General features: G+C 45.0%; 2 protein-coding genes and 2 long non-coding RNA genes across 5 annotated transcripts; 3 read left to right on the top strand and 1 right to left on the bottom strand.

The window, feature by feature from the left end:
- Positions 1-76,521: 76,521 nt before the first annotated feature.
- Positions 76,522-95,865, top strand: LOC149975335 (uncharacterized). Its single transcript, XR_016489117.1, has 2 exons — positions 76,522-76,648; positions 95,654-95,865. It is a non-coding gene; the product is annotated as an uncharacterized LOC149975335 (long non-coding RNA).
- Positions 83,519-89,406, bottom strand: cfd (complement factor D (adipsin)). Its single transcript, XM_021593675.2, has 5 exons — positions 89,320-89,406; positions 88,907-89,063; positions 88,425-88,566; positions 87,877-88,137; positions 83,519-84,579 (listed from the first exon to the last, which is right to left on the bottom strand). Exons 1-5 carry the CDS (start codon positions 89,375-89,377, stop codon positions 84,430-84,432), a joined length of 768 nt encoding a protein of 255 aa, XP_021449350.1. The 5' UTR covers positions 89,378-89,406; the 3' UTR covers positions 83,519-84,429.
- A 7,107-nt stretch (positions 95,866-102,972) lies between the features above and the next one.
- LOC149975334 (uncharacterized) lies at positions 102,973-120,203 on the top strand. The gene is made up of 3 exons (XR_016489116.1): positions 102,973-103,392; positions 103,761-103,822; positions 119,809-120,203. It is a non-coding gene; the product is annotated as an uncharacterized LOC149975334 (long non-coding RNA).
- Positions 120,204-125,368: 5,165 nt separating this feature from the next.
- Positions 125,369-275,545, top strand: slc4a11 (solute carrier family 4 member 11). Of its 2 annotated transcripts, XM_090211755.1 has the most exons (19): positions 125,369-125,479; positions 135,597-135,640; positions 160,034-160,262; positions 177,362-178,219; positions 181,195-181,318; positions 187,816-188,040; positions 195,388-195,472; positions 195,976-196,101; positions 196,184-196,297; positions 199,153-199,285; positions 201,856-201,929; positions 211,612-211,861; positions 230,885-230,991; positions 261,171-261,336; positions 262,360-262,533; positions 268,504-268,699; positions 270,295-270,464; positions 273,958-274,020; positions 275,030-275,545. In XM_090211755.1, the coding sequence occupies exons 5-19, from the start codon at positions 181,316-181,318 to the stop codon at positions 275,031-275,033; spliced, it is 1,890 nt and encodes a 629-aa protein (XP_090067881.1). In that variant the 5' UTR covers positions 125,369-125,479; positions 135,597-135,640; positions 160,034-160,262; positions 177,362-178,219; positions 181,195-181,315; the 3' UTR covers positions 275,034-275,545. The 2 variants fall into 2 exon arrangements, with proteins under 2 accessions (XP_090067881.1, XP_090067880.1); XM_090211754.1 differs by lacking the exon at positions 275,030-275,545 and having other exon boundaries at positions 125,388-125,479; positions 177,362-177,443; positions 273,958-274,024.
- Positions 275,546-288,358: the final 12,813 nt, after the last annotated feature.

Genomic DNA, 288,358 nt, shown 5'->3' with positions numbered 1-288,358 from the left:
TATAACCAGTCACTACCACTACTATAACTACCATTACTATAACTTTAACCAGTCACTACCACTACTATAACTATAACCAGTCATTACCATTACTATAACTATAACCAGTCACTTCCATTACTATAACTTTAACCAGTCACTACCACTACTATAACTATAACCAGTCACTACCATTACTATAACAGTAACCAGTCACTAACACTACTATAACTATAACCAGTCATTACCATTACTATAACTATAACCAGTCACTACCACTACTATAACTATTACCAGTCACTACCATTACTATAACTATAACCAGTCACTACCATTACTATGTCTATAACCAGTCACTACCACTACTATAACTACCATTACTATAACTTTAACCAGTTACTACCACTACTATAACTATAACCAGTCATTACCATTACTATAACTATAACCAGTCACTTCCATTACTATAACTTTAACCAGTCACTACCACTACTATAACTATAACCAGTCACTACCATTACTATAACAGTAACCAGTCACTAACACTACTATAACTATAACCAGTCATTACCATTACTATAACTATAACCAGTCACTACCACTACTATAACTATAACCAGTCACTACCATTACTAGAACTATAATCAGTCACTACCACTACTATAACCATAACCAGTCTCTCCCACTACTATAACCATAACCGGTCACTACCACTACTATAACTATAACCAGTCACTACCATTACTATAACTATAACCAGTCACTAACACTGCCATAACCAGTCACTACCACTACTAAAACCATACCCAGTCACTACCACTACTATAACTATAACCAGTCACTACCATTACTATAAATATAACCAGTCACTAACACTGCCATAACCAGTCACTACCATTATTATAACTATAACCAGTCACTACCATTTCTATAACCAGTCACTACCATTACTATAACTAGAACCAGTCACTACCATTACTATAACTATAACCAGTCACTACCATTACTATGACCAGTCACTACCACTACTATAACCAGTCACTACCACTACTATAACCATAACCAGTCACTACCACTTCTAAAACAATAACCAGTCACTACCACTTCTATAACTGTAACCAGTCACTACCATTACTATAACTATAACAAGTCACTAAGACTGCCATAACCAGTCACTACCATTACTATAACTATAACCAGTCACTGCCATTTATATAACTTTAACCAGTCACTACCATTACTATTACTATAACCAGTCACTACCATTACTATAACTATAACCAGTCACTACCACTACTATAACCATAACTAGTCACTACCATTACTATAACTTTAACCAGTCACTACCATTACTATAACTATAACCAGTCACTACCATTACTATAACTTTAACCAGTCACTACCACTACTATAACTATAACCAGTTATTACCATTACTATAACCACAACCAGTCACTACCCTTACTATAACTTTAACCAGTCACTACCATTACTATAACTATAACCAGTCACTACCACTACTATAACCAGTCACTACCATTACTAAACACTATAACCAGTCACTACCATTACTATAACGATAACCAGTCACTACCACTACCATAACTGTAACCAGTCACTACCATTACTATAACTATAACCAGTCACTACCATTACTATGACTATAACCAGTCACTACCATTACAATAACTATAACCAGTCACTACCATTACTATAACTATAACCAGTCACTACCACTACTATAACTATAACCAGTCACTACCATTACTAGAACTATAATCAGTCACTACCACTACTATAACCATAACCAGTCTCTCCCACTACTATAACCATAACCGGTCACTACCACTACTATAACTATAACCAGTCACTACCATTACTATAACTATAACCAGTCACTAACACTGCCATAACCAGTCACTACCACTACTAAAACCATACCCAGTCACTACCACTACTATAACTATAACCAGTCACTACCATTACTATAAATATAACCAGTCACTAACACTGCCATAACCAGTCACTACCATTACTATAACTATAACCAGTCACTACCATTTCTATAACCAGTCACTACCATTACTATAACTAGAACCAGTCACTACCATTACTATAACTATAACCAGTCACTACCATTACTATGACCAGTCACTACCACTACTATAACCAGTCACTACCACTACTATAACCATAACCAGTCACTACCACTTCTAAAACAATAACCAGTCACTACCACTTCTATAACTGTAACCAGTCACTACCATTACTATAACTATAACAAGTCACTAAGACTGCCATAACCAGTCACTACCATTACTATAACTATAACCAGTCACTGCCATTTATATAACTTTAACCAGTCACTACCATTACTATTACTATAACCAGTCACTACCATTACTATAACTATAACCAGTCACTACCACTACTATAACCATAACCAGTCACTACCATTACTATAACTTTAACCAGTCACTACCATTACTATAACTTTAACCAGTCACTACCATTACTATAACTTTAACCAGTCACTACCATTACTATAACTATAACCAGTCACTACCACTACCATAACCAGTCACTACCACTACTATAACTATAACCAGTCACTTCCATTACTATAACTTTAACCAGTCACTACCACTACTATAACTATAACCAGTCACTACCATTACTATAACAGTAACCAGTCACTAACACTACTATAACTATAACCAGTCATTACCATTACTATAACTATAACCAGTCACTACCACTACTATAACTATTACCAGTCACTACCATTACTATAACTATAACCAGTCACTACCATTACTATGTCTATAACCAGTCACTACCACTACTATAACTACCATTACTATAACTTTAACCAGTTACTACCACTACTATAACTATAACCAGTCATTACCATTACTATAACTATAACCAGTCACTTCCATTACTATAACTTTAACCAGTCACTACCACTACTATAACTATAACCAGTCACTACCATTACTATAACAGTAACCAGTCACTAACACTAATATAACTATAACCAGTCATTACCATTACTATAACTATAACCAGTCACTACCACTACTATAACTATAACCAGTCACTACCATTACTAGAACTATAATCAGTCACTACCACTACTATAACCATAACCAGTCTCTCCCACTACTATAACCATAACCGGTCACTACCACTACTATAACTATAACCAGTCACTACCATTACTATAACTATAACCAGTCACTAACACTGCCATAACCAGTCACTACCACTACTAAAACCATACCCAGTCACTACCACAACTATAACTATAACCAGTCACTACCATTACTATAAATATAACCAGTCACTAACACTGCCATAACCAGTCACTACCATTACTATAACTATAACCAGTCACTACCATTTCTATAACCAGTCACTACCATTACTATAACTAGAACCAGTCACTACCATTACTATAACTAGAACCAGTCACTACCATTACTATGACCAGTCACTACCACTACTATAACCAGTCACTACCACTACTATAACCATAACCAGTCACTACCACTTCTAAAACAATAACCAGTCACTACCACTTCTATAACTGTAACCAGTCACTACCATTACTATAACTATAACAAGTCACTAAGACTGCCATAACCAGTCACTACCATTACTATAACTATAACCAGTCACTGCCATTTATATAACTTTAACCAGTCACTACCATTACTATTACTATAACCAGTCACTACCATTACTATAACTATAACCAGTCACTACCACTACTATAACCATAACCAGTCACTACCATTACTATAACTTTAACCAGTCACTACCATTACTATAACTTTAACCAGTCACTACCATTACTATAACTTTAACCAGTCACTACCATTACTATAACTATAACCAGTCACTACCACTACCATAACCAGTCACTACCACTACTATAACTATAACCAGTCACTACCATTACTATAACCAGTCACTACCACTACTATAACTACCATTACTATAACTTTAACCAGTCACTACCACTACTATAACTATAACCAGTCATTACCATTACTATAACTATAACCAGTCACTTCCATTACTATAACTTTAACCAGTCACTACCACTACTATAACTATAACCAGTCACTACCATTACTATAACAGTAACCAGTCACTAACACTACTATAACTATAACCAGTCATTACCATTACTATAACTATAACCAGTCACTACCACTACTATAACTATTACCAGTCACTACCATTACTATAACTATAACCAGTCACTACCATTATTATGTCTAAAACCAGTCACTACCATTACTATGTCTAAAACCAGTCACTACCATTACTATAACTATAACCAGTCACTACCATTACTATGTCTAAAACCAGTCACTACCATTACTATGTCTAAAACCAGTCACTACCATTACTATAACTATAACCAGTCACTACCATTACTATAACCAGCCACTACCACCACTATAACTATAACCAGTCACTACCATTACTATAACTATTACCAGTCACTACCATTACTATAACTATAACCAGTCACTACCATTACTATGACTATAACCAGTCACTACCATTACTATGTCTAAAACCAGTCACTACCATTGCTATAACTATAACCAGTCACTACCATTACTATGACTATAACCAGTCACTACCATTACTATGTCTAAAACCAGTCACTACCATTACTATAACTATAACCAGTCACTACCATTTCTATAACCAGTCACTACCATTACTATAACTAGAACCAGTCACTACCATTACTATAACTATAACCAGTCACTACCACTACTATAACCAGTCACTACCACTACTATAACCATAACCAGTCACTACCACTTCTAAAACAATAACCAGTCACTACCACTTCTATAACTGTAACCAGTCACTACCATTACTATAACTATAACAAGTCACTAAGACTGCCATAACCAGTCACTACCATTACTATAACTATAACCAGTCACTGCCATTTATATAACTTTAACCAGTCACTACCATTACTATTACTATAACCAGTCACTACCATTACTATAACTATAACCAGTCACTACCACTACTATAACCATAACCAGTCACTACCATTACTATAACTTTAACCAGTCACTACCATTACTATAACTTTAACCAGTCACTACCATTACTATAACTTTAACCAGTCACTACCATTACTATAACTATAACCAGTCACTACCACTACCATAACCAGTCACTACCACTACTATAACTATAACCAGTCACTACCATTACTATAACCAGTCACTACCACTACTATAACTACCATTACTATAACTTTAACCAGTCACTACCACTACTATAACTATAACCAGTCATTACCATTACTATAACTATAACCAGTCACTTCCATTACTATAACTTTAACCAGTCACTACCACTACTATAACTATAACCAGTCACTACCATTACTATAACAGTAACCAGTCACTAACACTACTATAACTATAACCAGTCATTACCATTACTATAACTATAACCAGTCACTACCACTACTATAACTATTACCAGTCACTACCATTACTATAACTATAACCAGTCACTACCATTACTATGTCTATAACCAGTCACTACCACTACTATAACTACCATTACTATAACTTTAACCAGTTACTACCACTACTATAACTATAACCAGTCATTACCATTACTATAACTATAACCAGTCACTTCCATTACTATAACTTTAACCAGTCACTACCACTACTATAACTATAACCAGTCACTACCATTACTATAACAGTAACCAGTCACTAACACTACTATAACTATAACCAGTCATTACCATTACTATAACTATAACCAGTCACTACCACTACTATAACTATAACCAGTCACTACCATTACTAGAACTATAATCAGTCACTACCACTACTATAACCATAACCAGTCTCTCCCACTACTATAACCATAACCGGTCACTACCACTACTATAACTATAACCAGTCACTACCATTACTATAACTATAACCAGTCACTAACACTGCCATAACCAGTCACTACCACTACTAAAACCATACCCAGTCACTACCACTACTATAACTATAACCAGTCACTACCATTACTATAAATATAACCAGTCACTAACACTGCCATAACCAGTCACTACCATTACTATAACTATAACCAGTCACTACCATTTCTATAACCAGTCACTACCATTACTATAACTAGAACCAGTCACTACCATTACTATAACTATAACCAGTCACTACCATTACTATGACCAGTCACTACCACTACTATAACCAGTCACTACCACTACTATAACCATAACCAGTCACTACCACTTCTAAAACAATAACCAGTCACTACCACTTCTATAACTGTAACCAGTCACTACCATTACTATAACTATAACAAGTCACTAAGACTGCCATAACCAGTCACTACCATTACTATAACTATAACCAGTCACTGCCATTTATATAACTTTAACCAGTCACTACCATTACTATTACTATAACCAGTCACTACCATTACTATAACTATAACCAGTCACTACCACTACTATAACCATAACCAGTCACTACCATTACTATAACTTTAACCAGTCACTACCATTACTATAACTTTAACCAGTCACTACCATTACTATAACTTTAACCAGTCACTACCATTACTATAACTATAACCAGTCACTACCACTACCATAACCAGTCACTACCACTACTATAACTATAACCAGTCACTACCATTACTATAACCAGTCACTACCACTACTATAACTACCATTACTATAACTTTAACCAGTCACTACCACTACTATAACTATAACCAGTCATTACCATTACTATAACTATAACCAGTCACTTCCATTACTATAACTTTAACCAGTCACTACCACTACTATAACTATAACCAGTCACTACCATTACTATAACAGTAACCAGTCACTAACACTACTATAACTATAACCAGTCATTACCATTACTATAACTATAACCAGTCACTACCACTACTATAACTATTACCAGTCACTACCATTACTATAACTATAACCAGTCACTACCATTATTATGTCTAAAACCAGTCACTACCATTACTATGTCTAAAACCAGTCACTACCATTACTATAACTATAACCAGTCACTACCATTACTATGTCTAAAACCAGTCACTACCATTACTATGTCTAAAACCAGTCACTACCATTACTATAACTATAACCAGTCACTACCATTACTATAACCAGCCACTACCACCACTATAACTATAACCAGTCACTACCATTACTATAACTATTACCAGTCACTACCATTACTATAACTATAACCAGTCACTACCATTACTATGACTATAACCAGTCACTACCATTACTATGTCTAAAACCAGTCACTACCATTGCTATAACTATAACCAGTCACTACCATTACTATGACTATAACCAGTCACTACCATTACTATGTCTAAAACCAGTCACTACCATTACTATGACTATAACCAGTCAAATCAAATCAAATCAAATTTTATTTGTCACATACACATGGTTAGCGGATGTTAATGCGAGTGTAGCGAAATGCTTGTGCTTCTAGTTCCGACAATGCAGTAATAACCAACAAGTAATCTAACTAACAATTCCAAAACTACTGTCTTGTACACAGTGTAAGGGGATAAAGAATATGTACATAAGGATATATGAATGAGTGATGGTACAGAGCAGCATAGGCAAGATACAGTAGATGGTATCGAGTACAGTATGTACAAATGAGATGAGTATGTAAACAAAGTGGCATAGTTTAAAGTGGCTAGTGATACATGTATTACATAAGGATACAGTCGATGATATAGAGTACAGTATATACGTATGCATATGAGATGAATAATGTAGGGTAAGTAACATTATATAAGGTAGCATTGTTTAAAGTGGCTAGTGATATATTTACATCATTTCCCATCAATTCCCATTATTAAAGTGGCTGGAGTTGAGTCAGTGTCAGTGTGTTGGCAGCAGCCACTCAATGTTAGTGATGGCTGTTTAACAGTCTGATGGCCTTGAGATAGAAGCTGTTTTTCAGTCTCTCGGTCCCAGCTTTGATGCACCTGTACTGACCTCGCCTTCTGGATGATAGCGGGGTGAACAGGCAGTGGCTCGGGTGGTTGATGTCCTTGATGATCTTTATGGCCTTCCTGTGACATCGGGTGGTGTAGGTGTCCTGGAGGGCAGGTAGTTTGCCCCCGGTGATGCGTTGTGCAGACCTCACCACCCTCTGGAGAGCCTTACGGTTGATGGCGGAGCAGTTGCCGTACCAGGCGGTGATACAGCCCGCCAGGATGCTCTCGATTGTGCATCTGTAGAAGTTTGTGAGTGCTTTTGGTGACAAGCCGAATTTCTTCAGCCTCCTGAGGTTGAAGAGGCGCTGCTGCGCCTTCTTCACAATGCTGTCTGTGTGAGTGGACCAATTCAGTTTGTCTGTGATGTGTATGCCGAGGAACTTAAAACTTGCTACCCTCTCCACTACTGTTCCATCGATGTGGATAGGGGGGTGTTCCCTCTGCTGTTTCCTGAAGTCCACAATCATCTCCTTAGTTTTGTTGACGTTGAGTGTGAGGTTATTTTCCTGACACCACACTCCGAGGGCCCTCACCTCCTCCCTGTAGGCCGTCTCGTCGTTGTTGGTAATCAAGCCTACCACTGTTGTGTCGTCCGCAAACTTGATGATTGAGTTGGAGGCGTGCGTGGCCACGCAGTCGTGGGTGAACAGGGAGTACAGGAGAGGGCTCAGAACGCACCCTTGTGGGGCCCCAGTGTTGAGGATCAGCGGGGAGGAGATGTTGTTGCCTACCCTCACCACCTGGGGGCGGCCCGTCAGGAAGTCCAGTACCCAGTTGCACAGGGCGGGGTCGAGACCCAGGGTCTCGAGCTTGATGACGAGCTTGGAGGGTACTATGGTGTTGAATGCCGAGCTGTAGTCAATGAACAGCATTCTCACATAGGTATTCCTCTTGTCCAGATGGGTTAGGGCGGTGTGCAGTGTGGTTGAGATTGCATCGTCTGTGGACCTATTTGGGCGGTAAGCAAATTGGAGTGGGTCTAGGGTGTCAGGTAGGGTGGAGGTGATATGGTCCTTGACTAGTCTCTCAAAGCACTTCATGATGACGGAAGTGAGTGCTACGGGGCGGTAGTCGTTTAGCTCAGTTACCTTAGCTTTCTTGGGAACAGGAACAATGGTGGCCCTCTTGAAGCATGTGGGAACAGCAGACTGGTATAGGGATTGATTGAATATGTCCGTAAACACACCGGCCAGCTGGTCTGCGCATGCTCTGAGGGCGCGGCTGGGGATGCCGTCTGGGCCTGCAGCCTTGCGAGGGTTAACACGTTTAAATGTCTTACTCACCTCGGCTGCAGTGAAGGAGAGACCGCATGTTTTCGTTGCCGGCCGTGTCAGTGGCACTGTATTGTCCTCAAAGCGGGCAAAAAAGTTGTTTAGTCTGCCTGGGAGCAGGACATCCTGGTCCGTGACTGGGCTGGATTTCTTCCTGTAGTCCGTGATTGACTGTAGACCCTGCCACATGCCTCTTGTGTCTGAGCCGTTGAATTGAGATTCTACTTTGTCTCTGTACTGACGCTTAGCTTGTTTGATAGCCTTGCGGAGGGAATAGCTGCACTGTTTGTATTCGGTCATGTTACCAGACACCTTCCCCTGATTAAAAGCAGTGGTTCGCGCTTTCAGTTTCACGCGAATGCTGCCATCAATCCACGGTTTCTGGTTAGGGAATGTTTTAATCGTTGCTATGGGAACGACATCTTCAACGCACGTTCTAATGAACTCACACACCGAATCAGCGTATTCGTCAATGTTGTTGTCTGACGCAATACGAAACATGTCCCAGTCCACGTGGTGGAAGCAGTCTTGGAGTGTGGAGTCAGCTTGGTCGGACCAGCGTTGGACAGACCTCAGCGTGGGAGCCTCTTGTTTTAGTTTCTGTCTGTAGGCAGGGATCAACAAAATGGAGTCGTGGTCAGCTTTTCCGAAAGGGGGGCGGGGCAGGGCCTTATATGCGTCGCGGAAGTTAGAGTAACAATGATCCAAGGTCTTTCCACCCCTGGTTGCGCAATCGATATGCTGATAAAATTTAGGGAGTCTTGTTTTCAGATTAGCCTTGTTAAAATCCCCAGCTACAATGAATGCAGCCTCCGGATGAATGGTTTCCAGTTTGCAAAGAGTTAAATAAAGTTCGTTCAGAGCCATCGATGTGTCTGCTTGGGGGGGGATGTATACGGCTGTGATTATAATCGAAGAGAATTCTCTTGGTAGATAATGCGGTCTACATTTGATTGTGAGGAATTCTAAATCAGGTGAACAGAAGGATTTGAGTTCCTGTATGTTTCTTTCATCACACCATGTCACGTTAGTCATAAGGCATACACCGCCGCCCCTCTTCTTACCAGAAAGTTGTTTGTTTCTGTCTGCGCGATGTGTGGAGAAACCCGTTGGCTGCACCGCTTCGGATAGAGTCTCTCCAGTGAGCCACGTTTCCGTGAAGCAAAGAACGTTACAGTCTCTGATGTCCCTCTGGAATGCTACCCTTGCTCGGATTTCATCAACCTTGTTGTCAAGAGACTGGAAATTGGCAAGAAGAATGCTAGGGAGTGGTGCACGATGTGCCCGTCTCCGGAGTCTGACCAGAAGACCGCCTCGTTTCCCTCTTTTTCGGAGTTGTTTTTTTTTTGGGTCGCTGCATGGAATCCACTCAGTTGTCCTGTTTGTAAGGCAGAACACAGGATCCGCGTCGCGAAAAACATATTCTTGGTAGTACTGATGGTGAGTTGATGCTGATCTTATATTCAGTAGTTCTTCTCGACTGTATGTAATGAAACCTAAGATGAGCTGGGGAACTCATGTAAGAAATAACACGTAAAAAAACAAAAAACTGCATAGTTTCCCAGGAACGCGAAGCGAGGCGGCCATCTCTGTCGGCGCCGGAAGTAACACCAGTCACTACCATTACTATGACTAAAACCAGTCACTACCATTACTATGTCTAAAACCAGTCACTACCATTACTATAACTATAACCAGTCACTACCATTACTATAACCAGTCACTACCACCACTATAACTATAACCAGTCACTACCATTACTATAACTATTACCAGTCACTACCATTACTATAACTATAACCAGTCACTACCATTACTATGACTATAACCAGTCACTACCATTACTATGTCTAAAACCAGTCACTACCATTACTATAACTATAACCAGTCACTACCATTACTATGACTATAACCAGTCACTACCATTACTATGTCTAAAACCAGTCACTACCATTGCTATAACTATAACCAGTCACTACCATTACTATGACTATAACCAGTCACTACCATTACTATGTCTAAAACCAGTCACTACCATTACTATGACTATAACCAGTCACTACCATTACTATGACTAAAACCAGTCACTACCATTACTATGTCTAAAACCAGTCACTACCATTACTATAACTATAACCAGTCACTACCATTACTATAACCAGTCACTACCACCACTATAACTATAACCAGTCACTACCATTACTATAACTATTACCAGTCACTACCATTACTATGACTATAACCAGTCACTACCATTACTATGTCTAAAACCAGTCACTACCATTACTATGACTATAACCAGTCACTACCATTACTATGACTAAAACCAGTCACTACCATTACTATGTCTAAAACCAGTCACTACCATTACTATAACTATAACCAGTCACTACCATTACTATAACCAGTCACTACCACCACTATAACTATAACCAGTCACTACCATTACTATAACTATTACCAGTCACTACCATTACTATGTCTAAAACCAGTCACTACCATTACTATGACTATAACCAGTCACTACCATTACTATAACTATAACCAGTCACTACCACTACTATAACTATTACCAGTCACTACCATTACTATAAATATAACCAGTCACTACCATTACTATGACTATAACCAGTCACTACCATTACTATGACTAAAACCAGTCACTACCATTACTACTGCAGACACTACCACTGCTGAAACGTAATTCACAACCATAAATACTTTAAAAACAAGCTAACAATAACACCACATTTTCTTCAGGAAATGTACTTTTCTTGTTATTTTTGTTATGTTTCCCCTGTCTCCAGTGTTCTGCATAGTTCCATTCCAAACGGGACCAGACAGCAATGTATGTTGTTTCTCTTTCAATCGGATCAACCCCCCTTCAGAGTCTCCTGCCATCAAATCTGAATCCCTGCTTGCGGAAACCACCGTGCAGCCGGCCAGGTAGAGGCAGCTAGACAGTTACATAAATCAGACGTGTTTCTGGGAGGTGGCGGGGGAGGAGGAGGGTGTGGGGGGAGGGCAGCGGAGGTGAAGGGGGGTAATTGGGGTAATGGAAGAAGGGAGGGGGGAGTTGGCTTCCTGTGACTGTTGACAGGCTCAAACGAGGCTTGAGAAAACAAGCAGAGGTAGACTCTTCAGGTGAGGTAGACTCTTCAGGTGAGGTAGACTCTTCAGGTGAGGTAGACTCTTCAGGTGAGGTAACACCTCTCTCTCTCTCTCTCTCTCTCTCTCTCTCTCTTTCTATGTATATATATATATATATATATATATATATATATATACACACAGTGTTGTAACAATGTACAAATGGTTACAGTTTGTCTCAATTGCTAAAACACTAAAACCCATTGGTTGAACAAAGTTCTCAGTTGCTTGGACTCATTTAGATAATTATGCAGTCTGTTGTCAATACCTTAAACCATTTCACATGGTAAAACACAATTTGCAGATCTCACTTAGACTTTTCAGCAAAACTCTAAACACATTCTCATTCTCAAAACACATTCTGCACTCTAATGCACATGTCATCCATACTGGTAAACACAAGTGGCAACAATCAAATACTGTGAAACAGGTTAAATCAAAATTGATTTAACCTGTTTCAAATGATGCGACACAACCAATATAAGCCAGTTCAGAGAGAAAACAGGTTGTTGAAGGTGGGAAGGAGAAAGTCTGAGAATGGATAGAAGAAACAATGTGAGAGGACGAGGACAAGTGTGTATGCGAGGTGGGCGATGAGGTGGAAGAGGAGGAGGAGGGCAAGAAAGAGGAAGAGGAGGACAAAGAGGAAGAGGAAGACAAAGAGTGGAAATATCTGATGAAATTTGAACAACAGTTATAGACCATGTTCTTGTCCATGGACTGACGATGAGGGAAGCAGGACTTAGAGTGCAACCCAATTTGAGCTGATTTTCTGTGTCCACCATAGTAAGGACATTCAGAGAAGAGAACAGGTAGGGTATACTACTGTATTTTTGTATTTTGTAATTGCAAATTTACTGTACTACACTATATGCAGCTGTTTCAATAGACATTTGGGAAGTTAATCACTGTATGTATTGTACTGCATGAATATGTTTTGTAACTGCACAACTACTTTTTGTAGAATTGCAAGGCTGCCACATGCAGGTGGAAGGACAGCTATGTTCACTCGGGAGCAAGAGGCTGTTATAGTTGGCATGGTCCTTCAAGATAATGCAATACGACTCAGAGAAATCCAGGAACGAGTGATACAAGACAACACACACTTCCAGGGAATTGACAGTGTGAGCATTTCCACAATTGACCGTGTCCTCCATCGTAACAGGATGAGAATGAAACAAGTATACAGAGTACCTTTTGAGCGCAACTCACCAAGGGTGAAAGAACTGCGAGCTCAGTATGTGCAATTCATTCAGAAACATTTACTGTAATCCAGATTGTCTACAGTACTAACACATACTATGTGAATGACATTACTCTTCAGTACATACAATGTATGTATCAGAAGCCTAATTGTACTCTACAGTATACTCTACAGTATAATTGTACTCTACTGTTTCTGTACGACTTACAAAATCCTACATACAGTATATTGTATTTCTACACAGACAAATTTTCACTTGGAGTCCTTGGACAGACCCCATGAGTTCATCTTTGTCGATGAAGCAGGCTTCAATCTAACAAAGAGGAGAAGGAGAGGCCAAAACATGATTGGACAGCGGGCCATTGTTGAAGTCCCTGGTCAACGAGGTGGCAATGTCACAATATGTGCTGCTATCAGCAACCATGGTGTTCTACATCACCATGTTACACTCGGGCCATATAACACCCAGCACCTTCTAAGATTTATTGCCAATCTAAGATATATTTTATTTGAGCAGCAGGTTCAAGAGCGGCAGGGTTAAGAGCTGAATGAGAATCCCATTCCCACCTATGTGATAGTGTGGGACAATGTCAGTTTCCACCGAGCTGCTCAGGTAAGGGAATGGTTTAACATCAATGGGCAGTTTATGAACTTGTACCTCCCTCCATACTCGCCTTTCCTGAATCCGATTGAGGAGTTTTTCTCCTCAATCGGAAAGTGTATAATAGACAATCCTACACCAGAGTAAATCTGCTGCAAGCCATGGATTTAGCCTGTGGTGATATAGGTGAGGAATCATGTCAGGGCTGGATACGGCACACAAGAGGCTTCTACCCCCGTTGCCTCAGGAGGGACAATGTTGCTTGTGATGTCGACGAAGTGCTCTGGCCTGACCCAGCCCAAAGACAAGAAGAAGCACATTGATCACATGTTTACTCCTTTGATTTTTGTCCCTTTTAGTATTGTATACTGTAGTACAGTGCATTGTAGGCTGTATACTGTACAATGGACATATTGTATGGCCCTGAACATTGTGCTTTCCATTTATTAACAGTACTGACTGCTCAATAGATTTTGACTGGTTGCAGGTTCATATCAACAAAGAACAAGAATTACAGTATCACAGAGACAAAGGACAAGTTTGTGAGATGCAGGGTACAGTACTGTAAAAATAGGGGTACGAGGAGGAGGAAGAACAAAAAACAAAATTGCAAAGAGCAAAGCAGAGTAGTAATTTCTGATCAATTCTATCAATTCTATCAATATTAATCTGTCTATCTCTCTCTCTCTCTCTCTCTCTCTCTCTCTCTCTCTCCTCTCAATTCAATTGAATTGAATTCAATTCAATTCAAGGGCTTTATTGGCATGGGAAACATGTGTTAACATTGCCAAAGCAAGTGAGGTAGATAATATATGTTGTGGATCTTAACGTTTTTCCTCATAATCCTATGACTATCGGACCACCATTTTATTACGCTTGCAATTGCAACAAATAATCTGCTCAGACCCCAACCAAGGAACATCAAAAGTCGTGCTATAAATTCACAGACAACACAAAGATTCCTTGATGTCCTTCCAGATTCCCTCTGTCTACCCAAGGACGCCAGAGGACAAAAATCAGTAAACCACCTAACTGAGGAACTCAATTTAACCTTGCGCAATACCCTAGATGCAGTTGCACACCTAAAAACTAAAAACATTTCTCATAAGAAACTAGCTCCCTGGTACACAGAAAATACCCGAGCTCTGAAGCAAGTTTCCAGAAAATTGGAACGGTAAAATGTCGCCACCCCAAACTGGAAGTCTTCCGACTAGCTTGGAAAGACAGTACTGTGCAGTACCGAAGAGCCCTTACTGCTGCTCGATCGTCCTATTTTTCTAACTTAATTGAGGAAAATAAGAACAATCCGAAATTCCTTTTTGATACTGTCGCAAAGCTAACTAAAAAGCAGCATTCCCCAAGAGAGGATGACTTTCACTTTAGCAGTGATAAATTCATGAACTTCTTTGAGGAAAAGATTATGATTATTAGAAAGCAAATTACGGACTCCTCCTTAAATCTGCGTATTCCTTCAAAGCTCAGTTGTCCTGAGTCTGCACAACTCTGCCAGGACCTAGGATCAAGAGAGACACTCAAGTGTTTTAGTACTATATCTCTTGACACAATGATGAAAATAATCATGGCCTCTAAACTTTCAAGCTGGATACTGGACCCTATTCCAACTAAACTACTGAAAGAGCTGCTTCCTGTGCTTGGCCCTCCTATGTTGAACATAATAAACGGCTCTCTACCAAACTCACTAAAAGTGGCAGTAATAAAGCCTCTCTTGAAAAAGCCAAACCTTGACCAAGAAAATATAAAAAAAACTATCGGCCTATATCGAATCTTCCATTCCTCTCAAAATTTTTAGAAAAGGCTGTTGCGCAACAACTCACTGCCTTCCTGAGAGACAAACAATGTATACGAAATGCTTCAGTCTGGTTTTAGACCCCATCATAGCACTGAGACGGCACTTGTGAAGGTGGTAAATGACATTTTAATGGCATCGGACCGAGGCTCTGCATCTGTCCTCGTGCTCCTAGACCTTAGTGCTGCTTTTGATACCATCGATCACCACATTCTTTTGGAGAGATTGGAAACCCAAATTGGTCTACACGGACAAGTTCTGGCCTGGTTTAGATCTTATCTGTCGGAAAGATATCAGTTTGTCTCTGTGAATGGTTTGTCCTCTGACAAATCAACTGTAAATGTCGGTGTTCCTCAAGGTTCCGTTTTAGGACCACTATTGTTTTCACTATATATTTTACCTCTTGGGGATGTTATTCGAAAACATAATGTTAACTTTCACTGCTATGCGGATGACACACAGCTGTATATTTCAATGAAACATGGTGAAGCCCCAAAATTGCCCTTGCTAGAAGCATGTGTTTCAGACATAAGGAAGTGGATGGCTGCAAACTTTCTACTTTTAAACTCGGACAAAACAGAGATGCTTGTTCTAGGTCCCAAGAAACAAAGAGATCTTCTGTTGAATCTGACAATTAATCTTAATGGTTGTACAGTCGACTCAAATAAAACTGTGAAGGACCTCGGCGTTACTCTGGACCCTGATCTCTCTTTTGAAGAACATATCAAGACCATTTCAAGGACAGCTTTTTTCCATCTACGTAACATTGCAAAAATCAGAAACTTTCTGTCCAAAAATGATGCAGAAAAATTAATCCATGCTTTTGTCACTTCTAGGTTAGACTACTGCAATGCTCTACTTTCCGGATACCCGGATAAAGCACTAAATAAACTTCAGTTAGTGCTAAATACGGCTGCTAGAATCCTGACTAGAACCAAACAATTTGATCATATTACTCCAGTGCTAGCCTCTCTACACTGGCTTCCTGTCAAAGCAAGAGATGATTTCAAGGTTTTACTGCTAACCTACAAAGCATTACATGGGCTTGCTCCTACCTATCTCTCTGATTTGGTCCTGCCGTACATACCTACACGTACGCTAAGGTCACAAGACGCAGGCCTCCTAATTGTCCCTAGAATTTCTAAGCAAACATCTGGAGGCAGGGCTTTCTCCTATAGAGCTCCATTTTTATGGAACGGTCTGCCTAACCATGTCAGAGACGCAAACTCGGTCTCAACCTTTAAGTCTCTACTGAAGACTCATCTCTTCAGTGGGTCATATGATTGAGTGTAGTCTGGCCCAGGAGTGGGAGGGTGAACGGAAAGGCTCTGGAGCAACGAACCGCCCTTGCTGTCTCTGCCTGGCCGGTTCCCCTCTTTCCACTGGGATTCTCTGCCTCTAACCCTATTACAGGGGCTGAGTCACTGGCTTACTGGGGCTCTCTCATGCCGTCCCTGAGGGGGTGCGTCACCTGAGTGGGTTGATTCACTGATGTGGTCATCCTGTCTGGGTTGGCGCCCCCCCCCCCCCCCCCCGGGTTGTGCCGTGGCGAGGTCTTTGTGGGCTATACTCGGCCTTGTCTCAGGATGGTAAGTTGGTGGTTGAAGATATCCCTCTAGTGGTGTGGGGGCTGTGCTTTGGCAAAGTGGGTGGGGTTATATCCTTCCTGTTTGGCCCTGTCCGGGGTGTCCTCGGATGGGGCCACAGTGTCTCCTGACCCATCATGTCTCAGCCTCCAGTATTTATGCTGCAGTAGTTTATGTGTCGGGGGGCTAGGGTCAGTTTGTTATATCTGGAGTACTTCTCCTGACCTATTCGGTGTCCTGTGTGAATCTAAGTGTGCGTTCTCTAATTCTCTCCTTCTCTCTTTCTTTCTCTCTCTCGGAGGACCTGAGCCCTAGGACCATGCCCCAGGAATACCTGACATGATGACTCCTTGCTGTCCCCAGTCCACCTGACCGTGCTGCTGCTCCAGTTTAAACTGTTCTGCCTTATTATTATTTGACCATGCTGGTCATTTGTGAACATTTGAACATCTTGGCCATGTTCTGTTATAATCTCCACCCGGCACAGCCAGAAGAGGACTGGCCACCCCACATAGCCTGGTTCCTCTCTAGGTTTCTTCCTAGGTTTTGGCCTTTCTAGGGAGTTTTTCCTAGCCACCGTGCTTCTACACCTGCATTGCTTGCTGTTTGGGGTTTTAGGCTGGGTTTCTGTACAGCACTTTGAGATATCAGCTGATGTACGAAGGGCTATATAAATACATTTGATTTGATTTGATTTGATAAATAAAGTGAAATAAACAATAAAAATGAACAGTAAACATTACACATCTCCTTTCTCTCTCTCGCTTTCTCAATTCAATTCAATTTGCTTTATTGGCATGACGTAACAATGTACACATTGCCAAAGTTTATTTTGGATATTTACAATATGAAAAAAATTAGAATCAAAATTGTCAACGAGACAACAGTAACAACAATAACCAAGGGTTAAAATAACCAACACATTGAAAATTAACAATAAACATACAGTATGTTGATTGGCAGGTTGATTGGTCTGTCAGACACTGTCCCTCAACTTATGGCAAGCTGCTCTGCCAACCCACAGCTCTCTGCGTCCTCCCCCAACAGGATGGGTAGCCTCTTCAGAGAGGTCTTTGAAACCTTGAATAAGGGTTTCAAATTTGGAGAAATGTCACTCTCTAATTGTTATATATTTTTTTACATTTTGTCAGGAAATGCAGCTCCGTCTCAGGTTCTGCTGCTGTGCAGTGGTTGCACAGCCTTTCCTCTACAGGGAGCCAGGTTCTGCTGTTGTGCAGTGGTTGCACAACCTTTCCTCTACAGGGAGCCAGGTTCTGCTGTGGTGCTGTGGTTGTACAGCCTTTCCTCTACAGGGAGCCAGGTTCTGCTGTGGTGCAGTGGTTACACAGCCTTTCCTCTACAGGGAGCCAGGTTCTGCTGTTGTGCAGTGGTTGTACAGCCTTTCCTCTACAGGGAGCCAGGTTCTGCAGTGCAGTGGTTGCACAGCCTTTCCTCTACAGGGGTGCCAGGTTTTCCTGTGTCTACCCTTCTCAATGGCAAGGCTGTGCTCACTGAGCCTGTACTTGTCAAGGTTTTTCTAAGGTTTTGATCAGTAGTCATGGTCAAATAGTTAGCCACAGTGTACTGTCGATTTAGGGCCAAACAGCACTGCATTTTGCTTTGTGTTTGTGCTTGTGTTTCCCAATAAGCAATGTAGTTATGTTTTGACTGTGTTGTAATTTGGTTTATTCTGATTGATTGGATGTTCTGGTCCTGAGGCTTCAGTGTGTTAGTAGAACAGGTTTGTGAACTCAGCCCCAGGACCAGCTGGATGAGGAGACTATTTTCTTTGCTCAGCTCTTGGCATTGCAGGGCTTGGTAATGATATGAGAGGGGGTCACTGTATTTTAGATGATTCCAAAGCTTAACTGCTCTTTTTTGAGTTTTTATTATTAGTGTATATTGTCCTAATTCTGCCCTGCATGCAGTGTTTGTAGTTTTCCTCTGGACATGTAGGAAAATCTTACAGAACTCTGCATGCAGGGTTTCGATGGGGTGTTTTGTCACATTTGATGAATTCCTGTTTTGCAAGTGGACCCCACACCTCGCTGTCAATTCGTGCAACTGGTTCAATGACATAGTCAATTAGGTTTATCCAAATTTTAATAGATATTTCAATTTGAATGAGCTTTTTAATGGCGTAGAATGCCCTGCGTGCTTTCTCTCTCAGTTCACTCACTGCCTCATTAAGGTGTCCAGTTGAACTCATTTTTAAACCTAAGTAATTGTAGTTTGTGCAGTACTCTGCACACAGTACTATATATTTTTGTACCAATTGAGAACTGTGGTCTAATTCCCTGAGATCTGGATCTCCTCTGGAAATTCATTATTTTAGTCTTTTTGGGGTTTACTGCCAGGGCACAGGTCTGGCAGTACTGCTCTAGCAGGTCCAAGTTCTGCGGTAGGTCATGTGCTGTGGGTGTTTACTGCCAGGGCCCAGGTCTGACAGTACTGCTCTAGCAGGTCCAGACTCTGCTGTAGGCCATGTGCTGTGGGTGTTTACTGCCAGGGCCCAGGTCTGGCAGTACTGCTGTAGGCCATGTGTTATGGGTGTTTACTGCCAGGGCCCAGATCTGGCAGTACTGCTCTAGCAGGTCCAGGCTATGCTGTAGGCCATGTGCTGTGGGTGACAGCAGGCATAGGTCATCTGCCAAGAGAAGGCATTTAACTTCTGAATTGTGGAGACTAACACCAGGGGCTGAGGATTTCTCTAGAATAGTGGCCAATTCGTTGATGTAAATATTGAAGAGTGCAGGGCCAACTTTAATGCTGCACGTATTTCCAGTATACATTGATTTAATTATGTCGTATGTTTTACCCCTCTCTCTCTCTCTCTCTCTCTCTCTCTCTCTCTCTCTCTCTCTCTCTCTCTGTGTCTCTCTCTCTCTCTCTCTCTCTCTCTCTCTCTGGGTGAATTCTTCTCTGTCTGGTAGAGCTTTTATCATTCAGGAGGATCTTCAGGGAAGCCACTTAGCAACACACACACACACACACACACACACACACACACACACACACACACACACACACACACACGCACACACACACACACAATCACACAAGCGCGCACGCACACACACACACACACACACACACACACACACACACACACACACACACACACACACACACACACACACACACACACACACACACACACACACACACACACACAGCAGTATATCACTGCCTGACTCTGTGAGAGAAAAACCACAGAGGAAAACAGTAGATATGATTATAACACAATGGACCAGTTGTTTTCTCAGGTGATCCCATTACGGTGCCTTATTTACCTCATATATCTGTTAGCAGTCTAAAGCATCTCCTCCATCTAGGACTGTTGTTCCACAGCCTGAGGTGAACAGGTGGGTCCCTCTGGCAACTCTCTCTATACTTTGACCAGAGTCCTATAGGCCCTGTAGTGCACTGTAAAAGGATTAGGGTTCCATTTGGGCCTCAGCCTCATGCTTGAACTACCTGCATCAACACACAACAGTAGACAGACGTACCAGGAAGGGTGGGTGGCAGGATAGCAGACAAATGTTTAATTAGTTAGTAATAGTCTCTTTGTCTTCTATGATTCTTTCAGTCATTTGCATAGTTTATTGTGTTGTAGAACAGGGTGATGAAGTTCCATACCACCCAGAAGTGTTTCCGTGGGGGCAGAAGATGATGATGATGATGATGATGATGCCGTGGATCTGTTTGGCTGGCAGAGAGCAGTGTGAGTGTTTCAATACAAAGTGTTTGTTTTGGAAGAGTCTCAAATGGCACCCTAGTCCCATAGGGCTGTGGTCAAAAGTAGTGGACTATAAGGAATTATATGCCATTTTGGACTCAGCCATAGTATGAGTTACCAGGCAGGGAACGGCAATTGGCTGCCGTGTCTCCCTCCTCCCCTAACAGTGACAGTTATTGACAAGCCCATCCTGTCTGTCTGTCTAGCCATAGTAACATCCAGACCGCCACAGGCACTGGAATCAGATAGTTCCAACGTAAACATGGCAGAGGAGATGCATCCAACTGGGCGGCTTCACCCTGACAACAGTTACTATGTTCAACAAATTAGCCTGAGAGAGCTCCAGGCGTTTTTACTGGCTGAAATGAAAGATAGACTCTGGTGTGATTGACAGGTTGAATTCTTCATATTCAACAGTTTGTTGTGATAGCAGAGATTATGAAGCGCTTGTGAATGGGTTGTGGGTGGAGTGACGTATGGCTCTCATTTAACTCTGAAGATATGGGTTCTGTTCCAAATGATACCCTATTCCCAGTAGGGCCTGGTCAAAAGTACAGCCCTACATAGGGAATAGGTTGCCAGCTTAACTCTGAAGACTTTGCCTTGCTCTTCACCACGTCCATGTAATTGAACTGTTTCTCACTGGGAATTCCCAAGGTTTGTGACGTGCATTCAATGTGGCATAGGTGTGTTGTTTTAGTGTCAGGATCAAAGGCCAGCCATTGGTCCAGGTGTATCAGGTGTATTTCCGGTGTTTTCTGATGTCCCCCAGTGAATCATAGTAGACAAATCATATTAACAACTAATTGGTGTAATTCTCCTGTCTTATCTGGTGTCCTGTGTGAATTTAAGTAGGCTCCCTCTAATTCTCTCCCTCTCCCACTCTCTCGCTGAATGCTCAGCATTGAAAAGCCAACTGACATTTACTCCTGTCCCACAACTAACTAGTCACCATCATTACCTGCTGTCCCTCAAATAACTAGAGACACCATGGTTACCTGCTGTCCCTCAACTAACTAGAGACACCATGGTTACCTGCTGTCCCTCAACTAACTAGAGACAACATCTTTACCTGCTGTCCCTCAACTAACTAGTCACAATCATTACCTGCTGTCCCTCAAATAAGTAGACACCATCGTTACCTCCTGTACCTCAACTAATAAAAGACACCATCGTTACCTGCTGTCCCTCAACTAACTAGAGAGACCATCGTTACCTGCTGTCCCTCAACTAACTAGTCACCATAATTACCTGCTGTCCCTCAAACAAGTAGACACCATCGTTACTTCCTGTCCCTCAACTAACTAGAGACACCATTGTTACCTGCTGTCCCTCAACTAACTAGAGACACCTTTGTTACCTGCTGTCCCTCAACTAACTAGTCACCATCGTTACCTGCTGTCCCGCAACCAACTAGTCACCATCGTTACCTATTGTCCCTCAACTAACTAGACACCATCGTTACCTGCTGTCCCTCAACTAACTAGAGACACCAACGTTACCTGCTGTCATTCAACTAACTAGAGACACCATCATTACCTGCTGTCCCGCTACTAACTAGTCACCATCATTACCTGCTGTCCTTCAACTAACTAGACTCCATCATTACCTGCTGTCCCTCAACTAACTAGACACCATCATTACCTGCTGTCCCTCAACTAACTAGAGACACCATCACTACCTGCTGTCCCTCAACTAACTAGAGACACCATTGTTAGCTGCTGTCCCTCAACTAAAAAGAGACACCATGGTTACCCGCTGTCCCTCAACTAACTAGAGACACCATGGTTACCTGCTGTCCTTCAACTAACTAGAGACACCATCATTACCTGCTGTCCCGCTACTAACTAGTCACCATCATTACCTGCTGTCCTTCAACTAACTAGACTCCATCATTACCTGCTGTCCCTCAACTAACTAGACACCATCATTACCTGCTGTCCCTCAACTAACTAGAGACACCATCACTACCTGCTGTCCCTCAACTAACTAGAGACACCATTGTTAGCTGCTGTCCCTCAACTAACTAGAGACACCATCATTACCTGCTTTCCCTCAACTAACTAGAGACACCATGGTTCCCTGCTGTCCCTCAACTAACTAGACACCGTGGTTATATGATGTCCCTCAACTAACTAGAGACACCGTGGTAACCTGCTGTCCCTCAACTAAATAGACACCATCGTTACCTGCTGTCCCTCAACTAACTAGAGACACCATGGTTACCTGCTGTACCTCAACTAACTAGACACCATCGTTACCTGCTGTCCCTCAACTAACTAGAGACACCATGATTACCTGTTGTCCCTCAACTAACTAGACACCATGGTTACCTGCTGTTCCTCAACTAAATAGAGACACCAAGGTTATCTACTGTCCCTCAACTAACTAGACACCATGGTTACCTGCTGTCCCTCAGCTAACTAGAGACACAATCGTTACCTTCTGTCCCTCAACAAACTAGTAACCATCGTTACCTGCTGTCCCTCAACTAACTAGAGACACCATCGTTACCTGCTTTCCCTCAACTAAATAGACACCATCGTTACCTATTGTCCCTCAGCTAACAATAGACAAAATCGTTACCTTCTGTCCCTCAACTAAATAGACACCATGATTACCTGCTGTCCTTCAACTAACTAGAGACACCGTGGTTACCTGCTGTCCCTCAACTAAATAGACACCATCGTTACCTGCTGTCCCTCAACAAACTAGACACCATGGTTACCTGCTGTCGTTCAACTAACTAGAGACACCATCATTACCTGCTGTCCGTCAACTAACTAGAGACACCATGGTTACCTGCTGTGCCTCAACTAACTAGAGACAAAATCGTTACCTGCTGTCCCTCAACTAACTAGACACCATGGTTACCTGCTGTCCCTCAGCTAACTATAGACACAATCGTTACCTTCTGTCCCTCAACTAAATAGACACCATGGTTACCTGCTGTCCTTCAACTAACTAGAGACATAATGGTTACCTACTGTCCCTCAACTAAATAGACACCATGATTACCTGATGTCCTTCAACTAACTAGAGACACCGTGGTTACCTGCTGTCCCTCAACTAAATAGACACCATCGTTACCTGCTGTCCCTCAACAAACTAGTCACCATCGTTACCTGCTGTCCCTCAACTAACTAGAGACACCATCGTTACCTGCTGTCCGTCAACTAACTAGAGACACCATGGTTACCTGCTGTCGTTCAACTAACTAGAGACACCATCATTACCTGCTGTCCGTCAACTAACTAGAGACACCATGGTTACCTGCTGTGCCTCAACTAACTAGAGACTCCATGGTTACCTGCTGTCCCTCAACTAACTAGACAACATGGTTACCTGCTGTCCCTCAGCTAACTAGAGACACAATCGTTACCTTCTGTCCCTCAACAATCTAGTCACCATCGTTACCTGCTGTCCCTCAACTAACTAGAGACACCATCGTTACCTGCTGTCCGTCAACTAACTAGAGACACCATGGTTACCTGCTTTCGTTCAACTAACTAGAGACACCATCATTACCTGCTGTCCGTCAACTAACTAGAGACACCATGGTTACCTGCTGTGCCTCAACTAACTAGAGACACAATCGTTACCTGCTGTCCCTCAACTAACTAGACACCATGGTTACCTGCTGTCCATCAGCTAACTATAGACACAATCGTTACCTTCTGTCCCTCAACTAAATAGACACCATGGTTACCTGCTGTCCTTCAACTAACTAGAGACATAATGGTTACCTACTGTCCCTCAACTAAATAGACACCATGATTACCTGCTGTCCTTCAACTAACTAGAGACACCGTGGTTACCTGCTGTCCCTCAACTAAATAGACACCATCGTTAACTGCTGTCCCTCAACTAAATAGACACCATCGTTACCTGCTGTCCGTCAACTAACTAGAGACAGCATGGTTACCTGCTGTCGTTCAACTAACTAGAGACACCATCATTACCTGCTGTCCGTCAACTAACTAGAGACACCATGGTTACCTGCTGTGCCTCAACTAACTAGAGACACCATGGTTACCTGCTGTCCCTCAACTAAATCGACACCATCATTACCTGCTGTCCTTCAACTAACTAGACTCCATCATTACCTGCTGTCCCTCAACTAACTAGAGACACCAGTACTACCTGCTGTCCCTCAACTAACTAGAGACACCATTGTTACCTGCTGTCCCTCAACTAAATAGAGACACCATGGTTACCTGCTGTCCCTCAACTAACTAGAGACACCATCGTTACCTGCTGTCCTTCAACTAACTAGAGACACCATCATTACCTGCTGTCCCGCTACTAACTAGTCACCATCATTACCTGCTGTCCTTCAACTAACTAGACTCCATCATTACCTGCTGTCCCTCAACTAACTAGACACCATCATTACCTGCTGTCCCTCAACTAACTAGAGACACCATCACTACCTGCTGTCCCTCAACTAACTAGAGAAACCATTGTAAGCTGCTGTACCTCAACTAACTAGAGACACCATAGTTACCTGCTGTCCCTCAACTAACTAGACACCGTGGTTATATGATGTCCCTCAACTAACTAGAGACACCATGGTAACCTGCTGTCCCTCAACTAACTAGAGACACCATGGTTACCTGCTGTACCTCAACTAACTAGACACCATCGTTACCTGCTGTCCCTCAACTAACTAGAGACACCATGGTTACCTTCTGTCCCTCAAAAAACTAGTCACCATCGTTACCTGCTGTCCCTCAACTAACTAGAGACACCATCGTTACCTGCTTTCCCGCAACTAAATAGACACCATCGTTACCTATTGTCCCTCAGCTAACTATAGACAAAATTGTTACCTTCTGTCCCTCAACTAAATAGACACCATGATTACCTGCTGTCCTTCAACTAACTAGAGACACCGTGGTTACCTGCTGTCCCTCAACTAAATCGACACCATCGTTATCTGCTGTCCCTCAACTAAATAGACACCATCGTTACCTGCTGTCCCTCAACAAACTAGACACCATGGCTACCTGCTGTCCTTCAACTAACTAGAGACACCATGGTTACCTGCTTTCCGTCAACTAACTAGAGACACCATGGTTACCTGCTGTGCCTCAACTAACTAGAGAAACCATGGTTACCTGCTGTCCCTCAACTAACTAGACACCATGGTTACCTGCTGTCCCTCAGCTAACTAGAGACACAATCGTTACCTTCATTCCCTCAACAAACTAGTCACCATCGTTACCTGCTGTCCCTCAACTAACTAGAGACACCATCATTACCTGCTTTCCCTCAACTAAATAGACACCATCATTACCTATTGTCCCTCAGCTAACTATAGACAAAATCGTTACCTTCTGTCCCTCAACTAAATAGACACCATGGTTACCTGCTGTCCTTCAACTAACTAGAGACACCGTGGTTACCTGCTGTCCCTCAACTAAATAGACACCGTCGTTACCTGCTGTCCCTCAACTAACTAGAGACACCATCGTTACCTGCTGTCCGTCAACTAACTAGAGACACCATGGTTACCTGCTGTCGTTCAACTAACTAGAGACACCATCATTACCTGCTGTCCGTCAACTAACTAGAGACACCATGGTTACCTGCTGTGCCTCAACTAACTAGAGACTCCATGGTTACCTGCTGTCCCTCAACTAACTAGACACCATGGTTACCTGCTGTCCCTCAGCTAACTAGAGACACAATCGTTACCTTCTGTCCCTCAACAAACTAGTAACCATCGTTACCTGCTGTCCCTCAACTAACTAGAGACACCATCGTTACCTGCTTTCCCTCAACTAAATAGACAACATCGTTACCTATTGTCCCTCAGCTAACTATAGACAAAATTGTTATCTTCTGTCCCTCAGCTAAATAGACACCATGGTTACCTGCTGTCCTTCAACTAACTAGAGACACCGTGGTTACCTGCTGTCCCTCAACTAAATCGACACCATCGTTACCTGCTATCCCTCAACTAAATATACACCATGGTTACCTGCTGTCCCTCAACAAACTAGACACCATGGTTACCTGCTGTCCTTCAACTAACTAGAGACACCATCATTACCTGCTGTCCATCAACTAACTAGAGACACCATTGTTACCTGCTGTTCCTCAACTAACTAGAGACACCATGGTTACCTGCTGTCCCTCAACTAACTAGAGACACCATCCTTACCTGCTGTCCTTCAACTAAATAGACACCATGATTACCTGCTGTCCTTCAACTAACTAGAGACACCGTGGTTACCTGCTGTCCCTCAAATAAATAGACACCATCGTTACCTGCTGTCCCTCAACTAAATAGACACCATCGTTACCTGCTGTCCCTCAACAAACTAGACACCATGGTTACCTGCTGTCCTTCAACTAACTAGAGACACCATGGTTACCTGCTGTCCATCAACTAACTAGAGACACCATGGTTACCTGCTGTGCCTCAACTAACTAGAGACACCATGGTTACCTGCTGTCCCTCAACTAACTAGACACCATGGTTACCTGCTGTCCCTCAGCTAACTAGAGACACAATCGTTACCTTCTGTCCCTCAACAAACTAGTCACCATCGTTACCTGCTGTCCCTCAACTAACTAGAGACACCATCGTTACCTGCTTTCCCTCAACTAAATAGACACCATCGTTACCTATTGTCAATCAGCTAACTATAGACAAAATCGTTACCTTCTGTCCCTCAACTAAATAGACACCATGGTTACCTGCTGTCCTTCAACTAACTAGAGACATCGTAGTTAACAGCTGTCCCTCAACTAAATCGACACCATCGTTACCTGCTATCCCTCAACTAAATAGACACCATGGTTACCTGCTGTCCCTCAACAAACTAGACACCATGGTTACCTGCTGTCCATCAACTAACTAGAGACACCATCATTACCTGCTGTCCGTCAACTAACTAGAGACACCATGGTTACCTGCTGTGCCTCAACTAACTAGAGACACCATGGTTACCTGCTGTCCCTCAACTAACTAGAGACGCCATCCTTACCTGCTGTCCCTCAACTAAATAGACACCATCGTTACCCGCTGTCCCTCAACAAACTAGACACCATGGTTACCTGCTGTCCTTCAACTAACTAGAGACACCATGGTTACCTGCTGTCCATCAACTAACTAGAGACACCATGGTTACCTGCTGTGCCTCAACTAACTAGAGACACCATGGTTACCTGCTGTCCCTCAACTAACTAGACACCATGGTTACCTGCTGTCCCTCAGCTAACTAGAGACACAATCGTTACCTTCTGTCCCTCAACAAACTAGTCACCATCGTTACCTGCTGTCCCTCAACTAACTAGAGACACCATCGTTACCTGCTTTCCCTCAACTAAATAGACACCATCGTTACCTATTGTCAATCAGCTAACTATAGACAAAATCGTTACCTTCTGTCCCTCAACTAAATAGACACCATGGTTACCTGCTGTCCTTCAACTAACTAGAGACACCGTGGTTAACAGCTGTCCCTCAACTAAATCGACACCATCGTTACCTGCTATCCCTCAACTAAATAGACACCATGGTTACCTGCTGTCCCTCAACAAACTAGACACCATGGTTACCTGCTGTCCTTCAACTAACTAGAGACACCATCATGACCTGCTGTCCGTCAACTAACTAGAGACACCATGGTTACCTGCTGTGCCTCCAATAACTAGAGACACCATGGTTACCTGCTGTCCCTCAACTAACTAGAGACACCATCCTTACCTGCTGTCCTTCAACTAAATAGACACCATGATTACCTGCTGTCCTTCAACTAACTAGAGACACCGTGGTTACCTGCTGTCCCTCAACTAAATAGACACCATCGTTACCTGCTGTCCCTCAACGAAATAGACACCATCGTTACCTGCTGTCCCTCAACAAACTAGACACCATGGTTACCTGCTGTCCCTCAGCTAACTAGAGACACAATCGTTACCTTCTGTCCCTCAACAAACTAGTCACCATCGTTACCTGCTGTCCCTCAACTAACTAGAGACACCATGGTTACCAGCTGTCCCTCAACTAACTAGACACCATGGTTACCTGCTGTCCCTCAGCTAACTAGAGACACAATCGTTACCTTCTGTCCCTCAACAAACTAGTCACCATCGTTACCTGCTGTCCCTCAACTAACTAGAGACACCATCGTTACCTGCTTTCCCTCAACTAAATAGACACCATCGTTACCTATTGTCAATCAGCTAACTACAGACAAAATCGTTACCTTCTGTCCCTCAACTAAATAGACACCATGGTTACCTGCTGTCCTTCAACTAACTAGAGACACCGTGGTTAACAGCTGTCCCTCAACTAAATCGACACCATCGTTACCTGCTATCCCTCAACTAAATAGACACCATGGTTACCTGCTGTCCCTCAACAAACTAGACACCATGGTTACCTGCTGTCCTTCAACTAACTAGAGACACCATCATTACCTGCTGTCCGTCAACTAACTAGAGACACCATGGTTACCTGCTGTCCATCAACTAACTAGAGACACAATGGTTACCTGCAGTCCCTCAACTAACTAGAGACACCATGGTTACCTGCTGTCCCTCAACTAAATCGACACCATCATTACCTGCTGTCCTTCAACTAACTAGACTCCATCATTACCTGCTGTCCCTCAACTAACTAGAGACACCAGTACTACCTGCTGTCCCTCAACTAACTAGAGACACCATTGTTACCTGCTGTCCCTCAACTAAATAGAGACACCATGGTTACCTGCTGTCCCTCAACTAACTAGAGACACCATCGTTACCTGCTGTCCTTCAACTAACTAGAGACACCATCATTACCTGCTGTCCCGCTACTAACTAGTCACCATCATTACCTGCTGTCCTTCAACTAACTAGACTCCATCATTACCTGCTGTCCCTCAACTAACTAGACACCATCATTACCTGCTGTCCCTCAACTAACTAGAGACACCATCACTACCTGCTGTCCCTCAACTAACTAGAGAAACCATTGTAAGCTGCTGTACCTCAACTAACTAGAGACACCATAGTTACCTGCTGTCCCTCAACTAACTAGACACCGTGGTTATATGATGTCCCTCAACTAACTAGAGACACCATGGTAACCTGCTGTCCCTCAACTAACTAGAGACACCATGGTTACCTGCTGTACCTCAACTAACTAGACACCATCGTTACCTGCTGTCCCTCAACTAACTAGAGACACCATGGTTACCTTCTGTCCCTCAAAAAACTAGTCACCATCGTTACCTGCTGTCCCTCAACTAACTAGAGACACCATCGTTACCTGCTTTCCCGCAACTAAATAGACACCATCGTTACCTATTGTCCCTCAGCTAACTATAGACAAAATTGTTACCTTCTGTCCCTCAACTAAATAGACACCATGATTACCTGCTGTCCTTCAACTAACTAGAGACACCGTGGTTACCTGCTGTCCCTCAACTAAATCGACACCATCGTTACCTGCTGTCCCTCAACTAAATAGACACCATCGTTACCTGCTGTCCCTCAACAAACTAGACACCATGGTTACCTGCTGTCCTTCAACTAACTAGAGACACCATGGTTACCTGCTTTCCGTCAACTAACTAGAGACACCATGGTTACCTGCTGTGCCTCAACTAACTAGAGAAACCATGGTTACCTGCTGTCCCTCAACTAACTAGACACCATGGTTACCTGCTGTCCCTCAGCTAACTAGAGACACAATCGTTACCTTCATTCCCTCAACAAACTAGTCACCATCGTTACCTGCTGTCCCTCAACTAACTAGAGACACCATCATTACCTGCTTTCCCTCAACTAAATAGACACCATCATTACCTATTGTCCCTCAGCTAACTATAGACAAAATCGTTACCTTCTGTCCCTCAACTAAATAGACACCATGGTTACCTGCTGTCCTTCAACTAACTAGAGACACCGTGGTTACCTGCTGTCCCTCAACTAAATAGACACCGTCGTTACCTGCTGTCCCTCAACTAACTAGAGACACCATCGTTACCTGCTGTCCGTCAACTAACTAGAGACACCATGGTTACCTGCTGTCGTTCAACTAACTAGAGACACCATCATTACCTGCTGTCCGTCAACTAACTAGAGACACCATGGTTACCTGCTGTGCCTCAACTAACTAGAGACTCCATGGTTACCTGCTGTCCCTCAACTAACTAGACACCATGGTTACCTGCTGTCCCTCAGCTAACTAGAGACACAATCGTTACCTTCTGTCCCTCAACAAACTAGTAACCATCGTTACCTGCTGTCCCTCAACTAACTAGAGACACCATCGTTACCTGCTTTCCCTCAACTAAATAGACAACATCGTTACCTATTGTCCCTCAGCTAACTATAGACAAAATTGTTATCTTCTGTCCCTCAGCTAAATAGACACCATGGTTACCTGCTGTCCTTCAACTAACTAGAGACACCGTGGTTACCTGCTGTCCCTCAACTAAATCGACACCATCGTTACCTGCTATCCCTCAACTAAATATACACCATGGTTACCTGCTGTCCCTCAACAAACTAGACACCATGGTTACCTGCTGTCCTTCAACTAACTAGAGACACCATCATTACCTGCTGTCCATCAACTAACTAGAGACACCATTGTTACCTGCTGTTCCTCAACTAACTAGAGACACCATGGTTACCTGCTGTCCCTCAACTAACTAGAGACACCATCCTTACCTGCTGTCCTTCAACTAAATAGACACCATGATTACCTGCTGTCCTTCAACTAACTAGAGACACCGTGGTTACCTGCTGTCCCTCAAATAAATAGACACCATCGTTACCTGCTGTCCCTCAACTAAATAGACACCATCGTTACCTGCTGTCCCTCAACAAACTAGACACCATGGTTACCTGCTGTCCATCAACTAACTAGAGACACCATGGTTACCTGCTGTGCCTCAACTAACTAGAGACACCATGGTTACCTGCTGTCCCTCAACTAACTAGACACCATGGTTACCTGCTGTCCCTCAGCTAACTAGAGACACAATCGTTACCTTCTGTCCCTCAACAAACTAGTCACCATCGTTACCTGCTGTCCGTCAACTAACTAGAGACACCATCGTTACCTGCTTTCCCTCAACTAAATAGACACCATCGTTACCTATTGTCAATCAGCTAACTATAGACAAAATCGTTACCTTCTGTCCCTCAACTAAATAGACACCATGGTTACCTGCTGTCCTTCAACTAACTAGAGACATCGTAGTTAACAGCTGTCCCTCAACTAAATCGACACCATCGTTACCTGCTATCCCTCAACTAAATAGACACCATGGTTACCTGCTGTCCCTCAACAAACTAGACACCATGGTTACCTGCTGTCCATCAACTAACTAGAGACACCATCATTACCTGCTGTCCGTCAACTAACTAGAGACACCATGGTTACCTGCTGTGCCTCAACTAACTAGAGACACCATGGTTACCTGCTGTCCCTCAACTAACTAGAGACGCCATCCTTACCTGCTGTCCCTCAACTAAATAGACACCATCGTTACCCGCTGTCCCTCAACAAACTAGACACCATGGTTACCTGCTGTCCTTCAACTAACTAGAGACACCATGGTTACCTGCTGTCCATCAACTAACTAGAGACACCATGGTTACCTGCTGTGCCTCAACTAACTAGAGACACCATGGTTACCTGCTGTCCCTCAACTAACTAGACACCATGGTTACCTGCTGTCCCTCAGCTAACTAGAGACACAATCGTTACCTTCTGTCCCTCAACAAACTAGTCACCATCGTTACCTGCTGTCCCTCAACTAACTAGAGACACCATCGTTACCTGCGTTCCCTCAACTAAATAGACACCATCGTTACCTATTGTCAATCAGCTAACTATAGACAAAATCGTTAACTTCTGTCCCTCAACTAAATAGACACCATGGTTACCTGCTGTCCTTCAACTAACTAGAGACACCGTGGTTAACAGCTGTCCCTCAACTAAATCGACACCATCGTTACCTGCTATCCCTCAACTAAATAGACACCATGGTTACCTGCTGTCCCTCAACAAACTAGACACCATGGTTACCTGCTGTCCTTCAACTAACTAGAGACACCATCATGACCTGCTGTCCGTCAACTAACTAGAGACACCATGGTTACCTGCTGTGCCTCCAATAACTAGAGACACCATGGTTACCTGCTGTCCCTCAACTAACTAGAGACACCGTGGTTACCTGCTGTCCCTCAACTAAATAGACACCATCGTTACCTGCTGTCCCTCAACGAAATAGACACCATCGTTACCTGCTGTCCCTCAACAAACTAGACACCATGGTTACCTGCTGTCCCTCAGCTAACTAGAGACACAATCGTTACCTTCTGTCCCTCAACTAAATAGACACCATGATTACCTGCTGTCCTTCAACTAACTAGAGACACCGTGGTTACCTGCTGTCCCTCAACTAAATAGACACCATCGTTACCTGCTGTCCCTCAACGAAATAGACACCATCGTTACCTGCTGTCCCTCAACAAACTAGACACCATGGTTACCTGCTGTCCCTCAGCTAACTAGAGACACAATCGTTACCTTCTGTCCCTCAACAAACTAGTCACCATCGTTACCTGCTGTCCCTCAACTAACTAGAGACACCATGGTTACCAGCTGTCCCTCAACTAACTAGACACCATGGTTACCTGCTGTCCCTCAGCTAACTAGAGACACAATCGTTACCTTCTGTCCCTCAACAAACTAGTCACCATCGTTACCTGCTGTCCCTCAACTAACTAGAGACACCATCGTTACCTGCTTTCCCTCAACTAAATAGACACCATCGTTACCTATTGTCAATCAGCTAACTACAGACAAAATCGTTACCTTCTGTCCCTCAACTAAATAGACACCATGGTTACCTGCTGTCCTTCAACTAACTAGAGACACCGTGGTTAACAGCTGTCCCTCAACTAAATCGACACCATCGTTACCTGCTATCCCTCAACTAAATAGACACCATGGTTACCTGCTGTCCCTCAACAAACTAGACACCATGGTTACCTGCTGTCCTTCAACTAACTAGAGACACCATCATTACCTGCTGTCCGTCAACTAACTAGAGACACCATGGTTACCTGCTGTCCATCAACTAACTAGAGACACAATGGTTACCTGCAGTCCCTCAACTAACTAGAGACACCATCATTACCTGCTGTCCATCAACTAACTAGAGACACCATTGTTACCTGCTGTTCCTCAACTAACTAGAGACACCATCGTTACCTGCTGTCCCTCAACTAACTAGAGACACCATCCTTACCTGCTGTCCTTCAACTAAATAGACACCATGATTACCTGCTGTCCTTCAACTAACTAGAGACACCGTGGTTACCTGCTGTCCCTCAAATAAATAGACACCATCGTTACCTGCTGTCCCTCAACTAAATAGACACCATCGTTACCTGCTGTCCCTCAACAAACTAGACACCATGGTTACCTGCTGTCCTTCAACTAACTAGAGACACCATGGTTACCTGCTGTCCATCAACTAACTAGAGACACCATGGTTACCTGCTGTGTCTCAACTAACTAGAGACACCATGGTTACCTGCTGTCCCTCAACTAACTAGACACCATGGTTACCTGCTGTCCCTCAGCTAACTAGAGACACAATCGTTACCTTCTGTCCCTCAACAAACTAGTCACCATCGTTACCTGCTGTCCCTCAACTAACTAGAGACACCATCGTTACCTGCTTTCCCTCAACTAAATAGACAACATCGTTACCTATTGTCAATCAGCTAACTATAGACAAAATCGTTACCTTCTGTCCCTCAACTAAATAGACACCATGGTTACCTGCTGTCCTTCAACTAACTAGAGACATCGTAGTTAACAGCTGTCCCTCAACTAAATCGACACCATCGTTACCTGCTATCCCTCAACTAAATAGACACCATGGTTACCTGCTGTCCCTCAACAAACTAGACACCATGGTTACCTGCTGTCCATCAACTAACTAGAGACACCATCATTACCTGCTGTCCGTCAACTAACTAGAGACACCATGGTTACCTGCTGTGCCTCAACTAACTAGAGACACCATGGTTACCTGCTGTCCCTCAACTAACTAGAGACGCCATCCTTACCTGCTGTCCCTCAACTAAATAGACACCATCGTTACCCGTTGTCCCTCAACAAACTAGACACCATGGTTACCTGCTGTCCTTCAACTAACTAGAGACACCATGGTTACCTGCTGTCCATCAACTAACTAGAGACACCATGGTTACCTGCTGTGCCTCAACTAACTAGAGACACCATGGTTACCTGCTGTCCCTCAACTAACTAGACACCATGGTTACCTGCTGTCCCTCAGCTAACTAGAGACACAATCGTTACCTTCTGTCCCTCAACAAACTAGTCACCATCGTTACCTGCTGTCCCTCAACTAACTAGAGACACCATCGTTACCTGCTTTCCCTCAACTAAATAGACAACATCGTTACCTATTGTCAATCAGCTAACTATAGACAAAATCGTTATCTTCTGTCCCTCAACTAAATAGACACCATGATTACCTGCTGTCCTTCAACTAACTAGAGACACCGTGGTTACCTGCTGTCCCTCAACTAAATAGACACCATCGTTACCTGCTGTCCCTCAACGAAATAGACACCATCGTTACCTGCTGTCCCTCAACAAACTAGACACCATGGTTACCTGCTGTCCCTCAGCTAACTAGAGACACAATCGTTACCTTCTGTCCCTCAACAAACTAGTCACCATCGTTACCTGCTGTCCCTCAACTAACTAGAGACACCATGGTTACCAGCTGTCCCTCAACTAACTAGACACCATGGTTACCTGCTGTCCCTCAGCTAACTAGAGACACAATCGTTACCTTCTGTCCCTCAACAAATTAGTCACCATCGTTACCTGCTGTCCCTCAACTAACTAGAGACACCATTGTTACCTGCTTTCCCTCAACTAAATAGACACCATCGTTACCTATTGTCAATCAGCTAACTACAGACAAAATCGTTACCTTCTGTCCCTCAACTAAATAGACACCATGGTTACCTGCTGTCCTTCAACTAACTAGAGACACCGTGGTTAACAGCTGTCCCTCAACTAAATCGACACCATCGTTACCTGCTATCCCTCAACTAAATAGACACCATGGTTACCTGCTGTCCCTCAACAAACTAGACACCATGGTTACCTGCTGTCCTTCAACTAACTAGAGACACCATCATTACCTGCTGTCCGTCAACTAACTAGAGACACCATGGTTACCTGCTGTCCATCAACTAACTAGAGACACAATGGTTACCTGCAGTCCCTCAACTAACTAGAGACACCATGGTTACCTGCTGTGCCTCAACTAACTAGAGACACCATGGTTACCTGCTGTCCCTCAACTAACTAGAGACACCATCCTTACCTGCTCTCCTTCAACTAACTAGAGACACCATGGTTACCTGCTGTCCCTCAACTATCTAGAGACACCATGGTTACCTACTTTCCCTCAACTAACTAGAGACACGATGGTTACCTGCTGTCCCTCAACTAAATAGACACCATCGTTACCTGCTGTCCCTCAACTAAATAGACACCATCGTTACCTGCTGTCCCTCAACAAACTAGACACCATGGTTACCTGTTGTCCTTCAACTAACTAGAGACACCATGGTTACCTGCTGTCCGTCAGCTAACTAGAGACACCATGGTTACCTGCTGTGCCTCAACTAACTAGAGAAACCATGGTTACCTGCTGTCCCTCAACTAACTAGAGACACCATCATTACCTGCTTTCCCTCAACTAAATAGACACCATCGTTACCTATTGTCCCTCAGCTAACTATAGACAAAATCGTTACCTTCTGTCCCTCAACTAAATAGACACCATGGTTACCTGCTGTCCTTCAACTAACTAGAGACACCGTGGTTACCTGCTGTCCCTCAACTAAATAGACACCGTCGTTACCTGCTGTCCCTCAACTAACTAGAGACACCATCGTTACCTGCTGTCCGTCAACTAACTAGAGACACCATGGTTACCTGCTGTCGTTCAACTAACTAGAGACAACATCATTACCTGCTGTCCGTCAACTAACTAGAGACACCATGGTTACCTGCTGTGCCTCAACTAACTAGAGACTCCATGGTTACCTGCTGTCCCTCAACTAACTAGACACCATGGTTACCTGCTGTCCCTCAGCTAACTAGAGACACAATCGTTACCTTCTGTCCCTCAACAAACTAGTCACCATCGTTACCTGCTGTCCCTCAACTAACTAGAGACACCATCGTTACCTGCTTTCCCTCAACTAAATAGACACCATCGTTACCTATTGTCCCTCAGCTAACTATAGACAAAATTGTTATCTTCTGTCCCTCAACTAAATAGACACCATGGTTACCTGCTGTCCTTCAACTAACTAGAGACACCGTGGTTACCTGCTGTCCCTCAACTAAATCGACACCATCGTTACCTGCTATCCCTCAACTAAATAGACACCATGGTTACCTGCTGTCCCTCAACAAACTAGACACCATGGTTACCTGCTGTCCTTCAACTAACTAGAGACACCATCATTACCTGCTGTCCGTCAACTAACTAGAGACACCATTGTTACCTGCTGTTCCTCAACTAACTAGAGAGACCATGGTTACCTGCTGTCCCTCAACTAACTAGAGACACCATGGTTACCTGCTGTCCCTCAACTATCTAGAGACACCATGGTTACCTACTTTCCCTCAACTAACTAACACCGTGGTTACCTGCTGTCCCTCAACTAACTAGAGACACCATCGTTACCTGCTGTCCGTCAACAAACTAGACACCATGGTTACCTGCTGTCCTTCAACTAACTAGAGACACCATGGTTACCTGCTGTCCGTCAACTAACTAGAGACACCATGGTTACCTGCTGTGCCTCAACTAACTAGAGAAACCATGGTTACCTGCTGTCCCTCAACTAACTAGACACCATGGTTACCTGCTGTCCCTCAGCTAACTAGAGACACAATCGTTACCTTCATTCCCTCAACAAACTAGTCACCATCGTTACCTGCTGTCCCTCAACTAACTAGAGACACAAACGTTACCTGCTTTCCCTCAACTAAATAGACACCATCGTTACCTATTGTCCCTCAGCTAACTATAGACAAAATTGTTATCTTCTGTCCCTCAACTAAATAGACACCATGGTTACCTGCTGTCCTTCAACTAACTAGAGACACCGTGGTTACCTGCTGTCCCTCAACTAAATCGACACCATCGTTACCTGCTATCCCTCAACTAAATAGACACCATGGTTACCTGCTGTCCCTCAACAAACTAGACACCATGGTTACCTGCTGTCCTTCAACTAACTAGAGACACCATCATTACCTGCTGTCCGTCAACTAACTAGAGACACCATTGTTACCTGCTGTTCCTCAACTAACTAGAGACACCATGGTTACCTGCTGTCCCTCAACTAACTAGAGACACCATCCTTACCTGCTGTCCTTCAACTAAATAGACACCATGATTACCTGCTGTCCTTCAACTAACTAGAAACACCGTGGTTACCTGCTGTCCCTCAAATAAATAGACACCATCGTTACCTGCTGTCCCTCAACTAAATAGACACCATCGTTACCTGCTGTCCCTCAACAAACTAGACACCATGGTTACCTGCTGTCCTTCAACTAACTAGAGACACCATGGTTACCTGCTGTCCATCAACTAACTAGAGACACCATGGTTACCTGCTGTGCCTCAACTAACTAGAGACACCATGGTTACCTGCTGTCCCTCAACTAACTAGACACCATGGTTACCTGCTGTCCCTCAGCTAAGTAGAGACACAATCGTTACCTTCTGTCCCTCAACAAACTAGTCACCATCGTTACCTGCTGTCCCTCAACTAACTAGAGACACCATCGTTACCTGCTTTCCCTCAACTAAATAGACACCATCGTTACCTATTGTCAATCAGCTAACTACAGACAAAATCGTTACCTTCTGTCCCTCAACTAAATAGACACCATGGTTACCTGCTGTCCTTCAACTAACTAGAGACACCGTGGTTAACAGCTGTCCCTCAACTAAATCGACACCATCGTTACCTGCTATCCCTCAACTAAATAGACACCATGGTTACCTGCTGTCCCTCAACAAACTATACACCATGGTTACCTGCTGTCCTTCAACTAACTAGAGACACCATGGTTACCTGCTGTGCCTCAACTAACTAGAGACACCATGGTTACCTGCTGTCCCTCAACTAACTAGAGACACCATCCTTACCTGCTGTCCTTCAACTAAATAGACACCATGATTACCTGCTGTCCTTCAACTAACTAGAGACACCGTGGTTACCTGCTGTCCCTCAACTAAATAGACACCATCGTTACCTGCTGTCCCTCAACTAAATAGACACCATCGTTACCTGCTGTCCCTCAACAAACTAGACACCATGGTTACCTGCTGTCCCTCAGCTAACTAGAGACACAATCGTTACCTTCTGTCCCTCAACAAACTAGTCACCATCGTTACCTGCTGTCCCTCAACTAACTAGAGACACCATGGTTACCAGCTGTCCCTCAACTAACTAGACACCATGGTTACCTGCTGTCCCTCAGCTAACTAGAGACACAATCGTTACCTTCTGTCCCTCAACAAACTAGTCACCATCGTTACCTGCTGTCCCTCAACTAACTAGAGACACCATCGTTACCTGCTTTCCCTCAACTAAATAGACACCATCGTTACCTATTGTCAATCAGCTAACTACAGACAAAATCGTTACCTTCTGTCCCTCAACTAAATAGACAACATGGTTACCTGCTGTCCTTCAACTAACTAGAGACACCGTGGTTAACAGCTGTCCCTCAACTAAATCGACACCATCGTTACCTGCTATCCCTCAACTAAATAGACACCATGGTTACCTGCTGTCCCTCAACAAACTAGACACCATGGTTACCTGCTGTCCTTCAACTAACTAGAGACACCATCATTACCTGCTGTCCGTCAACTAACTAGAGACACCATGGTTACCTGCTGTCCATCAACTAACTAGAGACACAATGGTTACCTGCAGTCCCTCAACTAACTAGAGACACCATGGTTACCTGCTGTGCCTCAACTAACTAGAGACACCATGGTTACCTGCTGTCCCTCAACTAACTAGAGACACCATCCTTACCTGCTGTCCTTCAACTAACTAGACACCATGGTTACCTGCTGTCCCTCAACTAACTAGAGACACCATGGTTACCTGCTGTCCCTCAACTAACTGGAGACACCATGGTTACCTGCTGTCCCTCAACTATCTAGAGACACCATGGTTACCTACTTTCCCTCAACTAACTAGAGACACGATGGTTACCTGCTGTCCCTCAACTAACTAGACACCATGGTTACCTGCTGTCCCTCAACTAACTAGAGACACCATCATTACCTGCTGTCCTTCAACTAACTAAAGACACCATCGTTAACTGCTGTCCTTCAACTAACTAGAGACACCATCGTTACCGGCTGTCCCTCAACTAACTAGAGACACCATCATTACCTGCTGTCCCGTTACTAACTAGTCACCATCGTTTCCTGCTGTCCTTCAACTAACTAGACTCCATCATTACCTGCTGTCCCTCAACTAATTAGACACCATCATTACCTGACGTCCCTCAACTAACTAGACTCCATCGTTACCTGCTGTCCCTCAACTAACTAGACACCATTGTTAGCTGCTGTCCTTCAACTAACTAGACTCCATCGTTACCTGCTGTCCCTCAACAAACTAGACACCATGGTTACCTGCTGTCGTTCAACTAACTAGAGACACCATCATTACCTGCTGTCCCTCAACTAAAAAGAGACACCATGGTTACCAGCTGTCCCTCAACTAACTAGACACCATGGTTACCTGCTGTCCCTCAGCTAACTAGAGACACAATCGTTACCTTCTGTCCCTCAACAAACTAGTCACCATCGTTACCTGCTGTCCCTCAACTAACTAGAGACACCATCGTTACCTGCTTTCCCTCAACTAAATAGACACCATCGTTACCTATTGTCAATCAGCTAACTACAGACAAAATCGTTACCTTCTGTCCCTCAACTAAATAGACACCATGGTTACCTGCTGTCCTTCAACTAACTAGAGACACCGTGGTTAACAGCTGTCCCTCAACTAAATCGACACCATCGTTACCTGCTATCCCTCAACTAAATAGACACCATGGTTACCTGCTGTCCCTCAACAAACTAGACACCATGGTTACCTGCTGTCCTTCAACTAACTAGAGACACCATCATTACCTGCTGTCCGTCAACTAACTAGAGACACCATGGTTACCTGCTGTGCCTCAACTAACTAGAGACACCATGGTTACCTGCTGTGCCTCAACTAACTAGAGACACCATGGTTACCTGCTGTCCCTCAACTAACTAGAGACACCATCCTTACCTGCTGTCCTTCAACTAACTAGAGACACCATGGTTACCTGCTGTCCCTCAACTAACTAGAGACAACATGGTTACCTGCTGTCCCTCAACTAACTAGAGACACCATGGTTACCTGCTGTCCCTCAACTATCTAGAGACACCATGGTTACCTACTTTCCCTCAACTAACTAGAGACACGATGGTTACCTGCTGTCCCTCAACTAAATAGACACCATCGTTACCTGCTGTCCCTCAACTAAATAGACACCATCGTTACCTGCTGTCCCTCAACTAACTAGAGACACCATCGTTACCTGCTTTCCCTCAACTAAATAGACACCATCATTACCTATTGTCAATCAGCTAACTACAGACAAAATCGTTACCTTCTGTCCCTCAACTAAATAGACACCATGGTTACCTGCTGTCCTTCAACTAACTAGAGACACCGTGGTTAACAGCTGTCCCTCAACTAAATCGACACCATCGTTACCTGCTATCCCTCAACTAAATAGACACCATGGTTACCTGCTGTCCCTCAACAAACTAGACACCATGGTTACCTGCTGTCCTTCAACTAACTAGAGACACCATCATTACCTGCTGTCCGTCAACTAACTAGAGACACCATGGTTACCTGCTGTCCATCAACTAACTAGAAACACAATGGTTACCTGCAGTCCCTCAACTAACTAGAGACACCATGGTTACCTGCTGTGCCTCAACTAACTAGAGACACCATGGTTACCTGCTGTCCCTCAACTAACTAGAGACACCATCCTTACCTGCTGTCCTTCAACTAACTAGACACCATGGTTACCTGCTGTCCCTCAACTAACTAGAGACACCATGGTTACCTGCTGTGCCTCAACTAACTAGAGACACCATGGTTACCTGCTGTCCCTCAACTATCTAGAGACACCATGGTTACCTACTTTCCCTCAACTAACTAGAGACACGATGGTTACCTGCTGTCCCTCAACTAACTAGACACCATGGTTACCTGCTGTCCCTCAACTAACTAGAGACACCATCGTTACCTGCTGTCCTTCAACTAACTAAAGACACCATCGTTAATGCTGTCCTTCAACTAACTAGAGACACCATCGTTACCGGCTGTCCCTCAACTAACTAGAGACACCATCATTACCTGCTGTCCCGTTACTAACTAGTCACCATCGTTTCCTGCTGTCCTTCAACTAACTAGACTCCATCATTACCTGCTGTCCCTCAACTAACTATACACCATCATTACCTGACGTCCCTCAACTAACTAGACTCCATCGTTACCTGCTGTCCCTCAACTAACTAGACACCATTGTTAGCTGCTGTCCTTCAACTAACTAGACTCCATCGTTACCTGCTGTCCCTCAACAAACTAGACACCATGGTTACCTGCTGTCGTTCAACTAACTAGAGACACCATCATTACCTGCTGTCCCTCAACTAAAAAGAGACACCATGGTTACCTGTTGTCACTCAACTAACTAGAGACACCATGGTTACTTGCTGTCCCTTGACTAACTAGAGACGCCATCAGTACCTGCTGTCCCTCAACTAACTAGAGACACCACAGTTACCTGATGTCCCTCAACTAACTAAAGACACAATGGTTACCTGCTGTCCCTCAACTAACTAGAGACACCATCGTTACCTGCTGTCCCTCAACTAACTAGAGACATCATCGTTACCTAGAGGCACCATGGTTACCTGCTGTCACTCAGCTAACTAGAGACACCATGGTTACCTGCTGTCCCTCAACTAATTAGAGACACCATCATTACCTGCTGTACCTCAACTAACTAGAGACACCATGGTTACCTGCTGTCCATCAACTAACTAGAGACACCATGGTTACCTGAAGTCCCTCAACTAACTAGAGAAACCATGGTTACCTGCTGTCCCTCAACCAACTAGACATACCATGGTTACCTGCTGTCCTTCAACTAACTAGAGACACCATGGTTACCTGCTGTCCATGAACTAACTAGAGACACCATGGTTCCCTGCTGTCCCTCAACTAACTAGAGACACCATGGTTACCTGCTGTCCCTCAACTAACTAGAGACACCATGGTTACCTACTGTACCTCAACTAACTAGAAACACCATGGTTACCTACTGTCCCTCAACTAACTAGAGACACCATCGATACCTGCTTTCCCTCAACTAAATAGAGACCATCGTTACCTATTGTCCCTCAGCTAACTATAGACAAAATTGTTACCTTCTGTTCCTCAACTAAATAGACACCATGGTTACCTGCTGTCCTTCAACTAACTAGAGACACCGTGGTTACCTGCTGTCCCTCAACTAAATCGACACCATCGTTACCTGCTATCCCTCAACTAAATAGACACCATGGTTACCTGCTGTCCCTCAACAAACTAGACACCATGGTTACCTGCTGTCCTTCATCTAACTAGAGACACCATCATTACCTGCTGTCCGTCAACTAACTAGAGACACCATGGTTACCTGCTGTCCATCAACTAACTAGAGACACAATGGTTACCTGCAGTCCCTCAACTAACTAGAGACACAATGGTTACCTGCTGTGCCTCAACTAACTAGAGACACCATCCTTACCTGCTGTCCTTCAACTAACTAGAGACACCATGGTTACCTGCTGTCCCTCAACTAACTAGAGACACCATGGTTACCTGCTGTCCCTCAACTAACTAGAGACACCATGGTTACCTACTTTCCCTCAACTAACTAGAGACACGATGGTTACCTGCTGTCCCTCAACTAACTAGAGACACCATCATCACCTGCTGTCCCTCAACTAACTAGACACCATGGTTACCTGCTGTACCTCAACTAACTAGAGACACCATCGTTACCTGCTGTCCTTCAACTAACTAAAGACACCATCGTTAACTGCTGTCCTTCAACTAACTAGAGACACCATCGTTACCTGCTGTCCTTCAACTAACTAGACTCCATCGTTACCTGCTGTCCCTCAACAAACTAGACACCATGGTTACCTGCTGTCGTTCAACTAACTAGAGACACCATCATTACCTGCTGTCCTTCAACTAACTAGACTCCATCGTTACCTGCTGTCCCTCAACAAACTAGACACCATGGTTACCTGCTGTCGTTCAACTAACTAGAGACACCATCATTACCTGCTGTCCCTCAACTAAAAAGAGACACCATGGTTACCTGTTGTCACTCAACTAACTAGAGACACCATGGTTACTTGCTGTCCCTTGACTAACTAGAGACGCCATCAGTACCTGCTGTCCCTCAACTAACTAGAGACACCACAGTTACCTGATGTCCCTCAACTAACTAAAGACACAATGGTTACCTGCTGTCCCTCAACTAACTAGAGACACCATCGTTACCTGCTGTCCCTCAACTAACTAGAGACATCATCGTTACCTAGAGGCACCATGGTTACCTGCTGTCACTCAGCTAACTAGAGACACCATGGTTACCTGCTGTCCCTCAACTAACTAGAGACACCATCATTACCTGCTGTACCTCAACTAACTAGAGACACCATGGTTACCTGCTGTCCATCAACTAACTAGAGACACCATGGTTACCTGAAGTCCCTCAACTAACTAGAGAAACCATGGTTACCTGCTGTCCCTCAACCAACTAGACATACCATGGTTACCTGCTGTCCTTCAACTAACTAGAGACACCATGGTTACCTGCTGTCCATGAACTAACTAGAGACACCATGGTTCCCTGCTGTCCCTCAACTAACTAGAGACACCATGGTTACCTGCTGTCCCTCAACTAACTAGAGACACCATGGTTACCTACTGTACCTCAACTAACTAGAAACACCATGGTTACCTACTGTCCCTCAACTAACTAGAGACACCATCGATACCTGCTTTCCCTCAACTAAATAGAGACCATCGTTACCTATTGTCCCTCAGCTAACTATAGACAAAATTGTTACCTTCTGTTCCTCAACTAAATAGACACCATGGTTACCTGCTGTCCTTCAACTAACTAGAGACACCGTGGTTACCTGCTGTCCCTCAACTAAATCGACACCATCGTTACCTGCTATCCCTCAACTAAATAGACACCATGGTTACCTGCTGTCCCTCAACAAACTAGACACCATGGTTACCTGCTGTCCTTCATCTAACTAGAGACACCATCATTACCTGCTGTCCGTCAACTAACTAGAGACACCATGGTTACCTGCTGTCCATCAACTAACTAGAGACACAATGGTTACCTGCAGTCCCTCAACTAACTAGAGACACAATGGTTACCTGCTGTGCCTCAACTAACTAGAGACACCATCCTTACCTGCTGTCCTTCAACTAACTAGAGACACCATGGTTACCTGCTGTCCCTCAACTAACTAGAGACACCATGGTTACCTGCTGTCCCTCAACTAACTAGAGACACCATGGTTACCTACTTTCCCTCAACTAACTAGAGACACGATGGTTACCTGCTGTCCCTCAACTAACTAGAGACACCATCATCACCTGCTGTCCCTCAACTAACTAGACACCATGGTTACCTGCTGTACCTCAACTAACTAGAGACACCATCGTTACCTGCTGTCCTTCAACTAACTAAAGACACCATCGTTAACTGCTGTCCTTCAACTAACTAGAGACACCATCGTTACCTGCTGTCCTTCAACTAACTAGACTCCATCGTTACCTGCTGTCCCTCAACAAACTAGACACCATGGTTACCTGCTGTCGTTCAACTAACTAGAGACACCATCATTACCTGCTGTCCCTCAACTAACTAGTCACCATCATTACCTGTTGTCACTCAACTAACTAGAGACACCATGGTTACTTGCTGTCCCTCGACTAACTAGAGACGCCATCAGTACCTGCTGTCCCTCAACTAACTAGAGACACCACAGTTACCTGATGTCCCTCAACTAAATAAAGACACAATGGTTACCTGCTGTCCCTCAACTAACTAGAGACATCAACGTTACCTAGAGGCACCATGGTTACCTGCTGTCACTCAGCTAACTAGAGACACCATGGTTACCTGCTGTCCCTCAACTAACTAGAGACACCATCATTACCTGCTGTACCTCAACTAACTAGAGACACCATGGTTACCTGCTGTCCATCAACTAACTAGAGACACCATGGTTACCTGCTGTCCCTCAACTAACTAGAGAAACCATGGTTACCTGCTGTCCCTCAACTAACTAGACATACCATGGTTACCTGCTGTCCTTCAACTAACTAGACACCATGGTTACCTGCTGTCCATGAACTAACTAGAGACACCATGGTTACCTACTGTACCTCAACTAACTAGAAACACCATGGTTACCTGCTGTCCCTCAACTAACTAGAGACACCATAATTACCTGCTGTCCCTCAACTAACTAGAGACATCATCAGTACCTGATGTCCCTCAACTAACTAGAGACACCATGGTTACCTGCTGTCCCTCAACTAACTAGACACCATCATTACCTGCTGTCCCTCAACTAACTAGAGACACCATCAGTACCTGCTGTCCCTCAACTAACTAGAGACACCATGGTTACCTGCTGTCCATCAACTAACTAGAGACACAATGGTTACCTGCTGTCCCTCAACTAACTAGAGACACCATAATTACCTGCTGTCCCTCAACTAACTAGAGAAACCATGGTTACCTGCTGTCCCTCAACTAACTAGACATACCATGGTTACCTGCTGTCCTTCAACTAACTAGACACCATGGTTACCTGCTGTCCATGAACTAACTAGAGACACCATGGTTACCTACTGTACCTCAACTAACTAGAAACACCATGGTTACCTGCTGTCCCTCAACTAACTAGAGACACCATAATTACCTGCTGTCCCTCAACTAACTAGAGACATCATCAGTACCTGATGTCCCTCAACTAACTAGAGACACCATGGTTACCTGCTGTCCCTCAACTAACTAGACACCATCATTACCTGCTGTCCCTCAACTAACTAGAGACACCATCAGTACCTGCTGTCCCTCAACTAACTAGAGACACCATGGTTACCTGCTGTCCATCAACTAACTAGAGACACAATGGTTACCTGCAGTCCCTCAACTAACAAGAGAAACCATGGTTACCTGCTGTCCCTCAACTAACTAGACATACCATGGTTACCTGCTGTCTTTCAACTAACTAGACACCATGGTTACCTGCTGTCCATGAACTAACTAGACACACCATGGTTACCTACTGTCCCTCAACTGACTAGAAACACCATGGTTACCTGCTGTCCCTCAACTAAATAGAGACACCATCATTACCTGCTGTCCCTCAACTAACTAGTCATCATCATTACCTGCTGTCCCTCAACTAACTAGAGACACCATGGTTACCTGCTGTCCCTCAACTAACTAGAGACACAATCGTTACCTGCTGTCCCTCAACTAACTAGAGACACCATCATTACCTGCAGTCCCTCAACTAACTAGAGACACCATGGTTACCTGCTGTCCCTCAACTAACTAAAGACACAATGGTTACCTACTGTCCTGCAGCTAACTAGAAACCATCATTACCTGCTGTCCCTCAACTAACTAGAGACACCATCAGTACCTGCTGTCCCTCAACTAACTAGAGACACCATGGTTACCTGCTGTCCATCAACTAACTAGAGACACAATGGTTACCTGCAGTCCCTCAACTAACAAGAGAAACCATGGTTACCTGCTGTCCCTCAACTAACTAGACATACCATGGTTACCTGCTGTCTTTCAACTAACTAGACACCATGGTTTCCTGCTGTCCATTAACTAACTAGAGACACCATGGTTACCCACTGTCCCTCAACTGACTAGAAACACCATGGTTACCTGCTGTCCCTCAACTAACTAGAGACACCATCATTACCTGCTGTCCCTCAACAAACTAGTCATCATCATTACCTGCTGTCCCTCAACTAACTAGAGACACCATGGTTACCTGCTGTCCCTCAACTAACTAGAGACACAATCGTTACCTGCTGTCCCTCAACTAACTAGAGACACCATCATTACCTGCAGTCCCTCAAATAACTAGAGACACCATGGTTACCTGCTGTCCCTCAACTAACTATAGACACCATCATTACCTGCTGTCCCTCAACTAACTAGAGACACTATGGTTACCTACTGTCCCTCAACTAACTAGATACACAATCATTACCTGCTGTCCCTCAACTAACTAGTCAACATCATTACCTGCTGTCCCTCAACTAACTAGATACAACATGGTTACCTGCTGTCCCTCAACTAACTAGAGACACCATGGTTACCCGCTGTCCCTCAACTAACTAGAGACACCATGGTTACCTGCTGTCCCTCAACTAACTAGAGACACCATCGTTACCTGCTGTCCCTCAACTAACTAGAGACACCATCATTACCTGCTGTCCCTCAACTAACTAGATACACCATGGTTACCTGCTGTCCCTCAACTAACTAGAGACACAATCGTTACCTGCTGTCCCTGAACTAACTAGAGACACAAACGTTACAAACGTTACCTCCTCAACTAACTAGAACCACCATCATTACCTGTTGTCCCTAAACTATCTACACACCATGGTTACCTGCTGTCCCTCAACTAACTAGACACCATGGTTACCTGCTGTCCCTCAACTAAATAGAGACACCATCATTACCTGCTGTCCCTCAACTAACTAGAGACACCATGGTTACCCGCTGTCCCTCAACTAACTAGAGACACCATGGTTACCTGCTGTCCCTCAACTAACTAGAGACACCATCATTACCTGCAGTCCCTCAACTAACTAGAGACACCATGGTTACCTGCTGTCCCTCAACTAACTAAAGACACAATGGTTACCTACTGTCCTGCAACTAACTAGACACCATCATTACCTGCTGTCCCTCAACTAACTAGAGACACCATCAGTACCTGCTGTCCCTCAACTAACTAGAGACACCATGGTTACCTGCTGTCCATCAACTAACTAGAGACACAATGGTTACCTGCAGTCCCTCAACTAACAAGAGAAACCATGGTTACCTGCTGTCCCTCAACTAACTAGACATACCATGGTTACCTGCTGTCCCTCAACTAACTAGAGACACAATTGTTACCTGCTGTCCCTCAACTAACTAGAGACACCATCATTACCTGCTGTCCCTCAACTGACTAGAACCACCATCATTACCTGTTGTCCCTAAACTATCTAGACACCATGGTTACCTGCTGTCCCTCAACTAACTAGACACCATGGTTACCTGCTGTCCCTCAACTAAATAGAGACACCATCATTACCTGCTGTCCCTCAACTGACTAGAGACACCATGGTTACCTGCTGTCCCTCAACTAACTAGAGACACCATCGTTACCTGCTGTCCCTCAACTAACTAGAGACACCATCATTACCTGCTGTCCCTCAACTAACTAGAGACACCATGGTTACCTGCTGTCCCTCAACTAACTAGAGACACAATCGTTACCTGCTGTCCCTGAACTAACTAGAGACACAAACGTTACAAACGTTACCTCCTCAACTAACTAGAACCACCATCATTACCTGTTGTCCCTAAACTATCTAGACACCATGGTTACCTGCTGTCCCTCAACTAACTAGACACCATGGTTACCTGCTGTCCCTCAACTAAATAGAGACACCATCATTACCTGCTGTCCCTCAACTAACTAGAGACACCATGGTTACCCGCTGTCCCTCAACTAACTAGAGACACCATGGTTACCTGCTGTCCCTCAACTAACTAGAGACACCATCATTACCTGCAGTCCCTCAACTAACTAGAGACACCATGGTTACCTGCTGTCCCTCAACTAACTAAAGACACAATGGTTACCTACTGTCCTGCAACTTACTAGACACCATCATTACCTGCTGTCCCTCAACTAACTAGAGACACCATCAGTACCTGCTGTCCCTCAACTAACTAGAGACACCATGGTTACCTGCTGTCCATCAACTAACTAGAGACACAATGGTTACCTGCAGTCCCTCAACTAACAAGAGAAACCATGGTTACCTGCTGTCCCTCAACTAACTAGAGACACAATTGTTACCTGCTGTCCCTCAACTAACTAGAGACACCATCATTACCTGCTGTCCCTCAACTGACTAGAACCACCATCATTACCTGTTGTCCCTAAACTATCTAGACACCATGGTTACCTGCTGTCCCTCAACTAACTAGACACCATGGTTACCTGCTGTCCCTCAACTAAATAGAGACACCATCATTACCTGCTGTCCCTCAACTGACTAGAGACACCATGGTTACCCGCTGTCCCTCAACTAACTAGAGACACCATGGTTACCTGCTGTCCCTCAACTAACTAGAGACACCATCGTTACCTGCTGTCCCTCAACTAACTAGAGACACCATCATTACCTGCTGTCCCTCAACTAACTAGAGACACCATGGTTACCTGCTGTCCCTCAACTAACTAGATACACAATCGTTACATGCTGTCCCTCAACTAACTAGAGACACAAACGTTACCTGCTGTCCCTCAACTAACTAGACACCATGGTTACCTGCTGTCCCTCAACTAAATAGAGTCACCACGGTTACCTGCTGTCCCTCAACTAACTAAAGACACCATGGATACCTGCTGTCCCTCAACTAACTAGACACCATGGTTATCTGCTGTCCATCGACTAACTAGACACTACCGTCACCTGCTCTCCCTCAACTAACTAGAGACACCATCATTACCTTCTGTCCCTCAACTAACTAGAGACACCATGGTTACCTGCTTTCCCTTCTTCTCGAAGAAGCTCAGCCCGGCGGAGCATAACTTTGACTTGGGAGACCGGGAGCTTTTGGCTGTCATCAAGGCTTTGAAGGCGTGGAGACATTGGCTTGAGGGGACTAAACACCCTTTTCTCTTCTGGACTGACCATCGCAACCTGGAGTACATCCGGGTTGCGAGGAGACTGAACCCTCGCCAGGCAAGGTGGACCATGTTTTTCACCCGTTTTGTTTTCACCCTTTCTTACAGACCAGGTTCCCAGAACGTGAAGGCAGACGCACTGTCCCGGCTGTATGACACAGAAAGGAGGCCCATGGATCTTACCCACATACTCCCGGCCTCCTGCCTGGTGGCGCCGGTAGTGTGGGAGCTGGACTCTGACATTTAGCAGGCGTTGCGTGCAGAGCCCGCTCCCCTCCAGTGTCCCGCTGGGCGTCTGTACGTTCCGTCTGCTGTCCGTGACTGGCTGATCTATTGGATCCACACGTCACCCTCCTCTGGTCATCCAGGCATCGGTCGGAAGGTGCGCTGTCTGAGTGGGAAGTACTGGTGGCCCACTCTGGCTAAGGACGTGAGGGTTTATGTTTCCTCCTGCTCAGTGTGCGCCCAGTGTAAGGCTCCTAGGCACCTGCCCAGAGGTAAGCTACACACCTTACCCGTTCCACAGCGGCCATGGTCACACCTGTCGATCGATTTCCTGACCGATCTCCCCCCATCAGGGAAACACCACGATCCTGGTTGTTGTGGATCGTTTCTCTAAGTCCTGCCTCCTCCTCCCGCTGCCCGGTGTCCCTACGGCCTTGTTTACACACGTCTTCCGGCACTACGGGGTGCCTGAGGACATAGTGTCTGATCGGGGTCCCCAGTTCACTTCAAGGGTCTGGAGGGCGTTCATGGAACGTCTGGGGGTCTCGATCAGTCTTACCTCGGGATTTCACCCCTCTCTCCAGGTGGAGAGACGCCCAGGTGGAAAGAGTTAACCAGGATGTGGGTAGGTTTCTGAGGTCCTATTGCCAGGATCGGTTGGGGGATTGGGCAGCGTTCGTGCCCTTGGCAGAGATGGCCCAGAACTCGCTCCGCCACTCCTCCACTAACCTCTCCCCCTTCCAGTGTGTACAGGGGTGTCAGCCGGTTCTGGCTCTTGGCATCAGAGTCAGACCGAGGTTCCTGCGGTGGACGACTGGTTCCGGCACGGGGAGGAAACATGGGACGCTGCCCATATTCACCTTCAGCGCGCCATGCTGCACCAGAAAGTTGGCGCAGACCGTCACCACAGTGAGGCTCCGGTGTTCGCACTGGGGTACCGGGTCTGGCTCTCAACCTGAAACCTTCCCCTTCGCCTGCCCTGCCAGAAGCTGGGTCGGTGCCTCTCCTTGTTCGGGCAGTGTTCGGCGGTCGACGTCGACGGTCCATTTGTTTTGTCTTGGTTTTCATTCCCTCATTACGTGCTGTGTATTTAAAATCTCAACTGACTCCCCATCCCGCATGCAGGAGCGTAATCATCGCCTGAAATGAATTAGCATAATGCAACGGACATAAATATCCCTAGAAAATATTCCTATTCATGAAAATCACAAATGAAATATATTGAGACACAGCCTTTTGTTAATCACCCTGTCATCTCAGATTTTCAAAATATGCTTTACAGCCAAAGCTAGACAAGTATTTGTGTAAGTTTATCGATAGCCTAGCATAGCATTTTGTCCAGCTAGCAGCAGGTAACTTGGTCACGGAAATCAGAAAAGCAATCAAATTAAATCATTTAGCTTGGATGAGCTTCGGATGGTTTCACTCACGAGACTCTCAGGTAGATAGCCAAAGTTAATTTTTTCCCAAAATATTATTTTTGTAGGCGAAATAGCTCTGTTTGTTCTTATACGTTTGACTGAGAAATCGCCCGGAAATTGCAGAAAAATATTCCAAATTAGCTCCATAATATTGACAGAAACATGGCAAACGTTGTTTATAATCAATCCTCAAGGTGTTTTTCTAACATCTATTCCATAATATATCCGTCGGGACAATTCGTTTTTCAGTAGGACCGATTGGAGTAATGGCTACCTCTGTATTTTACTGAGAGTCACCCTGGGAGTCATCAGGTGACCACTTACGCAATGTAGCCGGCTATTCTTCAACATAAATGCGTAAAACTACGTCACAATGCTGTAGACACCTTGGGGAATACGTAGCTGGTTGATAGCACATCCACAGCTCAATAGGGACTCATTGGAACTCAGCGCTTTCAAAATATGGGGCACTTCCGGATTGGATTTTTCTCAGGCTTTCGCACTGCAACATCAGTTCTGTTATACTCACAGACAATATCTTTACAGTTTTCTATCCAAAGCTGTCAAATATATGCATATTCTAGCATCTGTCCTGACAAAATATCCTGTTTAAAACAGGAACGTTTTTTTCCCAAAAATGAAAATACTGCCCCTAGAGTCGCAACAGGTTCCTCTGTTCCCCCCATGTGTTTGTGTGGTATTGTTTATTTGTAAGTGCTTGTGCACTTGTTTACTGGTGCGCATCGGGTTTTGTACCTAGTTGTTTATTGCCTTATGCCGTTGGGGTTTGTAATTAAACTGCTTTGGCTATTACCGAGTTCTGCTCTCCTGCGTCTGACTTCACTGCCACCAGTTACGCACATCTTGACAGAATACCACACCACAATATGGAGTCACCAGGAGCAGGTATGGAGATTGACATTAGGGGACAATAATAAAGAAGGAAATAATGTACAAATATATATATAAATATTAAAATTATATTAAAAGTTTGGGGTCACTTTGAAATGTCCTTGATTTTGAAAGAAAAGCTAATTTTTTGACAATGAAATAACATAAAATGTATCAGATGTACAGTGTTAATGATGTTAATGATGTAAATTACTATTGTAGCTGGAAACAGCAGATTTTTTAGGAAATATCTACATAGGCGTACACATGCCCATTATCAACAACCATCACTCCTGTGTTCCAATGGCAGCTTCATAAATGTTCTTAATTTGAATGTGCTTCATTTCAAATAGTACCCGCAAAACACCCGTTTCAACGTCAACTGTGAAGAGGTGACTCCGGGATGCTGGCCTTCTAGGCAGAGTTGAAAAGAAAAAGCCATATCTCAGACTGGACAATAATAATAAAAGATTAAGATGGGCAAAATAACACAAACACTGGACAGAGGAACTCTGCCTAGAAGGCAGCATCCCGGAGTCGCATCTTCACTGTTGACGTTGAGACGGATGTTTCGGGGAAGCACATACTATTTAATGAAGCTGCCAGTTGAGGACTTGTGAGGCATCAGTTTCTCAAACTAGAAACTAATGTACTTGTCCTCTTGCTCAGTTGTGCAGTGGGGCCTCCCACTCCTCTTTCTATTCTGGTTGGAGCCAATTTTTTGCCGTACTGTGAAGGGAGTAGTACACAGCGTGTACAAGATCTTCAGTTACTTAGAAATTTCTCACATGGAATAGCCTTAATTTCTCAGAACAAGAATGGACTGACGAGTTTCAGAAGAAAGTTCTTTGTTTCTGGACATTTTGAGCCTGTAATCAAATGCTGATGCTCCAGATACTCAACTAGTCTATAGAAGGCCAGTTTCATTGCTTCTTTAATCAGGACAACAGTTTTCAGCTGTGCTAACATAATTGAAAAAGGGTTTTCTAATGATCAATTAGCCTTTTAAAATGATGAACTTGGATTAGCTAACACAACGTGCCATTGGGAGCACAGGAGTAATGGTTGCTGATAATGGGCCTCTGTGCGCCTATGTAGATATTCCATTAAAAAATCTTCAGTTTCCAGCTACAATAGTAATTTACAACATTACCAATGTCTACACTGTATTTCTGATCAATTTGATGTTATTTTAATGGACAATTTTTTTTCTTTTCTTTCAAAAACAAAGACATTTCTAAGTGACCCCAAACTGTTTGAACAGTAGTGTATTTATTTACAAAAATAAATATATGGGGTATTGGAAATGATGCAGACAATTACATTTGTAGGAGCTAAAATGTGAAATATTAAAGCTGATCTAACCCCCTCCCAGCCCCAAATAATAACAATAATAATAAATATATATATATACAGTGCCATCAGAAAGTATTCAGACCCCTTGACTTTTTACACATTCGTTAAAGCTTTATTCTAAAATTGATTAAATAAAACAAATAAAAAGAACACAGTGGCCTCTATCGTTCCTCTATCGTTCCTCTATCGTTCCTCTATCGTTCTTAAATGGAAGAAGTTGGCCTGAATGCCAAGCGTCACGTCTGGAGGAAACCTGGCACCATCCCTACGGTGAAGCATGGTGGTGGCAGCATCATGATGTGGGGATGTTTTTCAGCGGCAGGGACTGGGAAACTAGTCAGGATCAAAGTAAAGATAAGTACAGGGAGATCCATGATGAAAATATGCTCTAGAGCGCTCAGGACCTGGGGTAAAGGTTCACCTTCTAACAGGACAACGACTCTAAGCACACAGCCAAGATAATGCAGGAGTGGCTTCAGGACAAGTCTCTGAATGTCCTTGAGTGGACCAGATAGAGCCCCGATCGAACATCTCTGGAGAGACCTGAATATAGCTGTGGAGCAACATTCCCCATCCAACCTGACAGAGCTTGAGAGGATCTGCAGAGTAGAATGGGAGAAACTCCCCAAATACAGGTGAGTCAAGGCTGTAATCACTGCCAAAGGTGCTTCAACAAAGTACTGAGTAAAGGGTCTATATAGGGTCTGTACCTATAAAGGGTATTTATGGAAATATTTGATTTTTTCTGTTTTTATAAATTAGCAAACATTTATTTAAGGAGGATTGTGTGTAGATTGATAAGGATAAAAACGATTTAATCAATTTTAGATTAAGGCTGTAACCTAATCAAATATGGGACCTCAACCCTAACCCTAACCCTAACCCTAACCCTAACCTCAAGAGTTAACCTGTGAACGGTTATGCAACTAACACTAAACCTAAACCTAGCTCCTAACCCAAACCCTAACCCTAACCCTAACCAAACCCTAACCCTAGCTCCAAACCCAAACCCTAACCCTAGCTCCTAACCCAGACCCTAACCCTAACCCAAACCCTAACCCTAGATCCTAACCCAAACCCTAACCCTAACCCTAACCAAACCCTAACCCTAGCTCCTAACCCAGACCCTAACCCTAGCCCCTAACCCAAACCCTAACCCTAGCTCCTAACCCAAAACCTAACCCTAGCTCCTAACCCAAACCCTAACCCTTGCCCCGAACCCAAACCCTAACCCTAGCTCCTAACCGTAACCCTAGCCCCTAAACCAAACCCTAACCCTAGCTCCTAACCCAAACCCTAACCCTAGCTGCTAACCCAAACCCTAACCCTAGCTCCTAACCCAAACCCTAACCCTAGCTCCTAACCCAAACCCTAACCCTAGCTCCTGACCCAAAACCTAACCCTAGCTCCTAACCCAGACCCTAACCCTAACCCAAACCCTAACCCTAGCTCCTAACCCAAACCCTAACCCTAACCCTAACCAAACCCTAACCCTAGCTCCTAACCCAAACCCTAACCCTTGCCCCTAACCCAAACCCAAACCCTAACCCTAGCTCCTAACCCTAACCCTAGCCCCTAACCCAAACCCTAACCCTAGCTCCTAACCCAAACCCTAACCCTAGCTGCTAACCCACACCCTAACCCTAGCTCCTAACCCAAAACCTAACCCTAGCTCCTAACCCAAACCACAAACCCTAGCTCCTAACCCAAACCCTAACCCTAGCTCCTAACCCAAACCCTAACCCTAGCCCCTAACACAAACCCTAACCCTAGCTCCTAACCCAAACCCTAACCCTAACCCAAACCCTAACCCTAGATCCTAACCCAGACCCTAACCCTAGCTCCTAACCCAAACCCTAACCCTATCCCCTAACCCAAACCCTAACCCTAGCTCCTAACCCAGACCCTAACCCTAACCCAAACCCAAACCCTAGCTCCTAACCCAAACCCTAACCCTAGCTCCTAACCCAAACCCTAACCCTAGCTCCTAACCAAAACCCTAACCCTAACCCTAACCCAGACCCTAACCCTAGCTGCTAACCCAAACCCTAACCCTAGCTCCTAACCCAAACCCTAACCCTAACCCTAACCCAGACCCTAACCCTAGCTCCTAACCCAAACCCTAACCCTAGCTCCTAAACCAAACCCTAACCCTAACCCTAACCCAGACCCTAACCCTAGCTCCTAACCCAAACCCTAACCCTAGCTCCTAACCCAAACCCTAACCCTAGCTCCTAACCCTAACCCTAACCCTAGCTCCTAACCCAAACCCTAACCCTAGCTCCTAACCCAAACCCTAACCCTAGCTCCTAACCCAAACCCTAACCCTAACCCTAACCCTAACCATAACCTTAACCTTAACCCTAACCCTAACTCCTAACCCAAAACCTAACCATAGCTACTAACCAAAACCCTAACCCTAGCTCCTAACCCAAACCCTAACCCTAGCTCCTAACCCTGAACCAAATTCTAACCTTAACCCTAACCCTAACCCTAGCTCCTAACCCAAATCCTAACCCTAGCTCCTAACCCAAACCCTAACCCTAGCTCCTAACCCAAACCCTAACCCTAGCTCCTAACCCTAACCCTAACCCTAACCCTAACCCTAACCTTAACCCTAACCCTAGCTCCTAACCCAAACCCTAACCCTAGCTCCTAACCCAAACCCTAACCCTAGCTCCTAACCCTGAACCTAATTTTAACCTTAACCCTAACCCTAACCCTAGCTTCTAACTCAAACCCTAACCCTAACCCTAGCTCCTAACCCAAACCCTAACCCTAGCTCCTAACCCTGAACCTAATTCTAACCTTAACCCTAACCCCCTTAGAAACAGCATTTGACCTTGTGGGGACCGACAAAATGTCTCCAGTGGGTCAAATGTTTGTTAGTTTACTATTCTTGTGGGGTCTCCATAAGTATAGTTAAACACGTCCACCACACACACACACATACACACACACACACACACAACACACACATACACACGCCACACACACCACACACACACACACACACACACACACACACACACACACACACACACACACACACACACACACACACACACACACACACACACACACACACACACACACACACACACACACACACACCAGCCCCGTTATAAACCCCTATCCCACCCTAACACGAACCCTCTCATCAGATGGACCTGAAGAGAATGAGGAAACAAAAGAGATTAGAGAGTTTAACAGTAATCCCTCTTTGGATCCACTCCAGTACAGAACACAAGACCTGGGCTCCACTGGAGGGGAGAGAGGAGAGAGAGAGGGAGGAAAATGGGAGATGGGGGGAGAAGGGAGAGGGTGGAGAGGGAAGAGAGAGGGAGGGTGGGAGAGGGAAGATGGGGGGAGGAGGGAGAGGGTGGAGAGGGGAGGGAGAGAGGGAGGATGGGTGGGTGGGTGGGAAAGAGAGAGATGGGGGAGGAGGGAGAGGGTGGAGAGGGAGAGATAGGGAGGGTGGGGGAGAGGGGAGAGAGAGGGAGGGTGAGAAAGGGGAGAGGGGGGGAGGAGGGAGAGGGGGAGAGAGGAGAGAGAGAGGGAGGGTGGAAGAGGGGGAAAGAAAATAATGAAACATTTAAAGATTCTTGGGAGATCACCTCTGATAACTGTTTCAGTGCCAGACCACACACACACACGCACACACACACACACACACACACACACACACACACACACACACACACACACACACACACACACACACACACACACACACACACACACACCTGTGGATGTTCCTGGGTGGGCTTGGCTTGGTGAGATCCAGCGAGGGTGTTTCCCCCCAGAATGCTTCAGGATACAGGTGCTGTCAGGGCCGAACACCCACACCTTGTCACCATGGGAACCAGTTAACGCGTTCAGTCTGACGTAGTAGTATAAATGTTGGGTTCTTTGAAAAAGTTTTAACACCACTGGTCTAATGGTATGACGTACAAGACACTGATATTCCATCACCCAGAATAACTCCCAGTCACAACAGAGTCTGTCTGTTTGTCTGTATTTCTGTAGATTCTCCAACAGAGGGCAGTACAGACCAAGAGGTGGTTTATTGTAGAAGCGTTTTCATTAGACTGACCGCGTTAACTGGTTCCCACGGTGACAAGGTGTGGGTGTACACCTGTATCCTGAAGCATTCTGGGGGGAAACACCCTCGCTGGATCTCACGAAGCCAAGCCCACCCAGGAACATCCACAGGTGTGTGTGTGTGTGTGTGTGTGTGTGTGTGTGTGTGTGTGTGTGTGTGTGTGTGTGTGTGTGTGTGTGTGTGAGTGTGTTTGTGTGTGTGTGTGCGTGCATGCGTGCGTGTGTGTCTGTGTCGTGTGTGTCTGTGTCGTGTGTGTCTGTGGTGTGTGGTCTGGCACTGAAAGTTATCAGAGGTGATCTCCCAAGAATCTTTAAATGTTTATTTATTTTCTCTCCTCCTCTGTCCTTTTCCTTCTTTCCCATCTCACCCCCTCTTCACCTCTCCTACTACCTCTCCCCTCTCTCCCTCTTCCTCCCTCTCTACTCTCTTCCCTCCTATCTCATCGTCGCCTGTGATCAGGCCCACCACTGTCATGTCGTCAGAAAACGTAATGATGGTGTTGGAGTGCGGACACACGGTCATGGGTACTCAGCTGATATCTCAAAGTGCTGTACAGAAACCCAGCCTAAAACCCCAAACAGCAAGTAATGCAGGTGTTGAAGCAAGGTGACTAGGAAAAACTCCCTAGAAAGGCCAGAACCTAGGAAGAAACCTGGAGAGGAACCAGGGTCTAAGTAGTGTTCAGACCTCTTCTTGCTGTGCCGGGTGGAGAATATAAGAGTACATGGCCATTAAGGCTAGATCGTTCTTCAAGATGTTCAAATGTTCATAGACGACCAGCAGGGTCAAATAATAATCACAGTGGTTATAGAGGGAGAAACAGGTCAGCACCTGAGGGGCCCCCATGTTGAGGGTCAGTGTGGCAGATGAGTTGTTGCCTACCTTCACCACTTGGGGGCATCAATAAGTAAATAATCCAGTTGCAGAGGGAGGTGTTCAGTCCCAGGGTCCTTAATTTAGTGATGAGCTTGGAGGGCATTATGGTGTTGAAAGCTGAGCTGTAGTCAATGAATAGCATTCTCACGTAGGTCTTCCTTTTGTTCAGGTGGAAGAGGGCATAGGGGCGTGCAATAGCGATGGCATAATCTGTGGATCTGTTGTGGCGGTACGCAAATGGTACCAGCCTTTCAAAGAATTTCATGGCTATGTATGTGAGTGCTATGGGGCGATAGTTTTTCAGACAGGTTAACTTGGCATTTCTGGGCACAGGACTGTGGTGGTCTGCTGGAAACATGTCGGTATTACAGACTGGCTCAGGGAGAGGTTGAAAATGTCAGTAAAGACACTTTCCAGCTGGTTACCGCATGATCTGAGTATGCGTCCTGCTAATCCATCTGGACCTGTGTCCTTGTGAATGTTAAAACTTGTTATGGCTGCAATCCCGCTAACGGGATCAATATGACAACTACCAGTGAAAATAAAGGGCGCCAAATTCAAACCACAGAAATCTCATAATTACAATTCCTAAAACATACATGTGTCTCATACCATTTTAAAGCTATTATCGTTGTTAATCCCAACAAAGTGTCCTATTTCAAATATGCTTCTCAGCAAAAGCACTACAAACGATTATGTTAGGTCTCCACCAAACCACAATAAGCACAGTCATTTTCCAGCTAAATATAGCATTCACAAAAAGGAGAAATAAAGATAAAATTAATCACTAACCTTGAATTATCTTCATCAGAAGACACCCATAGGACTTCATGTTACACAATACATGCATGTTTTGTTTGATAAAGTTCATATTTATATTAAAAAAATCTGAGTTTACATTGGCGTATTAGATTCACTAGTTCCAAAAACATCAAGTGATTTTGCATAGCCACATCGTTTCAACAGAAATACTCATCATAAATGTAGATGATAATATAAGTTATACACATGGAATTATAGATATACCCCTCCTTAATGCAACCGCTGTGTCAGATTTGTTTTTTAATGTACGGAAAAAGCAACATATGCAATAATCTGAGACGGAGCTCAAAACAGTAGCCGCCATGTTGGAGTCAACAGAAACCAGAAAATACAGGATAAATGTTTCCTTATGTCACGCCCTGGCTTTGTTTTCTTTATTTGTTTTCTTTATTATTTTGGTTAGGTCAGGGTGTGACATGGGGGATTTATGTGTTTTGTCTGGTCTAGGTTTTTTTGTTTTTTTTATGGGGCTGTTACCTTTCTAGGTAGTTTGTAGGTCTATGGTTGCCTAGATTGGTTCTCAATGAGAAGCAGCTGTCTATCGTTGTCTCTGATTGGGAACCATATTTAGGCAGCCATATTCTGTGGGTATTTTGTGGGTGATTGTCTTCTGTCTTAGTGTCATTGCACCAGATAGGACTGTTTCGGTTTTCACATTTGTTGTTTTTGTATTTTGTTGTGTTCTCGTGTATGGTCTTGATTAAACATGTTGAACTCTAACCACGCTGCATTTTGGTCCTCCTCTCCTTCAACGGTAGAAAACCGTTACACCTTACACTTCATCAGAATGACGTCCTAGGAATCCCAGGTCCACAATAAATGCTTGATTTGTAAGAAAATGTCTGTTATTTATGTCCAATTATATACTTTGGTTAGAGCATTTGGTAAACAATTCCAAAGTCACAAAGCGCGTCCATTATAACGTGACGAAATGTCCAAAAGTTCCGTAACAGTCAGTAGAAACATGTCAATAAAGGAGAAGAGGAGTCTGATGAAGGAGACTAGAAGAGAGGATGAGACTGATGGAGGAGACTAGAAGAGTGGAGGAGACTGATGGAGGAAACTAGAAGACAGGAGAGGAGGAGCCTGATGAAGGTGACTAGAAGACAGGAGAGGAGGAGCCTGGTGGAGGAGACTAGAATAAAGGAGAGGAGGAGACTGATGGAGGAGACTAGAAGACAGGAGAGGAGGAGACTGATTTAGGAGACTAGAATAAAGGAGAGGAGGATACTGATGGAGGAGACTAGAATAAAGGAGAGGAGGAGACTGATGTAGGAGACTAGAATAAAGGAGAGGAGAAGCCTGATGGAGGAGACTAGAATAAAGAAGATGAGGAGACTGATGGAGGAGACTAGAATAAAGAAGAGGAGGAGAGTGATGAAGGAGACTAGAATAAAGGAGAAGAGTCTGATGAAGGGATGAGGATGAGACTGATGGAGGAGACTAGAAGAGTGGAGGAGACTGATGGAGGAAAATAGAAGACAGGAGAGGAGGAGCCTGATGAAGGTGACTAGAAGACAGGAGAGGAGGAGCCTGGTGGAGGAGACTAGAATAAAGGAGAGGAGGAGACTGATGGAGGAGACTAGAAGACAGGAGAGGAGGAGCCTGATGAAGGTGACTAGAAGACAGGAGAGGAGGAGCCTGGTGGAGGAGACTAGAAGAGAGGAGAGGAGGAGACTGATGGAGGAGACTAGAATAAAGGAGGGGAAGAGTGATGTAGGAGACTAGAATAAAGGAGTGGAGGATACTGATGGAGGAGACTAGAATAAAGGAGAGGAGGAGACCGATGTAGGAGACTAGAATAAAGGAGAGGAGGAGCCTGATGGAGGAGACTAGAATGAAGAAGGGGAGGAGACTGATGAAGGAGACTAGAATAAAGGAGAAGAGTCTGATGAAGGAGACTAGAAGAGAGGAGAAGAGGAGACTGATGGAGGAGACTACAAGAGAGGAGAGGAGGAGAATAAAGGAGGGTAGAAGACTGACGAAGGAGACTAGAATAAAGGAGAGGAGGAGACTGATGAAGGTGACTAGAAGACAGGAGAGGAGGAGCCTGATGGAGGAGACTCGAATAGAGAAGAGGAGGAGACTGATGGAGTAGACTAGAAGAGAGGAGAGGAGGAGACTGATGGAGGAGACTAGAATAAAGGAGGGGAAGAGTGATGTAGGAGACTAGAATAAAGGAGTGGAGGAGTCTGATGTAGGAGACTAGAATAAAGGAGAGGAGGAGACTGATGAAGGAGACTAGAATAAAGAAGAGGAGGAGACTGATGAAGGAGACTAGAATAAAGGAGAAGAGTCTGATGAAGGAGACTAGAAGAGAGGAGAAGAGGAGACTTATGGAGGAGAATAGAATAAATGAGAGGAGGAGATTGATGGAGGAGACTAGAATAAAGAAGAGGAGGAGACTGATGAAGGAGACTAGAATAAAGGAGAAGAGTCTGATGAAGGAGACTAGAAGAGAGGAGAAGAGGAGACTGATGGAGGAGACTACAAGAGAGGAGAGGAGGAGACTAGAATAAAGGAGGGTAGGAGACTGATGATGGAGACTAGAATAAAGGAGAGGAGGAGCCTGATGGAGGAGAATAGAATAAATGAGAGGAGGAGACTGATGGAGGAGTTTAGAATAAAGGAGAGGGGGAGATGCCTGATGGAGGAGACCAGAATAAAGGAGAGGATGAGACTGATGTAGGAGACTAGAAGATAGGAGAGGATGACACTGATAGAGGAGACTAGAAGAGAGGAGAGGAGGAGACTGATGGATGAGATTAGAAGACAGGAGAGGAGGAGACTGATGGAGGAGACTAGAATAAAGGAGATGAGGAGCCTGGTGGAGGAGACTAGAATAAATGAGAGGAGGAGTCTGGTTTAGGAGACTAGAATAAAGGAGAGGATGAGACTGGTGGAGGAGACTAGAATAAAGGAGAGGAGGAGACTGATGTAGGAGACTAGAATAAAGGAGAGGAGGAGCCTGATGGAGGAGTATAGAATAAAGGAGAGAAGACTGATGAAGGAGACTAGAAGACAGGAGAGGAGACTGATGGAGGAGACTAGAATAAAGGAGAGGAGGAGACTGATGAAGGAGACTAGAAGAGAGGAGGAGACTGATGGAGGAGCCTAGAAGAGTGGAGGAGACTAATAGAGGAGACTAGAAGAGAGGACGAGACTGATGGAGGAGACTAGAAGAGTGGAGGAGACTGATGGAGGAAACTAGAAGACAGGAGAGGAGGAGCATGATGAAGGTGACTAGAAGACAGGAGAGGAGGAGCCTGGTGGAGGAGACTAGAAAAAAGGAGAGGAGGAGACTGATGGAGGAGACTAGAAGACAGGAGAGGAGGAGACTGATTTAGGAGACTAGAATAAAGGAGAGGAGGATACTGATGGAGGAGACTAGAATAAAGGAGAGGAGGAGACCGATGTAGGAGACTAGAATAAAGGAGAGGAGGAGCCTGATGGAGGAGACTAGAATAAAGAAGGGGAGGAGACTGATGGAGGAGACTAGAATAAAGGAGGGGAGGAGCCTGATGAAGGAGACTAGTATAAAGGAGAGGAGGAGCCTGATGGAGGAGACTAGAATAAAGAAGGGGAGGAGACTGATGGAGGAGACTAGAATAAAGAAGAGGAGGAGACTGATGAAGGAGACTAGAATAAAGAAGAGGAGGAGCCTGATGGAGGAGACTAGAATAAAGAAGAGGATGAGACTGATGGAGGAGACTAGAATAAAGAAGGGGAGGAGACTGATGGAGGAGACTAGAATAAAGAAGAGGATGAGACTGATGGAGGAGACTAGAAGAGTGGAGGAGACTGATGGAGGAAACTAGAAGACAGGAGAGGAGGAGCCTGATGAAAGTGACTAGAAGACAGGAGAGGATGAGCCTGGTGGAGGAGACTAGAATAAAGGAGAGGAGGAGACTGATGGAGGAGACTAGAAGACAGGAGAGGAGGAGCCTGATGAAGGTGACTAGAAGACAGGAGAGGAGGAGCCTGGTGGAGGAGACTAGAGTAAAGGAGAGGAGGAGACTGATGGAGGAGACTAGAAGACAGGAGAGGAGGAGACTGATTTAGGAGACTAGAATAAAGGAGAGGAGGAGCCTGATGGAGGAGAATAGAATAAATGAGAGGAGGAGACTGATGGAAGAGTCTAGAATAAAGGAGAGGAGGAGATGCCTGATGGAAGAGACCAGAATAAAGGAGAGGATGAGACTGATGTAGGAGACTAGAATAAAGGAGAGGATTACACTGATAGAGGAGACTAGAAGAGAGGAGAGGAGGAGACTGATGGATGAGACTAGAAGACAGGAGAGGAGGAGAATGATGGAGGAGACTAGAATAAAGGAGTGGATGAGACTTATGGAGGAGACTAGAAGAGAGGAGAGGATGACACTGATGGAGGAGACTAGAATAAAGGAGAGGAGGAGACTGATGGAGGAGAGTAGAATAAATGAGAGGAGGAGTCTGGTTTAGGAGACTAGAATAAAGGAGAGGATGAGACTGGTGGAGGAGACTAGAATATTGGAGAGGAGGAGACTGATGTAGGAGACTAGAATAAAGGAGAAGAGGAGCCTGATGGAGGAGTCTAGAATAATGGAGAGAAGACTGATGAAGGAGACTAGAAGACAGGAGAGGAGGAGACTGATGGAGGAGACTAGAATAAAGGAGAGGAGGAGACTGATGAAAGAGACTAGAAGAGAGGAGGAGACTGATGGAAGAGCCTAGAAGAGTGGAGGAGACTAATGGAGGAGACTAGAAGAGAGGACGAGACTGATGTAGGAGACTAGAATAAAGGAGAGGAGGAGACTGATGGAGGAGACTAGAAGAGAGGAGGAGCCTGATGGAGGAGACTAGAAAAGAGGAGGAGACTAGAAGAGTGGAGGAGACTGATGGAGGAGACTAGAATAAAGGAGAGGAGGAGACTGATGGAGGAGACTAGAAGAGAGGAGGAGAAGAGACTGATGAAGGAGACTAGAATAAAGGAGAGGAGGAGCCTGATGGAGGAGACTAGAATAAAGGAGAGGAGGAGACTGATGGAGGAGTCTAGAATAAAGGAGAGGAGGAGATGCCTGATGGAGGAGACCAGAATAAAGGAGAGGAGGAGACTGATGTAGGAGACTAGAATACAGAAGAGGAGGAGACTGATGAAGGAGCCTAGAATAAAGAAGAAGAGGAGACTGATGAAGGAGACTAGAATAAAGAGAGGAGTCTGATGAAGGAGGCTAGAAGAGAGGAGAGGAGGAGCCTGATGGAGGAGACAAGAAGAGAGGAGAGGAGGAGACTGATGGAGGAGACTAGAATAAAGGAGGGGAGCAGACTGATGGAGGAGACTAGAATAAAGGAGTGCAGGAGCCTGATGAAGGAGACTAGAATAAAGGAGAGGAGGAGACTGATGGTGGAGACCAGAATAAAGGAGATGAGCCTGATGAAGGAGTCTAGAAGACAGGAGAGGAGGAGCCTGATGGAGGAGACAAGAAGAGAGTAGAGGAGGAGCCTGATGGAGGAGACAAGAAGAGAGGAGAGGAGGAGACTGATGGAGGAGACTAGAATAAAGGAGGGGAGCAGACTGATGGAGGAGACAAGAATAAAGGAGGGGAGGAGCCTGATGAAGGAGACTAGAATAAAGGAGAGGAGGAGACTGATGGTGGAGACCAGAATAAAGGAGAGGAGCCTGATGAAGGAGTCTAGAAGACAGGAGAGGAGGAGCCTGATGGAGGAGACTAGAAGAGAGTAGAGGAGGAGACGGATGAAGGTTACTAGAAGACAGGAGAGGAGGAGCCTGATAGAGGAGAAGAGAGGAGAGGAGGAGACTGATGGAGGAGACTAGAAGACAGGAGAGGAGGAGACTGATTAAGGAGACTAGAAGAGAGGAGGAGACTGATGGAGGAGCCTAGAAGAGTGGATGAAACTGATGGAGGAGACTAGAAGAGATTAAAAGACTGATGGAGGAGACTAGAATAAAGGAGAGGAGGAGAATGATGGAGGAGACTAGAAGAGAGGAGGAGACTGATGGAGGAGACTAGAAAAGAGGAGGAGAAGAGACTGATGAAGGAGACTAGAAGAGAGGAGAGTAGGAGACTGATGGAGGATACTAGAAGAGAGGAGAGGAGGAGACTGACAGAGGAGACTAGTATAAAGGAGAGGAGGAGACTGATGGAGGAGACTAGAAAAGAGGGGTGGAGGAGAATAATGGAGGAGACTAGAAGAGAGGAGAGGAGGAGACTTATGGAGGAGACTAGAAGAGAGGAGAGGAGGAGCCTGATGGAGGAGTCTCGTGTAAAGGAGAGGAGGAGACTTATGGATTAGACTAGAAGAGAGGAGAGGAGGAGACTGATGGAGGAGACTAGAAGAAAGGAGAGGAGGACACTGATGGTGGAGACCAGAATAAAGGAGAGGAGCCTGATGAAGGAGTCTAGAAGACAGGAGAGGAGGAGCCTGATGGAGGAGACTAGAAGAGAGTAGAGGAGGAGACAGATGAAGGTTACTAGAAGACAGGAGAGGAGGAGCCTGATAGAGGAGACTAGAAGAGAGGAGGAGACTGATGGAGGAGACTAGAAAAGAGGAGGAGAAGAGACTGATGAAGGAGTCTAGAATAAAGGAGAGGAGGAGCCTGGTGGAGGAGACTAGAATAAAGGAGAGGAGGAGACTGATGGAGGAGTCCAGAATAAAGGAGAGGAGGAGATGCCTGATGGAGGAGGCCAGAATAAAGGAGAGGAGGAGACTGATATAGGAGACTAGAATACAGAAGAGGAGGAGACTGATGAAGGAGACTAGAATAAAGGAGGGGAGGAGCCTGATGAAGGAGACTAGAATAAAGGAGAGGAGGAGACTGATGGAGGAGACTAGAAGAGAGTAGAGGAGTAGACTGATGGAGGAGACTAGAAGACAGGAGAGGAGGAGACTGATGGAGGAGACTAGAATAAAGGAGGGGAGGAGCCGGATGAAGGAGACTAGAAGAGAGGAGAGGAGGAGTCTGATGGAGGAGACTAGTATAAAGGAGATGAGGAGACTGATGAAGGAGACTAGAAGATAGGAGAGCAGGAGACTGATGGAGGATACTAGAAGAGAGGAGAGGAGGAGACTGACGGAGGAGACTAGTATAAAGGAGAGGAGGAGACTGATGGAGGAGACTAGAAGAGAGGGGCGGAGGAGAATAATGGAGGAGACTAGAAGAGAGGAGAGGAGGAGACTGATGGAGGAGACTAGAAGAGAGGAGAGGAGGAGCCTGATGGAGGAGTCTCGTATAAAGGAGAGGAGGAGACTTATGGAGGAGACTAGAAGAGAGGAGAGGAGGAGACTGATGGAGGAGACTAGAAGAAAGGAGAGGAGGACACTGATGGAGTAGACTAGAATAAAGGAGAAGGGGAGACTGTTTGAGGAGACTAGAAAAAAGGAGATGAGGAGACTGATGAAGGACACGAGAATAAAGGAGGGGAGGAGACTGATAAAGGAGATTAGAAGAGTGGAGGAGAGTTATGGAGGAGACTAGTATAAAGGAGAGGAGGAGACTGATGGAGGACACTAGAATAAAGGAGAGGAAGAGACTGATGGAGGAGACTAGAAGAGAGGAGAGGAGGAGACTGATGGAGGAGACTAGAATAAAGGAGAGGAGGCTGATGAAGGAGTCTAGAAGACAGGAGAGGATTAGCCTGATGGAGGAGACTAGAAGAGAGGAGAGGAGGAGACTGATGGAGGAGACTAGAATAAAGTAGAGGAGTCTGATGAAGGAGCCTAGAAGACAGGAGAGGAGGAGCGTGATGGAGGAGACTAGAAGAGAGGAGAGGAGAAAACTGATGAAGGTGACTAGAAGACAGGAGAGGAGGAGCCTGATAGAGGAGACTAGAAGAGATGAGAGGAGGAGACTGATGGAGGAGACTAGAAGACAGGAGAGGAGGAGACTTATGGAGGAGACTAGTATAAAGGAGAGGAGGAGACTGATGGAGGAGACTAGAATAAAGGAGAGGAGGAGACTGATGGAGGAGACTAGAAAAAGGAGAGGAGGAGACTGATGGAGGAGACTAGAATAAAGGAGGGGAGCAGCCGGATGAAGGAGACTAGAAGAGAGGAGAGGAGGAGACTGATGGAGGAGACTAGTATAAAGGAGAGGAGGAGACTGATGAAGGAGACTAGAAGAGAGGAGAGCAGGAGACTGATGGAGGATACTAGAAGAGAGGAGAGGAGGAGACTGACGCAGGAGACTAGTATAGGAGGAGGAGGAGAATAATGGAGGAGACTAGAAGAGAGGAGAGGAGGAGACTGATGGAGGAGACTAGAATAAAGGAGAGGAGGAGACTGATGGAGGAGACTAGAATAAAGGAGAGGAGGCTGATGAAGGAGTCTAGAAGACAGGAGAGGATTAGCCTGATGGAGGAGACTAGAAGAGAGGAGAGGAGGAGACTGATGGAGGAGACTAGAATAAAGGAGAGGAGTCTGATGAAGGAGTCTAGAAGACAGGAGAGGAGGAGCCTGATGGAGGAGACTAGAAGAGAGGAGAGGAGAAAACTGATGAAGGTGACTAGAAGAGAGGAGAGGAGAAAACTGATGAAGGTGACTAGAAGACAGGAGAGGAGGAGCCTGATAGAGGAGACTAGAAGAGATGAGAGGAGGAGACTGATGGAGGAGACTAGAAGACAGGAGAGGAGGAGACTTATGGAGGAGACTAGTATAAAGGAGAGGAGGAGACTGATGGAGGAGACTAGAATAAAGGAGAGGAGGAGACTGATGGAGGAGACTAGAAAAAGGAGAGGAGGAGACTGATGGAGGAGACTAGAATAAAGGAGGGGAGCAGCCGGATGAAGGAGACTAGAAGAGAGGAGAGGAGGAGACTGATGGAGGAGACTAGTATAAAGGAGAGGAGGAGACTGATGAAGGAGACTAGAAGAGAGGAGAGCAGGAGACTGATGGAGGATACTAGAAGAGAGGAGAGGAGGAGACTGACGCAGGAGACTAGTATAGGAGGAGGAGGAGAATAATGGAGGAGACTAGAAGAGAGGAGAGGAGGAGACTGATGGAAGAGACTAGAATAAAGGAGAGGAGGAGACTGATGGAGGAGACTAGAATAAAGGAGAGGAGGCTGATGAAGGAGTCTAGAAGACAGGAGAGGATTAGCCTGATGGAGGAGACTAGAAGAGAGGAGAGGAGGAGACTGATGGAGGAGACTAGAATAAAGGAGAGGAGTCTGATGAAGGAGTCTAGAAGACAGGAGAGGAGGAGCCTGATGGAGGAGACTAGAAGAGAGGAGAGGAGAAAACTGTTGAAGGTGACTAGAAGAGAGGAGAGGAGAAAACTGATGAAGGTGACTAGAAGACAGGAGAGGAGGAGCCTGATAGAGGAGACTAGAAGAGATGAGAGGAGGAGACTGATGGAGGAGACTAGAAGACAGGAGAGGAGGAGACTTATGGAGGAGACTAGTATAAAGGAGGGGAGCAGCCGGATGAAGGAGACTAGAAGAGAGGAGAGGAGGAGACTGATGGAGGAGACTAGTATAAAGGAGAGGAGGAGACTGATGAAGGAGACTAGAAGAGAGGAGAGCAGGAGACTGATGGAGGATACTAGAAGAGAGGAGAGGAGGAGACTGACGCAGGAGACTAGTATAGGAGGAGGAGGAGAATAATGGAGGAGACTAGAAGAGAGGAGAGGAGGAGACTGATGGAAGAGACTAGAATAAAGGAGAGGAGGAGACTGATGGAGGAGACTAGAATAAAGGAGAGGAGGCTGATGAAGGAGTCTAGAAGACAGGAGAGGATTAGCCTGATGGAGGAGACTAGAAGAGAGGAGAGGAGGAGACTGATGGAGGAGACTAGAATAAAGGAGAGGAGTCTGATGAAGGAGTCTAGAAGACAGGAGAGGAGGAGCCTGATGGAGGAGACTAGAAGAGAGGAGAGGAGAAAACTGTTGAAGGTGACTAGAAGAGAGGAGAGGAGAAAACTGATGAAGGTGACTAGAAGACAGGAGAGGAGGAGCCTGATAGAGGAGACTAGAAGAGATGAGAGGAGGAGACTGATGGAGGAGACTAGAAGACAGGAGAGGAGGAGACTTATGGAGGAGACTAGTATAAAGGAGAGGAGGAGACTGATGGAGGAGACTAGAATAAAGGAGAGGATGAGACTGATGGAGGAGACTAGAAAAAAGGAGAGGAGGAGTCTGATGGAGGAGACTAGAATAAAGGAGAGGAGGAGACTGATGAAGGAGACTAGAAGAGAGGAGAGCAGGAGACTGATGGAGGATACTAGAAGAGAGGAGAGGAGGAGACTGATGGAGGAGACTAGTATAAAGGAGAGGAGGAGACTGATGGAGGAGACTAGAAGAGAGGGGCGGAGGAGAATAATGGAGGAGACTAGAAGAGAGGAGAGGAGGAGACTGATGGAGGAGACTAGAAGAGAGGAGTGGAGGAGCCTGATGGAGGAGTCTCGTATAAAGGAGAGGAGGAGACTTATGGAGGAGACTAGAAGAGAGGAGAGGAGGAGACTGATGGAGGAGACTAGAAGAAAGGAGAGGAGGAGACTTATGGAGGATAATTGAATAAAGGAGAGGAGGAGATGCCTGATGGAGGAGACTATTATAAAGGAGAGGAGGAGTCTGATGGAGGAGACTAGAAGAGAGGATCAGAGAAGACTGATGGAGGAGACTAGAAGAGAGGAGAGGAGGAGACTGATGGAGGAGACTTGAATAAAGGAGAGGAGGAGACTGATGGAGGAGACTAGAATAAAGGAGAGGAGGACACTGATGGAGTAGACTAGAATAAAGGAGAAGGGGAGACTGATTTAGGAGTCTAGAATAAAGGAGAGGAGGAGACTGATGAAGGAGTCTAGAATAAAGGAGGGGAATCTGATGAAGGAGACTAGAAGACAGGAGAGGAGGAGACTGATGAAGGTGACCAGAAGACATGAGAGGAGAAGCCTGATGGAGGAGACTAGAAGAGAGGAGAGGAGGAGACTGATGGAGTAGACTAGAAGACAGGAGAGGAGGAGTCTGATGGAGGAGACTAGTATAAAGGAGAGGAGGACACTGATGAAGGAGACTAGAATAAAGGAGAGGATTAGACTTATGGAGGAGCCTAGAATAAAGGAGAGGAGGAGACTGATGGAGGAGACCAGAATAAAGGAGAGGAGGAGACTGATGTAGGAGACTAGAAGAGAGGAGAGGAGGAGACTGATGAAGGTGACTAGAAGACAGGAGAGGAGGGGCCTGATAGAGGAGACGAGAAGAGAGGAGAGAAGGAGACTGATGAAGGAGCCTAGAATAAAGGAGAGGAGTCTGATGAAGGAGTCTAGAAGACAGGAGAGGAGATGAATTATGAAGGAGACTAGAAGACAGGAGAGGAGGAGCCTGATAGAGGAGACGAGAAGAGAGGAGAGGAGGAGACTGATGGAGGAGACTAGAAGAGAGGAGAGGAGTCTGATGAAGGAGTCTAGAAGAGAGGAGAGGAGAAAACTGATGAAGGTGACTAGAAGACAGGAGAGGAGGAGCCTGATAGAGGAGACTAGAAGAGAGAAGAGGAGGAGCCTGATAGAGGAGACGAGAAGAGAGGAGAGGAGGAGACTGATGAAGGAGCCTAGAATAAAGGAGAGGAGTCTGATGAAGGAGTCTAGAAGACAGGAGAGGATGAGACTGATGGAGGAGACTAGAAAAAAGGAGAGGAGGAGTCTGATGGAGGAGACTAGAATAAAGGAGAGGAGGAGACTGATGAAGGAGACTAGAAGAGAGGAGAGCAGGAGACTGATGGAGGATACTAGAAGAGAGGAGAGGAGGAGACTGACGGAGGAGACTAGTATAAAGGAGAGGAGGAGACTGATGGAGGAGACTAGAAGAGAGGGGCGGAGGAGAATAATGGAGGAGACTAGAAGAGAGGAGAGGAGGAGACTGATGGAGGAGACTAGAAGAGAGGAGAGGAGGAGCCTGATGGAGGAGTCTCGTATAAAGGAGAGGAGGAGACTTATGGAGTAGACTAGAAGAGAGGAGAGGAGGAGACTGATGGAGGAGACTAGAAGAAAGGAGAGGAGGAGACTGATGGAGGAGACTTGAATAAAGGAGAGGAGGAGACTGATGGAGGAGACTAGAATAAAGGAGAGGAGGACACTGATGGAGTAGACTAGAATAAAGGAGAAGGGGAGACTGATTTAGGAGTCTAGAATAAAGGAGAGGAGGAGACTGATGAAGGAGTCTAGAATAAAGGAGGGGAATCTGATGAAGGAGACTAGAAGACAGGAGAGGAGGAGACTGATGAAGGTGACCAGAAGACATGAGAGGAGAAGCCTGATGGAGGAGACTAGAAGAGAGGAGAGGAGGAGACTGATGGAGTAGACTAGAAGACAGGAGAGGAGGAGTCTGATGGAGGAGACTAGTATAAAGGAGAGGAGGACACTGATGAAGGAGACTAGAATAAAGGAGAGGATTAGACTTATGGAGGAGCCTAGAATAAAGGAGAGGAGGAGACTGATGGAGGAGACCAGAATAAAGGAGAGGAGGAGACTGATGTAGGAGACTAGAAGAGAGGGGCGGAGGAAAATAATGGAGGAGACTAGAAGAGAGGAGAGGAGGAGAGTCTGATGAAGGTGACTAGAAGACAGGAGAGGAGGAGCCTGATAGAGGAGACGAGAAGAGAGGAGAGGAGGAGACTGATGAAGGAGCCTAGAATAAAGGAGAGGAGTCTGATGAATGAGTCTAGAAGACAGGAGAGGAGATGAATTATGAAGGAGACTAGAAGACAGGAGAGGAGGAGCCTGATAGAGGAGACGAGAAGAGGGGAGAGGAGGAGACTGATGGTCGAGACTAGAAGAGAGGAGGAGACTAGAAGAGTGGAGGAGACTGATGGAGGAGACTAGAATAAAGGAGAGGAAGAGAGTGATGGAGGAGACTAGAATAAAGGAGAGGAGGAGACTGATTTAGGAGACTAGAAGAGTGGAGGAGACTGATGGAGGAGACTAGAAGAGTGGAGAAGACTGATGGAGTAGACTAGAATAAAGGATAGGAGGAGACTGATGGAGGAGACTAGAAGAGTGGATGAGACTGATGGAGGAGCCTAGAAGAGTGGAGGAGACTGATGGAGGAGACTAGAATAAAGGAGAGGAGGAGACTGATGGAGGAGACTAGAAGAGAGGAGGAGACTAGAAGAGTGGAGGAGACTGATGGAGGAGACTAGAAGAGTGGAGACTGATGGAGGAGACTAGAAGAGTGGAGGAGACTGATGGAGGAGACTAGTTTCACATCAGCTGTATTTACAAGATGAATTCCAGTGTTTAAAAAAAAGAAAAGTGGTAAAGCAATAAGTGGCAGAGAATCCAAACGCATTATCTCAGCCAAGGCTAGCGGAAAGGTATCCCCCTTTTTCTGTGCCTAGGTTCGTAAACCAACTATGTTCGTAATTTAACCATTTTATACATCTTAACAAATGGTATACAAGTTTGTTATTAAGGCACATGAAAGTTCAAATGTACAACATCATTGATGCACTAACTGATGAAGCCAGTGACTGATGTGGTGGACGACTCAATGCCACCACAAGACTCCCCAAACATATTTCATCTTGTGCTAGCAAAACAGTCCTGTAGCTTAGCATCTGCATCATCTGACCACTTTTTTATTGACAGAGTCACTGGTACTTCCTACTTTAGTTTTTGATTGTAAGCAGGAATCAGGAGGATAGAATTATGGTCAGATTTGCCAAATGGAGGGCGAGAGAGAGCTTTCTATGCGTCTTAATCGTAGATCGTCAATTTTGTTTTCCAATGATAGCACGTTGGCCAATGATATGGAGGGTAGTGGTGGTTTACCCACTCGTATGCGAGTTCTTACAAGTCACCCCGTCCTCCACCCACTTTTTTCCATATTTTCTTCACGCAGATGATGGGGATTTGGGCCTTGTCTTGACAAAGCAGTATATTCTTTGCGTCAGACTCAGTAAAGAAAGCATCTTCACCTAGTTTGATGTGACTAATCGCTGTTCTGATGTCCAGAAGCTATTTTCATACATAAGGGAACATTTTGACATTTGCTGTATGGTTAGTGAGAAAGTCCATATTGCAAATGTACGGTCCCTTACTAGACGTCCGAAAACGTTTCTAAAATTCGCGGACGGCGTCGGGCCGGACCTACCGGGAAGTCATCAAACGAACTTTATCGGACATTTGTTTTCCGTTTAATAAAATAATCAAATTTTGGTCATTTTTCCACTGTCCTGGAAAATCCCACAAGAGGGCATAAGCAATCATATTGCAAATGTACAAAACATCACGAATCACGACGTGGCCTTATCTCCAAAACTGAAAATATTTCGAAGCCGAAACCTGGTTTGGAAACTAGGTTTGGCATAATGGGCAGTTGGCCCCGAACAAGATGGCCTCAACGGTTTTTGAGTTATGGCCATTTTTCTGGGAAAAAAGGTCCAAAATGAAAATAGAGAAATTATTTTTTCACTTCACGTCAAAGTCAAGGAGCCTCCGGTATCAATAAAAAAAGAACGAGCCATTTATCTATCGTCGTTTAAGAGAAATCGTACAATGTCAAATTGGTGATGTTCAAAAATAGTTTTTTTTAAAACAGTTACAGATCCAGTTGCAGGGTGTTCATACGAATCTTTTTAAAGTGTGCTGCGGAGCTCTGCGAGATTTCTGTGATTTACTATGATTTTCTGAAATAACACACACTCACTAAACCCTCTGTAAATTTTTTATTTTATTTTTATTTTAACTCAGTTCTTAACGTAAAGACTTATATATATCTCAGAATTCTGTAAAGGCATACCCCAATCAGGATATGAGTTGATTTATAGCTTCCTGTGCCAACCGGAAGTGCCTTAATTAAGTCTACCCCCTCCTTTTTCGAACATTCTGTTAAAAATCGCGCAACTTTTCAGCGCCCTGCTACTCATGCCAGGAATATAGTATATGCATATGATTAGTATGTGTGGATAGAAAACACTCTGAAGTTTCTAAAACGGGTTAAATCACGGCTGTGACTATAACAGATCGTGTGTTTCATCGAAAAGCGCAAGAAAAACTGCTCTCTGAAAGCTAAAAATAATTTCCATGCGTTTTCCATGACGAGGAGCTATTGAATACACATCGCCCTGTAATCATTTTGATAGATTATAAACGTTTACTAATACCTAATGTTTTGTGAAAGTTTATCGTCAACTTTTTTAATTTAAAAAAATGACGCTGTGTTTTAAAACAATGCTTTTTTCTGAATTACACAGCTTCCATAGAAAGCTATTTTGGGTATATATGGACCGATTTAAACGAAAAAAAGACCCAATAGTGATGTTTATGGGGCATATAGGAGTGCCAAGAAAGAAGCTCGTCAAAGGTAATGAATGTTTTATATTTTATTTCTGCGTTTTGTGTAGCGCCGGCTACGCTAAATCTTTGTTTACGTCGCATTCAGGCATTTTGGGGTGTTGCATGCTATCAGATAATAGCTTCTCATGCTTTCGCCGAAAAGCATTTTAAAAATCTGACTTGTTGGCTAGGTTCACAACGAGTGTAGCTTTAATTCAATACCCTGCATGTGCATTTTGATGAACGTTTGAGTTTTAACGAGTACATTTAGCATTTAGCGTAGCGCATTTGCATTTCCAGGTGTCTACTTGAGACATCTGCGTCTCAAGTAGGAGCAAGAAGTTAAATGGTGTCATAGTGGCTGTTTCCAAGGGTTAAAAAGGTCAGATCTTTTCAAAACTTCATATGTGTGATTAGGCAACCCCCATGAAATGTAAGTCAGTCATTTGTCCCAACAGATGTCAAAGAAAAGCTCTCTCACACACACACACACAGACACACACACTCAGCAAGGATGGAGTGACAAAGTGCGGTGCTTAAAGACACACAGAGCCTGCAATGGCATTTCCATATTCTCTAGGCCGTGCCGAGTTCAACGAGATGCCCCGCTTGACCGTAGCTCGCTCTGATGGACACTGACTTGCTAGTTGACTTTTGTACATTTGCAAAATGTTTAAACGGAGAGGGACCATCACCAAAATGGCATTCTGAAATCAACACAAAAAATGGCATCACCATAGTCTCCAGACGGTGCCGAGTTCAACGAGACGCCCCGCTTGACCGTAGCTCGCTCTGAGTGCAGCGACCTTGAAAAAAAGAGGCCCAAAATTAAGCCTGGCCCTCAATGTCATTTGCTTTTGGGTAACAGTGAGAGAACCGTTAGGGTGAGAAGCACAATTCGACCTCAGGTACGTTCCTAAGGTCCTCCCGATCCGTGCAAGCCTAACCTTGACCGTGTGGCATTAACCCTTAACAGTTAAAATAAGGTGTTTACTTCAAACAGTTTGTATTGACTTCTCTCTCCATAGGAATACATTGCCTGCACCTCTAAATTCAACCTGAAGCCTATGTGGGTTATGAATTCCTTATGAACCTGTCTTCTATGACAGTCCATCAGACCACTATGAGGTCTACCTGTGTCAATTCTAAGCTTGCTGAAGCAACCGGAAGTGGTTAAAATCACCCTAAAAGTGTTTTGAAACACATAACCTGTCATTATGAAAATTACTGTATTCAAACCTGTGTAGATCAGTCATTTCTTAACTTAAAGACTTAAAACTCAGAATTCTGTAAGTGGCTATCTCAATCAAGACATGTGTTTACTTATAGCTTCCTGTGCCAACCGGAAGTGACTTTAATTGGGTCACACTGTCTGTTTTGAAGTGTTAAAAAAGTCACATCTTTTTAAAACTTCATATGTGTGACTAGGTAACCCTCCTGAACTGTAAATCAATCATTTCTCCCAACAGATGTCAAAGAAAAGCTCTCTCACACACACACAGCAAGGATGGAGTGAAAAAGTGCGGTGCTTAAAGACACAGAGAGCAGGCAATGGCATTACCATGATCTCTAGGCCGTGCCGAGTTCAACGAGATATGCCGCTTGACCGTAGCTCGCTCGGTCTAAGCGCAGCGACCATTAGAAAAGTAGGCCCAAAATTAAACCTGCCCCACAACGTCATTTGCTTTTGGGTGACAGCGGCGGAACCGTTAGGTTTAGAAGGACAATTCAACCACAGGAATGTTCCTAAGGTCCTCCCGATCAGTGCAAGCCTAACCTTGACTGTGTGGCTTTAACCCTTCGCAGTAAAACAGGGTTTTTTGATCTCACAGATTACAATGACATCTCTCCCCATAGGAATACATTGCCTGCTCCCCTAAATTCAACCTAGAGCCTATGTGGGTTAATAATGCCTTATGAACCTGTCTTCAATGCCAATCCATCAGGCCATTAGAATCCAGCGACCATTAGAATAGTAGGCCCAAAATGAAGCCTGCCCCACAACGTCATTTGCTTTTGGGTGACAGTGAGAGAACCGTTAGGGTGAGAAGCACAATTCGACCTCAGGTACGTTCCTAAGGTCCTCCCGATCCGTGCAAGCCTAACCTTGACTGTGTGGCATTAACCCTTAACAGTTAAAAGAAGGTGTTTACATTAAACAGTTTGCATTGACTTCTCTCCCCATAGGAATACATTGCCTGCACTCCTAAATTCAACCTGAAGCCTATATGGGTTATGAATGCCATATTAACCTGTCTTCGGTACCAGTCCATCAGGCTACTATGAGGTCTACCTGTGTTGATTCTAAGCTTCCTGAACCAACCGGAAGTGGTTAAAATCACCCTAAAAGTGTTTATCCATACCCTGCCTGCAGTTTGATAGACATAGTGCATTCAACCCTGTGTAAATCAGTCAATTCTTAACGTAAAGACTTAAAAATATGTGTTGACTTATAGCTTCCTATGCCAACCGGAAGTGCCATAATTGGTGTCTCAGGGGCTGTTTCGAAGGGTTAAAAAAGTCAGATCTGTCCAAAACTTCATATATGTGATTAGGCAACCCCCATGAACTGTAAATCAGTCATTTTTCCCATAAAATTTCAAAGGAAAACTAAATCACACACACACACAGCTTGGAAAGAGGGACACATTGGGGTGCGTAGAGACATACACTGCCTGCATTAGTTAACCTTGTTGGAACTTTTAAAGAACCGTCAGACCTAGAGTTCCGAAACTTTAGAAACCTGTTCTAGACATCAGGTCGATAGTGCGTGGTGAGTTACGTGGCTCTAGAAGGTTCTCGGCCCGAGAAACAGCCTCGTACATTTGCAATGACTTCATTTAATTTTTGCATCACGAAAAAATGACGACATTTAGAAATGTCCCAGAGTCACAAGACTAGGTGCATTGCGACCATCTCGGCCCATATAGACGGACCCCAACGTTCCTGTCCGATAGCTCATTCAAGGACCCCGTAGCAAGTCATGGAAAAAAGTGGATTTTCAGCACCAATTAGGGTCTAGAACGGACACCAAATGACCTATCGAGCCGAAACTTTGGATTCGGGGTTGCCTCAGCTACGCCTACACATGACATCAGAAATGGACCCGCAGCTAGAACGTAACTACGTGTTTTACGTTTTTTTTATGGTTTGAACTGTAGGCGTTGTGAATTTTGGGCCAGCTCTGAAGTATGTGATAGTAGGCTACTAAACGAGTTGGAAGAAGTGGGTTTGGTGTCAGTTTGTATCAGTTTGGTGTCAGAATGATCTCAAATTGACTGATGGGCGGTGACTTGCTGGTGACTCTTGTCCATTTGCAATATGTTTAAACAGTGAAGTACCATCACCAAAGTGACATTCTGAAATCAACCCTAACGAGCGATTGAGATGAACCAGAATCACTGCCCAGCCATCCGAGTTCATCGGGCCAGTCAATTTCACATTCCTGCAGGATTTTTATAGCATGACAAATTCGTGATGGTACATGCCCATTGAACCATATTTTAAATGCACAGTGACTTTGCAAAAGTGTGAAAACATAAACAAATGGACATAATGAAATCAACACAACGAGCGATGGAGAAGACCCACTATCAATGCCCGACCATCCTGTGTTCATCAGGCCAGTCAATTTTACATTTCTGCAGGATTTTTGAGCATGCCAAATTCGTGATGGTAAATGCCCATTGAAACATATTGCAAATGCACGTGCATACCGTCATGCAACATTAGAAGCCTACTCACTAAGTTTGTTTTACTCACTGCTTTAGCCAACCCGGATGTCTTAGCTGTGTCTGAATCCTGGCTTAGGAAAACCACCAAAAACCCTGAAATCTCCATCGCTAACTATAACATTGTCCGCCAAGATAGAACGGCCAAAGGGGGCGGTGTTGCAATCTACTGCAAAAATAGCCTGCAGAGTTCTATATTACTATCCAAGTCTGTTGCCAAACAATTTGAGCTTCTACTTCTAAAAATGCACCTTTCCAGAAACAAGTCACTCACTGTTGCCACTTCCTATAGACCCCCCTCTGCCCCCAGCTGTGCCCTCGATACCATATGTGAATTGATTGCCCCCCATCCATCTTCTGAGCTCGTGCTCCTAGGTGACCTAAACTGGGACATGCTTAGTTAACACCCCGGCCATCCTACAATCCAAGCTTCATGCCCTCAATCTCACACAAATTATCAATGAACCTACCAGGTACAACTCCCAATCTGTAAACACGGTCACCCTCATAGATGTCATCCTAACTAACTCGCCCTCCAAATACACCTCTGCTGTTTTCAATCAAGATCTCAGCGATCACTGCCTCATTGCCTGCATCCGTAATGGGTCTGCTGTCAAATAACCACCCCTGATCACCGTCAAATGCTCCTTAAAACACTTCTGCGAGCAGGCCTTTCTAATCGACCTGGCCGAGGTATCCTGGAATGACATTGACCTCGATGATGCCTGGCTATTCTTTAAAAGTGCCTTCCTTACCATCTTAAATAACCATGCCCCATTAATGTTTTTTTAACCTAGGAATATATATAGTCCTTGGTTCACTCCAGACCTGTCTGCCCTTGACCAGCACAAAAACATCCTGTGGCATTCTGCATTAGCATCGAATAGCCCCAGTGATATGCAACTTTTCAGGGAAGTTAGGAACCAATATACACAGGCAGTTAGGAAAGCTAAGGCTAGCTTTTTCAAACAGAAATTTGCATCCTGTAATACTACCTCAAAACGTTCTGGGACACTGTAAAGTTCATGGAGAATAAGAGCACCTCCTACCTCACTGCTCTGAGGCTAGGAAACACTGTCACCACCAATAAATCCACTAAAATTGAGAATTTCAACAAGCAATTCTCTACGGCTGGCCAATGCTTTCCACCTGGCTACCCCTACACCGGTCAACTGCCCGGCACCCTACACAGCAACCCGCGAAAGCCCCCACCGTTTCTCCTTTACCCAAATCCAGATAGCTGATGTTCTGAAAGAGCTGCAAAATCTGGACCCCTACAAATCAGCCGGGCTAAACAATCTGGACCCTCTCTTTCTAAAATTATCTGCCAAAATTGTTGCAACCCCTATTACTAGCCTGTTTAACCTTTTTTTCGTATTGTCTGAGATTCCCAAAGATTGCAAAGCTGCCGCAGTCATCCCCCTCTTCAAAGGGGGAGACAATCTAGACCCAAACTGCTACAGACCTATATCTATCCCACCCTGTCTTTCTAAGGTCTTCGAAAGCCAAGTTAACAAACAGATTATCGACCATTTCGAACCATTTCTCCGCTATGCAATCTGGTTTCAGAGCTGGTCATGGGTGCACCTCAGCCAACCTCAAGTTCCTAAAGGACATCCTAACCGCCATCGATAAGAGACATTACTGTGCAGCCGTATTCATCGACCTGGCCAAGGCCTTCGACTCAGTCAATCACCACATTCTTATTGGCAGACTCGACAGCCTTGGTTTCTCAAATGACTGTCTCGCCTGGTTTACCAACTACTTTTCTGATAGAGTTCATTATGTCAAATCGGAGGGCCTGTTGTCCGGACCTCTGGCAGTCTCTATGGGGGTGCCACAGCGTTCAATCTTCGGGACGACTCTCTTCTCTGTATTCATCAATGATGTTGCTCTTGCTGCTGGTGATTCTATTATCCACCTCTACGCAGACGACACCATTCTGTATACTTCTGGCCCCTCTTTGGACACTGTGTTAACTAACCTCCAGACGAGCTTCAATGCCATACATCTCTCCTTCCGTGGCATCCAACTGCTCTTAAATGCAAGTAAAACTAAATGCATGCTATTCAACCGACCACTGCCCGCACCTGCTCGCCCGTCCAGCATCACTACTCTGGACGGCTCTGACTTAAAATACGTGGACAACTACAAATACCTAGGTGTCTGGTTAGACTGTAAACTCTCCTTCCAGACTCACATTAAGCATCTCCAATCCAAAATGAAATCTAGAATTGGCTTCCTATATCGCATGAAAGCATCCTTCACTCATGCTGACAAACATACCCTCGTAAAACTGACCATCCTATCAATCCTCGACTTCGGTGATGTCATCTATAAAATAGCCTCCAACACGCTACTCAACAAACTGGATGCAGTCTATCACAGTGCCATCCGTTTTGTCAGCAAAGCCCCATACACTACCCACCATTGCAACCTGTATGTTCTCGTTGGTTGGCCCTCGCTTCATACTCGTCGCCAAACCCACTGGCTACAGGTTATCTACAAGTCTCTGCTAGGTAAAGCTCCGCCTTATCTCAGCTCACTGGTCACCATAATAGCACCCACTCATAGCACACGCTCCAGCAGGTATATCTCACTGGTCACCCCCAAAGCCAATTCCTCTTTTGGTCGTCTTTCCTTCCAGTTCTCTGCTGCCAATGACTGGAACGAACTGCACAAATCTCTGAAGCTGGAGATTCATATCTCCCTCACTAGCTTTAAGCACCAGTTGTCAGAGCAGCTCACAGATCACTGCACCTGTACATAGCCCATCTGTAAACTGCCCATCTATCTACCTACCTCATCCCCATACTGTATTTACTTACTTATCTTGCTCTTTTGCACCCCAGTATTTCTACTTGCACATTCATCTTCTGCACATCTACCATTCCAGTGTTTAATTGCTATATTGTAATTACTTCGCCACCATGGCCTATTTATTTCCTTATCTTACCTCATTTGCACTCACTGTATATAGACTTTTTGTTTTCTTTTGTTCTACTGTATTATTGACTATGTTTTGTTTATTCCATGTGTAACTCTGTGTTGAATTGTATCGAATTGCTATGCTTTATCTTGGCCAAGTCGCAGTTGCAAATGTGAACTTGTAATCAACTAGCCTCCCTGGTTAAATAAAGGTGAAATAAAAAAACAAAACAAAAACATAATGTATGCATGGTTTTAATTCTGCTTGCACATGTTACAAAATGTTTGAACTTTTCACAGTATATTTGCCCAAAACATGTAAGATTGAAACATTTACCCAAAACTACAATGACTTCATTGATTCATGTGTATGGTTTATTTGGGTGATTTTTACATAAGGAATGATTATATGTTTCATAAAGTGGTATAATATAATTAATATTGTTTTACTATGTTACTAAGCCATGGTCCTATGAGGCCTTGTCAAAATTAGTGCACTACATATGGAATATATTTGGGACACAACATTCTTCTATTGGTCCCGTCTATCCACTGGCTGTAGTGGGAGATGGTGGTGCATAAACCAGGCTTCTATTGAGTCATGGTCTTGTCTATCCACTGGCTGTAGTGGGAGATGGGGGTGTATAAACCAGGCTTCTATTGGTCCTGCCTATCCACTGGCTGTAGTGGGAGATGGGGGTGTATAAACCAGGCTTCTATTGGTATTTTCTATCCATTGGCTGTAGTGGGAGATGGGGGTGTATAAACCAGGCTTCTATTGAGTCATGGTCTTGTCTATCCACTGGCTGTAGTGGGAGATGGGGGTGTATAAACCAGGCTTCTATTGGTCCTGCCTATCCACTGGCTGTAGTGGGAGATGGGGGTGTGTAAACCAGGCTTCTATTGGTATTTTCTATCCATTGGCTGTAGTGGGAGATGGGGGTGTATAAACCAGGCTTCTATTGAGTCATGGTCTTGTCTATCCACTGGCTCTAGTGGGAGATGGTGGTGTATAAACCAGGCTTCTATTGGTCTTGTCTATCCACTGGCTGTAGTGGGAGATGGGGGTGTATAAACCAGGCTTATATTGAGTCATGGTCTTGTCTATCCACTGGCTGTAGTGGGAGATGGGGGTGTATAAACCAGGCTTCTATTGAGTCATGGTCTTGTCTATCCACTGGCTGTAGTGGGAGATGGTGGTGTATAAACCAGGCTTCTTGCTGGATCCACACTTCTTCCCTCCATTTGAAGTGATCCCAACTGCTACACCATTATACAGGAGAGGACCTCCAGAATCACCCTGCGGGATCACACACACACACACACACACACACACACACACACACACACACACACACACACACACACACACACACACACACACACATTTAATATGAAGGTTCCTCAGACATCTAAAGGTTATTTCTGTCATTACATATATATTTAATTTAACCCTTATTTTACGACTTACGTCCACTTAGAACACATTCTCATTTACAGCATTGACCTGAGAAATAGTTACAGGGGAGAGGAGGGGGAATGAATGAGCCAACTATAAATGAAAGTAGAAAATGTTGAGGGATATTGGTTATTTCTGTCTATCTATACATCATCAGGAATTTATCAATGGAAGATTTAGACATATTTATTTAAATGGAGGATGTAGACATATTAATGTAAATGGCGGATTTATTCAAATTATTTAAATGGAGGATCTAGACATATTATGTAAATAGGGGATTTATTCAAATTATTTAAATGGTAGATCTAGACATATTATGTAAATGGGGGATTTATTCAAATTAATTTAAATGGAGATCTAGACATATTATGTAAATGGCAGAATTATTCTAATTTAAATGGAAGACTTATTCAAATTAATTTAAATGGAAGATTTACACTCATTAATGTCATTGCGAAGATGTAGAGATATTAATGTTCATGTAAAATGTAGACATATTAATGTAAATTGAAGCTGTTGACATATTTACGTAAATTGAAGATGTACACAAATTATTGGAAAAAAAGAGAAATAGACCTATTCATGTAAATGGTAGATTTAGACATATTAATGTAAATAGTCGATTTTGACAAACTTCTTGCTCCTACTTGAGACGCAGATGTCTCAAGTAGACACCTGGAAATGCAAATGCGCTACGCTAAATGCTAAATGTACTCGTTAAAACTCAAACCTTAATCAAAATTCACATGCAGGGTATTGAATTAAAGCTACACTCGTTGTGAACCTAGCCAACAAGTCAGATTTTTAAAATGCTTTTCGGCGAAAGCATGAGAAGCTATTATCTGATAGCATGCAACACCTCAAAATGCCTGAATGCGACGTAAACAAAGACTTTGCTTATCCGGCGCTACACAAAACGCAGAAATAAAATATAAAACATTCATTACCTTTGACGAGCTTCTTTCTTGGCACTCCTATATGCCCCATAAACATCACTATTGGGTCTTTTTTTACGTTTAAATTGGTCCATATATACCCAAAATAGCTTTCTATGGAAGCTGTGTCATTCAGAAAAAAACATTGTTTTTAAACGCTGCGTCATTTTTTAAAATTAAAAAAGTCGACGATAAACTTTCACAAAACACTTCAAAATACTTTTGTAATCCAACTTTAGGTATTAGTAAACGTTTATAATCTATCAAAATGATTACAGGGCGATGTATATTCAATAGCTCCTCGTCTGCAAATCAATGGCTGCCAATGTGCACATTCAAAACATCCTGGTGGAGACCGGAAGAAACGGAATCCAGTTAGTTGGATTTACCAACAAAAAACTCCATTGAAAATTACGACAATGGCGACATCGTGTGGAAGCTGTAGGAATTGCATGCAGGTCGATAATACATTTTGTGCCCTTTTAACAACTCATGAAAGTGACGCATGGAAATAATTTTTAGCTTTCAGATAGCAGTTTTTCTTGCGCTTTTCAATGAAACACACGATCTGTTATAGTCACAGCCGTGATTTAACCAGTTTTAGAAACTTCAGAGTGTTTTCTATCTACACATACTAATCATATGCATATACTATATTCCTGGCATGAGTAGCAGGACGCTGAAAAGTTGCGCGATTTTTAACAGAATGTTCGAAAAAGGAGGGGGTTGACTTAACAGGTTTTAACTTAAATTGAAGATGTGGACATATTAATGTAAAAAGGAAGATGTAGACATTCATTTAAGTGAAAGATGTAGACATATTAACGTAATGGAAGATTCATACATATTTTTGTCATTTGATGATGAAGAGATATTAATTTCAATGGAGGATGTAGACTATGGAGGTGTGTCTACAATGGAGGATGTAGACTATGGAGGTATGTCTACAATGGAGGATGTAGACTATGGAGGTATGTCTACAATGGAGGATGTAGACTATGGAGGTATGTCTACATTGGAGGATGTAGACATGTTGTTGTAAATGGAAGTTAAAGAAATGGAAATGTAGACATATTAATTTAAATGGAAGATATAGACATATTAATATAAATGGAAGATATAGACATATTAATGTAAATAGGTGTAGACATATTAATATAAATAGAAGATGTTGACATATTAATGTAAATGGAGGATATAAATAGTAGGTGTAGACATATTAATATAAATAGATGTAGACATATTAATATAAATGGAGGATGTAGACATATTAATGTAAATAGAAGATGTAGACCTATTAATATAAATAGATGTAGACATATTAATATAATTAGATGTAGACATATTCAAGTAAATGGTAGATTTAGACATATTATTGTGAAGTTCACATGTAGACATCCTGTCTCAGTCTCCGGTATTTACCCTGCAGTAGTTATGTGTCGGGGGGCTTGGGTCAGTCTGTTATACCAGGAGTATTTCTCCAGTGTCCTGTTTGAATTTAAGTCTGCTCTAATTCTCTCTCTCTCTCTCTCTCTCTCTCTCTCTCTCTCTCTCTCTCTCTCTCTCTCTCTCTCTCTCTCTCTCTCTCTCTCTCTCTCTCTCTCTCTCTCTCTCTCGGGGGACCTGAGCCCTTGGACCATGCCTCAGGACTACCTGGCATGATGACTCCTTGTTGTCCCCAGTTCACCTGGCCGTGCTGCTGCTCCAGTTTCAACTGTTCTGCCTGCGGCTATGGAACCCTGACCTGTTCACTGTGATTACTATTATTTGACCCTGCTGGTCATTTATGAACAGTTGAACATTTTGGCCATGTTCTGTTATAATCTCCACCCCGCGTAGCCAGAAGAGGACTGGCCACCCCTCAGAGCATGGTTCCTCTCTAGGTTTCTTCCTAGGTTTTGGCCTTTCTAGGGAGTTTTTCCTAGCCACCGTGCTTCTACACCTGCATTGCTTGCTATTTGGGGTTTTAGGCTGGGTTTCTGTACAGCACTTTGATATATCAGCTAATGTAAGAAGGGCTATATAAGTACATTTGAAGTGATTTGACATATGAATATAAATGGCAGATGTTGACATGTAAAAGTGAATGAACATGTAGACATATTAATTTAAATGGAGGATGTAGACAATATTGAAGATCTGGTGGATTTCTTTTTTTATAGTCTACATTATTTTACAGAATATTTTGTGGTAGACTTACATCACAGGTGTCACTCTGTTTGCTGGCCGCACACAGCATGTTTTTGGTGAACTTCCTGCCATAGTAGTCACTGCGGCCGCATCGAACACGGTTCATCACAGCGATGACCAGTTCCTGTAGCTTGTCAGGACGCGACCCCAGGTTGTTCAGTGACCCCCACCCCGCCGTGTTGACCTCCTGTTCCGTGGCGGGGTCAGCCCCATCGTCACTCTGGAACTTCAGGGACTTTACTGCATCACTGGCAATGATTGGCCGGTCCAGCTGCCAATCACAGAGTAGATTTCTTTCTCAGAGGTAAGAGAATGTGTAGGGTATGTCCTAACTGGCACCCTACTTCCTACATAGTGCACTACTTCTGGCCAAAAAAGGAGCCAAAGTGGTCAAAGGTAGTGCACAATGACCGTAATAGGATGCCAAAATGGAGGCAAACCATAAGGGTGTCTTCAAACCATATACATAAACTGTTGAACTTGGGTTGAATTGACTTGGCAGTTAAAGGGGACTGACACAGAGGAGAGAGAGAGAGACAAGACTGGTGTGTGACTTACCTTGACCAAAGCAATGTCATTATCATAGTTAGAGATGCTGAAATCAGGGTGACTGAACACTTGAACAATGTCAAAGGTTTGTTTAGAATCCTCCGGTTCGCTCAGAGAGTGAGCTCCTAGGACCACCTTCCTCCCTTCTGACCTGTCAATCAAAACAAACAGCACAAACAAAGATCAGTTACAACAACATAATGACGATGACGACAACACATGCTGCTCTGAGCAGTGAATCATTTCATCATCATCATCATCATCATCATCTTCACAAACATTTTAAATAAGTCGCAAAATTTATAATGTGCTGCAAAATGTAGTTAATATAATTTATGCATCAGTTTGAGTGGACAATCTGAGCATCATTTTACTTTCCAAATGTCCATTTACTGTAATTGTGCATATACAGTGAACTCGTACTACTGTAAAATGTTCCTATAACACCGCTACGGTAGAAACATGAGAACCTACACTACAGGAGAACTCACCCAGAGAGGAAGCAGTGTGCGGCGCTCATCACCCACTGATCGGCCACCAGAAACCCTCCGCACTCATGTTTCATCCTGCCTCCGTCGGCGACCTGCAGTGAGGCCATGTATGGACGGGAGTGGGCCTCCGCCTCTCGTCCACCGGTGATAGCATCACCTGAACATGCGCCGCAGATAGAGATTCATAAATGTGGATCTAAACATGTCGATAGGTGCATAGATATCTTTGATCTGATGGCGTTTTAGGAGCAGGCTATTCTGTCCATAGAACATCAGAACAGAAATGGGCCTAAGGGTTCATCTAAAAAGTATAATGGTAATTCATATGTCATGCCAATAAACACCTGAAAGCAAGCGGTGTAGGTCATAATTTCTAATTGAGAAAAGCCAGTATTGTAGAAGAATAAACTTACTGCATAAAAAGACAGCCAGCAGAGCAGCAGTCAGGAACAGCCGTCTCTCACAGCCCATTGTGTCAGTCTGTCTGGTTACAGTGTCTCTCACAGCAGAGAACACACAGTATTATTCTGAACGCAGAAAGGGAGGAAATATATAAATCAGCCAAGTTGGCGCAGAGAGGCGAGGGGAGGACATGCCTCCAACATTCCCACAACTCCAACAGGAAAAACAGGGAGGGAGATTGTCAGTGTGGTGCCAGGACAACAACCTCTCCCTCATCGTCAGCAAAACAATGGAGCTGATCGTGGACAACAGGAAACAGAGGGCCGAGCACACCCCCATCTACATATTGGAGCAGGTCAAGATCTTCATGTTCCTCGGTGTCCACATCACTAAGTGCTAAACATGCTCAACACATTCTCATACAGTTGTGAAGAGCTACGTGAAGAGCTACGGCAATGCCTCTTCCCCCTCAGGAGACTGAAAAGATTTGGCATGGGTCCTCAGATCCTCTAAAAGTCCTACAGCTGCACCATCGAGAGCGTTTTGACTGGCTGCATCACCGCTTGGTACCGAAACTGCCTGGCATCTGACCGTAACGGGCTACAGAGGGTAGTGCGTAAGGCCCAGTACATCACCGGGGCTGAACTCCCTGCCATCCAGGACCTCTACACAAGGCGGTGTCAGAGGAAGGCCCTAAAAATGGTCAAAGACAATAGCCAACCAAGTCATACACTGTTCTCTCTGCTTCCGCATGGCAAGCGGTACAGATGCACCAAGTCTAGAACCAACAGGACCCTGAACATCTTCTACTCCCAAGCCTTAAGACTGAACATCTTCTACTCCCATGCCTTAAGACTGAACATCTTCTACCCCAAGCCTTAAGACTGAACATCTTCTACCCCCAAGCCTTAAGACTGAACATCTTCTACTCCCAGAGGCCTTAAGACTGAACATCTACTCCCAGGCCTTAAGACTGAACATCTTCTACTCCCAAGCCTTAAGACTGAACATCTTCTACCCCACGCCGTAAGACTGAACATCTTCTACTCCCAAGCCTTAAGACTGAACATCTTCTACTCCAAGCCTTCAGACTGAACATCTTCTACCCCAAGCCTTAAGACTGAACATCTTCTACTCCCAAGCCTTAAGACTGAACATCTTCTACTCCCAAGCCTTAAGACTGAACATCTTCTACTCCAAGCCTTCAGACTGAACATCTTCTACCCCAAGCCTTAAGACTGAACATCTTCTACTCCCAAGCCTTAAGACTGAACATCTTCTACTCCAAGCCTTCAGACTGAACATCTTCTACTCCCAGGCCTTAAGACTGAACATCTTCTACTCCCAAGCCTTAAGACTGAACATTTTCTACCCCAAGCCATAAGATTGAACATCTTCTACTCCCAAGCCTTAAGACTGAACATCTTCTACCCCAAGCCTTAAGACTGAACATCTTCTACCCCAAGCCTTAAGACTGAACATCTTCTACCCCCAAGCCTTAAGACTGAACATCTTCTACTCCCAAGCCTTCAGACTGAACATCTTCTACTCCCAGGCCTTAAGACTGAACATCTTCTACTCCCAAGCCTTAAGACTGAACATTTTCTACCCCAAGCCGTAAGACTGAACATCTTCTACTCCCAAGCCTTAAGACTGAACATCTTCTACCCCAAGCCTTAAGCCTGAACATCTTCTACTCCCAGGCCTTAAGACTGCTAAACAACTCATCAAATGGCTACCTGGACTACCTACATTGACCCTTTTTGCACTCACTGTACCCCTAACCTCAATTACCTGGTACCCCTGCACCTCCACTCAGTACTGGTACTCCCTGTATATAACCATGTTATTACCTGGTTCTCCCTGTATAGAGCCATGTTATTACCTGGTACTCCCTGTATATAGCCATGTTATTACCTGGTACTCCCTGTATATAACCATGTTATTACCTGGTACTCCTTGTATATAACCATGTTATTACCTGGTGCTCCTTGTATATAACCATGTTATTACCTGGTACTCCTTGTATATAACCATGTTATTACCTGGTGCTCCTTGTATATAACCATGTTATTACCTGGTACTCCCTGTATATAGCCATGTTATTACCTGGTACTCCCTGTATATAGTCATGTTATTACCTGGTACTCCTTGTTTATAGCCATGTTATTACCTGGAAGTCCCTGTATAGAGCCATGTTATTACCTGGTACTCCCTGTATATAACCATGTTATTACCTGGTACCCCTGCACCTCCACTCAGTACTGGTACTCCCTGTATATAGCCATGTTATTACCTGGTACTCCCTGTATATAACCATGTTATTACCTGGTACTCCCTGTATATAACCATGTTATTACCTGGTACTCCCTGTATATAACCATGTTATTACCTGGTACCCCTGCACCTCCACTCAGTACTGGTACTCCCTGTATATAGCCATGTTATTACCTGGTACTCCCTGTATATAACCATGTTATTACCTGGTACTCCCTGTATATAACCATGTTATTACCTGGTACTCCCTGTATATAACCATGTTATTACCTGGTACCCCTGCACCTCCACTCAGTACTGGTACTCCCTGTATATAGTCATGTTATTACCTGGTACTCCCTGTATATAGCCATGTTATTACCTGGTACTCCCTGTATAGAGCCATGTTATTACCTGGTACTCCTTGTATGTAACCATGTTATTACCTGTTACTCCCTGTATATAGCCATGTTATCACCTGGTACTCCCTGTATATAACCATGTTATTACCTGGTACTCCCTGTATATAGCCATGTTATTACCTGGTTCTCCCTGTATATAACCATGTTATTACCTGGTACTCCCTGTATATAACCATGTTATTACCTGGTACCCCTGCGCCTCCACTCAGTACTGGTACTCCCTGTATATAGCCATGTTATTACCTGGTACTCCCTGTATATAACCATGTTATTACCTGGTACTCCCTGTATATAACCATGTTATTACCTGGTACTCCCTGTATATAACCATGTTATTACCTGGTACTCCCTGTATATAACCATGTTATTACCTGGTACCCCTGCGCCTCCACTCAGTACTGGTACTCCCTGTATATAGCCATGTTATTACCTGGTACTCCCTGTATATAACCATGTTATTACCTGGTACTCCCTGTATATAACCATGTTATTACCTGGTACTCCCTGTATATAACCATGTTATTACCTGGTACCCCTGCACCTCCACTCAGTACTGGTACTCCCTATATATAACCATGTTAACACCTGGTACTCCCTGTATATAGTCATGTTATTACCTGGTACTCCCTGTATAGAGCCATGTTATTACCTGATACTCCCTGTATATAACCATGTTATTACCTGGTACTCCCTGTATATAACCATGTTATTACCTGGTACTCCCTGTATATAACCATGTTATTACCTGGTACCCCTGCACCTCCACTCAGTACTGGTACTCCCTGTATATAGTCATGTTATTACCTGGTACTCCCTGTATATAGCCATGTTATTACCTGGTACTCCCTGTATAGAGCCATGTTATTACCTGGTACTCCTTGTATGTAACCATGTTATTACCTGTTACTCCCTGTATATAGCCATGTTATCACCTGGTACTCCCTGTATATAACCATGTTATTACCTGGTACTCCCTGTATATAGCCATGTTATTACCTGGTACTCCCTGTATATCACCATGTTATTACCTGGTACTCCCTGTATAGAGCCATGTTATTACCTGGTACTCCCTGTATATAGCCATGTTATTACCTGGTTCTCCCTGTATATAACCATGTTATTACCTGGTACTCCCTGTATATAACCATGTTATTACCTGGTACCCCTGCGCCTCCACTCAGTACTGGTACTCCCTGTATATAGCCATGTTATTACCTGGTACTCCCTGTATATAACCATGTTATTACCTGGTACTCCCTGTATATAACCATGTTATTACCTGGTACTCCCTGTATATAACCATGTTATTACCTGGTACTCCCTGTATATAACCATGTTATTACCTGGTACCCCTGCGCCTCCACTCAGTACTGGTACTCCCTGTATATTGCCATGTTATTACCTGGTACTCCCTGTATATAACCATGTTATTACCTGGTACTCCCTGTATATAACCATGTTATTACCTGGTACTCCCTGTATATAACCATGTTATTACCTGGTACCCCTGCACCTCCACTCAGTACTGGTACTCCCTATATATAACCATGTTAACACCTGGTACTCCCTGTATATAGTCATGTTATTACCTGGTACTCCCTGTATAGAGCCATGTTATTACCTGATACTCCCTGTATATAACCATGTTATTACCTGGTACTCCCTGTATATAACCATGTTATTACCTGGTACTCCCTGTATATAACCATGTTGTTACCTGGTACTCCCTGTATAGAGCCATGTAATTACCTGGTACTCCCTGTATATAACCATGTTATTACCTGGTACTCCCTGTATATAGCCATGTAATTACCTGGTACTCCCTGTATATAACCATGTTATTACCTGGTACTCCCTGTATAGAGCCATGTAATTACCTGGTACTCCCTGTATATAACCATGTTATTACCTGGTACTCCCTGTATATAGCCATGTAATTACCTGGTACTCCCTGTATATAACCATGTTATTACCTGGTACTCCTTGTATATAACCATGTTATTACCTGGTACTCCCTGTATATAACCATGTTATTACCTGGTACCCCTGCACCTCCACTCAGTACTGATACTCCCTGTATATAACCATGTCATTTTTACTCGTAATTCACTGAAGTGACTTATTTTACTTGTAAGTCACTTCAACTCTGCGTTTTTGGAAAAGGTGGTAAATCTATCATGGGGTAGTTTGGTTCATGTTGATAAGGTGGTACATCTATCATGGGGTAGTTTGGTTCATGTTGATAAGGTGGTACATCTAGCATGGGGTAGTTTGGTTCATGTTGATAAGGTGGTACATCTATCATGGGGTAGTTTGGTTCATGTTGATAAGGTGGTACATCTATCATGGGGTAGTTTGGTTCATGTTGATAAGGTGGTACATCTAGCATGGGGTAGTTTGGTTCATGTTGATAAGGTGGTACATCTATCATGGGGTAGTTTGGTTCATGTTGATAAGGTGGTACATCTAGCATGGGGTAGTTTGGTTCATGTTGATAAGGTGGTACATCTATCATGGGGTAGTTTGGTTCATGGTGAAAAGGTGATACATCCAGCATGTGGGTAGTTTGGTTTATGGTGAAAAGGTGGTACATCTAGCATGTGGGTAGTTTGGTTCATGGTGAAAAGGTGATACATCCAGCATGTGGGTAGTTTGGTTCATGGTGAAAAGGTGGTACATCTAGCATGGGGTAGTTTGGTTCATGGTGAATTCTCATGTTTATTGCATGCAGTCTCTAAATGTGTCTATAACGTATTACTAGGCTAAAGTGTATGTTGTTAGCCAAGCCAGTCATCTGTTGCAACATCAAAGTGCAGTTCAGGGGTGGAATAAGACCATATTGAGATATGAGTTTACTGGCAGAAAGTATAGAAAACAGTCAGAGAACCTCCTTAAGAAATGGTCCTATTCATCTGTTTTTAATCTGTGTCATTAGGTTGGCTGAGTTTGCTGTTTTTAATCTGCATTTACGGGAAGGGTTCTTGTCGGGGTCTGTTTCCTCTCTCTCTTCAGTGTAAACTTTCAGCTCTAACAGATAACATGTGAGGCAGAGAGAAAACACTTGAGATGCGTAATGAGTGTGTAATTACGCACGTGGATTTTAATTAAGATTAGGCCTTCTGTAGGCCTACAGTTTTTTGTACCTTTATTTAACTAGGCAGATCAGACAATAACTAATTCTTATCTACAATGACGGCCTACCAAGGAACAGTGGGTTAACTGCCTTGTTCAGGGGCAGAACGACAGATTTTGACCTTGTCAGCTATGGGATTCGATATTACAACCTTTCGCTTACTAGTCCAAAACTCTAACCGCTAGGTTACCTGCCGTACCACAGTGATCAGATTAGTAACACAACATATTACTATTTGATAATTGCAAAGATTATTGTATAACTGTATGAGATACATAGACTGACAAATGGAACTATTTCTTAATTTCCATATTTGACTGTTTGGTTTGACATTTGAGCAAAAAAAAGATGTTTAAAACGTAATGTACATGAAAATCTAGACACCTAATTCTAAAAGAGAAAGTGTGAGACGTGAGAACAATCTCCCTCTCTGTTTTTCCCGTTGGAGTTGTGGGAATGTTGGAGGCATGTCCTCCCCTCGCCTCTCTGCGCCAACTTGGCTGATTTATATATTTCCTCCCTTTCTGCGTTCAGAATAATACTGTGTGTTCTCTGCTCTGAGAGACACTGTAACCAGACAGACTGACACAATGGGCTGTGAGAGACGGCTGTTCCTGACTGCTGCTCTGCTGGCTGTCTTTTTATGCAGTAAGTTTATTCTTCTACAATAGCGGAGGCTCCTCAGAGGAGGAAGGGGAAGACCACCCTCCTCAGTGAATTTTCATAAAAATAAAAATAGTGAAACATTAAAAGAGGGATCCTTTTTAGATAAAAATATACTAAATATATTCACGTCACCAAATAATTGATTAAAATACACTGTTTTGCAATGACAGTCTACAGTAACTTCAACAGCACTGTCTGGGTAGCACCATGAGGAGAGTTAGCTTCCATCCTCCTCTGGCTACATTGACTTCAATACAAAACCTAGGAGGCTCGTAGGCCTCAGCCCCTTCCATAGACATACATTTTATTTAACCTTTATTTAACCAGGAAGGGCTCGTTGAGATTAAAATCTCTTTTTCAAGAGCGCATTGGCCAAGATAGGCAGCACCAAGTCATTACAAAAAAATTACAGACAGACATGAAAAACTACAAGTAATCTAGTAAAAACCATTGAATTCACAAGAGTATAAAACATCAAATTAAAAACATTGACAGGTCAGGGAATCAGCCTCAAAATCCCTCATCAGTGATTTAAAAACACCAATTGGGACAAGTTCTTCCAGTTTAAAAGTATTATGTAAGGTGTTCCAAGACGATGGCGCAGAGTACATAAAAGCCCTTTTACCAAATTCAGTTTGGATATTTGGAACAGTTAGCAGGATAAAGTCCAGTGAACGAAGAGACGACCCACCACATTTCTGAACAATAAAAATCCACAAGTAAAAAGGTAGTAAACCCAAAATGGCTTTGTAAATAAAAATATACCAGTGACTGAGCCTACGAGTGACTAGAGAAGGCCAGCCAACCCTGGTATACAAAGTGCAGTGGTGCGTAAGGGTTTTGCAGTTTGAAATAAATCTCAAAGTGCCATGGTAAAGAGTGTCAATTGATCTCAAACACTGAGCGGAAGCATTCATATATAAAACATCCCCATAGTCTAGTAAAGACATAAATGTAGCTGATACTAGCCTCCTTCTGGCTTCAAACGAAAAACAGGCCTCATTCCTAAAATAAAATCCCAATTTCAGCTTCAATTTTTTTGTAAGTTGTTGAATACGCAATTTAAAAGAGAGGCCGTCATCAATTAAAAATCCAATATATTTATATTTGGTTACAACCTCAATTCCCTTGCCCTGAAAGGTAGTAATAGGTTCTGAGGTATATTTATTGCATTAGAAAACACCATTAGTTTAGTTTTGTCAGTATTGAGGATAAGCTTCAATTGACACAAGGTATGTTGAACAGTATAAAAAGCAGTTTGCATGTTCTGGAAAGTTGTTGTAAGAGACGAGGCACAACAGTAAATAACAGTATCATCAGCATAAAAATTAAGATGTGCATTTTGGACATTTTTCTCTAAATCATTTATATAAATAGTGAAAAAGAGAGGACCAAGTACAGAGCCTTGGGGCATCCATTCAAGACAGACAATTCAACAGACATAAGCCCATCAAATTGAGTGTATTGAGTTCTATCAGACAGATAGTTAGCAAACCATGCAACTGCATGCTCCGAAAGACCTACAATCGACAATCTCTGCCTTAGTATAGCATGATCAACCTTATCAAAGGCCTTCGAGAGATCAACAGTGCTGTTTTTTTGTCAATGGCTTCAGTGATATCATTTAAAACCTTCATGGCTGCTGTAATTGTGCTATGCTTCTTCCTGAAGCCTGATTGGTACATTGATAAAATAGGGTTAGTAAATAAAAACTCTTTGAGCTGTTCACTTACAAGGGTTTCAAGTATTTTCACCAGGGGTGACAGCTTTGAGATTGGCCTATAATTATTTAAAAGAGTTGGATCTCCCCCTTTTAAAAGTGGTAGGACAAATCCTGATTTCCAGATCTTTGGAATTTCATCATATTCACGGGATAGATTGAACAGAGATGTAAGTAGTTCAGCTATGAAATCAGCTGCCAGATTTAAAAAGCAGGGATCCAAACGATCCGGACCTGCAGGCTTTCTCTGATCTAAGGATTTCAGGGCTTTATGTACCACCTGCACTGAGAATGGCAAAAAGCCTCCTACTCAGATGCTAATAAATGCATATTATTATTAGTATTGGATAGAAAACTCTCTGAAGTTTCTAAAACTGTTTGAATGATGTCTGTGAGTATAACAGAACTCATATGGCAGGTGAAAACCTGAGAAAAATCCAACCAGGAGGTGGGACATCTGAGGTTTGGGGTTTTTCAAAGCTTGGCCTACAGCAGGGGTGTCAAAGTCAAATGGACGGAGGGCCAAATAAAAAAATCAGCTACAAGACGAGGGCCGGACTGTTCGAATGTTCATTGAAAAATGTTTAAATGACGCATATAGTCTAGTGAACCTAATTGAACCTACTGAAAACCTAACAAATATATTACAATATGATCAGATAAATAAAGCAATATTTTCTTATGGCTCTGTCAGTAATCTTTAATTTTCAACAGACACAAAAGACAAATTTCCTTTATATAAATATCCCCATAACATGAACATTAAATGAAAGAAACCGGTATTCAAGGCACCATCAGTAGACTATATTTTCTATTTTAGCAAAAGTGGGCTAAATTTACTTCAAAGAAAAAACAATAATAGCAATTTTCTATCATCCACTCAACTGAAATATTTTTAAAATATAATTGGATTGAAATACAAAAAAATAAAGTGCAAAAATCTATTAATCAAAAACAACACTTTGTTTAAGGAGAAGTAACATGCAGTGAAAACAAATATTAAATTTTAACTTTTAAACTTGAACTGAGTAAAAACTCTAAATATGTGATTGCACAGTAATGTTCACTTGTTTGAGGTTGAGGGTGATACTTGGTGGTGTCCCATCTTTTCCACAAGTTCATCAATGTTCGGGGTAAGGCTCTGAGCTGAAGAAATCCTCAGAATTGAGTGGAGGTGTTCAGCAGTAAGTCGACTTCTGTGTGATGTTTTGTTCAGGTTCATCAAAGAAAACAGTTGTTCACACAGGTATGTGCTGCCAAACATAGACAACGTTTGAGCAGCCTGGATGCGCAGCTGGGGCATTGTGCGGGGGAGGAAACGGGCGAACTCCGCAGCACCCACTGCCGCATATTTTGCCCTCAGTGCATCATTGCATTGGAGGTCAATCAACTCCATTTGGAGGTTTGGTGGTGAGCTTTCCACGTCAACAGCAAATGGGTTACCGAGCAGTTCCAACCTGATTTTTTGTGCTTCAAAGTCAGCAAATCGGCGTCGAAAGTCAGCGGCAAGCATACCTATTTTATCAGCCAACTGTGTGCTCGGGAACGCACTGGTAGAGAGCTTCTCTTTCATGGTCTGGCAGCTGGGAAAGTGGCTCAAATTTTCTTTCCGCATCTGCGTCTCCCACAGAGTCAGTTTGGTTTTAAATGCCTTCACTGTACTGTACATATCAGAGATGACACGATCCCGACCCTGCAGCTGCAAGTTTATTGCATTCAGATGACTCGTAATGTCACACAGAAAAGCCATTTCACACAGAAACATTTCGTCTCGGAGTTGTGTTGTGTCTTTCCCTTTGCTGTCCAAGAACAGACAAATCTCCTCACGAAGCTCGAAACATCTTTGAAGCACCTTTCCCTGGCTTAGCCATCGCACCTCTGTGTGATAAGGCAAATCACCATGCTCCGTTTCTAACTCCGTCAGAAATGCCTTGAACTGGCGGTGATTCAAACCTTTGGCTCTGATAAAGTTAACTGTGCGCGTGATGATGCTCATTACATGCTCCATTTTCAAGGCTTTACCGCACAACGCTTCCTGGTGTATGATACAATGATAAGCTGTCAGCTCACCTGTCGCGTTTTCCTCTTGCATCTTTTCCCGTATCTTCGCCACCAGTCCGCTCCTGTGTCCACACATCGCAGGTGCTCCGTCGGTTGTCAAACCCACGAGTTTTTGCCAAGGCAGCTCCATCTCATTTACACATCTTGACACCTCTTCATACAAATCATGCCCCGTAGTTGTGCCATGCATAGGACGTAAAGCCAAAAACTCCTCTGTCACGCTTAGGTTGGAGTCCACTCCGCGGATGAAAATTGACAACTGGGCAATGTCAGAAATGTCGGTGCTCTCATCCACAGCCAAGGAATATGCAATAAAATCTTTTCCCTTTTTCACAAGCTGCTCTTTTAGATTGATGGACAACTGGTCTACTCTCTCGGCAATGGTGTTTCTGCTCAGACTCACATTTAAAAAGAGTTGCCTTTTTTCTGGGCAAACTTCGTCACAAACTTTAATCATGCAGTTTTTGATGAAATCCCCCTCCGTAAATGGCCGGGCTGATTTAGCGATCTCTTCTGCCAAAATAAAACTGGCCTTGACAGCAGCCTGGCCTTGTGATTTGGCTTTTTTGAACAGAGCCTGTCGAGATTTGAGGCCTCGTTTTAATTCCTCTGCCTTTTGTAGCCTTTGTTCCATGTCCATATTCTTGTTTTTGTCCGCGTGTTTCGTTTCATAATGTCGTCTCAGATTATACTCTTTCAGTACCGCCACACTTTCTCCACACAGAAGACACACAGGTTTTCCAGCTACCTTCGTGAACATATACTCCGACTCCCACCTTGTTTGAAACCCCCGGTTCTCAGTATCCACCTTCCGTTTTGCCATTTTTGATGGGTATCTGAAAGTTAATTTTACTGTGATGCTGACGACTGCTGTGCCAATAAATATTGAAATGAAGCAGCCTACTGCTCGGTGCGTCACCTTTGCATTGTGGGAAATGTAGTATTGGTGCGTGTAAAAGATCTGCGGGCTGCCGGCTTGCTGCGGGCCGGTTCTAATAATAAATCAAGATCATCCCAGGGGCCGTAAAAAACCTTCTTGCGGGCCGGATGTGGCCCGCGGGCCTTGACTCTGACATATGTGGCCTACAGAATACACATTGAGATATGGATAAAGTTGCACTTCCTACGGCTTCCACTAGATGTCAACCGTCTTTTGAAACTTGAATGAGGATTCTACTATAAAGGAGGGGCTCATGAGACCTCTTTGAGTCAGTGGTCTGGCAGAGAGCCTTGGTCTCATGACGCGCGCTCCCGACAGAGTTACCTCTCATTCCAGTGCTTTTCTGAAGACAAAGGAATTATGTTAAAACATCCTAAAGATTGATTCCATACATCGTTTGACATGTTTCTAAATGACTGTAATGGAACCTTTCGAGTTTTTGTCTGGATGAAGTGCCTACCTAACCCTAACCCTAACCCTAACCCTACTGGGCTGAACACACTAACAACAAGTGGCTACTTGAACATAAATGACGGACTTTATGGAACTTTAAGGAACAAATCAGTCATTTATTGTCAACCTGGGATTCCTGGGAGAGCCTTCTGATGAAGATCATCAAAGGTAAGTGAATATGTATGGTGTTATTTCTAACTTTGTTAACACCAAAATGGCGGATGTTCCTCTGGCTGTTTTGGGTTCTGAGCGCCGTTCTCAGATTATGCTTTTTCCGTAAAGTTTTTTTGAAATCTGACAGAGCGGTTGCATTAAGGAGAGGCCTATCTTTAATTCTGTGAATAACACTAGTATCTTTCATCAATGTTTATTATTAGTATTTCTTCAAAATCACTGAATGTTTTGGAATCCAAACATCACTGCACGTAAGGCTCCAATGTAAACTGAGATTTTTGGATATAAATATGCACATTATCGAACAAAACATACATGTATTGTGTAACATGATGTCCTATGAGTGTCATCTGATGAAGATCATCAATGGTTAGTGATTAATTTTATCTATATTTCTGCTTTTTGTGACTCCTATCTTTGGCTGGAAAAATGGCTGTGTGTTTTTCGACTTGGCGGTGATCTAACATAATCATATGTTGTGCTTTAGCTGTAAAGCATTTTTGAAATCGGACATGATTGGTAGATTAACTTCTTGCTCCTACTTGAGACGCAGATGTCTCAAGTAGACACCTGGAAATGCAAATGCGCTACGCTAAATGCTAAATGTACTCGTTAAAACTCAAACCTTTATCAAAATTCACATGCAGGGTATTGAATTAAAGCTACACTCGTTGTGAACCTAGCCAACAAGTCAGATTTTTCGGCGAAAGCATGAGAAGCTATTATCTGATAGCATGCAACACCCCAAAATGCCTAAATGCGACGTAAACAAAGACTTTGCTTATCCGGCGCTACACAAAACGCAGAAATAAAATATAAAACATTCATTACCTTTGACGAGCTTCTTTCTTGGCACTCCTATATGCCCCATAAACATCACTATTGGGTCTTTTTTTCGTTTAAATCGGTCCATATATACCCAAAATAGCTTTCTATGGAAGCTGTGTCATTCAGAAAAAAACATCGTTTTTAAACGCTGCGTCATTTTTTAAAATTAAAAAAGTCGACGATAAACTTTCACAAAACACTTCGAAATACTTTTGTAATCCAACTTTAGGTATTAGTAAACGTTTATAATCTATCAAAATGATTACAGGGCGATGTATATTCAATAGCTCCTCGTCTGCAAATCAATGGCTGCCAATGTGCACATTGAAAACATCCTGGTGGAGACCGGAAGAAACGGAATCCAGTTAGTTGGATTTTCCAACAAAAAACTCCATTGAAAATGACGACAATGGCGACATTGTGTGGAATCTGTATGACTTGCATGCAGGTCGATATTACATTTTGTGCCCTTTTAACAACTCATGAAAGTGACTTATGGAAATTATTTTTAGCTTTCAGAGAGCAGTTTTTCTTGCGTTTTTCAATGAAACACACGATCTGTTATAGTCACAGCCGTGATTTAACCAGTTTTAGAAACTTCAGAGTGTTTTCTATCCACACATACTAATCATATGCATATACTATATTCCTGGCATGAGTAGCAGGACGCTGAAAAGTTGCGCGATTTTTAACCTGTTAGAGCTCTAGGGGCGCTATTTCATTTTTGGATAAAAAACGTTCCCGTTTTAAGCGCGATATTTTGTCACGAAAAGATGCTCGACTATGCATATTCTTGACAGTTTTGGAAAGAAAACACTCTGAAGTTTCAGAATCTGCAAAGATTTTGTCTGTAAGTGCCCCAGAACTCATTCTACAGGCGAAACCAAGATGATGCATCACCCAGGAATTAGCAGAATTTCTGAAGCTCTGTTTTCCATTCTCTCCTTATATGGCTGTGATTGCGCAACGAATGAGCCTACACTTTCTGTCGTTCGCCCAAGGTCTTAGCAGCATTGTGACGTATTTGTAGGCATATCATTGGAAGATTGACCATAAGAGACTACATTTTCCAAGTGTCCGCCTGGTGTCCCGCGTCGAATTCGGTGCGCAATTGCCAGCTGCTTCTACTTTACCATTTGATTCAGGGGAGAAAGCATGTGTCCAAGAACGATGTATCAATGAAGAGATATGTGAAAAACACCTTGATGATTGATTCTAAACAACGTTTGCCATGTTTTCAGTCGATATTATGGAGTTAATTTGGAAAAAAGTTTGCGTTTTGAGGACTGAATTTATGGATTTTTTTTGGTAGCCAAATGTGATGTATAAAACGGAGCTATTTCTAATACACAAGGAATCTTTTTGGAAAAACTGAGCATCTGCTATCTAACTGAGAGTATCCTCATTGAAAACATCAGAAGTTCTTCAAAGGTAAATTATTTTATTTGAAGGCTTTTATGTTTTTGTTAATGTTGCGTGCTGGATGCTAACGCTAATGCTAACGCTAAATGCTAACGCGAAATGCTAACTCTAGCTAGCTACTTTTACACAAATTATTGTTTTCCTATGGTTGAGAAGCATATTTTGAAAATCTGAGATGACAGTGTTGTTTACAAAAGGCTAAGCTTGAGAGATGGCATATTTATTTCATTTCATTTGCGATTTTCATAAATAGTTAACGTTGTGTTATGCTAATGAGCTTGCTGATAGATTTACACAATCCTGGATACAGGGGTTTTTTCATAGCTAAACGTGACGCAGAAAACGGAGCGATTTGTCCTAAACAAATAATCTTTCAGGAAAAACTGAACATTTGCTATCTGAGAGTCTCCTCATTGAAAACATCTGAAGTTCTTCAAAGGTAAATGATTTTTTTGAATGCTTTTCTGTTTTTTTGTGTAAATGTTGCCAGCTGAATGCTAATGCTAAATGCTACGTTAGCCATCAATACTGTTACACAAATGCTTGTTTTGCAATGGTTGAGAAGCATATTTTGAAAATCTGAGATGACAGTGTTGTTAACAAAAGGCTAAGCTTGAGAGCTAGCATATTTATTTCATTTCATTTGCGATTTTCATGAATAGTTAACGTTGCGTTATGGTAATGAGCTTGAGTCTGTATTCACGAACCCGGATCCGGGATGGGGAGATCAGAAAGGTTAACAGAATGTTCGAAAAAGGAGGGGGTAGAAGTCAACAAGCTAAACTGTGTTTTGCTATATTGCACTTGTGATTTCGTGAAAATTAAATATTTTTAGAAATGTAATTTGAATTTGGCGCGCTGCAATCCAGCTGATGTTGACGTAAATGATCCCGCTAACGGGATGGGTGCATCAAGTCCCATACAGTAAATGCAAGATAAACATCTTGTTAAAACCTCTTAAGTCTACCCCTTCCTTTTTCGAACATTCTGTTAAAAATCGCGCAAGCGTTTTATCCAAGTGTTTATGTAAGAACATCTCTCTCAGTAGACAAAATATTACAAACAGCTAGCCGCCAAGTAGATTGGTCACGAAAGTCAGAAAAGCAATAAATTAAATCGCTTACCTTTGATGATCTTCGGATGTTTGCACTCACGAGACTCCCAGTTACACACTAAATGTTCCTTTTGTTCCATAGAGATTATTTTTATGTCCAAAATACCTCCAATTGTTTGGTGCGTTATGTTCAGAAATCCACAGGCGCGAGCGGTCACGACATCGCAGACAAAAATTCCAAATAGTATCCGTAATGTCCACAGAAACATGTCAAACGTTTTTTATTATCCAATCCTCATGTTGTTTTTTCAATGTATAATTGATAATATATCAACCGGGACTTTAGCTTCGTCAATAGGAGAGACAATGGCTGCTCCAAACTGTTGGGCAAGCAAAATTCTGGGGACACCCAGCTATACACTGTCGCGATGTGATCTTTCTCGCTCAGTTTTTCAAAATAAAAGCCTGAAACTATGTCTAAAGACTGTTCACAACACGGGGAAGCCGTAGGAAAATGAATCTGGTTGATATCCCTTTAAATGGAGGGAAGGCATTTAATGGAACATGGAGCTTTCAAAATAGAGGCCACTTTCTGGTTAAATTTTCCTCAGGTTTTCGCCTGCAATATCAGTTCTGTAATACTCACAGACAATATTTTGACAGTTTTGGAAACTTTTGAGTATTTTCTATCCTAATCTGACAATTATATGCATATTCTATTATACTTGTAAGACCCTTATTCTATAATAATAGACAGAGCCCAGTCTCAAAATCAAACAGCAGAGTTTATTTTCGAGAGTACTCCACACGATACAGGTTACCACAGGTTATAAACTGAAAATGACGTCATTAGTTCCAGCACCAAAACGTGCCATCTCCGTTCCAGTACAAAGGCTGTATCTCAAGCCCTCCCACATCCGTCTCCCTACCAATTTAATATAATTTACGAGTCAAGGTTTTCTCGTGTAGATAAGCATTCTAGCCAGTCTGAATCATTTGTACCAAGGAACAGACAGTCATTGTTCTAACTCTTGACCACATTCACACACATTATATTCAGTACTGGGATCAAGAAAGAAAACTCATACATTTACATCAACATAATAGTATTCGGATTAGTACATATACAGTAACATAATAGTATTCTGATTAGTCAGTCCTGATTGTAATGTATACATAATTAGTCATCATTGATAAAAATTCCCTTAACAAATGTCTTGGTAGATAATGCGGTCGACATTTGATTGTGAGGAATTCTAGGTCAGGTGAACAGAAGGACTTGAGTTCCTGTATGTTGTTATGATCACACCACGTCTCATTAATCATAATGCATACCCCCCCCCCCCCCCCGCCCTCTTCTTACCAGAAAGATGCTTGTTTCTGTCGGCGCGATGCGTGAAGAAACCAGCTGGCTCTACTGACTCCGATAGCGTGTCTCGAGTGAGCCATGTTTCCGTGAAGCAAAGAACGTTACAGTCTCTGATGTCTCTCTGGAATGATACCCTTGTTGTCAAGAGACTGGACATTGGCGCGTAGTATGCTAGGGAGTGGTGCGCGATGTGCCCGTCTCCGGAGCCTGACCAGAAGACTGCTTCGTTTGCCCCTTTAACAGCGACGTTGTTTTGGTTCACCGGCTGGGATCCGATCCATTGTCCTGGGTGGTGGGAAAAACACAGGATCCGCTTCGGGAAAGTCATATTCCTGGTCGTAATGATAGTGAGTTGACGTTGCTCTTATATTCAGTAGTTCCCCTAGACTGTATGTAATGAAACCTAAGATTACCTGGGGTGACAATCTAAAAAAAATAACACGTAAAAAAACAAAATACTGCATAGTTTCCTAGGAACGTGAAGCGAGGCGGCCATCTCTGTTGGAGCCAGAAGAGGTCATATTACAGTCATATAGCAGTCAAATTACAGTCATACAGCAGTCAAATTACAGTCATATAGCAGTCATATAGCAGTCATATAGAGGTCATATAGCAGTCATATAGCAGTCATATAGCGGTCATATAGCAGTCATATAGCAGTCATATAGCAGTCAAATGACAGTCATATAGCAGTCATATAGCAGTTATATAGCAGTCATATAACAGTCATATAACAGTTATATAGCAGTCATATAACAGTCATATAGCAGTCATATAGCAGTTATATAGCAGTCATATAACAGTCATATAGCAGTTATATAGCAGTCATATAGCAGTCATAGAGCAGTCATATAGCAGTCATATAACAGTCATATAGCAGTCATATAGCAGTCATATAGCAGTCAAATTACAGTCATATAGCAGTCATATAGCAGTCATATTACAGTCATATAGCAGCCATATAGCAGTCAAATAGCAGTCATATTACAGTCATATAGCAATCATATAGCAGTCATATAGAGGTCATATAGCAGTCGTATAGAGGTCATATAGCAGTCATATAGAGGTCATATAGCAGTCATATAGCAGTAATATAGCAGTCATATAGAGGTCATATAGCAGTCAAATAGAGGTCATATAGCAGTCATATAGAGGTCATACCTATTTCTGCTCTCCTGCGTCTGACTTCACTGCCACCAGTTCCGCAACCCTTACAGAATTCCACACCACCCATATGGAGTCAGGAGGAGCAGGGGCCCCTGGTACAGGGGTCGAGGAGCGCGTCCTGGAGCAAGAGGTGATGATCCACCCACTCTGCACCACCATGGACCGCGTTGTCCAAACCATGGACCGCTGGGAGAGACAGGGAGTTCCTCCAGCGCCTCCCCCAGCACAACAGGGGCCTCCACTACTCACTCCCCCTGCCTCCGGTTCCAGTGGGATTCGCCTCTCCCTCTCCGGGGAGTACGATGGGACGGCTGCCCGCTGCCAGGGTTTCCTGCTGCAGTTGGAGTTATACCTGGCAACCGTCCACCCGGCTCCTTCGGGCCGTGAAATGGTGTCCTCCATCGTCTTCTGTCTCTCAGGGAAAGCCCTGAAGTGGGCCAACACCGTGTGGGTGGAAGAAGATTAAATGCTGGACCACTTTGAAGAGTTCACCTGTCGTTTCCTGGTAGTATTCTACCACCCGCCCTAAGGGCAGAGCGGCGGGTGAACGTCTTTTCCACCTACAGCAGGGGACGAGGAGCGCACAGGAGTTCGCTTTGGACTTTCGGACCCTGGCCTCCTGGAGCAGGATGGAACGACAGGGCCCTTGATCGACCACTATCGCTGCAGTTTGCGCGAGGATGTCCATTGAGAGTTGGCCTGCAGGGACACCACCCTCACCTTCGACCAGCTGGTGGACCTGTCCATTTGGCTGGATAACCTGCTGGCAACCCGCGGACATCCTGATCGGGGTCTGTCGGTTCCATCCCCCAGCACCACCGCTCCGATGCCCATGGAGTTGGGAGGTGCTGCGCTCAGGGAGACCGGAGGAGGTTCCGTCTGTGGCCGCAGAGGTCACACTGCTGGTCGGTGTCGGGTTGGTTCCTCTGGGGTCGAGGCAGCAGGCAGGGAACTCTGGCATCACCTCAGGTGAGAAGGCACCATTCTCACCCAGAGTCCTCTGTTACACACATGTTTTTGTTCGTTACTTTTCCTGAGTTTTCTCCGCATTCCCGGCATTTATTGACAGATCATTTGCCCATTGTTTAGGGATTCCCATCATTCCTGTGGCTATGTCCTTCCCAGTTCACACCTTAGACAGTCGACCATTAGGTTCAGGGTTGATTAGGTAGGCCACCACTCCTCTGGGCATGGTGACGCAGGGGGGTTACACGGAGAGAATCAGTCTCTTTCTCATTGACTCTCCTGCGTTTCCCGTGGTGCTAGGCCTATCCTGGTTAGCTTGTCATGACCCCACTTTCATGGTAACGGGGAGGTCGCGAGAGTGCTCGGTGAGGAGGTTAGGGGTTTCCGTTGGTGCTACTACGGTGGAAAGTCCAGACCAGGTCTCCAACTGGATATGCATTCCCCCCGAATATGCCGATTTGGCTCTCGCCTTCTCCAAAAAGAAGGCAACTAAATTACCACCCCATCGACGGGGGGATTGTGCGATAAATCTCCTGGTAGACGCTGCACTTCCCAGGAGTCACATGTATTCTCTGTCACAGGCGGAGACGGTCACAGGGGTACATTCGGTCCTCCATTTCCCCCTCCTCCTCAAGTTTATTTTTTGTGAAGAAGAAGGAGGGAGGTCTGCGCCCGCGTATTGACTATCGAGGTCTAAACCAGATCACTGTGAGGTACAGTTACCTGCTACCTCTTATCACCATGGTGATTGAGTCAATGCACAGGGCGAGCTTCTTCACCAAACTTGATCTCAGGAGTGCCGACAACCTGGTGCGTATCCGGGAGGGAGACGAGTGGAAGACGGCGTTCAGTACGGCTTTATGAGTACCTCATCATGTTGTACGGGTTGATGAATGCTCCATCAGTCTTCCAAGCCTTTGTAGACAAGATTTTCAGAGACCTGCACGGGCAGGGTGTAGTGGTGTATATTGATGACATTCTGATACACTCCGCTACACGCGCCGAACATGTGTCCCTGGTGCACAGGGTGCTTGGTCGACTGTTGGAGCATGACCTGTATGTCAAGGCTGAGAAATGTCTGTTCTTCCAACAGTCCGTCTCCTTCCTAGGGTACCGCATTTCCACCTCAGGTGTGAAGATGGAGATTGACCGCATCTCAGCCGTGCGTAATTGGCCGACTCCCACCACGGTAAAGGAGGTGCAGCAGTTTCTAGGGTTTGCCAAATACTACCGGAGGTTTATCCAGGGTTTTGGACCGGTATGTTTGCAGTGGTCGGCAGAGGCGGACAGGGCCTTTGGTCACCTGAGGGCTCTGTTTACCTAGGCTCCTGTGCTGGTCCATCCGGATCCCTCTTTGGCGTTCATAGTGGAGGTGGTCCACAACCCTTACACCTTTACAATGTTAGTATTGTACTTATCTTAGCATGTTGCAATTGTAAACTCCAAATAACAACTTTTAACAAGGTTTACTTCACAGTTTCAGCACAGTACTTAGCGGTCATTCCACTCTGCCCTGGTCAAAAAGTGACAACAATTTCTCTGTGCAAATACACTCATAAGAGAGGGACAGCAGCATAATATCAGGTACAGGGTTACTTAAACTGAACTTGAAGGACAACTGCACCACTTTTCTCCAGCACTAAACCAGTGTCTATATATGTGAAAACGTTGTTGTTTAAAATATGAACTTAAACTTCAAAACACACAAAAAAAAACAGAGTTGCAAAGAAAAATCCAGACCTGCCAATATAAATAGAATATTAAGATGGTCTGAAGTAAACAAACACTAGACAGAGGAACTCTGCTTCGAAGGCCAGCATCCTGGAGTTCCCTCTTCACTGTTGACTTTGAGTCTGGTGTTTTGTGGGTATTTGTTAATGAAGCTGCCAGTTTAGGACTTGCGAGTCATCTGTTTCTCAAACTCTCTAAAGTACTTGTCCTCTTGCTCAGTTGTTCCCCGGGGCCTCGCACTCCTCTTTATATTCTGGTTAGAGCCAGTTTGCGCTGTTCTGTGAAGGGAGTAGTACACAGCATTGAACAAGATCTTCAGTTTCTTAACAATTTCTCTCATGGAATAGCCTTCATTTCTCAGAAGAAGAATAGACTGACAGTTTCAGAAGAAAGTTATTCGCTTCTGGCCATTTTGAGCATCCTCCTCTCTTCTAATCTCCTCCATCAGTCTCCTCCTCTCCTCTCTTCTAGTCTCCTACATCAGTCTCTTAATGAAGCCCTTGCTTCATACTCATCGCCAAACCCACTGGCTCCAGGTCATCTACAAGTCTCTGCTAGGTAAAGCCCCGCCTTATCTCAGCTCACTGGTCACCATAGCAGCACTTACCCATAGCACGTGGTCCAGCAGGTATATCTCACTGGTCAACCCCAAAGCTAATTCTTCCTTTGGCTGCCTCTCCTTCAAGTTCTCTGCTGCCAATGACTGGAATGAACTGCAAAAATCACTAAAGCTGGAGACTCTTATCTCCCTCACTACCTTTAAGCACCAGATGTCAGAGCAGCTCACAGATCACTACACCTGTACATAGCCCATCTGTAAACAGCCCATCTATCTACCTACAGTACCTCATCCCTATACTGTATTTATTTACCACTGCTGGCTTGCTTCTGAAGCTAAGCAGGGTTGGTCCTGGTCAGTCCCTGGATGGGAGACCAGATGCTGCTAAACGGGTGTCCTGACTCTCTGAGGTCATTAAAGATCCCATGGCACTTATTGTAAGAGTAGTGGTGTTAACCCCGGTGTCCTGGCTAAATTCCCAATCTGGCCCTCAAACCATCACGGTCACCTAATCCCCAGTTAAGAATTGGCTCATTCATCCCCCTCCTCTCCCCTGTAACTATTCCCCAGGTCGTTGCTGCAAATGAGAATGTGTTTTCAGTCAACTTACCTGGTAAAACAATGGATAAATAAAATAAAATAAATACATGTATTTATCTTGCTCCTTTGCACCCCAGTATCTCTACTTGCACATTCATCTTTTGCACATTCTACCATTCCAGTGTTTAAATGCTATATTGTAATTACTTCACCACCATGGCCTATTTATTGCCTTACATCCCTTATCCTACCACATTTGCACATGCTGTATATATACTTTTCTACTGTATTATTGACTGTATGTTTGTTTTACTCCATGTGTAACTCTGTTGTTGTATGTGTTGAATTGCTTTGCTTTATCTTTGCCAGGTCGCAGTTGCAAATGAGAACTTGTTCTCAGCTAGCCTACCTGGTTATTAAAAAAAGGTGAAATAAAAAAAAGTAAAAAAATGTGTTCCTCTTCGCCTCTCTTCTAGTCTCCTCCATCAGTGTCCTCCTCTCCTCTCTTCTTGTCTCCTCCTCTCCTCTCTTCTAGTCTCCTCCATCAGTGTCCTCCTCTCCTCTCTTCTCCTCCTCTCCTTTATTCTAGTCTCCTCCATCAGTCTATTCCTCTCCTTCAGTTCCTCTACAATGAATCTTGTCTGAGTGTCTGCTTCCCGCTCTGTGATCTGCAGACAGCTTGTTGACCCCAGTTTGCATCTTCCTGACTTGTCTGGATGACAGGACTTTCCCTTGGGCTTTCCTGGAGGGTTTAAGGACGTTGTTGTTTGGGACGTTTAGGAAGTGGTAATGACTGTCACACCTCCTGACCAGCCCTGACCAGCCCTGTAATCATCAGTACTCTGACTCCTGTGTTGCTGCTGGTCGTCACTGCGGGTGTAAAAGGACTACCACCTCTTTGACAAGATCCTCTGTATGTGTCCCAGTATCAGGTACACATCTGATGGGTGAAGTGCTCCAGCTGGAGGACAAGGAGGGAAGTACAGGACCAGGCAGTCCTTCACCAGCTTTGTCCTGTCTTCACACCACAGGGTGTCGATGATGACGATGCGCAGGACGTCTGCTATAGCGTCTCTCACTCGGCATGGCAGAAGGCTTTTCAACCTCTGCCACATCGTGGATTCAGACTAATCGAACTCAAAAGGTTTTCTTTAGCAACCACAGCTAATGAAGTCCCTTAGTAACAAAGAGGGCTACAGAACAGTATGTACAGCATATTCAGAAAGTATTCAGACCCCTTCCCTTTTCCATATTTTGTTACTCTACAGCCTTATACTAAAATGGATACTTTAAAAAAAAATACTCATAAATCAACACACAATACCTCATAAAGAAAAAGCAAACAGGTTTTTAGAAATGTTTGCAAATGTATATAAAATAAAATAAACAGGGATAGCTTAATTACATAAGTATTAAGACCCTTCGCTATAAAATTCATTTTCAGCCAGGTACAGTAAGAGGTGTGACAAGTCATGAGACATGGCAAGGGAATTTAGAGCCAAGATGTATTGCGATGTGCTTGTAACATAACACAACACTTGATACTGAACATGTTTAAGTCAAACACACTGGAAAAGGCTGTACATCATTCTATGTATAACTGTACTGTATAACTGTACTGCCATCTAGTGGTGGGGTGTGGCTGTAGCAACGGACACACGTGTTGCGTTATCTTACCATTTGAAGTGTTTGCAGAAAGCTTTAACATTACTCTGTGGTAGAATTTTAAGCCCAACCCATATCCATGCCCACAACGTTCCCGGCCCTACCAAAAACCTGAATTCCAGCTACAACAGAGCTAAAATGCTCTGGGCTACAGTACAGTATGTACAGGGCATTCGGAAAGTATTCAGACCCCTTCCCTTTTTTCACATGTTGTTACATTTCAGCCGTATTCTCAAATGGATTTTTATTTTAAATCCTCATCAATCAACACACAATATCCCATAATGAAAAAGAGAAAACAGGGTTTCAGAAACTTTTGTAGATGTATATAAAATTTGAAAAAACAGAAAAACAAGACCCTTTGCGATGAGACTCTAAACTCCGGATCTTCGACACAATCCTGTCTCTGAGCTCTACGGACAATTCCTTCGACCTCATGGCTTGGTTTTTGCTCTGACATGCATTGTCAACTGTGGACCTTATATAGACAAATGAGATTCTAAACTGAACTTTGGTGCATCCTGTTTCTACGGATCATCCTTGAGATGTTTCTATAACTTGATTGGAGTCCACTTGTGGTAAATTCAACTGATTGGACATGATTTGGAAAGGCACACACCTGTCTATAACGTCCCACAGTTGAAGGTGCATGTCAGAGCAAAAACCAAGACATGAGGTTGAAGGAATTGTCCGTATAGCTCAGAGACAGAATTTTGTCGAGGAACAGATCTGGGGAAGGGTCCCAAAACATTTCTGCAGCATTGAAGGACCCCCCAAGAACACCGTGGCCTCCATCATTCTTAAATGGAAGAAGTTTGGAACCACCAAAACTCTTCCTATAGCTGGTCGCCCAGCCAAACTGAGTAATCGTGGGAGAAGGGCCTTGGTCATGGAGGTGACCAACAACCCAATGGTCATTCTGACAGAGCTCCAGTTCCTCTGTGGAGATGGGATGGGAGAACCTTCCGGAAGGACAAACATTTCTGCAGCACTCCACAAGTCAGGCCTTTATGTTATAGTGTCCAGAGGAAGCAACTCCTCAGTAAAAGGCACATGACAGCCTGCCTGGAGTTTGCCAAAAGGCACCTAAAAGACTCTCAGACTATGAGAAACAAGATTCTCTGGTCTGGTGAAACCAAGATTGAACTCTTTGGCCTGAACGTCAAGTGTCACGTCTGGAGGAAACCTGGCACCATCCCTACGGTGAAGCATGGTGGTGGCAGCATTCTGCTATTGGGATGTTTTTCAGTGGCAGGAACTGGGGGACGAGTCAGGATCGTGGGAAAGATCAATGGAGCAAAGTCAATGGTTTTTAATGACAGATTATTTCAGTTATGATTCACTGTATAACAATTCCAGTGGGCCATAAGTTTACATACACTAAGTTGACTGCGCTGTTATACAGCTTGGAAAATTCCAGAAAACGATTTCATGGCTTTAGAAGCTTCTGATAGGCTAACTGACATCATTTGAGTCAATTGGAGGTGTACCTGTGGATATATTTCAAGGCCTACCTTCAGACTTGGTGCCTCTTTGCTTGACATCATGGGAAAATCAAAAGAAATCAGCCAAGACTTCAGAAAAAAAATTGTAGACCTCCAAGTCTGGTTCATCCAGGGGAGTAATTTCCAAACTCATAAAGGTACCACGTTCATCTGTACGAACAATAGTACGCAAGTATAAACACCATGGGACCACGCAGCCGTCATACCGCTCAGGAAGGAGACTCGTTCTGTCTCCTAGAGATGAATGTACTTTGGTGCGAAAAGTGCAAATCAATCCCAGAACAACAGCAAAGGACCTTGTGATGATGCTGGAGGAAACAGGTACAAAATTATCTATATCCACAGTAAAACGAGTCCTATATCGACATAACCTGAAATGCCACTCAGCAAAGAAGAAGCCACTGCTCCAAAACCGCCATAAAAAAGCACAGACTACGGTTTGCACATGGGGACAACGATCATACTTTTTGGAGAAATGTTCTCTAGTCTGATTAAACAAAAATGTCCATAATGATCATCGTTATGTTTGGAGAAAAAAGGGGGAGGCTTGCAAGCCGTTGAACACCATCCCAACCGTGAAGCACGGGGGTGGCAGCATTATGTTGTGGGGGTGCTTTGCTGCAGGAGGGACACTTCACAAAATGGATGGCTCATGAGGAACGAAATTATGTGAATATATTGAAGCAAAACATCTCAAGACATCAGTCAGGAAGTTAAAGCTTGGTTGCATATGGGTCTTCCAAATGGACAATGACCCCAAGCATACTTCCAAAGTTTTGGCAAAATGGCTTAAGGACGACAATGTCAAGGTATTGAAGTGCCCATCACAAAACACTGACCTCAATCCTATAGAAATGTTGTGGGCAGAACTGAAAAAGCATGGGCGAGCAAGGAGGCCTACAAACCTGATTCAGCTCTGTCAGGAGGAATGGGCCAAAATTCACCCAACTTATTGTGGGAAGCTTGTGGAAGGCTACCTGAAACGTTTGACACAAGTTTAAAAAAATGGCAATGCTACCAAATACTAATTGAGTGTATGTAAACTTCTGACCCACTGGGAATGTGATGAAAGAAATAAAAGCCGAAATAAATAATTCTCTCCACTATTAATCTGACATTTCACATTCTTAAAATTAGGTGGTGATCCTAATTTACCTAAAACAGGGATTTGTACTAGGATTAAATATCAGGAATTGTGACAAACTGAGTTTAAATGTATTTAGCTAAGGTATATGTAAACTTCCGATTTCAACTGTACCTGCTGGAACGCTGGTGCTGCTATGGTGACCAGTGAGCAGAGATAAGGCGGGGCTTTACCTAGCAAAGACTTATAGCTGACCTACAGCCATTGGGTTTGGCGACGAATATGAAGCGAGGGCCAGCCAACGAGAGCATACAGGTCGCAGTGGTGGGTAGTATTTGAGGCTTTGGTGACAAAACGGATTGCACTGTGATAGACTGCATCCAATACCCTAAGTTTCACGGAATCATGTCTGAATGATGACATAGATTTTCAGCTAGCGGGATATACGCTGCACCTGCAAGATAGAACAGCACACTCCGGTAAAACGAAGGGGGGGGGGGGGGGGGGTGGTTTTTGCATATTTGTAAACAACAGCTGGTGCACGAAATCTAAGGAAGTCTCTAGATTTTGCTCGCCTGAAGTAGAGTATATTGTGATAAATTGCAGGCCACACTATTTGCCTAGAGAGTTTCAGCTATACTTTTCGTGGCTGTTTATTTACCACCACAGACAGATGCTGGCACGAAGACCCCACCCAGACAGCTGTATAAGGAAATAAGCAAACAGGAAAGCACTCACCCAGAGGCGGCGCTCCTAGTGGCCAGAGAATTTAATGCAGGGAAACTTAAATCAGTTCTACCAAATTTCCAGCAACATGTTCAATTTGAAAGCAGAAGGAAAAAAAATGTAGATCACCTGTACTCCACACACAGAGATGTGTACAAAGCTCTCCCTCGCCCTCCATTTGGTAAATCCAACTACAACTCTATCCTCCTGATTCTTGCTTACAAGCAAAAATTAAAGTAGGAAGCACCAGTGACTCAGTCGATAGAAAAGTGGTCTGATGAAGCAGATGCTAAACTACAGGACTATTTTGCTAGCACAGACTGGAGCATGTTCCGTGATTCTTCCGATGGCATTGAGGAATACACCACATCAGTCACTGGCTTTATCAATAAGTGCATTGAGGACGTCGTCCCTACAGTGACTGTACGTACATACCCCAACTAGGAGCCATGGATTACAGGCAACATATACCCTATATAAATGTAACCATATACCCTATAGAAATGTAACCATATACCCTAAAGAAATGTAACCATATACCCTATATACCATATACTCTGTTTAAATGTAACCATATACCCTATATGATGTATACCCTGTTTAAATGTAACCATATACCCTATATACCATATACCCAATATATATGGAACCATATACCCTATATACCATATACCCTATATAAATGGAACCATATACCCTATATAAATGGAACCATATACCCTATATAAATGGAACCATATACCCTATATAAATGGAAACATATACCCTTTATAAATGGAACCATATACCCTTTATAAATGGAAACATATACCCTATATACATTTAACCATATACCCTATATAAATGTAACCATATACCATATATAAATGGAACCATATACCCTATATAAATGGAACCATATACCCTATATCAAATCAAATCAAATTTTATTTGTCCCATACACATGGTTAGCAGATGTTAATGCGAGTGTAGCGAAATGCTTGTGCTTCTAGTTCCGACAATGCAGTAATAACAAGTAATCTAACTAACAATTCCAAAACTACTGTCTTGTACACAGTGTAAGGGGATAAAGAATATGTACATAAGGATATATGAATGAGTGATGGTACAGAGCAGCATAGGCAAGATACAGTAGATGGTATCGAGTACAGTATGTACAAATGAGATGAGTATGTAAACAAAGTGGCATAGTTTAAAGTGGCTAGTGATACATGTATTACATAAGGATACCGTCGATGATATAGAGTACAGTATATACGTATGCATATGAGATGAATAATGTAGGGTAAGTAACATTATATAAGGTAGCATTGTTTATTAGAGTGGCTAGTGATATATTTACATCATTTCCCATCAATTCCCATTATTAAAGTGGCTGGAGTTGAGTCAGTGTCAGTGTGTTGGCAGCAGCCACTCAGTGTTAGTGGTGGCTGTTTAACAGTCTGATGGCCTTGAGATAGAAGCTGTTTTTCAGTCTCTCGGTCCCAGCTTTGATGCACCTGTACTGACCTCGCCTTCTGGATGATAGCGGGGTGAACAGGCAGTGGCTCGGGTGGTTGATGTCCTTGATGATCTTTATGGCCTTCCTGTGACATCGGGTGGTGTAGGTGTCCTGGAGGGCAGGTAGTTTGCCCCCGGTGATGCGTTGTGCAGACCTCACTACCCTCTGGAGAGCCTTACGGTTGAGGGCGGTGCAGTTGCCATACCAGGCGGTGATACAGCCCGCCAGGATGCTCTCGATTGTGCATCTGTAGAAGTTTGTGAGTGCTTTTGGTGACAAGCCAAATTTCTTCAGCCTCCTGAGGTTGAAGAGGCGCTGCTGCGCCTTCTTCACGATGCTGTCTGTGTGAGTGGACCAATTCAGTTTGTCTGTGATGTGTATGCCGAGGAAGTTAAAACTTGCTACCCTCTCCACTACTGTTCCATCGATGTGGATAGGGGGGTGTTCCCTCTGCTGTTTCCTGAAGTCCACAATCATCTCTTTAGTTTTGTTGACGTTGAGTGTGAGGTTATTTTCCTGACACCACACTCCGAGGGCCGTCACCTCCTCCCTGTAGGCCGTCTCGTCGTTGTTGGTAATCAAGCCTACCACTGTTGTGTCGTCCGCAAACTTGATGATTGAGTTGGAGGCGTGCGTGGCCACGCAGTCGTGGGTGAACAGGGAGTACAGGAGAGGGCTCAGAACCATATACCCTATATAAATGTAACCATATACCCTATATAAATGGAACCATATACCCTACATAAATGTGACCATATACCCTATATAAATGTAACCATATACCCTATATAAATGTAACCATATACCCTATATAAATGTAACCAATATTCACAATATAAATTTAACCATATACCCTATATAAATGTAACCATATACCCTATATACCATATACCCTATATAAATGTAACCATATACCCTATATACCATATACCCTATATAAATGTAACCATATACCCTATATAAATGTAACCATATACCCTATATACCATATACCCTATATAAATGTAACCATATACCCTATATACCATATACCCTATATAAATTTAACCATATACCCTATATAAATGTAACCATATACCCTATATACCATATACCCTATATAAATGTAACCATATACCCTATATACCATATACCCTATATAAATGTAACCATATACCCTATATACCATATACCCTATATAAATGTAACCATATACCCTATATACCATATACCCTATATAAATGTAACCAATATTCACCATATAAATGTAACCATATACCCTATATAAATGTAACCATATACCATATATAAATGTAACCATATACCCTATATAAATGTAACCATATACCCTACATAAATGTAACCATATTGTGAAGGACCTCGGCGTTACTCTGGACCCTGATCTCTCTTTTGAAGAACATATCAAGACCATTTCAAGGACAGCTTTTTTCCATCTACGTAACATTGCAAAAATCAGAAACTTTCTGTCCAAAAATGATGCAGAAAAATTAATCCATGCTTTTGTCACTTCTAGGTTAGACTACTGCAATGCTCTACTTTCCGGCTACCCGGATAAAGCACTAAATAAACTTCAGTTAGTGCTAAATACGGCTGCTAGAATCCTGACTAGAACCAAAAAATGTGATCATATTACTCCAGTGCTAGCCTCCCTACACTGGCTTCCTGTCAAGGCAAGGGCTGATTTCAAGGTTTTACTGCTAACCTACAAAGCATTACATGGGCTTGCTCCTACCTATCTCTCTGATTTGGTCCTGCCGTACATACCTACACGTACGCTACGGTCACAAGACGCAGGCCTCCTAATTGTCCCTAGAATTTCTAAGCAAACAGCTGGAGGCAGGGCTTTCTCCTATAGAGCTCCATTTTTATGGAACGGTCTGCCTACCCATGTCAGAGACACAAACTCGGTCTCAACCTTAAAGTCTTTACTGAAGACTCATCTCTTCAGTGGGTCATATGATTGAGTGTAGTCTGGCCCAGGAGTGTGAAGGTGAACGGAAAGGCTCTGGAGCAACGAACCGCCCTTGCTGTCTCTGCCTGGCCGGTTCCCCTCTTTCCACTGGGATTCTCTGCCTCTAACCCTATTACAGGGGCTGAGTCACTGGCTTACTGGGGCTCTCTCATGCTGTCCCTGGAAGGGGTGCGTCACCTGAGTGGGTTGATTCACTGATGTGGTCATCCTGTCTGGGTGGGCGCCCCCCCTTGGGTTGTGCCATGGCGGAGATCTTTGTGGGCTATACTCAGCCTTGTCTCAGGATGGTAAGTTGGTGGTTGAAGATATCCCTCTAGTGGTGTGGGGGATGTGCTTTGGCAAAGTGGGTGGGGTTATATCCTTCCTGTTTGGCCCTGTCCGGGGGTGTCCTCGGATGGGGCCACAGTGTCTCCTGACCCCTCCTGTCTCAGCCTCCAGTATTTATGCTGCAGTAGTTTATGTGTCGGGGGGCTAGGGTCAGTTTGTTATATCTGGAGTACTTCTCCTGTCCTATTCGGTGTCCTGTGTGAATCTAAGCGTGCGTTCTCTAATTCTCTCCTTCTCTCTTTCTTTCTCTCTCTCGGAGGACCTGATCCCTAGGACCATGCCCCAGGACTACCTGACATGATGACTCCTTGCTGTCCCCAGTCCACCTGGCCGTGCTGCTGCTCCAGTTTCAACTGTTCTGCCTTATTATTATTCGACCATGCTGGTCATTTATGAACATTTGAACATCTTGGCCATGTTCTGTTATAATCTCCACCCGGCACAGCCAGAAGAGGACTGGCCACCCCACATAGCCTGGTTCCTCTCTAGGTTTCTTCCTAGGTTTTGGCCTTTCTAGGGAGTTTTTCCTAGCCACCGTGCTTCTACACCTGCATTGCTTGCTGTTTGGGGTTTTAGGCTGGGTTTCTGTACAGCACTTTGAGATATCAGCTGATGTACGAAGGGCTATATAAATAAATTTGATTTGATTTGATTTGAACCATATACCCTATATAAATGTAACCATATACAAATGTAACCATATATCCTATATACATGTAACCATATACCCTGTATACCATATACCCTGTTTAAATGTAACCATATACCCTATATACCATATATAAATGGAACCATATACTGTTACGGTTTACTTCATGGGAAGGAGAGGAGGACCAAAATGCAGCGTGGTTATGGTTGAACATCTTTAATAAAGATGATTACGTGAACAATATACATATACAAAACAAGAAAACGTGAAAAACCGAAACCCATTTCCCACCCTGGCCTAACCACAATAATAAAGAAAACACAAAATACTAAGGCCAGGGCGTGACAGTACCCCCCCCCCCCCCCCCAAAGGTGCGGACTCAAGACCGCACACCTAAACTTATAGGGGAGGGTCTGGGTGGGCGTGTATCCATGGTGGCGGCACTGGCGCGGGACGTGGACCCCACTCCAACATAGTCTTAGTCCGCTTTCTTAGCGCCCTTAGAGTGTCGACCCTCGCCACCGACCTTGGCCTAAGAAACCTAACAGAGGGCCCCACTGGACTGAGGGGCAGCTCCGGACTGAGGGTCAGCTCGGGACTGAGGGGTAGCTCAGGACTGAGGGGTAGCTCAGGACTGAGGGGTAGCTCAGGACTGAGAGGAAGCTCAGGCAGGTTGACGGCTCTGGCAGATCCTGGCTGACTGGCGGCTCTGGCAGATCCTGGCTGACTGGCGGATCCTGGCTGACTGGCGGATTCTGTTCGACTGGCGGATCCTGGCTGACTGGCAGATCCTGGCTGACTGGCGGCTCTGGCAGATCCTGGCTGACTGGCGGCTCTGGCAGATCCTGGCTGACTGACGGATCCTGGCTGAATGGCGGATCCTGGCTGACTGGCGGCTCTGGCAGATCCTGGCTGACTGGCGGCTCTGGCAGAGGCTGACTGGCGGCTCTGGCAGCTCCATGCTGACTGGCGGCTCTGGCAGCTCCATGCTGACTGGCGGCTCTGGCAGCTCCATGCTGACTGGCAGCTCTGGCTGCTCCATGCTGACTGGCGGCTCTGGCTGCTCCATGCTGACTGGAGGCTCTGGCTGCTCCATGCTGACTGGCGGTTCTGGCTGCTCCATGCTGACTGGAGGCTCTGGCTGCTCTATGCTGACTGGCGGCTCTGGCTGCTCCATGCTGACTGGTAGCTCTGGCGGCTCATGACAGACGGGAGACTCAGGCGGCGCTGGGCAGACTCAGTAGCCTCGGTTTTTCGGATGACTGCCTTGCCTGGTTCACCAATTACTTTGCAGACAGAGTTCAGTGTGTCAAATCGGAGGGCATGCTGTCCGGTCCTCTGGCAGTCTCTATCGGGGTGCCACAGGGTTCAATCCTCGGGCCGACGCTTTTCTCTGTATACAGTGCATTGCGAAAGTATTCGGCCCCCTTGAACTTTGCGAACTTTTGCCACATTTCAGGCTTCAAACATAAAGATATAAAACTGTATTTTTTTGTGAAGAATCAACAACAAGTGGGACACAATCATGAAGGGGAACGACATTTATTGGATATTTCAAACTTTTTTAACAAATCAAAAACTGAAAAATTGGGCGTGCAAAATTATTCAGCCCCCTTAAGTTAATACTTTGTAGCGCCACCTTTTGCTGCGATTACAGCTGTAAGTCGCTTGGGGTATGTCTATCAGTTTTTCCCATTCCTCCTTGCAAAACAGCTCGAGCTCAGTGAGGTTGGATGGAGAGCATTTGTGAACAGCAGTTTTCAGTTCTTTCCACAGATTCTCGATTGGATTCAGGTCTGGACTTTGACTTGGCCATTCTAACACCTGCATATGTTTATTTTTGAACCATTCCATTGTAGATTTTGCTTTATGTTTTGGATCATTGTCTTGTTGGAAGACAAATCTCCGTCCCAGTCTCAGGTTTTTTGCAGACTCCATCAGGTTTTCTTCCAGAATGGTCCTGTATTTGGCTCCATCCATCCAAAATTGTAATTATTCGCCTACCTCCTCATGCCTTTTGCACACAATGTTATTGACTTGTTAATTGTTTACTCCATGTGTAACTCTGTGTTGTCTGTTCACACTGCTATGCTTTATCTTGGCCAGGTCGCAGTTGCAAATGAGAACTTGTTCTCAACTAGCCTACCTGGTTAAATAAAGGTGTTCTCAACTACCCTACCTGGTTAAATAAAGGTGTTCTCAACTAGCCTACCTGGTTAAATAAAGGTGTTCTCAACTAGCCTACCAGGTTAAATAAAGGTGTTCTCAACTACCCTACCTGGTTAAATAAAGGTGTTCTCAACTACCCTACCTGGTTAAATAAAGGTGTTCTCAACTGGCCTACCTGGTTAAATAAAGGTGTTCTCAACTAGCCTACCTGGTTAAATAAAGGTGTTCTCAACTAGCCCACCTGGTTAAATAAAGGTGTTCTCAACTAGCCTACCTGGTTAAATAAAGGTGTTCTCAACTAGCCCACCTGGTTAAATAAAGGTGTTCTCAACTAGCCTACCTGGTTAAATAAAGGTGTTCTCAACTAGCCTACCTGGTTAAATAAAGGTGTTCTCAACTAGCCTACCTGGTTAAATAAAGGTGTTCTCAAATAGCCTACCTGGTTAAATAAAGGTGTTCTCAACTAGCCTACCTGGTTAAATAAAGGTGTTCTCAACTAGCCTACCTGGTTAAATAAAGGTGTTCTCAACTAGCCTACCTGGTTAAATAAAGGTTAAATAAAAAAAATAAAAAAATAAAAAGCTCAGGCGACGCTGGAGAGGAGGAAGGCTCTGGCAGCGCTAGATAGGCGGGAGACTCCGGCAGCGCTGGAGAGGAGGAAGGCTCTGGCAGCGCTGGAGAGGCGAGGCGCACTGTAGGCCTGGTGCGTGGTGCTGGCACTGGTGGTACTGGGCCGAGGACACTTACAGGAAGCCTGGTGCAGGGAGCTGCCACCGGAGAGCTGATGCGCGGAGGTGGTACTGGATAGACCGGACCGTGCAGGCGCACTGGAGCTCTTGAGCACCAAGCCTGCCCAACCTTACCTGGTTGAATACTCCCGGTCGCCCTGCCAGTGCGGCGAGGTGGAATAGCCCGCAATGGGCTGTGCAGGCGAACCGGGGACACCATGCGTAAGGCTGGTGCCATGTACGCCGGTCCAAGGAGACGCACTGGAGACCAGATGCGTAGAGCCGGCTTCCTGGCACCTGGCTCGATGCCCACTTTAGCCCGGCCGATACGAGGAGCTGGTATGTACCGCACCGGGCTATGCACCCGCACTGGGGACACTGTGCGCTCCACAGCATAACACGGTACCTGCCCGGTCTCTCTAGCCCCCCGGTAAGCACAGGAAGTTGCCGCAGGTCTCCTACCTGGCTTCGCCATACTCCCTGTGTGCCTCCCCCAATCCATTTTTTGGGGCTGACTCTCGGGCTTCCTTGCCAACCGTGTTCCCTCGTATCGCCGGCTCCTCTCTCCGGCTGCCTCTGCTCTCCGAGCTGCTTCCACCTGTTCCCATGGGAGGCGATCCTTTCCCGCCAGGATCTCCTCCCATGTGTAGCAACCCTTGCCGTCCAAAACGTCCTCCCATGTCCATTCCTCCTTGCGCTGCTCTTGCTGCCACTGCCTGTCACCACGCCGCTTGGTCCTGTTGTGGTGGGTGATTCTGTTACGGTTTTCTTCCTGGGAAGGAGAGGAGGACCAAAATGCAGCGTGGTTATGGTTGAACATCTTAAATAAAGATGGTAACGTGAACAATATACATATACAAAACAAGAAAACGTGAAAAACCGAAACAGTCCTAACTGGTGCAAAACACAGAGACAGGAAACAAAACCCCTGAAATACCCAAAGAATATGGCTTCCTAAATATGGTTCCCAATCAGAGACAACGATAAACACCTGCCTCTGATTGAGAACCACTCTAGGCAACCATAAACTTACCTAGAATACTACACTGAACACAACCCCATCAATCTACAAAAACCCCTAGACAAGGAAAAAACACATAATCACCCAAGTCACACCGTGGCCTAACCACAATAATAAAGAAAACACAAAATACTATGGCCAGGGCGTGACATATACCCTATGTAAATGTAACCATATACCCTATATACCATATACCCTATATAAATGTAATCGTATACCCTATATACCATATACCCTATATAAATGTAACCATGTACCCTATATAAATGTAACCATATACCCTATATAAATGTAACCATGTACCCTATATAAATGTAACCATATACCCTATATAAATGTAACCATATACCCTATATACCATATACCCTATATAAATGGAACCATATACCCTATATAAATGGTATAGGGTATATGGTTCCATTTATATAGGGTATATGGTATATAGGGTATATGATTACATTTATATAGGGTATATGGTACATAGGGTATATGGTTCCATTTATATAACGTATACCCTATTTAAATGCAACCATATACCCTATACACCATATACCCTATATAAATGTCACCAATATTCCCTACATAAATGTAACCATATACCCTATATAAATGGAACCATATATCCTATATAAATGGAACCATATACCCTATATAAATGTAACCATATACCCTATATAAATGTAGCCATATACCCTGTATACCATATACCCTATATAAATGGAACCAAATACCCTATATAAATGTGACCATATACCCTATATAAATGGAACCAAATACCCTATATACCATATACCCTATATAAATGTAACCATATACCCTATATAAATGGAACCAAATACACTATATAAATGTAACCAAATACCCTATATACCATATACCCTATATAAATGTAACCATATACCCTATATACTGCACTACTCTTGGACCCTGGAAAAGGGAACTATTTGGGACGTAGCCCTTGTATTTTATTAGCTGGTTCCAGTCTGTCACAAACAGACATCTCTCCTCCCAGCCATCAGGAGCACCTGCTGCTCTCACATCCCCTGCAAGTCCCTCAGTGTGTGTGTGTGTGTGTGTGTGTGTGTGTGTGTGTGTGTGTGTGTGTGTGTGTGTGTGTGTGTGGGGGGGGGGGGGGGGGTGTGTGTGTGTGTGTGTGTGTGTGTGTGTGTGTGTGTGTGTAAAGGTGTGTGTAAAAGGTTCTACACTAGGACCCAGTGGTTTTCTTGTGGGGAGGCCGGCTCAAGACTGAGTCATTGTCTGAGAGGAGACAGTCATCAGAACAGGATAACATGATGGTTGACTAGTGGAGAAATGCTGCACTCAACTATGGAACCCAGCAAAGTTCTTAATTTCTTGCCATCCGGTGAGTTGACCAGCCAACCCTCTCTTCTCCTCTAGAGAGAGCGAGCGAGAGAGAGAGAGAGAGAGAGAGAGAGAGAGAGAGAGAGAGAGAGAGAGAGATCCTCTGGGTTCCCTTACACCTGCTATAGGGTTGAGAGGGGAAGGGAACGTGGAGACGTTTATGTTTTTGTGTGTAGCTGATCTTTCAGAATCAGACAGTTGCTGTTGTGTGTTGGGTAGAGAGATACACTACAGAGATATTATGTGTTTCATTGTGGTTTTCAGGCTTGGTGTGGCATTCAGTATTTCTCTTCCAGAATGCAGATGTTAAAGTGTGTGTGTGAGCAGAGAACTGGGAGCGGAGCTGGGATTTGTGTTTCTGTCTGGTATGAATCCGACTAGTGCTGTAAGAGTGAAAGAGAGAGAGAAGCGAGAGAGAGATAGAGAGAGCACAACCTTGCCATTGAGAAGGGTAGACACAGGAAATCCTGGCTCCCTGTAGAGGAAAGGCTGTGCAACCACAGCACCACAGCAGAACCTGAGACGGAGCTGCATTTCCTGACAAAATGTGAAAAATATATAACAATTAGAGAGTGACATTTCTCCAAATTTGAAACCCTTATTCAAGGTTTCAAAGACCTCTCTGATGAGAGTAGGCTACCCGTCCTGTTGGGGGAGGACGCAGAGAGCTGTGGGTTGGCAGCGCACTACATTGCTGCCTGCCATAAGATGAGGGACAGTGTCTGACAGACCAATCAACCTGCACATGTCCTCTATTGTATGCTTATTGTTATTGTTCAATGTATGTGTCACGACCTGGTCTTAGTATTTTGTGTTTTCTTTATTATTTTGGTTAGGCCAGGGTGTGACATGGGTTTATTTATGTGGTCTGTTTTGTCTTGGGGTTTTCGTAGGTATTGGGATTGTGGCTTAGTGGGGATCCCTAGCAAAGTCTATGGCTGTCTGGAGTGGTTCTCAATCAGAGGCAGGTGTTTATCGTTGTCTCTGATTGGGAAACATATTTAGGCAGCCATATTCTTTGAGTGTTTCGTGGGTGATTGTTCCTGTCTCTGTGTTTGTTGTCACCAGATAGGCTGTATAGGTTTTCACGTTACGTTTGTTGTTTTTGTATTGTTCGTGGTTTCTTCTTGATTAAATATGTAGCAAGAATACCACGCTGCATTTTGGTCCGACTCTCCTTCACCTAAAGAAAACCGTTACAGAATCACCCACCACAACAGGACCAAGCGGCGTGGTGACAGGCAGCGGCAGGAGGAGCAGCGATCACAGGACTTCTGGACTTGGGAGGAGATATTGGATGGAAAAGGACCTTGGGCACAGCCTGGAGAATATCGCCGCTCCAAAGAAGAACTGGAGGCGGCGAAAGCGGAGAGGCGCTGGTATGAGGAGGCAGCACGGCGACGCGGATGGAAGCCCGAGAGTCATCCCCAAAAATGTATTGGGGGGGGCTCACAGGGAGTATGGCTACGCCAGGTAGGAGACCTGCGCAAACTTCCTGTGCTTACCGGGGGGCTAGAGAGACCGGGCAGGCACCGTGTTATGCTGTGGTGTGCACGATATCTCCAGTGCGGGTGCATAGCCCGGTGCGGTACATACCAGCTCCGCGTATCGGCCGGGCTAGAGTAAGACTCGAGTCAAGTGTCATGAACCCAGCTCTACGCATCTGGTCTCCAGTGCGTCTCCTTGGGCCGGCTTACATGGCACCAGCCTTGCGCTCGGTGTCTCCGGTTCGCCTGCATAGCCCAGTGTGGGCTATCCCACCTCGCCGCACTGGCAGGGCGACCGGGAGTATTCAACCAGGTAAGGTTGGCCAGGCTCGGTGCTCAAGAGCTCCAGTGCGCCTGCACGGTCCGGTCTATCCAGTACCACCTCCACGCACCAGCCCTCCGGTGGCAGCTCCCCGCACCAGGCTTCCTGTGCGTGTTCTCGGCCCAGTACCACCAGTGCCAGCACCACGCATCAGGCCTACAGTGCGCCTCGCCTGTCCAGCGCTGCCAGAGCCTTCCTCCTCTCCAGCGCTGCCGGAGTCTCCCGCCTATCTAGCGCTGCCAGAGCCTTCCGCCTCTACAGCGCTGCCGGAGTCTCCCGCCTGTTCAGAACTGCCAGTCTGCAAGGAGCTGCCAGTAAGGAGCTGCCAGTCTGCAAGGAGCTGCCAGTCTGCAAGGAGCTGCCAGTCTGCAAGGAGCTGCCAGTCTGCAAGGAGCTGCCAGAGCTGCCAGTCTGCAAGGAGCCGCCAGAGCTGCCAGTCTGCAAGGAGCCGCCAGAGCCGCCAGTCTGCATGGAGCAGCCAGAGCCGCCAGTCTGCATGGAGCAGCCAGAGCCGCCAGTCTGCATGGAGCAGCCAGAGCCGCCAGTCTGCATGGAGCAGCCAGAGCCGCCAGTCTGCATGGAGCAGCCAGAGCCGCCAGTCTGCATGGAGCAGCCAGAGCCGCCAGTCAGCATGGAGCAGCCAGAGCCGCCAGTCAGCATGGAGCAGCCAGAGCCGCCAGTCAGCATGGAGCAGCCAGAGTCGCCAGTCAGCTTGGAGCAGCCAGTCAGCATGGAGCAGCCAGAGCAGCCAGTCAGCATGGAGCAGCCAGAGAAGCCAGTCAGCATGGAGCAGCCAGAGTAGCCAGTCAGCATGGAGCAGACAGAGCCGCCAGTCAGCATGGAGCAGCCAGAGCCACCAGTCAGCATGGAGCAGCCAGAGCCGCCAGTCAGCATGGAGCAGCCAGAGTCGCCAGTCAGCATGGAGCAGCTAGTCAGCATGGAGCAGCCAGAGCAGCCAGTCAGCATGGAGCAGCCAGAGCAGCCAGTCAGCATGGAGCAGCCAGAGTAGCCAGTCAGCATGGAGCAGCCAGAGCTGCCAGTCAGCATGGAGCAGCCAGAGCTGCCAGTCAGCATGGAGCAGCCAGAGCTGCCAGTCAGCATGGAGCAGCCAGAGCTGCCAGTCAGCATGGAGCAGCCAGAGCTGCCAGTCAGCATGGAGCAGCCAGTGCTGCCAGTCAGCATGGAGCAGCCAGAGCTGCCAGTCAGCATGGAGCAGCCAGGATCTGCCAGTCAGCCAGGATCTGCCAGTCAGCCAGGATCCGCCAGTCAGCCAGGATCTGCCGGAACCACCAGTCAGCCAGGATCTGCCAGAACCGCCAGTCAGCCAGGATCTGCCAGAACCACCAGCCAGCCAGGATCTGCCAGATCCAACTACCTGCCTGAGCTTCCTCTCAGTGCCGAGCTTCCTCTCAGTGCCGAGCTTCCCCTCAGTGCCGAGCTTCCCTCAGTGCCGAGCTTCCCTCAGTCCCGAGCTTCCCCTCAGTCCCGAGCTTCCCCTGAGTAGTTTACCAATTAAATGGTCTGACGGAGATGTGGACATACTCGGTATACAAATCCCAAAAGAAAGAAATTATCTCACTCCAATAGATTTTTATAGAAAGTTAGGAAAATAGATAAGATCTTGCTACCTTGGAAAGGATAATACCTGGTTAACTCTTTAGTCATATCACAGTTGACCTATTTGCTCATGGTTTTGCCTACACCTAGTGGTCTGCTTTTTAAATTATATGAACAAAAAATATTCATTTTATTTGAAATGGCAAGCCAGACAAAATGAATAGGGCCTATTTATATAACGAATATGAATTCGGAGGGCAGAAATTATTAAATATTAAAGCATTAGACCTCTCACTAAAGGCATTAGTCATACAAAAGTTATACTTAAATCCAAACTGGTTCTCTAGTAAATTGGTAGGAATGTCTCATCCTATGTTCAAGAATGGCCTGTTTCCCTTTATTCAGATTACAGCGGCTCACTTTCAGTTGTTTGAAAAGGAAATCATCTCCAAAATATCGTTATTTTTTTAAACAAGCCTTAGACAGTTGGTTGCAATTTCAGTTTAATCCACCTGAAAAGACAGAACAAATAATACAACAAATATTGTGGTTAAAATCAAATATACTAATTGATTAAAAAAAAGTATTTTTCAAAGAAATTTAAAAAAAAAGGTATAATTTTAGTGAATGATATCTTAAATAGGACTGGTGGAGTTATGTCACACATGCAGCTAACACAGACATGGATTTTGTGGTAATTGCAGCATTACCATAAAAATGGAAGAGGCAAGTAGAAGGGGAAAAAAGTAAGGAACTTGTATGTCGGCCTTTTTTAAAGAACAGAAATAGTTAAAGAGAAGTGTGATGAATAAAAACATATACCAATTTCATTAAAGGACCAAAAACGGACAGCTGTGCCATATTGTCACGATCGTCGTAGTGAGGAGACCAAAGCGCAGCGTGGTGTGAATACATTATTTTAATGTTAGGCAAATGAACACGAAGAACACCAAACAAACAAACAAACAAACAAACAAACAAACAAACAAACAAACAAACAAACAAAATAATAAGACGACCGTGACCGCTATCAATACTGTGTGCAAACATGCAACATCACATAGACAATAACCCACGAACCCAAACTGGAAAATGGCAACCTAAATAGGTTCCCCAATCAGAGACAACGATAAACAGCTGCCTCTGATTGGGAACCAATCCAGGCCAACATAGACCTACAATATGCCTAGACTAGACATGCACAACTCTAGATGAGACAAAAACACACATACCACCCTCGTCACACCCTAACCTAACCAAAATATATAAAGAAAACAAAGAATACTCAGGTCAGGGCGTGACACATATAAATTGCAAAATAGTTGGGAAGAGATTTTGGTTTATGAATTGATGCGCAAAACAACGCCGGATTCAAAACTTCTAATTGTTCAATTTAAATTACTATACAACATTTTTGCAACCAATAGAAGGTTAGAGAACAAGTATTTGATACACTGCCGATTTAAACAGCAAACAATGCAGAATTAGGCCGATATCCAGAAAATAGCGGTTCAATTCAACAACCACCTAAAAAGAAGCTATTCCCAAATCTTCCATAACAAAGCCATCACCTGCAGAGAGATGAACCTGGAGAAGAGTCCCCTAAGCAAGCTCGTCCTGGGGCTCTGTTCATAAATCTTTGTGGGCACAGTGGTGTGTAATGTTTACTGTTAATTTGTATTGTTTATTTCACCTTTGTTAATTATCTACTTCTGTTGGCCATCATTGTAAATACGAATTTGTTCTTAAAACTTCTTAAGGCTTGGGGGCAGTATTTTCACGTCTGGATGAAAAGCGTGCCCAAAGTAAACTGCCTGCTACTCAGGCCCAGAAGCTAGGTTATGCATATTATTAGTAGATGTGGATAGAAAACACTCTGAAGTTTCTTATACTGTTTGAATGATGTCTGTGAGTATAACAGACCTTATTTGGCAGGCGAAATCGCGAGGACAAACATCCAGGAAAATATAAATATTTTGAGGTCAGTGGGTTTTATACGGGGATCTGGATTTCTAAGACACTTGTTTGCAGTTCCTTTCGCTTCCACTAGATGTCAACAGTCATTAGAAATTGGTTGATGTTATTCCTTTGTGTAATGAAGAAGTAGAGCAGTTCCGAACGAGGGTCGAGTGAAGTGTACTGTTTGTTAGAGGCACACGACCTGAAAGCACACTCCACTTTGTTTTCGTCCGGCATTGAACACAGTTTATCACGTCTTAAATTTTAGCGATTATTTATGTTAAAAATTACCTAAAGTTGTATTAGGAAAGTTGTTTGAAATGTTTGGAACAAGTTTACAGGTAACTTACTAGATATTTTGTAGTCATATTGCGCGAGTTGGAACCAGTGTTTTTCTGCATCAAACGCAGAAATATTATAGTGTTATAGTGTGTGTTATAGTGTATATAGTGGGTATTATAGTGCGTGTTATAGTGTGTATAGTGTGTATTATAGTGTGTGTTATAGTGTATATAGTGTGTATTATAGTGTGTGTTATAGTGTAGTATCATATAGTATGTATTGTAATGTGTATTATAGTGTAGTATCATATAGAGTGTATTATAGTGTGTATTATATAGTGAAGTATCATATAGTGTGTATTATAGTGTGTGTTATAGTGTATATAGTGTGCATTATAGTGTGTGTTATAGTGTATATAGTGTGTATTATAGTGTGTGTTATAGTGTATATAGTGTGTATTATAGTGTGTGTTATAGTGTATATAGTGTGTATTATAGTGTGTGTTATAGTGTATATAGTGTGTATTATAGTGTGTGTTATAGTGTATATAGTGTGTATTATAGTGTGTATTATATAGTGAAGTATCATATAGTGTGTATTATAGTGTGTGTTATAGTGTATATAGTGTGTATTATAGTGTAGTATCATATAGTGTGTATTATAGTGTGTATTATATAGTGAAGTATCATATAGTGTGTATTATAGTGTGTGTTATAGTGTATATAGTGTGTATTATAGTGTGTGTTATAGTGTAGTATCATATAGTATGTATTATAATGTGTATTATAGTGGAGTATCATATAGTGTGTATTATAGTGTGTATTATATAGTGAAGTATCATATAGTGTGTATTATAGTGTGTATTATAGTGTATATAGTGTGTATTATAGTGTAGTATCATATAGTGTGTATTATAGTGTAGTATCATATAGTGTGTATTATAGTGTGTGTTATAGTGTATATAGTGTGTATTATAGTGTGTGTTATAGTGTAGTATCATATAGTATGTATTATAATGTGTATTATAGTGGAGTATCATATAGTGTGTATTATAGTGTGTATTATATAGTGAAGTATCATATAGTGTGTATTATAGTGTGTATTATATACAGTGCCTTGCGAAAGTATTCGGCCCCCTTGAACTTTGCGACCTTTTGCCACATTTCAGGCTTCAAACATAAAGATATAAAACTGTATTTTTTGTGAAGAATCAACAACAAGTGGGACACAATCATGAAGTGGAACGACATTTATTGGATATTTCAAACTTTTTTAACAAATCAAAAACTGAAAAACTGGGCGTGCAAAATTATTCAGCCCCTTTACTTTCAGTGCAGCAAACTCTCTCCAGAAGTTCAATGAGGATCTCTGAATGATCCAATGTTGACCTAAATGACTAATGATGATAAATACAATCCACCTGTGTGTAATCAAGTCTCCGTATAAATGCACCTGCACTGTGATAGTCTCAGAGGTCCGTTAAAAGCGCAGAGAGCATCATGAAGAACAAGGAAAACACCAGGCAGGTCCGAGATACTGTTGTGAAGAAGTTTAAAGCCGGATTTGGATACAAAAAGATTTCCCAAGCTTTAAACATCCCAAGGAGCCCTGTGCAAGCGATAATATTGAAATGGAAGGAGTATCAGACCACTGCAAATCTACCAAGACCTGGCCGTCCCTCTAAACTTTCAGCTCATACAAGGAGAAGACTGATCAGAGATGCAGCCAAGAGGCCCATGATCACTCTGGATGAACTGCAGAGATCTACAGCTGAGGTGGGAGACTCTGTCCATAGGACAACAATCAGTCGTATATTGCACAAATCTGGCCTTTATGAAAGAGTGGCAAGAAGAAAGCCATTTCTTAAAGATATCCATAAAAAGTGTTGTTTAAAGTTTGCCACAAGCCAACTGGGAGACACACGAAACATGTGGAAGAAGGTGCTCTGGTCAGATGAAACCAAAATTGAACTTTTTGGCAACAATGCAAAACGTTATGTTTGGCGTAAAAGCAACACAGCCCATCACCCTGAACACACCATCCCCACTGTCAAACATGGTGGTGGCAGCATCATGGTTTGGGCCTGCTTTTCTTCAGCAGGGACAGGGAAGATGGTTAAAATTGATGGGAAGATGGATGGAGCCAAATACAGGACCATTCTGGAAGAAAACCTGATGGAGTCTGCAAAAGACCTGAGACTGGGATGGAGATTTGTCTTCCAACAAGACAATGATCCAAAACATAAAGCAAAATCTACAATGGAATGGTTCAAAAATAAACATATCCAGGTGTTAGAATGGCCAAGTCAAAGTCCAGACCTGAATCCAATCGAGAATCTGTGGAAAGAACTGAAAACTGCTGTTCACAAATGCTCTCCATCCAACCTCACTGAGCTCAAGCTGTTTTGCAAGGGGGAATGGGAAAAAATTTCAGTCTCTCGATGTGCAAAACTGATAGAGACATACCCCAAGCGACTTACAGCTGTAATCGCAGCAAAAGGTGGCGCTACAAAGTATTAACTTAAGGGGTCTGAATAATTTTGCACGCCCAATTTTTCAGTTTTTGATTTGTTAAAAAAGTTTGAAATATCCAATAAATGTCGTTCCACTTCATGATTGTGTCCCACTTGTTGTTGATTCTTCACAAAAAAATACAGTTTTATATCTTTATGTTTGAAGCCTGAAATGTGGCAAAAGGTCGCAAAGTTCAAGGGGGCCGAATACTTTCGCAAGGCACTGTAGTGAAGTATCATATAGTGTGTATTATAGTGTGTGTTATAGTGTATATAGTGTGTATTATAGTGTGTGTTATAGTGTAGTATCATATAGTGTGTATTATAGTGTGTGTTATAGTGTATATAGTGTGTATTATAGTGTGTGTTATAGTGTATATAGTGTGTATTATAGTGTGTATTATATAGTGAAGTATCATATAGTGTGTATTATAGTGTGTGTTATAGTGTATATAGTGTGTATTATAGTGGAGTATCATATAGTGTGTATTATAGTGTGTATTATATAGTGAAGTATCATATAGTGTGTATTATAGTGTGTGTTATAGTGTGGTATCATATAGTGTGTATTATAGTGTGTGTTATAGTGTGGTATCATATAGTGTGTATTGTAATGTGTATTATAGTGGAGTATCACATGTTGTGTATTATAGTGTGTGTTATAGTGTAGTATCATATAGTGTGTATTATATAGTGAAGTATCATATGACATGATGTCCCAGTGCTCAATTGGATTCAGGTCTGGGGAACGGGCGGGCCAGTCCATAGCATCAATCCCTTCCTCTTGCAGGAACTGCTGACACACTCCAGCCACATGAGGTCTAGCATTGTCTTGCATTAGGAGGAACCCAGGGCCAACCGCACCAGCATATGGTCTCACAAGGGGTCTGAGGATCTCATCTCGGTACCCAATGGCAGTCAGGCTACCTCTGGAAAGCACATGGAGCTGTGCGGCCCCCCAAAGAAATGCCACCCCACACCATGACTGACCCACCGCCAAACCGGTCATGCTGGAGGATGTTGCAGGCAGCAGAACGTTCTCCACGGCATCTCCAGACTCTGTCACGTCTGTCACATGTGCTCAGTGTGAACCTGCTTTCATCTGTGAAGATCACAGGGCGCCAGTGGCGAATCTGCCAATCTTGGTGTTCTCTGGCAAATGCCAAACGTCCTGCACGGTGTTGGGCTGTAAGCACAACCCCCACCTGTGGACGTCGGGCCCTCATACCACCCTCATGGAGTCTGTTTCTGACCGTTTGAGCAGACACATGCACATTTGTGGCCTGCTGGAGGTCATTTTGCAGGGCTCTGGCAGTGCTCCTCCTGCTCCTCCTTGCACAAAGGCGGTGGTAGCGGTCCTGCTGCCGGGTTGTTGCCCTCCTACGGCCTCCTCCACGTCTCCTGATGTACTGGCCTGTCTCCTGGTAGCGCCTCCATGCTCTGGACACTACGCTGACAGACACAGCAAACCTTCTTGCCACAGCTCGCATTGATGTGCCATCCTGGATGAGCTGCACTACCTGAGCCACTTGTGTGGGTTGCAGACTCCGTCTCATGCTACCACTAGAGTGAAAGCACCGCCAGCACTCAAAAGTGACCAAAACATCAGCCAGGAAGCATAGGAACTGAGAAGTGGTCTGTGGTCCCCACCTGCAGAACCACTCCTTTATTGGGGGTGTCTTGCTAATTGCCTATAATTTCCACCTGTTGTCTATTCCATTTGCACAACAGCATGTGAAATGTATTGTCAAACAGTGTTGCTTCCTAAGTGGACAGTTTGATTTCACAGAAGTGTGATTGACTTGGAGTTACATTGTGTTGTTTAAGTGTTCCCTTTATTTTTTTGAGCAGTGTACATTGTTCTCAATGAGAGACACACAATCCATGTTCTTGAGAGAAACATACCTTGGTATATAGTGTGAGATTCTCCAAACTATTTCAGATGATACTTTATAAAAAACTGTATATAGTAACTCATTCTTGTGTTCTTCTTCTCCAGACGCTGATGACTCCGGCTGTGTCCTACTCAACACATCAAGAAAGGTAAGGATTAGAATGGTTACTCAAAGCCTCCTAGTTTCTGGGATGGAAAATATGATGCCTTCTGGGATAGTAGTCCTAATTCCAGTCTTCAATATTTTATTAATTGACATCTATATTGCCATATGTCTTTATCTATTGACATCTATAATACCATATGTCTTTATCTATTGATAATACATCTATAATACCATATGTCTTTATCTATTGATAATAAATCTATAATACCATATGTCTTTATCTATTGACATCTAAGATACCATATGTCTATATCTATTGACATCTATATTGCCATATGTCTTTATCTATTGATAATAAATCTATAATACCATATGTCTTTATCTATTGATAATACATCTATAATACCATATGTCTTTATCTATTGACATCTATAATACCATATGTCTTTATCTATTGACAATACATCTATAATACCATATGTCTTTATCTATTGACATCTATTATACCATATGTCTTTATCTATTGATAATAAATCTATAATACCATATGTCTTTATCTATTGACATCTAAGATACCATATGTCTTTATCTATTGATAATATGTCTATAATACCATATGTCTTTATCTATTGACATCTATAATACCATATGTCTTTATCTATTGACATCTATAATACCATATGTCTTTATCTATTGATAATATGTCTATAATACCATATGTCTTTATCTATTGACATCTATAATACCATATGTCTTTATCTATTGACATCTATAATACCATATGTCTTTATCTATTGATAATATGTCTATAATGCCATATGTCTTTATCTATTGACATCTATAATACCATATGTCTATATCTATTGACATCTATATTGCCATATGTCTTTATCTATTGATAATAAATCTATAATACCATATGTCTTTATCTATTGACATCTATTATACCATATGTCTATATCTATTGACATCTATAATACCATATGTCTTTTTCTATTGACATCTATAATACCATATGTCTATATCTATTGACATCTATAATACCATATGTCTTTATCTATTGACATCTATAATACCATATGTCTTTATCTATTGACATCTATAATACCATATGTCTTTATCTATTGACATCTATAATACCATATGTCTATATCTATTGACATCTATAATACCATATGTCTTTATCTATTGACATCTATAATACCATATGTCTTTATCTATTGATAATATGTCTATAATGCCATATGTCTTTCTCTATTGATAATATGTCTATAATGCCATATGTCTTTATCTATTGACATCTATAATGCCATATGTCTTTATCTATTGATAATACGTCTATAATGTCATATGCCTTTATCTATTGTAAATATGGGATCCCTCTCCTTTTTAATGTAAATCTGGGATCCCTCTCCTTTTTAATGTAAATCTGGGATCCCTCTTCTTTTTAATGAAAATCTTGGATCCCTCTCCTTTTTAATGGAAATCTGGGATCCCTCTCCTTTTTAATGGAAATCTGGGAACCCTCTCCTTTTTAATGGAAATCTAATGGAAATCTGGGATCCCTCTCCTTTTTAATGGAAATCTGGGATCCCTCTCCTTTTTAATGGAAATCTGGGAACCCTCTCCTTTTTAATGGAAATCTAATGGAAATCTGGGATCCCTCTCCTTTTTAATGGAAATCTGGGATCCCTCTCCTTTTTAATGGAAATCTAATGGAAATCTGGGATCCCTCTCCTTTTTAATTGAAATCTGGGATCCCTCTCCTTTTTAATGGAAATCTGGGATCTCTCTCCTTTTTGATGTAAATCTGGGATCCCTCTCCTTTTTAATGGAAATATGGGATCCCTCTCCTTTTTAATGGAAATCTGGGATCCCTCTCCTTTTTAATGGAAATCTAATGGAAATCTGGGATCCCTCTCCTTTTTAAATGAAATCGGGATCCCTCTCCTTTTTAATGTAAATCTGGGATCCCTCTCCTTTTTAATGGAAAATCTGGGATCACTCTCCTTTTTAATGGAAATCTGGGATCCCTCTCCTTTTTAATGGAAATCTAATGGAAATCTGGGATCCCTCTCCTTTTTAATGTTAATCTGGGATCCCTCTCCTTTTTAATGAAAATCTGGGATCCCTCTCCTTTTAAATGGAACTCTGGGATCACTCTCCTTTTTAATGGAAATCTGGGATCCCTCTTCTTTTTAATGGAAATCTGGGATTCCTCTCCTTTTTAATGGAAATCTAATGGAAATCTGGGATCCCTCTCCTTTTTAATTGAAATCTGGGATCCCTCTTCTTTTTAATGAAAATCTGGGATCCCCCTCATTATAAATGGAACTCTGGGATCACTTTCCTTTTTAATGGAAATCTGGGATCCCTCTCCTTTTTAATGGAAATCTGGGATCCCTCTCCTTTTTAATGGAAATCTAATGGAAATCTGGGATCCCTCTCCTTTTTAATGGATACCTTGGATCCCTCTCCTTTTTAATTGAAATCTGGGATCCCTCTCCTTTTAAATGGAACTCTGGGATCACTCTCCTTTTTAATGGAAATCTGGGATCCCTCTTCTTTTTAATGGAAATCTGGGATTCCTCTCCTTTTTAATGGAAATCTAATGGAAATCTGGGATTCCTCTCCTTTTTAATGGAAATCTAATGGAAATCTGGGATCACTCTCCTTTTTTAATGGATACCTGGGATCCCTCTCCTTTTTAATTGAAATCTGGGATCCCTCTTCTTTTTAATGAGAATCTGGGATCCCTCTCCTTTTAAATGGAACTCTGGGATCACTCTCATTTTTAATGGAAATCTGGGATCCCTCTTCTTTTTAATGAGAATCTGGGATCCCTCTCCTTTTAAATGGAACTCTGGGATCACTCTCATTTTTAATGGAAATCTGTGATCACTCTCATTTTTAATGGAAATCTGGGATCCCTCTCCTTTTTAATGGAAATCTGGGATCCCTCTCCTTTTTAATGGAAATCTAATGGAAATCTGGGATCCCTCTCCTTTTTAATGGACACCTGGGATCCCTCTCCTTTTTAATTGAAATCTGGGATCCCTCTTCTTTTTAATGAAAATCTGGGATCCCTCTCCTTTTAAATGGAACTCTGGGATCACTCTCATTTTTAATGGAAATCTGGGATCCCTCTCCTTTTTAATGGAAATCTGGGATCCCTCTCCTTTTTAATGGAAATCTGGGATCCCTCTCCTTTTTAATGGAAATCCGGGATCCCTCTCCTTTTAAATGAGACTCTGGGATCACTCTCCTTTTTAATGGAAATCTGGGATCCCTCTCCTTTTTAATGGAAATCTGTGATCCCTCTCCTTTTTAATTGAAATCTGGGATCCCACTTCTTTTTAATGAAAATCTGGGATCCCTCTCCTTTTAAATGGAAATCTGGGATCCCTCTCCTTTTTAATTGAAATCTGTGATCCCTCTCCTTTTTAATGGAAATCTGGGAACCCTCTCCTTTTTAATGGAAATCTAATGGAAATCTGGGATCCCTCTCCTTTTTAATGGAAATCTGGGATCCCTCTCCTTTTTAATGGAAATCTAATGGAAATCTGGGATCCCTCTCCTTTTTAATTGAAATCTGGGATCCCTCTCCTTTTTAATGGAAATCTGGGATATCTCTCCTTTTTGATGTAAATCTGGGATCCCTCTCCTTTTTAATGGAAATATGGGATCCCTCTCCTTTTTAATGGAAATCTGGGATCCCTCTCCTTTTTAATGGAAATCTAATGGAAATCTGGGATCCCTCTCCTTTTTAAATGAAATCGGGATCCCTCTCCTTTTTAATGTAAATCTGGGATCCCTCTCCTTTTTAATGGAAATCTGGGATCACTCTCCTTTTTAATGGAAATCTGGGATCCCTCTCCTTTTTAATGGAAATCTAATGGAAATCTGGGATCCCTCTCCTTTTTAATGTTAATCTGGGATCCCTCTCCTTTTTAATGAAAATCTGGGATCCCTCTCCTTTTAAATGGAACTCTGGGATCACTCTCCTTTTTAATGGAAATCTGGGATCCCTCTTCTTTTTAATGGAAATCTGGGATTCCTCTCCTTTTTAATGGAAATCTAATGGAAATCTGGGATCCCTCTCCTTTTTAATTGAAATCTGGGATCCCTCTTCTTTTTAATGAAAATCTGGGATCCCCCTCATTTTAAATGGAACTCTGGGATCACTCTCCTTTTTAATGGAAATCTGGGATCCCTCTCCTTTTTAATGGAAATCTGGGATCCCTCTCCTTTTTAATGGAAATCTAATGGAAATCTGGGATCTCTCTCCTTTTTAATGGATACCTGGGATCCCTCTCCTTTTTAATTGAAATCTGGGATCCCTCTTCTTTTTAATGAAAATCTGGGATCCCTCTCCTTTTAAATGGAACTCTGGGATTACTCTCATTTTTAATGGAAATCTGGGATCCCTCTCCTTTTTAATGGAAATCTGGGATCCCTCTCCTTTTTAATGGAAATCTGTGATCCCTCTCCTTTTTAATTGAAATCTGGGATCCCACTTCTTTTTAATGAAAATCTGGGATCCATCTCCTTTTTAATGGAAATCTGGGATCACTCTCATTTTTAATGGAAATCTGGGATCCCTCTCCTTTTTAATGGAAATCTAATGGAAATCTGGGATCCCTCTCCTTTTTAATGGATACCTGGGATCCCTCTCCCTTTTAATTGAAATCTGGGATCCCTCTTCTTTTTAATGAAAATCTGGGATCCCTCTCCTTTTAAATGGAACTCTGGGATCACTCTCATTTGTAATGGAAATCTGGGATCCCTCTCCTTTTTAATGGAAATCTGGGATCCCTCTCCTTTTTAATGGAAATCTGGGATCCCTCTCCTTTTTAATGGAAATCCGGGATCCCTCTCCTTTTAAATGAGACTCTGGGATCACTCTCCTTTTTAATGGAAATCTGGGATCCCTCTCCTTTTTAATGGAAATCTGTGATCCCTCTCCTTTTTAATTGAAATCTGGGATCCCACTTCTTTTTAATGAAAATCTGGGATCCCTCTCCTTTTAAATGGAAATCTGGGATCCCTCTCCTTTTTAATGAAAATCTGTGATCCCTCTCCTTTTGAATGAAAACCTGGGATCCATCTACTTTTTAATGGAAATCTGGGATCACTCTCATTTTTAATGGAAATCTGGGATCCCTCTCCTTTTAATGGAAATCTGGGATCCCTCTCCTTTTTAATGGAAATCGAATGGAAATCTGGGATCCCTTTCCTTTTTAATGGAAATCTGGGATCCCTCTTCTTTTTAATGGAGATCTGGGATCCCTCTCCTTTTTAATAGAAATCTGGGATCCCTCTCCTTTTTAATGGAAATCTAATGTAAATCTGGGATCCCTCTCCTATTTGATGTAAATCTGGGATCCATCTCCTTTTTAATGGAAATCCGGGATCACTCTCCTTTTTAATGGAAATCTGGGATCCCTCTCCTTTTTAATGGAAATCTAATGGAAATCTGGGATCCCTCTCCTTTTTGATGTAAATCTGGGATCCATCTCCTTTTTAATGGAAATCTAATGGGAATCTGGGATCCCTCTCCTATTTGATGTAAATCTGGGATCCATCTCCTTTTTAATGGAAATCTGGGATCCCTCTCCTTTTAAATGGAACTCTGGGATCACTCTCCTTTTTAATGGAAATCTGGGATCCCTCTCCTTTTTAATGGAAATCTGGGATCCCTCTCCTTTTTAATTGAAATCTGGGATCCCTCTTCTTTTTAATGAAAATCTGTGGTCCCTCTCCTTTTAAATGGAAATCTGGGATCCCTCTCCTTTTTAATTGAAATCTGGGATCCCTCTTCTTTTTAATGAAAATCTGGGATCCCTCTCCTTTTAAATGGAACTCTGGGATCACTCTCCTTTTTAATGTAAATCTGGGATCCCTCTCCTTTTTAATGTAAATCTGGGATCCCTCTTCTTTTTAATGAAAATCTTGGATCCCCCTCCTTTTTAATGGAAATCTGGGATCCCTCTCCTTTTTAATGGAAATCTGGGAACCCTCTCCTTTTTAATGGAAATCTAATGGAAATCTGGGATCCCTCTCCTTTTTAATGGAAATCTGGGATCCCTCTCCTTTTTAATGGAAATCTGGGAACCCTCTCCTTTTTAATGGATATCTAATGGAAATCTGGGATCCCTCTCCTTTTTAATGGAAATCTAATGGAAATCTGGGATCCCTCTCCTTTTTAATGGAACTCTGGGATCACTCTCCTTTTTAATGGAAATCTGGGATCCCTCTTCTTTTTAATGGAAATCTGGGATTCCTCTCCTTTTTAATGGAAATCTGGGATCCCTCTCCTTTTTAATGGAAATCTAATGGAAATCTGGGATCCCTCTCCTTTTTAATGGAACTCTGGGATCACTCTCCTTTTTAATGGAAATCTGGGATCCCTCTTCTTTTTAATGGAAATCTGGGATTCCTCTCCTTTTTAATGGAAATCTGGGATCCCTCTCCTTTTTAATGGATATCTAATGGAAATCTGGGATCCCTCTCCTTTTTAATGGAAATCTAATGGAAATCTGGGATCCCTCTCCTTTTTAATGGAAATCTGGGATCCCTCTCCTTTTTAATGGATATCTAATGGAAATCTGGGATCCCTCTCCTTTTTAATGGAAATCTAATGGAAATCTGGGATCCCTCTTCTTTTTAATGGAAATCTGGGATTCCTCTCCTTTTTAATGGAAATCTGGGATTACTCTCCTTTTTAATGGAAATCTAATGGAAATCTGGGATCCCTCTCCTTTTTAATTGAAATCTGGTATCCCTCTTCTTTTTAATGAAAATCTGGGATCCCCCTCATTTTAAATGGAACTCTGGGATCACTCTCCTTTTTAATGGAAATCTGGGATCCCTCTCCTTTTTAATGGAAATCTGGGATCCCTCTCCTTTTTAATGGAAATCTAATGGAAATCTGGGATCCCACTCCTTTTTAATGGATACCTGGGATCCCTCTCCTTTTTAATTGAAATCTGGGATCCCTCTCCTTTTTAATGGAAATCTGGGATCCCTCTCCTTTTTAATGGAAATCTGTGATCCCTCTCCTTTTTAATGGAAATCTGGGATCCCACTTCTTTTTAATGAAAATCTGGGATCCCTCTTCTTTTTAATGAAAATCTGGGATCCCTCTCCTTTTAAATGGAACTCTGGGATCACTCTCATTTTTAATGGAAATCTGGGATCCCTCTCCTTTTTAATGGAAATCTGGGATCCCTCTCCTTTTTAATGGAAATCTGTGATCCCTCTCCTTTTTAATGGAAATCTGGGATCCCACTTCTTTTTAATGAAAATCTGGGATCCCTCTCCTTTTTAATGGAAATCTGGGATCACTCTCATTTTTAATGGAAATCTGGGATCCCTCTCCTTTTTAATGAAAATCTGGGATCCCTCTCCTTTTAAATGCAACTCTGGGATCACTCTCATTTTTAATGGATACCTGGGATCCCTCTCCTTTTTAATTGAAATCTGGGATCCCTCTTTTTTTTAATGAAAATCTGGGATCCCTCTCCTTTTAAATGGAACTCTGGGATCACTCTCATTTTTAATGGAAATCTGGGATCCCTCTCCTTTTTAATGGAAATCTGGGATCCCTCTCCTTTTTAATGGAAATCTGGGATCCCTCTCCTTTTTAATGGAAATCCGGGATCCCTCTCCTTTTAAATGAGACTCTGGGATCACTCTCCTTTTTAATGGAAATCTGGGATCCCTCTCCTTTTTAATGGAAATCTGTGATCCCTCTCCTTTTTAATTGAAATCTGGGATCCCACTTCTTTTTAATGAAAATCTGGGATCCCTCTCCTTTTAAATGGAAATCTGGGATCCCTCTCCTTTTTAATTGAAATCTGTGATCCCTCTTCTTTTTAATGAAAATCTGTGATCCCTCTCCTTTTGAATGAAAACCTGGGATCCATCTACTTTTTAATGGAAATCTGGGATCACTCTCATTTTTAATGGAAATCTGGGATCCCTCTCCTTTTAATGGAAATCTGGGATCCCTCTCCTTTTTAATGGAAATCGAATGGAAATCTGGGATCCCTTTCCTTTTTAATGGAAATCTGGGATCCCTCTTCTTTTTAATGGAAATCTGGGATCCCTCTCCTTTTTAATAGAAATCTGGGATCCCTCTCCTTTTTAATGGAAATCTAATGTAAATCTGGGATCCCTCTCCTATTTGATGTAAATCTGGGATCCATCTCCTTTTTAATGGAAATCCGGGATCACTCTCCTTTTTAATGGAAATCTGGGATCCCTCTCCTTTTTAATGGAAATCTAATGGAAATCTGGGATCCCTCTCCTTTTTGATGTAAATCTGGGATCCATCTCCTTTTTAATGGAAATCTAATGGGAATCTGGGATCCCTCTCCTATTTGATGTAAATCTGGGATCCATCTCCTTTTTAATGGAAATCTGGGATCCCTCTCCTTTTAAATGGAACTCTGGGATCACTCTCCTTTTTAATGGAAATCTGGGATCCCTCTCCTTTTTAATGGAAATCTGGGATCCCTCTCCTTTTTAATTGAAATCTGGGATCCCTCTTCTTTTTAATGAAAATCTGTGGTCCCTCTCCTTTTAAATGGAAATCTGGGATCCCTCTCCTTTTTAATTGAAATCTGGGATCCCTCTTCTTTTTAATGAAAATCTGGGATCCCTCTCCTTTTAAATGGAACTCTGGGATCACTCTCCTTTTTAATGTAAATCTGGGATCCCTCTCCTTTTTAATGTAAATATGGGATCCCTCTTCTTTTTAATGAAAATCTTGGATCCCTCTCCTTTTTAATGGAAATCTGGGATCCCTCTCCTTTTTAATGGAAATCTAATGGAAATCTGGGTTCCCTCTCCTTTTTAATGGAAATCTGGGATCCCTCTCATTTTTAATGGAAATCTGGGAACCCTCTCCTTTTTAATGGAAATCTAATGGAAATCTGGGATCCCTCTCCTTTTTAATGGAAATCTAATGGAAATCTGGGATCCCTCTCCTTTTTAATGGAAATCTGGGATCCCTCTCCTTTTTAATGGAAATCTAATGGAAATCTGGGATCCCTCTCCTTTTTAATGGAAATCTAATGGAAATCTGGGATCCCTCTCCTTTTTAATGGATACCTGGGATCCCTCTCCTTTTTAATGGAAATCTGGGAACCCTCTCCTTTTTAATGGAAATCTAATGGAAATCTGGGATCCCTCTCCTTTTTAATGGAAATCTAATGGAAATCTGGGATCCCTCTCCTTTTTAATGGAAATCTAATGGAAATCTGGGATCCCTCTCCTTTTTAATGGATACCTGGGATCCCTCTCCTTTTTAATGGAAATCTGGGAACCCTCTCCTTTTTAATGGAAATCTAATGGAAATCTGTAATCCCTCTCCTTTTTAATGGAAATCTAATGGAAATCTGGGATCCCTCTCCTTTTTAATGGAAATCTAATGGAAATCTGGGATCCCTCTCCTTTTTAATGGATACCTGGGATCCCTCTCCTTTTTAATGGAAATCTGGGAACCCTCTCCTTTTTAATGGAAATCTAATGGAAATCTGGGATCCCTCTCCTTTTTAATGGAAATCTAATGGAAATCTGGGAACCCTCTCCTTTTTAATGGAAATCTAATGGAAATCTGGGATCCCTCTCCTTTTTAATGGATACCTGGGATCCCTCTCCTTTTTAATGGAAATCTGGGAACCCTCTCCTTTTTAATGGAAATCTAATGGAAATCTGGGATCCCTCTCCTTTTTAATGGAAATCTAATGGAAATCTGGGATCCCTCTCCTTTTTAATGGAAATCTAATGGAAATCTGGGATCCCTCTCCTTTTTAATGGAAATCTAATGGAAATCTGGGATCCCTCTCCTTTTTAATGGAAATCTAATGGAAATCTGGGATCCCTCTCCTTTTTAATGGAAATTTAATGGAAATCTGGGATCCCTCTCCTTTTTAATGGATACCTGGGATCCCTCTCCTTTTTAATGGAAATCTGAGAACCCTCTCATTTTTAATGGAAATCTAATGGAAATCTGGGATCCCTCTCCTTTTTAATGGAAATCTAATGGAAATCTGGGAACCCTCTCCTTTTTAATGGAAATCTAATGGAAATCTGGGATCCCTCTCCTTTTTAATGGATACCTGGGATCCCTCTCCTTTTTAATGGAAATCTGGGAACCCTCTCCTTTTTAATGGAAATCTAATGGAAATCTGGGATCCCTCTCCTTTTTAATGGAAATCTAATGGAAATCTGGGATCCCTCTCCTTTTTAATGGAAATCTGGGAACCCTCTCCTTTTTAATGGAAATCTAATGGAAATCTGGGATCCCTCTCCTTTTTAATGGAAATCTAATGGAAATCTGGGATCCCTCTCCTTTTTAATGGAAATCTAATGGAAATCTGGGATCCCTCTCCTTTTTAATGGAAATGTAATGGAAATCTGGGATCCCTCTCCTTTTTAATGGAAATCTGGGATCCCTCTCCTTTTTAATGGAAATCTAATGGAAATCTGGGAACCCTCTCCTTTTTAATGGAAATCTAATGGAAATCTGGGATCCCTCTCCTTTTTAATGGATACCTGGGATCCCTCTCCTTTTTAATTGAAATCTGGGATCCCTCTCCTTTTTAATGGAAATCTGGGATCCCTCTCCTTTTTAATGGAAATCTGTGATCCCTCTCCTTTTTAATGGAAATCTGGGATCCCACTTCTTTTTAATGAAAATCTGGGATCCCTCTTCTTTTTAATGAAAATCTGGGATCCCTCTCCTTTTAAATGGAACTCTGGGATCACTCTCATTTTTAATGGAAATCTGGGATCCCTCTCCTTTTTAATGGAAATCTGGGATCCCTCTCCTTTTTAATGGAAATCTGTGATCCCTCTCCTTTTTAATGGAAATCTGGGATCCCACTTCTTTTTAATGAAAATCTGGGATCCCTCTCCTTTTTAATGGAAATCTGGGATCACTCTCATTTTTAATGGAAATCTGGGATCCCTCTCCTTTTTAATGAAAATCTGGGATCCCTCTCCTTTTAAATGCAACTCTGGGATCACTCTCATTTTTAATGGATACCTGGGATCCCTCTCCTTTTTAATTGAAATCTGGGATCCCTCTTTTTTTTAATGAAAATCTGGGATCCCTCTCCTTTTAAATGGAACTCTGGGATCACTCTCATTTTTAATGGAAATCTGGGATCCCTCTCCTTTTTAATGGAAATCTGGGATCCCTCTCCTTTTTAATGGAAATCTGGGATCCCTCTCCTTTTTAATGGAAATCCGGGATCCCTCTCCTTTTAAATGAGACTCTGGGATCACTCTCCTTTTTAATGGAAATCTGGGATCCCTCTCCTTTTTAATGGAAATCTGTGATCCCTCTCCTTTTTAATTGAAATCTGGGATCCCACTTCTTTTTAATGAAAATCTGGGATCCCTCTCCTTTTAAATGGAAATCTGGGATCCCTCTCCTTTTTAATTGAAATCTGTGATCCCTCTTCTTTTTAATGAAAATCTGTGATCCCTCTCCTTTTGAATGAAAACCTGGGATCCATCTACTTTTTAATGGAAATCTGGGATCACTCTCATTTTTAATGGAAATCTGGGATCCCTCTCCTTTTAATGGAAATCTGGGATCCCTCTCCTTTTTAATGGAAATCGAATGGAAATCTGGGATCCCTTTCCTTTTTAATGGAAATCTGGGATCCCTCTTCTTTTTAATGGAAATCTGGGATCCCTCTCCTTTTTAATAGAAATCTGGGATCCCTCTCCTTTTTAATGGAAATCTAATGTAAATCTGGGATCCCTCTCCTATTTGATGTAAATCTGGGATCCATCTCCTTTTTAATGGAAATCCGGGATCACTCTCCTTTTTAATGGAAATCTGGGATCCCTCTCCTTTTTAATGGAAATCTAATGGAAATCTGGGATCCCTCTCCTTTTTGATGTAAATCTGGGATCCATCTCCTTTTTAATGGAAATCTAATGGGAATCTGGGATCCCTCTCCTATTTGATGTAAATCTGGGATCCATCTCCTTTTTAATGGAAATCTGGGATCCCTCTCCTTTTAAATGGAACTCTGGGATCACTCTCCTTTTTAATGGAAATCTGGGATCCCTCTCCTTTTTAATGGAAATCTGGGATCCCTCTCCTTTTTAATTGAAATCTGGGATCCCTCTTCTTTTTAATGAAAATCTGTGGTCCCTCTCCTTTTAAATGGAAATCTGGGATCCCTCTCCTTTTTAATTGAAATCTGGGATCCCTCTTCTTTTTAATGAAAATCTGGGATCCCTCTCCTTTTAAATGGAACTCTGGGATCACTCTCCTTTTTAATGTAAATCTGGGATCCCTCTCCTTTTTAATGTAAATATGGGATCCCTCTTCTTTTTAATGAAAATCTTGGATCCCTCTCCTTTTTAATGGAAATCTGGGATCCCTCTCCTTTTTAATGGAAATCTAATGGAAATCTGGGTTCCCTCTCCTTTTTAATGGAAATCTGGGATCCCTCTCATTTTTAATGGAAATCTGGGAACCCTCTCCTTTTTAATGGAAATCTAATGGAAATCTGGGATCCCTCTCCTTTTTAATGGAAATCTAATGGAAATCTGGGATCCCTCTCCTTTTTAATGGAAATCTGGGATCCCTCTCCTTTTTAATGGAAATCTAATGGAAATCTGGGATCCCTCTCCTTTTTAATGGAAATCTAATGGAAATCTGGGATCCCTCTCCTTTTTAATGGATACCTGGGATCCCTCTCCTTTTTAATGGAAATCTGGGAACCCTCTCCTTTTTAATGGAAATCTAATGGAAATCTGGGATCCCTCTCCTTTTTAATGGAAATCTAATGGAAATCTGGGATCCCTCTCCTTTTTAATGGAAATCTAATGGAAATCTGGGATCCCTCTCCTTTTTAATGGATACCTGGGATCCCTCTCCTTTTTAATGGAAATCTGGGAACCCTCTCCTTTTTAATGGAAATCTAATGGAAATCTGTAATCCCTCTCCTTTTTAATGGAAATCTAATGGAAATCTGGGATCCCTCTCCTTTTTAATGGAAATCTAATGGAAATCTGGGATCCCTCTCCTTTTTAATGGATACCTGGGATCCCTCTCCTTTTTAATGGAAATCTGGGAACCCTCTCCTTTTTAATGGAAATCTAATGGAAATCTGGGATCCCTCTCCTTTTTAATGGAAATCTAATGGAAATCTGGGAACCCTCTCCTTTTTAATGGAAATCTAATGGAAATCTGGGATCCCTCTCCTTTTTAATGGATACCTGGGATCCCTCTCCTTTTTAATGGAAATCTGGGAACCCTCTCCTTTTTAATGGAAATCTAATGGAAATCTGGGATCCCTCTCCTTTTTAATGGAAATCTAATGGAAATCTGGGATCCCTCTCCTTTTTAATGGAAATCTAATGGAAATCTGGGATCCCTCTCCTTTTTAATGGAAATCTAATGGAAATCTGGGATCCCTCTCCTTTTTAATGGAAATCTAATGGAAATCTGGGATCCCTCTCCTTTTTAATGGAAATTTAATGGAAATCTGGGATCCCTCTCCTTTTTAATGGATACCTGGGATCCCTCTCCTTTTTAATGGAAATCTGAGAACCCTCTCATTTTTAATGGAAATCTAATGGAAATCTGGGATCCCTCTCCTTTTTAATGGAAATCTAATGGAAATCTGGGAACCCTCTCCTTTTTAATGGAAATCTAATGGAAATCTGGGATCCCTCTCCTTTTTAATGGATACCTGGGATCCCTCTCCTTTTTAATGGAAATCTGGGAACCCTCTCCTTTTTAATGGAAATCTAATGGAAATCTGGGATCCCTCTCCTTTTTAATGGAAATCTAATGGAAATCTGGGATCCCTCTCCTTTTTAATGGAAATCTGGGAACCCTCTCCTTTTTAATGGAAATCTAATGGAAATCTGGGATCCCTCTCCTTTTTAATGGAAATCTAATGGAAATCTGGGATCCCTCTCCTTTTTAATGGAAATCTAATGGAAATCTGGGATCCCTCTCCTTTTTAATGGAAATGTAATGGAAATCTGGGATCCCTCTCCTTTTTAATGGAAATCTGGGATCCCTCTCCTTTTTAATGGAAATCTAATGGAAATCTGGGAACCCTCTCCTTTTTAATGGAAATCTAATGGAAATCTGGGATCCCTCTCCTTTTTAATGGATACCTGGGATCCCTCTCCTTTTTAATGGAAATCTGGGAACCCTCTCCTTTTTAATTGAAATCTAATGGAAATCTGGGATCCCTCTCCTTTTTAATGGAAATCTAATGGAAATCTGGGATCCCTCTCCTTTTTAATGGAAATCTGGGAACCCTCTCCTTTTTAATGGAAATCTAATGGAAATCTGGGATCCCTCTCCTTTTTAATGGAAATCTAATGGAAATCTGGGATCCCTCTCCTTTTTAATGGAAATCTAATGGAAATCTGGGATCCCTCTCCTTTTTAATGGAAATGTAATGGAAATCTGGGATCCCTCTCCTTTTTAATGGAAATCTGGGATCCCTCTCCTTTTTAATGGAAATCTAATGGAAATCTGGGATCCCTCTCCTTGTTAATGGAAATCTGGGATCCCTCTCCTTGTTAATGGAAATCTGGGATCCCTCTCCTTGTTAATGGAAATCTGGGATCCCTCTCCTTGTTAATGGAAATCTGGGATCCCTCTCCTTGTTAATGGATACCTGGGATCCCTCTCCTTTTAAATGGAAATCTGGGATCCCTCTCCTTTTTAATTGAAATCTGGGATCCCTCTTCTTTTTAATGAAAATCTGGGATCCCTCTCCTTTTAAATGGAACTCTGGGATCACTCTCCTTTTTAATGTAAATCTGGGATCCCTCTCCTTTTTAATGGAAATATGGGATCCCTCTTCTTTTTAATGAAAATCTTGGATCCCTCTCCTTTTTAATGGAAATCTGGGATCCCTCTCCTTTTTAATGGAAATCTGGGAACCCTCTCCTTTTTAATGGAAATCTAATGGAAATCTGGGTTCCCTCTCCTTTTTAATGGAAATCTGGGATCCCTCTCCTTTTTAATGGAAATCTGGGAACCCTCTCCTTTTTAATGGAAATCTAATGGAAATCTGGGATCCCTCTCCTTTTTAATGGAAATCTAATGGAAATCTGGGATCCCTCTCCTTTTTAATGGATACCTGGGATCCCTCTCCTTTTTAATGGAAATCTGGGAACCCTCTCCTTTTTAATGGAAATCTAATGGAAATCTGGGATCCCTCTCCTTTTTAATGGAAATCTAATGGAAATCTGGGATCCCTCTCCTTTTTAATGGAAATCTAATGGAAATCTGGGATCCCTCTCCTTTTTAATGGATACCTGGGATCCCTCTCCTTTTTAATGGAAATCTGGGAACCCTCTCCTTTTTAATGGACATCTAATGGAAATCTGGGATCCCTCTCCTTTTAATGGAAATCTAATGGAAATCTGGGAACCCTCTCCTTTTTAATGGAAATCTAATGGAAATCTGGGATCCCTCTCCTTTTTAATGGATACCTGGGATCCCTCTCCTTTTTAATGGAAATCTGGGAACCCTCTCCTTTTTAATGGAAATCTAATGGAAATCTGGGATCCCTCTCCTTTTTAATGGAAATCTAATGGAAATCTGGGATCCCTCTCCTTTTTAATGGAAATCTAATGGAAATCTGGGATCCCTCTCCTTTTTAATGGAAATCTAATGGAAATCTGGGATCCCTCTCCTTTTTAATGGAAATCTAATGGAAATCTGGGATCCCTCTCCTTTTTAATGGAAATCTAATGGAAATCTGGGATCCCTCTCCTTTTTAATGGATACCTGGGATCCCTCTCCTTTTTAATGGAAATCTGAGAACCCTCTCATTTTTAATGGAAATCTAATGGAAATCTGGGATCCCTCTCCTTTTTAATGGAAATCTAATGGAAATCTGGGAACCCTCTCCTTTTTAATGGAAATCTAATGGAAATCTGGGATCCCTCTCCTTTTTAATGGATACCTGGGATCCCTCTCCTTTTTAATGGAAATCTGGGAACCCTCTCCTTTTTAATGGAAATCTAATGGAAATCTGGGATCCCTCTCCTTTTTAATGGAAATCTGGGAACCCTCTCCTTTTTAATGGAAATCTAATGGAAATCTGGGATCCCTCTCCTTTTTAATGGAAATCTAATGGAAATCTGGGATCCCTCTCCTTTTTAATGGAAATCTAATGGAAATCTGGGATCCCTCTCCTTTTTAATGGAAATCTGGGATCCCTCTCCTTTTTAATGGAAATCTAATGGAAATCTGGGATCCCTCTCCTTGTTAATGGAAATCTGGGATCCCTCTCCTTGTTAATGGAAATCTGGGATCCCTCTCCTTGTTAATGGAAATCTGGGATCCCTCTCCTTGTTAATGGAAATCTGGGATCCCTCTCCTTGTTAATGGATACCTGGGATCCCTCTCCTTTTCAATGGAAATCTGGGATCCCTCTCCTTTTTAATTGAAATCTGGGATCCCTCTTCTTTTTAATGAAAATCTGTGGTCCCTCTCCTTTTAAATGGAAATCTGGGATCCCTCTCCTTTTTAATTGAAATCTGGGATCCCTCTTCTTTTTAATGAAAATCTGGGATCCCTCTCCTTTTAAATGGAACTCTGGGATCACTCTCCTTTTTAATGTAAATCTGGGATCCCTCTCCTTTTTAATGTAAATATGGGATCCCTCTTCTTTTTAATGAACATCTTGGATCCCTCTCCTTTTTAATGGAAATCTGGGATCCCTCTCCTTTTTAATGGAAATCTGGGAACCCTCTCCTTTTTAATGGAAATCTAATGGAAATCTGGGTTCCCTCTCCTTTTTAATGGAAATCTGGGATCTCTCTCCTTTTTAATGGAAATCTGGGAACCCTCTCCTTTTTTAATGGAAATCTAATGGAAATCTGGGATCCCTCTCCTTTTTAATGGAAATCTAATGGAAATCTGGGATCCCTCTCCTTTTTAATGGAAATCTGGGATCCCTCTCCTTTTTAATGGAAATCTAATGGAAATCTGGGATCCCTCTCCTTTTTAATGGAAATCTAATGGAAATCTGGGATCCCTCTCCTTTTTAATGGATACCTGGGATCCCTCTCCTTTTTAATGGAAATCTGGGAACCCTCTCCTTTTTAATGGAAATCTAATGGAAATCTGGGATCCCTCTCCTTTTTAATGGAAATCTAATGGAAATCTGGGATCCCTCTCCTTTTTAATGGAAATCTAATGGAAATCTGGGATCCCTCTCCTTTTTAATGGATACCTGGGATCCCTCTCCTTTTTAATGGAAATCTGGGAACCCTCTCCTTTTTAATGGAAATCTAATGGAAATCTGGGATCCCTCTCCTTTTTAATGGATACCTGGGATCCCTCTCCTTTTTAATGGAAATCTGGGAACCCTCTCCTTTTTAATGGAAATCTAATGGAAATCTGGGATCCCTCTCCTTTTTAATGGAAATCTAATGGAAATCTGGGATCCCTCTCCTTTTTAATGGAAATCTAATGGAAATCTGGGATCCCTCTCCTTTTTAATGGAAATCTAATGGAAATCTGGGATCCCTCTCCTTTTTAATGGAAATCTGGGATCCCTCTCCTTTTTAATGGAAATCTAATGGAAATCTGGGATCCCTCTCCTTTTTAATGGAAATCTGGGATCCCTCTCCTTTTTAATTGAAATCTGGGATCCCTCTTCTTTTTAATGAAAATCTGTGGTCCCTCTCCTTTTAAATGGAAATCTGGGATCCCTCTCCTTTTTAATTGAAATCTGGGATCCCTCTTCTTTTTAATGAAAATCTGGGATCCCTCTCCTTTTAAATGGAACTCTGGGATCACTCTCCTTTTTAATGTAAATCTGGGATCCCTCTCCTTTTTAATGTAAATATGGGATCCCTCTTCTTTTTAATGAAAATCTTGGATCCCTCTCCTTTTTAATGGAAATCTGGGATCCCTCTCCTTTTTAATGGAAATCTGGGAACCCTCTCCTTTTTAATGGAAATCTAATGGAAATCTGGGTTCCCTCTCCTTTTTAATGGAAATCTGGGATCCCTCTCCTTTTTAATGGAAATCTGGGAACCCTCTCCTTTTTAATGGAAATCTAATGGAAATCTGGGATCCCTCTCCTTTTTAATGGAAATCTAATGGAAATCTGGGATCCCTCTCCTTTTTAATGGAAATCTGGGATCCCTCTCCTTTTTAATGGAAATCTAATGGAAATCTGGGATCCCTCTCCTTTTTAATGGAAATCTAATGGAAATCTGGGATCCCTCTCCTTTTTAATGGATACCTGGGATCCCTCTCCTTTTTAATGGAAATCTGGGAACCCTCTCCTTTTTAATGGAAATCTAATGGAAATCTGGGATCCCTCTCCTTTTTAATGGAAATCTAATGGAAATCTGGGATCCCTCTCCTTTTTAATGGAAATCTAATGGAAATCTGGGATCCCTCTCCTTTTTAATGGATACCTGGGATCCCTCTCCTTTTTAATGGAAATCTGGGAACCCTCTCCTTTTTAATGGAAATCTAATGGAAATCTGGGATCCCTCTCCTTTTTAATGGATACCTGGGATCCCTCTCCTTTTTAATGGAAATCTGGGAACCCTCTCCTTTTTAATGGAAATCTAATGGAAATCTGGGATCCCTCTCCTTTTTAATGGAAATCTAATGGAAATCTGGGAACCCTCTCCTTTTTAATGGAAATCTAATGGAAATCTGGGATCCCTCTCCTTTTTAATGGATACCTGGGATCCCTCTCCTTTTTAATGGATACCTGGGATCCCTATCCTTTTTAATGGAAATCTGGGAACCCTCTCCTTTTTAATGGAAATCTAATGGAAATCTGGGATCCCTCTCCTTTTTAATGGAAATCTAATGGAAATCTGGGATCCCTCTCCTTTTTAATGGAAATCTAATGGAAATCTGGGATCCCTCTCCTTTTTAATGGAAATCTAATGGAAATCTGGGATCCCTCTCCTTTTTAATGGAAATCTAATGGAAATCTGGGATCCCTCTCCTTTTTAATGGAAATCTAATGGAAATCTGGGATCCCTCTCCTTTTTAATGGATACCTGGGATCCCTCTCCTTTTTAATGGAAATCTGGGAACCCTCTCCTTTTTAATGGAAATCTAATGGAAATCTGGGATCCCTCTCCTTTTTAATGGAAATCTAATGGAAATCTGGGATCCCTCTCCTTTTTAATGGAAATCTAATGGAAATCTGGGATCCCTCTCCTTTTTAATGGAAATCTAATGGAAATCTGGGATCCCTCTCCTTTTTAATGGATACCTGGGATCCCTCTCCTTTTTAATGGAAATCTGGGAACCCTCTCCTTTTTAATGGAAATCTAATGGAAATCTGGGATCCCTCTCCTTTTTAATGGATACCTGGGATCCCTCTCCTTTTTAATGGAAATCTGGGAACCCTCTCCTTTTTAATGGAAATCTAATGGAAATCTGGGATCCCTCTCCTTTTTAATGGAAATCTAATGGAAATCTGGGATCCCTCTCCTTTTTAATGGAAATCTAATGGAAATCTGGGATCCCTCTCCTTTTTAATGGAAATCTAATGGAAATCTGGGATCCCTCTCCTTTTTAATGGAAATCTGGGATCCCTCTCCTTTTTAATGGAAATCTAATGGAAATCTGGGATCCCTCTCCTTTTTAATGGAAATCTGGGATCCCTCTCCTTTTTAATTGAAATCTGGGATCCCTCTTCTTTTTAATGAAAATCTGTGGTCCCTCTCCTTTTAAATGGAAATCTGGGATCCCTCTCCTTTTTAATTGAAATCTGGGATCCCTCTTCTTTTTAATGAAAATCTGGGATCCCTCTCCTTTTAAATGGAACTCTGGGATCACTCTCCTTTTTAATGTAAATCTGGGATCCCTCTCCTTTTTAATGTAAATATGGGATCCCTCTTCTTTTTAATGAAAATCTTGGATCCCTCTCCTTTTTAATGGAAATCTGGGATCCCTCTCCTTTTTAATGGAAATCTGGGAACCCTCTCCTTTTTAATGGAAATCTAATGGAAATCTGGGTTCCCTCTCCTTTTTAATGGAAATCTGGGATCCCTCTCCTTTTTAATGGAAATCTGGGAACCCTCTCCTTTTTAATGGAAATCTAATGGAAATCTGGGATCCCTCTCCTTTTTAATGGAAATCTAATGGAAATCTGGGATCCCTCTCCTTTTTAATGGAAATCTGGGATCCCTCTCCTTTTTAATGGAAATCTAATGGAAATCTGGGATCCCTCTCCTTTTTAATGGAAATCTAATGGAAATCTGGGATCCCTCTCCTTTTTAATGGATACCTGGGATCCCTCTCCTTTTTAATGGAAATCTGGGAACCCTCTCCTTTTTAATGGAAATCTAATGGAAATCTGGGATCCCTCTCCTTTTTAATGGAAATCTAATGGAAATCTGGGATCCCTCTCCTTTTTAATGGAAATCTAATGGAAATCTGGGATCCCTCTCCTTTTTAATGGATACCTGGGATCCCTCTCCTTTTTAATGGAAATCTGGGAACCCTCTCCTTTTTAATGGAAATCTAATGGAAATCTGGGATCCCTCTCCTTTTTAATGGATACCTGGGATCCCTCTCCTTTTTAATGGAAATCTGGGAACCCTCTCCTTTTTAATGGAAATCTAATGGAAATCTGGGATCCCTCTCCTTTTTAATGGAAATCTAATGGAAATCTGGGAACCCTCTCCTTTTTAATGGAAATCTAATGGAAATCTGGGATCCCTCTCCTTTTTAATGGATACCTGGGATCCCTCTCCTTTTTAATGGATACCTGGGATCCCTATCCTTTTTAATGGAAATCTGGGAACCCTCTCCTTTTTAATGGAAATCTAATGGAAATCTGGGATCCCTCTCCTTTTTAATGGAAATCTAATGGAAATCTGGGATCCCTCTCCTTTTTAATGGAAATCTAATGGAAATCTGGGATCCCTCTCCTTTTTAATGGAAATCTAATGGAAATCTGGGATCCCTCTCCTTTTTAATGGAAATCTAATGGAAATCTGGGATCCCTCTCCTTTTTAATGGAAATCTAATGGAAATCTGGGATCCCTCTCCTTTTTAATGGATACCTGGGATCCCTCTCCTTTTTAATGGAAATCTGGGAACCCTCTCCTTTTTAATGGAAATCTAATGGAAATCTGGGATCCCTCTCCTTTTTAATGGAAATCTAATGGAAATCTGGGAACCCTCTCCTTTTTAATGGAAATCTAATGGAAATCTGGGATCCCTCTCCTTTTTAATGGATACCTGGGATCCCTCTCCTTTTTAATGGAAATCTGGGAACCCTCTCCTTTTTAATGGAAATCTAATGGAAATCTGGGATCCCTCTCCTTTTTAATGGAAATCTAATGGAAATCTGGGATCCCTCTCCTTTTTAATGGAAATCTGGGAACCCTCTCCTTTTTAATGGAAATCTAATGGAAATCTGGGATCCCTCTCCTTTTTAATGGAAATCTAATGGAAATCTGGGATCCCTCTCCTTTTTAATGGAAATCTAATGGAAATCTGGGATCCCTCTCCTTTTTAATGGAAATGTAATGGAAATCTGGGATCCCTCTCCTTTTTAATGGAAATCTGGGATCCCTCTCCTTTTTAATGGATACCTGGGATCCCTCTCCTTTTTAATGGAAATCTGGGAACCCTCTCCTTTTTAATGGAAATCTAATGGAAATCTGGGATCCCTCTCCTTTTTAATGGAAATCTAATGGAAATCTGGGATCCCTCTCCTTTTTAATGGAAATCTAATGGAAATCTGGGATCCCTCTCCTTTTTAATGGAAATCTAATGGAAATCTGGGATCCCTCTCCTTTTTAATGGAAATCTGGGATCCCTCTCCTTTTTAATGGAAATCTAATGGAAATCTGGGATCCCTCTCCTTTTTAATGGAAATCTGGGATCCCTCTCCTTTTTAATTGAAATCTGGGATCCCTCTTCTTTTTAATGAAAATCTGTGGTCCCTCTCCTTTTAAATGGAAATCTGGGATCCCTCTCCTTTTTAATTGAAATCTGGGATCCCTCTTCTTTTTAATGAAAATCTGGGATCCCTCTCCTTTTAAATGGAACTCTGGGATCACTCTCCTTTTTAATGTAAATCTGGGATCCCTCTCCTTTTTAATGTAAATATGGGATCCCTCTTCTTTTTAATGAAAATCTTGGATCCCTCTCCTTTTTAATGGAAATCTGGGATCCCTCTCCTTTTTAATGGAAATCTGGGAACCCTCTCCTTTTTAATGGAAATCTAATGGAAATCTGGGTTCCCTCTCCTTTTTAATGGAAATCTGGGATCCCTCTCCTTTTTAATGGAAATCTGGGAACCCTCTCCTTTTTAATGGAAATCTAATGGAAATCTGGGATCCCTCTCCTTTTTAATGGAAATCTAATGGAAATCTGGGATCCCTCTCCTTTTTAATGGAAATCTGGGATCCCTCTCCTTTTTAATGGAAATCTAATGGAAATCTGGGATCCCTCTCCTTTTTAATGGAAATCTAATGGAAATCTGGGATCCCTCTCCTTTTTAATGGATACCTGGGATCCCTCTCCTTTTTAATGGAAATCTGGGAACCCTCTCCTTTTTAATGGAAATCTAATGGAAATCTGGGATCCCTCTCCTTTTTAATGGAAATCTAATGGAAATCTGGGATCCCTCTCCTTTTTAATGGAAATCTAATGGAAATCTGGGATCCCTCTCCTTTTTAATGGATACCTGGGATCCCTCTCCTTTTTAATGGAAATCTGGGAACCCTCTCCTTTTTAATGGAAATCTAATGGAAATCTGGGATCCCTCTCCTTTTTAATGGATACCTGGGATCCCTCTCCTTTTTAATGGAAATCTGGGAACCCTCTCCTTTTTAATGGAAATCTAATGGAAATCTGGGATCCCTCTCCTTTTTAATGGAAATCTAATGGAAATCTGGGAACCCTCTCCTTTTTAATGGAAATCTAATGGAAATCTGGGATCCCTCTCCTTTTTAATGGATACCTGGGATCCCTCTCCTTTTTAATGGATACCTGGGATCCCTATCCTTTTTAATGGAAATCTGGGAACCCTCTCCTTTTTAATGGAAATCTAATGGAAATCTGGGATCCCTCTCCTTTTTAATGGAAATCTAATGGAAATCTGGGATCCCTCTCCTTTTTAATGGAAATCTAATGGAAATCTGGGATCCCTCTCCTTTTTAATGGAAATCTAATGGAAATCTGGGATCCCTCTCCTTTTTAATGGAAATCTAATGGAAATCTGGGATCCCTCTCCTTTTTAATGGAAATCTAATGGAAATCTGGGATCCCTCTCCTTTTTAATGGATACCTGGGATCCCTCTCCTTTTTAATGGAAATCTGGGAACCCTCTCCTTTTTAATGGAAATCTAATGGAAATCTGGGATCCCTCTCCTTTTTAATGGAAATCTAATGGAAATCTGGGAACCCTCTCCTTTTTAATGGAAATCTAATGGAAATCTGGGATCCCTCTCCTTTTTAATGGATACCTGGGATCCCTCTCCTTTTTAATGGAAATCTGGGAACCCTCTCCTTTTTAATGGAAATCTAATGGAAATCTGGGATCCCTCTCCTTTTTAATGGAAATCTAATGGAAATCTGGGATCCCTCTCCTTTTTAATGGAAATCTGGGAACCCTCTCCTTTTTAATGGAAATCTAATGGAAATCTGGGATCCCTCTCCTTTTTAATGGAAATCTAATGGAAATCTGGGATCCCTCTCCTTTTTAATGGAAATCTAATGGAAATCTGGGATCCCTCTCCTTTTTAATGGAAATGTAATGGAAATCTGGGATCCCTCTCCTTTTTAATGGAAATCTGGGATCCCTCTCCTTTTTAATGGAAATCTAATGGAAATCTGGGATCCCTCTCCTTGTTAATGGAAATCTGGGATCCCTCTCCTTGTTAATGGAAATCTGGGATCCCTCTCCTTGTTAATGGAAATCTGGGATCCCTCTCCTTGTTAATGGATACCTGGGATCCCTCTCCTTTTTAATGGAAATCTGGGATCCCTCTCCTTTTTAATGATAATCTGGGATCCCTCTCCTTGTTAATGATAATCTGGGATCCCTCTCCTTGTTAATGTAAATCTGGGATCCCTCTCCTTGTTAATGGAAATCTCATTAAAACCGCTGATTTCCCCACTTTGCTTGAACTGCTTTTCAGAATATATGTTGCCTCCAGTTATCTCATAGAACACAACAACAACCCCACTAGGTAAATAGATTAACTAGTCCACTATGGGGTTGTCTGATGTTTCTATTCAGCACCAGTTTTATCATCTTCGTAGTGCGCCTCAGAACATAGAATAAATATATTTTTTTGCCGTAGCGCAGCGCCACAGATAAACGACTGCATCAGAAACACTGTTCCAATCTGTGATTAAGGTAAGTGAAGCCTGTGTGTGTAACTACCCACCTCCACAATCCTTCCCTCCCAGTACGTGAAGCTGATGAACTTTGAGGAGGAGGTGAGGGCTCATCGAGACCTGGACGGCTTCCTGGCCAGAGCTAGCATCATATTGGACGAAACTGCGCCGGCGCTAGACGACGTTCTGAAGAGGATGTTGCATCACATGGGGCAGGACAGCCACACGGCCGAGCCAGGATGCCATTTTGAGGAGTTCATGAGCATGTTGTTCACCGACGCAGGAGCACAGGAGATTAACGGTGAGCAATACACTACATAGCTCTTTATGAGGTCTATATGACAGGTTATAACTGGTTGTGGCAGTTTAATGACAGGTTATGTGCATGTAGTTCACTGACGCAGGAGCTCAGGAGGTTAACGGTAAGGAGCTCTATATGGAGGTCCCTATGTCAGGTTATAGCATTCTAATGACAGGTTATTGGCAGGTCATGAGCATGTTGTTCACTGGTGCTGGAGCTCAGAGGTTAACAGTGAGCAGCTTTATCCTAATCCTAACCTTGTACAGCTCTCTATGAGGTCTATATGATAGTTTATAACAGAGATGGTGATGGATGGAGGGAGATGTGTTTAGAAATAAACTGACAGACATGAGCCATGTTGGAAGGATCAAGGTTCAATGTTGGGCATCCAGGCATTTGTATTTTCCCTCTCTCCCTCTGTCTCTCACTATCTCTCCCTCTGTCTCTCACTGACTCTCCCTCTGTCTCTCACTGACTCTCCCTCTGTCTCTCCCTCTGTCTCTCACTGACTCTCCCTCTGACTCTCCCTCTGTCTCTCCCTCTGTCTCTCACTGACTCTCCCTCTGTCTCTCCCTCTGTCTCTCACTGACTCACCCTCTGTCTCTCACTGACTCTCCCTCTGTCTCTCCCTCTGTCTCTCCCTCTGTCTCTCCATCTGTCTCTCCCTCTGTCTCTCCCTCTGTCTATCCCTCTGTCTCTCACTGACTCTCCCTCTGTCTCTCACTGACTCTCCCTCTGACGCTCCCACTGACTCTCCCTCTGTCTCTCTCTCTGTCTCTCCCTCTGTCTCTCACTGACTCTCCCTCTGTCTCTCACTGACTCTCCCTCTGTCTCTCACTGACTCTCCCTCTGTCTCTCACTGACTCTCCCTCTGACTCTCCCTCTGTCTCTTACTGACTCTCTCTCACTGACTCTCCCTCTGTCTCTCCCTCTGTCTCTCACTGACTCTCCCTCTGTCTCTCACTGACTCTCCCTCTGTCTCTCACTGACTCTCACTCTGTCTCTCACTGACTCTCCCTCTGTCTCTCACTGACTATCCCTCTGTCTCTCACTGACTCTCGCTCTGTCTCTCACTGACTCTGTCTCTCACTGACTCTCCCTCTGTCTCTCACTGTCTCTCCCTCTGTCTCTCACTGTGTCTCTCCCTCTGTCTCTCCCTCTGTCTCCCACTGTCGCCCTCTGTCTCTCACTGACTCTCCCACTGACTCTCACTGACTCTCACTGACTCTCTCTCACTGACTCTCTCTCACTGACTCTCCCTCTGTCTCTCCCTCTGTCTCTCACTGACTCTCCCTCTGTCTCTCACTGACTCTCCCTCTGTCTCTCACTGACTCTCCCTCTGTCTCTCCCTCTGTCTCTCACTGACTCTCCCTCTGACTCTCCCTCTGTCTCTCCCTCTGTCTCTCACTGACTCTCCCTCTGTCTCTCCCTCTGTCTCTCACTGACTCACCCTCTGTCTCTCACTGACTCTCCCTCTGTCTCTCCCTCTGTCTCTCCCTCTGTCTCTCCATCTGTCTCTCCCTCTGTCTCTCCCTCTGTCTATCCCTCTGTCTCTCACTGACTCTCCCTCTGTCTCTCACTGACTCTCCCTCTGATGCTCCCACTGACTCTCCCTCTGTCTCTCTCTCTGTCTCTCCCTCTGTCTCTCACTGACTCTCCCTCTGTCTCTCACTGACTCTCCCTCTGTCTCTCACTGACTCTCCCTCTGTCTCTCCCTCTGACTCTCCCTCTGTCTCTTACTGACTCTCTCTCACTGACTCTCCCTCTGTCTCTCCCTCTGTCTCTCACTGACTCTCCCTCTGTCTCTCACTGACTCTCCCTCTGTCTCTCACTGACTCTCACTCTGTCTCTCACTGACTCTCCCTCTGTCTCTCACTGACTATCCCTCTGTCTCTCACTGACTCTCGCTCTGTCTCTCACTGACTCTGTCTCTCACTGACTCTCCCTCTGTCTCTCACTGTCTCTCCCTCTGTCTCTCACTGTGTCTCTCCCTCTGTCTCTCCCTCTGTCTCCCACTGTCGCCCTCTGTCTCTCACTGACTCTCCCACTGACTCTCACTGACTCTCACTGACTCTCTCTCACTGACTCTCTCTCACTGACTCTCCCTCTGTCTCTCCCTCTGTCTCTCACTGACTCTCCCTCTGTCTCTCACTGACTCTCCCTCTGTCTCTCACTGACTCTGTCTCTCACTGACTCTCCCTCTGTCTCTCACTGACTCTCCCTCTGTCTCTCACTGACTCTCACTCTGTCTCTCACTGACTCTCTCTCACTGACTCTCTCTCACTGACTCTCCCTCTGTCTCTCCCTCTGTCTCTCACTGACTCTCCCTCTGTCTCTCACTGACTATCCCTCTGTCTCTCACTGACTCTCGCTCTGTCTCTCACTGACTCTGTCTCTCACTGACTCTCCCTCTGTCTCTCACTGTCTCTCCCTCTGTCTCTCACTGTGTCTCTCCCTCTGTCTCTCCCTCTGTCTCCCACTGTCGCCCTCTGTCTCTCACTGACTCTCCCACTGACTCTCACTGACTCTCACTGACTCTCTCTCACTGACTCTCTCTCACTGACTCTCCCTCTGTCTCTCCCTCTGTCTCTCACTGACTCTCCCTCTGTCTCTCACTGACTCTCCCTCTGTCTCTCACTGACTCTCCCTCTGTCTCTCCCTCTGTCTCTCACTGACTCTCCCTCTGACTCTCCCTCTGTCTCTCCCTCTGTCTCTCACTGACTCTCCCTCTGTCTCTCCCTCTGTCTCTCACTGACTCACCCTCTGTCTCTCACTGACTCTCCCTCTGTCTCTCCCTCTGTCTCTCCCTCTGTCTCTCCATCTGTCTCTCCCTCTGTCTCTCCCTCTGTCTATCCCTCTGTCTCTCACTGACTCTCCCTCTGTCTCTCACTGACTCTCCCTCTGACGCTCCCACTGACTCTCCCTCTGTCTCTCTCTCTGTCTCTCCCTCTGTCTCTCACTGACTCTCCCTCTGTCTCTCACTGACTCTCCCTCTGTCTCTCACTGACTCTCCCTCTGTCTCTCCCTCTGACTCTCCCTCTGTCTCTTACTGACTCTCTCTCACTGACTCTCCCTCTGTCTCTCCCTCTGTCTCTCACTGACTCTCCCTCTGTCTCTCACTGACTCTCCCTCTGTCTCTCACTGACTCTCACTCTGTCTCTCACTGACTCTCCCTCTGTCTCTCACTGACTATCCCTCTGTCTCTCACTGACTCTCGCTCTGTCTCTCACTGACTCTGTCTCTCACTGACTCTCCCTCTGTCTCTCACTGTCTCTCCCTCTGTCTCTCACTGTGTCTCTCCCTCTGTCTCTCCCTCTGTCTCCCACTGTCGCCCTCTGTCTCTCACTGACTCTCCCACTGACTCTCACTGACTCTCACTGACTCTCTCTCACTGACTCTCTCTCACTGACTCTCCCTCTGTCTCTCCCTCTGTCTCTCACTGACTCTCCCTCTGTCTCTCACTGACTCTCCCTCTGTCTCTCACTGACTCTGTCTCTCACTGACTCTCCCTCTGTCTCTCACTGACTCTCCCTCTGTCTCTCACTGACTCTCACTCTGTCTCTCACTGACTCTCTCTCACTGACTCTCTCTCACTGACTCTCCCTCTGTCTCTCCCTCTGTCTCTCACTGACTCTCCCTCTGTCTCTCACTGACTCTCCCTCTGTCTCTCACTGACTCTCCCTCTGTCTCTCACTGACTCTCGCTCTGTCTCTCACTGACTCTGTCTCTCACTGACTCTCCCTCTGTCTCTCACTGTCTCTCCCTCTGTCTCTCACTGTGTCTCTCCCTCTGTCTCTCCCTCTGTCTCCCTCTGTCTCTCACTGACTCTCCCACTGACTCTCACTGACTCTCACTGACTCTCTCTCACTGACTCTCTCTCACTGACTCTCCCTCTGTCTCTCCCTCTGTCTCTCACTGACTCTCCCTCTGTCTCTCACTGACTCTCCCTCAGTCTCTCACTGACTCTCCCTCTGTCTCTCCCTCTGTCTCTCACTGACTCTCCCTCTGACTCTCCCTCTGTCTCTCCCTCTGTCTCTCACTGACTCTCCATCTGTCTCTCCCTCTGTCTCTCACTGACTCACCCTCTGTCTCTCACTGACTCTCCCTCTGTCTCTCCCTCTGTCTCTCCCTCTGTCTCTCCATCTGTCTCTCCCTCTGTCTCTCCCTCTGTCTATCCCTCTGTCTCTCACTGACTCTCCCTCTGTCTCTCACTGACTCTCCCTCTGACGCTCCCACTGACTCTCCCTCTGTCTCTCTCTCTGTCTCTCCCTCTGTCTCTCACTGACTCTCCCTCTGTCTCTCACTGACTCTCCCTCTGTCTCTCACTGACTCTCCCTCTGTCTCTCACTGACTCTCCCTCTGACTCTCCCTCTGTCTCTTACTGACTCTCTCTCACTGACTCTCCCTCTGTCTCTCCCTCTGTCTCTCACTGACTCTCCCTCTGTCTCTCACTGACTCTCCCTCTGTCTCTCACTGACTCTCACTCTGTCTCTCACTGACTCTCCCTCTGTCTCTCACTGACTATCCCTCTGTCTCTCACTGACTCTCGCTCTGTCTCTCACTGACTCTGTCTCTCACTGACTCTCCCTCTGTCTCTCACTGTCTCTCCCTCTGTCTCTCACTGTGTCTCTCCCTCTGTCTCTCCCTCTGTCTCCCACTGTCGCCCTCTGTCTCTCACTGACTCTCCCACTGACTCTCACTGACTCTCACTGACTCTCTCTCACTGACTCTCTCTCACTGACTCTCCCTCTGTCTCTCCCTCTGTCTCTCACTGACTCTCCCTCTGTCTCTCACTGACTCTCCCTCTGTCTCTCACTGACTCTGTCTCTCACTGACTCTCCCTCTGTCTCTCACTGACTCTCCCTCTGTCTCTCACTGACTCTCACTCTGTCTCTCACTGACTCTCTCTCACTGACTCTCTCTCACTGACTCTCCCTCTGTCTCTCCCTCTGTCTCTCACTGACTCTCCCTCTGTCTCTCACTGACTCTCCCTCTGTCTCTCACTGACTCTCCCTCTGTCTCTCACTGACTCTCGCTCTGTCTCTCACTGACTCTGTCTCTCACTGACTCTCCCTCTGTCTCTCACTGTCTCTCCCTCTGTCTCTCACTGTGTCTCTCCCTCTGTCTCTCCCTCTGTCTCCCTCTGTCTCTCACTGACTCTCCCACTGACTCTCACTGACTCTCACTGACTCTCTCTCACTGACTCTCTCTCACTGACTCTCCCTCTGTCTCTCCCTCTGTCTCTCACTGACTATCCCTCTGTCTCTCACTGACTCTCGCTCTGTCTCTCACTGACTCTGTCTCTCACTGACTCTCCCTCTGTCTCTCACTGTCTCTCCCTCTGTCTCTCACTGTGTCTCTCCCTCTGTCTCTCCCTCTGTCTCCCACTGTCGCCCTCTGTCTCTCACTGACTCTCCCACTGACTCTCACTGACTCTCACTGACTCTCTCTCACTGACTCTCTCTCACTGACTCTCCCTCTGTCTCTCCCTCTGTCTCTCACTGACTCTCCCTCTGTCTCTCACTGACTCTCCCTCTGTCTCTCACTGACTCTGTCTCTCACTGACTCTCCCTCTGTCTCTCACTGACTCTCCCTCTGTCTCTCACTGACTCTCACTCTGTCTCTCACTGACTCTCTCTCACTGACTCTCTCTCACTGACTCTCCCTCTGTCTCTCCCTCTGTCTCTCACTGACTCTCCCTCTGTCTCTCACTGACTCTCCCTCTGTCTCTCACTGACTCTCCCTCTGTCTCTCACTGACTCTCGCTCTGTCTCTCACTGACTCTGTCTCTCACTGACTCTCCCTCTGTCTCTCACTGTCTCTCCCTCTGTCTCTCACTGTGTCTCTCCCTCTGTCTCTCCCTCTGTCTCCCTCTGTCTCTCACTGACTCTCCCACTGACTCTCACTGACTCTCACTGACTCTCTCTCACTGACTCTCTCTCACTGACTCTCCCTCTGTCTCTCCCTCTGTCTCTCACTGACTCTCCCTCTGTCTCTCACTGACTCTCCCTCAGTCTCTCACTGACTCTCCCTCTGTCTCTCCCTCTGTCTCTCACTGACTCTCCCTCTGACTCTCCCTCTGTCTCTCCCTCTGTCTCTCACTGACTCTCCCTCTGTCTCTCCCTCTGTCTCTCACTGACTCACCCTCTGTCTCTCACTGACTCTCCCTCTGTCTCTCCCTCTGTCTCTCCCTCTGTCTCTCCATCTGTCTCTCCCTCTGTCTCTCCCTCTGTCTATCCCTCTGTCTCTCACTGACTCTCCCTCTGTCTCTCACTGACTCTCCCTCTGACGCTCCCACTGACTCTCCCTCTGTCTCTCTCTCTGTCTCTCCCTCTGTCTCTCACTGACTCTCCCTCTGTCTCTCACTGACTCTCCCTCTGTCTCTCACTGACTCTCCCTCTGTCTCTCACTGACTCTCCCTCTGACTCTCCCTCTGTCTCTTACTGACTCTCTCTCACTGACTCTCCCTCTGTCTCTCCCTCTGTCTCTCACTGACTCTCCCTCTGTCTCTCACTGACTCTCCCTCTGTCTCTCACTGACTCTCACTCTGTCTCTCACTGACTCTCCCTCTGTCTCTCACTGACTATCCCTCTGTCTCTCACTGACTCTCGCTCTGTCTCTCACTGACTCTGTCTCTCACTGACTCTCCCTCTGTCTCTCACTGTCTCTCCCTCTGTCTCTCACTGTGTCTCTCCCTCTGTCTCTCCCTCTGTCTCCCACTGTCGCCCTCTGTCTCTCACTGACTCTCCCACTGACTCTCACTGACTCTCACTGACTCTCTCTCACTGACTCTCTCTCACTGACTCTCCCTCTGTCTCTCCCTCTGTCTCTCACTGACTCTCCCTCTGTCTCTCACTGACTCTCCCTCTGTCTCTCACTGACTCTGTCTCTCACTGACTCTCCCTCTGTCTCTCACTGACTCTCCCTCTGTCTCTCACTGACTCTCACTCTGTCTCTCACTGACTCTCTCTCACTGACTCTCTCTCACTGACTCTCCCTCTGTCTCTCCCTCTGTCTCTCACTGACTCTCCCTCTGTCTCTCACTGACTCTCCCTCTGTCTCTCACTGACTCTCCCTCTGTCTCTCACTGACTCTCGCTCTGTCTCTCACTGACTCTGTCTCTCACTGACTCTCCCTCTGTCTCTCACTGTCTCTCCCTCTGTCTCTCACTGTGTCTCTCCCTCTGTCTCTCCCTCTGTCTCCCTCTGTCTCTCACTGACTCTCCCACTGACTCTCACTGACTCTCACTGACTCTCTCTCACTGACTCTCTCTCACTGACTCTCCCTCTGTCTCTCCCTCTGTCTCTCACTGACTCTCCCTCTGTCTTTCACTGACTCTCCCTCTGTCTCTCACTGACTCTGTCTCTCACTGACTCTCCCTCTGTCTCTCACTGACTCTCCCTCTGTCTCTCACTGACTCTGTCTCTCACTGACTCTCCCTCTGTCTCTCACTGACTCTCCCTCTATCTCTCACTGACTCTCCCTCTGTCTCTCACTGACTCTCCCACTGTCTCCCTCTGTCTCTCACTGACTCTCCCACCGACTCTCCCTCTGTCTCTCACTGACTCTCTCTCACTGACTCTCTCTCACTGACTCTCCCTCTGTCTTTCCCTCTGTCTCTCACTGACTCTCCCTCTGTCTCTCACTGACTCTCCCTCTGTCTCTCACTGACTCTCCCTCTGTCTCCCTGTGTCTCTCACTGACTCTCCCACTGTCTCCCTCTGTCTCTCACTGACACTCCCATTGACTCTCCCTCTGTCTCTCACTGACTCTCTCTCGCTGACTCTCCCTCTGTCTCTCCCTCTGTCTCTCACTGACTCTCCCTCTGTCTCTCATTGACTCTCCCTCTGTCTCTCACTGACTCTCCCTCTGTCTCTCACTGACTCTCCCTCTGTCTCTCACTGTCTCTCCCTCTGTCTCTCCCTCTGCCTCGCACTGACTCTCCCACTGTCTCCCTCTGTCTCTCACTGACTCTCCTACTGACTCTCTCTCACTGACTCTCTCTCACTGACTCTCTCTCACTGACTCTCCCTCTGTCTCTCCCTCTGTCTCTCACTGACTCTCCCTCTGTCTCTCACTGACTCTCCCTCTGACTCTCCCTCTGTCTCTCACTGACTCTCCCTCTGTCTCTCACTGACTCTCCCTCTGTCTCTCTCTGTCTCTCACTGACTCTGTCTCTCACTGTCTCTCCCTCTGTCTCTCCCTCTGTCTCTCCTACTGTCTCCCACTGTCTCTCACTGACTCTCCCACTGACTCTCACTGACTCTCTCTCACTTACTCTCTCTCACTGACTCTCTCTCACTGACTCTCTCTCACTGGCTCTCCCTCTGTCTCTCACTGACTCTCCCTCTGTCTCTCACTGACTCTCCCTCTGACTCTCACTGACTCTGTCTCTCACTGACTCTCCCTCTGTCTCGCACTGTCTCTCCCTCTGTCTCTCCCTCTGTCTTTCCCACTGTCTCCCACTGTCTCTCACTGACTCTCCCACTGACTCTCACTGACTCTCTCTCACTGACTCTCTCTCACTGACTCTCTCTCACTGGCTCTCCTTCTGTCTCTCACTGACTCTCCCTCTGTCTCTCACTGACCCTCCCTCTGTCTCTCTCTGTCTCTCACTGACTCTGTCTCTCACTGACTCTCCCTCTGTCTCTCACTGTCTCTCCCTCTGTCTCTCCCTCTGTCTCTCCCACTGTCTCCCACTGTCTCTCACTGACTCTCTCTCACTGACTCTCCCTCTGTCTCTCACTGACTCTCCCTCTGTCTCTTACTGACTCTCCCTCTGACTCTCCCTCTGTCTCTCACTGACTCTCCCTCTGTCTCTCACTGACTCTCCCTCTGTCTCTCACTGACTCTGTCTCTCACTGACTCTCCCTCTGTCTCTCGCTGACTCTCCCTCTGTCTCTCTCTGTCTCTCACTGACTCTGTCTCTCACTGACTCTCCCTCTGTCTCTCACTGACTCTCCCTCTGTCTCTCACTGACTCTCCCTCTGTCTCTCACTGACTCTCCCACTGACTCTCCCTCTGTCTCTCACTGACTCTCTCTCACTGACTCTCCCTCTGTCTCTCCCTCTGTCTCTCACTGACTCTCCCTCTGTCTCTCACTGACTCTCCCTCTGTCTCTCCCTCTGTCTCTCACTGACTCTCCCTCTGTCTCTCACTGACTCTCCCTCTGTCTCTCACTGACTCTCCCTCTGTCTCTCACTGACTCTCCCTCTGTCTCTCACTGACACTCCCTCTGTCTCCCGTCTCCCCCTGTCTCTCCCTCTGTCTCTCCCTGTGTTTTTTAGAAATGTTTGCTAATTTATAAAAATGAAAAGCTGAAATATAACATTTATATACAGTAAGTATTCAGACGCTTTACTCAGTACTTTGTTGAAGCACCTTTGGCAGCGATTACAGCCTCCAGTCTTCTTGGGTATGATGCTACAAGCTTGGCACACCTGTATTTTGGGAGTCTCTCCCATTCTTCTCTGCAGATCCTCTCAAGCTCTGTCAGGTTGGATGGGGAGCGTCGCTGCACAGCTATTTTCAGGTCTCTCCAGAGATGTTCGATCGGGTTCAAGTCCAGCCTCTGGCTGGGCCACTCAAGGGCATTCGGATGCTTGTACCGATGCCACTACTGTGTTGTCTTGGCTGTGTGCTTAGGGTCGTTGTCTTGTTGGAAGGTGAACCTTCACCCCAGTCTGAGGTCCTGAGTGCTCTGGAGCAGGTTTTCATCAAGGATCTCTCTGTACTTTGATCCGTTCATCTTTCCCTCAATCCTAACTAGTCTCCCAGTCCCTGCCGCTGAGAAACATCCCCACAGCATGATGCTGCCACCACCATGCTTCACCGTAGAGATGGTGCCAGGTTTCCTCCAGACGTGACGCTTGACATTCAAACCAATGTGTTCAATCTTGGTTTCATCAGACCAGAGAATCTTGTTTCTAATTATCTGAGTCTTTGGGTGCCTTTTTGCAAACTCCAAGCGGGCTGTCATGTGCCTTTTACTGAGGAGTGTTTTCCGTCTGGCCACTCTACCATAAAGGCCTGATTGGTGTAGTACTGCAGATATGGTTGTACTTCTGGAAGGTTCTCCCATCTCCATAGAGGAACTCTGGAGCTCTCTCAGAGAGACCATCGGGTTCTTGGTTACCTCCCTGACCAAGGCCCTTCTCCCCTGATTGCTCAGTTTGGCCAGGCAGCCAGCTCTAGGAAGAGTCGTATTGGTTCCAAACTTCTTACATTTAAGAATGATGGAGGCCACTGTGTTCTTGGAGACCTTCAATGCTGCAGAAATGTTTTGGTACCCTTCCCTAGATCTCTGCCTCAACACAATCCTGTCTCTGAGCTCTACGGACAATTATTTTGACCTCATGGCTTTGGTTTTTGCTCTGACATGCACTGTCAACTGTGGGACCTTATAGACCGGTGTGTGCCTTTCCAAATCATGTCCAATCAATTGAATTTACCACAGGTGAACTCCAATCAAGTTGTAGAAACAGCTCAAGGATTATCAATGGAAACATGATGCACCTGAACTCAAATTTTGCAAAGGGTCTGAATACTTATGAAAAATAGGTATTTCTGTTTTTGATTTGAATACATTTGCAAACATTTTCAAAAAAAATAATCTTGCTTTGTTATTAATGGGTATTGTGTGTAGATTGCTGAGGATTTGTATTCATTTAATCCATTTTAGAATAAGGCTGTAAAGTAACAAAATGTGGAAAATGTCAAGGGATCTGAATAATTTCCAAAGGCACTGTATAACATAACACCCATCCCTTTGAGGGAGGTAATTAGGAGCAGACAGATGGTGTGTTTTGCTGTGAGGAGTTTGTGTCGTCTCCAGACATTCTCTCTCTTTAGGTGAATTATTTATTTATGGGAGGGAGGGAAATATTGGGAGGGAGGGATATAGAGGGAGGGAGGGATATAGAAGGAGGGAGGATATAAAGGGAGGGAGGATATAGAGGGAGGGAGGAGGGATATAGAGGGAATGAGGGAGGGATATGGAAGGAGGGAGGATATAGAGGGAGGGGGGTATATATGGAGGGAGGGAGGGAGGGATATAGAGGGAGGGGGGTATAGAGGGAGGGATATAGAGGGAGTGGGAGCGATATAGAGGGAGGGATATAAAGGGAGGGAGGGACATAGAGGGAGGGGGGAGGGATAAAGAGGGAGGGATATAGAGGGAAGGGGGAGGGATATAGAGGTAGGGATATAGAGGTAGGGAGGGATATAGGAGGGGGGAGGGATATAGAGGGAGGGATATGGAGGGAGGGATATAGACGGAGGGAGGGATATAGAGGGAGGGAGGGATATAGGAGGCAGGGTTAGGGAGGGATATAGAAGGAGGGAGGGATAGAGGGAGGGAGGGATATAGAAGGAGGGAGGGATATAGAGGGAGGGAGGGATATAGAAGGAGTGAGGGATGTAGAGGGAGGGATGATATAGAGGGAGGGAGGGAGGGATATAGTGGGAGGGATGATATAGAAGGAGGGAGGATATAGAGGGAGGGAGGGAGGGATATAGAAGGAGTGAGGGATATAGAGGGAGGGATGATATAGAGGGAGGGAGGGATGATATAGAGGGAGGGAGGGATATATTATAGAGGGAGGGATGATATAAAGGGAGGGATGATATAGAGGGAGGGATATAGAGGGAGGGATGATATAGAGGGAGGGATGGAGGGATATAGAAGGAGGGGGATATAGAGGGAGGGAAGGAGGGATATAGAGGGAGGGAGGGAGGGAGGGATATAGATGGAGGGAGGGAGGGATATAGAGGGAGGGGGGAAGGATATAGAGGGAGGTAGGATATAGAGGGAGGTAGCATATAGAGGGAAGGAGGGATGGATATAGAGGGGGGAGGGATAGAGAAGGAGGGAGGATATAGAGGGAGGGGGAGGGCTATAGAGGGAGGGAAGGAGGGATACGTAACAAGGGAGGATATAGAGGGAGGGAGGGAGGGATATGGAAGGAGGGAGGATATAGAGGGAGGTAGGGAGGGATATAAAGAGAGGGATATAGAGGGAGGGTGTATAGAGGGGGGTGATATAGAGGGAGGTATATAGAAGGAGGGAGGATATTAGTGGGAGGATATAGATGGAGGGTGGGATATAGAAGGAGGGAGGATATGAGGGAGGGTTATAGAGGGAGGGTTATAGAGGGAGGGAGGGATATGAGAGGGAGGGAGGATATAGAGGGAGGGAGGGATATAGAGGGAGGGATATAGAGGGAGGGAGGATATAGAAGGAGGGTGGGATATAAAAGGAGGGAGGATATAGAGGGGAGGGATATAGAGGGAGGGAGGGATATAGAAGGGGGGAGGATATAGAGGGAGGGAGGGATATAGCAGGAGGGAGGATATAGAGGGAGGGAGGGATATAGAGGGGGAGAGATATAGTGGGAGGGATATAGAAGGAGCGGGGATATAGAGGGAGGGAGGGATATAGCAGAAGGGAGGATATGGAGGGAGGGAAGGGATATAGAGGGGGAGGATATAGTGGGAGGGATATAGAAGGAGGGGGATATAGAGGGAGGGAAGGAGGGATATAGAGGGAGGGAGGGATATAGTGGGAGGAATATAGAAGGAGGAGGGACATAGAGGGAGGGAGGGACGGATATAGAGGGAGGAGGGATATAGAGGGAGGGATGAAAATAGAGGGAGGGAGGGATCTAGAGGGAGGGAGGGATATAGAAGGAGGGGGGGATATAGAGGGAGGGAAGGAGGGATAGAGGGAGGAAGGGATATAGTGGGAGGGATATAGAAGGAGGGGGATATAGAGGGAGGGAGGGAGGGATATAGAGGGAGGAAGGATATAGAGGGAGGGATGAAAATAGAGGGAGGGAGGGATCTAGAGGGAGGGAGGGATATAGAAGGAGGGAGGAGATAGAGGGAGGAAGGGATATAGAACGAGGGGGATATAGAGGGAGGGAAGGAGGGATATAGAGGGAGGTAGGATATAGAAGGAGGGAGGATATAGAGGAAGGGGGTGGGATATAGAGGGAGGGAGGGATATGGAAGGAGGGAGGGATATAGAGGGAAGGGAGGGAGGATATAGAGGGAGGTTGGGATATATAGAGGCAGGGAGGGATATAGAAGGAGGGGGATATAGAGGGAAGGAAGGAGGGTATAGAGGGAGGGAGGTAGGATATAGAGGGAGGGAGGGAGGGATATAGATGGAGGGATGGAGGGGAGGGATATAGAGGGAGGGAGGGAGGGAGGGAGGGAGGGAGGGAGGGAGGGAGGGAGGGAGGGAGGGAGGGAGGGAGGGAGGGAGGGAGGGAGGGAGGGAGGGAGGGAGGGAGGGAGGGATATAGAGGGAGGGAGGGATATAGAGGGAGGTGGAAGGATATAGGGAGGGAGGGAGGGATGGAAGGAGGGAGGATATAGAGGGAGGGAGGGATATGGAAGGAGGGAGGGACATAGAAGGAGGGAGGATATAGAGGGAGGGGAAGGATATAGAGGGAGGGAGGGAGGGATATGGAAGGAGGGAGGATATAGAGGGAGGGAGGTAGGGAGGGATATGGAAGGAGGGAGGATTTAGGGAGGGAGGGAGGGATATAGAGGGAGGGATGGAGGGATATAGAAGGAGGGATGTATATAGAAGGAGGGGGATATAGAGGGAGGGATATAGGGGGGTGATATAGAGGAAGGGATATAGAAGGAGGGAGGAATATAGAGGGAGGGATATAGAAGGAGGGTGGGATATAGAAAGAGGGAGGGATATAGAGGGAGGGATATAGAAGGAGGGGGATATAGAGGGAGGGAAGGAGGGATATAGAGGGAGGTAGGATATAGAGGGAGCTAGGATATAGAGGGAGGGATGAAAATAGAGGGAGGGAGGGATATAGAAGGAGGGAGGAGATTGAGGGAGGAAGGGATGATATAGAGGGAGGGATGATATAGAGGGAGGGATGATATAGAGGGAGGGAGGGATATAGAAGGTGTAAAGGAGATAGAGGGAGGGAGGGAGGGATATAGAGGGGGGAAGGAGGGATATAGAGGGAGGGGAATATAGAGGGAGGGAAGGAGGGATATAGAGGGAGGGAGGGATATAGAGGGAGGGAGGGATAGAGGGAGGTAGGATATAGAGGGAGGGAGGGAGGGATATAGAGGGAGGGAGGGAGGGATATAGAGGGGAAAAGGAGGGATATAGAGGGAGGCGAATATAGAGGGAGGGAAGGAGGGATATAGAGGGAGGGAGGGAGGGAGGGAGGGAGGGAGGGAGGGAGGGAGGGAGGGAGGGAGGGAGGGAGGGAGGGAGGGAGGGAGGGAGGGAGGGAGGGAGGGAGGGAGGGAGGGAGGGATAGAGAAGGAGGGGGATATAGAGGGAGGGAAGGAGGGATATAGAGGGAGGTAGGATATAGAGGGAGGGAGGGATATAGCAGGAGGGGGATATAGAGGGAGGTATGATATAGAGGAGGGATATAGTGGGAGAGAGGGAGGGATATAGAAGGAGGGGGATATAGAGGGAGGGACGGAGGGATAGAGGGAGGTAGGATCTAGAGGGAGGGTGTGAGGGATATAGAGGGAGGGATTAGAGGAAGGGATATAGAGGGAGGGAAGGAGGGATATAGAGGGAGGTAGGATATAGAGGGAGGGAGGGTAGGGATATAGAGGGAGGGAGGGAGGGATATAGAGGGAGGGAGGGATATAGAGGGAGGTAGGATATAGAGGGAGGGGGAGGGATATAGAGGGAGGAAGGGAGGGATATGAAAGGAGGGAGGATATAGAGGGAGGAGGGAGGGAGGGCTATAGAGGGAAGGAGGGCTATAGAAGGAGGGAGGATATAGTGGGAGGGAGGGACGGAGGGATATGGAAGGAGGGAGGATATAGAGGGAGGGAAGGAGGGATATAGAGGGAGGTAGGGATATAGAGGGAGGGAGGGATATAGCAGGAGGGGGATATAGAGGGAGGTATGATATAGAGGGAGGGATATAGTGGGAGAGAGGGAGGGATATAGAAGGAGGGGGATATAGAGGGAGGGACGGAGGGATAGAGGGAGGTAGGATCTAGAGGGAGGGTGTGAGGGATATAGAGGGAGGGATTTAGAGGAAGGGATATAGAGGGAGGGAAGGAGGGATATAGAGGGAGGTAGGATATAGAGGGAGGGAGGGAGGGATATAGATGGAGGGATGGAGGGAGGGATATAGAGGGAGGGAGGGAGGGAGGGAGGGAGGGAGGGAGGGAGGGAGGGAGGGAGGGAGGGAGGGAGGGAGGGAGGGAGGGAGGGAGGGAGGGATAGAGGAAGGAGGGGGATATAGAGGGAGGGAAGGAGGGATATAGAGGGAGGTAGGGATATAGAGGGAGGGAGGGATATAGCAGGAGGGGGATATAGAGGGAGGTATGATATAGAGGGAGGGATATAGTGAGAGGGGAGGGATATAGAAGGAGGGGGATATAGAGGAGAGGGACGGAGGGATAGAGGGGAGGTAGGATCTAGAGGGAGGGTGTGAGGGATATAGAGGGAGGGATTTAGAGGAAGGGATATAGAGGGAGGGAAGGAGGGATATAGAGGGAGGTTGGATATAGAGGGAGGGAGGGAGGGATATAGAGGGAGGGAGGGAGGGATATAGAGGGAGGGAGGGATATAGAGGAGGTAGGATATAGAGGGAGGGGGAGGGATATAGAGGGAGGAAGGGAGGGATATGAAAGGAGGGAGGATATAGAGGGAGGGAGGGAGGGAGGGCTATAGAGGGAAGGAGGGCTATAGAAGGAGGGAGGATATAGTGGGAGGGAGGGACGGAGGGATATGGAAGGAGGGAGGATATAGAGGGAGGGATATAGAAGGAGGGAGGGAGGGATATAGAGGGAGGGATATAGAGGGAGGGATATAGAAGGAGTGGGATATAGAAGGAGGGGATATAGAGGTAGGGATATAGAAGGAGGGAGGGATATAGAAGGAGGGTGATATTCAGGGAGGGAGGAGGGATATAGAGGGAGGGGGTATAGAGGGAGGGAAGGGGGGATATAGAGGGAGGGATATAGAGGGAGGAAGGGATATAGAAGGAGGGGGATATAGAGGGAGGTAAGGAGGGATATAGAGGGAGGGAGGGAGGGATATAGAGGGAGAGAGGGAGGGATATAGAAGGAGGGGGATATAGAGGGAGGGAAGGAGGGATATAGAGGGAGGTAGGATATAGAGGGAGGGAGGGATATAGAGGGAGGGAAGGAGGGATATAGAGGGTGGTAGGATATAGAGGGAGGGAGGGATATAGAGGGATGTAGGGATATAGAGGGAGGGAGGGATATAGAAGGAGGGAGGAGGGATATAGAGGGATGGAGGGAGGGATATGGAAGGAGGGAGGATATAGAGGGAGGGAGGGAGGGAGGGATATAGGGGAGAGAGGGAGGGATATAGGGGAGGGAGGGAGGGATATAGAGGGAGGGAGGGGGTATATGGAAGGAGGGAGGATATAGAGGGAGGGAGGGATATAGAAGGAGGGAGGAATATAGAGGGGGGGTGATATGGAGGCAGGGATATAGAAGGAGGGAGGGATATAGAGGGGGGTGATATAGAGGGAGGGAGGGATATAGGGATTGCTTTAGAGCCTAAAAATGATTGTCTGCCACTGGAAAACTAGTCCAGTCCACTGGAAAACTAGTCCAGTCCACTGGAAACCTAGTCCAGTCCACTGGAAACCTAGTCCAGTCCACTGGAAAACTGGTCCAGTCCACTGGAAAACTGGTCCAGTCCACTGGAAACCTAGTCCAGTCCACTGGAAAACTAGTCCAGTCCACTGGAAACCTGGTCCAGTCCACTGGAAACCTAGTCCAGTCCACTGGAAACCTAGTGCAGTACACTGGAAAACTAGTCCAGTCCACTGGAAACCTGGTCCAGTCCACTGGAAACCATGTCCAGTCCACTGGAAACCATGTCCAGTCCACTGGTTGTATCAAGGCCCTTATTGAACTTTGTTTAATTCTTTATTTTATGTATTGAACATCTTAGGGAGTGAGGGAATTATTGTAATGTTTGTTCATGTCTCAATTAATCCCATAAGGGACTGGCGATTTGACACGAAAATAAAATGTCATTTTCATTCACAGCTGGTTACTTTGTGAACACCACCACCCTCCTCTAACCAGCTGTCTGTCCCCCCCTGCAGCCCACCTGGTGTCAGAGACCATCCAGGGAGTAACAGCCACTGCCACCGGGGTCCAATACCAACAATCCTGGTTATGTATCCTGTAAGTCAGGGTTCCCCAACAATCCTGGTTATGTATCCTGTAAGTCAGGGTTCCCTAACAATCCTGGTTCTGTATCCTGTAAGTCAGGGTTCCCCAACAATCCTGGTTATGTATCCTGTAAGTCAGTGTTCACTAACAATCCTGGTTATGTATCCTGTAAGTCAGGGTTCCCCAACAATCCTGGTTATGTATCCTGTAAGTCAGGGTTCCCTAACAATCCTGGTTATGTATCCTGTAAGTCAGGGTTCCCTAACAATCCTGGTTATGTATCCTGTAAGTCAGGGTTACCCAACAATCCTGGTTATGTATCCTGTAAGTCAGGGTTCCCTAACAATCCTGGTTATGTATCCTGTAAGTCAGGGTTCCCTAACAATCCTGGTTATGTATTGTGGCAAAGAAGGGGGTCGAGTGATAAATGGCAGATATGTGAGAGCAGAACTAATAAACGGGCTCTGCCCGATCACTAAAATGGCCACCCCTGTCAGAACTACAAGTCCCAGAAGCAAGGGGAACCCTCAGAAGGTGGAGCCGACCCACAGATAAAGGGTCAAGAAAAACCAGGAAGAGGGAGAGAGAGTGCTGGAAGGATCTATGAACAATAGAGAAAGAGACAATAGAGACTGGCTGGATTTACCGTGTATGAGCTGGATTGTTTTGGATTTACCTGTTGGTGTTTGGACCTGGACCTACCGAGAACCCGATTCGTGTAACGAACCCTGCTATCCTTGACCTCGCCTACGGCCTGGGTGAACCAGGACGGAGAAACAAACACACAGGTACTGTCCTGTTCGAATGAACTCTCATTCTTGGGTGATTTGGTGACAGTTTACCACTTAATTTGTGACAAACGCTCCTAACCTTGAAGAGGTTTGCCACAGTATCCTGTAAGTCATTGTTCCCTAACAATCCTGGTTATGTATCCTGTAAGTCAGGGTTCCCTAACAATCCTGGTTACGTATCCTGTAAGTCAGGGTTCCCCAACTGGTGTCCCGCGGGTGATTTTAGAATTCAAGGCATTCTTAACCAACATGGCTACCACAGCATTCTGCAGTGGTACGCCATCCCATCTGGTTTGCTCTTAGTGGCCCTTACACCTCCAGTCTGTGTAAGGGCTATTTTACCAAGGAGGGAGATGGAGTGTTGCATCAGATGACCTGGCCTCAACAATCACCTGACCTCAACCCAATTGAGATGGTTTGGGATGGGTTGGACCGCAGAGTGGGTCTCCCGAGTGGCACAGCAGTCTAAGGCACTGCATCTCAGTGCTAGAGGCGTCACTACATACCCTGGTTCGATTCCAGGCTGTATCACAAGCTGTAATTGGAAGTCCCATAGGGCGGCGCACAATTGGCCCAGCGTCGTCTGGGTTTGACTGGGATAGGTCATTGTAAATAAGAATTTGTTCTTAAAACTGACTTGCCTAGATAAATAAAGGTTAAATAAAAAAAATATAAAATCTGCCAACAAGTGCTCAGCATATGTGGGAACTATTTCAATGGCCCCGGAAGAGCATTCCAGGTGAAGCTGGTTGAGAGAATGCCAAGAGTGTGCAAAGCTGTCATCAAGGCAAAGGGTGGCTACTTTGAAAAATATATTTTGATTTGTTTGACACTTTTCTGGTTACTACATGATTCCATATGTGTTATTTCATGGTTTTGATGTCTTCAATATTATTCTACAATGTAGAAAATAGTACAAATAAAGAAAAGCCCTTGAATGAGTAGGTGTGTCCAAACTGGAACTGAAGGGGCTGAATACTTATTGACTCAAGACATTTTAGATTTTCATATGTAATTCATATGTACCTGTAGGGACCTGTTAGACAAATAGACCTGTAAGACACAGGGACCTAAAAGACACAGGGACCTAAAAGACACAGGGACCTAAAAGATACAGGGACCTAAAAGATACAGGGACCTAAAAGACACAGGGACCTATAAGACACAGGGACCAGAAGGGCCTGTAAGACACAGAGACCTGTAGGACCTATAAGACACAGGGACCTGTAAAACACAGGGACCTGTAAAACACAGGGACCTAAAAGACACAGGGACCTATAAGACACAGGGACCTGAAGGGCCTGTAAGACACAGAGACCTGTAGGGCCTGTAAGACACAGGGACCTGTAAAACACAGGGACCTAAAAGACACTGTGACCTATAAGACACAGGGACCTATAAAACACAGGGACCTATAAAACACAGGGACCTATCAGACACAGAGACCTGTAAGACACAGGGACCTGTAGGGCCTGTAAGACACAGAGACCTGTAAGACACAGAGACCTGTAAGACACAGGGACCTGTAGGGCCTGTAAGACACAGGGACCTGTAAAACACAGGGACCTAAAAGACACTGTGACCTATAAGACACAGGGACCTGTAGGACCTATAAGACACAGAGACCTGTAAGACACAGGGACCTATAAAACACAGGGACCTATAAAACACAGGGACGTATAAAACACAGGGACGTATAAAACACAGGGACCTATCAGACACAGAGACCTGTAAGACACAGGGACCTGTAGGGCCTGTAAGACACAGAGACCTGTAAGACACAGAGACCTGTAAGACACAGGGACCTATAAGACACAGACACCTGTAAGACACAGGGACCTGTAGGGCCTGTAAGACACAGGGACCTAAAAGACACAGGGACCTATAAGACACAATCGCTGTGGCCTACCGAAACACATCTTATGGACCTGTACCAATCACTGGGGCCTACCGATACACATCTTATGGACCTGTACCAATCACTGGGGCCTACCGATACACATCTTATGGACCTGTACCAATCACTGAGGCCTACAGATACAAATCTTATGGACCTGTACCAATCACTGGGGCCTACCGATACACATCTTATGGACCTGTATCAATCACTGAGGACTACCGATACACATCTTATGGACCTGTACCAATCACTGGGGCCTACAGATACACATCTTATGGACCTGTACCAATCACTGAGGCCATCCAATACACATCTTATGGACCTGTACCAATCACTGAGGCCTACAGATACACATCTTATGGACCTGTACCAATCACTGAGGCCATCCAATACACATCTTATGGACCTGTACCAATCACTGAGGCCTACAGATACAAATCTTATGGACCTGTACCAATCACTGGGGCCATCCAATACACATCTTATGGACCTGTACCAATCACTGAGGCCTACAGATACACATCTTATGGACCTGTACCAATCACTGAGGCCTACCGACTGCAATAGCCGGTGAAGTGTGAGCATTTTGAACTTGCAAACCATGAGGTGCTTTTTTAAAACACCAAGTTCATGATGGGGCATAACATTCCATCACTCTTGGGAAATAAGAAGTACCTGCTGTGCCAAACGCTCTGCACTTCTGAGACGGAGACCACCCAAATAGCCTGCTTTGAAGATGATGTGTTATAACCTGTATTATGTGTAATAACCTGTGTGATATGTTATAATGTGTTTGTGTTATAACCTCGGTATGATGTGTTATAACCTGTGTGATGTGTTATAATGTGTTTGTGTAATAACCTGTATGATGTGTAATAACCTGTGATGTGTTGTGTTTGTTATAACCTCGGTATGATGTGTTATAACCTGTGTGATGTGTTATAATGTGTTTGTGTTATAACCTCAGTATGATGTGTTATAACCTATATGATGTGTAATAACCTGTGTGATGTGTTATAATGTGTTTGTGTTATAACCTCGGTATGATGTGTTATAACCTCTGTTTCCACAGCTGCAACGTGAAGAGTCTCCAGAGACGTCATGTCTGTATCTCTCGTCTGGAGCGGCCTCAGAACTGGGGAGAGAACTGCTGTGAAGTCCGTTATGTCATCCTCATCCTGGCCCCACTCAAAATGGTAACTATGCCACCCTCATCCTGGCCCCACTCAAAATGGTAACTATGTCACCCTCATCCTGGCCCCACTCAAAATGGTAACTATGTCACCCTCATCCTGGCCCCACTCAAAATGGTAACTATGCCATCCTAATCCTGGTCCCACTCAAAATGGTAACTATGTCACCCTCATCCTGGCCCCACTCAAAATAGTAACTATGGCATTCTCTTCCTGGCCACACTCAAAATGGTAACTATGTCATCCTCATCCTGGCCCCACTCAAAATGGTAACTATGCCACCCTCATCCTGACCCCACTCAAAATGGTAACTATGCCACCCTCATCCTGGCCCCACTCAAAATGGTAACTATGTCACCCTCATCCTGGCCCCACTCAAAATGGTAACTATGTCACCCTCATGCTGGCCCCACTCAAAATTGTAACAATGTCACCCTCATCCTGGCCCCACTCAAAATGGTAACTATGCCATCCTAATCCTGGCCCCACTCAAAATGGTAACTATGTCACCCTCATCCTGGCCCCACTCAAAATGGTAACTATGTCACCCTCATCCTGGCCCCACTCAAAATGGTAACTATGTCACCCTTATCCTGGCCCCACTCAAAATGGTAACTATGGCATTCTCTACCTGACCCCACTCAAAATGGTAACTATGGCATTATCTTCCTGGCCCCACTCAAAATGGTAACTATGGCATTCTCTTCCTGGCCCCACTCAAAATGGTAACTATGGCATTCTCTTCCTGGCCCCACTCAAAATGGTAACTATGGCATTCTCTTCCTGGCCCCACTCAAAATTGTAACTATGGCATTCTCTTCCTTGCCCCACTCAAAATGGTAACTTTGCCATCCTTTACAAACCCTATAATTTCCGTCCAGCTTTTCCTTTATGCTTCAGTCTTATGGTCTAACCTCAACCCCCTTTTCCTTCTCAAATGTGTCTGCTCTTTGCCCCCCTATAGTTATTCTCTTCTCTAGAGCTGGGTGATATAAAGCCATATCCCGATAAATTTACAAATTTATTGCGATAACGATAAATCTGCGATAAATTATGATAAATTATTTTTGGGGGGAGGTGCTAGAGCTGGCAGATATGGACATAAGGTTATATTGCAATAAACATGACCATTTTGTTCGATAATAACAAATACAACAATATATACAATGTATATATATTTTGTATGGACAGTTGCTTTACATTAGCAGCAGGGCTCTAGACCATTTTATTCCAGTGCCAAGTAAGACAACTGAGATAGAAGCCTATGATTCAGAAAGTTATTTCATCTAACAACCTGTCAAAATAGGATTCAAAATGATCAGATTTCTACAACTACCATCGGCCAAAAAATATTCCCCCCAAAAAATAAACATCCTGCTCCATCCCTGACTAAATACATTGCTCAGTTGTCAGAATTATAAAATCACAAATGGAAAAACATTTAGAGGTTGTTTACCTGTTTTCTAACAGCTATTACTAACTTAAGGGGCCAAGACAAATGTGGCGAATGGCGTTGATAACAAGGTGCTAATGCGTCTCTTTCCTCACTGAATGAATGTCGGCCTCATTCATATATCCTTATGTACATATTCTTTATCCCCTTACACTGTGTACAAGACAGTAGTTTTGGAATTGTTAGTTAGATTACTTGTTATTACTGCATTGTCGGAACTAGAAGCACAAGCATTTCGCTACACTCGCATTAACATCTGCTAACCATGTGTATGTGACAAATAAAATTTGATTTGATTGATTTGATTTGATTTCAACTGATGAATGGCCGATAGAAACCAGATAGATGTGACTTCACAATCTGAATGATGAGGGTGAAGAGGATGATTCAATTTAGAACAATAGTGTAATGATGATGAATAATTGTGGGAGGTCTAATGATTGTATTATGAAAGGATGGAAACGGAATATAATTTACTTCAGTGTCTGATTTGACTCTCTGAACATACAACGTGTGTATTTGTCACGGCTACTCCCACTTCCTCTCTGCAGCTCTCGACATCGACCGTCTCCTAACCACCGACCCTGGCAACAATCATTATCGTTACAAACACCTGGTCTCCATCATTACACACACCTGGTCCCCATCATTACACACACCTGGTCCCCATCATTACACACACCTGGTCTCCATCATTACACACACCTGGTCCCCATCATTACACACACCTGGTCCCCATCATTACACACACCTGGTCCCCATCATTACACACACCTGGTCCCCATCATTACACACACCTGGTCCCCATCATTACACACACCTGGTCCCCATCATTACACACACCTGGTCCCCATCATTACACACACCTGGTCATCATCATTACACACACCTGGTCCCCATCATTACACACACCTGATCTCCATCATTACACACACCTGGTCTCCATTATATAGGGAGGAGGTCAGACACCTGGCCGTGTGGTGCCAGGACAACAACCTCTCCCTCAACGTAATCAAGACTAAGGAGATGATTGTGAATTACAGGAAAAAGAGGACCGAGCATGCCCCCATTCTCGTTGATGGGGCTGCAGTGGAACTAGTTGAGAGCTTCAAGTTCCTTGGTGTCCACATCACCAACAAATTAACATGGTCCAAGCACACCAAGACAGTCGTGAAGAGGGCACGACATAACCTATTCCCCCTCAGGAGACTGAAAAGATTTGCCATGGGTCCTCAAATCCTCAAAAGGTTCTACAGCTGCAACATCGAGAGCATGGTTGCATCACTGCCTGGTAATGACAACTGCTGGTCTCTGACCGCACGGCACTACAGAGGGTAATACGAACGGCCCGGTACATCGCTGGGGCCAAGCTTCCTGCCATCCAGGACCTATATACAGTGCCTTGCAAAAGTATTCGGCCCCCTTGAACTTTGCGACCTTTTGACACATTTCAGGCTTCAAACATAAAGATATAAAACTGTATTTTTTGTGAAGAATCAACAACAAGTGGGACACAATCATGAAGTGGAACGACATTTATTGGATATTTCAAACTTTTTTAACAAATCAAAAACTGAAAAATTGGGCGTGCAAAATTATTCAGCCCCTTTACTTTCAGTGCAGCAAACTCTCTCCAGAAGTTCAGTGAGGATCTCTGAATGATCCAATGTTGACCTAAATGACTAATGATGATAAATACAATCCACCTGTGCGTAATCAAGTCTCCGTATAAATGCACCTGCACTGTGATAGTCTCAGAGGTCCGTTAAAAGCGCAGAGAGCATCATGAAGAACAAGGAACACACCAGGCAGGTCCGAGATACTGTTGTGAAGAAGTTTAAAGCCGGATTTGGATACAAAAAGATTTCCCAAGCTTTAAACATCCCAAGGAGCACTGTGCAAGCGATAATATTGAAATGGAAGGAGTATCAGACCACTGCAAATCTACCAAGACCTGGCCGTCCCTCTAAACTTTCAGCTCATACAAGGAGAAGACTGATCAGAGATGCAGCCAAGAGGCCCATGATCACTCTGGATGAACTGCAGAGATCTACAGCTGAGGTGGGAGACTCTGTCCATAGGACAACAATCAGTCGTATATTGCACAAATCTGGCCTTTATGGAAGAGTGGCAAGAAGAAAGCCATTTCTTAAAGATATCCATAAAAAGTGTTGTTTAAAGTTTGCCACAAGCCACCTGGGAGACACACCAAACATGTGGAAGAAGGTGCTCTGGTCAGATGAAACCAAAATTGAACTTTTTGGCAACAATGCAAAACGTTATGTTTGGCGTAAAAGCAACACAGCTGAACACACCATCCCCACTGTCAAACATGGTGGTGGCAGCATCATGGTTTGGGCCTGCTTTTCTCCAGCAGGGACAGGGAAGATGGTTAAAATTGATGGGAAGATGGATGGAGCCAAATACAGGACCATTCTGGAAGAAAACCTGATGGAGTCTGCAAAAGACCTGAGACTGGGACGGAGATTTGTCTTCCAACAAGACAATGATCCAAAACATAAAGCAAAATCTACAATGGAATGGTTCAAAAATAAACATATCCAGGTGTTAGAATGGCCAGACCTGAATCCAATCGAGCATCTGTGGAAAGAACTGAAAACTGCTGTTCACAAATGCTCTCCATCCAACCTCACTGAGCTCGAGCTGTTTTGCAAGGAGGAATGGGAAAAAAATTCAGTCTCTCGATGTGCAAAACTGATAGAGACATACCCCAAGCAACTTACAGCTGTAATCGCAGCAAAAGGTGGCGCTACAAAGTATTAACTTAAGGGGGCTGAATAATTTTGCACGCCCAATTTTTCAGTTTTTGATTTGTTAAAAAAGTTTGAAATATCCAATAAATGTCGTTCCACTTCATGATTGTGTCCCACTTGTTGTTGATTCTTCACAAAAAAAAAACAGTTTTATATCTTTATGTTTGAAGCCTGAAATGTGGCAAAAGGTCGCAAAGTTCAAGGGGGCCGAATACTTTCGCAAGGCACTGTAATAGGCGGTGTCAGAGGAAGGCCCTAAAAATTGTCAGAGTCTCCAGCCACACTAGTCATAGACTGTTCTCTCTGCTATCGCACAGCAAGCGGACTCCTGATCACCTAATCAAATAGCTACCCTGACTATTTGCATTCCCCCCCCCTCTTTTACACTGCTGCTAGTCTCTGTTGTTATCATCTATGCGTCATCACTTTAATAACTCTACCTACATGTACATACTACCTCAACTAACCGGTGCCCCCGCACATTGACTCTGTATCGGTACCCCCTGTATATAATCTCGCTATTGTTATTTTACTGCTGCTCTTTAATGACTTGTTACGTCTTATTCTCATCCATATTTTTTTAAATTGCATTGTTGGCTCGTAATTAAGCACCTTTTGCATTTGGTAGAACATTTGAATTGAATGAATACACCCCTGATCACACGCAAACACAGTTCACTCTCATAGCAGCCACATACAAACACAATGATCACTTTGCTTGTTGTAATTCCTTCTCTGATCTACGCACTCCCCTCCTCTCTCACCGCTTGTGGACTACAGTGCAGAACACATCAGCTGTCTGTGACTAGGCAAAAACACCTTTCCAAGCCAAACCTTGCTCTCATAACCGCTAACCGCTACACACAGCCTACATCGTAGTCACCATATTATCTAACGTCATAGTCAACAGAGCTAAAATAACTAATACGTTAGTAAACCCGCTACAATCATGCAGTACAGTGTACAGTCAGTAAGCAGTTTAGCAGTTACCCAGGAGGCAATAATTTATTAAAACCAAAACCTTACCTTGACTTGGAAGAGTTCCAGTGTTGGATAGCCATAGCCAACTAGCTAACATAGCATCCCTCTCTGTTGGATAGCCATAGCCAACTAGCTAACATAGCATCCTTCTCTGTTGGCTAGCCATAGCCAACTAGCTAACATAGCATCCTTCTCTGTTGGATTGCCATAGCCAGCTAGCTAACATCCCTCTCTGTTGGATAGCCATAGCCAACTAGCATTCCTCTGTGTTTGAGTTGGCTAATATCTCTCTCATATATATATATATATATATATATACATATATATAGAAAGGTTAGTAGGTTATACATCTTCCAAGATGGAGGATGAGGTGGGGGAAGCCAAGGGGGAGACTGAGGATGAGGTGGGGGAAGCCAAGGGGGAGACGGAGGATGAGGTGAGGGAAGACGGAGGATGAGTTGGGGGAAGCCAGGGGGAGACGGAGTTTAAAGCACCCCAACTCATCCTCCCTGCTGTATGATATGGTCTCTTCTTCTCTGTTTGAACGCAGTCTTCTTCTCTTCTGACGTGGAAATTTCCTGTATTTACCAAATCATGAGAGCAAACCACACACAAGTCAGAGTTATCATAAAGTCCATCTTTAATTATATGAGCTCCATCACAACCCTGTGACTCTCAGATCAATTCAGTGTTTATAAATGAATTCTCTGAGAGACCTTACACATTGCAACTGAGATCCTTTATAGCAAAGACACACATAGCCAGACAGCATTGGCCATAATTTATCGTTCAGCTTTGTCTCCTAAACTATGTTATTTTACTCGCTCTCAGGACCATAAACCAATCCTCCATATCAACAGGCATATATAAAATGCACCCCTCCTTGACAAGATCACAGAGACACAGTGACTGGCACACAGACATTGTGGAGCCAAGAGATAATTGATTTAAAAGATATGTTTACATATGAAGACAAGCTTGACACCTCCCCTCTCTGCGGCCCAAGTAACTGACCCCATGTCAGAGAACAGATAACTGCAACTGGCCAAAAGTATTATCCAAAAATAGACATTCTCATGAGAAGTAACTCACAAGCATATAATGAATATAAAACATCTTATCTATGTTACCAACTAATTCTGATTATTCCCCAACACTTACTCCTCTTCCTCTTCCCCTTTTTCTTCTTCTTCTTCTTCTAATTTGTTCATCAATAGACAGACTAAACAACTTGTTTGTCGTTTTGGTTTGTCCAGTCATAATGCTCTCTCTATCTCCTCTCCTTTGCACAGAAGAGTACAAAGACAGCGATGGAGCTGGGCAGGACATTTGGGACGTTATTCTCAGACATCTCGTTCAGACAGAAGCTCCTAGAGACCAAGACCCAGGAGGAGTTTAAAGAAGCCCTGGTGTTCCAACGACACCAGCTCACAGCAGCCAATCAGCAACCTGCTGCCACGGAGGAGGAGGAAGAAGAGGAGGAGGAGACTGACCCACACTCCCACAAACCACTCAAGGTGAGGCTCCCAACACTCAACACACGTGTCCCAGCTGGGCACATGAAGTGACATGAGCCAACCCCTACCCCAAAGCAAAGCTGTCATCAAGGCAAAGGGGGGCTACTTTGAAGAATCTAAAAAATGTTTAACACTTTTTTGGTTACTACATGATTCCATATGTGTTATTTCATAGTTTTGACGTCTTCACTATTATTCTACAATGTAGAAAATAGTCAAACTAAAGAAAAACCCTGGAATGAGTAGTCCAAACTTTTGACTGGTACTGTAAGTATTCAGACCCTTTACTCAGTATTTTGATGAAGCACATGTGGCAGTGATTACAGCATCAAGTCTTCTTGGGTATGACGCTACAAGCATGAGCCCCCCTCCATCACCCATCCACAAGAGGAGCATAGTAGAGTAGCAGTCACCTAGTCACCTAGTCACCTAGTCACCTCTAGTCACCTTAGTGTGACTAGAGTAGCAGCACTGTACTAAAGGGAGCGGGGGGAGGTTTCAATGTAAATTGTCCGGGCCGATTTTATTAATTGTTCAGCAGTCTTATGGCTTGGGGGTAGAAGATGTTAAGGAGCCTATTGCTTGAGAAAACAGTTTTGGGTGACTGGAGTCTCTGACAATTGTATGGGCTTTCCTCTGACACCGCCTATTATATAGGTCCTGGATGGAAGGAAGCTTGGCCCTTGTGATGTACTGGACCGTATGCACTACCCTCTGCAGCTTCCTACGGTCAGATGCTGTGCAGTTGTCATTACCAGGCAGTGATGCAACCAGTCAGGATGCTCTCGATGGTGCAGCTGTAGAACCTTTTGAGGATCTGGGGAGCTATGCCAAATCTTCTCAGTCTCCTGAGGGGGAAAAGGTTTTGTCGTGCCCTCTTCACGACTGTCTTGGTATGTTTCGACCATGATAGTTTGTTGGTGATGTGGACACCAAGGAACTTGAAGCTCTCAATCTGCTCCACACAGCCCCATCGATGTTAATGGGGGACTGTTCGGCCTGCCTTTTCCTGTAGTCCACAATCAGCTCCTTTGTCTTGCTCACATTGAGGGAGTGGTTGTTGTTCTGGCACCACACTGCCAGTTCTCTGACCTCCTTCCTATAGGCTGTCTCATCGTTGTCGGTGATCAGGCCTACCACTGTTGTGTCGTCAGCAAACTTAATGATGGTGTTGGAGTCGTGTTTGGCCATGCAGTCGTGTGTGAATGTTGACCTGTTTAAAGGTTTTGTTCATATCGGCTACCCGAGAGCGTGACCACACGGTCATCCAGAACAGCTGGTTCTCTCGTGCATGCATCAGTGTTGCTTGCATCAGTGTTGCTTGCCTTATAGAGTTGGTTGAGAGCGGTCTTAGTGCCAGTTTCATTCTGTGGTGGTAAATAGACGGTTATGAATAATATAGATGAGAACTCTCTTGGTGAATAGTGTGGTCTACAGCTTATCATAAGGTACTCTACCTCAGGTGAGCAATACCTCGACACTTCTTTACTATTAGACATCGCGCACCAGCTGTTATTGACAAATAGACACACAACCCCACCCCTTCGTCTTAGAGTTATGTTAACCCATTTGCTATCCCTTTAGCTTTGCTTGCTTTCTTGCTGGCTAACTAGAGGTTAACTGGCTAGTTAGCTACTGCCATCAGTTGTTGTTGTGTTATTATCATATTTTGCCTATTCCACCATTTGAAGAATGCATATTGAATGCACATTAGAATATAGTGCAGGAAAAGGGAATTCAGACACATTGAGGACACGGTAGATGTTTAAATGTAGGTGTAGACACAACACGAGTTCGGAATTCCATGATCAGAACACTGATCAGACTGCTAATGTTGCGTGAACTGTCAAGTCTAGACAGGGCCAGAATATTAAAACCCCATGAACTGTCAAGTCTAGACAGGGCCAGAATATTAAAACCCCATGAACTGTCAAGTCTAGACAGGGCCAGAATACTAAAACCCTGTGAACTGTCAAGTCTAGGCAGGGCCAGAATATTAAAACCCCATGAACTGTCAAGTCTAGACAGGGCCAGAATACTAAAACTGCATGAACTGTCAAGTCTAGACAGGGCCAGAATAATAAAACCCCATGAACTGTCAAGTCTAGACAGGGCCAGAATAATAAAACTGCATGAACTGTCAAGTCTAGGCAGGGCCAGAATAATAAAACCCCATGAACTGTCAAGTCTAGACAGGGCCAGAATAATAAAACCCTGTGAACTGTCAAGTCTAGACAGGGCCAGAATAATAAAACCCCATGAACTGTCAAGTCTAGACAGGGCCAGAATAATAAAACTGCATGAACTGTCTAGTCTAGACAGGGCCAGAATACTAAAACCCTGTGAACTGTCAAGTCTAGGCAGGGCCAGAATATTAAAACCCCATGAACTGTCAAGTCTAGACAGGGCCAGAATACTAAAACTGCATGAACTGTCAAGTCTAGACAGGGCCAGAATAATAAAACCCTGTGAACTGTCAAGTCTAGGCAGGGCCAGAATAATAAAACCCCATGAACTGTCAAGTCTAGACAGGGCCAGAATACTAAAACCCTGTGAACTGTCAAGTCTAGGCAGGGCCAGAATAATAAAACTGCATGAACTGTCAAGTCTAGACAGGGCCAGAATAATAAAACTGCATGAACTGTCAAGTCTAGGCAGGGCCAGAATAATAAAACCCTGTGAACTGTCAAGTCTAGACAGGGCCAGAATAATAAAACCCCATGAACTGTCAAGTCTAGACAGGGCCAGAATAATAAAACTGCATGAACTGTCAAGTCTAGACAGGGCCAGAATACTAAAACCCTGTGAACTGTCAAGTCTAGGCAGGGCCAGAATATTAAAACCCCATGAACTGTCAAGTCTAGGCAGGGCCAGAATATTAAAACCCCATGAACTGTCAAGTCTAGACAGGGCCAGAATACTAAAACTGCATGAACTGTCAAGTCTAGACACAGTCAGAATATTAAAACCCTGTGAACTGTCAAGTCTAGACAGGGCCAGAATAATAAAACTGCATGAACTGTCAAGTCTAGACAGGGCCAGAATAATAAAACCCTGTGAACTGTCAAGTCTAGACACAGTCAGAATATTAAAACCCCATGAACTGTCAAGTCTAGACAGGGCCACAATACTAAAACTGCATGAACTGTCAAGTCTAGACAGGGCCACAATACTAAAACTGCATGAACTGGGCCTGGGGACCCAAGTGGGTGCACATTTTTAGTTTTTGCCCCATCACTACACACCTGATTCCACTGATGAAATATTTGACAATGAGTGAATTAGTGGAATCAGGTGTGTAGTGCTAGGGGAAAAACAGAAATGTGCATCCCTTTGGTTCCCCCGGACAAGGATTAACCCAATGAGTCCCACCGTAACACCTGTGTGTTTTGGGTTCTAACTTTGAACATCATGTGAGAGCTGAGAGCGGGAGCTGAGCTAGAATGGTTTTTGCAAGACATGCGCGGATTCTGAAGGGGCCCGGGTCTGGGTCTATTCCCAAAGGTGCCCAGGTAAGGGTATTTTCCCAGAGGGGTCTGGGGCCAGGTCTATTCCCAGAGGGGCCTGGTCTTTTCCCAGAGGGGCCCGGGGCCTGGTCTTTTTACAATCAAATCTGTAGAGTCCAAATGATTTGAGCTACAAACTAAAGAAAGCCACACAAAAGTCATTAGAAGGTAAGGGGATTTTCTACATCAGGTGTGCCCAACCTTCTTTGATCTACTTTTTCATTTATCAGCCTGACGAGATCTACCAGTTAAATCTAAACCAACCAACAAACTGTATGAAACGCAACACACCACTGAATATGGACCTGTTGCTATGACACCTATTTGACACCCAAATATAATGTGTACCAATAACATGTTTTCCAATAAGTGCAACTAATTTCATTTCCTACCTTAGTGTGACTTTTGGCATTGGGTGGAGGCAAGTCGTTTTTTTAGTCAGGGCTGTAGCAGCTTGTAGCAAGTCTCCTGGTCATCAGTCAAAGTAGATCGGTACTTGGACTTCATTATCTTCATGTGAGAAAATGCAGACTCACAGAGGTAGGTTGATCCAAAAAGGGTTGATAAATTGAGAGCACATCTTCTTATGTTGGGATATGTAATGTCCGGGGTGTAGTGGAGGAAGGAGTCAGACGCAGGAGACAGAGAGTTCTGAGTAGGCACGTCTTTAATACACCGACCAGGTGAAAAAGCAGACGCCACTCAACACAAATACCCCAAACTACAGGGGAACAAAACTGTATCCAAAAAACAGCTCACGTACACGAAACAGCTGTGACATACATGCGTGCACGACAAGTACACATAGAACAATCCCGTACAAAGAGCAGGCGGGCCGGCTGGCTAATAAAGCCCAACTAATAACCAAATTAACAACCGGTGTAACCAATAAACAGACAAGGAGGTGGGGGAAAAAATCAGTGGCAGCTAGTAGGCCGGTGACAACCTTCGGTAGGAGTCGTGACAGGATACTTCTCCTCTAGCAGTAGCTCCCAGAACTCTTCCCTCATCTCAGTGGTTGCCCTGGATTTCAGCTGAAAATCCACTTTAATGCCACTTTAATCATGTTTACATATCTTACATTATTCACCTCATATGTATATACTGTATTTTATACCATCTATTGCATCTTGCCTATGCCGCTCGGCAATCGCTCATCCATATACTTATATGTACATATTCGCATTCATCCCTTTAGATGTGTGTGTATTAGGTAGTTGTTGTGGAATTTTTAGATTACTTGTTACATATTACTGCACTGTCAAAACTAGAAGCACAAGCATTTCACTACACTCACATTAACATCTGCTAACCATGTGACCAATACAATTTGATTTAGTGCAGTCTTAGGTACCCTGGTGAGGCCCCATAGTGCAGGCATAGGTACCCTGGTGAGGCCCCATAGTGCAGGCATAGGTAACCTGGTGAGGCCCCATAGTGCAGGCATAGGTACCCATGTGAGGCCCCATAGTGCAGGCATAGGTACCCTGGTGAGGCCCCATAGTGCAGGCATAGGTACCCTGGTGAGGCCCCATAGTGCAGGCATAGGTAACCTGGTGAGGCCCCATAGTGCAGTCATGGGTACCCTGGTGAGGCCCCATAGTGCAGGCATAGGTACCCTGGTGAGGCCCCATAGTGCAGGCATTGGTACCCTGGTGAGGCCCCATAGTGCAGGCATAGGTACCCTGGTGAGGCCCCATAGTGCAGTCATAGGTACCCTGGTGAGGTATGATATGTACTACATGCACAGAGAACAGCTCAGTCAGTCGGTTCAGACATCCTCTAAACAAACATACACTGTGGGTCTGGCTTTATAAACTGAACAAAAAATAGAAACGCAACGTTCGACAATTTTATAGATTTAACTGAGTTACATTTCATGTAAGTAAATCAGTCATTTAAATGCATTCGTTAGGCACTAATCTATGGATTTCACATGACGGGGAATATAGATATGCATGGATCAGAAAACCAGTCAGTATCTGGTGTGACCGCTGTTTGTCTCATGCAGCGCGACACATCTCCTTCACATAGAGTTGATCAGGCTGTTGATTGTGGCCTGTGGAATAGTGTCCCACTCCTCTTCAATGGCTGTGGGAAGTTGCTGGATATTGGCTTGAACTAGAACACACTGTCGTACACGTTGATCCAGAGCATCCCAAACATGCTCAATGGGTGACATGTCTGGTGAGGATGCAGGTCACGGAAGAACATTTTCTGCTTCCAGGAATTGTGTACAGATCCTTGCAAAAGGAGCTGTGCATTATCATTCTGAAACATGAGGTGATGGCGGATGATGACTGGCACGACAATGGGCCTGAAGATCTCGTTACAGTATCTCTGGGCATTCAAATTGCCATCGTTGTCCGTAGTTTATGCCTTCCCATACCATAACCCCACCACCACCATGGAGCACTCAGTTCACAACGTTGACATCAGCAAACCACTCACCCACACAACACCATACACGCTGTCTGCCATCTTCCTGGTACAGTTGAACCCGGGATTCATCCGTGAAGAGCACACTTCTCCAGCGTGTCAGTGGCCATCGAAGTGAGCATTTGCCCAATGAAGTCGGTTACGATGCCGAACTGCAGTCAGGTCAAGACCTTGATGAGGACGACGAGCACGCAGATGAACTTCCCTGAGACGGTTTGTGCAGAAATTCTTTGGTTGTGCAACCCCAGTTACATCAGCTGTCCTGGTGGCTGGTCTCAGACGATCCCGCAGGTGAAGGAGCCGGATGTGGAGGTCCCGGGCTGGCGTGGTTACATGTGGTCTGCGGTTGTGAGACTGATTGAACATACTGCCAAATTCTCTAAAACGACATTGGATGTGGCTTATGGTAGAGAAATTAACATTAAATTCTCTGGCAATAGCGCTGGTGGACATTCCTGCAGTTAGCATGCCAATTGCACTCTCCCTCAAAACTTGTGACATCTGTGGCATTCTGTTGTGTGACGACAAAACTGCACATTTTAGAGTGCCCTTTTATTGTCCCCAGCACAAGGTGCACCTGTGTAATGATCATGCTGTTTCATCAGCTTCTTGATATGCCCCACCGGTCAGGTGGATGGATTATCTTGGGAAAGGAGAAATGCAACTAACAGACAATATGAAGGCTGCATCCCAAACAACACCCCAGACCAGACTCCTAAAGTAGTGCACTATATATGGATAAGAGACTGCCATTTGGGACATAACAGGGTTGGGGAGTAATGGATTGCATTTTGATTGACCTACCCAACCCTGGACATAACAATAGTCTTAATGCAGGAATTGTCACGGATCCTTCCGGAACTGTCATTATCACACCTGGTTCCCATTCCCACTGATTGTGTATTGTATCAGTGTACCCTTTGTTCACCATTGTCCTGTCGATTATTGGTCCAATGTCAGTTGGTGGTGTGACTACCTGTGCTGTGTTGTTTTGGCTTTCGTGCCGCTTGTATTGTGCAGATGATTACGGGTCTCGCCCCATGTATTTATTTGAGGTATTACTCTCTCTTTTGTTTGGGTTTCAACCCTGTGTTTTGTTACGTGTTGGTTTGGTCTTCGTCCTCGTGCCTTTACACGCCACGCCGTAATTTGGGAAATAAAACCCCCCATTACGCATTCCTGCGCCTGTCTCCTGATCCCTCATACCAGCATGACAGGAATAAGGGGCTGGAGTGATTTTCCCACTAAGTTCTCTTACCTCTATCCAACTTTTATTTAAAATATAGATATACAAGTCTTCACCTGTAAACATAGTTTAATGACCAGTAAATTAGAGGTTTATTTAGAAATTGTTTGATGGTGCTTTTGACTTTTATTTGTAAACCCTACTGTGTTTCTCCAGTGGAAAGACTTCTTCAGGCCCGGGCGGGGGATTTATGAAGACCTGTGTCGCAGACTGCCACTGTACTCTTCAGACTTTACAGATGGTAGGCTGGGTCAACAGCTCAGTGGTGCTGGCTTCTCATACCCTTCTCTGTTTCCCACTACTAGCATTTTTCTCACTTATTCAATTAGTAAATTATATATATATATAATTGACTATGTATAAACTCTATTCTAGATAGAGCATCAGTATGTTATTGTGTGTAAACTCCATTCTAGATAGAACATCAGTATGTTATTGTGTATAAACTCCATTCTAGATAGAACATCAGCATGTTACTGTGTTTTAGTAATCAGGGTAATTGAAGTAAGTACGTTTATTGAGTATTTGAGTTGACACCTAACCTCCTCCTGCCTCTCTTCTCCTCCTTCCCTTCTTCTCCTCCTTCCCCTCCTCCTCCCTCTCTTCTTCTCCTCCCTCTCACCTCCTCCCTCTCATCTCCTCCCTATATTGTCCTCCCTCTCTCCTGCTCCTCCCTCTCTCATCCCTTTCCTCCTCTCCTCTCCTCTCCTCCTCCTCTCCTCTCTGCCTCCTCCCTCTCCCCAGGTGTAGTAGGCAGTAATAAGACTGTACTGAAGTACATGACAACAGCTATCTTCCTGTACATTGCTATCCTCCTCCCTGCAATCGCTTTCGGCTCACTCAACGATGAGAGAACGCGGGGCGAGATTGGTATACACACACACAGACACACGCACACATGCACGCAAACACACACACACACACACACCTGACTGTGTGTGTGTCTTTTCAGATGTCAGGAAGACCATTATCGGCCAAAGTATAGGAGGGCTCATCTATTCTCTTTTCGCTGGGTCACCGTTGGTCATCCCTCTGACCACAGCTCCTCTGGCCATCTTTATCAGTGGTAGGTCACTCTTTTCTTCTTCATCAGTGGTAGGTCACTCTCTTCTTCTTCATCAGTGGTGGGTCTCTCTTCTTCATCAGTAGTAGGTCTCTCTCTTCTTCTTCATCAGTGGTAGGTATCTCTCTTTTTCTTCATCAGTGGTAGGTCTCTCTCTTCTTCTTCATCAGTGGTAGGTCTCTCTCTTCTTCTTCATCAGTAATAGGTCACTCTCTTCTTCTTCATCAGTGGTAGGTCTCTCTCTTCATCTTCATCAGTAGTAGGTCTCTCTCTTCATCTTCATCAGTGGTAGGTCTCTCTCTTCTTCTTCATCAGTGGTAGGTCACTCTCTTCTTCTTCATCAGTGGTAGGTCTCTCTCTTCATCTTCATCAGTAGTAGGTCTTTCTCTTCTTCTTCATCAGTAGTAGGTCTCTCTCTTCTTCTTCATCAGTGGTAGGTCTCTCTTCTTCATCTTCATCAGTAGTAGGTCTTTCTCTTCTTCTTCATCAGTGGTAGGTCTCTCTCTTCTTCTTCATCAGTGGTAGGTCTTTCTCTTCTTCTTCATCAGTGGTAGGTCTCTCTCTTCATCTTCATCAGTAGTAGGTCTTTCTCTTCTTCTTCATCAGTAGTAGGTATCTCTCTTCTTCTTCATCAGTGGTAGGTCTCTCTTCTTCTTCATCAGTAGTAGGTCTCTCTCTTGTTCTTCTTCATCAGTGGTAGGTCTCTCTTCTTCTTCATCAGTAGTAGGTCTCTCTCTTGTTCTTCATCAGTGGTAGGTCTCTCTTCTTCTTCATCAGTAGTAGGTCTTTCTCTTCTTCTTCATCAGTGGTAGGTCTCTCTTCTTCTTCATCAGTGGTAGGTCTCTCTTCTTCTTCATCAGTGGTAGGTCTCTCTTCTTCTTCATCAGTAGTAGGTCTCTCTTCTTCTTCATCAGTAGTAGATCTCTCTCTTCTTCTTCATCAGTGGTAGGTCTCTCTTCTTCTTCATCAGTAGTAGGTCTTTCTCTTCTTCTTCATCAGTAGTAGATCTCTCTCTTCTTCTTCATCAGTGGTAGGTCTCTCTTCTTCTTCATCAGAAGTAGGTCTTTCTCATCAGTTGTTTGTCTGAGGAAACCCATGTTTTTTTAAAATGTTTTTATTTATTTCACCTTTATTTAGCCAGGTAGGCAAGTTGAGAACAAGTTCTCATTTACAATTGTGACCTGGCCAAGATAAAGCAAAGCAGTTCGACACATACAACGACACAGAGTTACACATGGAGTAAAACAAACATACAGTCAATAATACAGTAGAAACAAGTCTATATACGATGTGAGCAAATGAGGTGAGATAAGGGAGGTAAAGGCAAAAAAAAGGCCATGGTGGCAAAGTAAATACAATATAGCAAGTAAAACACTGGAATGGTAGATTTGCAGTGGAAGAATGTGCAAAGTAAAGCAAAATAAATAAATAAAATAAAATAAATACAGTAGGGAAAGAGGTAGTTGTTTGGGGTAAATTATAGGTGGGCTATGTACAGGTGCAGTAATCTGTGAGCTGCTCTGACAGCTGGTGCTTAAAGCTAGTGAGGGAGATAAGTGTTTCCAGTTTCAGAGATTTTTGTAGTTCGCTCCAGTCATTGGCAGCAGAGAACTGGAAGGAGAGGCGGCCAAAGGAAAAATTGGTTTTGGGGGTGACCAGAGAGATATACCTGCCGGAGCGCGTGCTACAGGTGGGTGATGCTATGGTGACCAGCGAGCTGAGATAAGGGGGGACTTTACCTAGCAGGGTCTTGTAGATGACATGGAGCCAGTGGGTTTGGCGACGAGTATGAAGCGAGGGCCAGCCAACGAGAGCGTACAGGTCGCAATGGTGGGTAGTAATGGGGCTTTGGTGACAAAACGGATGGCACCGTGATAGACTGCATCCAATTTGTTGAGTATGGAGATGTTTGATGTGGGTCTGGAAGGAGAGTTTACAGTCTAACCAGACATCTAGGTATTTGTAGTTGTCCACATAGTCTATGTCAGAACCATCCAGAGTAGTGATGTTGGACAGGCGGGCAGGTGCGGGCAGCGATCGGTTGAAGAGCATGCATTTAGTTTTACTTGCATTTAAGAGCAGTTGGAGGCCACAGAAGGAGAGTTGTATGGCATTGAAGCTCGTCTGGAGGTTAGTTAACACAGTGTCCAAAGTATACAGAATGGTGTCGTCTGTGTAGAGGTGGATCACCTAGTGGTAAAACATGGTGGTAAAACAGTTGTTTGTCTGAGGAAGCCCATGGTGGTAAAACAGTTGTTTGTCTGAGGAAGCCCATGGTGGTAAACCAGTTGTTTGTTTGAGGAAGCCCATGGTGGTAAAACAGTTGTTTGTCTGATGAAGTCCATGGTGGTAAAACAATTGTTTGTCTGAGGAAGCCCATGGTGGTTTTGTTGCTGTATAATGTTGGTAACATTGGAGTTATATTTGCCTGGCACCATCAGACATGTCTGTAGCTGAGCCTGGGGCTTGGTCTAACGGCTAGTTGAATCCTACTGTAGTCTGTCCCACTGTCTTCACTTTCCTGTCTGTCTACCCAGACTGACAGGGCGCTGCAGTAGTCTCAAGGATATGGTGTTGGATATCCCCGACCGTGAAGCAACGTAAGCAGGAGCACTGATGCATTGCCGGAAACAAACTGTCTATCAAGGTTAATTAAGGAAGTTGGCCAGCACCTGCTTGAACAAGCAACTTTCACCCTTAAACTTCTCATTGGGTGTTGCACTACAGCTGCCCTTTCCTCTCTTCAACTAATGCGTGTACATCACAGGGTTTGGACATATTTCTGTCTTGTGTTGACTAATAAAGTCTTCTTCTATCTCCCTGATCATTAACAAATATAATTCTCTGTGTGTCTACAGTGATCCGTGGTCTCTGTGACGACTATGATCTGGACTTTCCAGCGTTCTACGCCTGCATCGGTCTCTGGAACTCCCTCTTCCTCATCCTGGGAGGCATCTTCAACGTCTCCCTGCTCATGAAGCTGTTCAAAAGGTACTCTGTATGTATTGAATATTGTACTGTGTTCCAGTGCTTATATCAACGAAGGGCTATGAGTTCTATAGTTCTAATGAATGACATGGAAGGTGTGTTCCACGACGTGCTAGAAGAGTGGAACACACACCCTTCCACAGAGTTGCATTATTTTCCAGGGACCGCATAGAGCCCCGAGTTGATTATCCCTTTCATACCATGTCTATAATTTACCACGTATGAAGCTAGAAATGCTAAAACATCAACTGAAGTAGCTTGAAAGATTAGTAGAAATCTACAGTAGTTTCTGTGGTAACCAAACAAACAGACTTGCTAGTTTAGCTAATTAAACCATCAGTCCTAGCTTGGTATTATTACAATCAAAAATCGCAATGGCAAAAAAAAATTCAGTTCAACGTCTGCTTTCAAAAGCAGCTCAGACATAGAACATGTAAGAACTATAGCCATTGAATTCTACCGTGCTGATACACTGTGTGTTTATAGGGAAATATAAACTGAGTGGTTTAAGCCCTGAATGCTAATTGGCTGGCAGCCGTGGTATATCAGACCATATACCACGGGTATTACAAAACATATATTTTTACTGCTCTAATTACGTTGGTAACTGTCACGAGATTTTTCAATCCCAATGATAATAACTAACACTCAATAAGATTTGACCAATCCCAGAGGTTTGTAAGACCCTGGGTTTAATAATAACTAGGCAAAGACTCAGCTAATGCAAAAGGTTAGTACAGTTTATTCAGAGAACGTTCTGAAGTCCATTATACAAAGACATCCATTTTATATCCCACTCCCTACTTACGCACATACCTCCACACAAACAGTAGATAACCTACCCACATACCTCCACACAAACAGTAGATAACCTACCCACATACCTCCACACAAACAGTAGATAACCTACCCACATACCTCCACACAAACGGTAGATAACCTACCCACATACCTCCACACAAACGGTAGATAACCTACCCACATACCTCCACACAAACAGTAGATAACCTACCCACATACCTCCACACAAACGGTAGATAACCTATCCACATACCTCCACACAAACGGTAGATAACCTACCCACATACCTCCACACAAACGGTAGAGAACCTACCCACATACCTCCACACAAACGGTAGATAACCTACCCACATACCTCCACACAAACGGTAGATAACCTACCCACATACCTCCACACAAACAGTAGATAACCTACCCACATACCTCCACACAAACAGTAGATAACCTCCACACATACCTCCACACAAACAGTAGATAACCTACCCACATACCTCCACACAAACAGTAGATAACCTACCCACATACCTCCACACAAACGGTAGATAACCTACCCACATACCTCCACACAAACGGTAGAGAACCTACCCACATACCTCCACACAAACGGTAGATAACCTACCCACATACCTCCACACAAACGGTAGATAACCTACCCACATACCTCCACACAAACGGTAGATAACCTACCCACATGCCTCCACACAAACAGTAGATAACCTACGCACATACCTCCACACAGGAACAGTAGGTGGGATGTATCCTTCCCTATGGTTCTCACCACTGTTTATCACTACCAAGCTAGCAGTTCCCTCCTCCTGAGATTAGCGGAACCTTGACTGGACTCCCTGTCCTGTCGTAAGTTTCCCAGAGTTCTAACCAGGTCAGGTCATACACAGTTTAATTGTTCTCTGTATTTTCTTAGTCACACACACACACATTTCTCTCCCTCACTTGTCTCTACCGAACCTTATTGGACTTACGTTTATCGTTCTAATTAATTATACATGTTACAGAATCGAATGATTACTAATAGTTACGTTTGTCTAATTATTCATTATATCTGTTACATAATGTCATAATTACATTTAAGGGTGGAATTCTTTAGTCATTACCTTTAAGCATATAAATTCTCTTATCAGTAACCAGTTTATAATAGCAATAAGGCACCTCTGGGGGTTGTGGTATATGGCCAAGATACCACGGCTTAAGGCTGTATCCAGGCAGTCTGCGTTGCGTCGTGTGAAGAACAGACTTAGCAGTGGTAGATTGGTCATATACCACACCCCCTCTGGCCTTATTCCTTAAACAATGCACACTCTAGAATGGCCGTCAAGCCAATCAGAAACACGTATTCAACAATGCCATGGTATAACGTGCAGTAACATCTACAATGTCATGAAGCTGTTTTAAAGGTCTGGTCACCTACATCATAGACACATGGACATGGGGTACAAGCCATCATTTCACTGATGTTGTCGTTGGGGAGGGGACTGTGGATGTGTCTCTGTTCGTCCGTACGTTAGTCACTCAGACAGCAATGGCCCGGTTTTGACAAAACTTGGTTGAATGATGCATCTTGCCATAGAGATCCAACATTTACAAAATGACAGCGATAGGCCCAAGTCGGGAGCTATAGTAATTAACTGGAATGTGTTAGTCAAATGTGATATCTCATTTGGCCCAAGGGAAGTGCTGCATCGTTGGTGGGGGACAACATGTTTACTGTTGCCTTGTCTATTGTTGTTTCTCTTGTTGTTCTTCTCGTCTCCCAGGTCAACAGAGGAGGTCATAGCTCTGTTCATCTCTATAGCCTTCGTAGTGGACGCTCTGAAAGGAACCATCAAAAGTAAGGAGGAGGACAACTCAATATAGGTCATACAGACCATACTGAACTAATACCATACAGACCATACAGAACATATACCATACAGACTATACAGAACATATACCATACAGAACAAATACCATACAGACCATACAGAACATATACCATACAGACCATACAGATGATTATATAACATACAGACCATACAGATGATAATATACCATACACACCATACAGATGATGATATACCATACAGACCAAACAGATGATGTTTACCATACAGACATACAGAAAATATACCATACAGATCATACAGATGATGATATACCATACAGAACATATACCATACAGACCATACAGATGATGATATACCATACAGACCAAACAGATGATGTATACCATACAGACCATACAGAACATATACCATACAGACCATACAGATGATGATATACCATACAGACCATACAGATGATGATATACCATACAGAACATATACCATACAGACCATACAGATAATGATATACCATACAGACCATTCAGATGATTATATACCATACAGACCATTCAGATGATTATATACCATACAGACCATACAGAACATATACCATACAGAACAAATACCATACAGATCACACAGAACATATACCATACAGATGATTATATACCATACAAGCCATTCAGATGATTATATACCATACAGACAATACAGAAATTATATACCATACAGACCATTCAGCACATATACCATACACACCAATCAGAACATATACCATACAGTACATTCAGACGATTATATACCATACAGACCAATCAGCACATATATCATACAGACCAATCAGAACGTATACCATACAGACCATTCAGATGATTATATACCATACAGACCATACATAACATATACCATACAGACAATTCTGATGATTATATACCATAGAGACCATGCAGATATGTATATACCATACATGACATATACCATATAGACCATACAGAACATATACCATAGAGACCATTCAGATGATTATATACCATACAGAACATACAGAACAAATACCATACTGACCATACAGATGATTATATACCATGGAGAACAATCAGATGATTATATTCCATACAGACCATACAGATGATTATATACCATACAGACCAGACAGATGATTATATACCATACAGACCACACAGATTACTATATACCATACAGACCATACAGATGATGATATACCATACAGACCATACAGAACATATACCATACAGAACAAATACCATACAGATCACACAGAACATATACCATACAGATGATTATATACCATACAGACCAGACAGATTACTATATACCACATATGTCAGAGTCAAGGCCCGCGGGCCACATCCGGCCCGCAAGAAGTTTTTTTACGGCCCCTGGGATGATCTTGATTTATTATTAGAACCGGCCCGCAGCAAGCCGGCAGCCCGCAGATCTTTTACACGCACCAATACTACATTTCCCACAATGCAAAGGTGACGCACCGAGCAGTAGGCTGCTTCATTTCAATATTTATTGGCACAGCAGTCGTCAGCATCACAGTAAAATTAACTTTCAGATACCCATCAAAAATGGCAAAACGGAAGGTGGATACTGAGAACCGGGGGTTTCAAACAAGGTGGGAGTCGGAGTATATGTTCACGAAGGTAGCTGGAAAACCTGTGTGTCTTCTGTGTGGAGAAAGTGTGGCGGTACTGAAAGAGTATAATCTGAGACGACATTATGAAACGAAACACGCGGACAAAAACAAGAATATGGACATGGAACAAAGGCTACAAAAGGCAGAGGAATTAAAACGAGGCCTCAAATCTCGACAGGCTCTGTTCAAAAAAGCCAAATCACAAGGCCAGGCTGCTGTCAAGGCCAGTTTTATTTTGGCAGAAGAGATCGCTAAATCAGCCCGGCCATTTACGGAGGGGGATTTCATCAAAAACTGCATGATTAAAGTTTGTGACGAAGTTTGCCCAGAAAAAAGGCAACTCTTTTTAAATGTGAGTCTGAGCAGAAACACCATTGCCGAGAGAGTAGACCAGTTGTCCATCAATCTAAAAGAGCAGCTTGTGAAAAAGGGAAAAGATTTTATTGCATATTCCTTGGCTGTGGATGAGAGCACCGACATTTCTGACATTGCCCAGTTGTCAATTTTCATCCGCGGAGTGGACTCCAACCTAAGCGTGACAGAGGAGTTTTTGGCTTTACGTCCTATGCATGGCACAACTACGGGGCATGATTTGTATGAAGAGGTGTCAAGATGTGTAAATGAGATGGAGCTGCCTTGGGAAAAACTCGTGGGTTTGACAACCGACGGAGCACCTGCGATGTGTGGACACAGGAGCGGACTGGTGGCGAAGATACGGGAAAAGATGCAAGAGGAAAACGCGACAGGTGAGCTGACAGCTTATCATTGTATCATACACCAGGAAGCGTTGTGCGGTAAAGCCTTGAAAATGGAGCATGTAATGAGCATCATCACGCGCACAGTTAACTTTATCAGAGCCAAAGGTTTGAATCACCGCCAGTTCAAGGCATTTCTGACGGAGTTAGAAACGGAGCATGGTGATTTGCCTTATCACACAGAGGTGCGATGGCTAAGCCAGGGAAAGGTGCTTCAAAGATGTTTCGAGCTTCGTGAGGAGATTTGTCTGTTCTTGGACAGCAAAGGGAAAGACACAACACAACTCCGAGACGAAATGTTTCTGTGTGAAATGGCTTTTCTGTGTGACATTACGAGTCATCTGAATGCAATAAACTTGCAGCTGCAGGGTCGGGATCGTGTCATCTCTGATATGTACAGTACAGTGAAGGCATTTAAAACCAAACTGACTCTGTGGGAGACGCAGATGCGGAAAGAAAATTTGAGCCACTTTCCCAGCTGCCAGACCATGAAAGAGAAGCTCTCTACCAGTGCGTTCCCGAGCACACAGTTGGCTGATAAAATAGGTATGCTTGCCGCTGACTTTCGACGCCGATTTGCTGACTTTGAAGCACAAAAAAGCAGGTTGGAACTGCTCGGTAACCCATTTGCTGTTGACGTGGAAAGCTCACCACCAAACCTCCAAATGGAGTTGATTGACCTCCAATGCAATGATGCACTGAGGGCAAAATATGCGGCAGTGGGTGCTGCGGAGTTCGCCCGTTTCCTCCCCGGCACAATGCCCCAGCTGCGCATCCAGGCTGCTCAAACGTTGTCTATGTTTGGCAGCACATACCTGTGTGAACAACTGTTTTCTTTGATGAACCTGAACAAAACATCACACAGAAGTCGACTTACTGCTGAACACCTCCACTCAATTCTGAGGATTTCTTCAGCTCAGAGCCTTACCCCGAACATTGATGAACTTGTGGAAAAGATGGGACACCACCAAGTATCACCCTCAACCTCAAACAAGTGAACATTACTGTGCAATCACATATTTAGAGTTTTTACTCAGTTCAAGTTTAAAAGTTAAAATTTAATATTTGTTTTCACTGCATGTTACTTCTCCTTAAACAAAGTGTTGTTTTTGATTAATAGATTTTTGCACTTTATTTTTTTGTATTTCAATCCAATTATATTTTAAAAATATTTCAGTTGAGTGGATGATAGAAAATTGCTATTATTGTTTTTTCTTTGAAGTAAATTTAGCCCACTTTTGCTAAAATAGAAAATATAGTCTACTGATGGTGCCTTGAATACCGGTTTCTTTCATTTAATGTTCATGTTATGGGGATATTTATATAAAGGAAATTTGTCTTTTGTGTCTGTTGAAAATTAAAGATTACTGACAGAGCCATAAGAAAATATTGCTTTATTTATCTGATCATATTGTAATATATTTGTTAGGTTTTCAGTAGGTTCAATTAGGTTCACTAGACTATATGCGTAATTTAAAAATTTTTCAATGAACATTCGAACAGTCCGGCCCTCGTCTTGTAGCTGATTTTTTTATTTGGCCCTCCGTCCATTTGACTTTGACACCCCTGCTATATACCATACAGACCATACAGATGATTATATACCATACAGACCAATCAGCACATATACCATACAGACCAATCAGAACGTATACCATACAGACCATTCAGATGATTATATGCCATACAGACCATACATAACATATACCATACAGACAATTCAGATGATTATATACCATAGAGACCATACAGATATGTATATACAATACATGACATATACCATATAGACCATACAGAACATATACCATAGAGACCATTCAGATGATTATATACCATACAGAACATACAGAACAAATACCATACTGACCATACAGATGATTATATACCATACAGAACAATCAGATGATTATATACCATACAGACCAGACAGATTACTATATACCATACAGACCATACAGATGATTATATACCATACAGACCACACAGATTACTATATACCATACAGACCATACAGATGATTATATACAATACACACCATACACATGATTATATACCATGCAGACCGCACATATTACTATATACCATATAAACCATACAGAACATATACCATACAGACAATTCAGATGATTATATACCATACAGACAATGCAGATGATTATATACCATACAGACAATTCAGATGATTATATACCATACAGGCCAGTCAGATGATTACATACCATACAGACCATTCAGATGACTATATACCATACAGACCACTCAGATGATTATATACCATACAGACAATTCAGATGATTATATACCATACAGGCCAGTCAGATGATTACATACCATACAGACCATTCAGATGACTATATACCATACAGACCACTCAGATGATTATATACCATACAGACCATACAGATGATTATATACCATACAGACCAGACATATTACTGTATACCATTCAGATGATTATATACTATACAGACCAATCAGATGATTATATACCATACAGACCATACAGAATATATACCATGCACACCATTCAGATGATTATATACCATACAGACCATACAGAACATATACAATACAGACCATACAGATTATAATATACCATACAGAACATATACCATACAGACCATACAGAACATGGACCATACAGAACATATACCATACAGACCATACAGATGATTATATACCTTACAGACCATTCAAATGATTGTATACCATACAGACCATTCAGATGATTATATACCATACAGAACATATACAATACAGACAATTCAGATTATTATATACCATACCGAACATATACCATACAGACCACACAGATGATTATATACCATACAGAACAATCAGATGATTATATTCCATACAGACCATACAGATGATTATATACCATACAGACCAGACAGACTACTATATACCATACAGACCATACAGATGATTATATACAATACACACCATACACATGATTATATACCATGCAGACCGCACATATTACTATATACCATATAAACCATACAGAACATATACCATACAGACAATTCAGATGATTATATACCATACAGACCATACAGATGATTATATACCATACAGACCAGACATATTACTATATACCATTCAGATGATTATATACTATACAGACCAATCAGATGATTATATACCATACAGACCATTCAGATGAGTATATACCATACAGGCCATTCAGATGATTATATACCATACAGATCATACAGACCATATACCATACAGACAATTCAGATGATTATATACCATACAGGCCAGTCAGATGATTACATACCATACAGACCATTCAGATGACTATATACCATACAGACCACTCAGATGATTATATACCATACAGACCATGCAGATGATTATATACCATACAGGCCAGTCAGATGATTACATACCATACAGACCATTCAGATGACTATATACCATACAGACCACTCAGATGATTATATACCATACAGACAATTCAGATGATAATATACCATACAGGCCAGTCAGATGATTACATACCATACAGACCATTCAGATGACTATATACCATACAGACCACTCAGATGATTATATACCATACAGACCATACAGATGATTATATACCATACAGACCAGACATATTACTATATACCATTCAGATGATTATATACTATACAGACCAATCAGATGATTATATACCATACAGACCATACAGAACATATACAATACAGACCATACAGATTATTATATACCATACAGAACATATACCATACAGACCATACAGAACATGGACCATACAGACCATTCAGATTATTATATACCATACAGACCATACAGAACAAATACCATACAGACCATACAGATGATTACATACCATATAGACCATTTAGATGATTATATACCATACAGACCATTCAGATGAATACATACCATACATACCATTCAGATGATTATATACCATACAGACCATTCAGATGATTACATACCATACAGACCATTCAGATGATTATATACCATACAGACCAGTCAGATGATTATATACCATACAGACCATACAGAATATATACCATGCACACCATTCAGATGATTATATACCATACAGACCATACAGAACATATACAATACAGACCATACAGATTATTATATACCATACAGAACATATACCATACAGACCATACAGAACATGGACCATACAGAACATATACCTTACAGACCATACAGATGATTATATACCTTACAGACCATTCAAATGATTGTATACCATACAGACCATTCAGATGATTATATACCATACAGAACATATACAATACAGACAATTCAGATTATTATATACCATAGCGAACATATACCATACAGACCACACAGATGATTATATACCATACAGAACATTCAGATGATTATATACACCATACAGAATATATACCATACAGGACATATACCATACAGATCATACAGAACATATACCATACAGACCATTCAGATGATTATATACCATACAGACCATTCAGATGATTATATACCATACAGACCATTCAGATTATTATATACCATACAGACCATACAGAACAAATACCATACAGACCATACAGATGATTACATACCATATAGACCATTCAGATGATTATATACCATACAGACCATTGAGATGAATACATACCATACAGACCATTCAGATGATTATATACCATACAGACCATTCAGATGATTACATACCATACAGACCATTCAGATGATTAAATACCATACAGACCATTCGGATGATTATATACCATACAGACCATACAGAACATATACCATACAGACCATACAGATGATTATATACCATACAGACCATTCAGATGATATAAAGTATGATATAGAGTACTAGAGACCATACAGAACATATTCCATACAGACCATTCAGATGATTATATACCATACAGAACATATACAATACAGACAATTCAGATGAATATATACCAAACATAATATATACCATACAGACCACACAGATGATTATATACCATACAGAACATTCAGATGATTATATACCATACAGACCATACAGAACAAATACCATACAGACCATACAGATGATTATATACCATACAGACCATACAGATGATTATATACACCATACAGAATATATACCATAAAGGACATATACCATACAGATCATACAGAACATATACCATACAGACCATTCAGATGATTATATACCATACAGACCATTCAGATGATTATATACCATACAGACCATACAGAACAAATACCATACAGACCATACAGATGATTATATACCATACAGACCATTCAGATGTTTATATACCATACAGACCATTCAGATGATTACATACCATACAGACCATTCAGATGATTATATACCATGCAGACCATTCAGATGATTATATACCATACAGACGATTCAGATGATTATATACTATACAGACAATACAGATGATTATATACCATACAAACCACACAGATTACTACAGACCATACAGAACATATTCCATACAGACCATTCAGATGATTATATACCAAAGAGAACATATACAATACAGACAATTCAGATTATTATATACCATACCGAACATATACCACACAGACCAAACAGATGATTATATACCATACAGAACATTCAGATGATTATATACACCATACAGAATATATACCATACAGGACATATACCATACAGATCATACAGAACATATACCATACAGACCATACAGAACATATACCATACAGACCATTCAGATGATTATATACCATACAGACCATTCAGAATATTATATACCATACAGACCATTCAGATAAATATATACCATACAGACCATACAGATGATTACATACCATACAGACCATACAGATGATTACATACCATACAGACCATTCAGATGATTATATACCATACAGACCATTCAGATGATTACTCACCATACAGACCATTCAGATGATTATATACCATACAGACAATACAGAACATATACAATACAGACCATACAGAACATATTCCATAAAGACCATACAGAACATGGACCATACAGAACGTATACCATACAGACCATACAGAACATGGACCATACAGAACATATACCATACAGACCATACAGATGATTATATACCATACAGACCATTCAGATGATTATATACCATACAGACCATTCAGATGATTACATACCATACAGACCATTCAGATGATTATATACCATACAAAACACACACGAGTACTAGAGACCATACAGAACATATTCCGTCCAGACCATTCAGATGATTATATACCATACAGAACATATACAATAGAGACAATTCAGATGATTATATACCATTCATAATATATACCATACAGACCACACAAATGATTATATACCATACAGAACATTCAGATGATTATATACACCATACAGAATATATACCATAAAGGACATATACCATACAGATCATACAGAACATATACCATACAGACCATACAGAACATATACCATACAGACCATTCAGATGATTATATACCATACAGACCATACAGAACAAATACCATACAGACCATACAGATGATTATATACCATACAGAACCTTCAGATGAGTATTTTCCATACCGACCATTCAGATGTTTATATACCATACAGACCATTCAGATGATTACATACCATACAGACCATTCAGATGATTATATACCATGCAGACCATTCAGATGATTATATACCATACAGACGATTCAAATGATTATATACTATACAGACAATACAGATGATTATATACCATACAAACCACACAGATTACTACAGACCATACAGAACATATTCCATACAGACCATTCAGATTATTATATACCATACCGAACATATACCATACAGACCACACAGATGATTATATACCATACAGAACATTCAGATGATTATATACACCATACAGAATATATACCATACAGGACATATACCATACAGATCATACAGAACATATACCATACAGACCATACAGAACATATACCATAAAGACCATTCAGAACATTTACCATACAGTCCATACAGATGATTATATACCATACAGACCATTCAGATGATTATATACCATACAGACCATTCAGATGATTTTATACCATACAGACCATACAGAACATATACCATACAGACCGTACAGATGATTATATTCCATACAGACCATACAGATGATTACATACCATACAGAACATTCAGATGATTATATACCATACAGACCATACAGATTACTATATACCATTTTCTTTCAGTAGGCTACCATGCCCAAGGTGTCATGGAGATGATCCAATTTGATATGTTGAAGTGATGATAATGAATTACTCCCTGTTGTGTCTCCACCCTTCAGTCTTCCATAAATACTACCACGCCCCGACGCTGACCAATGGAAGTGGGGAGGCATTGCTACGGCTACAGGAGCAGGGGGGTGTGACCCTACTGGGGGGTAATGGGACGGGGGCGGGGGGAGGAGGGATGGGGAGCTCTCACCCTCTGCCTGACTCCTTCATCCAGTGTACCAGGGAGAGACCAGTCCTGTGCCTGGTGCTGATGCTGGGAACCCTGTGGCTGGGCTACACCCTCTACCAGTTTAAACAGAGGTAAAGCAGAACCCCCTCTACCAGTTTAAACAGAGGTACAGCAGAGCCCCCTCTACCAGTTTAAACAGAGGTACAGCAGAACCCCTCTACCAATTTAAACAGAGGTACAGTAGAACCCCTCTACCAATTTAAAAAGAGGTACAGCAGAACCCCCTCTACCGGTTTAAACAGAGGTACAGAATAACCCACTCTACCAGTTTAAACAGAGGTACAGTAGAACCCCCTCTAACAGTTTAAACAGAGATACAGTAGAACCCCCTCTACCAGTTTAAATGGAGGTACAGTAGAACCCCCTCTACCAGTTTAAACAGAGAGACAGTATAACCCCCTCTACCAGTTTAAACAGAGGTACAGTAGAACCCCCTCTACCAGTTTAAACAGAGGTACAGTAGAACCCCCTCTACCAGTTTAAACAGAGGTACAGTAGAACCCCCTCTACCAGCTTAAACAGAGAGACAGTAGAACCCCCTCTACCAGTTTAAACAGAGAGACAGTAGAACCCCTCTACCAATTTAAACAGAGGTACAGTAGAACCCCTCTACCAATTTAAACAGAGGTACAGCAGAACCCCCTCTACCGGTTTAAACAGAGGTACAGAAGAACCCACTCTACCAGTTTAAACAGAGGTACAGTAGAACCCCCTCTACCAGCTTAAACAGAGAGACAGTAGAACCGCCTCTACCAGTTTAAACAGAGAGACAGTAGAACCCCTCTACCAATTTAAACAGAGGTACAGTAGAACCCCTCTACCAATTTAAACAGAGGTACAGCAGAACCCCCTCTACCGGTTTAAACAGAGGTACAGTAGAACCCCCTCTACCAGTTTAAACAGAGGTACAGTAGAACCCCCTCTACCAGTTTAAACAGAGAGACAGTATAACCCCCTCTACCAGTTTAAACAGAGGTACAGTAGAACCCCCTCTACCAGTTTAAACAGAGGTACAGTAGAACCCCCTCTACCAGTTTAAACAGAGGTACAGTAGAACCCCCTCTACCAGCTTAAACAGAGAGACAGTAGAACCCCCTCTACCAGTTTAAACAGAGAGACAGTAGAACCACCTCTACCAGTTTAAACAGAGAGACATTAGAACCCCTCTACCAATTTAAACAGAGGTACAGTAGAACCCCTCTACCAATTTAAACAGAGGTACAGCAGAACCCCCTCTACCGGTTTAAACAGAGGTACAGAAGAACCCACTCTACCAGTTTAAACAGAGGTACAGTAGAACCCCCTCTACCAGTTTAAACAGAAAGACAGTAGAACCCCTCTACAATTTTAAACAGAGGTACAGTAGAACCCCCTCTACCAGTTTAAACAGAGATACAGTAGAACCCCCTCTACCAGTTTAAACAGAGGTACAGTAGAACCCCCTCTACCAGTTTAAACAGAGAGACAGTAGAACCCCCTCTACCAGTTTAAACAGAGGTACAGTTGAACCCCCTCTACCAGTTTAAACAGAGATACAGTAGAACCCCCTCTACCAGTTTAAACAGAGAGACTGTATAACCCCCTCTACCAGTTTAAACAGAGGTACAGTAGAACCCCCTCTACCAGTTTAAACAGAGGTACAGTAGAACCCCCTCTACCAGTTTAAACAGAGATACAGTAGAACCCCCTCTACCAGTTTAAACATAGGTACAGTAGAACCCCCTCTACCAGTTTAAACAGAGGTACAGTAGAACCCCCTCTACCAGTTTAAACAGAGACAGTAGAACCCCCTCTACCAGTTTAAACAGAGGTACAGTTGAACCCCCTCTACCAGTTTAAACAGAGATACAGTAGAACCCCCTCTACCAGTTTAAACAGAGGTACAGTAGAACCCCCTCTACCAGTTTAAACAGAGGTACAGTAGAACCCCCTCTACCAGTTTAAACAGAGGTACAGTAGAACCCCCTCTACCAGCTTAAACAGAGAGACAGTCGAACCCCCTCTACCAGTTTAAACAGAGAGACAGTAGAACCACCTCTACCAGTTTAAACAGAGAGACAGTAGAACCCCTCTACCAATTTAAACAGAGGTACAGTAGAACCCACTCTACCAGTTTAAACAGAGGTACAGTAGAACTCCCTCTACCAGTTTAAACAGAGGTACAGCAGAACCCCCTCTACCAATTTAAACAAAGGTACAGTAGAACCCACTCTACCAGTTTAAACAGAGGTACAGTAGAACTCCCTCTACCAGTTTAAACAGAGGTACAGCAGAACCCCCTCTACCAATTTAAACAGAGGTGCAGTAGAACCCCTCTACCAATTTAAACAGAGGTACAGCAGAACCCCCTCTACCGGTTTAAACAGAGGTACAGAAGAACCCACTCTACCAGTTTAAACAGAGGTACAGTAGAACCCCCTCTACCAGCTTAAACAGAGAGACAGTAGAACCGCCTCTACCAGTTTAAACAGAGAGACAGTAGAACCCCTCTACCAATTTAAACAGAGGTACAGTAGAACCCCTCTACCAATTTAAACAGAGGTACAGCAGAACCCCCTCTACCGGTTTAAACAGAGGTACAGTAGAACCCCCTCTACCAGTTTAAACAGAGGTACAGTAGAACCCCCTCTACCAGTTTAAACAGAGGTACAGTAGAACCCCCTCTACCAGTTTAAACAGAGGTACAGTAGAACCCCCTCTACCAGCTTAAACAGAGAGACAGTCGAACCCCCTCTACCAGTTTAAACAGAGAGACAGTAGAACCACCTCTACCAGTTTAAACAGAGAGACAGTAGAACCCCTCTACCAATTTAAACAGAGGTACAGTAGAACCCACTCTACCAGTTTAAACAGAGGTACACTAGAACTCCCTCTACCAGTTTAAACAGAGGTACAGCAGAACCCCCTCTACCAATTTAAACAGAGGTACAGTAGAACCCACTCTACCAGTTTAAACAGAGGTACAGTAGAACTCCCTCTACCAGTTTAAACAGAGGTACAGCAGAACCCCCTCTACCAATTTAAACAGAGGTACAGTAGAACCCCTCTACCAATTTAAACAGAGGTACAGCAGAACCCCCTCTACCGGTTTAAACAGAGAGACAGTAGAACCCCTCTACCAATTTAAACAGAGGTACAGTAGAACCCACTCTACCAGTTTAAACAGAGGTACAGTAGAACTCCCTCTACCAGTTTAAACAGAGGTACAGCAGAACCCCCTCTACCAATTTAAACAGAGGTACAGTAGAACCCCTCTACCAATTTAAACAGAGGTACAGCAGAACCCCCTCTACCGGTTTAAACAGAGGTACAGAAGAACCCACTCTACCAGTTTAAACAGAGGTACAGTAGAACCCCCTCTACCAGCTTAAACAGAGAGACAGTAGAACCGCCTCTACCAGTTTAAACAGAGAGACAGTAGAACCCCTCTACCAATTTAAACAGAGGTACAGTAGAACCCCTCTACCAATTTAAACAGAGGTACAGCAGAACCCCCTCTACCGGTTTAAACAAAGGTACAGTAGAACCCCCTCTACCAGTTTAAACAGAGGTACAGTAGAACCCCCTCTACCAGTTTAAATAGAGAGACAGTATAACCCCCTCTACCAGTTTAAACAGAGGTACAGTAGAACCCCCTCTACCAGTTTAAACAGAGGTACAGTAGAACCCCCTCTACCAGTTTAAACAGAGGTACAGTAGAACCCCCTCTACCAGCTTAAACAGAGAGACAGTAGAACCCCCTCTACCAGTTTAAACAGAGAGACAGTAGAACCACCTCTACCAGTTTAAACAGAGAGACATTAGAACCCCTCTATCAATTTAAACAGAGGTACAGTAGAACCCCTCTACCAATTTAAACAGAGGTACAGCAGAACCCCCTCTACCGGTTTAAACAGAGGTACAGAAGAACCCACTCTACCAGTTTAAACAGAGGTACACTAGAACTCCCTCTACCAGTTTAAACAGAGGTACAGCAGAACCCCCTCTACCAATTTAAACAGAGGTACAGTAGAACCCACTCTACCAGTTTAAACAGAGGTACAGTAGAACTCCCTCTACCAGTTTAAACAGAGGTACAGCAGAACCCCCTCTACCAATTTAAACAGAGGTACAGTAGAACCCCTCTACCAATTTAAACAGAGGTACAGCAGAACCCCCTCTACCGGTTTAAACAGAGGTACAGAAGAACCCACTCTACCAGTTTAAACAGAGGTACAGTAGAACCCCCTCTACCAGTTTAAACAGAAAGACAGTAGAACCCCTCTACAATTTTAAACAGAGGTACAGTAGAACCCCCTCTACCAGTTTAAACAGAGGTACAGTAGAACCCCCTCTACCAGTTTAAACAGAGATACAGTAGAACCCCCTCTACCAGTTTAAACAGAGGTACAGTAGAACCCCCTCTACCAGTTTAAACAGAGAGACAGTAGAACCCCCTCTACCAGTTTAAACAGAGGTACAGTTGAACCCCCTCTACCAGTTTAAACAGAGATACAGTAGAACCCCCTCTACCAGTTTAAACAGAGAGACTGTATAACCCCCTCTACCAGTTTAAACAGAGGTACAGTAGAACCCCCTCTACCAGTTTAAACAGAGGTACAGTAGAACCCCCTCTACCAGTTTAAACAGAGATACAGTAGAACCCCCTCTACCAGTTTAAACATAGGTACAGTAGAACCCCCTCTACCAGTTTAAACAGAGGTACAGTAGAACCCCCTCTACCAGTTTAAACAGAGACAGTAGAACCCCCTCTACCAGTTTAAACAGAGGTACAGTTGAACCCCCTCTACCAGTTTAAACAGAGATACAGTAGAACCCCCTCTACCAGTTTAAACAGAGGTACAGTAGAACCCCCTCTACCAGTTTAAACAGAGGTACAGTTGAACCCCCTCTACCAGTTTAAACAGAGATACAGTAGAACCCCCTCTACCAGTTTAAACAGAGAGACTGTATAACCCCCTCTACCAGTTTAAACAGAGGTACAGTAGAACCCCCTCTACCAGTTTAAACAGAGGTACAGTAGAACCCCCTCTACCAGTTTAAACATAGGTACAGTAGAACCCCCTCTACCAGTTTAAACAGAGGTACAGTAGAACCCCCTCTACCAGTTTAAACAGAGACAGTAGAACCCCCTCTACCAGTTTAAACAGAGGTACAGTTGAACCCCCTCTACCAGTTTAAACAGAGATACAGTAGAACCCCCTCTACCAGTTTAAACAGAGGTACAGTAGAACCCCCTCTACCAGTTTAAACAGAGGTACAGTAGAACCCCCTCTACCAGTTTAAACAGAGGTACAGTAGAACCCCCTCTACCAGCTTAAACAGAGAGACAGTCGAACCCCCTCTACCAGTTTAAACAGAGAGACAGTAGAACCACCTCTACCAGTTTAAACAGAGAGACAGTAGAACCCCTCTACCAATTTAAACATAGGTACAGTAGAACCCACTCTACCAGTTTAAACAGAGGTACAGTAGAACTCCCTCTACCAGTTTAAACAGAGGTACAGCAGAACCCCCTCTACCAATTTAAACAAAGGTACAGTAGAACCCACTCTACCAGTTTAAACAGAGGTACAGTAGAACTCCCTCTACCAGTTTAAACAGAGGTACAGCAGAACCCCCTCTACCAATTTAAACAGAGGTACAGTAGAACCCCTCTACCAATTTAAACAGAGGTACAGCAGAACCCCCTCTACCGGTTTAAACAGAGAGACAGTAGAACCCCTCTACCAATTTAAACAGAGGTACAGTAGAACCCACTCTACCAGTTTAAACAGAGGTACAGTAGAACTCCCTCTACCAGTTTAAACAGAGGTACAGCAGAACCCCCTCTACCAATTTAAACAGAGGTACAGTAGAACCCCTCTACCAATTTAAACAGAGGTACAGCAGAACCCCCTCTACCGGTTTAAACAGAGGTACAGAAGAACCCACTCTACCAGTTTAAACAGAGGTACAGTAGAACCCCCTCTACCAGCTTAAACAGAGAGACAGTAGAACCGCCTCTACCAGTTTAAACAGAGAGACAGTAGAACCCCTCTACCAATTTAAACAGAGGTACAGTAGAACCCCTCTACCAATTTAAACAGAGGTACAGCAGAACCCCCTCTACCGGTTTAAACAGAGGTACAGTAGAACCCCCTCTACCAGTTTAAACAGAGGTACAGTAGAACCCCCTCTACCAGTTTAAACAGAGGTACAGTAGAACCCCCTCTACCAGTTTAAACAGAGGTACAGTAGAACCCCCTCTACCAGCTTAAACAGAGAGACAGTCGAACCCCCTCTACCAGTTTAAACAGAGAGACAGTAGAACCACCTCTACCAGTTTAAACAGAGAGACAGTAGAACCCCTCTACCAATTTAAACATAGGTACAGTAGAACCCACTCTACCAGTTTAAACAGAGGTACAGCAGAACCCCCTCTACCAATTTAAACAAAGGTACAGTAGAACCCACTCTACCAGTTTAAACAGAGGTACAGTAGAGCTCCCTCTACCAGTTTAAACAGAGGTACAGCAGAGCCCCCTCTACCAATTTAAACAGAGGTACAGTAGAACCCCTCTACCAATTTAAACAGAGGTACAGCAGAACCCCCTCTACCGGTTTAAACAGAGAGACAGTAGAACCCCTCTACCAATTTAAACAGAGGTACAGTAGAACCCACTCTACCAGTTTAAACAGAGGTACAGTAGAACTCCCTCTACCAGTTTAAACAGAGGTACAGCAGAACCCCCTCTACCAATTTAAACAGAGGTACAGTAGAACCCCTCTACCAATTTAAACAGAGGTACAGCAGAACCCCCTCTACCGGTTTAAACAGAGGTACAGAAGAACCCACTCTACCAGTTTAAACAGAGGTACAGTAGAACCCCCTCTACCAGCTTAAACAGAGAGACAGTAGAACCGCCTCTACCAGTTTAAACAGAGAGACAGTAGAACCCCTCTACCAATTTAAACAGAGATACAGTAGAACCCCTCTACCAATTTAAACAGAGGTACAGCAGAACCCCCTCTACCGGTTTAAACAGAGGTACAGTAGAACCCCCTCTACCAGTTTAAACAGAGGTACAGTAGAACCCCCTCTACCAGTTTAAACAGAGAGACAGTATAACCCCCTCTACCAGTTTAAACAGAGGTACAGTAGAACCCCCTCTACCAGTTTAAACAGAGGTACAGTAGAACCCCCTCTACCAGTTTAAACAGAGGTACAGTAGAACCCCCTCTACCAGCTTAAACAGAGAGACAGTAGAACCCCCTCTACCGGTTTAAACAGAGAGACAGTAGAACCACCTCTACCAGTTTAAACAGAGAGACATTAGAACCCCTCTACCAATTTAAACAGAGGTACAGTAGAACCCCTCTACCAATTTAAACAGAGGTACAGCAGAACCCCCTCTACCGGTTTAAACAGAGGTACAGAAGAACCCACTCTACCAGTTTAAACAGAGGTACAGTAGAACCCCCTCTACCAGTTTAAACAGAAAGACAGTAGAACCCCTCTACAATTTTAAACAGAGGTACAGTAGAACCCCCTCTACCAGTTTAAACAGAGGTACAGTAGAACCCCCTCTACCAGTTTAAACAGAGATACAGTAGAACCCCCTCTACCAGTTTAAACATAGGTACAGTAGAACCCACTCTACCAGTTTAAACAGAGGTACAGTAGAACTCCCTCTACCAGTTTAAACAGAGGTACAGCAGAACCCCCTCTACCAATTTAAACAAAGGTACAGTAGAACCCACTCTACCAGTTTAAACAGAGGTACAGTAGAACTCCCTCTACCAGTTTAAACAGAGGTACAGCAGAACCCCCTCTACCAATTTAAACAGAGGTACAGTAGAACCCCTCTACCAATTTAAACAGAGGTACAGCAGAACCCCCTCTACCGGTTTAAACAGAGAGACAGTAGAACCCCTCTACCAATTTAAACAGAGGTACAGTAGAACCCACTCTACCAGTTTAAACAGAGGTACAGTAGAACTCCCTCTACCAGTTTAAACAGAGGTACAGCAGAACCCCCTCTACCAATTTAAACAGAGGTACAGTAGAACCCCTCTACCAATTTAAACAGAGGTACAGCAGAACCCCCTCTACCGGTTTAAACAGAGGTACAGAAGAACCCACTCTACCAGTTTAAACAGAGGTACAGTAGAACCCCCTCTACCAGCTTAAACAGAGAGACAGTAGAACTGCCTCTACCAGTTTAAACAGAGAGACAGTAGAACCCCTCTACCAATTTAAACAGAGGTACAGTAGAACCCCTCTACCAATTTAAACAGAGGTACAGCAGAACCCCCTCTACCGGTTTAAACAGAGGTACAGTAGAACCCCCTCTACCAGTTTAAACAGAGGTACAGTAGAACCCCCTCTACCAGTTTAAACAGAGGTACAGTAGAACCCCCTCTACCAGTTTAAACAGAGGTACAGTAGAACCCCCTCTACCAGCTTAAACAGAGAGACAGTCGAACCCCCTCTACCAGTTTAAACAGAGAGACAGTAGAACCACCTCTACCAGTTTAAACAGAGAGACAGTAGAACCCCTCTACCAATTTAAACATAGGTACAGTAGAACCCACTCTACCAGTTTAAACAGAGGTACAGTAGAACTCCCTCTACCAGTTTAAACAGAGGTACAGCAGAACCCCCTCTACCAATTTAAACAAAGGTACAGTAGAACCCACTCTACCAGTTTAAACAGAGGTACAGTAGAACTCCCTCTACCAGTTTAAACAGAGGTACAGCAGAACCCCCTCTACCAATTTAAACAGAGGTACAGTAGAACCCCTCTACCAATTTAAACAGAGGTACAGCAGAACCCCCTCTACCGGTTTAAACAGAGAGACAGTAGAACCCCTCTACCAATTTAAACAGAGGTACAGTAGAACCCACTCTACCAGTTTAAACAGAGGTACAGTAGAACTCCCTCTACCAGTTTAAACAGAGGTACAGCAGAACCCCCTCTACCAATTTAAACAGAGGTACAGTAGAACCTCTCTACCAATTTAAACAGAGGTACAGCAGAACCCCCTCTACCGGTTTAAACAGAGGTACAGAAGAACCCCCTCTACCAGCTTAAACAGAGGTACAGTAGAACCCCCTCTACCGGTTTAAACAGAGAGACAGTAGAACCACCTCTACCAGTTTAAACAGAGAGACATTAGAACCCCTCTACCAATTTAAACAGAGGTACAGTAGAACCCCTCTACCAATTTAAACAGAGGTACAGCAGAAACCCCTCTACCGGTTTAAACAGAGGTACAGAAGAACCCACTCTACCAGTTTAAACAGAGGTACAGTAGAACCCCCTCTACCAGTTTAAACAGAAAGACAGTAGAACCCCTCTACAATTTTAAACAGAGGTACAGTAGAACCCCCTCTACCAGTTTAAACAGAGGTACAGTAGAACCCCCTCTACCAGTTTAAACAGAGATACAGTAGAACCCCCTCTACCAGTTTAAACATAGGTACAGTAGAACCCCCTCTACCAGTTTAAACAGAGGTACAGTAGAACCCCCTCTACCAGTTTAAACAGAGAGACAGTAGAACCCCCTCTACCAGTTTAAACAGAGGTACAGTTGAACCCCCTCTACCAGTTTAAACAGAGATACAGTAGCACCCCCTCTACCAGTTTAAACAGAGAGACTGTATAACCCCCTCTACCAGTTTAAACAGAGGTACAGTAGAACCCCCTCTACCAGTTTAAACAGAGGTACAGTACAACCCCCTCTACCAGTTTAAACAGAGATACAGTAGAACCCCCTCTACCAGTTTAAACAGAGGTACAGTAGAACCCCTCTACCAGTTTAAACAGAGGTACAGTAGAACCCCCTCTACCAGTTTAAACAGAGACAGTAGAACCCCCTCTACCAGTTTAAACAGAGGTACAGTTGAACCCCCTCTACCAGTTTAAACAGAGATACAGTAGAACCCCCTCTACCAGTTTAAACAGAGAGACTGTATAACCCCCTCTACCAGTTTAAACAGAGAGACAGTAGAACCCCTCTACCAATTTAAACAGAGGTACAGTAGAACCCACTCTACCAGTTTAAACAGAGGTACAGTAGAACTCCCTCTACCAGTTTAAACAGAGGTACAGCAGAACCCCCTCTACCAATTTAAACAGAGAGACAGTAGAACCCCCTCTACCAGTTTAAACAGAGGTACAGTAGAACCCCCTCTACCAGTTTAAACAGAAAGACAGTAGAACCCCCTCTACAATTTTAAACAGAGGTACAGTAGAACCCCTCTACCAGTTTAAACAGAGATACAGTAGAACCCCCTCTACCAGTTTAAACAGAGGTACAGTAGAACCCCCTCTACCAGTTTAAACAGAGAGACAGTAGAACCCCCTCTACCAGTTTAAACAGAGGTACAGTTGAACCCCCTCTACCAGTTTAAACAGAGATACAGTAGAACCCCCTCTACCAGTTTAAACAGAGAGACTGTATAACCCCCTCTACCAGTTTAAACAGAGGTACAGTAGAACCCCCTCTACCAGTTTAAACAGAGGTACAGTAGAACCCCCTCTACCAGTTTAAACAGAGATACAGTAGAACCCCCTCTACCAGTTTAAACATAGGTACAGTAGAACCCCCTCTACCAGTTTAAACAGAGGTACAGTAGAACCCCCTCTACCAGTTTAAACAGAGAGACAGTAGAACCACCTCTACCAGTTTAAACAGAGGTACAGTTGAACCCCCTCTACCAGTTTAAACAGAGATACAGTAGAACCCCCTCTACCAGTTTAAACAGAGAGACTGTATAACCCCCTCTACCAATTTAAACAGAGAGACAGTAGAACCCCCTCTACCAGTTTAAACAGAGGTACAGTAGAACCCCCTCTACCAGTTTAAACAGAAAGACAGTAGAACCCCCTCTACAATTTTAAACAGAGGTACAGTAGAACCCCTCTACCAGTTTAAACAGAGATACAGTAGAACCCCCTCTACCAGTTTAAACAGAGGTACAGTAGAACCCCCTCTACCAGTTTAAACAGAGAGACAGTAGAACCCCCTCTACCAGTTTAAACAGAGGTACAGTTGAACCCCCTCTACCAGTTTAAACAGAGATACAGTAGAACCCCCTCTACCAGTTTAAACAGAGAGACTGTATAACCCCCTCTACCAGTTTAAACAGAGGTACAGTAGAACCCCCTCTACCAGTTTAAACAGAGGTACAGTAGAACCCCCTCTACCAGTTTAAACAGAGATACAGTAGAACCCCCTCTACCAGTTTAAACATAGGTACAGTAGAACCCCCTCTACCAGTTTAAACAGAGGTACAGTAGAACCCCCTCTACCAGTTTAAACAGAGAGACAGTAGAACCACCTCTACCAGTTTAAACAGAGGTACAGTTGAACCCCCTCTACCAGTTTAAACAGAGATACAGTAGAACCCCCTCTACCAGTTTAAACAGAGAGACTGTATAACCCCCTCTACCAGTTAAAACAGAGGTACAGTAGAACCCCCTCTACAATTTTAAACAGAGGTACAGTAGAACCCCCTCTACCAGCTTAAACAGAGAGACAGTAGAACCCCCTCTACCAGTTTAAACAGAGAGACAGTAGAACCACCTCTACCAGTTTAAACAGAGAGACAGTAGAACCCCTCTACCAATTTAAACAGAGGTACAGTAGAACCCACTCTACCAGTTTAAACAGAGGTACAGTAGAACTCCCTCTACCAGTTTAAACAGAGGTACAGCAGAACCCCCTCTACCAATTTAAACAGAGAGACAGTAGAACCCCCTCTACCAGTTTAAACAGAGGTACAGTAGAACCCCCTCTACCAGTTTAAACAGAAAGACAGTAGAACCCCCTCTACAATTTTAAACAGAGGTACAGTAGAACCCCTCTACCAGTTTAAACAGAGATACAGTAGAACCCCCTCTACCAGTTTAAACAGAGGTACAGTAGAACCACCTCTACCAGTTTAAACAGAGGTACAGTAGAACCCCCTCTACCAGTTTAAACAGAGGTACAGTAGAACCCCCTCTACCAGTTTAAACAGAGGTACAGTAGAACCCCCTCTACCAGTTTAAACAGAGAGACAGTAGAACCCCCTCTACCAGTTTAAACAGAGAGACAGTAGAACCCCTCTACCAATTTAAACAGAGGTACAGTAGAACCCACTCTACCAGTTTAAACAGAGGTACAGTAGAACTCCCTCTACCAGTTTACACAGAGGTACAGCAGAACCCCCTCTACCAATTTAAACAGAGAGACAGTAGAACCCCCTCTACCAGTTTAAACAGAGGTACAGTAGAACCCCCTCTACCAGTTTAAACAGAAAGACAGTAGAACCCCCTCTACAATTTTAAACAGAGGTACAGTAGAACCCCTCTACCAGTTTAAACAGAGATACAGTAGAACCCCCTCTACCAGTTTAAACAGAGGTACAGTAGAACCCCCTCTACCAGTTTAAACAGAGGTACAGTAGAACCCCCTCTACCAGTTTAAACAGAGGTACAGTCGAACCCCCTCTACCAGTTTAAACAGAGAGACAGTAGAACCCCCTCTACCAGTTTAAACAGAGAGACACTAGAACCCCCTCTACCAGTTTAAACAGAGAGACAGTAGAACCCCCTCTACCAGTTTAAACAGAGAGACTGTATAACCCCCTCTACCAGTTTAAACAGAGGTACAGTAGAACCCCCTCTACCAGTTTAAACAGAGGTACAGTAGAACCCCCTCTACCAGTTTAAACAGAGATACAGTAGAACCCCCTCTACCAGTTTAAACATAGGTACAGTAGAACCCCCTCTACCAGTTTAAACAGAGGTACAGTAGAACCCCCTCTACCAGTTTAAACAGAGAGACAGTAGAACCACCTCTACCAGTTTAAACAGAGGTACAGTTGAACCCCCTCTACCAGTTTAAACAGAGATACAGTAGAACCCCCTCTACCAGTTTAAACAGAGAGACTGTATAACCCCCTCTACCAATTTAAACAGAGAGACAGTAGAACCCCCTCTACCAGTTTAAACAGAGGTACAGTAGAACCCCCTCTACCAGTTTAAACAGAAAGACAGTAGAACCCCCTCTACAATTTTAAACAGAGGTACAGTAGAACCCCTCTACCAGTTTAAACAGAGATACAGTAGAACCCCCTCTACCAGTTTAAACAGAGGTACAGTAGAACCCCCTCTACCAGTTTAAACAGAGAGACAGTAGAACCCCCTCTACCAGTTTAAACAGAGGTACAGTTGAACCCCCTCTACCAGTTTAAACAGAGATACAGTAGAACCCCCTCTACCAGTTTAAACAGAGAGACTGTATAACCCCCTCTACCAGTTTAAACAGAGGTACAGTAGAACCCCCTCTACCAGTTTAAACAGAGGTACAGTAGAACCCCCTCTACCAGTTTAAACAGAGATACAGTAGAACCCCCTCTACCAGTTTAAACATAGGTACAGTAGAACCCCCTCTACCAGTTTAAACAGAGGTACAGTAGAACCCCCTCTACCAGTTTAAACAGAGAGACAGTAGAACCACCTCTACCAGTTTAAACAGAGGTACAGTTGAACCCCCTCTACCAGTTTAAACAGAGATACAGTAGAACCCCCTCTACCAGTTTAAACAGAGAGACTGTATAACCCCCTCTACCAGTTTAAACAGAGGTACAGTAGAACCCCCTCTACAATTTTAAACAGAGGTACAGTAGAACCCCCTCTACCAGCTTAAACAGAGAGACAGTAGAACCCCCTCTACCAGTTTAAACAGAGAGACAGTAGAACCACCTCTACCAGTTTAAACAGAGAGACAGTAGAACCCCTCTACCAATTTAAACAGAGGTACAGTAGAACCCACTCTACCAGTTTAAACAGAGGTACAGTAGAACTCCCTCTACCAGTTTAAACAGAGGTACAGCAGAACCCCCTCTACCAATTTAAACAGAGAGACAGTAGAACCCCCTCTACCAGTTTAAACAGAGGTACAGTAGAACCCCCTCTACCAGTTTAAACAGAAAGACAGTAGAACCCCCTCTACAATTTTAAACAGAGGTACAGTAGAACCCCTCTACCAGTTTAAACAGAGATACAGTAGAACCCCCTCTACCAGTTTAAACAGAGGTACAGTAGAACCCCCTCTACCAGTTTAAACAGAGGTACAGTAGAACCCCCTCTACCAGTTTAAACAGAGGTACAGTAGAACCCCCTCTACCAGTTTAAACAGAGGTACAGTAGAACCCCCTCTACCAGTTTAAACAGAGAGACAGTAGAACCCCCTCTACCAGTTTAAACAGAGAGACAGTAGAACCCCTCTACCAATTTAAACAGAGGTACAGTAGAACCCACTCTACCAGTTTAAACAGAGGTACAGTAGAACTCCCTCTACCAGTTTAAACAGAGGTACAGCAGAACCCCCTCTACCAATTTAAACAGAGAGACAGTAGAACCCCCTCTACCAGTTTAAACAGAGGTACAGTAGAACCCCCTCTACCAGTTTAAACAGAAAGACAGTAGAACCCCCTCTACAATTTTAAACAGAGGTACAGTAGAACCCCTCTACCAGTTTAAACAGAGATACAGTAGAACCCCCTCTACCAGTTTAAACAGAGGTACAGTAGAACCCCCTCTACCAGTTTAAACAGAGGTACAGTAGAACCCCCTCTACCAGTTTAAACAGAGGTACAGTCGAACCCCCTCTACCAGTTTAAACAGAGAGACAGTAGAACCCCCTCTACCAGTTTAAACAGAGAGACACTAGAACCCCCTCTACCAGTTTAAACAGAGAGACAGTAGAACCCCCTCTACCAGTTTAAATAGAGGTACAGAAGAACCCACTCTACCAGTTTAAACAGAGAGACAGTAGAAACCCCTCTACTAGTTTAAACAGAGAGACAGTAGAACCCCCTCTACCAGTTTAAACAGAGAGACAGTAGAACCCCCTCTACCAGTTTAAACAGAGAGACAGTAGAACCCCCTCTACCAGTTTAAACAGAGAGACAGTAGAACCCCCTCTACCAGTTTAAACAGAGAGACAGTAGAACCCCCTCTACCAGTTTAAACAGAGAGACAGTAGAACCCCCTCTACCAGTTTAAACAGAGAGACAGAAGAACTCCCTCTACCAATGCATGCTTGTCCCAACTCACGTTTTGACAACTTAATGGGAACTGCCTGCCTGCCCCCCCATTTGATCAATTCCAAATAAATTTGATTGACAACTAAAATATACACTAATTGTGGATAACATTCGTTCAAGTTCAGAATAGTTAGCTAATCTCCACCTACAGTATTGTAGCGACCCTTGGTGTCACGTTCTGACCTTAGTTCCTTTGTTTTATCTTTTGTTTTAGTATGGTCAGAGCGTGAGTTGGGTGGGTTGTCTATGTTAGTTTTTCTATGATTTGCTATTTCTGTGTTTGGCCTTGTATGGTTCTCAATCAGAGGCAGCTGTCAATCATTGTACCTGATTGAAAACCATATTTAGGGAGCCTGTTTTCTATTGTGTTTTGTGGGTGGTTGTTTTCTGTCTTTGTGTGTCTACACCAGACAGAACTGTTTCGGTTGTTTTCGTTGTTGTTTTGTTATTCAGTGTTCAGTTTACTTTATTAAAAAGATGAACACGTACCACGCTGCGCATTGGTCCTCACCTTCTTCCCAAGACAGCCATTACACTGGGTTTATAAGCTCGGAAATCGACTCTGCCGCTTGAGCATGCTTTAAGGGCACAGTCGATAACGCGCTGGACTTCGGGCTAGATTGGTCGATGCTCCCTGCCTGTTTCATTACAGCATGTACACAGGGTGCTGTATATGGCGTTTTAACATATTAAAACAAAAGCGATCAATAAGATTTATCCAGCCTTTGCTGCTATGCTGTAGGTTGTTGTAACATTTCAACTTAAAACATGTTTTTCCTTATTTTGCACTGCAACGTTGCTGAATGGTACACTCCAAATGTATTGTAGTTGAGTTGCCAACCGAGGCTACTGCTCAAATGTGGCTGTAATAGTCCTACGTGTTTCTGCTATGCTGTGTTTTGTTGGTTTAGTTTTTTTGGTTATTCATTGTCAAGCTTTACAAACTCAAGCCAGACTGAAACATTTTGGTAGCCTAGCTAAGACTGTGGTATGTGTCTGTACCATGTCCATCCGGTGCGCACTATAAACAGGACTCACGAAGGCAGTGCAGTTGAAGTTGAATTCAAATCAAATCTAATTCTATTGGTCACATACACATATTTAGCAGATGTTTTTGCGGGTGGAGCGAAATGCTTGTGTTCCCAGCTCCAACAGTGCAGTAGTATCTAACAATTCAGAACAGTAAACAAATCTATAAGTAAAATAATGGAATTAAAAAATATATAAATATTAGATTGAGCAATGTCGGAGTGGTATTGACTAAGATACAGTAGAATAGAATACAGTATATACATATGAAGACGGCTAGTGATATTTAACAGTCTGATGGCCTTGAGATAGAAGCGGTTTTCAGTCTCTCAGTCCCAGCTTTGATGGAAATGAACTAACCTCACCTTCTGGATGGTAGTGGGGTAAACAGGCAGTGGCTCGAGTGGTTATCGTCCTTGATGATCTTGTTGGCCTTCCTGTGACATCGGGTGGTGTAGGTGTCCTGGAGGGCAGGTAGTTTGACCCCAGTGATGTGTTGTGCAGACCTCACTACCCTCTGGAGAGCCCTGAGGTTGCGGGTGGAGCAGTTGCCGTACCAGGTGGGGATACAGCCAGACACGATGCTCTCCCTGTTAAAGTTTGTGAGGGTTTTAGATGACAAGCAAATTTCTTCAGCCTCCTGAGATTTAAGAGGCGCAGTGGACCATTTCAGATCGTCAGTGATGTGCACGCCAAGGAACTTGAAGCTTTCCACCTTCTCCACTGTGGTCCCGTCGATGTACGTAAGTATTCAGACCCTTTGATATGAGACTCAAAATTGAGCTCAGGTGCATCGTGATCATCCTTTAGATGTTTCTACAACTTGATTGGAGTCCACCTGTGGTAAATTCTATTGTTTGGACATGATTTGGAAAGGCACACACCTGTCTATATAAGGTCCAAAGTTGAGAGTGCATGTCAGAGCAAAAAGCAAGCCATGAGGTCGAAGCATTGAAGCATTGAAGGTCCCCAAGAAAACAGTGGCCTCAATCATTCTTAAATATAAGACGTTTGGAACCACCAAGACTCTTCCTAGAGCTGGCCTTCCGGCTAAACTGAGCAATTGGGGGAGAAGGGCCTTGGTCAGGGAGGTGACCAAGAACCCGATGGCCACTCTGACAGAGCTCCAGAGAAGGACAACCATCTCTGCAGCACTCCACCAATCAGGCCTTTATTGTAGAGTGGCCAGACGGAAGCGACTCCTCAGTAAAAGGCACGACAGCCCGCTTGGAGTTTGCCAAAAGGCACCTAAAGGACTCTGACCATGAGAAACAAGATTCTCTGGTCTGATGAAACCAAGATTGAACTCTTTGGCCTGAATGCCAAGCGCACGTCTGGTGGAAACCTGGCACCTGTGGGGATGTTTTTCAGTGGCAGGGACTGGGAGACTAGTCAGGATTGAAGGAAAGATGAACGGAGAAAAGCACAGTGAGATCCTTGATGAAAACCTGCTCCAGATCACTCAGGACCTCAGACTGGGGCGAAGGTCCACCTACCAACAGGAGAACAACCTTAAGCACACAGCCAAGTCAATGCAGGAGTGACTTTGGGACAAGTCTCTGAATGTCCTTGAGTGGCCCAGCCAGAGCCCGAACTTGAACCCGATCGATCATCTCTGGAGAGACCTGACCATAGCTGTACAGCGATGCTCCCCATCCAACCTGACAGAGCTTGAGAACAGAAGAATGTGAGAAACTCCCCAAATACAGGTGTGGCAAACTTGTAGCGTCATAGAAAACTCAAGGCTGTAAATGCTGCTGAAGGTTCTTCAACAAAGCACTGAGTAAAGGGTCTGAATACTTGTGTAAATGTGATATTTCCGTTTTTTATTTTTAATACATTTGCAAAAGAAATTCTACCTGTTTTGCTTTGTCATTGTGTGATATTGTGTGTAGATTGATGAGTAAAGTAACAAAATGTGGAGTAAGTGAAAGGTTCTGACTGCACTGTATAGTGCACATTAGAGGTGTGGTCTCTCCATGCGGTTCCTATTGACCTATTGCAGGGCCTTGTGTGCATCCCAAGTGACACCCTATTCCCTATGTAGTGCACTACTTTAGACCAGGGCTCTATGGCACCCTATTCCCTATGTAGTGTACAATTTTAGACCAGGGCTCTATGGCACCCTATTCCCTATGTAGTGTACACCTTTAGACCCTGAGGGCCTCTGTGTCTGCTAGCTGCCCTGAGGGCCTCTGTGTCTGCTCCCTGCCCTGAGGGAGGGCCTCTGTGTCTGCTCCCTGCCCTAAGGGAGGGCCTCTGTGTCTGCTAGCTGCCCTGAGGGCCTCTGTGTCTGCTCCCTGCCCTGAGGGCCTCTGTGTCTGCTGCCTGCCCTGAGGGCCTCTATGTCTTCTCCCTGCTCCGAGGGCCTCTGTGTCTGCTCCCTGCCCTGAGGGCCTCTGTGTCTGCTCCCTGCCCTGAGGGCCTCTATGTCTGCTCCCTGGCCTGAGCGCCTCTGTGTCTGCTCCCTGCCCTGAGGGTCCCTGTCTGCAGCTGCCCTGAGGGCCTCTGTCTGCTCCCTGCTCTGAGGGCCCTTGTGTCTGCTCGCTGCCCTGAGGGCCTCTGCTCGCTGCCCTGAGGGCCTCTATGTCTGCTCCCTGCTCTGAGGGCCCCTGTGTCTGAAGCTGCCCTGAGGGCCTCTATGTCTGCTCCCTGCTCTGAGGGCCCCTGTGTCTGAAGCTGCTGTGAGGGCCTCTGTCTGCTCCCTGCTCTGAGGTACCCTGTATCCAGCTGCCCTGAGGGCCTCTGTGTCTGATACCTGCCCTGAGGGCCACCGTGTCTGCTAGCTGCCATGAATGCCTCTGTCAGTCCAGCCTCTTTTCAATAAGCTTTGGCATACATAGTCTAATTGTTTTGATTAATCCAATCAACCTCTCTCTGTCTCCTCACTTCCTCCCTCTCTCTTCCTCCCTCTATCCCCTCCCCCTCTGCTCTCTCCCTCTCCTCTCTCCCTCACCCTCCCTCTCCTCTCTCCCTCCAGTCCATTCCTCCATGCCAGGGTGAGAGAGGTTTTGTCAGACTGTGCCCTGCCTATCTCGGTTTTGACATTCTCCTTCATCGGATCCTACCTGTTCAACGACATCGAGCGTCAGTACCTCCCTCCTCTCCTCCTTCTCTACTCCTCCTCTTCTGTCTCCTTCTTCTTCATTGGATCCCACCTGTTCAATGACATCAAGCATCAGCACCCCTCTCCTCCTCTCCTTCAGCACCCCTACTCTTTTCTCCTTCTCCCCTCTCAGTACCCTATCCTCCTCTCCTTCCATCCTTTAGTACCCCTCTCCTCCACTCCATCTATACTTCAGTACCCTCTCCTCTTCTTTCTCGACAACTCTCCTCTCCTTCTTCTTCATTGGGATCCTACCTGTTCAACGACATCAAGCTTCTCCTCCTGTCCTTCCGTCCTTTTACCCTCTGTACCCTCTTCAGTACCTGACTCCTTCTCCCTGTCCACCTGATATACTCTCCTCTGTTTCTTACTTTCTGCACTCAAACACAAACAACTCTAGTCCTCAACCCTCGTCCTCAACACTCATCCACAACCCTGGTCTTCAATCCTAGTCCTCAACCCTCGACCTCACACTCATCCTGAAAACTCATCCTCAACCCCAGTCTTCAACCCTAGTCCTCAACCCTCTTCCTCAAACCTCGTCCTCAATACTCATCCTCAACCCTAGTCTTCAACCCTAGTCTTTAAACCTAGTCCTCAACTCTAGTCCTCAACCCTAGTCCTCAACCCTAGTCTTCAACCCTCATCCCAATCCTCGTCCTCAACACTCTTCCTCAACCCTTGTCCTCAACCCTCATCCTCAACCCTCGTCCTCAAAATTTGTCCTCAACACTCATCCTCAACCCTAGTCTTCCACCCTAGTCCTCAACCCTAGTCCTCAACCCTAATCCTCAACCCTAGTTTTCAACACTAGTCCCCCTTCCTAGTCCTCAACCCTATTCTTCAAACCTAGTCCTCAACACTCATCCTCAACCCTAGTCCTCAACACTCATCCTCAACCCTAGTCTTCATCCCTAGTCCTCAACTCTAGTCCTCTACTCTAGTCCTCAACCCTAGTCTTCAAGCCTCGTCCTCAACCCTCATCCTCAACACTCATCCTCAACCCTAGTTTCAATCCTAGTTCTCAACCCTAGTCCTCAACGCTAGTCTTCAACCCTAGTCTTCAACCCTAGTCTTCAACCCTAGTCTTCAACCCTAGTCCACAACCCTAGTCTTCAACCCTAGTCTTCAACCCTAGTCTTCAACCCTAGTCTTCAACCCTAGTCCTCAACCCTAGTCCTCAACCCTAGTCTTCAACCCTAGTCCTCAACCCTAGTCCTCAACCCTAGTCTTCAACCCTAGTCTTCAACCCTAGTCTTCAACCCTAGTCTTCAACCCTAGTCCTCAACCCTAGTCCTCAACCCTAGTCTTCAACCCTAGTCCTCAACCCTAGTCCTCAACCCTAATCCTCAACCCTAGTTTTCAACACTAGTCCCCCTTCCTAGCCCTCAACCCTAGTCTTCAAGACTAGTCCTCAACACTCATCCTCAACCCTAGTCCTCAACACTCATCCTCAACCCTAGTCTTCAATCCTAGTCTTCATTCCTAGTCCTCAACTCTAGTCCTCAACTCTAGTCCTCAACCCTAGTCTTCAACCCTAGTCCTCAACCCTCGTCCTCGACCCTCGTCCTCAACCCTAGTCCTCAACCCTAGTCCTCAACCCTAGTCTTCAACCCTAGTCTTCAACCCTAGTCTTCAACCCTAGTCTTCAACCATCATCCCCTATCCTCGTCCTCAACCCTCGTCCTCAACCCTCGTCCTCAACCCTAGTCCTCAACAGTCATCCTCAACCCTAGTCTTCAACCCTAGTCTTCAACACTAGTCCTCAACTCTAGTCCTCAACTCTAGTCCTCAACTCTAGTCCTCAACCCTAGTCCTCAATCCTAGTCTTCATTCCTAGTCCTCAACCCTCATCCTCAAACTCATCCTCAACACTCATCCTCAGCACTCATCCTCAACCCTAGACTTCAACTCTAGTCCTCAAGCCTAGTCATCAAGCCTAGTCCTCAACCCTAGTCTTCAACCCTAATCTTCAACCCTAGTCTTCAACCCTAGTCCTCAACCCTAGTCTTAACCCTAGTCCTCAAACCTAGTCTTCAACCCCAAACTTCAACCCTAGTCCTCAATCATAGTCCTCAACCCTAGTCCCCCTTCCTAGTCCTCAACCCTAATCCTCAACCCTAGTCTTCAACACTAAACTTCAACCCTAGTTCTCAACCCTAATCCTCAACCCTAGTCCCCCTTCCTAGTCCTCAACGGTAATCCTCAACCCTAGTCTTCCATCCTAGTCCTCAATTCTAGTCCTCAACCCTAATCCTCAACCTTAGTTTTCAACAATAGTCCCCCTTCCTAGTCCTCAACCCTAGTCTTCAAGCCTAGTCCCCCTACCTAGTCCACAACCCTAGTCTTCAACCCTATTCCCACTTCCTAGTCCTCAACCCTAATTCTCAACCCTAGTCCTCAAACCTAGTCCTCAGCCCTAGTCTTCAACCCTAGTCTTCAACCCTAGTCCTCAACCCTAGTCTTCAAACCTCGACCTCAACACTCATCCTCAACCCTAGTCTTCAAACCTAGTCCTCAACCCTAGTCTTCAACCCTAGTCTTCAACCCTAGTCCTCAACCCTAGTCTTCAACCCTAGTCTTCAACCCTAGTCCTCAAACCTAGTTTTCAACCCTGAACTTCAACCCTAGTCTTCAAACCTAGTCCTCAACCCTAGTCTTCAAGCCTCGTCCTCAACACTCATCCTCAACCCTAGTCTTCAACCCTAGTCTTCAACCCTAGTCTTCAACCCTAGTCCTCAACCCTTGTCCTCAACCCTAGTCTTCAACCCTAGGCTTCAACCCTAGTCTTCAACCCTAGTCTTCAACACTAGTCCTCAACCCTAGTCTTCAATCCTAGTCTTCAACCCTAGTCCTCAACTCTAGTCCTCAACCCTTGTCCTCAACCCTAGTATTCAACCCTAGGCTTCAAACCTAGTCCGCAACTCTAGTCCTCAACCCTAGTCTTCAACCCTCGTCCTCAACACTCATCCTCAACCCTAGTCTTCAAACCTAGTCCTCAACCCTAGTCTTCAACCCTAGTCTTCAACCCTAGTCCTCAACCCTAGTCTTCAACCTTCGTCCTCAACCCTCGTCCTCAACCCTCGTCCTCAACCCTAGTCTTCAACACTCATCCTCAATCCTAGTCTTCAAATCTTGTCTTCAACCCTAGTCTTCAATCCTAGTCTTCAACACTAGTCCTCAACCCTAGTCTTCAACCCTAGTCTTCAACCCTAGTCCTCAACTCTAGTCCTCAACCCTAGTCCTCAACCCTAGTATTCAACCCTAGGCTTCAAACCTAGTCCGCAACTCTAGTCCTCAACCCTAGTCTTCAACCCTCGTCCTCAACACTCATCCTCAACCCTAGTCTTCAAACCTAGTCTTCAACCCTAGTCTTCAACCCTAGTCTTCAACCCTAGTCCTCAACCCTAGTCTTCAACCCTAGTCTTCAACCCTAGTCTTCAACCCTAGTCTTCAACCCTAGTCTTCAACCCTAGTCCTCAACCCTAGTCCTCAACCCTAGTCCTCAACCTTAATCCTCAACCCTAGTTTTCAACACTAGTCCCCCTTCCTAGCCCTCAACCCTAGTCTTCAAGACTAGTCCTCAACACTCATCCTCAACCCTAGTCCTCAATACTCATCCTCAACCCTAGTCTTCAAGCCTAGTCTTCATTCCTAGTCCTCAACTCTAGTCCTCAACTCTAGTCCTCAACCCTAGTCTTCAACCCTAGTCCTCAACCCTCGTCCTCGACCCTCATCCTCAACACTCATCCTCAACCCTAGTCCTCAACCCTAGTCCTCAACCCTAGTCCTCAACCCTAGTCTTCAAACCTAGTCTTCAACCCTAGTCCTCAACCCTAGTCTTCAACCCTAGTCCTCAAGCCTAGTCCTCAACCCTAGTCTTCAACCCTAGTCCCCCTTCCTAGTCCTTAACCCTAATCCTCAACCCTAGTCTTCAACCATCATCCCCTATCCTCGTCCTCAACCCTCGTCCTCAACCCTCGTCCTCAACCCTCGTCCTCAACCCTAGTCCTCAACAGTCATCCTCAACCCTAGTCTTCAACCCTAGTCTTCAACACTAGTCCTCAACTCTAGTCCTCAACTCTAGTCCTCAACTCTAGTCCTCAACCCTAGTCCTCAATCCTAGTCTTCATTCCTAGTCCTCAACCCTCATCCTCAAACTCATCCTCAACACTCATCCTCAGCACTCATCCTCAACCCTAGACTTCAACTCTAGTCCTCAATCCTAGTCTTCAACCCTAGTCCTCAACCCTCGTCCTCGACCCTCGTCCTCAACACTCATCCTCAACCCTAGTCCTCAAACCTAGTCCTCAACCCTAGTCCTCAACCCTAGTCTTCTTTCCTAGTCCTCAACCCTAGTCTTCAACCCTAGTCCCCCTTCCTAGTCCTTAACCCTAATCCTCAACCCTAGTCTTCAACCATCATCCCCTATCCTCGTCCTCAACCCTCGTCCTCAACCCTCGTCCTCAACCCTAGTCCTCAACAGTCATCCTCAACCCTAGTCTTCAACCCTAGTCTTCAACACTAGTCCTCAACTCTAGTCCTCAACTCTAGTCCTCAACTCTAGTCCTCAACCCTAGTCCTCAACCCTAGTCTTCATTCCTAGTCCTCAACCCTCATCCTCAAACTCATCCTCAACACTCATCCTCAGCACTCATCCTCAACCCTAGACTTCAACTCTAGTCCTCAAGCCTAGTCCTCAAGCCTAGTCCTCAACCCTAGTCTTCAACCCTAGTCTTCAACCCTAGTCTTCAACCCTAGTCCTCAACCCTAGTCTTAACCCTAGTCCTCAAACCTAGTCTTCAACCCTAAACTTCAACCCTAGTCCTCAATCATAGTCCTCAACCCTAGTCCCCCTTCCTAGTCCTCAACCCTAATCCTCAACCCTAGTCTTCAACACTAAACTTCAACCCTAGTTCTCAACCCTAATCCTCAATTCTAGTCCCCCTTCCTAGTCCTCAACCGTAATCCTCAACCCTAGTCTTCCATCCTAGTCCTCAATTCTAGTCCTCAACCCTAATCCTCAACCTTAGTTTTCAACAATAGTCCCCCTTCCTAGTCCTCAACCCTAGTCTTCAAGCCTAGTCCCCCTACCTAGTCCACAACCCTAGTCTTCAACCCTATTCCCACTTCCTAGTCCTCAACCCTAATTTTCAACCCTAGTCCTCAAACCTAGTCCTCAGCCCTAGTCTTCAACCCTAGTCTTCAACCCTAGTCCTCAACCCTAGTCTTCAACCCTCGTCCTCAACACTCATCCTCAATCCTAGTCTTCAAACCTAGTCTTCAACCCTAGTCTTCAACCCTAGTCTTCAACCCTAGTCTTCAACCCTAGTCTTCAACCCTAGTCTTCAACCCTAGTCCTCAACCCTAGTCCTCAACCCTAATCCTCAACCCTAGTTTTGAACACTAGTCCCCCTTCCTAGCCCTCAACCCTAGTCTTCAAGACTAGTCCTCAACACTCATCCTCAACCCTAGTCCTCAATACTCATCCTCAACTCTAGTCTTCAAGCCTAGTCTTCATTCCTAGTCCTCAACTCTAGTCCTCAACTCTAGTCCTCAACCCTACTCTTCAACCCTAGTCCTCAACCCTCGTCCTCGACCCTCATCCTCAACACTCATCCTCAACCCTAGTCCTCAACCCTAGTCCTCAACCCTAGTCCTCAACCCTAGTCTTCAACCCTAGTCTTCAACCCTAGTCTTCAACCCTAGTCCTCAACCCTAGTCTTCAACCCTAGTCCTCAACCCTAGTCTTCAACCCTAGTCCCCCTTCCTAGTCCTTAACCCTAATCCTCAACCCTAGTCTTCAACCATCATCCCCTATCCTCGTCCTCAACCCTCGTCCTCAACCCTCGTCCTCAACCCTCGTCCTCAACCCTAGTCCTCAACAGTCATCCTCAACCCTAGTCTTCAACCCTAGTCTTCAACCCTAGTCTTCAACACTAGTCCTCAACTCTAGTCCTCAACTCTAGTCCTCAACCCTAGTCCTCAACCCTAGTCTTCATTCCTAGTCCTCAACCCTCATCCTCAAACTCATCCTCAACACTCATCCTCAGCACTCATCCTCAACCCTAGACTTCAACTCTAGTCCTCAAGCCTAGTCCTCAAGCCTAGTCCTCAACCCTAGTCTTCAACCCTAGTCTTCAACCCTAGTCTTCAACCCTAGTCCTCAACCCTAGTCTTAACCCTAGTCCTCAAACCTAGTCTTCAACCCTAAACTTCAACCCTAGTCCTCAATCATAGTCCTCAACCCTAGTCCCCCTTCCTAGTCCTCAACCCTAATCCTCAACCCTAGTCTTCAACACTAAACTTCAACCCTAGTTCTCAACCCTAATCCTCAACCCTAGTCCCCCTTCCTAGTCCTCAACCGTAATCCTCAACCCTAGTCTTCCATCCTAGTCCTCAATTCTAGTCCTCAACCCTAATCCTCAACATTAGTTTTCAACAATAGTCCCCCTTCCTAGTCCTCAACCCTAGTCTTCAAGCCTAGTCCCCCTACCTAGTCCACAACCCTAGTCTTCAACCCTATTCCCACTTCCTAGTCCTCAACCCTAATTCTCAACCCTAGTCCTCAAACCTAGTCCTCAGCCCTAGTCTTCAACCCTAGTCTTCAACCCTCGTCCTCAACACTCATCCTCAACCCTAGTCTTCAAACCTAGTCCTCAACCCTAGTCTTCAACCCTAGTCTTCAACCCTAGTCCTCAACCCTAGTCTTCAACCCTAGTCTTCAACCCTAGTCCTCAACCCTAGTCTTCAACTGTAGTCTTCAAGCCTAGTCTTCAAGCATAGTCTTCAACCCTAGTCCTCAAACCTAGTTTTCAACCCTAAACTTCAAACCTAGTCTTCAAACCTAGTCCTCAACCCTAGTCTTCAAGCCTCGTCCTCAACACTAGTCTTCAACCCTCGTCCTCAACCCTCGTCCTCAACCCTCGTCCTCAACCCTAGTCCTCAACACTCATCCTCAACCCTAGTCTTCAACCCTAGTCTTCATTCCTAGTCCTCAACTCTAGTCCTCAACTCTAGTCCTCAACCCTAGTCTTCAACTCTAGTCCTCAACCCTCGTCCTCGACCCTCATCCTCAACACTCATCCTCAACCCTAGTCCTCAACCCTAGTCCTCAACCCTAGTCCTTAACCCTAGTCTTCAACCCTAGTCTTCAACCCTAGTCTTCAACCCTAGTCTTCAACCCTAGTCTTCAACCCTAGTCCTCAACCCTAGTCCTCAACCCTAGTCTTCAACCCTAGTCCTCAACCCTAGTCCTCAACCCTAATCCTCAACCCTAGTTTTCAACACTAGTCCCCCTTCCTAGCCCTCAACCCTAGTCTTCAAGACTAGTCCTCAACACTCATCCTCAACCCTAGTCCTCAACACTCATCCTCAACTCTAGTCCTCAACCCTAGTCTTCAACTCTAGTCCTCAACCCTCGTCCTCGACCCTCATCCTCAACACTCATCCTCAACCCTAGTCCTCAACCCTAGTCCTCAACCCTAGTCCTTAACCCTAGTCTTCAACCCTAGTCTTCAACCCTAGTCTTCAACCCTAGTCTTCAACCCTAGTCTTCAACCCTAGTCTTCAACCCTAGTCCTCAACCCTAGTCCTCAACCCTAGTCTTCAACCCTAGTCCTCAACCCTAGTCCTCAACCCTAATCCTCAACCCTAGTTTTCAACACTAGTCCCCCTTCCTAGCCCTCAACCCTAGTCTTCAAGACTAGTCCTCAACACTCATCCTCAACCCTAGTCCTCAACACTCATCCTCAACCCTAGTCTTCAACCCTAGTCTTCATTCCTAGTCCTCAACTCTAGTCCTCAACTCTAGTCCTCAACCCGAGTCTTCAACCATAGTCCTCAACCCTCGTCCTCGACCCTCGTCCTCAACACTCATCCTCAACCCTAGTCCTCAACCCTAGTCCTCAACCCTAGTCCTCAACCCTAGTCCTCAACCCTAGTCTTCAACCCTAGTCTTCAACCCTAGTCCTCAACCCTAGTCTTCAACCCTAGTCCTCAATCCTAGTCCTCAACCCTAGTCCTCAACCCTAGTCTTCAACCCTAGTCTTCAACCCTAGTCCTCAACCCTAGTCTTAACCCTAGTCCTCAAACCTAGTCTTCAACCCTAAACTTCAACCCTAGTCCTCAATCATAGTCCTCAACCCTAGTCCCCCTTCCTAGTCCTCAACCCTAATCCTCAACCCTAGTCTTCAACACTAAACTTCAACCCTAGTTCTCAACCCTAATCCTCAACCCTAGTCCCCCTTCCTAGTCCTCAACCGTAATCCTAAACCCTAGTCTTCCATCCTAGTCCTCAATTCTAGTCCTCAACCCTAATCCTCAACATTAGTTTTCAACAATAGTCCCCCTTCCTAGTCCTCAACCCTAGTCTTCAAGCCTAGTCCCCCTACCTAGTCCACAACCCTAGTCTTCAACCCTATTCCCACTTCCTAGTCCTCAACCCTAATTCTCAACCCTAGTCCTCAAACCTAGTCCTCAGCCCTAGTCTTCAACCCTAGTCTTCAACCCTAGTCCTCAACCCTAGTCTTCAACCCTCGTCCTCAACACTCATCCTCAACCCTAGTCTTCAAACCTAGTCCTCAACCCTAGTCTTCAACCCTAGTCTTCAACCCTAGTCCTCAACCCTAGTCTTCAACCCTAGTCTTCAACCCTAGTCCTCAACCCTAGTCTTCAACTGTAGTCTTCAAGCCTAGTCTTCAAGCATAGTCTTCAACCCTAGTCCTCAAACCTAGTTTTCAACCCTAAACTTCAACCCTAGTCTTCAAACCTAGTCCTCAACCCTAGTCTTCAAGCCTCGTCCTCAACACTCATCCTCAACCCTAGTCTTCAACCCTAGTCTTCAACCCTAGTCTTCAACCCTAGTCCTCAACCCTAGTCCTCAACCCTAGTCTTCAACCCTAGTCTTCAACCCTAGTCTTCAACGCTAGTCTTCAACCCTAGTCTTCAACCCTAGTCTTCAACCCTAGTCCTCAACCCTAGTCCTCAACCCTAGTCCTCAACCCTAGTCCTCAACACTCATCCTCAACCCTAGTCTTCAATCCTAGTCTTTAACCCTAGTCTTTAACCCTAGTCTTCAACCCTAGTCTTCAACCCTAGTCTTCAACCCTAGTCTTCAACCCTAGTCCTCAATTCTAGTCCTCAACCCTAATCCTCAACATTAGTTTTCAACAATAGTCCCCCTTCCTAGTCCTCAACCCTAGTCTTCAAGCCTAGTCCCCCTACCTAGTCCACAACCCTAGTCTTCAACCCTATTCCCACTTCCTAGTCCTCAACCCTAATTCTCAACCCTAGTCCTCAACCCTAGTCCTCAACCCTAGTCTTCAACCCTCGTCCTCAACACTCATCCTCAACCCTAGTCTTCAAACCTAGTCCTCAACCCTAGTCTTCAACCCTAGTCTTCAACCCTAGTCCTCAACCCTAGTCTTCAACCCTAGTCTTCAACCCTAGTCCTCAACCCTAGTCTTCAACTGTAGTCTTCAAGCCTAGTCTTCAAGCATAGTCTTCAACCCTAGTCCTCAAACCTAGTTTTCAACCCTAAACTTCAACCCTAGTCTTCAAATCTAGTCCTCAACCGTAGTCTTCAAGCCTCGTCCTCAACACTAGTCTTCAACCCTCGTCCTCAACCCTCGTCCTCAACCCTCGTCCTCAACCCTAGTCCTCAACACTCATCCTCAACCCTAGTCTTCAACCCTAGTCTTCATTCCTAGTCCTCAACTCTAGTCCTCAACTCTAGTCCTCAACCCTAGTCTTCAACCCTAGTCCTCAACCCTCGTCCTCGACCCTCGTCCTCAACACTCATCCTCAACCCTAGTCCTCAACCCTAGTCCTCAACCCTAGTCCTTAACCCTAGTCTTTAACCCTAGTCTTCAACCCTAGTCTACAACCCTAGTCTTCAACCCTAGTCCTCAACCCTAGTCCTCAACCCTAGTCCTCAACCCTAGTCCTCAACCCTAGTCCTCAACCCTAATCCTCAACCCTAGTTTTCAACACTAGTCCCCCTTCCTAGCCCTCAACCCTAGTCTTCAAGACTAGTCCTCAACACTCATCCTCAACCCTAGTCCTCAACACTCATCCTCAACCCTAGTCTTCAATCCTAGTCTTCATTCCTAGTCCTCAACTCTAGTCCTCAACTCTAGTCCTCAACCCTAGTCTTCAACCCTAGTCCTCAACCCTCGTCCTCGACCCTCGTCCTCAACACTCATCCTCAACCCTAGTCCTCAACCCTAGTCCTCAACCCTAGTCCTCAACCCTAGTCTTCAATCCTAGTTTTCAACCCTAGTCTTCAACCCTAGTCTTCAACCCTAGTCCTCAACCCTAGTCTTCAACCCTAGTCCTCAATTCTAGTCCTCAACCCTAATCCTCAACATTAGTTTTCAACAATAGTCCCCCTTCCTAGTCCTCAACCCTAGTCTTCAAGCCTAGTCCCCCTACCTAGTCCACAACCCAAGTCTTCAACCCTATTCCCACTTCCTAGTCCTCAACCCTAATTCTCAACCCTAGTCCTCAAACCTAGTCCTCAGCCCTAGTCTTCAACCCTAGTCTTCAACCCTAGTCCTCAACCCTAGTCTTCAACCCTCGTCCTCAACACTCATCCTCAACCCTAGTCTTCAAACCTAGTCCTCAACCCTAGTCTTCAACCCTAGTCTTCAACCCTAGTCCTCAACCCTAGTCTTCAACCCTAGTCTTCAACCCTAGTCCTCAACCCTAGTCTTCAACTGTAGTCTTCAAGCCTAGTCTTCAAGCATAGTCTTCAACCCTAGTCCTCAAACCTAGTTTTCAACCCTAAACTTCAACCCTAGTCTTCAAACCTAGTCCTCAACCCTAGTCTTCAAGCCTCGTCCTCAACACTAGTCTTCAACCCTCGTCCTCAACCCTCGTCCTCAACCCTCGTCCTCAACCCTAGTCCTCAACACTCATCCTCAACCCTAGTCTTCAATCCTAGTCTTCATTCCTAGTCCTCAACTCTAGTCCTCAACTCTAGTCCTCAACCCTAGTCTTCAACCCTAGTCCTCAACCCTCGTCCTCGACCCTCATCCTCAACACTCATCCTCAACCCTAGTCCTCAACCCTAGTCCTCAACCATAGTCCTTAACCCTAGTCTTCAACCCTAGTCTTCAACCCTAGTCTTCAACCCTAGTCTTCAACCCTAGTCCTCAACCCTAGTCCTCAACCCTAGTCTTCAACCCTAGTCCTCAACCCTAGTCCTCAACCCTAATCCTCAACCCTAGTTTTCAACACTAGTCCCCCTTCCTAGCCCTCAACCCTAGTCTTCAAGACTAGTCCTCAACACTCATCCTCAACCCTAGTCCTCAACACTCATCCTCAACCCTAGTCTTCAACCCTAGTCTTCATTCCTAGTCCTCAACTCTAGTCCTCAACTCTAGTCCTCAACCCGAGTCTTCAACCATAGTCCTCAACCCTCGTCCTCGACCCTCGTCCTCAACACTCATCCTCAACCCTAGTCCTCAACCCTAGTCCTCAACCCTAGTCCTCAACCCTAGTCTTCAACCCTAGTCTTCAACCCTAGTCTTCAACCCTAGTCCTCAACCCTAGTCTTCAACCCTAGTCCTCAACCCTAGTCCTCAACCCTAGTCCTCAACCCTAGTCTTCAACCCTAGTCTTCAACCCTAGTCCTCAACCCTAGTCTTAACCCTAGTCCTCAAACCTAGTCTTCAACCCTAAACTTCAACCCTAGTCCTCAATCATAGTCCTCAACCCTAGTCCCCCTTCCTAGTCCTCAACCCTAATCCTCAACCCTAGTCTTCAACACTAAACTTCAACCCTAGTTCTCAACCCTAATCCTCAACCCTAGTCCCCCTTCCTAGTCCTCAACCGTAATCCTAAACCCTAGTCTTCCATCCTAGTCCTCAATTCTAGTCCTCAACCCTAATCCTCAACATTAGTTTTCAACAATAGTCCCCCTTCGTAGTCCTCAACCCTAGTCTTCAAGCCTAGTCCCCCTACCTAGTCCACAACCCTAGTCTTCAACCCTATTCCCACTTCCTAGTCCTCAACCCTAATTCTCAACCCTAGTCCTCAAACCTAGTCCTCAGCCCTAGTCTTCAACCCTAGTCTTCAACCCTAGTCCTCAACCCTAGTCTTCAACCCTCGTCCTCAACACTCATCCTCAACCCTAGTCTTCAAACCTAGTCCTCAACCCTAGTCTTCAACTCTAGTCTTCAACCCTAGTCCTCAACCCTAGTCTTCAACCCTAGTCTTCAACCCTAGTCCTCAACCCTAGTCTTCAACTGTAGTCTTCAAGCCTAGTCTTCAAGCATAGTCTTCAACCCTAGTCCTCAAACCTAGTTTTCAACCCTAAACTTCAACCCTAGTCTTCAAACCTAGTCCTCAACCCTAGTCTTCAAGCCTCGTCCTCAACACTCATCCTCAACCCTAGTCTTCAACCCTAGTCTTCAACCCTAGTCTTCAACCCTAGTCCTCAACCCTAGTCCTCAACCCTAGTCTTCAACCCTAGTCTTCAACCCTAGTCTTCAACCCTAGTACTCAACTCTAGTCTTCAACCCTAGTCTTCAACCCTAGTCTTCAACACTAGTCCTCAACCCTAGTCTTCAATCCTAGTCTTCAACCCTAGTCCTCAACTCTAGTCCTCAACCCTAGTCCTCAACCCTAGTATTCAACCCTAGGCTTCAAACCTAGTCCGCAACTCTAGTCCTCAACCCTAGTCTTCAACCCTCGTCCTCAACACTCATCCTCAACCCTAGTCTTCAAACCTAGTCCTCAACCCTAGTCTTCAACCTAGTCTTCAACCCTAGTCCTCAACCCTAGTCTTCAACCCTCGTCCTCCATCCTCGTCCTCAACCCTCGTCCTCCACCCTAGTCCTCAACACTCATCCTCAACCCTAGTCTTCAACCCTAGTCTTCATTCCTAGTCCTCAACTCTAGTCCTCAACTCTAGTCCTCAACCCTAGTCTTCAACCCTAGTCCTCAACCCTCGTCCTCGACCCTCGTCCTCAACACTCATCCTCAACCCTAGTCCTCAACCCTAGTCCTCAACCCTAGTCCTTAACCCTAGTCTTCAACCCTAGTCTTCAACCCTAGTCTTCAACCCTAGTCTTCAACCCTAGTCTTCAACCCTAGTCCTCAACCCTAGTCTTCAACCCTAGTCCTCAACCCTAGTCCTCAACCCTAATCCTCAACCCTAGTTTTCAACACTAGTCCCCCTTCCTAGCCCTCAACCCTAGTCTTCAAGACTAGTCCTCAACACTCATCCTCAACCCTAGTCCTCAACACTCATCCTCAACCCTAGTCTTCAATTCTAGTCTTCATTCCTAGTCCTCAACCGTAATCCTAAACCCTAGTCTTCCATCCTAGTCCTCAATTCTAGTCCTCAACCCTAATCCTCAACATTAGTTTTCAACAATAGTCCCCCTTCGTAGTCCTCAACCCTAGTCTTCAAGCCTAGTCCCCCTACCTAGTCCACAACCCTAGTCTTCAACCCTATTCCCACTTCCTAGTCCTCAACCCTAATTCTCAACCCTAGTCCTCAAACCTAGTCCTCAGCCCTAGTCTTCAACCCTAGTCTTCAACCCTAGTCCTCAACCCTAGTCTTCAACCCTCGTCCTCAACACTCATCCTCAACCCTAGTCTTCAAACCTAGTCCTCAACCCTAGTCTTCAACTCTAGTCTTCAACCCTAGTCCTCAACCCTAGTCTTCAACCCTAGTCTTCAACCCTAGTCCTCAACCCTAGTCTTCAACTGTAGTCTTCAAGCCTAGTCTTCAAGCATAGTCTTCAACCCTAGTCCTCAAACCTAGTTTTCAACCCTAAACTTCAACCCTAGTCTTCAAACCTAGTCCTCAACCCTAGTCTTCAAGCCTCGTCCTCAACACTCATCCTCAACCCTAGTCTTCAACCCTAGTCTTCAACCCTAGTCTTCAACCCTAGTCCTCAACCCTAGTCCTCAACCCTAGTCTTCAACCCTAGTCTTCAACCCTAGTCTTCAACCCTAGTACTCAACTCTAGTCTTCAACCCTAGTCTTCAACCCTAGTCTTCAACACTAGTCCTCAACCCTAGTCTTCAATCCTAGTCTTCAACCCTAGTCCTCAACTCTAGTCCTCAACCCTAGTCCTCAACCCTAGTATTCAACCCTAGGCTTCAAACCTAGTCCGCAACTCTAGTCCTCAACCCTAGTCTTCAACCCTCGTCCTCAACACTCATCCTCAACCCTAGTCTTCAAACCTAGTCCTCAACCCTAGTCTTCAACCTAGTCTTCAACCCTAGTCCTCAACCCTAGTCTTCAACCCTCGTCCTCCATCCTCGTCCTCAACCCTCGTCCTCAACCCTAGTCCTCAACACTCATCCTCAACCCTAGTCTTCAACCCTAGTCTTCATTCCTAGTCCTCAACTCTAGTCCTCAACTCTAGTCCTCAACCCTAGTCTTCAACCCTAGTCCTCAACCCTCGTCCTCGACCCTCGTCCTCAACACTCATCCTCAACCCTAGTCCTCAACCCTAGTCCTCAACCCTAGTCCTTAACCCTAGTCTTCAACCCTAGTCTTCAACCCTAGTCTTCAACCCTAGTCTTCAACCCTAGTCCTCAACCCTAGTCCTCAACCCTAGTCTTCAACCCTAGTCCTCAACCCTAGTCCTCAACCCTAATCCTCAACCCTAGTTTTCAACACTAGTCCCCCTTCCTAGCCCTCAACCCTAGTCTTCAAGACTAGTCCTCAACACTCATCCTCAACCCTAGTCCTCAACACTCATCCTCAACCCTAGTCTTCAATTCTAGTCTTCATTCCTAGTCCTCAACTCTAGTCCTCAACTCTAGTCCTCAACCCTAGTCTTCAACCCTAGTCCTCAACCCTCGTCCTCGACCCTCGTCCTCAACACTCATCCTCAACCCTAGTCCTCAACCCTAGTCCTCAACCCTAGTCCTCAACCCTAGTCTTCAACCCTAGTCTTGAACCCTAGTCTTCAACCCTAGTCCTCAACCCTAGTCTTCAACCCTAGTCCTCAAGCCTAGTCCTCAACCCTAGTCTTCAACCCTAGTCCCCCTTCCTAGTCCTTAACCCTAATCCTCAACCCTAGTCTTCAACCATCATCCCCTATCCTCGTCCTCAACCCTCGTCCTCAACCCTAGTCCTCAACCCTAGTCTTCAACCCTAGGCTTCAACCCTAGTCTTCAACCCTAGTACTCAACTCTAGTCTTCAACCCTAGTCTTCAATCCTAGTCTTCAACACTAGTCCTCAACCCTAGTCTTCAACCCTAGTCTTCAACCCTAGTCCTCAACTCTAGTCCTCAACCCTAGTCCTCAACCCTAGTCTTCAACTGTAGTCTTCAAGCCTAGTCTTCAAGCATAGTCTTCAACCCTAGTCCTCAAACCTAGTTTTCAACCCTAAACTTCAACCCTAGTCTTCAAACCTAGTCCTCAACCCTAGTCTTCAAGCCTCGTCCTCAACACTAGTCTTCAACCCTCGTCCTCAACCCTCGTCCTCAACCCTCGTCCTCAACCCTAGTCCTCAACACTCATCCTCAACCCTAGTCTTCAACCCTAGTCTTCATTCCTAGTCCTCAACTCTAGTCCTCAACTCTAGTCCTCAACCCTAGTCTTCAACCCTAGTCCTCAACCCTCATCCTCGACCCTCATCCTCAACACTCATCCTCAACCCTAGTCCTCAACCCTAGTCCTCAACCCTAGTCCTTAACCCTAGTCTTCAACCCTAGTCTTCAACCCTAGTCTTCAACCCTAGTCTTCAACCCTAGTCTTCAACCCTAGTCCTCAACCCTAGTCCTCAACCCTAGTCTTCAACCCTAGTCCTCAACCCTAGTCCTCAACCCTAATCCTCAACCCTAGTTTTCAACACTAGTCCCCCTTCCTAGCCCTCAACCCTAGTCTTCAAGACTAGTCCTCAACACTCATCCTCAACCCTAGTCCTCAACACTCATCCTCAACCCTAGTCTTCAACCCTAGTCTTCATTCCTAGTCCTCAACTCTAGTCCTCAACTCTAGTCCTCAACCCGAGTCTTCAACCATAGTCCTCAACCCTCGTCCTCGACCCTCGTCCTCAACACTCATCCTCAACCCTAGTCCTCAACCCTAGTCCTCAACCCTAGTCCTCAACCCTAGTCTTCAACCCTAGTCTTCAACCCTAGTCTTCAACCCTAGTCCTCAACCCTAGTCTTCAACCCTAGTCCTCAATCCTAGTCCTCAACCCTAGTCCTCAACCCTAGTCTTCAACCCTAGTCTTCAACCCTAGTCCTCAACCCTAGTCTTAACCCTAGTCCTCAAACCTAGTCTTCAACCCTAAACTTCAACCCTAGTCCTCAATCATAGTCCTCAACCCTAGTCCCCCTTCCTAGTCCTCAACCCTCGTCCTCAACCCTAGTCCTCAACACTCATCCTCAACCCTAGTCTTCAACCCTAGTCTTCATTCCTAGTCCTCAACTCTAGTCCTCAACTCTAGTCCTCAACCCTAGTCTTCAACCCTAGTCCTCAACCCTCATCCTCGACCCTCATCCTCAACACTCATCCTCAACCCTAGTCCTCAACCCTAGTCCTCAACCCTAGTCCTTAACCCTAGTCTTCAACCCTAGTCTTCAACCCTAGTCTTCAACCCTAGTCTTCAACCCTAGTCTTCAACCCTAGTCCTCAACCCTAGTCCTCAACCCTAGTCTTCAACCCTAGTCCTCAACCCTAGTCCTCAACCCTAATCCTCAACCCTAGTTTTCAACACTAGTCCCCCTTCCTAGCCCTCAACCCTAGTCTTCAAGACTAGTCCTCAACACTCATCCTCAACCCTAGTCCTCAACACTCATCCTCAACCCTAGTCTTCAACCCTAGTCTTCATTCCTAGTCCTCAACTCTAGTCCTCAACTCTAGTCCTCAACCCGAGTCTTCAACCATAGTCCTCAACCCTCGTCCTCGACCCTCGTCCTCAACACTCATCCTCAACCCTAGTCCTCAACCCTAGTCCTCAACCCTAGTCCTCAACCCTAGTCTTCAACCCTAGTCTTCAACCCTAGTCTTCAACCCTAGTCCTCAACCCTAGTCTTCAACCCTAGTCCTCAATCCTAGTCCTCAACCCTAGTCCTCAACCCTAGTCTTCAACCCTAGTCTTCAACCCTAGTCCTCAACCCTAGTCTTAACCCTAGTCCTCAAACCTAGTCTTCAACCCTAAACTTCAACCCTAGTCCTCAATCATAGTCCTCAACCCTAGTCCCCCTTCCTAGTCCTCAACCCTAATCCTCAACCCTAGTCTTCAACACTAAACTTCAACCCTAGTTCTCAACCCTAATCCTCAACCCTAGTCCCCCTTCCTAGTCCTCAACCGTAATCCTAAACCCTAGTCTTCCATCCTAGTCCTCAATTCTAGTCCTCAACCCTAATCCTCAACATTAGTTTTCAACAATAGTCCCCCTTCCTAGTCCTCAACCCTAGTCTTCAAGCCTAGTCCCCCTACCTAGTCCACAACCCTAGTCTTCAACCCTATTCCCACTTCCTAGTCCTCAACTCTAATTCTCAACCCTAGTCCTCAAACCTAGTCCTCAGCCCTAGTCTTCAACCCTAGTCTTCAACCCTAGTCCTCAACCCTAGTCTTCAACCCTCGTCCTCAACACTCATCCTCAACCCTAGTCTTCAAACCTAGTCCTCAACCCTAGTCTTCAACCCTAGTCTTCAACCCTAGTCCTCAACCCTAGTCTTCAACCCTAGTCTTCAACCCTAGTCCTCAACCCAAGTCTTCAACTGTAGTCTTCAAGCCTAGTCTTCAAGCATAGTCTTCAACCCTAGTCCTCAAACCTAGTTTTCAACCCTAAACTTCAACCCTAGTCTTCAAACCTAGTCCTCAACCCTAGTCTTCAAGCCTCGTCCTCAACACTCATCCTCAACCCTAGTCTTCAACCCTAGTCTTCAACCCTAGTCTTCAACCCTAGTCCTCAACCCTAGTCCTCAACCCTAGTCTTCAACCCTAGTCTTCAACCCTAGTCTTCAACCCTAGTACTCAACTCTAGTCGTCAACCCTAGTCTTCAACCCTAGTCTTCAACACTAGTCCTCAACCCTAGTCTTCAATCCTAGTCTTCAACCCTAGTCCTCAACTCTAGTCCTCAACCCTAGTCCTCAACCCTAGTATTCAACCCTAGGCTTCAAACCTAGTCCGCAACTCTAGTCCTCAACCCTAGTCTTCAACCCTCGTCCTCAACACTCATCCTCAACCCTAGTCTTCAAACCTAGTCCTCAACCCTAGTCTTCAACCTAGTCTTCAACCCTAGTCCTCAACCCTAGTCTTCAACCCTCGTCCTCCATCCTCGTCCTCAACCCTCGTCCTCAACCCTAGTCCTCAACACTCATCCTCAACCCTAGTCTTCAACCCTAGTCTTCATTCCTAGTCCTCAACTCTAGTCCTCAACTCTAGTCCTCAACCCTAGTCTTCAACCCTAGTCCTCAACCCTCGTCCTCGACCCTCGTCCTCAACACTCATCCTCAACCCTAGTCCTCAACCCTAGTCCTCAACCCTAGTCCTTAACCCTAGTCTTCAACCCTAGTCTTCAACCCTAGTCTTCAACCCTAGTCTTCAACCCTAGTCCTCAACCCTAGTCCTCAACCCTAGTCTTCAACCCTAGTCCTCAACCCTAGTCCTCAACCCTAATCCTCAACCCTAGTTTTCAACACTAGTCCCCCTTCCTAGCCCTCAACCCTAGTCTTCAAGACTAGTCCTCAACACTCATCCTCAACCCTAGTCCTCAACACTCATCCTCAACCCTAGTCTTCAATTCTAGTCTTCATTCCTAGTCCTCAACTCTAGTCCTCAACTCTAGTCCTCAACCCTAGTCTTCAACCCTAGTCCTCAACCCTCGTCCTCGACCCTCGTCCTCAACACTCATCCTCAACCCTAGTCCTCAACCCTAGTCCTCAACCCTAGTCCTCAACCCTAGTCTTCAACCCTAGTCTTGAACCCTAGTCTTCAACCCTAGTCCTCAACCCTAGTCTTCAACCCTAGTCCTCAAGCCTAGTCCTCAACCCTAGTCTTCAACCCTAGTCCCCCTTCCTAGTCCTTAACCCTAATCCTCAACCCTAGTCTTCAACCATCATCCCCTATCCTCGTCCTCAACCCTCGTCCTCAACCCTAGTCCTCAACCCTAGTCTTCAACCCTAGGCTTCAACCCTAGTCTTCAACCCTAGTACTCAACTCTAGTCTTCAACCCTAGTCTTCAACCCTAGTCTTCAACACTAGTCCTCAACCCTAGTCTTCAACCCTAGTCTTCAACCCTAGTCCTCAACTCTAGTCCTCAACCCTAGTCTTCAATCCTAGTCCTCAACCCTCGTCCTCGACCCTCATCCTCAACACTCATCCTCAACCCTAGTCCTCAACCCTAGTACTCAACTCTAGTCTTCAACCCTAGTCTTCAACCCTAGTCCTCAACCCTAGTCCTTAACCCTAGTCTTCAACCCTAGTCTTCAACCCTAGTCTTCAATCCTAGTCCTCAACCCTAGTCTTCAACCCTAGTCCTCAATCCTAGTCCTCAACCCTAGTCCTCAACCCTAGTCTTCAACCCTAGTCTTCAACCCTAGTCCTCAACCCTAGTCTTAACCCTAGTCCTCAAACCTAGTCTTCAACCCTAAACTTCAACCCTAGTCCTCAATCATAGTCCTCAACCCTAGTCCCCCTTCCTAGTCCTCAACCCTAATCCTCAACCCTAGTCTTCAACACGTAACTTCAACCCTAGTTCTCAACCCTAATCCTCAACCCTAGTCCCCCTTCCTAGTCCTCAACCGTAATCCTCAACCCTAGTCTTCCATCCTAGTCCTCAATTCTAGTCCTCAACCCTAATCCTCAACATTAGTTTTCAACAATAGTCCCCCTTCCTAGTCCTCAACCCTAGTCTTCAAGCCTAGTCCCCCTACCTAGTCCACAACCCTAGTCTTCAACCCTATTCCCACTTCCTAGTCCTCAACCCTAATTCTCAACCCTAGTCCTCAAACCTAGTCCTCAGCCCTAGTCTTCAACCCTAGTCTTCAACCCTAGTCCTCAACCCTAGTCTTCAACCCTCGTCCTCAACACTCATCCTCAATCCTAGTCTTCAAACCTAGTCCTCAACCCTAGTCCTCAACCCTAGTCTTCAACCCTAGTCCTCAACCCTAGTCTTCAACCCTAGTCTTCAACCCTAGTCCTCAACCCTAGTCTTCTACTGTAGTCTTCAAGCCTAGTCTTCAAGCATAGTCTTCAAGCCTAGTCCTCAAACCTAGTTTTCAACCCTAAACTTCAACCCTAGTCTTCAAACCTAGTCCTCAACCCTAGTCTTCAAGCCTCGTCCTCAACACTCATCCTCAACCCTAGTCTTCAACCCTAGTCTTCAACCCTAGTCTTCAACCCTAGTCCTCAACCCTAGTCCTCAACCCTAGTCTTCAACCCTAGGCTTCAACCCTAGTCTTCAACCCTAGTACTCAACTCTAGTCTTCAACCATAGTCTTCAACCCTAGTCTTCAACACTAGTCCTCAACCCTAGTCTTCAATCCTAGTCTTCAACCCTAGTCCTCAACTCTAGTCCTCAACCCTAGTCCTCAACCCTAGTATTCAACCCTAGGCTTCAAACCTAGTCCGCAACTCTAGTCCTCAACCCTAGTCTTCAACCCTCGTCCTCAACACTCATCCTCAACCCTAGTCTTCAAACCTAGTCCTCAACCCTAGTCTTCAATCCTAGTCTTCAACCCTAGTCCTCAACCCTAGTCTTCAACCCTCGTCCTCAACCCTCGTCCTCAACCCTCGTCCTCAACCCTAGTCCTCAACACTCATCCTCAACCCTAGTCTTCAACCCTAGTCCTCAACCCTAGTCCTCAACCCTAGTCTTCAACCCTAGTCCTCAACCCTAGTCCTCAACACTCATCCTCAACCCTAGTCTTCAATCCTAGTCTTCATTCCTAGTCCTCAACTCTAGTCCTCAACTCTAGTCCTCAACCCTAGTCTTCAACCCTAGTCCTCAACCCTCGTCCTCGACCCTCGTCCTCAACACTCATCCTCAACCCTAGTCCTCAACCCTAGTCCTCAACCCTAGTCTTCAACCCTAGTCTTCAACCCTAGTCTTCAACCCTAGTCCTCAATCCTAGTCTTCAACCCTAGTCCTCAATCCTAGTCCTCAACCCTAGTCCTCAACCCTAGTCTTCAACCCTAGTCTTCAACCCTAGTCCTCAACCCTAGTCTTAACCCTAGTCCTCAAACCTAGTCTTCAACCCTAAACTTCAACCCTAGTCCTCAATCATAGTCCTCAACCCTAGTCCCCCTTCCTAGTCCTCAACCCTAATCCTCAACCCTAGTCTTCAACACTAAACTTCAACCCTAGTTCTCAACCCTAATCCTCAACCCTAGTCCCCCTTCCTAGTCCTCAACCGTAATCCTCAACCCTAGTCTTCCATCCTAGTCCTCAATTCTAGTCCTCAACCCTAATCCTCAACATTAGTTTTCAACAATAGTCCCCCTTCCTAGTCCTCAACCCTAGTCTTCAAGCCTAGTCCCCCTACCTAGTCCACAACCCTAGTCTTCAACCCTATTCCCACTTCCTAGTCCTCAACCCTAATTCTCAACCCTAGTCCTCAAACCTAGTCCTCAGCCCTAGTCTTCAACCCTAGTCTTCAACCCTAGTCCTCAACCCTAGTCTTCAACCCTCGTCCTCAACACTCATCCTCAACCCTAGCCTTCAAACCTAGTCCTCAATCCTAGTCTTCAACCCTAGTCTTCAACCCTAGTCCTCAACCCTAGTCTTCAACCCTAGTCTTCAACCCTAGTCCTCAACCCTAGTCTTCAACTGTAGTCTTCAAGCCTAGTCTTCAAGCATAGTCTTCAACCCTAGTCCTCAAACCTAGTTTTCAACCCTAAACTTCAACCCTAGTCTTCAAACCTAGTCCTCAACCCTAGTCTTCAAGCCTCGTCCTCAACACTCATCCTCAACCCTAGTCTTCAACCCTAGTCTTCAACCCTAGTCTTCAACCCTAGTCCTCAACCCTAGTCCTCAACCCTAGTCTTCAACCCTAGGCTTCAACCCTAGTCTTCAACCCTAGTACTCAACTCTAGTCTTCAACCCTAGTCTTCAACCCTAGTCTTCAACACTAGTCCTCAACCCTAGACTTCAATCCTAGTCTTCAATCCTAGTCCTCAACTCTAGTCCTCAAACCTAGTCCTCAACCCTAGTATTCAACCCTAGGCTTCAAACCTAGTCCGCAACTCTAGTCCTCAACCCTAGTCTTCAACCCTCGTCCTCAACACTCATCCTCAACCCTAGTCTTCAAACCTAGTCCTCAACCCTAGTCTTCAACCCTAGTCTTCAACCCTAGTCCTCAACCCTAGTCTTCAACCCTCGTCCTCAACCCTCGTCCTCAACCCTCGTCCTCAACCCTAGTCCTCAACACTCATCCTCAACCCTAGTCTTCAACCCTAGTCTTCATTCCTAGTCCTCAACTCTAGTCCTCAACTCTAGTCCTCAACCCTAGTCTTCAACCCTAGTCCTCAACCCTCGTCCTCGACCCTCGTCCTCAACACTCATCCTCAACCCTAGTCCTCAACCCTAGTCCTCAACCCTAGTCCTTAACCCTAGTCTTCAACCCTAGTCTTCAACCCTAGTCTTCAATCCTAGTCTTCAACCCTAGTCTTCAACCCTAGTCCTCAACCCTAGTCCTCAACCCTAGTCTTCAACCCTAGTCCTCAACCCTAGTCCTCAACCCTAATCCTCAACCCTAGTTTTCAACACTAGTCCCCCTTCCTAGCCCTCAACCCTAGTCTTCAAGACTAGTCCTCAACACTCATCCTCAACCCTAGTCCTCAACACTCATCCTCAACCCTAGTCTTCAATCCTAGTCTTCATTCCTAGTCCTCAACTCTAGTCCTAAACTCTAGTCCTCAACCCTAGTCTTCAACCCTAGTCCTCAACCCTCGTCCTCGACCCTCGTCCTCAACACTCATCCTCAACCCTAGTCCTCAACCCTAGTCCTCAACCCTAGTCCTCAACCCTAGTCCTCAACCCTAGTCTTCAACCCTAGTCTTCAACCCTAGTCTTCAACCCTAGTCCTCAACCCTAGTCTTCAACCCTAGTCCTCAAGCCTAGTCCTCAACCCTAGTCTTCAACCCTAGTCCCCCTTCCTAGTCCTTAACCCTAATCCTCAACCCTAGTCTTCAACCATCATCCCCTATCCTCGTCCTCAACCCTCGTCCTCAACCCTCGTCCTCAACCCTCGTCCTCAACCCTAGTCCTCAACAGTCATCCTCAACCCTAGTCTTCAACCCTAGTCTTCAACACTAGTCTTCAACCCTAGTCTTCAAGCCTCGTCCTCAACACTCATCCTCAACCCTAGTCTTCAACCCTAGTCTTCAACCCTAGTCTTCAACCCTAGTCCTCAACCCTAGTCCTCAACCCTAGTCTTCAACCCTAGGCTTCAACCCTAGTCTTCAACCCTAGTACTCAACTCTAGTCTTCAACCCTAGTCTTCAACCCTAGTCTTCAACACTAGTCCTCAACCCTAGTCTTCAACCCTAGTCTTCAACCCTAGTCCTCAAATCTAGTCCTCAACCCTAGTCCTCAACCCTAGTATTCAACCCTAGGCTTCAAACCTAGTCCGCAACTCTAGTCCTCAACCCTAGTCTTCAACCCTCGTCCTCAACACTCATCCTCAACCCTAGTCTTCAAACCTAGTCCTCAACCCTAGTCTTCAACCCTAGTCTTCAACCCTAGTCCTCAACCCTAGTCTTCAACCCTCGTCCTCAACCCTCGTCCTCAACCCTCGTCCTCAACCCTAGTCCTCAACACTCATCCTCAACCCTAGTCTTCAACCCTAGTCTTCATTCCTAGTCCTCAACTCTAGTCCTCAACTCTAGTCCTCAACCCTAGTCTTCAACCCTAGTCCTCAACCCTCGTCCTCGACCCTCGTCCTCAACACTCATCCTCAACCCTAGTCCTCAACCCTAGTCCTCAACCCTAGTCCTTAACCCTAGTCTTCAACCCTAGTCTTCAACTCTAGTCTTCAACCCTAGTCTTCAACCCTAGTCTTCAACCCTAGTCCTCAACCCTAGTCCTCAACCCTAGTCTTCAACCCTAGTCCTCAACCCTAGTCCTCAACCCTAATCCTCAACCCTAGTTTTCAACACTAGTCCCCCTTCCTAGCCCTCAACCCTAGTCTTCAAGACTAGTCCTCAACACTCATCCTCAACCCTAGTCCTCAACACTCATCCTCAACCCCAGTCTTCAATCCTAGTCTTCATTCCTAGTCCTCAACTCTAGTCCTCAACTCTAGTCCTCAACCCTAGTCTTCAACCCTAGTCCTCAACCCTCGTCCTCGACCCTCGTCCTCAACACTCATCCTCAACCCTAGTCCTCAACCCTAGTCCTCAACCCTAGTCCTCAACCCTAGTCTTCAACCCTAGTCTTCAACCCTAGTCTTCAACCCTAGTCCTCAACCCTAGTCTTCAACCCTAGTCCTCAAGCCTAGTCCTCAACCCTAGTCTTCAACCCTAGTCCCCCTTCCTAGTCCTTAACCCTAATCCTCAACCCTAGTCTTCAACCATCATCCCCTATCCTCGTCCTCAACCCTCGTCCTCAACCTTCGTCCTCAACCCTCGTCCTCAACCCTAGTCCTCAACAGTCAACCTCAACCCTAGTCTTCAACCCTAGTCTTCAACACTAGTCTTCAAACCTAGTCCTCAACCCTAGTCTTAACCCTAGTCCTCAAACCTAGTCTTCAACCCTAGTCTTCAACCCTAGTCTTCAACCCTAGTCCTCAACCCTAGTCTTAACCCTAGTCCTCAAACCTAGTCTTCAACCCTAAACTTCAACCCTAGTCCTCAATCATAGTCCTCAACCCTAGTCCCCCTTCCTAGTCCTCAACCGTAATCCTCAACCCTAGTCTTCCATCCTAGTCCTCAATTCTAGTCCTCATCCCTAATCCTCAACCTTAGTTTTCAACAATAGTCCCCCTTCCTAGTCCTCAACCCTAGTCTTCAAGCCTAGTCCCCCTACCTAGTCCACAACCCTAGTCTTCAACCCTATTCCCACTTCCTAGTCCTCAACCCTAATTCTCAACCCTAGTCCTCAAACCTAGTCCTCAGCCCTAGTCTTCAACCCTAGTCTTCAACCCTAGTCCTCAACCCTAGTCTTCAACCCTCGTCCTCAACACTCATCCTCAACCCTAGTCTTCAAACCTAGTCCTCAACCCTAGTCTTCAATCCTAGTCTTCAACCCTAGTCCTCAACCCTAGTCTTCAACCCTAGTCTTCAACCCTAGTCTTCAACCCTAGTCCTCAACCCTAGTCTTCAACTGTAGTCTTCAAGCCTAGTCTTCAAGCATAGTCTTCAACCCTAGTCCTCAAACCTAGTTTTCAACCCTAAACTTCAACCCTAGTCTTCAAACCTAGTCCTCAACCCTAGTCTTCAAGCCTCGTCCTCAACACTCATCCTCAACCCTAGTCTTCAACCCTAGTCCTCAACCCTAGTCCTCAACCCTAGTCTTCAACCATCATCCCCTATCCTCGTCCTCAACCCTCGTCCTCAAGCCTCGTCCTCAACACTCGTCCTCAACCCTAGTCCTCAACAGTCATCCTCAACCCTAGTCTTCAACCCTAGTCCTCAACACTAGTCCTCAACTCTAGTCCTCAACTCTAGTCCTCAACTCTAGTCCTCAACCCTAGTCCTCAACCCTAGTCTTCATTCCTAGTCCTCAACCCTCATCCTCAAACTCATCCTCAACACTCATCCTCAGCACTCATCCTCAACCCTAGACTTCAACTCTAGTCCTCAAGCCTAGTCCTCAAGCCTAGTCCTCAACCCTAGTCTTCAACCCTAGTCTTCAACCCTAGTCTTCAACCCTAGTCCTCAACCCTAGTCTTAACCCTAGTCCTCAAACCTAGTCTTCAACCCTAAACTTCAACCCTAGTCCTCAATCATAGTCCTCAACCCTAGTCCCCCTTCCTAGTCCTCAACCGTAATCCTCAAACCTAGTCTTCCATCCTAGTCCTCAATTCTAGTCCTCATCCCTAATCCTCAACCTTAGTTTTCAACAATAGTCCCCCTTCCTAGTCCTCAACCCTAGTCTTCAAGCCTAGTCCCCCTACCTAGTCCACAACCCTAGTCTTCAACCCTATTCCCACTTCCTAGTCCTCAACCCTAATTCTCAACCCTAGTCCTCAAACCTAGTCCTCAGCCCTAGTCTTCAACCCTAGTCTTCAACCCTAGTCCTCAACCCTAGTCTTCAACCCTCGTCCTCAACACTCATCCTCAACCCTAGTCTTCAAACCTAGTCCTCAACCCTAGTCTTCAATCCTAGTCTTCAACCCTAGTCCTCAACCCTAGTCCTCAACCCTAGTCTTCAACCCTAGTCTTCAACCCTAGTCCTCAACCCTAGTCCTCAACCCTAGTCTTCAACTGTAGTCTTCAAGCCTAGTCTTCAAGCATAGTCTTCAACCCTAGTCCTCAAACCTAGTTTTCAACCCTAAACTTCAACCCTAGTCTTCAAACCTAGTCCTCAACCCTAGTCTTCAACCCTAGTCTTCAACCCTAGTCCTCAACCCTAGTCCTCAACCCTTGTCTTCAACCCTAGGCTTCAACCCTAGTCTTCAACCCTAGTACTCAACTCTAGTCTTCAACCCTAGTCTTCAATCCTAGTCTTCAACACTAGTCCTCAACCCTAGTCTTCAATCCTAGTCTTCAACCCTAGTCCTCAACTCTAGTCCTCAACCCTAGTCCTCAACCCTAGTATTCAACCCTAGGCTTCAAACCTAGTCCGCAACTGTAGTCCTCAACCCTAGTCTTCAACCCTCGTCCTCAACACTCATCCTCAACCCTAGTCTTCAAACCTAGTCCTCAACCCTAGTCTTCAACCCTAGTCTTCAACCCTAGTCCTCAACCCTAGTCTTCAACCCTAGTCCTCAATCCTAGTCTTCAACCCTAGGCTTCAACCCTAGTCTTCAACCCTAGTACTCAACTCTAGTCTTCAACCCTAGTCTTCAACCCTAGTCTTCAACCCTAGTCCTCAACCCTAGTCTTCAACCCTAGTCTTCAAGCCTAGTCTTCAAGCCTAGTCCTCAAACCTAGTCTTCAACTCTAAACTTCAACCCTAGTCTTCAAACCTAGTCCTCAACCCTAGTCTTCAAGCCTCGTCCTCAACACTCATCCTCAAACCTAGTCTTCAAACCTAGACTTCACCCCTAGTCTTCAACCCTAGTCTTCCACCCTAGTCTTCAAGCCTAGTCTTCAAGCCTAGTCTTCAAGCTTAGTCTTCAACCCTAGTCCTCAACCCTAGTCTTCAACCCTAGTCTTCAACTCTAGTCTTCAACTCTAGTCTTCAACTCAAGTCTTCAACCCTAGTCCTCAACCCTAGTCTTCAAGCCTAGTCCTCAACCCTAGTCTTCAACCCTAGTCCTCAACACTAGTCCTCAACCCTAATCTTCAAAACTCGTCCTCAACACTCATCCTCAACCCTAGTCTTCAACCCTAGTCTTCAACCCTAGTCTTCAACCCTAGTCTTCTACCCTAGTCTTCAAGCCTAGTCTTCAAGCCTTGTCTTCAATCCTAGTCCTCAACCCTAGTCCTCCATCCTAGTCTTCAACACTAGGCTTCAACCCTAGTCTTCAAGCCTAGTCCTCAAGCCTAGTCTTCAAGCCTCGTCCTCAACCCTAGTCTTCAACTCTAGTCTTCAAACCTAGTCCTCAACCCTAGTCTTCAAGCCTCGTCCTCAACACTCATCCTCAACCCTAGTCTTCAACCCTAGTCTTCAACCCTAGTCTTCAACCCTAGTCTTCAACCCTAGTCCTCTACCCTAGTCTTCAAGCCTAGTCTTCAAGCCTTGTCTTCAACCCTAGTCCTCAACCCTAGTCCTCCATCCTAGTCTTCAACCCTAGGCTTCAACCCTAGTCTTCAAGCCTAGTCCTCAAGCCTAGTCTTCAACCCTAGGCTTCAACCCTAGTCTTCAACCCTAGTCTTCAACCCTAGTCTTCAACCCTAGTCTTCAATCCTAGTCTTCAACACTAGTCCTCAACCCTAGTCTTCAAGCCTAGTCTTCAACCCTAGTCCTCAACTCTAGTCCTCAACCCTAGTCCTCAACCCTAGTATTCAACCCTAGGCTTCAACCCTAGTCCTCAACCCTAGTATTCAACCCTAGTCTTCAATCCTAGTCTTCAACACTAGTCCTCAACCCTAGTCTTCAAGCCTAGTCTTCAACCCTAGTCCTCAACTCTAGTCCTCAACCCTAGTCCTCACCCCTAGTATTCAACCCTAGGCTTCAACCCTAGTCCTCAACCCTAGTATTCAACCCTAGGCTTCAAACCTAGTCCGCAACTCTAGTCCTCAACCCTAGTCTTCAAGCCTCGTCCTCAACACTCATCCTCAACCCTAGTCTTCAACCCTAGTCTTCAATCCTAGTCTTCAACCCTAGTCCTCAACCCTAGTCCTCAACCCTAGTCCTCAACCCTAGTCTTCAACCCTAGGCTTCAACCCTAGTCTTCAACCCTAGTACTCAAATCTAGTCTTCAACCCTAGTCTTCAACCCTAGTCTTCAACACTAGTCCTCCATCCTAGTCTTCAACCCTAGTCTTCAACCCTAGTCCTCAACTCTAGTCCTCAACCCTAGTCCTCAACCCTAGTCTTCAACACTAGGCTTCAAACCTAGTCCGCAACTCTAGTCCTCAACCCTAGTCTTCAACCCTAGTCCTCAACCCTAGTCCTCAACCCTAGTCTTCAAACCTCGTCCTCAACACTCATTCTCAACCCTAGTCTTCAAACCTAGACTTCACCCCTAGTCTTCAACCCTAGTCTTCAAGCCTAGTCTTCAAGCCTAGTCTTCAAGCCTAGTCCTCAACCCTAGTCCTCAATCCTAGTCTTCAACCCTAGGCTTCAACCCTAGTCTTCAAACCTAGTCCTCAACCCTAGTCTTCAAGCATCGTCCTCAACACTCATCCTCAACCCTAGTCTTCAAACCTAGTCCTCAACCCTAGTCTTCAACCCTAATCTTCAACCCTAGTCTTCAACCCTTGTCTTCAACCCTAGTCTTCAACTCTAGTCCTCAACCCTAGTCTTCAACCCTAGTATTCAAGCCTAGTCTTCAAGCCTAGTCCTCAAACCTAGTCTTCAACTCTAGTCTTCAAGCCTCGTCCTCAACACTCATCCTCAACCCTAGTCTTCAAACCTAGACTTCACCCCTAGTCTTCAACCCTAGTCTTCCACCCTAGTCTTCAAGCCTAGTCTTCAAGCCTAGTCTTCAAGCTTAGTCTTCAACCCTAGTCCTCAACCCTAGTCTTCAACCCTAGTCTTCAACCCTAGTCTTCAACCCTAGTCCTCAACCCTAGTCTTCAAGCCTAGTCCTCAACCCTAGTCTTCAACCCTAGTCCTCAACCCTAGTCCTCAACCCTAATCTTCAAACCTCATCCTCAACACTCATCCTCAACCCTAGTCTTCAACCCTAGTCTTCAACCCTAGTCTTCAATCCTAGTCTTCAACCCTAGTCCTCTACCCTAGTCTTCAAGCCTAGTCTTCAAGCCTTGTCTTCAACCCTAGTCCTCAATCCTAGTCCTCCATCCTAGTCTTCAACCCTAGGCTTCAACCCTAGTCTTCAAGCCTAGTCCTCAAGCCTAGTCTTCAAGCCTCGTCCTCAACCCTAGTCTTCAACCCTAGTCTTCAAGCCTAGTCTTCAACCCTAGTCTTCAAACCTAGTCCTCAACCCTAGTCTTCAAGCCTCGTCCTCAACACTCATCCTCAACCCTAGTCTTTAACCCTAGTATTCAACCCTAGTCTTCAACCCTAGTCTTCAACCCTAGTCCTCAACCCTAGTCTTCAACCCTAGTCCTCAACCCTAGTCTTCAACCCTAGTCCTCAACCCTAGTCTTCAAGCCTAGTCCTCAACCCTAGTCTTCAACCCTAGTCCTCAACCCTAGTCCTCAACTCTAGTCTTCAAACCTCGTCCTCAACACTCATCCTCAACCCTAGTCTTCAACCCTAGTCTTCAAATCTAGTCTTCAACCCTAGTCTTCAAGCCTAGTCCTCTACCCTAGTCCTCTACCCTAGTCTTCAACCCTAGTCTTCAACCCTAGTCTTCAACCCTAGTCTTCAACCCTAGTCCTCAACCCTAGTCCTCAATCCTAGTCCTCAACCCTAGTCTTCAACCCTAGTCCTCAACCCTAGTCTTCAAGCCTAGTCCTCAACCCTAACCCTAACCCTAGTCTTGTTTCTACAGTTCCAGTATTTAACTTCCATAACGGTCCGATGTTCAGCGTTGCTCCAGTTTGGAAGTTGTCAGTCATGAACGTTTTGTCGGCCATGGTTCTGGGCTTCCTCCTGGCTCTCCTCATCTTCATCGACCAGAACATCGTGGTCTCTCTCACCAACGCTCCCGAGAACAGGTAAAGATGTGCCGAAGGCGATGCGCTATATCTGTGTGTGTGTGTGTGTGTGTGTGTGTGTGTGTATATCAACTGTGTGTGTGTGTGTGTATATATCAACTGTGTGTGTGTGTGTGTGTATATATCAACTGTGTGTGTGTGTGTATATATATCAACTCTGTGTGTGTGTGTATATATATCAACTCTGTGTGTGTGTGTGTATATATATCAACTGTGTGTGTGTGTGTGTATATATCAACTGTGTGTGTGTGTGTGTATATATCAACTGTGTGTGTGTGTGTGTGTGTGTGTGTGTGTATATATCAACTGTGTGCGTGTGTATCAACTGTGTGTGTGTGAGTATCAACTGTGTGTGTGTGTGTGTGTGTATCAACTGTGTGTGTGTGTGTGTATCAACTGTGTGTGTGTGTGTGTGTGTATCAACTGTGTGTGTATCAACTGTGTGTGTGTGTATCAACTGTGTGTGTGTGTGTGCATCAACTGTGTGTGTGTGTGTATCAACTGTTTGTGTGTGTTTATCAACTGTGTGTGTTTGTATCAACTGTGTGTGTATCAACTGTGTGTGTGTGTGTGTGTGTGTCAACTGGGTGTGTGTGTGTATCACCTGTGTGTGTGTGTGTGTGTGTATCAACTGGGTGTGTGTGTGTGTATCACCTGTGTGTGCGTGTGTGTGTGTGTGTGTGTGTCAACTGTGTGTGTGTGTGTGTGTGTGTGTGTGTGTGTGTGTGTGTGTGTGTATCAACTGTGTGTGTGTGTGTGTATCAACTGTGTGTGTGTGTGTGTGTCAACTGTGTGTGTGTGTGTCAACTGTGTGTGTGTGTGTCAACTGTGTGTGTGTGTGTGTCAACTGTGTGTGTGTGTATCAACTGTGTGTGTGTGTGTCAACTGTGTGTGTGTGTGTGTGTGTATCAACTGTGTGTGTGTGTGTGTGTGTGTGTATCAACTGTGTGTGTGTGTGTGTGTCAACTGTGTGTGTGTGTGTCAACTGTGTGTGTGTGTGTCAACTGTGTGTGTGTGTGTCAGGCTGCTGAAGGGAACAGCGTACCACTGGGACCTGATGCTCTCTGGGCTCATCAACATCCTGATGTCTCTCCTGGGGTTACCATGGATACACGCAGCCTTCCCCCACTCCACCCTGCACGTCAGACAGCTGGCCTTCGTAGAGCAGCGGGTGGAGGGAGGACATCTATATGAGACGTGAGTTACCTGCACAGACCTGCCCCTTAGAGACGACCTGCACCTTAGAGACGACCTGCCCCTTAGAGATGACCTGCCCCTTAGAGACGACCTGTCCCTAGAGACTACCTGCCCCTTAGAGACGACCTGCCCCTTAGAGACGACCTGCCCCTTAGAGACGACCTGCCCCTTAGAGACGACCTGCCCCTCAGGAGTGGACCCTCATGTCGCATCAGTACAAACCCCTTTTACTGGGAGGGGCCTATCAACCCCCTTCAGACCAGGAACCATTGTTGACCCCACTGGCCAGAATAAGTCCATTTTGAACTGCAGGGTCAGGATATGGCCCCAATCAGCCTGCTATCTTGATCCATATCATATACAAAAGTATGTGGACACCTCTTCAAATTTGTGGATTCGGCGATTTCAGCCACACCGTGTATACAGGTGTATAAAATCGAGCACAGAGCCATGCAATCTCCATAGACAATCACTGGCAGTAGAATGGGCCTTACTGAAGAACTCAGTGTCTTTCAACGTGGCACTGTCATAGGATGCCACCTTTCCAACAAGTCAAATTTCTGCCCTGCTAGAGCTGCCCCGGTCAACTGTAAGTGCTGTTGTTGTGAAGTGGAAATGTCTAGGAGCAACAACGGCTCGGTCGCGAAATGGTAGGCCGCACAAGCTCACAGAATGGGATAGCCGAGTGATGAAGCACATTGGGCTGTTTTTCATGGTTCGGGCCTCTTAGTGCCAGTGAAGGAAAATCTTAACATTACAGCATACAATGACATTCTAGACAATTCTGTGCTTCCAACTTTGTGGCAACAGTTTGGGGCAGGCCCTTTCCTGTTTCAGCATGACAATGTTCCCGTGGACAAAGTGAGGTCCATACAGACATGGTTTGTCGACATTGGTGTGGAAGAACTTGACTGGCCTACACAGAGCCCTGACCTCAACGCCATTGAACACCTTTGGGGTGAATTGGAACGCTGACTGCGAGCCAGGCCTAATCGCCCAACATCAGCGCCCTACATCACTAATGCTCTTGTGGCTGAATGGAAGCAAGTCCCTGCAGCAATGTTCCAACATCTAGTGGAAAGCCTTCCCAGAAGAGTGGAGGCTGTTATAGCAGCAGTGTTCCAACATCTAGTGGAAAGCCTACCCAGAAGCGTGGAGGCTGTTATAGCAGCAATGTTCCAACAGCTAGTGGAAAGCCTTCCCAGAAGAGTGGAGGCTGTTATAGCAGTAAAGGGGAACCAACTTCATATTAATGTCCATAATTTTGGAATGAGATGTTTGATGAGCACGTGTCCACATACTTTTGGTAATGTAGTGTATTCTAAAGTTTGAATGCTTTTTGCTCCAGAATAGGGGCGGCAGGTAGCCTAGTGGTTAGAGTGTGTTGGGCCAGTAACCGAAAGGTTGCTAGATCGGATCCCCAAGCTGACAAGGTACAAATCTGTCGTTCTCCCCTGAACAAGGCAGTTAATCCACTGTTCCTAGGCTGTCATTGTAAATAAGAATTTGTTCTTGACTGACTTGCCTAGTTAAATAAAGGTAAAATAAAAAAATACAACAGGACAATGAAGTTCATATCCACATACATCATCTTGACGACAGAAAATAGACCTACTCATTAAACAACGGACCAAGATGTCATCTACAATGGAGGTAAGTGACTGTAGGTGGAAGTAAAGAGGTATGTGATTCTAGGTGGAGGTAAAGAGGTATGGGACTGCAGGTGGAGGTAAAGAGGTATGTGACTGTAGGTGGAGGTAAAGAGGTATGTGACTGCAGGTGGAGGTAAAGAGGTATGTGACTGTAGTTGGAGGTAAAGAGGTATGTGACTGTAGGTGGAGGTAAAGAGGTATGGGACTGTAGGTGGAGGTAAAGAGGTATGGGACTGTAGGTGGAGGTAAGCGACTGTAGGTGGAGGTAAAGAGGTATGGGACTGTAGGTGGAGGTAAATTACTGTAGGTTGAGGTAAAGAGGCATGTGACTGTAGGTGGAGGTAAAGAGGTAAGGTACTGTAGGTGGAGGTAAAGAGGTATGTGACTGTAGGTGGAGGTAAAGAGGTATGGGACTCCAGGTGGAGGTAAAGAGGTATGGGACTGTAGGTGGAGGTAAAGAGGTATGGGACTGTAGGTGGAGGTAAAGGGGTATGGGACTGTAGGTGGAGGTAAGCGACTGTAGGTGGAGGTAAAGAGGTATGGGACTGTAGGTGGAGGGAAAGAGGTATGGGACTGTAGGTGGAGGTAAGCGACTGTAGGTGGAGGTAAAGAGGTATGTGACTCCAGGTGGAGGTAAAGAGGTATGTGGCTCCAGCTGGAGGTAAAGAGGTATGGGACTGTAGGTGGAGGTAAAGAGGTATGGGACTGTAGGTGGAGGTAAAGAGGTATGGGACTGTAGGTGGAGGTAAAGAGGTATTGGACTGTAGGTGGAGGTAAAGAGGTATGGGACTGTAGGTGGAGGTAAAGAGGTATGGGACTGTAGGTGGAGCTAAATAGGTATGTGACTCTTGGTGGAGGTAAAGAGGTATGGGACTGTAGGTGGAGGTAAAGAGGTATGGGACTGTAGGTGGAGGTAAAGAGGCAATGGACTGTAGGTGGAGGTAAAGAGGTATGAGACTGTAGGTGGAGGTAAAGAGGTATGGGACTGTAGGTGGAGGTAAAGAGGTATGGGACTGTAGGTGGAGGTAATGAGGTATGTGACTGTAGATGGAGGTAAGTGGCTGTAGGTGGAGGTAAAGAGGTATGTGACTGTAGGTGGAGGTAAATTACTGTAGGTTGAGGTAAAGAGGTATGTGACTGTAGGTGGAGGTAAAGAGGTATGTGACTGTAGGTGGAGGTAAAGAGGTCTGTGACTGTAGGTGGAGGTAAGGTACTGTAGGTGGAGGTAAAGAGGTATGTGACTGTAGGTGGAGGTAAAGAGGTATGGGACTGTAGGTGGAGGTAAGCGACTGTAGGTGGAGGTAAAGAGGTATGTGACTGTAGGTGGAGGTAAAGAGGTCTGTGACTGTAGGTGGAGGTAAGGTACTGTAGGTGGAGGTAAAGAGGTATGTGACTGTAGGTGGAGGTAAAGAGGTATGGGACTGTAGGTGGAGGTAAGCGACTGTAGGTGGAGGTAAAGAGGTATGTGACTGTAGGTGGAGGTAAAGAGGTATGGGACTGTAGGTGGAGGTAAAGAGGTATGTGACTGTAGGTGGAGGTAAATTACTGTAGGTGGAGGTAAAGAGGTATGTGACTCCAGGTGGAGGTAAAGAGGTATGTGACTCCAGGTGGAGGTAAAGAGGTATGGGACTCCAGGTGGAGGTAAAGAGGTATGGGACTGTAGGTGGAGGTAAAGAGGTATGGGACTGTAGGTGGAGGTAAAGAGGTATGGGACTGTAGGTGGAGGTAAGCGACTGTAGGTGGAGGTAAAGAGGTATGGGACTGTAGGTGGAGGGAAAGAGGTATGGGACTGTAGGTGGAGGTAAGCGACTGTAGGTGGAGGTAAAGAGGTATGTGACTCCAGGTGGAGGTAAAGAGGTATGTGGCTCCAGCTGGAGGTAAAGAGGTATGGGACTGTAGGTGGAGGTAAAGAGGTATGGGACTGTAGGTGGAGGTAAAGAGGTATGGGACTGTAGGTGGAGGTAAAGAGGTATGGGACTGTAGGTGGAGGTAAAGAGTTATGGGACTGTAGGTGGAGCTAAATAGGTATGTGACTCTTGGTGGAGGTAAAGCGGTATGGGACTGTAGGTGGAGGTAAAGAGGTATGGGACTGTAGGTGGAGGTAAATTACTGTAGGTGGAGGTAAAGAGGTATGTGACTGTAGGTGGAGGTAAAGAGGTAAAGAATACCAAATCAAAGAGAGTTAAAGTTTGAGTCCCCTTTCCTACCTTACCTGCCTACCCACTACTTACCTAACCTACCCTCTCCTACCTTACCTGCCTACCCACTACTTACCTAACCTACCCTCTCCTACCTTTCCTGCCTACCCATTTCTTACCTAACCCACCCTCTCCTACCTTACCTACCTACCCACTACTTACCTAACCTACCTTCTCCTACCTTACCTGCCTACCCACTACTTACCTAATCTACCCCCTCCTACCTTACCTGCTTACCCACTACTTACCTAACCTACCCTCTCCTACCTTACCTACCTACCCACTACTTACCTAACCTACCTTCTCCTACCTTACCTGCCTACCCACTACTTACCTAACCTACCCTCTTCTGCCTTACCTGCCTACCCACCACTCACCTAACCGACCCTCTCCTGCCTTACCTGCCTACCCACCACTTACCTAACCTACCCTCTCCTGCCTTACCTGCCTACCCACCACTCATCTAACCTACCCTCTCCTGCCTTACCTGCCTACCCACTACTCACCTAACCGACCCTCTCCTACCTACCCACCACTTACCTAACTTACCCTCTCCTACCTTACCTGCCTATCCACGACTTACCTAACCTACCCTCTCCTGCCTTACCTGTCTACCCACCACTTACCTAACTTACCCTCTTCTGCCTACTCACTACTTACCTAACCTACCTTCTCCTACCTTACCTGCCTACCCACTACTGACCTAACCTACCCTCTCCTACCTTACCTACCCACTACTTACCTAACCTACCCTCTCCTACCTTACCTACCCACTACTTACCTAACCTACCCTCTCCTGCCTTACCTGCCTACCCACCACTCATCTAACCTACCCTCTCCTGCCTTACCTGCCTACCCACTACTCACCTAACCGACCCTCTCCTACCTACCCACCACTTACCTAACTTACCCTCTCCTACCTTACCTGCCTATCCACGACTTACCTAACCTACCCTCTCCTACCTTACCTACCTACCCACTACTGACCTAACCTACCCTCTCCTACCTTACCTACCCACTACTTACCTAACCTACCCTCTCCTGCCTTACCTACTCACTACTTACCTAACCTTAACGCCCCCTGGCGCGCTAACCAAAATACAGGGGGGTGGTCCTCCCAGGTCTTACCTAGTGTGTATAGACAGTAAATACTACAGGTTATGTATACCCACAGGCCTCTTGTCTAAGCATTCCCAAGGTGCCTTCCCATTCCCCCCCTGGGAACAAAAACAGAACAATTACTAACGTAAAGTGAACAATTTCAATAATCACAAACACAGTCCTTTTGACGTACACATACGTCTGCAGGACCGGCTACTAAATACTTTACAACAACGAAACAGAGGACACACCAAGTAGCTCTCTCTCGCCTAAAAGGAACACTGGCTTTTATCATGCTGCAGGAGTCTGTAATTGAAGACAGCTGTATCCCCTGAGACCATAGACCATCCTCTGTCATAGACCAGACTCTGTCATAGACCAGACTCTGTCATAGACCAGACTCTGTCATAGACCATCCTCTGTCATAGACCGGACTCTGTCATAGACCAGACTCTGTCATAGACCAGACTCTGTCATAGACCAGACTCTGTCATAGACCAGACTCTGTCATAGACCATCCTCTGTCATAGACCAGACTCTGTCATAGACCATCCTTTGTCATAGATCATTCTCTTTCATACCCTTTCGCAGTATGCCACGTGTGACCTGTTAACCTCTTAGACGAGTGTCCTGTGGGTTATAACATGCTCTAAGAGGTTATAGATAGACTAGTGTCCTGTGGGTTATAACATGCTCTAAGAGGTTATAGATAGACTAGTGTCCTGTGGGTTATAACATGCTCTAAGAGGTTATAGATAGACTAGTGTCCTGTGGGTTATAACATGCTCTAAGAGGTTATAGATAGACTAGTGTCCTGTGGGTTATAATATGCTCTAAGAGGTTATAGATAGACTAGTGTCCTGTGGGTTATAACATGCTCTAAGAGGTTATAGATAGACTAGTGTCCTTAATCAGAAGTAACTTTGACGTGTGTGTGTGTGTGTGTGTGTGTGTGTGTGTGTTGTGTGTCTGTCTGTGTGTGTGTGTGTGTGTGTGTGTGTGTGTGTGTGTGTGTCCAGTATTGTCAGTGTAAAGGAGACCAGGCTAACATCTCTAGTGGCCAACATCTTCATCGGTATGTCAGTGTTTCTGCTACCGGTTCCTCTCCAGTGGATCCCCAAACCTGTCCTCTACGGACTCTTCCTTTACATCGCCCTTACATCTATAGACGGGAACCAGATGTGTGACCGCATGGCCCTGCTCCTTAAAGAACAGGTTAGTGACCACAATGCCCTGATTCGTAAAGAACAGGTTAGTGACCACACTTAAAGAACAGGTTAGTGACCACAATGCCCTGCTTCTTAAAGAACAGGTTAGTGACCACAATACCCTGCTTCTTAAAGAACAGGTTAGTGACCACAATGCCCTGCTTCTTAAAGAACAGGTTAGTGACCACAATGCCCTGCTCATTAAAGAACAGGTTAGTGACCACAATGCCCTGATTCTTAAAGAACAGGTTAGTGACCACAATGCCCTGATTCTTAAAGAACAGGTTAGTGACCACAATGCCCTGCTCCTTAAAGAACAGGTTAGTGACCACAATGCCCTGCTTCTTAAAGAACAGGTTAGTGACCACAATGCCCTGCTTCTTAAAGAACAGGTTAGTGACCACAATGCCCTGCTCATTAAAGAACAGGTTAGTGACCACAATGCCCTGCTTCTTAAAGAACAGGTTAGTGACCACAATGCCCTGCTCATTAAAGAACAGGTTAGTGACCACAAGGCCCTGCAGGTGAGAACAGGTGAACAGGTGATTTTGGGCAGTGCCACACATTGACCACAGGGCTTTTGGTGGGTTACTGTAATGGCCTCAGGGCTTTTGGTGGGTTACTGTAATGACCACAGGGCTTTTTGGTGGGTTACTGTAATGGCCACAGGGATTTTGGTGGGTTACTGTAATGGCCTCAGGGCTTTTGGTGGGTTACTGTAATGGCCACAGGGCTTTTGGTGGGTTACTGTAATGGCCACAGGGCTTTTGGTGGGTTACTGTAATGGCCACAGGGCTTTGCAGATCAAAACAACGGTAGGATCTTGTAGGCACAGTTTAAACCTGCACATCTTTTGGAGACCACCGACCAACAGATGACACTGTTAAATCAGTAAAGAGGTTAATTGTTCTCTCTCTTCTCCATCTCTCTCCCTCTCTGCTCCCTCCCTCTCTCTCTCTATTTCTCCTCTCTCTCTCTCTCTCTTCTCCCTCTCTGCTCCCTCCCTCTCTCTCTCTATTTCTCCTCTCTCTCTCTCTCTTCTCCCTCTCTGCTCCCTCCCTCTCTCTCTCTCTCTCTCTTCTCTCTCTCTCTCTCTCTTCTCCCTCTGCTCCCTCTCTCTCTCTCTCTCTCTCTCTCTCTCCCTCTCTGCTCCCTCCCTCTCTCTCTCTATTTCTCTCTTCTCTCTCTCTCCCTCTCTTCTCCCTCTCTGCTCCCTCTCTCTCTCTCTCTCTCTCTCTCTCTCTGCTCCCCCTCTCTCTCTCTCTCTCTGCTCCCTCTCTCTCTTCTCCCTCTCTCTATCTATCTCTCTCTCTCTACTCTCTCTTCTCTCTCTCTCTCTCTCTCTCTCTCTCTCTCTCTCTCTCTCTCGTCTCCCTCTCTGCTCCCTCTCTCTCTCTCCTCTCTCTCTCACTTTCTCACTGTCTCTCTCTTCTCCATCTCCATCTCTCTCTCTCTCTCTGCTCCCTCTCTCTCTCTGCTCCCTCTCTCTCTCTGCTCCCTCTCTCTGCTCTCTCTCTCTTCTGCTCTCTCTCTCTCTCTCTCTCTCTCTCTCTCTCTCTCTCTGCTCCCTCTCTCTCTCTCTTCTCCCTCTCCTATCTCTAGACGTCCTACCCCCCCGCCCACTACATCCGTAAGGTTCCTCAGAGGAAGATCCACTATTTCACGTTTCTCCAGATGATGCAGCTACTGGTGCTGTGTGGCTTTGGCATGTCCCCTCTACCCTACATGAAGATGGCATTCCCTCTCTTTATGGTACTGCTTATACCTATCAGGTACAACACAGTGTACATTACACACTAGGTAGTACACTAAAGCTTGTCCCCTCTACCCTACATGAAGATGGTACTGACAACCAGACAATATGTTCCTCCATCATGTACAGTAGACTACAGACAATATGTTCCTCCATCATGTACAGTAGACTACAGACAATACGTTCCTCCATCATGTACAGTAGACTACAAACAATATGTTCCTCCATCATGTACAGTAGACTACAGACAGACAATATGTTCCTCCATCATGTACAGTAGACTACAGACAGACAATATGTTCCTCCAATACATGGTCTGCTGACACTACAAAACTTGGTCTGGTGTCTGCTGACACTACAATACGGGTTGTGCAGGCCCTTAGCTCGAGACCTCCAATGCGCCTCCACGGCCGTGTATCCGGTGCCTCGGCCTCCTGCATGTCTCCCCAGCCTGGTTTGTCCGGAGCTGCCAGAGTCGCCCTCCTGTCCGGAGCTGCCAGAGTCGCCCTCCTGTCCGGAGCTGCCAGGGTCGCCCTCCTGTCCGGAGCTGCCAGGGTCGCCCTCCTGTCCGGAGCTGCCAGGGTCGCCCTCCTGTCCGGAGCTGCCAGGGTCGCCCTCCTGTCCGGAGCTGCCAGGGTCGCCCTCCTGTCCGGAGCTGCCAGGGTCGCCCTCCTGTCCGGAGCTGCCAGGGTCGCCCTCCTGTCCGGAGCTGCCAGGGTCGCCCTCCTGTCCGGAGCTGCCAGGGTCGCCCTCCTGTCCGGAGCTGCCAGGGTCGCCCTCCTGTCCGGAGCTGCCAGGGTCGCCCTCCTGCCCGTAGCTGCCAGGGTCGCCCTCCTGCCCGTAGCTGCCAGGGTCGCCCTCCTGCCCGTAGCTGCCAGGGTCGCCCTCCTGCCCGGAGCTGCCAGAGTCGCCCTCCTGCCCGGAGCTGCCAGAGTCGCCCTCCTGCCCGGAGCTGCCAGAGTCGCCCTCCTGCCCGGAGCTGCCAGAGTCGCCCTCCTGCCCGGAGCTGCCAGAGTCGCCCTCCTGCCCGGAGCTGCCAGAGTCGCCCTCCTGCCCGGAATTGCCAGAGTCGCCCTCCTGCCCGGAGCTGCCAGAGTCGCCCTCCTGCCCAGGAGCTGCCAGAGTCTCCCTCTCCCATCCCGCACCAGAGCCGCCACCGCGGATAGATGCCCACCCAGACCCTCCCATATAGGGTTAGGTTTTGCGGCCGGGGGTCCGCACCTTTGGGGGCGTGTACTGTCACGCCCTGACCTTAGAGATCCTTTTTATGTCTCTATTTTGTTTTGGTCAGGGCGTGAGTTGGGTTGGGCATTCTATGTTTTGTGTTCTATATTTTCTATTTCTTTGTGGTTGGCCGGGAATGGTTCTCAGTCATGGACAGCTGTCTATCATTGTCTCTGATTGGGAACTATACTTAGGTACTTAGGTACCCTGTGTTTGTGGGAGGTTGTCTCTGTTTAGAGCACTTTGCTTTTGAGCTTCACGGTTTGTTTTTGTAATGTTTAGTTTGGCATCATTTTGTTTAAAATAAAGAAAATGTACGCTCACCACGCCGCACCTTGGTCCTCTCCTTCCAACAGCTGTGACAGAGTGTCTCTCTTGATCCTAGGTCCTGGCAAAGTTGTGCAGACTCAGGACAACTGAGCTTTGGAGGAAAACGCAGATTTAAAGAGGAGTCCGTAATTTGCTTTTTAAATGATCATGATCTTTTCCTCAAAGAAGTTCATGAATTTATTACTGCTGAAGTGAAAGCCATCCTCATTTGGGGAATGCTACTTTTTAGTTAGCTTTGCGACAGTATCAAAAAGGAATTTCGGATTGTTCTTATTTTCCTCAATTAAGTTGGAAAAATAGGATGATCGAGCAGCAGTGAGGGCTCTTCGATACTGCACAGTTATGTCTTTCCAAGCTAATCAGAAGACTTCCAGTTTGGTGTGGCGCCATTTCCGTTCCCATTTTCAGGAAGCTTGCTTCAGAGCTCGGGTATTTTCTATGTATACCAGGGAGCTAGTTTCTTATGACAAATGTTTTTAGTTTTTAGGGGTGCAACTGCATCTAGGGTATTGTGCAAGGTTAAATTGAGTTCCTCAGTTAGTTGGTTAACTGATTTTTGTCCTCTGGCGTCCTTGGGTAGACAGAGGGAGTCTGGAAGGGCATCAAGGAATCTTTGTGTTGTCTGAGAATTTATAGCACGACTTTTGATGCTCCTTGGTTGGGGTCTGAGCAGATTATTTGTTGCGATTGCAAACGTAATAAAATGGTGGTCCGATAGTCCAGGATTATGAGGAAAAACATTAAGATCCACAACATTTATTCCACGGGACAAAACTAGGTCCAGAGTATGACTGTGACAGTGAGTAGGTCCAGAGACATGTTGGACAAAACCCACTTAGTCGATGATGGCTCCGAAAGCCTTTTGGACTGGGTCTGTGGACTTTTCCATGTGAATATTAAAATCATCAAAAATGTGAATATTATCTGCTATGACTACTTCACACTCACCCTCAGATGTCTTTCCTGTTAGCTAGTGATAACTAGTGATAGCTATGGTAACTAGTGATAGCTAGTGATGCATGTCCTATTTGAAACATCACCATCTACTGTCAGCATTTACCTGACAGATTCAGGAGCTTGATACCCCCATTAAGGAAAAAGACTACAGTGGAACGTAATTCATTTGGCTTTTTATTTTCTTTCAGCTCGTTTTGGAGTCAGAGTATAGTTTCAGTATAGTTTTAGTTTTTCAAATGTTTTCGTTAATTATTTTATTTAAGTTTACTAAATTGTTTTTCCAATTTTAGTTTTTATTTGAGTTTTTGTTTACAAACATAACGTTGGAATGGGGTGCGAGATAAAGCACATATGTCCAGGCATCAAGTCTCACTACCACCAGCGTTGACATTGTGCCAAAAGTCCAACGTTAGAAATTGTATCTTACATGTTTTATTTAATTTGGGGGAGAATTGCCATATCTTTCAATTCTGTTTACATTATTTAACAGTTTTAACAAATGTATTTTCTAGTTAATGACATCACCAGCTGTTTTTCAAAGCGCCGGAAGTTCAAATGCAACCGCAACCAAATTGTCTGTCCCTTGTTGCCAGATGGCATAAAGGTGATACAGTACCCACTAACTGACTTCCCACTAACTGACTTCCCACTAACTGACTTCCCACTAACTGACTTCCCACTAACTGACTTCTCACTAACTGACTTCCCACTAACTGACTTCCCACTAACTGACTTCCCACTAACTGACTTCCCACTAACTGACTTCCCACTAACTGACTTACCACTAACTGACTTCCCACTAACTGACTTCCCACTAACTGACTTCTCACTAACTGACTTCTCACTAACTGACTTCCCACTAACTGACTTCCCACTAACTGACTTCCCACTAACTGACTTCCCACTAACTGACTTCTCACTAACTGACTTCCCACTAACTGACTTCCCACTAACTGACTTCCCACTAACTGACTTCCCACTAATTTTTCTTCCTGTTTCAGGAACTGTGTTCTTCCTCACATCATCGAGGCTAAATACCTGGATATCATGGACGCCCAACACATGTAACTACAGACGCAAGACAAAAACATTTAACAGACCAACACATGTAACTACAGACACAGACCAACACATGTAACAGACCAACACGTGTAACTACGGACACAGACCAACACATGTAACAGACCAACACATGTAACAGACCAACACATGTAACTACAGACACAGACCAGCACATGTAACAGACCAACACATGTAACTACGGACACAGACCAACACATGTAACGGACCAACACATGTAACTACAGACACAGATCAGCACATGTAACAGACCAACACATGTAACTACAGACACAGACCAACACATGTAACAGACCAACACATGTAACTACAGACACAGACCAACACATGTAACAGACCAACACATGTAACAAACCAACACATGTAACTACAGACACAAGATAAAAACATTTAGCAAAACGCATGTAACTACAGACACAGATCAACACATGTAACAGACCATCAAATGCAACTACAGACACAGACCAACACATGTAGATACAGACACAGACCAACACATGTAACAGACCAACACATGTAACAAACCAACAAATGTAACTACAGACACAGACCAACACATGTAACAGACCAACACATGTAACTACAGACACAAACCAACACATGTAACAGACCAACACATGTAACTACAGACACAGACCAACACATGTAACAGACCAACACACATAACAAACCAACACATGTAACTACAGACACAGACCAACACATGTAACTACGGACACAGACCAACACATGTAACTACAGACACAGACCAACACATGTAACAGACCAACACATGTAACAGACCAACACATGTAGATACAGACACAGACCAACACATGTAACTACAGACACAGACCAACACATGTAACAGACCAACACATGTAACAGACCAACACATGTAGATACAGACACAGACCAACACATGTAACAGACCAACACATGTAACAGACCAACACATGTAGATACAGACCAGCTCCTGGATAAAAGGACTGTGATTTGTTGTCATCCACACAGGTGAAGCACTGGAACAAAGGGATGGAGGGAGAGGTGAAAGAGAGAGAGAGAGAGGTGCCCATCAGGACCTTTATGAACAGACCAGGTGTCTCCTCTCTCTACCAGCAGGAACAGGTCTGGACCAGCACCATGTGATCAAAAACCAGGACCAGAACTCTGTTCCACCTCTTCTCTCCACAGCATCTCACAACTCCAGTCCAGTGCCATAAAGCTCCATTCCTGCATTTGTATGATTCTCTGTTGTTGGTCTGGTTTGTTTATGTAAGGTTGTGCCATGACTGGCTTGGCGACATGTAGGACCTCAGAGATTTGCCACAGTCTCCCTCTAGTGCAGATTTCTCAGTGACTCTGATATGGTGCCAACATTTAGAAAAACACATTACTGAGTGGGAATGCAACAATTTGCATGCCTTCACACAGACACAACCTCTCTCCCTATCTATCACTCTCTCCCTATCTATCCCTCTCTCGCTCCCTCTCTCTCTCACTCTCTTGCCCTGTGTGTGTCTCTCTCTCGCCCTGTCGTTCTCTCTCTCTCGCCCTGTCTCTCACCCTGTCTCTCTTTCTTGCCCTGTCTCTATCTCCCTCTCTTTCTCTCTCTCCCTATCTCTCACTCTCTCCCTATCTATCACTCTCTCCCTATCTCTCTCCCTTTCTCTCACTCTCTTTCGCCCTGTCTCTCTCTCTTGCGCCCTGTCTCTCTCTCTAGCGCTGTCTCTCTCTCTCGCCCTGTGTCTCTCTTGCCCTGTGTCTCTCTCTAGCGCTGTGTCTCTCTCTTGCCCTGTCTCTCTCTCCCTCTCTCACCCTGTCTCTCACTCCCTCTCTCACCCTGTCTCTCACTCCCTCTCTCAACCTGTCTCTCACTCCCTCTCTCACCCTGTCTCTCTCTCCCTCTCACTCCCTGTCTCTCTCTCCCTCTCACGCCCTCTCTCTCTCCCTCTCACGCCCTGTCTCTCTCTCCCTCTCACGCCCTGTCTCTCTCTCCCTCTCTCTCCCCCCTCCCCCCCTCCCTTAAGATAAGTCATATTTATGTAAGGCGACACCACAGAACAAAATGATAGTTTAACATTGATTTGATTGTGAATACAGTATATCATAGCAATATACACATGTTTTATATGTTTTAAGAAAGGTTTATTTTGATAAATAATAACGATGTGGATCTCATCAATATTAATGTATGTGCTCATTTGTTCCTGACTTTGAAGGAGTAATATGAGCCTGTCTTGATGTTTTACAAATATATATTTTTTACAAATGTTTTTAATATCTGTTTACCTTTCCTTCTTACATATTGCATCTGTGTTTACTAGACCAGCAAGACCATGGAAAACAGTTCCCCAATAACTTACTGTAATTGGGGTGGCAGATAGCCTAGTGGTTAGAGCGTTGGGCCAGTAACCCAAAAGGTTGACAATAACTTACTGTAATTGGGGTGGCAGATAGCCTAGTGGTTAGAGCGTTGGGCCAGTAACCCGAAAGGTTGACAATAACTTACTGTAATTGGGGTGGCATGTAGCCTAGTGGTTAGAGCGTTGGGCCAGTAACCCAAAAGGTTGACAATAACTTACTGTAATTGGGGTGGCATGTAGCCTAGTGGTTAGAGCGTTGGGCCAGTAACCCGAAAGGTTAACAATAACTTACTGTAATTTTTTATTTTACATGAGACATTCCTAATTGCAGATAAGACTGCCATTGGTTTGCTAGTGATCATGTCTTGGAATTAATTGACGGAGAACAGAACTTCCGCAACATTACTTTTGTACCTGCTGGCGGAGCTGGAGTAACACAGCCTTGGGAAGGAAGTAACACAGCCTTGGGAAGGAAGTAACACAGCCCTGGGAAGGAAGTAACACAGCCCTGGGAAGGAAGTAACACAGCCTTGGGAAGGAAGTAAGACAGCCTTGGGAAGGAAGTAACACAGCCTTGGGACGGAAGTAACACAGCCCTGGGACGGAAGTAACACAGCCTTGTGAGGGAAGTAACACAGCCCTGGGACGGAAGTAACACAGCCTTGGGAGGGAAGTAACACAGCCTTGGGAGGGAAGTAACACAGCCTTGGGAAGGAAGTAACACAGCCTTGGGAAGGAAGTAACACAGCCTTGGGAAGGAAGTAACACAGCCTTGGGAAGGAAGTAACACAGCCTTGGGACGGAAGTAACACAGCCCTGGGAAGGAAGTAACACAGCCCTGGGAGGGAAGTAACACAGCCCTGGGAGGGAAGTAACACAGCCCTGGTAAGGAAGTAACACAGCCTTGGGAGGGAAGTAACACAGCCCTGGGACGGAGGTAACACAGCCCTGGGAGGGAAGTAACACAGCCCTGGGAGGGAAGTAACACAGCCCTGGGAGGGAAGTAACACAGCCCTGGGAGGGAAGTAACACAGCCCTGGGAGGGAAGTAACACAGCCCTGGGAGGGAAGTAACACAGCCCTGGGAGGGAAGTAACACAGCCCTGGGAGGGAAGTAACACAGCCCTGGGAGGGAAGTAACACAACCCTGGGAAGGAAGTAACACAGCCCTGGGACGGAAGTAACACAGCCCTGGGAAGGAAGTAACACAGCCCTGGGAGGGAAGTAACACAGCCCTGGGAGGGAAGTAACACAGCCCTGGTAAGGAAGTAACACAGCCTTGGGAGGGAAGTAACACAGCCCTGGGACGGAGGTAACACAGCCCTGGGAAGGAAGTAACACAGCCCTGGGAGGGAAGTAACACAGCCCTGGGAGGGAAGTAACACAGCCCTGGGAGGGAAGTAACACAGCCCTGGGAGGGAAGTAACACAGCCCTGGGACGGAAGTAACAGCTGGCAACAATACCGGTCTTATCTCCATGTTTCTGGTTTGTAACGCTCATTACTTTCAACACATTTCAGACATCATTTCATGTTTGTGTCGATGTGAATAGTTAATGCTATAGGTTTGAAATGTATGAAAATGAACCATGCGTCAACATCACAATGCTGCGTAACCACTGTATTTTACCTTACAATCTTAATGGGACTACAATGGATGACATTATAGCTAAATTGACCATCATTTTCATCTCTCTTAAAATGGCAATGTAGTAGGATATCTTTCCCACCATTTTCAATGACTATTCATACTTAGCCAATCAGGTGCTCCAGCTGTCCTTTTTATTTACATATTCCACCTTTATTTAACCAGGGAGGCTAGTTGACCTTTATTTAACCAGGGAGGGTAGTTGACCTTTATTTAACCAGGGAGGCTAGTTGACCTTTATTTAACCAGGGAGGCTAGTTGACCTTTATTTAACCAGGGAGGCTAGTTGACCTTTATTTAACCAGGGAGGCTAGTTGATCTTTATTTAACCAGGGAGGCTAGTTGAGAACAAGTTCTCATTTACAACTGCGACCTGGCCAAGATAAAACACAGCAGTTCAACACATACAACAACACAGAGTTACACATGGAATAAACAAACAATCAATAATACAGTAGAAAAATCTATATACAGCATGTGCAAATGAGGTAGGATAAGGGAGGTAAGGCAATAAATAGGCCATGGTGGCAAAGTAATTACAATATAGCAATTAAACACTGGAATGGTAGATGTGCAGAAGATGAATGTGCAAGTAGAGATACTGGGTTGCAAAGGAGCAAGATAAGTAAATACATGCAGTATGGGGATTAGCTAGTTGGATGGGCTATTTACAGATGGGCTATGTACAGGTGCAGTGATCTGTGAGCTGCTCTGACAGCTGGTGCTTAAAGTTAGTGTGGGAGATATGAGTCTCCAGCTTCAGTGATTTTTTTGCAGTTCGTTCCAGTCATTGGCAGCAGAGAATTGGAAGGAAAGGCGGCCAAAGGAGGAATTGGCTTTGGGGGTGACCAGTGAGATATACCTGCTGGAGTGCGTGCTACGGGTGGGTGCTGCTATGGTGACCAGTGAGTTGAGATAAGGCGGGGCTTTACCTAGCAAAGACTTATAGATGACCTGGAGCCAATGGGTTTGGTGACGAGTATGAAGCAAGGGCCAGCCAACGAGAGCGTAAAGGTCGCAGTGGTGGGTAGTATATGGGGCTGTGGTGACAAAACGCATGGCACTGTGATAGACTCCATCCAGTTTGCTGAGTAGAGTGTTGGAGGCTATTTTGTAAATGAGCTCGCTGAAGTCCAGGATAGGCAGGATAGTCAGTTTTACGAGGGTATGTTTGGCAGCATGAGTGAAGGATGCTTTGTTGTGAAATAGGAGCCGATTCTAGATTTAATTTTGGATTGGAGATGCTTAATATGAGTCTGGAAGGAGAGTTTACTGTCTAAACCAATAAGTATTTGTAGTTGTCCACGTATTCTAAGTCAGAGCCGTCCAGAGTAGTGATGCGGGCAGGTGCGGGCAGTGATCGATTGAATAGCAAGCATTTAGTTTTACTTGCATTTAAGAGCAGTTGGAGGCCACGGAAGGAGAGTTGTACGGCATTGAAGCTCGTCTGGAGGTTAGTTAAAACAGTGTCCAAAGAAGGGCCAGAAGTATACTGTTATGCACGTGAGTGAGGACCCAAAAGCGGTTTAACAAAAACAGAGTTCTTTAATGTCGAAACACAGGTAAGACATAGATCCTCTTCAAATGGATATGATGGCAAACTAAACAACCCGCAGAGAGGGCGACAAATGAAACATAAAGTCCTTCTGAATATCACAGAAGAGTTCCCCTTCTAGCAGCAGAGGAGAATAGCTGGGTTAGAGTCCTCTTCTAGCAGCAGAGGGGATTAGCAGGGTTGTAGAGGACAGAGGTACCTGATCACACGTAGCCTCAGATGAACAGGCAGATTCCGACAGGACAGGACAAGGTTGAAGCAAACAAGACGATAGTTTGGTTCTGGCATGAGAAACTCAAACGAGAATCTGACAAAGACAGAAGCAGGAACAGAGAGAGAAATAGAGACCCAATCAGAGGGAAAAAGGGAACAGGTGGGAAAAGGGTGAACGAGGTAGTTAGAGAAGACAAGGAACAGCTGGGGGAAGGAGGGGAAGAGAAGGCAACCCAATACGACCAGCAGAGGGAGACAGGGTGAAGAGAAAGAACAGGAACAAGACACAACATGACAATACATGACATATACAGAATGGTGTCGTCTGCGTAGAGGTGGATCAGAGAATCACCAGCAGCAAGAGCAACATCATTGATGTATACAGAGAAGAGAGTCGACCCGAGAATTGAACCCTGTGGCACCCCCATAGAGACTGCCAGAGGACCCGACAACATGCCCTCCGATTTGACACACTGAACTCTGTCTGCAGAGTAGTTGGTGAACCAGGCGAGGCAGTCATTTGAGAAACCAAGGCTGTTGAGTAATGCACAATGATGTCTCTTATCGATGGTGGTTATGATATAATTTAGGGCCTTGAGCGTGGCTGAGGTGCACCCATGACCAGCTCTGAATCCAGATTGCATAGCCTAATCTGTTTGTTAACTTGACTTTTGAAGACCTTAGAAAGGCAGGGTAGGATAGATATATATATAGGTCTGTAGCAGTTTGGGTCTAGAGTGTCTCCCCCTTTGAAGAGGGTGAGGTTCGTGGCTGCTTTCCAATCTTTGGGAATCACAGGCTAGTAATAGGGGTTGCAACAATTTCTGCAGATAATTTTAGAAAGAGAGGGTCCAGATTGTCTAGCCCGGCTGATTTGTAGGGGTCCAGATCTGGCAGCTCTTTCAGAACATTAGCTATCTGGATTTGGGTGAAGGTGAAATGGGGGAGGCTTGGGCGAGTTGCTGTGGGGGGTGCAGGGCAGTTGACCGGGGTAGGGGTAGCCAAGTGGAAAGTATGGCCAGCCATAGAAAAATGCTTATTGAAATACAACATTTTAGTGGATTTATCGGTGGTGACAATGTTTCCTAGTCTCAGTGCAGTGGGCAGCTGGGAGGAGGTGCTCTTATTCTTTCTGGACTTTACCGTGTCCCAGAACTTTTTTGAGTTTGTGCTGCAGGGATGCAAATTTCTGTTTGAAAAAGCTAGCCTTAGCTTTCCTAACTGCCTGTGTATATTGGTTCCTAACTTCCCTGAAAAGTTGCATATCACGGGGGCTATTCGATGCTAATGTAGTACGCCACAGGATGTTTTTGTGCTGGTCAAGGGCAGTCAGGTCTGGAGTGAACCAAGGGCTATATCTGTTCCTGGTTCCATATTTTTTGAATGGGGCATGCTTATTTAAGATGGTGAGGAAGTCACTTTTAAAGAATAACCAGGCATCCTCTACTGTCGGGATGAGGTCAATGTCATTCCAGGATACCCCGGCCAGGTTGATTAGAAAGGCCTGCTCGCAGAAGTGTTTTAGGTAGCGTTTGACAGTGATGAGGGGTGGTTATTTGACAGCAGACCCATTACGGATGCAGGCAATGAGGAAGTGATCGCTGTGATCTTGGTTGAAAACAGCAGAGGTGTATTTGGAGGGCGAGTTAGTTAGGATGACATCTACGAGGGTGCCCATGTTTACGGATTTGGGGTTGTACCTGGTAGGTTCATTGATAATTTGTGTGAGATTGAGGACTTCAAGCTTAGATTGTAGGACGGTTGGGGTGTTAAGCATGTCCCAGGTTAGGTCACCTAGCAACACGAGCTCAGAAGACAGATGAGGGGCAATCAATTCCCATATGGTGTTGAGGGCACAGCTGGGGGCAGAGGGTGGTCTATAGCAAGCGGCAACGGTGAGAGACTTGTTTCTGGAAAGGTGGATTTTTAGAAGTAGAAGCTCGAACTGTTTGGGCACATACCTGGATAGTAAGACAGAACTAAGGCTCTGCAGTAGATTGCAACTCCGCCCCCTTTGGCAGTTCTATCTTGTCGGAAAATGTAATATTTAGGGATGGAAATTTCAGGGTTTTTGGTGGTCTTCCTAAGCCAGGATTCAGACACGGCTAGAACATCCGGGTTGGCAGAGTGTGCTAAAGCAGTGAATAAAACAAACTTAGGGAGGAGGTTTCTAAGGTTAACATGCATGAAACCAAGGCTTTTACGGTTACAGAAGTCAACAAATGAGAGCGCCTGGGGAATAGGAGCTAGGCACTGCAGGGCCTGGATTCACCTCTACATCACCAGAGGAATAGAGGAGTAGGTTAAGGGTACGGCTAAAAGCTATGAGAATTGGTCGTCTAGAACGTCCGGAACAGAGAGTAAAAGGAGGTTTCTGGGTGCGATAGAATAGATTCCAGGCATAATGTACAGACAAAGGTATGGTAGGATGTGAGTACATGGGAGGTAAAACCTAGGTATTGAGTGATGATGAAAGAGATTTTGTCTCTAGAAACATTTAAACCAGCTGATGTCACCGCATGTTGTGGGAGGTAGAACTAAAGTGTTGGTTTAGGCATATTGAGCAGGGCTAGAGCCTTTCAAAGCACTTCATTGCTACAGACGTGAGTGCTACGGGTCGGTAGTCATTTTGGCAGGTTACCTTAGTGTTCTTGGGCACAGGGACTGTGGTGGTCTGCTTAAAACATGTTGGTATATAGACTCATACAGGGAGAGGTTGGAAATGTCAGTGAAGACACTTGCCAGTTGGTTAGCGCATGCTCACAGCACACGTCCTGGTAATCCGTCTGGCCCCGCAGCCTTGTGTATGTTGACCTGTTTATTAAATGTCTTACTCAGGTCGGCTACGGAGAGCATGATCACACAGTGGTCCGGAACAGTTATGATGTCCCAGTTTATCTATCCTGCTGTCCAAGTTTACCATGCACAAAATGAAAATGTGGTTTTGGCTCATTGTACACAAATTGTCTCCTGTGATTATGATATCTACATTTCTCATTTTTGTGTGATTAGGAAACATCATGAAGATTTCAGAAATGTGTTAGGCTAATATGTTGGATAGACAGGGGCGCCACTTTAACTGGCGACAGGGGGGACTTGACCCCCACACATTCTAAAATTTCATTTTTGTCTTTGCACATTTTATCATTGCACATAAGCGACATCAGTATGCTTTAGGACCATGCGGATGCCTCAGAGCGGCGTTTCATACGGGCTGGATTTAGGACCTCACCACAGAGGGTGCGGACAGGCTGTGTGAAAGCAAAACTTCTGAAAGGCAAGGTGCTGCTGTCTGCAAATGCTGGCTCTGTCTGTGTTGCGCTTTTTCTCAGAGTAAAAGCAAGCAGAGGCTACTATTTATTTGACTGATATAGCTGGCAAGGTAAATGCTGTTTGACTTAACAGAAAAAATGATTTATTCCTGAACTATATGTTTATACTTGCGTACTATTGTTTGTACAGATGAACGTGGTACCCTTCAGGCATTTGGAAATTGCTCTCAAGGATGAACCAGACTTGTGGGGGTCTACAATTTTTTTTCTGTGGTCTTGGCTGATTTCTTTTGATTTTCCCATGATGTCAAGCAAAGAGGTACAGAGTTTGAAGGTAGGCCTTGAAATACATCCACAGGTACACCTCCAATTGACTCAAATGATGTCAATTAGCCCATCAGATGCTTCTAAAGCCATGACATAATTTTATGGAATTTTCCAAGCTGTTTAAAGGAACAGTCAACTTAGTGTATGTAAACTTCTGACCCACTGGAATTGTGATACAGTGAAACAACAAACAAAAAGGCAGTCAGGAGGAGACCAGTCTGGGATGGTGCTGAGGTCAGGCAGTCAGGAGGAGACCAGTCTGTGATGGTGCTGAGGTCAGGCAGTCAGGAGGAGACCAGTCTGTGATGGTGCTGAGGTCAGGCAGTCAGGGGGAGACCAGTCTGTGATGGTGCTGAGGTCAGGCAGTCAGGGGGAGACCAGTCTGTGATGGTGCTGAGGTCAGGCAGTCAGGGGGAGACCAGTCGGTGATGGTGCTGAGGTCAGGCAGTCAGGGGGAGACCAGTCTGTGATGGTGCTGAGGTCAGGCAGTCAGGGGGAGACCAGTCTGTGATGGTGCTGAGGTCAGGCAGTCAGGAGGAGACCAATCTGTGATGGTGCTGAGGTCAGGCAGTCAGGGGGAGACCAGTCTGTGATGGTGCTGAGGTCAGGCAGTCAGGGGGAGACCAGTCTGTGATGGTGCTGAGGTCAGGCAGTCAGGAGGAGACCAGTCTGTGATGTTGCTGAGGTCAGGCAGTCAGGGGGAGACCAGTCTGTGATGGTGCTGAGGTCAGGCAGTCAGGGGGAGACCAGTCTGTGATGGTGCTGAGGTCAGGGAGTCAGGGGGAGACCAGTCTGTGATGTTGCTGAGGTCAGGCAGTCAGGGGGAGACCAGTCTGTGATGGTGCTGAGGTCAGGCAGTCAGGAGGAGACCAGTCTGTGATGGTGCTGAGGTCAGGCAGTCAGGGGGAGACCAGTATGTGATGGTGCTGAGGTCAGGCAGTCAGGGGGAGACCAGTCTGTGATGGTGCTGAGGTCAGGGAGTCAGGGGGAGACCAGTCTGTGATGGTGCTGAGGTCAGGCAGTCAGGAGGAGACCAGTCTGTGATGGTGCTGAGGTCAGGCAGTCAGGGGGAGACCAGTCTGTGATGGTGCTGAGGTCAGGGAGTCAGGGGGAGACCAGTCTGTGATGTTGCTGAGGTCAGGCAGTCAGGGGGAGACCAGTCTGTGATGGTGCTGAGGTCAGGCAGTCAGGAGGAGACCAGTCTGTGATGTTGCTGAGGTCAGGCAGTCAGGGGGAGACCAGTCTGTGATGGTGCTGAGGTCAGGCAGTCAGGGGGAGACCAGTCTGTGATGTTGCTGAGGTCAGGCAGTCAGGGGGAGACCAGTCTGTGATGGTGCTGAGGTCAGGCAGTCAGGAGGAGACCAGTCTGTGATGGTGCTGAGGTCAGGCAGTCAGGGGGAGACCAGTCTGTGATGGTGCTGAGGTCAGGCAGTCAGGGGGAGACCAGTCTGTGATGGTGCTGAGGTCAGGCAGTCAGGGGGAGACCAGTCTGTGATGGTGCTGAGGTCAGGCAGTCAGGAGGAGACCAGTCTGTGATGGTGCTGAGGTCAGGCAGTCAGGAGGAGACCAGTCTGTGATGGTGCTGAGGTCAGGCAGTCAGGGGCGAGGCGAGGAGGAGGCCACGGGTAGGCTGCGGGGAGGGGGAGGCTGCGGGGATGGGGAAACGGGATGTGGAGGCTGCGGGGAGGGGGAGGCTGCGGGGTGGGGGAGGCCGCGAGGAGGATGCGGGGAGGGGGAAACGGGATTGGGAGGCTGCGAGGAGGGGGAGGCCGCGGGTAGGGGGAGGCCGCGGGGAGGGGGAAGCCATGGGGAGGCGGAGACCACTGGGAGGGGGAGGCCACGGGGAAGCCACGGGAATTGGGAGGCTGCGGGGAGGGGAGGCCACGGGGAGGCCGCAGGGAGGGGGGAGGCTGCGGGGAGGGGGAGGCCACGGGGAGGAGAGGCGACGGGGAGGGGGAGGCCGCGGGGAGGGAGGGCCGCGAGGAGGGGGAAACGGGATTGTGAGGCTGCGGGGATGGGGAGGCTGCGGAGAGGGGGAGACCTCGGGGAGGCAGAGGCCGCGGGTAGGCTGCGGGGAGGGGGAAACGGGAAGTGGAGGCTGCGGGGAGGGGGAGGCTGCGGGGTGGGGGAGGCCGCGAGGAGGCTGCGGGGAGGGGGAAACGGGATTGGAAGGCTGCGAGGAGGGGAGGCCACGGGGAGGCCGCAGGGAGGGGGGAGGCTGCGGGGAGGGGGAGGCCACGGGGAGGAGAGGCGACGGGGAAGGGGAGGCCGCGGGGAGGGAGGGCCGCGAGGAGGGGGAGGCCGCGGGGAGGGGGAGGCCACGGGGAAGCGGAGACCACGGGGAGGGGGAGGCCACGGGGAGGGGAGTCCACGGGGAAGCCACGGGGAAGGGGAGGCTACGGGGAGGGGGAGGCCACGGGGAGGAGAGGCCACGGGGAAGCCACGGGAATTGGGAGGCTGCGGGGATGGGGAGGGGGAGGCTGTGGGGAGGGGGAGGCCGCGGGATTGGGAGGCTGCGGGGAGGGGGAAACGGGATTGTGAGGCTGCGGGGATGGGGAGGCTGCGGAGAGGGGGAGACCTCGGGGAGGCAGAGGCCGCGGGTAGGCTGCGGGGAGGGGGAAACGGGAAGTGGAGGCTGCGGGGAGGGGGAGGCTGCGGGGTGGGGGAGGCCGCGAGGAGGCTGCGGGGAGGGGGAAACGGGATTGGAAGGCTGCGAGGAGGGGGAGGCCGCGGGGAGGCTGCGGGGAGGGGGAAGCCATGGGGAGGCGGAGACCACGGGGAGGGGGAGGCTACGGGGAAGCCACGGGAATTGGGAGGCTGCGGGGAGGGGAGGCCACGGGGAGGCCGCAGGGAGGGGGGAGGCTACGGGGAGGGAGAGGCCACGGGGAGGGGGAGGCCACGGGGAGGAGAGGCCACGGGGAGGGGGAGGCCGCGTGGAGGGGGAGGGCGCAGGGAGGCCGCAGGGATGGGGAGGCTGCGGGGATGGGGAGGCTGCGTTGATGGGAGGCTGCGGGATTGGGAGGCTGCGGGGAGGGGGAGGCCACGGCGAGGAGGAGGCCACGGGTAGGCTGCGGGGAGGGGGAGGCTGCGGGGATGGGGAAACGGGATGTGGAGGCTGCGGGGAGGGGGAGGCTGCGGGGTGGGGGAGGCCGCGAGGAGGATGCGGGGAGGGGGAAACGGGATTGGGAGGCTGCGAGGAGGGGGAGGCCGCGGGTAGGGGGAGGCCGCGGGGAGGGGGAAGCCATGGGGAGGCGGAGACCACTGGGAGGGGGAGGCCACGGGGAAGCCACGGGAATTGGGAGGCTGCGGGGAGGGGAGGCCACGGGGAGGCCGCAGGGAGGGGGGAGGCTGCGGGGAGGGGGAGGCCACGGGGAGGAGAGGCGACGGGGAGGGGGAGGCCGCGGGGAGGGAGGGCCGCGAGGAGGGGGAGGCCGCGGGGAGGGGGAGGCCACGGGGAAGCGGAGACCACGGGGAGGGGGAGGCCACGGGGAGGGGAGTCCACGGGGAAGCCACGGGGAAGGGGAGGCTACGGGGAGGGGGAGGCCACGGGGAGGAGAGGCCACGGGGAAGCCACGGGAATTGGGAGGCTGCGGGGAGGGGAGGCCACGGGGAGGCCACGGGGAGGAGGAGGCCACGGGAAGGCCACGGGGAAGGGGAGGCTACGGGGAGGGGGAGGCCGCGTGGAGGGGGAGGGCGCAGGGAGGCGGAGACCACGGGGAGGGGGAGGCTACGGGGAGGCCGCAGGGATTGAGAGGCTGCGGGGATGGGGAGGCTGCGGGGATGGGGAAACGGGATTGGGAGGCTGCGGGGATGGGGAGGCTGCGGGGATGGGGAGGCTGAGAGGATGGGAGGCTGCGGGGAGGGGGAGGCTGCGGGGAGGGGGAAACGGGAGGCTGCGGGGAAGAGGCTGCAGGGAAGAGGAGGCCTCGGGGAGGGGGAGGCCGCGAGGAGGCTGCGGGGAGGGGGAGGTTGCGGGGAGGGGGAAACGGGATGTGGAGGCTGCGGGTAGGGGGAGGCTGCGGGTAGGGGGAGGCCGCGGGGAGGCTGCGGGGAGGGGGAAAAGGGATTGGGAGGCTGCGGGGAGGCCGCTGGTAGGGGGAGGCCGCGGGGAGGCTGCGGGGAGGGGGAAGCCATGGGGAGGCGGAGATCACGGGGAAGGGGAGTCCACGGGGAAGCCACGGGAATTGGGAGGCTGCGGGGAGGCCGCAGGGAGGGGGGAGGCTGCGGAGAGGGGGAGGCTGTGGGGAGGCTGCGGGGAGGGGGAGGCTGCGGGGAGGGGGAAACGGGATGTGGAGGCTGCGGGGAGGGGGAGGCTGCAGGGTGGGGGAGGCCGCGAGGAGGCTGCGGGGAGGGGGAAACGGGATTGGGAGGCTGCGAGGAGGGGGAGGCCGCGGGTAGGGGGAGGCCGCGGGGAGGCTGCGGGGAGGGGGAAGCCATGGGGAGGCGGAGACCACTGGGAGGGGGAGGCCACGGGTATGGATGGATGGATGTGTGGATGGGATGGAGGGATGAATGGATGTGTGGATGGGATGGATGTGTGGAAAGATGGATGGATGTGTGGATGGGATGGATGGATGTGTGGATGGATGGATGGATGGATGGGTGGGTGGATGGATGGATGGATGGATGTGTGGATGGATGGATGTGTGGATGGGATGGATGTGTGGATGGATGGATGTGTGGATGGGGTGGATGTGTGGATGGGATGGATGGATGGATGGATGTGTGGATGGGATGGATGGATGGATGTGTGGATGGATGGATGGATGTGTGGATGGATGGATGGATGGGTGGATGTGTGGATGGGATGGATGTGTGGATGGATGGGGTGGATGGATGTGTGGATGGGATGGATGGATGTGTGGATGGGTGGATGGGATGGATGGATGTGTGGATGGGATGGATGTGTGGATGGGATGGATGGATGTGTGGATGGATGGATGGATGGGTGGGTGGATGGATGG

The sequence above is a fragment of the Oncorhynchus mykiss genome, chromosome 19 (genome assembly GCF_057628025.1).
Source record: "Oncorhynchus mykiss isolate SJ-2025 chromosome 19, ASM5762802v1, whole genome shotgun sequence".
Taxonomy (NCBI): Eukaryota; Metazoa; Chordata; class Actinopteri; order Salmoniformes; family Salmonidae; genus Oncorhynchus; species Oncorhynchus mykiss.
The sequence above is the reverse complement of the archived record's forward strand: the minus strand, read 5'-3'. Positions and strand labels throughout refer to the sequence as shown.

Bases quoted from the DNA above. Each gene is read 5' to 3' on its own strand.
- cfd (XM_021593675.2), bottom strand. From the start codon at position 89,377: ATGGGCTGTGAGAGACGGCTGTTCCTGACTGCTGCTCTGCTGGCTGTC. The intron at 88,567-88,906 runs GTGAGTTCTCCT...TTTGATTGACAG, and splicing joins GCACACTGCTTCCTCTCTGG to GTCAGAAGGGAGGAAGGTGG. The intron at 84,580-87,876 runs GTAAGTCTACCA...GTGATCCCGCAG, and splicing joins AACAGAGTGACACCTGTGAT to GGTGATTCTGGAGGTCCTCT.
- slc4a11 (XM_090211754.1), top strand. From the start codon at position 125,428: ATGCTGCACTCAACTATGGAACCCAGCAAAGTTCTTAATTTCTTGCCA. The intron at 177,444-181,194 runs GTAAGTCAGGGT...CTGTTTCCACAG, and splicing joins CAATCCTGGTTATGTATCCT to CTGCAACGTGAAGAGTCTCC. The intron at 195,473-195,975 runs GTAGGCTGGGTC...CCCTCTCCCCAG, and splicing joins CTCTTCAGACTTTACAGATG to GTGTAGTAGGCAGTAATAAG.